The sequence below is a fragment of the Lonchura striata genome, chromosome 23, assembly GCF_050655825.1.
Source record: "Lonchura striata isolate lonStrDom1 chromosome 23, ASM5065582v1, whole genome shotgun sequence".
NCBI classification, from domain to species: domain Eukaryota; kingdom Metazoa; phylum Chordata; class Aves; order Passeriformes; family Estrildidae; genus Lonchura; species Lonchura striata.
Genome location: NC_140725.1, coordinates 7,695,455 through 7,979,887, shown reverse-complemented (window position 1 = coordinate 7,979,887; position 284,433 = coordinate 7,695,455). Strand labels below are relative to the sequence as shown.

Sequence of the window (284,433 nt, the reverse complement as noted above, 5' to 3'; positions counted from 1 at the left end):
TCCCTTCTGGGAAAAGCCTTTGGGATTCTGGAGCTCAGCATCCCAGAAATGAGGTGGGAAAAGAGCTCCAAGGACATCGAGTCCCAGCTGATCCAACCTTGTCCCCAGCCCGGAGCTCTGAGTGCCACATCCAGGAATTCCTTTGGCACCTCCAGGGATTGGGCACTCCAAACCCCCCTGGGCAGTTCCAAGGCCTGAGCCCCCTTTCCATGGGGAAATTCCTGCTGCTGCCCACCCTGAGCCTGCCCTGGCCCAGCCTGGGGCCGTTCCCTCTCCTCCTGTCCCTGTTCCTGGAGCAGAGCCCGACCCCCCGGCTGTCCCCTCCTGTCAGGAGCTGTGCAGAGCCACAAGGTCCCCCTGAGCCTCCTTTTCTCCAGGCAGGGATGTGCCAGGCTGTGAAATCCAAGGAACTGAGAATTCCCAAGCTCTGTGGGATCAGTGCTGCCCCAGCAGGACCTGCCCTCTGTTCCCCCAGTCCCTGGGACTCCAGCCCAGCCCTGGTGACCAGCACAAGATTCCTGAGGGACACAAACCCATCCCAACCCTCATTTTACCATTCCTGGAGCAACTCCAGAAAGAAATGCCCCAAACAACCCTGGTTTTCCCTCAGGAGCTCACACTCCTTTGGGAATTGATGTTTAAATGCTGAGGAATTTGTTCTGTTCACAAAACCAACCCAAAAATTGGAAGTGCCACTCCCAGGATCACCCAAAAATTCATTCTGGCTCACAATTAATTAAACCTGATTAATTAAACCACACTCAAATAAAAGGGTTTGGAGCTGTGTGCCAAAGACAGGACCAGCACTGGAATGACACAGGAATCAACCCTCCCTGCACCCCATTTCAGTTGCAGCTGCTTTGCTAATTAATCCTATTAATTATATAATTATTATTCCTATTAATTATATAGTTATTATTCCTAATAATTATGTAATTATTATTGCTATTAATCCAAATCCTTCAGCCCACACTGTTATAGGATCTGCTCACAGGGAGGATTTGATGCCACAAAGGAATGAGCTGAACCTCCCCTGGCCATGGGAGGGGCTGCCTGAGCCACAGGACCTGTTTAATTGGGATTGGGCTTTAATTGGATTGGATTTGAATGGTTCATGCTGCTCCCAAAAGGCTCTTAGTGCTCCATAAATCACATTTATTCATGGTTGGATCCTCTGGTTCCTTCTGAGGGTTTCCTGAAAAGCAGCTCTGAACCCATGTCCAGGATATCTGGAAGGATCTGGGATGGGGATCCAGCTTCAAATCAGCTTCAAATCAGCTTTTAATCATCTAAAAATCGGATTCAATCCACTTCAATCTAAAATCCACTTCAAATCAGCTTCAAATCCACTTCATATCCACTTCAAATCCACTCCAAATCAACCTAAAATCCAGTTCAAATCCACTTCAAATCCAGAGCTCTGCTCACTGCCATGAAGAGGGAAAGGCACCACTCCTCCAGACTGATTTTCAGTGGGAATTGCACATCAGGCCTTTCCCATTCCACAATCCTATTTCTGCCATTCAAGGAATTATCCCAGTGACTTTGCAGCTCCTCTGAAGTAAAGCAGACCAAAATTAGCCTCAAATCAGCCCAAAATCAGCCCCAAATCCACCTCAAATCTAGAGCTCTGTTCGCTCCCATGAAGAGGGAATGGCACCACTCCTCCAGACTGATTTTCAGTGGGAATTCTCTTCTCCATCAGACCTTTCCTGTTCCAGACTCCCATTTCTGCCACCCAGGAAATTACCCCGTTGACTTTGCAGCTCCTCTGAAGTGAAGCAGCCCAAAATCAGCCCCAAATCCACTTCAAATCCATGAAGGAGGAAAGGCACCGCTCCTCCATCAGGATTTTCAGTAGGAATTGCAAATCACGTCTTTCCCATTCCAGGCTCCCATTTCTGCCAGCCAGGGAATTATCCCAGCCCCTCTGAGGTGAAGGATCCCATGGGATGATTATTCCCGAGGTTTTAGGCTCCAAGTTTAATCCAGTTTCCCCTAAAGCTGCTGGAGCTTTGGCCCTGTGAGTGTGAGGGAGCCCAGGGCAGCCCCAGGGGTGGCAGCAATCCTGAAGAAATCCCCTTTTTCCATGAATTCTGAACATTTCCTGACACTTTCATCTTTTGGAGTGAATTTTTCACGCTTGGAGATTGTTTTGTATGGATGAGCTGAGCACAATCCCTGCAGGCAGCCAAGTTCAGGGACGGTGAAGGCACACAAAGGATCCTCAAAAAAGAAGGAATCATTGTGGTAGGAGTGAATCAACTTCAAATCCAGCTTTTCCAGATGGAGAGGAACTTACTCCAGCAGAGCTGGGAGCCAGAAATCGTGGAGCACATTCCGCTCTTGATTCCAAAGTGTTTCATTATCGACACTACAAGGAGACCCCGAACACATTTGGATCTGATCCAGCTGTGCTCCACACCTGGATCCCTCAGCTCCAAATCCCTCAGGTCTAATCCAGGCCTGAGCCAGCAGGAAAATGAATCCCACTGCTGCTTCCTGGGATGGGAAATGCACTGGGAGCCTCTGAGAAATCCAGTCATGGAAATGGGGTGAGGTGTTACCCTGATTCTTAAGATTTTCAAAACCTTCAGAGTTTATATTCTTGTAGAGAACTTTCTGACACAACTTTCTGTAAACAACCTGTTGTTTACCATTCCTCCATAGAAGCAGAAAAATGTAATATATTAGTAGTTTGTCCAATGTCTTTGGAGAGGTGGCACCTTCACCCTCCAATCCACTGTCACTTTTGGAAAAGTATAAATGCTAAAGTCAAAAAATAAACTCTCTCTTTTTCACCTTTGCAATAGCAACAGCTCGTATTGTGTCTTCATGTGTCCTATAGTAACAGTGAGGTTCAATGAATTCCCAGGATTTCACAAGCTCAGAACTGGAATTTTCACCCCAAGCTCAGCAAGAGAAAAACCCCGGGGTGGGCTCAGCAATCCAAGATGGCTCTGAGATGGAAATCCATGGGAATCCTTGTTTTCCTGGGAAAGTTCTTGGGAGCCTCTGGAGATGACAGAAGTCCTGCTGCTTGTCCAGAGCTGCAATGTTTCCTGAGTTTTTGTGGATCAGTCACTGCCCTGGATCTGCCCTGGAACTGGAATTGAATGAGGCTTTTCCTGATCTTTTTCCTAAATTCCAGTCAGAGACAAGATTATCACAGGTTTAGGGCTGCTCTGGGCCCTCCTCAGTCTGAGGCTGAGCTCTAAAACTCAATTTAACTCATCATAACCAGACCTGGAGGGGCTGGGGTGAGTCCAGGGCAGGGAACGGAGCTGGGAAGGGGCTGGAGAATCCTTGAGGGAGCTGGGAAGGGGCTGGAGAATCCCTGAGGGAGCTGGGAAGGGGCTGGAGAATCCCTGAGGGAGCTGGGAAGGGGCTGGAGAATCCCTGAGGAGCTGGGAAGGGGCTCAGCCTGGAGAAAAGGAGGCTCAGGGGGACCTTGTGGCTCTGCAGGGCCCCTTCTCCCCCCTGACAGGAGGGGACCCCTTGAAGTTGGTTCTTTTTTGGAAAAATATTTATCAAAAAATGCTGAATTTCCATTTGCTTTTTGTGTTTTTAACAACCCACAGCAGGATGGAAAGTGCTCATTTCTTTTAAACCAGGGTTTGGTCCTCTCAAAAGCACCCCACAAACACTTTTTAATAATTACATTATTAATTTAATTATTTTATAGGGATTAAAAGACTTATCCTTAATGAAAGGTTTCTATTCTGTGGAGCCAAGGAGATCCCTTGTTCTGTTTAGTCTTGTAATGCCCTAAAATTACTGAATTTGGGATTTGAATTTTTTAAAATTGTTTGGGCTTGTCCATGGAATAAAAGAAATTTTAGTTCTTCTATCAAGTCTGTAATTCTGTGATTCTATGATTCTGTAATTCTATAATTCTGGGATTGTGTAATTCCATGATTCTGTAATTCTGATTCTATAATTTTATAATTTCATTATTCTCAGATTCTATAATTCCATTATTCCGTGATTCTGTGATCCTATAATTCCATGATTCTCTAATTCTATAATTCCATAATTCTATGGTTCCATAAGTTTGATTCTATGTTTTTATGATTCTATGATTCTATATTTTTTTTCTCTGATTCCCTGGTTCTCTAATTCTCTGAGCAGGGCCATCATCCACCGAACCACGTTTTCAGCCAAAGATATCCAAGATTATCCCAAATTTCTCCGTTCTGGAAGTGCCTGGAAGGAACTGGAGGTGACCGGGGCCAAACCCACCCGTGGTGCCACCAGAGAGCCCCAGGCAGGGGGAGCCTGGGAGGGAAAAACCCTCAGGAATTGGGAATTCCTGGTTTGTGTCCCACAGATCCCATCCAGGGCCGAAATTCCAGCATCCCACTGATGTCCCGGTCATCAAAGGGACATTCGGGAGGAGGTGGCAGCGGGAGGGGGTGACAGTGACAGAGCCATGGCAACCAGGAGCGTCACCCTGGCAACGCTCCCGGCTCGTCCCAGAGACCGGAATGTGATTGTGGGGGAAACCAGGATCCCGGTCCCTTCCTGATCCCTATCCCCATCCCTATTCCCATCCCCATCCCCATCCCCATCCCCTTCCCCTTCCCCTTCCCAATCCCTATCCCCATTCCTATCCCCATCCCCATCCCCACCTTCATCCCCATCCCCATCCCTATTCCGATCCTGATCCCCATCCCCATCCCCATCCACATCCCCATCCCCACCTTCATCCCTATCCCCATCCCTATTCTGATCCTGATCCCCATCCCATTCCCCATCCCCATCCCCATCCTGATCCCTATCCCAATCCCAGCCCCTTCCCAATCCCAGCCCCTTCCTGGTCCTGATCCCAGCCCTTTCCCCATTCTGGCCCCTTCCCCATTCCATTCCCCATCCTGATCCCTATCCCAATCCCCATCCCCATCCTGATCCCTCTTCCCATCCCCATCCCCATCCTGATCCCTATCCCAATCCCAGCCCCTTCCCAATCCCAGCCCCTTCCTGGTCCTGATCCCAGCCCTTTCCCCATTCTGGCCCCTTCCACATCCCATTCCCCATCCTGATCCCTCTTCCCATCCCCATCCCCATCCTGATCCCTATCCCAATCCCGGCCCCTTCCCAATCCCAGCCCCTTCCTGGTGCTGATCCCAGCCCCTTCCCCATCTGGCCCCTTCCCCATCCCAATCCCGGCCCATTCCCAATCCCCTGATCCAGGCCCCTTCCCCATCCTGATCCCAGTCCTTTTCCCATCCTGGCTCCCCATGTAGGGCCGGGGGTGGCACCAGGCAGGTCCCTGCTCCCAAATAAAGGAATTTCCATGTCTGGCCCATTCGGGAGCCGCTCCCAGCTGAGACCCGGAATGGGAAAAGTGGGGCTGGGAAAGGATCTGAGGGAACGGCTCGAGGTGCAAAGGAAATGTGGGAATTTCAGTGGGATGGGAACCAGAGCAGGGCTGGGAGGTGTTCCTGGGATGCAGCAGAATCCCACCAATGTCAGAGGGGCCGGCCTGGAAATCCCTGAGAGACCCCAGAGTGGGCTGGGCTGGGAGGGAATTTATGGATCATCCCATCCAAGCTGGCCTTGGACACTTCCAGGGGGATTCAGGGCAGCCACAGCTGTTCTGGATAACCTGAGCCAGCATTTCTGGTTTAATTCTTCACATTTCATAACTCTTTTCCATTATTTGGGTGTATTTGCTACACTTTCCCCCACCCTTTTCCCCTTCTCTTGGGAATATCCTGGATTTCTCCTCCGTGGGCATGTTCCCTCCCAACTCTGCTGTTTGATGATCCCAAAAAGCCATTCTGCATTCCTGCAGGGAATGCCTGTGGGATTGGGGATGATGCAAAAAAGCCCGAGTTTGGGTCCCTGGATATTCCCTGTGCCAGGGGCTGTATCCAGCAGGACAGAAACTGAGCAGAATTTCAGTAGAGAAAAAACAAGAATTCAAAGAATTAAAGAATTAAAAGAATTAAAGAACTAAAACACTTAAAATGAAAGAAATTTTTAAATAAGAACCACAACTCTAAAAATTAATTTGAAAATTAGAATTAAAAATAGAATTGGAATTAAATAAAAATATAAAAATAAATAAAAATAAAAATAAAAATAAAAATAAAAATAAAAATAAAAATAAAAATAAACATAAAAATAAAAATAAAAATAAAAATAAAAATAAAAATAAAAATAAAAATAAAAAATAAAAAATAAAAAATAAAATAAAAATAAAAATAAAAATAAAAATAAAAATAAAAATAAAAATAAAAATAATTTGAATTTTAGTTTAAATAATTCCAAGCCTCTTCTCCATGGATTAAGGCACAAGCACCCACTGGAGATCCGGCCCCTCTTCCCCCAGACCTCTGCGGTTCCCAGCCCGGAATGTCCATCCCGAATCCACGAGGTGCAGCCACAAGAGGGAGATCCAGGCTCTGGAAAGCACCGGGGAGGCTCCCGAGGTTTGGCCGGAGCGGGAACCGGGGCTGAGCATCCTCCCCGTGCCGGGACCCCCGGGAGCAGCCCGAGGATCCCGCCCAGCTCCGGGGGTGCCGGGGTGGATTCGACATTCCCGGCGGGAGACAGAGTTCTGCAGCCTGGGAGTGGAACCCCAGCCCAGGGGCTCCTGCGGCTCCTTTTGTTTCGCTGAGATTTTGGTGTTGTCGAGGTTAATTGGGCACCAAATGGACTGAGGGCAAAAATTAATGGATGGAATTTGAATGGGAGGAAAAGGAAAAAGGGGAAAAAGGGGGAAAAGGGGAAAAAAAAGGGGGGAAAGGGGAAAAAGGGGAAAAAGGGGAAAAAAGAGGGGAAAAAGGGGAAAAAGGGGGGAAAAGGGGGAAAAGGGGGAAAAGGGGGAAAAGGGGGAAAAGGGGGGAAAAGGGGGAAAAGGGGGAAAAGGGGAAAAAGGGGAAAAAGGGGAAAAAGGGGAAAAAGGGGAAAAAGGGGAAAAAGGGGAAAAAGGGGAAAAAGGGAAGGGAAGGGAAGGGAAGGGAAGGGAAGGGAAGGGAAGGGAAGGGAAGGGAAGGGAAGGGAAGGGAAGGGAAGGGAAGGGAAGGGGGAAATCCATGGAAATATTCCTTTTTCCTGCCACAATGGAAATAGAAGCAGCCTGGGTCCAACTGACCCTCTCTCCATTACACGCAATAATTACTTAATTATCTCGGATAAAAATATCCAATTGTCCAGGGGCCTTAATGAGCCTTGGCAAGGCTGCAGGGCCCTGTGTTTGCAGGGAATTGTGAGGGGATTCCAGCCTGGAGCCACCCCTGGCCAGGCCAAATCCCCTCGTGGAGAGGCTCTGGTGCCACGGATCCCGGGAATGGCAGTGACACAATCGCTGGGAGTCAAGTGGTGACACCACGAGCTCATTAAATCAATGGGTAATTAACGACACAATTACCGATTGTGACTGGAAGAGATTGCTCAAGTTCCATCCCTCCTGACTCCAGCAAAATCCAGGTTTTCCACTTCCTTTGATTTTGTTCTTCCGAAAGCTGCTCTCCTGGGATTTCTACAGCGGGATTTATTTGGGATGAGTCCCTGCCCTAAAAATCCGCTCTCAAACACGCTTTTCCCTTTTTCCAGGGGAATATTCCTGCCTGGAGGGTGAAGCAGTGTGCGCAGCCCCTCACCAGCAGAGGGGGAAGGAGGCGGCCGCAGGAGCGATCCCAGCCTGGAAAGGACGAGTCCTTGGAATCTCACCCAAAACGTGTCAGGGAGCTTCCCTTGGAGCCGAGGGGCAGCGGGAGAGAGGGATCGGGGATGAGGAGCCCAGGGTGGGATGTGGGTGCTGCAGGGGTGTGGGACAGGCGGGACAGGGGACAGAGCGCCCTGACATCCCTGCATGGTCACAGATGGGAGAGCCTGAGATCCACCCCACAGAGCTCGGGAATTCTCAGTTCCATGGATTTCACAGCCTGGCACATCCCTGCCTGGAGAAAAGGAGGCTCAGGGGGACCTTGTGGCTCTCACAGCTCCTGACAGGAGGGGACAGCCGGGGGGTCGGGCTCTGCTCCAGGAACAGGGACAGGAGGAGAGGGAACGGCCTCAGGCTGGGCCAGGGCAGGCTCAGGGTGGCAGCAGCAGGAATTTCCCCATGGAAAGGGGCTCAGGCCTTGGAACTGCCCTGGGAGGGTTGGAGTGCCCATCCCTGGAGGTGTCCAAGGAATTCCTGGATGTGGCACTCGGAGCTCCGGGCTGGGGACAAGGTTGGATCAGCTGGGACTCGATGTCCTTGGAGCTCTTTTCCCACCTCATTTCTGGGATGCTGAGCTCCAGAATCCCAAAGGCTTTTCCCAGAAGGGAATATCCATCAATCCAGCCCCAGCAGCAGAGGTGTCCCTGCCCAGCCCCGTCTGGCAGGGAACATTTCCTGTTCCCCCCCAGCTCCAACCCCTCACCCCAACAACAGAAAAGGAGCCCTGGAAGTTCTTAAAATCCCATTCTTGGATATTGGGGGAAAATTTCTTCTTGGACAGAGTGGGCAGGGTTTGGCAGGGGCTGCCCAGGGGGGTTTGGAGTGCCCATCCCTGGAGGTGTCCAAGTTATTCCTGGAGGTGACACTCAGAGCTCTGGGCTGGGATTGGGCACAGCTGGGACTCAGTGACCTTGGAGCTCTTTTCCCACCTCAATGATTTGATGATTCCATGATTTTTTATTCTGTTAATGATGTTCCCTAAGAACTCTCCAGACTCTGGATCCTCTTCCAGCCCGTGGAGAAACCGGCACCAAGAAGAGGTTCAGCCTTTCCGGAGGCTGCGAAGGGGCTCAGGTGGGGCATGAGGCACATCCATCCCAAGGACAGGATTTTTCCTATCCCGAGGACATGACCTTTCCTGCTGTAACAACACCTTGCTTGGGTCAGATGTTTAATTTCCACTGGAGCTGGAGCTGAATGTTCCTCTCCTCAGATAAAGAACAATTCCCCAAAAGTTTCTGTGCAATTTTCAAACCCAGCTGCTTTAAAGGTCCAAACGCTGTGAGATTTCCTGGTTTGTTGCTGTTCTAGGGTTTTATTAATGTATAAAAAGAAGTGATTTCTGCGTCGATGGACTGGATTTCCTCAGTGGCAAAACTCCCCCTCCTTTCCTCAGTCACCTTTTGATGGAGAATCGCTCCTCGAGAAATAAACATTCCCTTTCAGCTTTCCTTGCTGATAATTGAATATCCGTCAGGTTTTCCGCCCCTCGAGCCCTCCTTGGAGCACCGGTCCCTGCCGGAGGTTCAAGGAAGGATTATTGTCACCTCAGGTGGGGGTTCAGCCACCACAATCGCAGCCAGAGGAGAATTGTTGGTTTATCTGCAGAGATTATCGGAGCCATCCAGATAACGCTCAGAGCAAGGGACAGATTCGCCCGGCTCCGCAATCAAGCTCTTCCCAGGCTCTGGAATACACACAAGGAGCTGGATAATGGATTTTTCCCCCTCCTCCCACCCCGGCTCTGTCCGTGGCAGCCTCGGGAATTGCAGCAGAGCTCTGCTCGTCCCCTGCTGGGTTTATTTTTGTTGGGGCTGCTGCAATTTTCCAAATTGGGCACCTGTTGGTCGGACGGCTCAGGAGGGGTGGGAAGCCGGAGCCAGGAGGGGCCTGGGCTGGCTGGGGGGATAATTTTCCTTCCCTTCATTTAAATTCACCCCCTTTGCCTTTCTGCTTTCAAAATATTCAGGAGGTGGAAGGGAAAATTGCTCCTGGGGCATTTGCTGCTGTTCAGGGATTCCTGCAGTAGGGGAAAAAGCTCTCTCAGCTCTGGGAGTGCCACACATCCCAAAAAGGTTAAAATTCAATGGATGCAGAGCCTGGAAAAGCACCGGGCACTGCTGTGGATTCACTGGCAGAGCAGAGCTCCAACGATCTTCTGTCAGCTCTGCCTTGCCGAGACAAAAAAAAAAAAAAAAAAAAAAAAATCTGTTAAATTTGGCATTTAATTAAATTGTGCCCAAACTGGAGCTTTGTGCTGTCACCTCCTGAGTAGAGAAGGAAATGTCACAGCCCTGCCCCTTCCCACAGGGTGGGGACAACAGCAGTGCAAAAATCAGAGCGTTTTGGAATAAAATCTTCCTGGAAATCCTGGCAGATCCAGGCTGGATCAGTGCTGGCTGTCCTGGAGGGTTCCTTACCTGGCTAGGTGTGGCATGGGCAGAGAAAGGAGGGATCTCAGTGAGCCTCAATAAATTCACCTGGGCTGAGGATTAAAAAGTTTTCACCTGTTCTGGGTCAGAAATTCTGCTCCTGGGTATCCATAAGTCCATGTAGCACCCACCATGTCCGTGGCTGGCATCACATAAATCAGGCAAAAAGAGCAAAACTTCACCTGAGTGAGGAGTTCAGGCTGCTGAGCCCCCCTTGGATGAGTCAGACACCTCAGCAATTCCAACAGGGAATTGCTGAGCCCAAGGAGAGCCCCAGCCATGGAGAATGAAATAAAATCCCTGAGGGCTCCCCAAACATCAATCCCAGCAGGATTTATCCATCACACCCAACCCAAACAGCCACAAATCTGCTGTGAACAGGACCCAGCTGTCCAGAGGGGAAAATCAAGTGGAGGAGAATGAGAAAAAAGGGTAAAATTCAGAATGAGAACAGAGAGAGGAGGACTATGTCACAAAAATGTACTGATGTTTTTAGGATGATGATTCCAACCCTTCCTGCTACTTCTGGGAGCGAATCCTCGCTCACAGGGGTTTGGTCACCTCTCAGAGGCGTCACTGTCACAGCCCCAGGGGTGTGGTCACCTATTAAAGGGCGTCACTGTCACACCTTGGGATGCCCAGCAGGGCCCAAATTGCTGCTGTTAATTGGGGGGATTTGATGATGCTCAGTGGAAGCTCAGGAAGGGTCATGAACAGCCTCCAGTGGTGCCTTTGTCCCAGGTGGAACACTTGGGGGGAAAGTGGGATAGAGGAACCTCAAACTGGGCAAAAACTGCCACTTCAACTTGGCAGAAAGGGATTTTTAAGGGAATTGGTGATTTCATGGAATCTCAGACTGGTTTGGATGGGAAGGGACCTTAAATCCCATCCCAGTACTACCCCAGGGACCCCTCCCACTGTCCCAGGAGCTCCAGCCCCAGTGTCCAGCCTGGCCTGGGGCACTGCCAGGGATCCAGGGCAGCCACAGCTGCTCTGGGAATTCCAGCCCAGCCCCTGCCCACCCTGCCAGGGAACAATTCCCAATTCCCAATCTCCCACCCAGCCCTGCCCTCGGGCAGTGGGAGCCATTCCCTGGCTCCTGTCCCTCCATCCTTGTCCCCAGTCCCTCTGCACCCATCCCACAGCCCTGTCCATCCTTTCCATGAGGCAGCAGCGGGATGGGAGGAAGGAAGCAGAGACATCCCAGGATCCAACCACATTCCCAAAACTGCAGCACAGGGAGAGCTAAACCCCAAATCCCAAACTGGCTTTTAGGTTTCTTCAATACCATCCAATATGTTTATTGTTTCCTCTGAATTCTGCCCTTCACTCCAAACAGTCCCAGGAGGACACTGAGGATCCATTGGCACATTCCCAGTGTCCCCCCTGCAGCCAAGGGGAGAAGCCCAGCTCTGTGGGGCTTCCCCCTGTGACAGACCATGCCATGCCATGGTGACTCTCACAATTAAAAGGCAAATATCCTGTACATATGTTAAGTTTTATAGGTTTATAGTTATGTTTTACCCCCCTTGTGCTGTTATCGGGGTGCCCTGGGTTTGGGACATTTGGGAGGGGGGCTCGTTACCATGGCAGCAGCTGACCCCCAGTCAGGATGTCAGAAGTGATCCCAGCCCTGGACAGCGAAGGAGGAGTCGATGGACAGAACTTTGGGAGGGGCCGAAGGGTTAAAAGGTGAAACCTGCACTGTGTGGTGAGCACATGGTGGGAAACCCTCTGCTCCTGTGCTGTGGTATTTTCTATATTCACTCTTCTGTTGTGCTTTTGATAAGTTTTAATAAACCTTTTAAATTCCTGGAAGTGAGCAAGAAGGCAGAGGCTCTGCTGCCCCTTTGGCTCAAGTGACCACAGAACAAGCCAGGAAAAGTCACAGAGGAAAGTCAAATTTGCTGTTCTGTGGGACCAGGAGCCTGTTCCAGCTCAGGGCAAACCCGGGGGTGCTCCTGGGCCGGTCTGAGGCAGCCCCAGCCCTGTTTGTGCACAGTCACAGCACTCAGCCCTCTCCAGCTGCCCCTGCTCCGGCGTGAGCGGCTGAGCATCGTTTTCCTCACAGCGCCAGCACAGGGATAAACCCAGCAGGATGTGAGTTCCCACACCTCCCACCCTGCCCTGCCCAGGCAGAATCCACAGCAGCACTGGGGTTATCAGGGAAGTGTTCACGGGAGCTCGGGGATGGATGGAGATATCCGGGAGTCAGCAGGGGAGAGCAGGAACATGCATATTCATGGCAGCCTCCTGGGAAGGCAATTTGTAGGAATTAAATCCGTTTGGGAGTGAGGAGAGCAGCTGGCTGACAGCACGGATCCTGCCAGGAAGGGCTGGGGAGGTCTTGGAGTCCACAGCTCTCTCTGAGCTCTGGGATTGGGATTGAAGGTTTTGAGATTGGGATTGGGATTGAAGGTTTTGGGATTGGGATTGGGATTGAAGGGCTGGGGAGATGTCAGAGTCCACAGCTCTCCCTGAGTTCTTGGATTAGGATTGGGATTGGGGTTGGGATTTGTACTGAAGGGCTGGGGAGGTTTCGGAGCCACAGCTCTCCCTGAGCTCTGGAATTGAGGTTGGGATTGGGACTGAAGGGCTGGGGATTGGGGTTGGGATTGGGATTGAAGGGCTGGGGAGGTTTTGGAGCCACAGCTCTCCCTGAGCTCTGGGATTGGGGTTGGGATCAGGATTGGGGTTGGGGTTGGGATCAGGATTAGGATTGAAGGGCTGGGGAGGTGTCAGAGTGCACAACTCTCCCTGATCCCCGGGTTTGGGGTTGGGATCAGGACTGGGACTCAGCAGCTGAGGAGGTGTTGGGACCCACAGTGGAACATGTCCCCTCTGTGCTGCTCAGGGAGTGGCCCCAGCTCTGCAGGGGTGTTTAATAATTATGCCGTATAACTAGATCATAATTATGGGAGTGTTGTAATTACGGGAGTGTTGCAATTTCAGTTTTTCCAGGCTGTCCCCACCGGGCCCCGTCCCCTCCATGGAACACTGCCACAGGATGGGTTTGTGCCCATCCAGAGCCTCTGGAAGCATTTGGCCCCTCCGGAGGGGCAGGTGCTGATACCGAGGGATAAAGAGTGATGGTGGGATGGTGCTGGGGTGGGAGCAGCATTCCGGCAGGCAGGGCTGGAATTCCAGCCCATCCTCCCGGCTCAAAGGAGCTTTTGTGCTCTGAGAAGAGGCTCCATGTGCTGCCCATGGAGGTGGAACATCTGCAGAGGCTCCTGCAGCTCCACGCTGCCAAAGCCCTGGATCTGAACCGTGTTTGGAGCTGTGCTATCATTATTTATCCATCTGCTGGAGGAGCAGAGCTGATCTTGTGGAAATGGCTTTAAAATGTGGTTTATTTCTGAGGAGGCCATAAATAAACCCCATTATGTGAGGTGCAGGAAACAGGCTGAGATAAACCTGGCACTGAGCTGGGTTTTCTGGGGAGATATGCAGAGATCAATTCCACTCCAATTTCCCTAAAAAACCCCAGAATTTGTGGCCTGGGGGTTGATTTGGCTCTAGGCCTGCAACGTTCCATATCCAAGAACTCCAGAGGCTCCTCAGCATGGAGCAGCTGGAATTGTGAGGCTGCAGATCTGCTCCTGGCAGCTGTGGGGTCACTGGGCTCAGGGGCGAGTGGGGTCCAGGAGAGGGTGACAACTCCCAGAGTGTCACTCCAGGGACACCAGGACATCCTGAATCCCGGGGCACTGGTAGCACTGGGATATTTCTTATGGATTTGCTGGTTGGTGGCTCCCACAAAGTGCAAAATGCCCGGAGATCTGGTGGGATGAGGGCTCAGAGCATGGATCCCTCTGTGCCGAGGCTTCCTGTGAGGGATTTCACTGCCTCCCTGGAGGTCTGGAGAACCTGGAATGGGAAAGATCTTTGAGGAATGATGGCTGGGAATTTCCAAGGAGAGGAGAGGCTTTGCTGAGCCGGGCCCAGTGCCCTGAGCACTGTACAGCCACAGGGGAGTGGTGGGAATGAGCTGAGAGCATGGAAAATTCCCCCGGGATTTTCTTGGAGGAAAGGCAGGAGCTGAGGACATGAAAAATTCCCCCAGGATTTTCCTGGAGGAAAGGCAGGAGCTGAGTGGGGCTTCCAGAGGCTGCAGGATGAGCAGGAGTTTCCTGCTCCCAGCTGAATTGACAGGGAGCAGGGAGGAATCTCTTCTTGGGTCAGACAGGGCTCAGATTTCCAACCCATCCCTATTCCCAAGCAAAGCATTGGATATGAGTATGGATCCTGATCCCAAATCACCTCTTCATTCCCACTCTTACACTGCCAGAGGTGCTCAGTACTGAAATTTTCACTAAATCCCTTTTACCAGATTATTTATATATATATATGTAGATAAAATACGTATTAAATGATTATATAGTTTCTAGAGTCTAGATTCTAGAGTCTAGATTATATAATATAATATAATATACATTATATATTATATATTTAAAATTATATATATTATATATAATATATAATATATCATAATATATGTAAAGTTATGATACATATATAAATACATTAATACATGTATTAAATACATGAAAGTATTATATATTATATAATATATAATTATGATATGATATCATATTAATTATGTTACATTATATTATATTATATTATATTATATTATATTATATTATATTATATTATATTATATTATATTATATTATATTATATTATATTATATTATATTATATTATCACATTATATTATCACATTATATCACATTATATCATATATATAAAATTATTAATGACATTCCCATAATCCGAAAATCCTGGTGTTGAGGAAAGGGGTGTAAATCTAGAGGAGGCAGAGCATGGGAACAGGTAACAATTCCCTATCTTCCTCTTCCCAGAGCTCCAATAATCCCAAAATCCTGGTGGCATTTAGCTCTGAAGAGCAGTTTGTAAATCCAGGAGGCAGAGCTTGGGAACAGGTAACAATTCCCCAAATTCCCGGTGGGAGCTGTGCTGGAATTGCTGCCCACAGCCTCGTCCAGGTGGGGGCTGTGCTATTTTTGGCCTGATTTTATTCCTTTGGGTCGGAACCAGCTCCCAGCTGTGGAAAACAGCCGCGATCCCGACGGCCCTGCGCTCCGCTGCTCCCACAAAATGGGATGGCGTGAAGGAGATCCAGGCGCGAGGAGCCGGGATTTGTTTTAATGGGTTTCTATAAATAGCGCAGCTGGCTGGAAACGCCGGTGATTATTCCCAAAAAAAGCCTCAGCTCCCCCTGCTGTGGGGGATGTCCGTGGATGGATCCTGCTGGCATTCCATGGGAATGTTGGTGGCTGTCACAATTTGGGTTACAAATTGTGTGAGGACACTTTGGAACACAGGAATTCAGGGATTTGGGGGGTTCCCTGAGGGTTTGGTGGTTCAGGGGCTTTGTGGTTCCCCAAGGATTCCCGGGCTTTTCCTTTCAGCTCCATGATTCCATCTTTCCTGGGATTTTCTGTTCAGCTCCATGATTCCATCTTTCCTGTGCTTTTCCTTTCAGCTCCATGATTCCATCTTTCCTGGGATTTTCCTTTCAGCTCCATGATTCCATCTTTCCTGTGCTTTTCCTTTCAGCTCCATGATTCCATCTTTCCTGTGCTTTTCCTTTCAGCTCCATGATTCCATCTTTCCTGTGCTTTTCCTTTCAGCTCCATGATTCCATCTTTCCTGTGCTTTTCTGTTCAGCTCCATGATTCCATCTTTCCTGGGATTTTCTGTTCAGCTCCATGATTCCATCTTTCCTGGGATTTTCTGTTCAGCTCCATGATTCCATCTTTCCTGTGCTTTTCCTTTCAGCTCCATGATTCCATCTTTCCTGTGCTTTTCTGTTCAGCTCCATGATTCCATCTTTCCTGGGATTTTCCTTTCAGCTCCATGATTCCATCTTTCCTGTGCTTTTCTGTTCAGCTCCATGATTCCATCTTTCCTGGGATTTTCTGTTCAGCTCCATGATTCCATCTTTCCTGGGATTTTCTGTTCAGCTCCATGATTCCATCTTTCCTGGGCTTTTCTTTCAGCTCCATGATTCCATCTTTAGGATGTTGCCAGAGGGTCATTCCCGTTTTTCCAGTCTGGTTCTCCCAGCAGGAAGGTGGGACGGGATTGGATTGGTTGCTGGATTTGGGATGAGCCCCTCGAGAAGGCAGGAATGCCACTCACCTGGAAATAAATCCCAGAAAACCCTGCCCTGACCTGGCGACTCCCACCAGGAACTCATTAGGAATTAATTAACTCTGATGAGGAAAATCTTCATTCCTCTCTAAAAGTCATGGAACAGGAGGTGCAATATTCTCAATGTTGCCTCTGGAATGTGTTTTCCTTCTCCTTGACATTTCTCTCCTCGCTCCTGGAGTATTAAATGACTGATTAAATTCCCTTTGAAATGATTAATAACATCCTGACCCCAATTCCATCCCAGGATTGGAATGATGGGATCAGTGCCGATGTTCTCTCTTCTTCCTTTCTTCTCCTTCAAAGCAAGAGGCCAAAAATAAAGAAAAAAGGGGGGAAAAAAGAAAAAAGAGAAAGAGAAAAGCAGGGTACTTTTGGATTTAAACTCCATGGAAGTTGTTGTGTTCAGGACTGAAATCTCCTTTCCTGCTCTCAACCGTGGAAATGCTCCTGACATCCCAGCTCCAGCGGATTTAGGCTGGAAGTTTTCACTCCCCAGGAATGTTAATGGCTCTGGGGAACAGCATTCCCTTGGGATCCATAAATCCTGGCCAGAATTAGGAAGTTCTGGGTCGATTTCAAGGTTTGTTTCCTTGCCCTGGAGCAGCCCAGGGAATGGGATGGGAATGATGGGAGAACTTTGGGAATGTTGTTGCTCCCTGTGCTCAGAGAAGGGGAATCATCTCCTTGTTCCCACCATGGGCTGAGACTCAGTGTCTCCTGCAAGGAGAAAAAAAGGCTGTAAAAAGGCTGCAGGATTCCTGGTTTTAATGGGATTTGTTTCTTTGTTTGTTTGTTTGTTTGTTTGTTTTGGAGTTTGGTTTTTTTGTAGGGGATTTTTTGGTTTTTTTCTTGGTTTGTTTTGGGGGTTTTTTTGGGTTGTTTCTGTTGAAGAAGGGATGGAGACACCCTGGAGATTGAAATGTTGGGCAGAGCCTTGAAGAAAAGAAAAATCCCTGCAATAAACAGGGAAAAAACCTCAAGGAGCTGGGAAATATCCTGAAAAATCATAATTCTGCTTCTTCCTTTTTCTTCTTTGCTTTTGAACTTCATCCCTGGTCTTTTGCCACTGAACTGTTCGAGGATGAGCCTGGAGCAGCCACGGGATCCTTGGAAATCCATCCCTGGGTGCCTTGGGAATTCACCCCCAGGAATTCACTTCCAGGAATTCACTTCCAGGAATTCACCCCCAGGAATTCCCCCTTTCTGCCCTCCAGGCTTCCAAGACCAGCTTTAAGAATTTGAAACTTTCTGTGCTAAAGAGCACAGACCCACAAAAAATACTGTATTTTGCCTTAAACCATCAAAAAAGCTTCCAAAATTACAAGTGTGTATTTTAATTAAAATTGCGTAATATCACTAATTAAAAAACTTAAAGTTTAACATTTTAAACTATAACAATATATATAAAACAAGATAAAAGTTTTAAAACAATAGCTAGTTATTCTTCTTCATCTTCTTCTTCTTTGTAGTTTTAATTTTATAATTAGACAAAAAAGTCTGCATTGTGGACTATGAGTAATTAGTTATTAAGTTAAAAATAAAAATAATTTAAGTATCATTTCTTAATTAAATAATTTAACCTTAAAAAAACTTTAAAAATAGTTAACCATTTTATAACTTACTAGTAAAATACTATAAAACTCACAACTTATAATAGAAATAAAAAATAAAAAACAGCTAAGCCTAAACACAAAATGTCATCTGAAATACCTTCGTTCCCAACCTTAACAAAAACAGAATAAAACAAAAAAAGAAAAAAAAACCCAAAAGTGACATGGATTCAGCTCCACAGGGGTAAGAGGGTGCCGTTGTTTCCAAGGAGGCTCCGCTGGATTCCCGGGAAGGCTGCAGGGATGAGAGGATGTGCCCAGGGCGCCCGGAGCTGCAGTGGAGGGAGATCAGTCCTGACCACGCTCTGACCTTTCTCCAGACTTCTCCAGAGCTATCCCGGAGTTCCTGTGGGTCTCCCACGGAGCCAGGGGGTTAAGTGAGAAATGTCCTTAGCAAAGGTTGGAGCTGATCAAGGAAAGGAATTGATACCAGGCTGGGACAACTGAACGCGGTTGGGAATGGCGGGTGATACGTGGAATACTGCAAGGGTGCAGGAGCCGCAAACACCAGCGGGTTCTAGGAATGAGAGGAGGTTCGGGCTGTGACCAGCGGGCCACGGAGCCCTGCCAGCCCGACGTGGGTGAAGAGTTCACCACGAGGAAGAGGAAGACGTCTTACTTCCTCTTCAGAGCCCACCGACCCAATTAATGGTGCCGAGGAGTCAAGAACGGGAACAAAGACCCCGAGACTTCAGAGGGCAAGAAGAGAGTGTCTAATAGAAAATCTCACATCCTTCAGAACAAGACTGAGCTAAGACCTGGTTGGTCTTAAAGAAAACGCCCCTCACACCACTGGGGAAGTAAGAATAACACATTCTGAAAAACAACTTCTGTAAACAACAGAAAGAGAGATAAGGTGCAGAAAGAGATAATAATTGTTTTAATTCTTTTCTCTAAGGTTCCCAGGCTCAGCCTGGGAGAAATTATCTCTGTTCTTTCTTCGACTGAACTGAGAATATCCACAAATTAAATGGACATTCAGCTAATTATAATATGAGGCGAGAGCTAATGTTTATGTAATAGGCGTTGTAGGGACCATCCTGGAACCACCTGAACATGTAAAACCTTTTTGGATGAAGAGAGAGCAGGAGTTGGTGACTTTTCTACACATGTCTTTGGGAGGTTACTCCCCATGTGCCCAGCTCTATAATAAATGTACCCACTTTTCAACCCTGATTTGTTGAAGAGTCGTCTGTCTGTGCTTCACCACCTTCCTGACCTTTGGAAGAAGCATCCTGAGCTCCCGTGGCTCTGGGGGCTGCTTTTCCTCCTGGAATCCTTTAACAACACTCTGCCCTTCCACAGGATTTGGTTTCCTTGGAAAACTGGGAGCAAACCCTTCAATGAAGCTCTGCCTTTCCACAGGGTTTGGTTTTTTCCTTGGAAAACTGAGCATAAATCTTTCAGCGAGGCTCTGTCTTTCCAAAGAATTTGGTTTTTTCCTTGGATAACTAAGCTCAAGCCCTTCAATGAGGCTCTGCTTTTCCACAGGATTTGGTTTTTTCCATGTAAAACTTGGAGCAAAGGTTTGTGAAAGTGGGGATGGATTTCCAGCCTCTCTGGTTATATGGAGGAACTTTTCCCTTCCCTCTTCCCTATCCCATGGATGTCCCTGCAAAGCCAAGGATGGATTAGTGGCAGCAATAATTCACCCCTGAAGCCTCAGGGGGAGCCCTGGGTTGATGTTTTAACTCCTCTTTCCAGCAGAAAGCCCTTTGGAGGTAACTCTCAGTGAATTCCTGGGAATTAGGGTGGCTCTGCCCTTCCAAGGGATCCATTCCCTATTGGAAAACATGGAGTTGCTTTTTTTTTTTTTTTTTTTTTTTTTTTTTTTTTGTTCCAATAAAAAACTTTCTTGGCTGATTTCAGTGACGTTTTCCAGAGAATCTGAAAAGTCCGAGGTTCTCATTAAAAAAAAAAAAAAAATCTGCAGAAAACAGGTTCTTCTTTTAGAATTCCTTCAATATAAACTTCTGTAGGATTGGGTAATAAAAAAGTTGAATATTCAGGTGTATATTTCCCAAATTTAAATATATAAATATGGAGAGCTACACATTTCCCCGGAATTTTTAACATTAAAAATGATGTTTTCTATCTGATCCCAGCCTGACAGTGACAATTCTGAGGGAATTTAATCTCGTGCCAGCTCCATCTCTGCACAGCCCCTTCCTGGCAGGTATTTCCATCCCCTGTTCCCAAAAACCTTTGGAAATTGATTTTTTTCTGATCAATCAGCAGCTTTGCCACTGTTACTGTGTGAAAGGCTCCAACAATTCCTGTCTGGATATTCCTGGGAGGATAAAAATCCTTGATTCCTCGTGCTGTCCCCACAGCTGATGGGCAGTGCCTCATTCCTTTGTGCTCGTCCTTGGATCCATCCCCCACTGTCTCCCTGCTTTCCCAGTAAATCCCTTCATGGAAAAATCCACCCTTTCAGCATGGAATAGCAAAGCACCAGGAATTCCTGGTGCTGGTTTAAACCCCCCACCCCGGAAAATCCAGACCTGGCAGCAGTGACAAATTGGTTCATTAGGGGACATTAATTCCATGTCATTTATTTTCGGGAGTGAGGGAAATTCAGGATTCCCTTTGCCCTGGGGCTGGTGGAGACCCTGCTCCCAGGGCAGGGAGAGGTCACCGGCCCCTGGAGGATGGAACTCAGCCTCAGGAAAAGAAGGAATGAGGAGAAAATTAATTAATGAACCCAGGAGCCTCTATAAGAGCAGCAATTCCAGCTCCCTCTGCCAGGGGAGCTCAGCATTCCATCCTTCCCAGCAGGAATTCCTGTCTGTGGGGCCATTCCTGGAGCATCCACCCCCACGGCATCATCCTAAACTCTCGGGTGGAAAACCAGCCTCAGATTCCTCCAGGGAAGCTGTTCCAGGTGATTGTTTTATTTGGCAGGGAATTGTGTTCTCCTGGATTCACCTGAGGTTCCTCCCAGGAATATTCCAGAGCCTTTTCCTCTCTGACATCCCAGGGAGCATCCTCAGACTCCTCCAGGGAAGGTGCCTGGGATGATTTTACTCTTTCTGTGGAACCTGCATCTGCCAAGATTTATGTGAGACTCCTCCCAGGCATCTCCTGGAGTCTTTTCCCATCTCCTGGAAGGAGCAGCCTGGGACTCCTCCAGGGGAGGGATTTGCTCACAATAAAAACAGCACGGGGCAAGGGAGGGCTCCAGGCTCTGCACTCCCGGGAATTGTTTTCCATTCAGGCTGGGATTTGGGATGGCACCCGGAGCACCAGGCTGGAAATCAGAGCTGGGATCTGTTCCTGAGCTCAGGCTGGCATTTCCTGCGTGCCAGCAGCACCTGGAATGCCCCTGGCCCTCGGGATGAAGGGAATATTTGGGATTTGTTCCCTGCCTCTGCTGGCTGTGCGCTTTTCCCAGCTCGCACAGCACATTTCCCACTCCATAAATTTGAGGAGTAAATAAATGATTCATGAAGGGAATCATATTTTTGTTCCCCTTAAATCCATTAGAAACACCACAATTCCATTTGAATCCTTGATGAGCAGGGTAGAGCTCAAAACACTTTTAGTGGCTCCTGGATTCCCAAATCAGTCTGGAGACACTGCTCAGACCCACTGGGAAAGGGCTGGAACCACAGGGAATGTTCCTGGGGCATCTCCCATCCCACAGGGCTGGCAGAAGGGATTTCAGTCTGATATTTTCACACTGGTTTTATAAATACAGGCCCAGAGACCCCAGATGAGTGGGGTTGGTCCCGAGCTGCCCAGCAAATCCCATTTTTTAGGGGCTGGGAAATGGAAGTTTTGTTTCCATGTTGGAAATTCCATTGTGGCAGCCCCAGTAGGGCAGGGTTTGGGATCTCCCAGGGTTCCTGGGATCACGAGATGCGCTGGCCCTTCCTCCTCCCATCAGCAGAAAGGGGATCCCTCCCTAAGGAAAGGGCACAAACTCTTTGGGATTTGGGAAGGTGCTCCCTGGAGCTTTCCTGTGCCTGGAAATCCCTCCCCAGTTCCCTGTGAGCATAGGGACGAGCTTGGGCTCCCTCTGCCATCTCCCAGGCTGGGAACTGGGACTGAAGCCCAGCCCAGCCAGGCCCAGCTCAGAGCTCGGAGCCCAGCCCAGCTGCCCTGCGGGATGGGCGGCACCTCCCAACCATTCCAGGCGCTGCTTTTCCACCGACACCTCATTTTTGGAAACGCTGATGTTTTGGAATAGGTGCCAGCTGCTTTTTCCAGCAGAGAAAAGGAACATGGGTCCCGTGCTGGGGACAGGGGACACCTGGAGAAGGTGCTGGGGACAGGGGACACCTGGAGAAGGTGCTGGCTTGGCCTCTCTGGGCCGGGCTTTGCGCTGTCCCAGCAGCTCAGGTGTCCCCAGAGCCACAGCAGTGGAGCAGGGACCTGTGCCAGGAGCCCACCCCATCCCTTAACCCTTAAATCATCCCCCTGGATTGCAGCCCCCTCCGCTCCATGTGGGATTGAGGCCCATGGGAAGATCCCGATGAAATAAAGCAGGAATGAGGAATGGAAGGAATGGCAAATGTAAACTCAGACTGCTTGGACCTCTTAATTGAAAATAAATCATTTATTTTATTTAACAGCGAACAAAGCTGGAGGCACTGGAGGCGTTGCCTCCTCCTGATCCAACCTGGAGCTCCTCCAGCACCAAGCTCAGGCTGGATTCTCCTTGTGGGGGGATTCTGTGATGTCAAGAAGTTTCTCCTTCTCCCAGGAAGGGCCTGGGATGCCCTTGGATGTGAGTTCTGTATTTGATGGAGGGGTTGATTCCAGCCCCAGGGAATGGGGCCAAACAGCCTGAAATAACCCCAGGATGTGGGAAAAATCTGCTGGATTTGGAATTATCCCTTTGGTGCCCCTGCAACCCCAACCCCAGAATCCAAGAGAGAGGGGGACACTGTCATCATCCAGAAGTCTCCAAGAAAAAAGACTCATCCAAAGGGATTTTCACCCATGAAAGAAGAAAAATTATTATTTTCCCATTTTATTCCCCTCCCAAAACATTATTTTAAAATTTGTTGTCCAAAACTAAATCCCATTCTTTCAAAGACTTAGACTTCAGGTTTTAGGCTGGACCAGGCCAGGTACAAGATAAAATTCCCACTCTGCCACAGCAACATTTTTAGGAAGTTTTTTTTCCTTCGGGAATTTTTACATCTGGACTGTTTGGGTTTGGATTTGGACTGAAAAGGGAGCTTAAAATGTCTGATTTACCAATGGAAGATAAAATATGGAACTCGGCCAGTTCCGAGAAATGATCCTGATCCCAGGCTGGGGGGAGCAGCTGTGAAGGTCAAACCCAGAGCAGGACAGGACAGGACAGAACTTCTCCTCTTCCCTTGGGTCCAGTTTTAGGTTTTGGAGCTTTTCAAGTAAAAAACCGTAAGGTTTTTAGGTAATTTGTACAATTAAACCCCAAAAGATCATCCCCCTCAAACCCACTTTGTGCTGGGCATTGAACAAAAGTGCTGCAGGATGAACTTTGGGCATGGCTGGGATGGGAAAGCCACCATGGCCAGGATGGAAAAGCCACCAGGGCTGGGATGGAAAAGTCACAAGGGTTGAGATGTCACCAGGGCTGGGATGGAAAAGCCACCAGGGCTGGGATGGAAAAGTCACAAGGGTTAAGATGTCACCATGGCTGGGATTGAAAAGTCATAAGGGCTGGAATGTCACCATGGCTGGAATGTCACCATGGCCGGGATGGAAAAGCCACAAGGATTCGGATGTCACCAGGGCTCAGCTGGAAAAGGCCACCAGGGCTGGGACATCAGCAGGGTCAAACCCATCCATAATTTCCCCCAAAAATCTCCAAGACCTTTATAAATTCCATTATCCTCCGTTATCCCTTTGGCTCAATTATCCCTCGGGTTTGATGTGAGGAGCAGGAGCTCAGCTGGCAGAACCATCCTGTCCTGCCGAATTCCAGCGCTGTCCTTGGGAAGGAGGCTCGGGATAATCGCTGCTGTCTGCCGGAGCACAGAGAAGAGGCCAAAGGGAGCACAGCTGCTGCTGAATTCCAATTCCTAATTCTCCATCATTAAAAGGAAAAAGGAGAATGAATCTTTGCAGGCTCCTCCATCCCAGGGGGCATCTCTGTGCCCTGTTCCCACTGGCATCAGCCTCAAATATTCCATGATCCACAGCTGTGTCCTTCAAAACTGGACACTGAGCTTGGAAACCCGATTTCCATAGAAGGGAAATAGAAGGAGATGAGAAAGGACTGAACAGGACCCTTGGGCTGTGGGATGCCCCAGTCCCAGGTGGACAGGCAGCCCTTGGTGGGGGATATATCATAAGTAGCTCATGGAAGCCTGGTTTTCCAGCCCCTGTCAAGCCTGGGACAGAGGGACAAGTGCCACCTCTGTTGGGGAACATCCCTAATTTTCCAGCTGTCGGAGACATTCAGGTTTGTCCCTCACAAAAGCATCTTCCAACTCCTCTTACAAGGCCCAAAAGCTTATCCTTGGAAGCTGCTGAACTTCACAGCTGATTCCAGAGGGATGTGCTGAGATCAGCATTCCAGCAGCTCCAGCAGTTCAGGTGAATCCACAGGAACACCAGAGACTGATTCCACAATGCAAAATCCTCATCCCACATCACAAAATCCAGATCCCAGGATCACTGTCTTGGTTTGAACAGACAGGTGTCTGCTGAGGAAGGCAGGAGCCTCCCTGGAAATGGAAAATGTAAAACTTTCCCTCCAAATCATTATAATTTTGAAATTGAGGGGCTCTCAAGTAAAGATATGGGAGCAGGAATAACAGTTCTTTACTAGGAAAATTAAAAATTCCAATGCAATGGTGCAACCAAAGCCGTGCCAGGGTCCGAGCAGCCCTGTCCCCTGTGGGTCAGGGAGTGGCTCAGCCCCATCCCAGGGGGGCTCAGCCCTCCTGCAGTGCCAGCTGTGCTTCTGCTGGAGCAGGATCTGCACAAGGGGGGAGTTTTCCTTGGAGCTCCAGGGCTGGGGGAGATGGGCCTGGGCTCCTCTGGGAATGCAGGGGGAAGGAAGCTGCTCCTCTGGGAATGCAGGGGAAGGAAGCTGCTCCTCTGGGAATACAGTGGGGAATAAAGCTGCTCCTCTGGGCTGAGCCACCCTGAGATGAGGCTGCTGCCACCACCCTGACCCACAGGCTGCCAGGGCCTGCTCTGACTCTGGCAGTGTTTTCTGCATTACTGCATTTTTTAATTTTATTTTTTATTTTCTTCCCTAATAAAGGATTGTTATTCCTATTCCCATATCTTTGCCTGAGATCCTCGTAATTTCAAAATTATAATAATTTCAAGGGACAGGGCTTACATTTCCAAGGGAAGCTCCTGCCTTCCTCTGCTGACACCTGTGTGTTCAAACCAGGACAGCCTGGCAGAGCTTTCCCTGCTCAGGAGCTGAGCTCTCTGCTGGCTGCACCCCCAGCCCTGCTCCTGACTCTGCTCCAGTCCAAGGGGGCCTCAGCTCTTCCCAGATTTTCCAGATCTTTCCTGATCCAAGAAAACTCTCACCTTGAGCCCTGTCACACCCGGCCCTCTCCTCCCCATCCCTGTAGGAATTACCCTGCAGAAAATCACCTCACTCTTTTTTTTGGCATCGCTTTTTGGCTTCCAGGATTGGCCCCTGGATTTTCTTTGTTCTTCTGTTGTTTTTTGTCACCCTCCACCTTCTCGGGGAGCTAAAAATAACCCATTTCTTCCTCATTAGCAGCCAGCTGCTCTGCCTGCATTGTTCTTGGAGGTCTCCCTGCGTTTCTCGGCTGCTTCCATAAACTTCTGTGTCGGAGTCGAGCACTGCTCGTTCTCAGCCCTAATTGGGAGGCAGCGAGAAGCCACAGCTCTGCCAAAAGGTTTTATTAAGGAATAAAAGCAGCCAGACAGGCATCCACAGAGCCAATAAAACACCCCCAGTGTCCCCAGGCCAGCAGCACACGGAGTCACACCTAAACCCGTGTTTGATCTGGGAAAGAAATCAACCTTGACTCACTGCAGGCCATGAAATTAATGGGGCACGAGGTGCCCCGTGTGGATTTGCCATCTCTGCAAGGCAGGAGCCAAGGAAAATCGTCAAAATTGGCACTTAAACCACCAGAGCAGTAGGACACAGCCCAGGACGGGACACAGCCCACGGAGCAGCCCTGGCACCTGCACAGCCTGATCAGCACAGCCACGAGTGCCAGGGCTGGGCACTGCTGGCTTGGGTATCCCCTCTGCCCCAGGGGTGGGACACTCAGTTTGATGTCCCCTCTGCCCCAGGGGTGTGACACTCAGTTTGATGTCCCCTCTCTCCAGGGCTGGACACACACAGTTTGATGTCCCCTCTGTCCCAGGGCTGGACACTCACAGTTTGATGTCCCCTCTCTCCAGGGCTGGACACACACAGTTTGATGTCCCCTCTGCCCCAGGGGTGGGACACACACAGTTTGATGTCCCCTCTGCCCCAGGGGTGGGACACTCACAGTCTGATGTCCCCTCTGTCCAGGGCTGGACACTCACAGTTTGATGTTCCCTCTGTCCAAGGCTGGACACTCACAGTTTGATGTCCCCTCTGTCTCAGGGTGTGACACTCACAGTCTGATGTCCCCTCTGTCCCAGGGCTGGACACTCACAGTCTGATGTCCCCCCTCTCCAGGGCTGGACACTCACAGTCTGATGTCCCCTCTGTCCAGGGCTGGGGTAACTGGGCCCTGCTGGCAGCAGGACAGCCCCGGGTCACAGCCACAGAGGTCCAGGAGTGCTGGGACACTGCTCTGAGGCACAGGGGGAGATTCTGGGGTGTTGAGGTCTCCATGATCCTGGGGGTCCCTCGCAGCTCGGGATCTTCTGTGATTCCCTGATTTTAAAAGGGTTTAAGCCCGTGTGACTCCTCCTGTGGAGCTGACCTGGGAGTTTCCACTGTGTGGTGGAAAATACCCCTGTGATGGATGAGTAATGCATGGTTCACTCTCACAATTAAAAGGCAAATATCCTGTATCTATGTTAAGTTTTATAGGTTTATAGTCATGTTTTACCCCCCTTGTGCTGTTATTGGGTGCCCTGGGTTTGGGACATTTGGGAGGGGGGCTCGTTACCATGGCAGCAGCTGACCCCCAGTCAGGATGTCAGAAGTGATCCCAGCCCTGGACAGCGAAGGAGGAGTCGATGGACAGAACTTTGGGAGGGGCCGAAGGGTTAAAAGGTGAAACCTGCACTGTGTGGTGAGCACATGGTGGGGAAACCCTCTGCTCCTGTGCTGTGGTATTTTCTATATTCACTCTTCTGTTGTGTTTTTGATAAGGTTTTAATAAACCTTTTAAATTTTTGAAAGTGAGTATCATTTTTCACACCCCCATCAGGACCTTCCTGTGACTTCCCAGATCTGGGCTAATCCCAGCTCAGCTCCCAGGGGCTGGGCACGAGCCCTGCCCTGTGCCAGGACAGGAGGCAGAAGCCGAACCTGGGCCCTCCTACAGTGGCTGAGTCTCACTCATTAAGGAGGCTGTTAATTATCTCCAGCCTTATCTACATCCTACATCTCAATTTTTGCTAATTCCTGCCTCTGCTGGATTCTCCAGATTTTTCCCCTGCTGGATGAAAGCAGCTTCCAGTCTCATCTCTGTTCCCTGCTGGCAATTACAGAGCACAAGGAGCTGCTGCTGCACCTCTCCCTCTGCAAACCCCACACTTTTCCTGAGAAATTTGTTCTTCCAGGGCTCTTTTCCTTTTCCCAGCTCCCAGACTCTTCTGGCAGCTCATCTCTGGCTCGACAAGCAGCTTTTCCATGCTCCAAGTGCCACAGTAGGACAGTGGCATCTCCAAATCCCAAGGCAGTGACAGTTCCCACCTCGGGGTGCTCCTTTTTCCTCCTCTGCTGTGCCCCAGCCACGGCCTCGCTGACTTGGAGCAGGGAACAGACAAAAAGAAATATCCAACTCGAAGGGTTTGACCAGGTTCTGGCTTTGTTGTCATTAAATGGAGATGAAAGCCAGCTGGGATGAGGAGGAGCCACGAGCGGCTCTGCCAGCCCTCTGCAGGAACCTCTCCTCATCCCTGCAGCGAAAACACCGGGAAATGGGGATTTGTCCTGTAGCGGCTCCTCCAGAGCAGGTTTAGGGGATGTGAATGATGCCAGCATGTCCCAGACTGAAAGGCAAGGTGTATCCATTTGCCATCTCTGTGGCAGTTGCCTTCTGTTAATTGGGCAGTTTTCCTTATCTCTTTCACAACCAATCCTCCCTCAGGGGAGACATCTGCTGATAATGGCTATTGAGTGTCACTGGTGACTGATAAGAGCTGTGACATCCCACTGGGAGATGCTCCACCCAGAGGGAGGAGCCAGGCATTCCTACCTGGATATAATCTGGGTTTTGGGACACCAGACCCAGCCTCTCCACTGGTTCCCAAGAGGAACCGCTGGGGTTCTCCTCTGGACCTTCAGAGGAAGACTGCACCCTTCTACAGGATCACAGCTCCGACAGAACCACACCTGCCACTCCAGGGACTGCAGCCACTCCGATTTGGACTGCCACCGACACGCTGGCCAAAGGGGTGTCAGGTTGTGTTCTGACTCTGTCTGTGGTTTTCCTTTTGTGTTTTTGCATGGATTTTGTTTCTTTTCTCTTTGCCTAATAAACTGTATTTCTGACTTGGAGTCTCTCACTGGTTTTGCTTTCAAACCAGAACACCACAGGAGTCAGGTTCAAGACAGGCCAAGGGAGGCAGCTCTTCCTTCCCCATGGAGCTCCTGGCTGTGGGAATTCCCATGGGGAAGTGGGGAGTGCATGGAAGGAAACTCCTTGAGGGGAAAGGACAGCACAGAAACCCCACAGAGCTGCAAACGCCAAGGGTTGGTTTGTCCTGCTCTGCCCCTGCCCTCACGGTCCCGTTGTCCTGTCTGGGACACGGGACAGGGGCATGCTGGAGAAGCCACCCACCCTCTCCTGCTCCACCTTCCTTCCCAGCCTGGATTCAGCTCCTTCCCTGATTCCTCTGGGGCTCCTCAGGCAAGGGGGGTCAGACTAAATGTCCCTTTGAGAGGTGTCAGACAAGCTGGGACTTCTCCAATCCATCCCTCGGGGAGATTTGCCATGTCTGGAAGCGCAGTCAGCTATGATGACAACATTTGATCCCAGCAGGGTGACAAATCTGTGTCCCCAAGGGTGTCAGGGTACACGCACATCCCACTTCCAGCCCCAGGGTTCTGTCACTGCCTGGGGTGGAATTTCAATCGTTCCAACACCGGCGGTTTCCAGGGAGCTAATGGGAGCTGCCAGCTGAGGGATGATCTGGGATATCGGTCTGGGCATCTCCGTGGGTAACAACGAGCAGTGGCAGCGCTGCCGGCTCGGCTGTGCCCCACTGTCACAAACCACTCCTCACAGCACTTCCCAACCTCATCCGAGCACTGACACCTCCCAAGGCTTTCATCTCCTCTTTTCCTCAGGATTTTGGAACTCTTGGCCTGCCTTATTCCCCTGGGGAAATGTGGCAGCTCAATCCAATCCATGCAGGGATGGATGGAGGCGTGCCACCCCCAGACGTGTCCTGCCTGCTGGGGACATCGCCAGGGCCCTCCGAGGGACCGCAGTGTGAAAAACATGTTCACTCTCCTGTGAAAATTTTAAATGTTTAGTAAAGGACAAGAAGAGACAAGGACCAGAGCAAAGGCTATTACAGCTGGGTGCATCTTGGCACTCAGTCCAGAGCCCCTATGCTATTTTGGAAACACCCTTTATTTACCATTTCTATTGCATCAGCCTGTTACAAAGTCATAAATAATTATGCATAGTAAACTTTTCCCCAAGCTAGTTTACATGCTCCAAGAGTTGTTTAGCCTGGCTCCTCCTCGGTTCCACCTTTTCAGAGCGTGCCCATTCCTGGGCTGTGCTTTTTGTCCTTTTTATCACCCCCAGTTTGGCCCGGGCCCACACTGCCTTCAGAGGTGAGTGCTGATGGGGGCAGATGTGCCCAGGTGTGCTCATCCTGTGTCCATCGGGTGTTATCCCAGCCCAGCAGGCATTTTAACACAAGCACACTGAGAGCAGCTATTGCACTGAGCTTAATTAACAACAGCAATGAAAACTATCTTTATAACAAAGCTATTTAATACCACACATATTAAATCCATTTTAATATTTGCTAAAAGTTGATATTATAATATGTATCTGTAACAGCAGTGGCCGCAGAGGTGGCCCTGTCCCCGGCCTGCAGCACTGGAGTGGGTGGGAAGGACCGGGGAAAGGAATCCCTCGGAAATCTGTGGGAATCCCGAGAATATCGGGACCAGGATGTGTCCTTCCTTCCCGCTGCCGAAAGAGGGACAGTCACGGAAATAAGCGAGCAGAAGTTGACGTTAATGAGCAGCTAATTCCTTCAGCATAATTACAATCTTTATGCCTCATTTGCATAATTTTGCATATCTGAAGATAATCAGCTGCCAGGAAGGGGAGGGCTGGAGGGGGGCTGAGGAAGGAACGGTTCCAGGGACAGTTTGGGGACAGCCACGAGGAAAAGGTCCCATCCCTGCTCCTTGATCCTAAACCCCCTGAACCTCTGTGATCCTAAATCCCTGTGCCTGTGTGATCCTAAACTCCTAAACCCTCTGGACCTGATCCCAAACCCTCTGTTCCTGTGTGATTCCAAATCCTCTGTACCTGTGTGATCCCAAACCCTCTGGACCTGATCCCAAACTCTCTGTTCCTGTGTGATCCCAAACCCTTTGGACCTGATCCCAAACCCCCTGTCACCTGTAGGGTCTCCAGGCAGCTCCCAGCACTGACTCAAGGATTGGCTGGGTTCCCTAAAAAAATGCAAATTCCATTTCAAAACTCAACTCCTTGAGGAAAATGCCAATGCCCGAGTTCTGCCAACCCAAATCCTGGATCTGCTCCTAAAGGAGTTTTAATTAATGAAATTAAGATGGGCAAAGTTTTGAACTCAGTCCTGGCTCAAGCTGAATTCACAGGGATTTCTCCAGAGGCAGGAGATTCTCGGCTCTGCTCCTTCCATCCTGGAGGGAAGTTTGAAGGGTGGAAGGAAGGATGAAGGGTGAAGTTTCTCCAGGAGGTTTTATGGATAGTGTCAGTCTGCCTTACACTAGACAAAGTGTTTATTCCTGAAGAAATCAGTAAAACTGGGATAAATTTCTGGCATTCCCAGCCCTTCCCAGTGAGTTTGCAGGGTTTGGATTTTCCTGAGTCTGCTCCACATTTCCCAGGAGCTGAGGAAGGACTGGGCTGGAATGTGTTGCTATTCCAGGCTCCACCAGTGCCATTTTTACAATTTTTATTTGACTTCTTCTATTTCCCCACCTCCTTTCAGGCCTCTTTTGCCAGCCAGCTGCCGGGATCTGCTCTTTCCCTGAATCCAGGCCTCCACTTGGGGTTTATGGGGTGTGGGGTGATCCATGGGGCGCTCTGTGGGTAACCCTGCGAAGCTCAGATCTCAGTTTCCTCAGAGCCCCTTTTCCATCTAATCCCTTATTTCCTAAATATGAAACCCCAAGGATTCCATAAATAACAGTTCCATAAATAACAGTTTTACAGGGGCTTTTTTCCTCCTTGGGGCTGGATTTCCAAGCCCTGCTGGCCCGAGGGGCTCCGTGGCCAGGGCTGAGCCTGGGGAGGGGTTTTGGGGTGGGGAGGGCACAGCTCCTCTGGTTTAGGTGTCAAACCCTGGTTTGTCCTTGGTTTGTCCTGGTTGTGCTTGATCCCACTCAGACCCCACAGAGAGCTCAGGAATGGATTTTATTTTTTTTTTTTTTATGTAACAAAGCTGAGTTTTGTCAAAGCCAGCAGAGCAGGAACAACTGCAGGGACAATTCCCACCCCTCCAGGTTTGACATTTTTCTATCCCTGCTCCTCACCTCCAGCACCTCAATTCCCTCCTCAGGGAAAGGGTCAGAATCTCTGGAGAGGATCCCAGCCCATCCCCAGCTCCTCATCCCTGATTCCCAAAAGGAGAGGAGAACCCAGGGCTCATCGAGTGGATCCTCTCCCTGCAGGGACTTAAAATCCACCTGGAGGTTCTCAGGGTCTGCTTTGCTGGGATGACCCCAAGAGTGTAAAGTCCTCATTTCCAGCCCGTGCAGCCAAAGGAGTCTGAATGTGTAGGATCAGCTTCTCAAGGTTGTTTATTTTTCCTTATCTATAACATTCTTTCTCTGACCTGCTGAGCTCTGTCCAGCAAGCTGGCCATGGCATTCTGTCCCCGGTGCCGGGTGGTGTTACCATTTTAAACCAAAAACTACGTGTACCATGTTTACAATAATGTGCCAAGATCTGTTATTTATGTTGGACAGTGTGTCTGTACCTTAAACCAGCAGAAAAATGTCGCCATCACAGCAAGACATGGAGGGCAAGGAGAAGGAGAAGAAGGCCAGGACACGCCCGAATCCCTCCATCTTGTACCCCCTCAACCCCATTCTAAAAACCCCAAAATTCTACTTTTTCACCCTGTGTTAGTCCAACTCCCACACTACTCAAGCCCTTGTGGCTTGTAATTCCTCATACAGTGCTGTCATTTTTTTCCATGGGCTAAAATCGAAGCCACAGACTTTTTTGACTTGGTGCCAAGGTCTCCGAGGCCCCTGTCAGGGTCTGGAGACAGCCAGGGCAGCCAGAGGGACGTGCTGGGCTCTGACAGGAGGTGGCACTTGGGGACATTCAGTGGTGGCCTTGGCAGTGCTGGGAATGGTTTGATCCATTATCTCAGAGGTTTTATCCAACATTAAATTCTCTGATTTTCTCATGGACTAAATCCCACCAGGAACTGCCAGGAGTCGGGTCCCTGCCACCCTTAGGGACCTCTGGGAAGGACACAGGATTTTTCAACCCTTGTCCAGGGACTGCTCACAGTGATCCCAGTGACTTCCCATCCCAGCTCCAGGCACATCCTGTGAATTTGGAGCTCCTGAGGCTGTGGGGGCAGGGAAGAGAAGGTGGAGATCCAGGGAAAGCTGCAGAGTCTTTCCAGGTGGGATTCCCCAAGATCTGCTGCTGGGGGGACAGCACAGTCCAGGCCCTGCTGGTGCTCCCAGCCTGGGGCAGGGGGATGTGGGCCCAGAAGCCCCCTTGATGGGCACTCCAAAAGTGCAGATCACACTTGAATCCCAAAATCCCAATTCCATGTTTCTTCCCCAGCTGACAGACTCTCCTGGAATTCCTGAGCACAGCCCTCACCCTGTCCCTAAGTTTTCTCAGAGCCCCTTTTCCATCCAATCCCACATTTCCTTTAAATATGAAATCCCAAGAATTCCATACGTTTACCGAGATCCCTGATCCCAAACCAGCCTGGAGTTTCCATTTTTCCCCAGCACCTCCCATCTCCAGCCGTGAAACATGACCAGCAGCAGAAACATGTCACGAGCAGCTAGTTAAAGCTGAATTTCCCTGAATTTCCCTGCATTCACCAAGGTGTGACCATGGAGCTGAACCGAGTCCAGCAGCCTGGCCAGGACCCAAATCCAGCCAGACTCAGGGACAAAGTTCTTTTTTTGTTGTTGTTTTATTCCATCCCCCTTCCCTGTTTTTGACCTGATAAAATCAGGGTTTTCCTCTTCCCCCCGGATCATTCCTGAATCCAAACCTTGGATAAAACCAGGGAATGTCCCTGCTCGAGGCCAGGATGGGTCCCTCTCCCTCATTTCCATGGGGCTGCTCTGTCATGTTCTATCCATCCCTGCACGATTTAAGAGCTCCTTAGACCTCAGTATTTCCCCTGGCATGGATTTTGGGTGGAGTAATCAAGTTATCCCTTAATCCTCCTGGGATGAGCTAAAAGCAGGGAGCACAGGGGGCAGCTCTGCTGCTCCTGACAGCCTTGGAAGCTTGGGGGCAGCCCACTGCCCCCTCGAGTGTTAACCACCTTTACAAAAAGCCAGCACCAAATCCAGGGACTTTCTGCCAGCTCCTGACCTTGGCAAAGCCAGTTCCTAACTCCCCACCCCATAATTTCCCTTTTGATATTTAATATTTAATACCCAGCCCCATTTTCCATGGGGCTCCTGCTCACCTCTCCCATCCCAAACTCACTTCCCTGTTGTGCTCTCACAAATAATTTTGCATTTCCCAGGCCTGGTCTTCATTTATTTTCTCCTCAACAAGTGACCTTGAGTTTATTTTTATTCCAATTCCACCTCGTTTGAATTAATCTGAATTATTTAGGGCATCAGCTTGCTCTGACTGCGGCATCTTCCCCGTTGCTGATTGCTCTGCCAGTCCTGGTCTTATCAGCAGTGATTTTCCTACAGATCATTGCTGAAAATGTTGGATAATTTGGCATGGAAGAGGCCTTGGCACAATCTCCAGGTGCCATCCCGCTGTTTGAGAGCTCAGCTCACCCCCCAAGCACATTTTGCAGGATTTTGGAACAGAATTCCCTGTAAATCCATCAGAATGCTGTGCAACAGGATACCCAGGGCTTAGCAGGAGTCAATTCCCCTTGTTACCAGACCTAATTCCAAGGAAAAGAAAGGAAGAGGAGGGAAGAGCAGAAATTATTGGTGGGGTTTAATCCCCACCTCGGCATCCTCCTGTGGGTCCTTCACCGGTGACTGCAGAGGGAGCAGAACTGAGGGGAGAGAGCAGCAAAATCTGGGTCATTGACACCTCTGCACTGGACTCTGGCACACCTCTGGAACTGTCTCGGGCTGAAGGATTTACCTGGGTGTGTGCTCTGTCCCATCTGTCAGAGCTGGGGCAGGGCTCGGCTGCTCTTTGGGCACTTTTCTTTCTCTCTCCCACAGCCAATCCTCCCTCCAGGAGATCTCTGCTGTCCATGGCCACTGAGTGTCCCTGCATGGCTGAGAAAATTCCAGCATCCATGGGGAGATGCTGCGCCCAGGGGAGGAGCCAAGCATTCCTACCTGGATCCAATCTGACCTGGGAACAGCACAGCAGCCTTTGCCCCCTGCATTCCCAGAGGAGCAGCTTCCTTCCCCTGCATTCCCAGAGGAGCAGCTTCCTTCCCCCTGCATTCCCAGAGGAGCAGCTTCCTTCCCCTGCATTCCCAGAGGAGCAGCTTCCTTCCCCCTGCATTCCCAGAGGAGCAGCTTCCTTCCCCCTGCATTCCCAGAGGAGCAGCTTTCTTCCCCCTGCATTCCCAGAGGAGCCCAGGCCCATCTCCCCCAGCCCTGGAGCTCCAAGGAAAACTCCCCCCTTGTGCAGATCCTGCTCCAGCAGAAGCACAGCTGGCACTGCAGGAGGGCTGAGCCCCCCTGGGATGGGGCTGAGCCACTCCCTGACCCACAGGGGACAGGGCTGCTCTGACCCTGCCACGGCTTTGGTTGTACCATTGCATTGGTATTTTTAATTTTCCTAGTAAAGAACTGTTATTCCTGCTCCCATATATTTGCCTGAGAGCCCCTAATTTCAAAATGATAATTTCGAGGGAGGGGGTTTGTATTTTCCATTTCCAGGGTGGCTCCTGCCTTCCTTATAGCAGACACCTCTTTTCAAACCAAGCCAGGAACTCATTCCATGTCCTGCAGCTCTCCCAGGAACCCAAGAGGATGAAAAATCTGCACGGCTGGGCCAGAGCTGCCAGAGCCAAAGTCTGGAGGGCTCCTGGGTGAAAATCAGCTTGAAAACTTTTGCCACTCAGAAGAGTTCCTGCAAGGAGCTGGGGATGGCTGAAATGACTGAATTCCAAGGGGAAAAAAAAATGAAAGGGAGACTTGAAGTGGGCTGGAAATGGCGCTGCAGCCCCAGCCAGAGGAGAACAAAGAGCCCTTTCAGGCCATTTGCAGAGTTGGCCTCTTTGTCTCCCTGTGTTTCCAGTGGGATGCCCTGGAGATTAAAGGCAAGGATGGCCTCCCTGGGAGGTGGGAACGGGATGTAATTGTCCCAGAAAGAAGAGCTGTAGCGGCAGGAGAAGCAGGGATGAGGGAACACCACCCACAAAAATGCTGGGGATGTTTTATGGGGCCTGCCTTGCAAAATGCCAGCGTGGGGGGAGACTGCTCGAAACCAGCGGTGTTTCTGAGGGAAAAAAGGGAATATCCATGGAGACAACGCCACTGGCAGGATCTGCCCTCTGCCAGGGAGTGTGGGATGAGCACATGGAAGGCTTCCGCCACAAACAATTCCTAAATCCAGCAGGAAGAGGTGCATTATTCCCAAAGCCTGGGGATGACCACGCCCACACTCCTGGGAGGTTTCCTGATGGATTCAAAGTGGAAATCCGCAGAAGTTGGAATTATTCCCCTTCCTGATACTTTCACTGCTGGGGGAGGGTTGGGGGGTCCCAGGTCCCAATTCCAGGCTCTTTATCCCTGCTCCCACTCCTGGGCAAGGATACAGGAGGAGGAGAGCTCTGAGAGCTCCTCACTGAAACTTTTTTCCTTCCAAAACCATTCCTGGATTTATTTCAAGTACAGGGGAATGCAAGGATAGGAGAAAATGTTTTTAGATGGGATATTGGGAAGGAATTGTTCCCTGGCAGGGTGGGGAGGGGCTGGGCTGGAATTCCCAGAGCAGCTGTGGCTGCCCCTGGATCCCTGGCTGTGCCCAAGGCCAGGCTGGAGCAGCCTGGGACAATGGGAGGTGTCCCTGCCCATGGGATGGGATTTACCCAAACCATTCCAGGATTCTGTTTATTCAGTGGAAATAATACTATTAAAGCCAAACCTACCTCTTTTGAAAGGGACAAATTTTCATTGTTCTCCAAATTGTTTTCCATCTCAAATTTAATGGAACCCTGACAGGAGGCAGCAAATGGGGTGCAAGGATTTGGCTCCTCTGGAGCTCAAATAGGATTTATTGGGAAGGGTTTTTTTGACAACTGGGCTGCAGGAGCATCGTGGAGCTGCCAGAAGCATCAAAATAGAGGCGAAATAAAAGGTGGGTGAACCGCGGGGGTTAAGAAAGGCCTGGAGAGGTAAAAGTGGGAAAAAAGCAGGGAAAAGCCTGGGCTGGAGTGACCTGGGAATAGTTCCAGCAGGACAGGCTGTGTATGGAGCCGGGATCTGTCCCCACTGATGCTCTAGGATCAGGGTTTTTACCTAAAGGGGCTCCAGGAGAGCTGGAGGGGGATTTGGGACAGGGGATGGGGGACAGGACACAGGGAATGGCTCCCACTGCCAGAGGGTGGGGATGGATGGGAGGCTGGGAAGCTCCCAGCTTCTCTGGCAACCTGTGCCACTGTTTCACAGCCTAATCATAAAAAATCCCTCCTTGCACCCAGTTCAAACCAAACCTCCTTTGGTTTCATACCATCCCCCTTCCCGTACCACAACAGGCCCTCCTTGATCCTGGAAGAGCAGGACAGAGCCCTGGATCCTGGGAATGAGGATGGTTTCCCCCAGTGTTCTCTGCAGCCCCAGATCCTCATTAGGCTCCATTTTCTTGGCTAATTGAGTTCCAGCTTAATGGACAGGATGCTCCCGGACTCCAAGTGCCACATCCCAATGCATTAAGGTTTTCTGATCAGGTAAATAACTGCTCCAAATGCTTTCCCATTCTCCTGCAGGAATGGCAGGAGGGCCAGGAGAGCATTCCAACCTCCTTTAATTCAATAAACAAACAGATAATGAGATTTTGTTGAAGCCATCCCACAGAATGGAGCAGAGATTCCACTCTGTGCCTAATCTTCAAAAAATACCTGGGAAAAAGGAGCTTTTTAGGAGCCCTGGGATGGTGGAGCAGGACCCCAGCAGGAACCCCTTTGGGATGATGGAGCAGGAACCCCTGGAATGATGGAACAGGATCGCCATGGATGATGGAGCAGGAATGCCTGGAATGATGGAACAGGATCCCCATGGTTGATGGAGCAGGAACCCCTGGAATGATTGGAGCAGGATCCCCATGGATGATGGAACAGGAACCCGTGGGATGATGGAACAGGATCCCCATGATTGATGGAACAGGAACCCTTGGAATGATGGAACAGGATCCCCATGGTTGGTGGAGCAGGAACCCCACTGGGATGATGGAGAAGGATCCCCATGGATAACGGAGCGGGAACCCCTGGGATGATGGAGCAGGACCCAGCTTTAAGGTCCCTTCCAACCCAAACCATTCCAGGATTCTCCGACTCTGAAGTTCCACCCCCAGCAGGTGTGGGATGTTTGAAGGCAGCAGTGGCACCTCCCTGCTCGAGCCCACGAGGTTTTCCCCAGCACTTTCTGGGATTGGTTTGGAACTCTTAGAAATTCCCAGCCCTGCAGCACCCCAGGCCAAGGAGTTCCATCAGAAAAGCACGGGGAACAGTCTCCTGTTGTTTGTTTGAACTTTGTTCTTGTGCTGGGAATGGCCCGGGAACAACAGCCCCTTGTTCAGCTCCCTGCCCCAGCCCCTTTCAGTGCCCACTCTGCAAAAAAAAAAGGGTCACAATGTCCCCTGACAACATCCCAACCTCCCCTTCCGGGAGCAAAACCCACCAAGGACAAGGAATTATTGCCAAGGAAAGGAAAGGAGGTGGAATCCCAGCATCCCAGCCCTGCAGCTCTCCCAGAGCCCCCACAGCTGCCAGGTTTCCATTTGCCCGGAGCTCCCAACTCCATCTCCAGCCGGGTTTGACCCTGAGGGGTGGAAGAGCAGAAAAAGGTCAAGTGCTGGGTGGTGGTGCCCAAGCCCATCCCTGGCTGCTCCTCCCACTCCGGGCAGCTCAAAGGTTCCTAAAGCTTAAACAAAGCTCAGGATTTCCTCTGCCAAGCGCCTGCCCCAAAAATTCCCCACCCCGCAGCATAAAAGAGTTAATTAAACATTCATGGCCCTGGGGAAACTGATTTGGGTTTCTGTTGCACACTGGGGCAAGAGGATTTGTCCAAAGAGGATTTTTCCAGCCCCAACAGTCACTTGGAAAAAAATTCTGTGTCCTGCCAGGAAATGTTCCCAATGAGAAGAGAACTGGAAATTTGTGGGATCACCGCCCCAAGTGCAGCTCTCCACAGGGATGAACCAGGCTGGAAAACTACAGAGGATTTTTGCTGTGATCCAGCACAAATTTGGGCTGAAAATACAGAAGCAAAATTGTTTCCATGGCTGTCCCTGCATGTGAGCCCAGCCTGCAGGAAAAACCAACCAGGCAGCAGGTCCGGGGTCACTCCGGGATATTGGGAGCACATCCCCATCCCCTTCCCACCATCCCCTTCATCATGTCCCCTTCCCCTTCCCAACCACTCCTTCCCCACATCCCCTTCCCATTCTGCTTTTCCCTTTTCCCTTCCCAACATCCCCTTCCCAACATCCCATTTCCCTTCTTCCCATCCCATTCCCCTCATTGCATTCCACACTTCCTCTTCCCCTTCCCCACATCCCTTTCCCCACATCCCCACCCACACTTCCAGGACCTGCCTGTGCCTCTTTCCTGTCAGGAAAGAGAGGCCAATGTGGATTTTGGGCAGGAAGAAGAGGATGGCTGGAAACAGACCCTAAAATCCATCATCAGTGGGCATCTGGAAGAGAATTTAGCCTGGCAGGAGAGCTGCTGGATTTATTCATCCCAAAGCTGCCACCAAACAAGGACTGATTCATTTTGCTGCCTCTTCCTGAGCAGAGATTCCCAAATTCCTCACTGTTTCCTCTGCCCCCATCCTGTGCCATGCAGAATCCATGGATTTGGGCACCCAAAGTTCCTCTCAGGGTAACCTGAAGCTCTCCCAGTGTTTTTTGGACTGGAGAAACCCTTGGAGATCCCAGAGATCTCAGTGAGGCCCCATTAAACAGAACAAACTCCCCTCTCCTGCTTTTCCTGGCAGGTCCTGCTGAGTCAAAGGTCAGCCAAAGGCTGGCAGGGGTTGTTTTGTTCCCTGAGGGAATGGCACAGTGGGAATTTGCCTTTGGGCAAGATTGCCATGTGTTTGTTTATGGGCAAGGACACCACAGGTGTCCCTGCAAACCCAAGGAGCTGAGCTGGGATTTTATCTGATCCTGGCAGAGGGCAATGTCTTGTGCTTAAACTGAGAATCCCAGGTGCTTTCACCAACTCTGTTCCTAAAACAACCTCAAAAACAGCCTTTGGATAAATATTTCCAAATATAAGGATTTTTTTCTTACATACCAAGATCTCTCTGGAAGCTGTGGCTGCCCTGGATCCCTGGCAGTGCCCAAGGCCAGGCTGGACACTGGGGCTGGAGCTCCTGGGACAGTGGGAGGGGTCCCTGCCATGGCAGGGGGGGAATGGGATGGGATTTAAGGTCTCTCCCAACCCAAACCATTCCATGTGGGCACAGGCCCAGGATCAAAGGTGTCCCAGCAAAGTGCAGCTCCAAGGAATGGAATATTTCAGCTCCAAGCCAGCCAGGTTTACAGCTGGAGCTGGTCAAGGAAAGAGCTGGGGGTTGCCTAAACAAATCCTAAAGAGCTGGGCTCTTGAAAGTCGAGCTCAGCAGCCTCAACCACACAAGAACTGCTCGTCCCAGCATCTCCAGTGAGCCTCGGTTTCCCCAGAGGTTTCTCCCCACCCCACCCCAAAACCACCCAGAGAAAAGCTCTGCCTGAGCTTTCAGTCCTGTGTGCATGCCCAGTATTCCCTGAGTCCCAACCGGCTCCTTCCTCACGACCCCACAGGCTCCCCCGGCCGTTCCCCGGGATTGCAGAGCCAGCACTGAGGAGCTGCTCTCCAGGCTCCATTACTGCTGCAAAACCTGTGACACAAAACCTGTGGCACAAAACGTGTGACACAAAACGTGTGGCACAAAACGTGTGACACAAAACCTGTGACACAAAATGTGTGGCACAGAACACGTGACAAAAAACGTGTGACACGGAACATGTAACCCTAACACAAAAATCGTGACACAGGACATGTGACACAAAAAATGTGACATAAAACGTGTGACACAAAACGTGTGACACAAAACATGTGACACAAAACCTGTGACACAAAACGTGTGACACAAAACGTGTGGCACAAAACTGGTGACACAAAACGTGTGGCACAAAACGTGTGACACAAAACGTGTGACACAAAACGTGTGGCACAAAATGTGTGACACAAAACATGTGACACAAAACGTGTGGCACAGAACATGCAACCCTAACACAAAACTCATGACACAGGACATGTGACACAAAAAATGTGACATGAAACGTGTGACACAAAATGTGTGACACAAAACATGTGACACAGAACACGTGACAAAAAACGTGTGACACGGAACATGTAACCCTAACACAAAACTCATGACACAGGACATGTGACACAAAAAATGTGACATGAAACCTGTGACACAAAATGTGTGACACAAAACATGTGACGCAAAGCATGTGACAAAGAATGTGTGACACGGAATCCGTGTGACGCAAAACATGTGATACAGAATGTGTGACACAGAACCTGTGACACAAAACATGTGACACAAAATGTGTGACACAGAATGTGTGACACAAAACCTGTGACACAAAACATGTGTGACACAGAACATATGACACAGAAAATGTGACACAGAACACGTGACAGAATGTGTGACACAGAACATGTGACACAGAAAATGTAACACAGAAAATGTGACACAAAGCGTGTGACATAAAATGTGTGACACAAAATCTGTGAGACAGAACATGTGACATAGAACCTGACACAGAACCTGTGACACAGAACTCGTGACACAAAACATGTGACACAGAACATGTGACACAAAAGGTGTGACACAAAACCTGTGACACAGAACATGTGACACAAAAAGTGTGAAACAAAACCTGTGACATAAAATGTGTGTGACACAAAATGTGTGACACAAAATGTGTGACACAAAACCTGTGACACAAAACTCGTGACACAAAACTCGTGACACAGAACATGTGAGACAAAATGCATGACAAAAAACCTGTGAGACAAAACTTGTGACACAAAACCTGTGACATAAAATGTGTGTGACACAAAATGTGTGACACAAAGCCTGTGACACAAAGCCTGTGACACAGAACTCGTGACACAGAACATGTGACACAAAACGCATGACAAAAAACCTGTGAGACAAAGCTTGTGACACAAAACCTGTGACACAGGACGTGTGACACAGAAATGCGACACGGTGCTTTTGACACAAAACGTGGCACAGGACGTGTGGCAGCCCCGCTCGTGCTGCTCTCTGACGTGCTGCAGACAATGAAGCTGCAGCCAGACCTGTCCAAACAGACCAGCAGAGCCCTGTGGCGGCACCTTTGATTTCCTTTGTGGCTGTTCCTCCTCCTTTATTTTGGTGCCCCTTAATCCCAGTCTCTTACAGGGCTCAAGGATTCAGAGAAGCACTAAAAGGAAGATCCAAAATGGCCAAAAAATGGGATTTAAAGGATGAGCTTCCCTTTGGGGTGAGCTTGAGCCAGTGGCAAGGAGCAGGGGGGACGGGTGAGAGACAGGCACGCAGCCCCTGACCAACCTCACACCTCTCATTCCTGCTCGTCTCCAGAGCTTTTTTCACTCTGCTGTTCAAAGTAATCCCAGGAAGATCCCAAACCTCCACAGAAATAGGATTTAAAGGATGAGCATCCCTTTGGGGGCAGCTCGAGCCAGCAGCAGGGGGTTGGATGGGCAGCAGGGAAGGGTGAGGGACAGGGACACAGCTCAGGAGGGCAGAGACACAAAGAGGAGACAGATCCGGGATGGGCTGGAGTGTTCCAGGATTAGGATGTAGATATTTGGGAATAAATTCCCCTGTGTGAGGATTAGGATGAAGATGTTTGGGAATAAATTCCCCCTGTGAGGATTAGGATGAAGATATTTGAGATAAATTCCCCTTGTGAGGAATTGCATGAAGATATTTGGGATTAAATTCCCCTTGAGAGGAATTACATGAAGATATTTGGGATAAATTCCCCCCTGAGAGAATTAGGATGAAGATATTTGGGAATAAATTCCCCTGTGTGAGGATTAGGATGAAGATGTTTGGGAATAAATTCCCCCTGTGAGGATTAGAATGAAGATATTTGGGAATAAATTCCCCTGTGTGAGGATTAGGATGAAGATATTTGGGAATAAATTCCCCCTGTGAGGATTAGGATGAAGATATTTAGGATAAATTCCCCTTGTGGGATTTAGGATGGAGATATTTGGGATAAATAACCTCCTGAGAGGATTAAGATGGAGATATTTGGGATTCATCATTTTGGGGCAGCCTGGAGCTCTTCAGAGGCTGAAATTCCAGAAATTCCAGCAGCTCCTTACCACAGCTTCTGGCAGATTTTGAGGCGAAACAGGCAGTTCCAAACACGTAGAAGATTCTGCTGCCAACAGGTGAATTTTCCCAGGATTGGGCAGGGAGCGATGCTCTGGCTCCACGTGGGAGATGAAGCGAGCTGGGAATGCCAGGCAGGTTGTTAGGCATTAATTAGCATTAATTACCCCTCCAGCAGCAATCAGCCCAAGGGCCACCCCTGCTTTTCTCTGTCTCTAATTCCATAATTGGAGGGGAGGGAAGAGGGAAGGGGAAAGAGCTGAAGTAGGAATGGCTCTGCTGATCTGCTGAGTGCTAATTGCTGGTTTGCTCGGGATTAATTCCCTCCTGGGAGGATTAGGATGAAGATGTTTGGGATAAATTCTCCCTGTGAGAATTAGGATGAAGAAGTTTGACATGAATTTCCTCCCATGAGGATTAGGATGAAGATGGTTGGGAATAAATTCCAGATGTGAGGATTAGGATTAAGATATTTGGGATAAATTCCCCTGTGAGGATTAGGATGAAGATATTTGGGAATAAATTTCCCCGTGTGATGATTAGGATGAAGATATTTTGGGTAAATTCCCTCCTGTGAGAATTAAGATGAAGATATTGGGATAAATTGCCCCCTGTGAGGATTAGAATGAAATTATTTGGGATAAATTCCCCCTGTGAGATGAGAAGGGGCTGGGCTGGAATTCCCAGAGCAGCTGTGGCTGCCCTGGATCCCTGGCAGTGCCCAAGGCCAGGCTGGACACTGGGAGCTCCTGGGACAGTGTGCGGGGTCCCTGCCATGGCAGGGTGGCACTGGGTGGGATTTCAGGTCCTTCCAACCCAAACCATTCCCTGTGGTCACAGGCCCCAGATCAGAGTTGAAAGGGAAGGAGAAGGAGCCAGGAGAGAGAAGGAAAAGCAGGAAAATCTCTTTGTGTGGAGGTTTGGATTCCCAGCCCCTCTGAGGCTTCGTCTCTGCCCAGTCCCTCCCTTCTCCTCCAGCTGTTCCTGGGGGCACAAAACCAGGAAAATGGGAAGCCAGGGAAGGGCAGCAGCCAGGATTTCCTCTGCAACTTGTTCCAGTTGGGACACACATCCTGAATTCCCTGAATCCCCTGAATCCATTAGAATATTTACCATCTATCCTTTCTCCCTTGGAATGCCCCTGCTGCGATCCCAGCAGCCCAAAAGAGAATTGGGAATTCAGGGTTTTCCCTGAGCCATCCCAGCAGCCCAAAGAGGAATGGGGAATTTGGAATTTTCCCTGAGCCATCCCAGAACCCTAAAGGGATTAGGGAATCAGGATTTTCCCTGAACTATCCCAGCAGCCTAAAAGGCTGGATTAGGATTAAGGTTTTCACTAAACCATCCCAGCAGCCCAGAGGGGAATGGGGAATTAGGATTCTCCCTGAGCCATCCCAGCAGGGCTGGGAATGTTGATGGAGAAGTTAAAGGAGGAAGGGAAAGGAGGATTTTGAGGTGAGGGGTGGGGCTGGGACAGAGCAGGACCCCGTGGAGCATTTCTCCATCCCCGCCCCTTCTCCCTGCCACATTCCCTGCCAGTGTCACCGAGGATGCTCCAGATGTGCCTGGAGACAAGTGAGAGCAGAGTGAGGTGGGAGAGTGCAAATATTCCCTGGATTTACCCCAAACAATGCCCCCGGGCTGGGGCATTCCCAGAGCAGGGATCTGTCCCAAACACCCCTTGGAAAGCAGCAGGGAAGGAGCTGGAGGAGTTGGGGTCCCACATCACCTTATCCTGGGAATCCCAAATTTCCTTCCCTCCCCACAGCTTCCAGAGCCCAAACCTGGCTGGGTGCTCCACCCAAAACCCATCCTGCATGATCTGAGAGCAATTCCCATCACCAGCATAACTGGAAAAGGATTATTTTCCCTTTCACAGTGATCCCATGGGACCCCTGGATCCTCTCAGATCCTCCTGGGGTTCATGATGCTCCTCTCACCTTGGTGGGGAAACTGAGGCACAAAGAATCAGGGTCATTAAGGCTGGAAAATCCCTCAAAAATTGCCAAATCCACAATTTTTTTTTGACTCCTTAACAGAGGGAATCAGCCACAGCCTCTCCAGCCTGTCCTTCCTAGAGAGAAATTCTGAGGGGGAAAATGGACAATCCATTTAGTGTTAAAATAAAATATAAAAATTATTAAGATAAATTTTAAAAATTGTTAAAATAAGCTGAATACCCCCTCCTCAAATTTACAACCACAGCAGAGCTGCTCCAGATGTTTTCTGAGCATGGATGACCTTTTCCATGGAGACAGAGATGTTTATTCAGCCCAAACGTGATGTGCCAGAGCCCAGGGGTCCTGGCAGGCCTTTTCCAATTTTCCCAGATTTATGGAGAGCCCAGGAAGAGCTCGGGGCTCTCAGCCCAGCCTCCCATCCTTTCCAGAGGGAATTCCTGGTTCTGGATCTGCAGCAGTGTCGGGAGCCCTGCCCGGGGTCTGGAGCAGCAGAGCTCGCTCAGCTGAAAGGTCAGGGGATGGAAATGGAAACATGGAAAAAGGAGAATTCCTGGGGGTGAACAATGCTTTACTCTGGGAAAATCCTTCCAACAGCCCCATCCAGGGCAGGGGCTGAGGGGGCGCTCACAGCCCAATCCTGCCGTGACCTCCTGATTGTCACCTGCCCTTGGACGTGGTGGCTCAGGAAGGGCTGGAGTGTGGGAAATGAATTTGTAGAATTGATTTTTGAATTTGGAAGACAAAATGAATTGTAGAAAATGAATTTTCTACAAATTCATTTCCCACACTGGGGAATTCCCAGCTCTCCATCATCCATCCATCCATCATCCATCCATCCATCATCCATCTATCCATCCCCCATCCATCCAACATCCATCCATCATCTATCATCCATCCATCATCATCCATCCATCATCCATCCATCCATCATCCATGCATCATCCATCCATCCATTGCGGTGGTGTGTTTTTCTTTCATTTGATATTTGTTTAATATCTGTTTCCCCCCCCCCCATCTCCAAGTGGTCAATCCTCCCTTTCCCTGCCCCTTTCCCTAGAACCTTCCCTGTCATTCATTCTAGCCCCCTCCTCAGCTTCCAGATGTTAGTTCTGCCCTAAACTCCTCCCCTGCTATTCCCTCATTGGTTGCTGTTCCTACACCCGTCCTCCTGAGTTCTGTATAAAACCTTTGCCCCCCCGCCCGCCGGGGTCTTGGGGCTCAGTGAATAAAACCATCCCGTTCACCCCCCAAGTCCCGTGCCGCCTTCGTCTGCCCCCGCGCGCCACGAACTGAACTGCAGAGCTTGCAGGGGAAAGCGGCCACCCGTTCTCTTCCCTCACCGCCCAGCCTGGCACGGCTTGGAGTGCCGCGGCGAGAGGAGCGCATACTGCACCACAACAATCCATCCATCCGTCCATCCATCATCCATCATCCATCCATCCATCCATCCATCCATCCATCCATCCATCCATCCATCATCCATCCATCATCCATCCATCCATCCATCAATCCATCCATCATCCATCCATCCATCCATCCATCCATCCATCCATCATCCATCCATCATCCATCCATCCATCCATCATCCATCCATCCATCCATCCATCCATCCATCCATCCATCATCCATCCATCATCCATCCATCCATCCATCAATCCATCCATCCATCCATCCATCCATCATCCATCCATCCATCATCCATCCATCCATCCATCCATCCATCCATCCATCCATCCATCCATTCCCCCATTCCCACCCTGCTGGGAACTGCGGAGCCATGGGGGCTGTAAGGGAGAGAGGGAAGGAGGGAGGGAGAAAAGGAAGGACAGATGGATGGAGAGGGCATCGCTTCCCTGAGATCCTGCAGGAGGCCGTGCCTGAGGTGCTCCAGGAGGAGGGAATGGCCTCCAGCCAAGCTGGAGCTGCCCTGGGTGGGGACAGTGCTCAGACTGTCAGGTCTGGGCTGTGACACTCAGAGGTGACCCTGCCCCACCTCAGACGTGACCTGGCTCTGCTTGGGTCCAGCCTGGCTCTCCTTGGGTCCAGCCTGGCTCTCCTTGGATCCAGCCTGGCTCTGCTTGGATCCAGCCTGGCTCTGCTTGGATCCAGCCTGGCTCTCCTTGGATCCAGCCTGGCTCTGCTTGGATCCAGCCTGGCTCTGCTTGGATCCAGCCTGGCTCTCCTTGGATCCAGCCTGGCTCTGCTTGGGTCCAGCCTGGCTCTCCTTGGATCCAGCCTGGCTCTCCTTGGGTCCAGCCTGGCTCTGCTTGGGTCCAGCCTGGCTCTCCTTGGGTCCAGCCTGGCTCTCCTTGGGTCCAGCCTGGCTCTGAGCAGGATTTGCTCCACCCTGGGGTCCCCAGATTTGCCCCAAGCACAGCCCCCGTTCACCGTTTCACAGTTCCAGTTTCAGGCTCTCGGAGCCACCAGGGCTCAGAGGCTTCCCCAAGGTCAGACCTGCCTGGGCCGGGTTCAGCTGAGCCACAGGTCGAGCTCTGGGTCACAAAAGACGAAAACGAAGCATTAAATCCCTGTGGTGTTGGACAAGGAAACCCATGTGGGGCTCATTTGATCCCGTTCCTCAAATCCTTCATAAACATTGGGAATTTTGACATGGAATGACAACTCCTGTGCCAGCAGGGCTGATTCCAGCTGAGCCACGAGCCAAGGGAAGGATCAATTCCAGGATGGACCATGGACAATCTGCATCCTACAGAAGTAGAAAATTCCTTTACGGATCCACAGGCTCCACTTCTGCAGATCGTAGGAATTTTGGGATGTTCTCTGTGGGGAAGGAATTGGACTCAATGATCCCCATGGAACCCTTCCCTCTCAGGATATTCCATGATTTTACAACTGGATTTTTCATCCCTTTCCCACTTCCTTTCCATGATCCCAGTGGTTTTGCTGACCCACATTTTGGTGTGCTCTGTGCAAGGAAGGAATTGATGATCCCTGTGGATCCTGTCCATCTCAGAATATTCCATGATTTTAGAACTGGAATTTTGAGCTATTTTCCACCTCCCATCTCCTCTGCCACACTCCCGTCCGTGATCCCAATGACTCTGCTGCTTGGCTGACCAAAATTTTAAGGTGTTCTGTGCAAGGAAGGAGTTGGAATTGATGATCCCTGTGGATCCCTCCCACCTCGGGATATTCCATGATTTTACAATTAGATTTTTAAGCCATTTCCCACCTCCCATCTCCTCTGCCATGCTCCCATGCACAACCCTGATAGATCCAATTAGGAGACAATCAGGCCAGCAGGGAAAAGCACACCTGGATTCTGTGGGAATAAAAAGCAGGAGAGCACTTCCAGGAAATTAAAAAATGGAGCCTTGTGAAGATCTCTCCTTGTTCTTTTTTTTTCCTTCCACTTTCTTTTTTTTTCCCTCTCTCTTTTGGCTTTTTGCCATGCAAAGAAAACAAAACTCTGGGGCAAGGGGTGATGAGGAAACTGAATTTGTGACGAAGAAACTGAATTTAGGTCAATGAGGGGGAAAAAATCCACCAGGCAAATGAAAAGGGAATGGATTTCCTTGGGATTTGAAGCGTTCCTTTAAACTCGTGGAAAATGAAATGAAGAAAAGCCCTGATGGGAAAAGTCGTGGTGAAGCTGAAGGAGAACAGCCGGGTTTTCCTGCTCACATTTAACTGAGAGGGGAGAAGGTTCTGGGCTGAACCCACGACTTCCACAGCTCCAGGGGGGCAGAACGGCCATTCCAGTTCACCCCAGTGCATCCCAGTGCAGCACAGTGCATCCCAGTGCATCCCAGTGCAGCACAGTGCATCCCAGTGCATCCCAGTACATCCCAGTACACCCTGGACATTGCAGTGCATCCCAGTGCATCCCAGTGCATCCCAGTACATCCCAGTACATCCCAGTGCATCCCAGTGCATCCCGGTGCATCCCAATACATCCCAATGCATCTAAATACATCCCAGAGCATCCCAGTACATCCCAGTGCATCCCAGTGCATCCCAGTGCATCCCAGTACACCCTGGACATTGTGGTGCATCCCAGTGCATCCCAGAGCATCTCAGTACATCCCAGTACATCCCAGTACATCCCAGTGCATCCCAGTGCATCCCAGTACACCCTGGACATTGCAGTGCATCCCAGTGCATCCCAGTGCATCCCAGTGCATCCCAGTACATCCCAGTACATCCCAGTGCATTCCAGTGCATCCCAGTACATCCCAGTACACCCTGGACATTGCAGTGCATCCCAGTGCATCCCAGAGCATCCCAGTGCATCCTGGTACATCCCAGTGCATCCCGGTGCATCCCAGTGCATCCCAATACATCCCAATGCATCTAAATACATCCCAGTGCATCCCAGTACATCCCAGTGCATCCAGGTACATCCCAGTGCATCCCAGTACACCCAGGACATCACAGTGAAACCCAGTTCATCCCAGTACATCCCAGTCCACCCCAGTGCATCCTGGTGCATCTCAGTGCATCCCAGTGCATCCCAGCCCATCCCAGAGCATCCAAGTACATCCCAATGCATCTAAATACATCCCAGTGCATCCAGGTACATCCCAGTACATCCCATTGCATCCCAGTACATCCCAGTGCCTGGTGGAAGCCAGAACAGCCCTTCCTTCGCATGCCCTGCTCTCTTCCAGGTAATTCCCAACCCTCGGGAAGCTGATTCCCACCTGGCCGATGTCCATCCCCCATTCCAGTGCTGCCCAGTCCAGGCAGGAACCCCTTTTTCCATGGATTTCAGGTGCCACCCTCCCCTGGCAGCCCTGACCTGGGGCTGGGAAGGGCTCCCTGGTCCCTGGAGTGCAGGAGTGGGGCACGAGCCCCTCAGTGCTGCTGGGCAGGAAGATTTTCCATGTGCTCCATCCAGCCAGGAGGATCCAGGAGAGGAGGAACTGGTTCTCCTGGACCTCCAGGATGTCCCCCAGAGCAGCAGGAATGTCCCAAAACACATCCCAGCTGGTTTCCAAAACATCTGGGGAGTGCTGGAACAACCTCAGAGCTCCAGGCGGGAAAGCAGAGGGAAGGTTATGGAATAAGAGCAAAGCAAATCCCAAAACGTGTCTGGAAAGAGGAAAAGCAGACACAGGGACTGCACAGCCAGAGCCAAGGCAGGGCAGGGAGGGGAGGAAGAGTCACAGAGAGAATCTTGGAGGATTTTCCATTCAAGGGCTCTGGGAGGGACACAATTCTTGCGTCTGCCTCATCTCCTGCCGTGATTAATTCAGGAATAGCAAATTCCCACTCTGGCTCATCAGCCACGCTCTTCCTTTCACGGCTGCTTTCCATCAGCTCATCCATATTGAAACACCGTGGATCCGGAGCTCCGGGAGAGCTCCCTCCTGGAAAAGCCACGTTCCAGCGGAGCCCAGCGCTGCCGCGGTGACAAAGGACAATCGTTTGGGGCAGAAATCCATGGCTGGCTTCACATCCAGACAGCCAAAATTCCCCACTTTCCTACGGCGTTTAGAGCAGCTTTCCAATAAAATGCTGGGGGATAACACTGGATATTTGAATCCCCAAACCACTGATGGACCAGTTCACGCTCCAGCAGGTATTGGACCATCACGTCCTGCTCAGACAGGCGTGGAAAGGGATTTGTGCAATTCCCAGGAGCTGAGGGAGGTCCTGGTGCCTGGCACACAGCGGCTCCTTCCTCTGGAGCCGCCAGACTCCGCGGATTCCCTAAAAAACCCCGGCAAACAAACAAAGGCAGCCGTGGGAGCGGGGCCCGAGCCCGGCGGTGCCGAATCCCGGGAATCCGGCCGGGATGTCAGCAGGTGGTGCTCTTCACTGGGAGCGTGCGGGATCCGGCCTGCGGAGCCTGCCGATGCCTCAGGTTTTGCTTTTCTATTTTTCACATTCTGTGCTGCTTTGGCGTGTGGGTCTGGGCTTCACATTATGGGATGGTGAGCTCTGTGCAAGAACAAGGGACAAAACAATTCCTGCTCCAGCTGGGTACCAAGGACAAATGATCCAAACCTCAGCCCAGGAGCACAAACAGCGTGGGCTGGAGAGAGAAAAACAAGCAGGATGGGACTGATGGGCTGGAGCTGGAATGGGACAATGAACTCCAAGGTGCCAATGGAGCAGAACTGATCCCAGGGAGAGCCCCGGGAGCGCTCGTGCATTTTGGGACCATTTTGGGTCATTTGGGTGCAGCCCTGGCTGGGCTCTGGTGCTGCCCAAGGTGGATCCATGGAGGAGATCCTTGAATAAATCCCTGCTTTATTCTGTAGCTCTGTCCAGCCTCTGCTCTAGGTCAGCCTTCCCAAGGCATCACTGCCAGATGGAATTTGGGACCACTCCTGCTCAGTGTCTGGCCAGGCTTGGCTGCTCCATCCCCGCTGCCACTTCCCAGCCTGGATTGGAATCCCAGAATTGCTGAGGTGGGAAAAACTTTCCAAGATCATCGAGTCCCAGCTGTGCCTGATCCCCACGTTGTCCCCAGCCCAGAATTCTGAGTGTCATGTCCAGGAATTCCTTGGACACCTCCAGGGATGGGCACTCCAAACCCCCCTGGGCAGCCCCTGCCAAACCCTGACCACTCTGTCCAGGAAGAAATTTTCCCCCAATATCCAAGAATGGGATTTTAAGAACTTCCAGGGCTCCTTTTCTGTTGTTGGGGTGAGGGGTTGGAGCTGGGGGGGAACAGGAAATGTTCCCTGCCAGACGGGGCTGGGCAGGGACACCTCTGCTGCTGGGGCTGGATTGATGGATATTCCCTTCTGGGAAAAGCCTTTGGGATTCTGGAGCTCAGCATCCCAGAAATGAGGTGGGAAAAGAGCTCCAAGGACATTGAGTCCCAGATGATCCAACCTTGTCCCCAGCCCGGAGCTCCGAGTGCCACATCCAGGAATTCCTTTGGCACCTCCAGGAATGGGCACTCCAACCCTCCCTGGGCAGTTCCAAGGCCTGACCCCCTTTCCATGGGGAAATTCCTGCTGCTGCCCACCCTGAGCCTGCCCTGGCCCTGAGGCTGCTCCTTTCAACCTGTTACTGGTTTTCTGGGAGAAGCCGACCCCAAATCCTACCCAGAGCTGGTGGGATGGATCCAGAGCTGTCCTAGAATCAGGAAAATGAGCAGGAAGTGGGTTCAAGTTCTTCCCTGTACTCCCAGCCATTCCCATCTGCTCCCCATCATCCCTCAGCTCCATCCCGGAGGCAGTGGCACTCTGCAGATCCCAAAAATGTGGGATCCTGCAGGGATTCAGCTCCAGGAGCTCCCAGCTGGGCATTGGGAGCTCCCAGGGGTTGGGAAAGACCAGAATTCCAAACCCAGCCTAACTGACCTGGAGCTCCTGGAGAGTAAACAGGGAGCCTGGAGTGGCCAAAGCTGCAACATTTCCATGGGAAGATCCAAAAATTCCACTCTCCAAACACCCTGGAGATGGGGAAAACCAACATTCCAAACTGATCTGGAGCTCCTGGAGAGCAAACAGCTGTGACATTTCCATGGAAATATCCCAAAATTTCTCTCTCCAAGCATGCAGGATTCAGTGCTGCTGCTCTGGTGTCCTCAGCTGGTTTTAAGTGACTCCACTGCAGCTCCAAACTGATTTTGGGTTTCTGAGACAAATCCTCAGCCAGGGCAGCTGGGGCCAAACCTGGGAGAAGCTGCCAGACTTCCCAACCCTCTGGTGTTCCTGGCACACTTTCCAGCCCTCCTGGCCAGCTGCCAGCTCTCCTTCCCTGGCGTTTCCAGCCATTTCTCAGGGACATTTCTGCTGTCGCAGGCTGGCAGAGGAGGATCCCACAGCACCCCCAACACTCCTGGGGCTGGGCTGGGGCCGTGAGGAGCAGGACAGGAGGGTTTGGGGGAAGAGCTGATATTGCCAATATTGACAGGATATTGCTGATATTGCCAATATTGATAATTCCTTAGGGAAGACTTTGGCACAGAGGGGATGAGGGGATGAGTCTGGCAGGGACAGGGACAGGGACAGGGACAGGGACAGGGGACAGGGACAGGGACAGGGACAGGGACAGGGACAGGGACAGGGATGAGGCTGGCAGGGACAGGGACAGGGACAGAGCTGGCAGGGACGGGCTCCTGGCCAGCTGAGGCTGGCAGGCTCCTGGCCCATCCCACCTCTGGAATATTCCCAGCTCCTGATGAATTTTTCACCAGGCCTGAAATATTCATGGCTGGAGTTGACCTTTTTTGTTTCTGATCCATCACCGTGGGATCCGGGATCCTTCCAGGGGACATTTCCCGAGCCTTGGGAAAGACACAAATGCCACCAATGCCACTCCCAGCACACACAGGGACAGCCCCAAAGGTTGGTGTCCCCCCAGCATCTGTGGGAGCTCATTCCAGGATTTGGGATGTGCTGCCCCTGATCTGGGTCAGCCCATGCAGTGCTCAGAGCTGTCCCTCTGCCCAAACCATTCTGGATTCTTTTCAATTCCAAGGATTTCAGCATTCCCAGGCTCTGGCAGGTGCTGGAGCAGGACATGCAGAGGGTGGGGAGGCCCTGGAAGAGATTCCCAGAGAATCTGTGGCTGCTGCTGGATTCCTGGCAGGCTGGACGGGGCTGGGAGCACCTGGCACAGTGGCAGGGAGGTGTCCCTGCCCATGCCAGGGGGACTGGATGGGATTTAAGGTCCATTCCCACCCAAAGCATTCCATGGTTCTGTGATCCTGAAGTGTGAAGGATCCAGGGAGGGAAGCAGAATCCCACATCCCGTAGGAGTGCAGAGAGGAGTCCCAGCAGGGGAAGAGGTGGTGCAGGCACCTCCAGTAAAGTCCCAGCATGATTTTTAAGGAATATTTGTCTCAAAATATCCCTGTCCAGGGAATTTCCTGTGTCCCAGGTCAGTGCTGGGAATTGTCACCTGAAACACCCAGGGAAGAGGGAATTTTAACACCAAGCACTGAGGACCTGCTGGGGCATCAGGAGAAATGGCTTCTTCATCCCAGAAAACCTCAGGGATGAAGATGAAGGTCTTGGATTCCTGGGAAGGTCCCCTGCTGAAGACAGCAGGTAGACAAAACCTGCCCCAAGCTTCACTGTTAGGCCAGGTTTAAGTGTCCAGACAGGAATGATGCTCAGATCTCCACTTCTGGTGTCCTCAGAATCTCTGCTTTCCTGACTGAAGAACATTCTCAGTGCACAGGGACTGGGAGCTGGGCAGGGTTTGGTGCCAAAATCAAAAGTTCAAAGCCAAAATCAGGGATGGGAGAGGACCAGAGGGTCCCCTGGGGCCTGGAAAATTTTGGAAGCACAGCCTGGTGATGCCCCAGCTCCAGGAGGGGAAGGGGCCTCTCATCCCACCTCGGGACTGAGGTTTCCACCCAGGACTGGTCCTGGAGGAGCCCAGCTCAGCCCAGCTCTGCCCTCCCAGAGCTGCTCCGGGCTCTCCCACATCTGCTGTCCCTGGCAGAGCCACCATTCCCACTCATTCCAAGCCATCCTACACATCCCGAGCTCCCACCCAGCCCAGACCTCAGCGAGGTCCCGACCTCAACGCGTGTCCCTCCTCACACGGGGCACCACTGTTTGCTGCTTCTCGGCTTCCTTTTGCTGCCTCTGTCGAGGTCGGCATGGAAGGCACTCCAGACAACGGTTCGTGCTCAGACTCAGGTGTTTATCATTCCTTACCTGTGTTACAGCCTCACAGCAGTGAGTTCCGCAGTTCTTCGCCAAGAAGGCATAAAAATGACCAAAAATCTCTTGTTACAAGGTCTTTTAGGCTAAACTGCCTAATTAAGAAATGACACCTAAATTATTTTCACTTTTAATCCAATAACCAACCACCTGTGTTCTGCAATGTGGGCTTTTTATCCAATGACACAAAACCACCCAAACCCATGGAGGAGAAGGAGAAGGAGAAGGAGAAGGAGAAGGAGAAGGAGAAGGAGAAGGAGAAGGAGAAGGAGAAGGAGAAGGAGAAGGAGAAGGAGAAGGAGAAGGAGAAGGAGAAGGAGAAGGAGAAGGAGAAGGAGAAGGAGAAGGAGAAGGAGAAGGAGAAGGAGAAGGAGAAGGAGAAGGAGAAGGAGAAGGAGAAGGAGAAGGAGAAGGAGAAGGAGAAGGAGAAGGAGGCCCAGCCTCTGACCCAAAACCTCCATCTTGGTTTATATATATCACTACATTCTAAAACCCCAAACTCCGAGTTTCCCACCCTGTGATATCACACATTTCTGTTCAAACTCCACGCCCACAATCCCAGTTCTGCCATTCCATTTTGGAAGCCTCTCCACGGCCTCAGGTCAGTGCAGAGTTCTCCTGGGGGTCAGTGCCTGGCAGCACAGAGTCTGAATTTCTCAGTGACCAGGGTTCCAACAAGGAGCAGCTGCAATTCCTAAAAAACCCCACAATGACCCGGCAGGAGCTGCCCTTGCAGCAGGACAGCCGGGCCATGGCTCCCGTGGCTCCCAGCCGGACAATCCTCAGCTGCTCTGCCGCAATTCCGGCACTCCCTGGGCTGACTTGGAGCTCATTCCCAAAATCCCAAAAGCTCCTTTCCACTTCCCCCCTCTGATCATTTCCCCCTTCTTCTCCCTTTTCCAGCCCATTCCTTCTCTTGCTGTTTTTGCCTTTCCCTTCCCCTCCATGCCCTTTTCTTCCTAAGGAAGGAGCTGAGGATGGAAATCCCTGGGTTCCCAAAGGGAAATCCCAGTTTTCCCAAAAGGAAATCCCAGTTTTCCCAGAAGGATATCCCTGGTTTCCCAAAAGGAAATTCCTGATTTCCCAAAGGGAAATCCCAGTTCTCCTAAAGGGAAATCCCAGTTTTCCCAAAGGGAAATCTCCATTTTCCCAAAAGGAAATCCCAGTTTTCCCAACAGGAAATCCCAGTTTTCCTAAAGGGAAATCTCCATTTTCCCAAAAGGAAATCCCAGTTTTCCCTTTGTTCCGGGGCTGTTTTACTGCCATCCCGTGCCCGGCTGTCGGAATTCCGGGGAAATGGGGTGATCCATCTCCCTGGCAGGGCCATCCATCCCCCCGGGACTCCCCCGGGCTCCATGGGCAGGACCGGGCTGGGAATGAATATTCCAACAGAAAACTGGAATTCTGGCCACGCCCAGCCTGAAGGGTGGAGCAGGGAGGATCGCCCGGCGCTCCTGGGGAATCGCTGCTGAGTCCTGGAGAGGTTTTGGCAAATCCGGCCCAGAGGGCGGCAAACGTGCACAAAAATAAAACACGGAATATCCGAACCATTCCTAAACCACCTCACACAAACCAGCAAAGCACAGTTCATCATCGTCATATTTATGTAGTCAAATAATAAAAATCATCATTTCACAGATATTTAATTGTTAATTATAATTATCGTATTAATTATTATTAATCATTATTATTGATTATAATACAGGAATTATTAAATTACTATAATAATTATTACAAATTATAATAACTAATATTAATATCCTTATCTACTTCAAAAACTCACCTTTCATTATTAATTACAATTTTATAGTAATTATTAATCATAATAATTAATTATTATTAATTATAATATAATAAGTATGAAATAACTAATATAGTAACCATTATTACAAATTATACTAAAACAAATATTAAATAAATATTATAATAATTATTGCTAATTATAACTATCAATATCCTTATCTACTTGAAAACCTCACCTTTCATTATTAATTACAATTATTATAGCAATTATTATTGTTAATATTAATTATTATTAATTATAATAAAATAATTATTGAATAACTATTATAACAATTATACTAATTAGACTAAAACAAATATTAAATAAATATTATTATTACAATAATTATTTCTAATTATAATAACTAACAATATCCTTATCTACTTCAAAACCTCAAATTTAATTACTAATTATAATTATTATATTAATAATTATTAGTAATTAATAATTATAATAACGAATATTATTTAACACAAATTATAATTATTTATAATAATAAATAATAATATCCTTATCTACTTCAAAACCTCACCTTTACAAATAGCAATAAAGAATACAAACAAGTAATTAAACTTTACCTGATACCCAACCAACTTCACCTCAAGTAATGAAAATGTACAACCAAATAAACACTCCACAACATTTTACAATAATGCAAACTCATGAAGGAAAAAACTGAAAGCAGATATCACAGCTCAGAGACCAAAGGTTCTAACAGCCCTCACTTCTTATCCATTGTTACTTATTATACACTTATTAATTATTACTTATTGCAATTAATATATTATATTGTTATATAATAAATAATATATAATCTATAATATATTATAATATGTAATATTATATAAAACTGTAAAATATATTATATATTATATATAACATAAAATAATATATGATATACGATATATGATATACTATATATGATATATGATATATGATATATGATATGTTATATGATATATAATCTATAATATATTATATATTATATATTATATATTATATATTATATATTATATATTATATATTATGTATTATTATATTTGCATTATTTTCCAGTTATTAATTCTTATTTAGAAATGTACTTATTAATTGTATAATTAATACAATTCCTTTCACAAAACGCCACTTGTGAGGATTTGTGAAGGAATTTTGAGTGAGTTGGAGATGGGATCTCTGAGCTGTTTTAGATTATGTGGTTTATTTTTTTCAACATTTATATCTTCTTTTTATCTTCAGAAATTCATAATACTTCCAGTTATAAGACATTTTAAGGATTTATTAACTAATTAAATACTGCCAACAAGGATATTTATGTTTTTATTTAATCTTTAAATATTTGATTTTATAAACTCATTGTGTAAGCTTTCTTAATTAATTATGTTATAATACACAAACTTCTAGTATTGTTCTCTAAAACTTTAAATTTTTCTTACTTAATTTAACATTTTTCTGGTTTAAATTATAAATTTAAATTATAAATTTAATTATAAATTATAAATTTATTCTTGCTTCTAGCACATAAGTTTAGAAGCCTTTTCTAAAGGGAATTTAAGGGAATATTTCCACCTCAAACGGATTTCAGAGCCAACTCAACACTTCCAGTACCTCAAGGATTTGAATTTTAGGGAATATTTTCACTCCTCAAGGGTTCTGGATCAAATTATCCAGATCTGGTTCTAGACCAAATTTTGTATTTAATTTTAAGTTTTAACTTAACCCAAAGTTCTGAGAATTCCTTTTATTTCAATCTCTAACACATGAGGAGTGGCCTTTCCATGGCACCGCCCCCCAAAAATCCCAATCCACGAGTTTGGGGAGCATTTGGGGAGCAGAATTTTGGGAGTTATGTGTTGGGATCTGTGCTTTGGGATCTGAATTTTGGGATCTGAATTTTGGGATCTGAATTTCGGGATCTTCACTTTGGGGGTCTGAATTTTGGGAGCTGCACTTTGGGATCTTCACTTTGGGATCTTCACTTTGGGATCTGAATTTTGGGATCTGTACTTTGGGATCTTCACTTTGGGGTCTAAATTTTGGGAGCTGAACTTTGGGATCTGCACTTTGGGATCTGAATTTTGGGAGCTGCACTTTGGGAGCTGCATTTTGGTGTTTGCACTTTGGGATCTGCATTTGGGGATCTGCGCTTTGAGCCTCAGGAATTGCATGAAGGTGATGGATACATTCCCTAAAATTCACATCCCTGAGGTATTGAGGAATTTGAGGAGGCTCTGGAACCCTTCAGAGGTGGAAAAGTTCCCTAAAATTCACATCCCTGAGGTATTGAGGAATTTGAGGAGGCTCTGGAACCCTTCAGAGGCAGCAAAATTCCCTTAAACTCTCACCCCTCGGGTATTGAAGGGTTCAGTTGACTCTAGAACCCTCGAGAGGTGGAAATAGTCCCTAAAATTCACATCCCTGAGGTGTTCGAAGGGTTGAGGTGGCTCTGGAACCCTCGAGAGGTTGAAATATTCCCTAGAATTCACACCTGAGGGGTTTGGGATGGGTCTGGAACCCTCCAGAGGCGCTTCCTCATCCCAAAACGCAGCTCAGGAATCCCTGAGAGGATCCAGCTCTTCCTTCAGCCAGAGAGGCTGGGATAAACCTGGCTTTGTTGGGCCAAGGGGAGGGATGAGCCCTGCCCAGAATCCTGCTGGAATTTAGATCATCCAGAAATTAAACAGGACAAAAAACGCCTCCCGATCCCCATTTAACAACACCTGAACCAGCCCAGAGACCCTGGAATCATCCCACAGCAGCCAGGGCGGGAAATCGGTGCTACACAAGAAGATAAATTCCAAGGAAACAACTTTTCCTGGATTTTTTTGCCTGCTCGGAAGATGTGCGTGTGAAAGGCAGCGCACAATCAGTCTGGATTAGCGAGACGAGTGATTAAACCCGGCCCAAGAACAAAGGCGGCTGATGAGGAGTGAGATTGGATTTAGGTCACACTCAAAGGCCGGGAATAAATCCCGCCCTCAGCCCAATTAGGGCGGGAAGTGACTGAGGAAGGGAAAGGGAAAAAACCATCTTGGGATGGGTTAGGGAGGATATCCAGGTGAGCTTTAACCATTCCCTGCCCAAAACTCCGCAAAGGCTTTTCCAGGGGTTGGAACGAGGGATGTGGGATGCGCAGAGTGGATCAAAAGGGATTTTTCCCATTAAAAACCGGAGCAGGTGAGGCTGTGATCATATCCCGCTGGAATATTCCAGACCCTCTCCTGGGGGCTGTTCAGAGGTGGAATTATTTCCTTAAAGTCTCACCCCTGAGGAATTGGGGGTGTTGAGGTGGAAATATTCCCTAAAATTCCCAACCTTGCAAGGACTGAGGTTTTAATTCCAACTCAGCCCAGCTCCCCTTTGAAAAGCTCATCCTAAATCCCAAGGAAGAGCTTTCCCTCTGAATTCCAGGCAGCCTGGCTGGGTCTGGGAAGAGTCAGGATCCCACTTTTCCCCAGAAAACAGAAGGATTGTCCCAGGGTTGGATTTTTCAGAGAGCCCCAAAGCGCTCCCCTCTCCAAAGGACATCAGGCAGGAAGGATGGGAGTCAGGAAATCCTGGAGCTGCTCTGAGCACCAGAGCTGGAGGGATTCTCCCTGGCCATGGATTTCCTTTTATGTTTCCCATAATTCCATCCCCAATGCCCTTTCGTGTTCCTTTCCATGTGCTCCAATCCCTCAAATTCCAGTGCCAAATGACCATGGAACATCCTGTGCCATCCCTGGGATGCTGCCTGGGAAAAGCATCCTGTTCCTGGCATATTTTGGGTTGGATGACATTTGGGAACTCTTGGGAGTGGAAAACCTCCAGTTATTCCCATAAATCTCCCAGGATTATCCAGGAAGACAAAGGGGGGGGAGGGGGGGGGGGAAAGGAAGGAAGGAAGGAAGGAAGGAAGGAAGGAAGGAAGGAAGGAAGGAAGGAAGGAAGGAAGGAAGGAAGGAAGGAAGGAAGGAAGGAAGGAAGGAAGGAAGGAAGGAAGGAAGGAAGGAAGGAAGGAAGGAAGGAAGGAAGGAAGGAAGGAAGGAAGGAAGGAAGGAAGGAAGGAAGGAAGGAAGGAAGGAATTTTATTTTAAGGTCCCTTCCAACCCAACCCATTCCCTGGTTCTGGGATAACATTCCCAGACAGATCTCCTTCCTGAGCTTTCTCTGAGGTCAGAGGGGGTTTTTTGCTGTTCTCTCCTTGGACATGAATTGGCAGCCCTCAAAATTGAATTTGAAACATCCTAAAAGTATGAGAAAACTCTGAAAATCCAACTTCTTCTGAGGAAATCCTGGGGATGAACTGCAGAAATATCAGGGTGAGGATGGGAAATCCTGAATCCCAAGGAGGGAAAACTGCAGGGATGATTTGGGGCTATCCTCTGGTAAAAATAGAGCAGGAAATCAACATCCTAAATAAAAGATGAGAGCAGGCAGGGAACAGCCAGGTGAGCTGGGGGAGGAGCTTATCCCAGGGGTCATCCTAGCACAATTCCTTTCCCACTGAGGGATATCTGAAACCCTCAGGACACACTGAGGGAAGGAAATCAGCCCCGGAGCTCCCACCAGGATGAATTCACACCGAGGCCACATGGAAAAGCAGCAGGAGGGGTTTGAGCTCCGGGGCAGTGACAAACCAGTGCTGACAGCCTGGCTGGCGCTGCCATCCCGCTCCCTGAGCACACATCCCACGGGATTTCCCTCTGCACAGGGCCTGCCACCGCCTTTGCAGGAGCTTTGGATCCAAGAGGGATCAGGGGCAGCTCCCGGTGCCTGGAGGAGGCTGCTCCGAGGGAAGATCATCCTCATCTTCCTCATGCCTGGAACACTCTGGATCTGCACTTTTTCTCAATCCTAAATTCAAGCCCAGTGAATTCCAGAGGTGAATTCCAGCTTTTAGAGCTAGAAGATTTGGGACAGGTGTGTGAATGTCTTGCAGGAGCTCCATGGAAATCTTCCCTTCTCATGAATCCTCCCTCTATGGAAATCCTCTCTTCATGGAAACTTTCCCTCTATGGAAATCTCTTCATGGAAATCTTCTCTTCACAGGAATCTTCCCTCTATGAAAATGTTCTCTACACGGAAATCTTCCCTTCATGGAAATCTTCCCTTCACAGAAATCTTCCCTTCACAGAATTCTTCTCTTCACAAGGATTTCCCTTCATGGAAATCTTCTCTCCATGGAAATCTTCAATTCATGGAAATCTTCCCTTCACAGAATTCCTCCCCATCAAGGAGCCGGAGCTGATAATTCAATGCTGAGCATCCCTGGGCAGCCCTTTCAGTGCTCACGGCTTCACTGTGGGATGAGCTGGTCACATTCCCCTGGTCCCTTCCCATCTCCCCAGAAATCCCACTGGGAAAATGCCTGGAGGGAGCTGGGCAGCTCTGGGGAATAATGGGAACAAAAGGGAGGCAGGAGCCAGGCACTGGAGCTGGGATGTGTGGGGATGGGTGAGCACAGGGAAAACCCCCAGGGGCTGCTGCAGCAACACCTGTAGGGAAAATGAGACAGACCTGGGAATTCGTTCAGGGAGAAATCCTTCCCTGGGAGGGCTGGAGCCCCTCTGGAGCCAGGCTGGAGAGCTGGGGGTGCTCCCTGGAGAGGAGAAGCTCCAGGGAGAGCTCAGAGCCCCTGCAGGGCCTGGAGGGGCTCCAGGAGAGCTGGAGAGGGACTGGGGACAAGGATGGAGGGACAGGACCCAGGGAATGGCTCCCACTGCCAGAGGGCAGGGCTGGATGGGAGATTGGGAATTGGGAATTGTTCCCTGGCAGGGTGGGCAGGGGCTGGGCTGGAATTCCCAGAGCAGCTGTGGCTGCCCCTGGATCCCTGGCAGTGCCCAAGGCCAGGCTGGACACTGGGGCTGGAGCTCCTGGGACAGAGGGAGGGGTCCCTGCCAGGGGATGGGATTTAAGGTCCTCTCCAACCCAAACCATTCCAAGACTTAATGCAATAAACCATGGTGAGTACAGAACACGTGTTTCACGATTTCCAAAAACAGTCAATTCCCATGTGTGGGAATCAGCAATCAGGTGGAAGGGGCAGTTCCTCCCTGCAGAATCCCACACGCTCCTGGCCACAGCTCCTGGCTGCTTACAATTCCCGATCCAGTGACTGATTTGCAAGCCGGGGATGCCGCTGGGAGCTGCCAGAGAGCCCGGCCCTGCCTGGGCTGCAGGGACACTCCCACATGGGAATTCCTGCCGGGATCAGCCCCGCTCCTGGCACAGAGCAGGGCCCTGACGTGTGCCTGAGCTGGGGACCCCGGGGTGGCACAGGGTGTGTCCCAGCAGGGCTGGCAGTGCTCCAGGTCATGGACTCAGGGATGGTTTGGGTGGGAAGGAATCTTCAATCCCACCCAGTGCCACCCCTGCCATGGCAGGGACACCTGGGCACTGCCAGGGATCCAGGGGCAGCCACAACTGCTCTGGGAATTCCAGCCCAGCCCCTCCCCACCCTCCCAGGGAAAACTTCCTTCCCAAAATCCCATCTAAACCTCTTCTCTCTTAGTTTGGATCCTTTCCCCCTCTCCTGTCACTCCATGGTCTCCTGAAGACCCTGCAGAGCAGCTGGAATTCCAGAGGTGACAGCCATGCTGACCCCACAGATCAGCCAATGGTACCACCAGCAGTGAGAACATTTTATTGGGAACCCCAAACCTTTGTTGGGAGCCCCACCTTTGTTGGGAACCCCAAACCTTCATTGGGAACTCCAAAATTTCATTGGAAACTCCAAAATTTCATTGGGAACTCCAAATTTTATTGGGAACTCCAAACCTTTATTGGGAACTCCAAAATTTCATTAGGACCTCCAAACCTTCATTGGGAACCCCAAACCTTCATTGGGAACTCCAAAATTTCATTGGGAACTCCAAAATTTCATTGGGAACTCCAAACCTTCATTGGGAATCCCAAACCTTAATTGGGAACTCCAAACCTTTATTGGGAACTCCGAACCTTCATTGGGAACTCCAAACCTTCATTGGGAACTCCAAACCTTCATTGGAAACTCCAAAATTTTATTGGGAACTCCAAACCTTCATTGGTTGGGAAGCCTTTGTTGGGAACTCCAAACCTTTGTTGGAGAACTCAAAACCTTTATTGGGAACTCCAAAATTTTATTGGAAGCTCCAAACCTTTGTCAGGAACTCCAAACCTTTATTGGGAATTCCAAACCTTCATTGGGAACTCCAAAATTTATTGAGAACTCCAAATATTGCCTCTCCAGCCCACATTCCCTGCTTTGAGGGATGGCTGCTCTTCCCTGGGTCCTGGAATGGAGCAGGATGAGCTCAGCCAGCCCTGCCAACCCCATCCTCCCTGGACCTGAGCAGGATGAACCCCCCAGATGTCACTTTTTGGGGGAATTTGCTCCTGGAAAATGTTCCTAAAAGCAAAATCCCCCTCCCAGGGGGTTCACAGCCAAGCCCACACCCTCTGAACCTCCCTCCAGATAAACTCCTGGAGCTGTGGGAAAAGGGAAAACCAAAACGGCTTCGCAGAGTTGTGTTGGGAAGCAGGAGGTTCCCATAAATCCTCAGCTCAACATCCCGGGATAAGTGGGGATCCCTCACTTTTCGGGGGGGGTTTCAGTCTGTCCAAGCCCACAGAAACACAGCCCACATTGCCTCTTAAATCCTTAATCCTGGAATTAGAGGAATAACTCCCGTTCCAGACAGATCCTGGCAAAAAATATGGGGGAAAGAGAGGGAAAAAGACAAATATCCCGCAGGAAAAGGTGATTTTTCCACCACACATGCAGGAGGGTCCATCCAGGGATCAGGCAGCATTGGAAACATCACCTTTGGACAGAATTCTTTATCTGCTGTCAAATTAAATCCGTGGCCCATTTAATCAGGGAGGGCAGAGCCAGGTCTGGTGTCTCCGGGGAGGTTCTGTGGGAAGCAGGGCTTGTCTCTGGGAGAAGCAGGGAAGATGGATTCCAGGCTGCAGGCATGCTGAAGGATTTGTCAGGAGGGTTCAAAAAAAGATTCCCCCACAGAAAAATATCAGGATTGTTCAAAGATGAACAGGGCCAGCTTTTAAATGTATTTGTTTTCTGAGCTGAGAGAAATAAATGTTGTTATTAATGGTTCTGCCCCAAAACAGGGCAAAAATCCTGATGTGCTTAAAGCAGGAGAGGAAATGTTGGGGTGAGGGAGACTATCCTGTCAGGTGGAATTTGGGAGGAGGTTTGGAATATTTGGGTGAATCCTTGAGGGAGAAGGATTTTTTCCTTGCTCCTTCCAGCAGCACCCGCTGGGAGGAAAAACAGGAGCAGCCCCCAGGTCCCACCTCTGGAAAATGTTCTGGATTCAGGGGGCCCTTCCACAGGGACAAATATCCCAATGTTACAACAGGCAAGGAATGCTGAGGAGCTACAGCAGTGTAGATAAATAAAATAAAATAAAAGCAGAGGGGGGAAAAAAATAGGGGCAAATAAAATAAACCAGCAGAAAAAAATATCTGACCAGAAGGAAAAGCATAGAGAAAAATTCTTTGAGCTCCTCTGGATGGATAAATCCTTCCACAGGGAGGAATATCCTGATGTAACACAAGCCAAGGAATGCTGAGGAGCTGTGGCAGAGTAGGAAACAAATAAAATCATCTAGGGGCAAAAAAAATAAATCTGCCCCAGCAGGAAAAGCACAGAGAAAAATTGCTTTGCTGCCTGCAAATCCAAGCAGCCTCTGGGAGAGAAGCAGCTGAATTTATCTTTATTCTGGAGATAAATACGAAGCTAAAATTCCTGTTGAACATGATCCAAAAAGGCAGATAATGCCCAGATTACGTCTCCAAAGTTTTATAGCCTTAAGCTGGAGGAGAAAGGGAAGGGGGAGCTCCTGGGGAGGGAGATTTGGGTTCCAGGGATGCAGATTTGGGTTCCAGGGAGGGAGATTTGGGTTCTGGGGAGGGAGATTTGGGTTCTGAGCAGGCCGATTTGGGTTCCAGGGAGGGAAATTTGGGTTCCAGGGAGGGAGATTTGGGTTCTGGGGAAGGAGATTTCGGTTCCAGGGAGGCAGATTTGGGTTCTGAGCAGGCTGATTTGGGTGCCAGGGAGGGAGATCTGGGTTCCAAGGAGGGAGATTTGGGTTCCAGGGATGAAGATTTGGGTTCTGGGAAGGGAGATTTGAGCCCAATGGAAGGAGATTTGGTTTCCAGGAAAGCAAATTTGGGTTCAAGGGAGGTTGATTTAGGCTTCAGGGAGGTAGATTTGGGTTCCAGGGAGGCAGATTTGGGTTCCAGGGCTGCCCAGAGCCTCACGGAGCCGAGTCCAGTCTCTGGAATGTTTAATGTGCAGATTGGCCGGGACTGTCTCAGTGAGGAGTTCAAGGAATCAGCATCTGGGAAAAGAAGTCTGGAGTAATTGAAACTGGCTGCAGAAGGTCAGGGGGTTGAGCATGGGCAAAAAGTGATGAGGGGGCGCTGGAAAGGAGCTGGGTTTGTGCAGTGCCAGAGGATTTCCTGCCAATACTCCCTGGTTTTATTCCCTGTGTGTATTCCCTATTTTTATTCCCTGCTTGTAATCCCTGCTTTTCACCATGCTGCTTTCCCCTAAACCACAGTGGATGTGTGGGGGATGCTCAGCCCACACCAATCCGAGAGGGAAGGTTTTCCTGTCCTCCCATGAGATCCTCCGGGCTGTGAGAGGGGAAGGATCCTGTCCCACACAGGCAGAGAGGTGATGGATGATCCACAGAGGGGAATTCTGATGGATTCTCCTGGAAGAAAATCCAAATCTCAGCTTCATCCCCTCTTTGTCCTGCCCAGAGGAACCTTGAAGGGAACACTTAACCTGCACTGAATTTGGGGGATTCCACACCTGTCAGAGCCCAGCACGTCCCTCTGGCTGTCCTGGCTGGCTCCAGACCCTGGCAGGGGCTCAGAGACCCTGGCATGAAGTCAGAAACATCTGTGGCTTCGATTTTAGCCCATGGAAAAAGCTGCCAAGTTCATGTGAGGAATTACAAGCCACAAAGGGTTTAAGCAGTATGATAGATTAACACAGGGTGAAAAAGTAGAATTTGGGGATTTTTAAAATGTGGTTCAGGGGGTACAAGATGGAGGGATTTGGGCGTGTCCTGGCCTTCTCCTTCTTCTTGTCCTCCATGTCTTGGTGTGATGGTGACACTTTTCTGTTGGTTTAAGGTAGAGACACAATGTCCAACATAAATGATAGATATGGGCATGTTATTGTAAATATCGTGCAGGTAATTTCTGATATAAAATGTAAATGCTGCCCAAGGCTGGACACAGAATGCCATGGCTTCCTTGCTGGATGGAGCTCAGCAGGTCGGAGAAAGAATATTACAGATAAGGAAAAATAAACAACCTTGAGAAGCTGATCCTACACATTCAGACTCCTTTGGCTGCACGGGCTGGAAATGAGGACTTTGACACTCAGACACACCCAGCCCCATTTTAACATCTTTTAAACACTGTTTGATGGTGTCAGCTTTGGTGTTTAAAAGAGCCTGGCATGACAGAAATCACTCATAAAAAACGTTTTTGAGGGGTTTTCTCCTGCTTTTTGTGGAGCTGGAGTGCGAGGTTGCCCAGCACGTGGCTTTCTGGTGACCTGCTGGTGACAGGGAGTCTCCGTGGCTGAGGAGGGGACAGAACCAGTTAGGAATGAGATTAAATCACCCAGAACTCTGCAGCACGGAGTGCTCCCAGCTCCAGGACCAGCAGTGCATCCAATCCCACATCTGGAACAGCTCTGCACCTTCTCCAAGGCAGAGCTCCAGTAGCTCTGGCACCAACATGACTATGGGACATCTTGGCCACAGAAGGGCAGATTTAATCCAGACTTCACATTAAAACAGCCTCGGCTCAGCCCATGCAGAAACCAAATCACAACCAATGATTGGGATCATGCTTCCAGCTTGGAGCAGCACCAGGTTCCCGGTGCTGGAACATTCAGAGATTGCAAACCCCTCAGCTCAGCACCCTCAGATCCTCCCTGGGCCAAACCTGGAGCTGTTTCACCTCCCAGAGCTCCCAGTTAATTCCCAGCAGCTCTGGGATCCTCCAGGTTCCGTTTTACAAACTGAACCTGTCACAGGTTGAAAGGTTTAGCTGTGTTTGTGTTCTGTCCCATCTGTCAGAGCTGGGGCAGGGCTCTGCTGCTCTTGGGGCACTTTTCTTTCTCTCTCCCACAGCCAATCCTCCCTCCAGGAGATCTCTGCTGTCCATGGCCACTGAGTGTCCCTGCATGGCTGAGAAAATTCCATCATCCATGGGGAGATGCTGCGCCCAGGGGAGGAGCCAAGCATTCCTACCTGGATCCAATCTGACCTGGGAACAGCACAGCAGCCTCTGCCCCCTGCATTCCCAGAGGAGCAGCTTCCTTCCCCCTGCATTCCAGAGGAGCAGCTTCCTTCCCCTGCATTCCCAGAGGAGCAGCTTCCTTCCCCCTGCATTCCAGAGGAGCAGCTTCCTTCCCCCTGCATTCCCAGAGGAGCAGCTTCCTTCCCCCTGCATTCCCAGAGGAGCAGCTTCCTTCCCCCTGCATTCCAGAGGAGCAGCTTCCTTCCCCTGCATTCCCAGAGGAACAGCTTCCTTCCCCCTGCATTCCCAGAGGAGCAGCTTCCTTCCCCTGCATTCCCAGAGGAGCAGCTTCCTTCCCCCTGCATTCCCAGAGGAGCAGCTTCCTTCCCCCTGCATTCCCAGAGGAGCAGCTTCCTTCCCCTGCATTCCCAGAGGAGCAGCTTCCTTCCCCTGCATTCCCAGGGGAGCAGCTTCCTTCCCCCTGCATTCCCAGAGGAGCAGCTTCCTTCCCCCTGCATTCCCAGAGGAGCAGCTTCCTTCCCCTGCATTCCCAGAGGAGCCCAGGCCCATCTCCCCCAGCCCTGGAGCTCCAAGGAAAACTCCCCCCTTGTGCAGATCCTGCTCCAGCAGAAGCACAGCTGGCACTGCAGGAGGGCTGAGCCCCCCTGGGATGGGGCTGAGCCACTCCCTGACCCACAGGGGACAGGGCTGCTCTGACCCTGGCACTGCTTTGGTTGTACTATTGCATTGGAATTTTTAATTTTCCTAGTAAGGAACTGTTATTGCACTTCCCATATCTTTGCCCGAGAAACCCTTAATTCCAAAATTACAATAATTCAGAGGGAGGGGGTTTGCATTTTCCATTTCCAGGGAGGTTCCTGCCTGCCTTAGCAGACACCTGGCTGTTCAAACCAAGACACACCTGTGTTCGTGTGACCATTTCTATCAATGACACAAAGACATGGAAAATGTTAGTAGGTTGATTCTGTAAATATATAGTGCCTTCTCTTTTGAATTTCACAACATTCAATTAATTTACATAATATCATTTGAATTTTTATATTATATAGATTTTATAAGATATTATAAGGATAAGAAATAAGACAAAAATGGATAGAAGGAATTTGCTTTTCCGTAAGTTTTTATTTCATGACATATTTATAACTTAATTAACTTACTAACTTTATTAAAGAATATTAAAATATGTATACACAAACCTTTCTCAAGGAATGAAACAACTGCTTGGTTTAAATTTAGGGTCACTACCTCTGAAAACCAAAGAGAAATCCTGGAATCGGGAACGAGCTCGGTTTGCCAAACTCTGCCAGCCAGAGCCCGGGCGATGGCACCCGAAGGCTTCGGCAGCGCCCAGGGGGTGAAAAGCTGTCACTGCTGGGTCAGAGATGGCAGAGTCCTATCAGAGTGGCAAAAGCCTCGTTTAGTTCACCCTCTCTTCTTTTAGATCTCAGTCGTTCCAGGTAGACCTGACTGGTCATTTTATCAATAAATTTCACATGATTGGCCAATTAACAAGGCCATTTGTAAACAACCTTATGAGAAAAAACAGCAAAAGAGATATTTAGAAAAACACCACCCGTGGGTTGTTTTAATATTTGGCTATCACTGATCATCTCCAGCTCCCTAAAGCTTCCCAGACTGATCCTGGGCAAACTTATCTGGCTTTCTCTCTCTCTGACCAGGCTGTCACATCCACAGACAGTTCCTGCCAGACCCATCCCAGCTTCCCAGTCATCCTGAGGACGGATCCCTGCAAATCCCGGGATGTGATTCCAGCAGCTCCCAGCATTGCTCCTGGAGGGCTCTGCTGGGAATTGGCGCTCCTGTAATTGGGAACAGCGCCTGGATCGCTGTCAGAGCGTCCTGGGGTGCTGGAGAATGGGATGAGGCATCCCCGTGGCTGCTGCACTTGGAACAAATTGGGATTTTAATGCTCAGATGTGGCTCCTTTGTGCCAGTGGCTGAGCACAAAGAAATCCAGGGAAACAGGGATTTTATGGGGTGGGTGGAGGTGCTGCTCCCCTTTGTAATACACAAATCTGCCTGGCAATGCTTCTGTTTCCATCAACTCTCATTTTTCCAAGTGTTTCCTCCTTGGTCTGAAGCATCCTGGGTTGAAAGCTGCAGGAAGAGTTCAGGAAAAGCAGCTCACCTTTGGTGGGATGAAAATTCCAAGGGGTCAGCCCTGACCCTCTGCAGTTCTGTCTTGGTTTGAACAGACAGGAAGGCAGGAACCTCCCCTGAAATGGAAAATGCAAACCCGCTCCCTCTGAATTATTGTAATTCTGAAATTAAGGGGCTCTCAAGCAAAGATATGGGAGTAGGAATAACAGTTCTTTACAAATACAATGGTGCAACCAAAGCCGTGCCAGGGTCAGAGCAGCCCTGTCCCCTGTGGGTCAGGGAGTGGCTCAGCCCCATCCCAGGGGGGCTCAGCCCTCCTGCAGTGCCAGCTGTGCTTCTGCTGGAGCAGGATCTGCACAAGGGGGGAGTTTTCCTTGGAGCTCCAGGGCTGGGGGAGATGGGCCTGGGCTCCTCTGGGAATGCAGGGGGAAGGAAGCTGCTCCTCTGGGAATGCAGGGGAAGAAAGCTGCTCCTCTGGGAATGCAGGGGGCAGAGGCTGCTGTGCTGTTCCCAGGTCAGATTGGATCCAGGTAGGAATGCTTGGCTCCTCCCCTGGGCGCAGCATCTCCCCATGGATGATGGAATTTTCTCAGCCATGCAGGGACACTCAGTGGCCATGGACAGCAGAGATCTCCTGGAGGGAGGATTGGCTGTGGGAGAGAGAAAGAAAAGTGCCCCAAGAGCAGCAGAGCCCTGCCCCAGCTCTGACAGGTGGGACAGAGCACACACCCAGGTAAATCCTTCAGCCTAAGACAATATGAAAAATGTTCCCCATCTGTGCTGCTCACAGTCTGGTTCATTTGTGCAGTCACTGACTGGAGGAGACTGGCTCGGACCCCTGGTGATTTGCAGAACTCCAGTGGGTTCCACTCGCTGTTTCTCAGGTCGATGACGCTTTGAAGAACTAAATTCACCTTCAGCAAAACTTTAGGCTGCTCATGGCTCTGCTCCAACTTGTGTTGGCTTGCAATGCTTTTATAAAACCGTTACACGGGCACGTAATGATCCGGTAACACTTGAGACACAGGGGTTAGAAATTAATTTAGGTGAGGCATTAATTGAATTGGGGTAGTGAATGGGAGCTCGCAGTGCTGTCCCTGCTGCCATCCCACTGCCCTGACTGGATGAATCCCTTCCTGCCGGCATCGCCAAGGCTGAGCTCCAGCTGGGAATGCCGGCATCAAAGGCAGAGCAGCGCCGGCTGCGCTGGAAAGGCAGAATGGCTGGGAAAACACCACCACCCCTTCCCGGAGCACCCCCGACCCCTCCAGCGGCAGCGCTGGCGCTTCAAACGCAGCCACCACCGCCCTCGGCTGGCTCCCGGTCCATGTGGAGCCCTTCCCGAGGCTTTCCCGGCCCCACAGAGCTCCCTGTGTGCTGGGAACACAACGGGATCAGCCTGGAGCCACGGCAGGAGCCGCTCTGGGACCCCTTGGAGCCCCCAGGGCTCAGCCCTGCTCCCGGTCCATGGACTGGGAGGTGCTGGCAGAGCCGGGTCCCTCATCCCCCGCAGGTTTTGCCCTGCAGCATTTCCCTGCTGCTGCTTTCCCGGCCCTCTCCCAAACACCCCAAACTCCTGGGACAGCCCCTTTCCTGAGCTTCCCTGGTCCATCTGTATTCCAGAGGGAGCTGCTGGGCCCCAGCCCCTGCCCCCTTCACCTGCCCAGAGCCCGAAGCTTCCTGGCCTGGGATCCTCATGGAATGGTTGGGGTTGGGAAGGACCCTTGGACAATTCCAGAGGCATCCACAGCTTCTCTGGGCACCCTGTGCCAGGGCCTCAGCACCTGCTGTGTCCCTGATCCTTTTTATAGCATCCCACATCATTAGCTCCATGGATAAGGGACGTGGTAGGGTTGGATTTGGGGTTCAGTCCCTGTTTTTCCCTGTTTTCCAGAGAAGTCAGGGATGAGGCATGGCTGGATCTCCTCACCATCCTCCCTCACAAGCTGCTGGCAGTCCCTGCCATGAGTTACATCCACATGGGGGGTTTTGGGAAGGGAAATTCCACCTGGGATGTGGCTCCAACATGTGTGGATCAGGAAGTGACTGAGGAATGGCAGGCAGCTCCTTTGGGATCACAGGAACAGACACCAAAGCAAATCCCTTTCCAAGGCTTGACATGAAAAGCAGCACTTTGGGGCCCTGCTGTTCAAAGCTGTTTTTTCCCCAGGATCCTGGCCTGGAATGAGAGGAATTCCATGTGGGTGGCAGGGATGTGGTAGGACTGGGAGCCAAATGTCTGGGAAGAGGCATCTCCCTCTGAGCATCCTTATTCCAAAGGGTTCCAGAGTCACTTGGTACTGGGGGATAAATCCAGGCAGAGCCAGGAGCTGTCTCTGCCATCCCAAAGGATAAATCCAGGCTTTACCCTACAGCCAGGAGCTGTCCCTGCCATCCCAGCGGGATAAATCCAGGATTTTCCAACAGCCAGGAGCCATCCCTGCCATCCCAGTGGGATAAATCCAGGATTTTCCAACAGCCAGGAGCCATCCCTGCCATCCCAGTGGGATAAATCCAGGAATTTCCAATAGCCAGGAGCCATCCCTGCCATCCCAAAGGATAAATCCAGGCTTTACCCTACAGCCAGGAGCTGTCCCTGACATCCCAGTGGGATAAATCCAGGCTTTACCCTGCAGAGGGTAGGGTTTGTGCTTTGTGCCATCCCAGCAGGATAAATCCAGGCTCCCCAGCAGAGCCAGGAGCTGCCATCCCAGTGGCATTCCCAGAGCCCATCCTGCAGGTCACTTTTGAAGAGAAATGAGGATCAGGCAGGGATCACTTGGTCCCTCTTGTTTTCCAAGCGTCTCCTGTTTTGGAAGCATTGGGAAAGATCCCGATTCCACAGCAGGGCCCGGAGCATCCCCTGCCAAAGGCAGGAAATCCCAGCCACGTGGAAAAGGCTCAAAAGCTTTTTGTTGGGTTGCTGGTGGCAGTTTTGTTCCCCCCCCCCCCAAAATAAAAAAGAAAATCAAGGAAGAGCCTCCTTTTATTTTCCAGAACTACCCCAGATGTTGTGGTCTGGGATTTTTATTTTTTTTTCATGTGGAAGTGCCTGGTTTGTGTCATGGTTGCTGGAATCTGCTCAGGTCACCCAGAGTGAGGCTCCAAAAATGTTCAAAGGGATCTGGAGAGCAGCAGGGGAAGGGAAGGGAAGGGAAGGGAAGGGAAGGGAAGGGAAGGGAAGGGAAGGGAAGGGAAGGGAAGGGAAGGGAAGGGAAGGGAAGGGAAGGGAAGGGAAGGGAAGGGAAGGGGAACCTTCTGCTATCCCAAGTTGCTCCTGTTTTATCACCTGGAGAGGAGAAGCTCCAGGAAGAGCTCAGAGCCCCTGCAGGGCCTGAAGGGGCTCCAGGAGAGCTGGAGAGGGACTGGGGACAAGGATGGAGGGACAGGACCCAGGGAATGGCTCCCACTGCCAGAGGGCAGGGCTGGGTGGGAGATTGGGAATTGGGAATTGTTCCCTGGCAGGGTGGGCAGGGGCTGGGCTGGAATTCCCAGAGCAGCTGTGGCTGCCCCTGGATCCCTGGCAGTGCCCAAGGCCAGGCTGGACACTGGGAGCTCCTGGGACAGCGGGAGGGGTCCCTGCCAGGGCAGGGGTGGCTCTGGAGGGGCTTTGAGGTCCCTTCCAAGCCAAACCATTCTGGAATTTCAGGACATTATAGGAGAAGTGGCAGCAGCATGAAGAAGGATTTAAGGATCTGAATAAGGGGTTTTTTTTTAGAGTAGAAGTTGACGGTGAGATGGGAAGATTGTGATCCAAAATCCTTTTTGGGTGCAGAACAAGGAACACACTCTGGATATCCCACAGCAAACAGGATTGGGACTTGGTGCTCCCTACCCAAAGCACCCTCTAAGTTCTCCTATGGAGAACATCAGGTTTGGGACATCCTTCCCCAGGGCGCCACTTCCGAGGTGACATCCACCCTTCTGCCAGGGACAGGAGGAGAGGGAACAGCCTCAGGCTGGGCCAGGGCAGGCTCAGGGTGGATTTTGGGAAAATTCCCTCCTGGAAAGGGCTGTCCAGACAGGACAGTGGTGGATCCCCATCCCTGGAGGGATTTTACAGCCCTGGGGAGGTGGCACTTGTGGACACAGGCAGTGCTGGTCTTGGCAGGGCTGGGTTAAAGATTGAACTCCCTGATCTTTTCCAAGCTCAAGGATTCTGTGATTCCAAGACACACAGGAAAGAAATCCTGAAAAACAGCTTGTTTTTTGAGCTTTTTCACAGGTTTTGTCTGCTCTTGCCTTGTTTTGGATTCCAAAGGTTGGGCCAGGCCCCGGGATCTCCCTGGGGGACAATAATGTGGATTCAGCCTGAAAGCTGAGCCCCACTGGGCACAGGGCCTGGGGCTCCCAGCAGGAATTAACTCCAGAGCGCCCCTGCCAAGAGGAAACCTCAGCTCCAGCTCAGGGAGAAGCAGAAGGAATCGTTCCCATCCCATCTGCATCCCCAGCTGATGTCAGGTGGGAAAATATTGGATTAGTGGGATTGGAGAGAAATCCCTGTCTGGGCCTCAGTTTCCCAAAGAAACAGTTCAGCCCAAAAGCCTAAAACGCATAAAAACTGATTTCAGCAGGATTTTAGGATTTGCCAAAAAAAATTCCCTCTGTGGCCCAAATTCCTTCTGTTCCCCTCTTCCAGCTGCTCCCTGGGGCCACTGCAGGTCCCTCGCAGCCCCTCCCGTGACCCAGGTGTGGCGATTTGTCACCGCCTCGGCTGATGCAGCCCTGTCATTATCCAATTACCCTGAAATCGCTTTGAGCCGCGGCCAAACCAAGGGAAGATGCAAATCAAGGTGTTAATTCCCGGCGTCTAAAAATAGCCAGCAGAGCCGGGAATGTTTGCAGGAGACACAGGTGAGGGAATAAAGGGGAGGAAAGCACATTTGAAACAGGTTCAGTAATTCAAATCCGAGCTGATTGCCTCTGGAATTCCTGCAGGATGCTCCAGACAGAGGCGGGGGAGGATCCCGATTCCTTCTCCTGCTGCCCCTCAATTCCCTGTCCTGGTTGGGGATCCTGCCCATTCCCAAAGCATTCCATGGGAATCCATGGGGGGCTTCAAAGAGATCAAATCCCCGATTTGTCGACCTTGAGCTGCAAAGCTGCAACATTCCTGGCAAAAATCCCTCCTGCCCTGTGTGAGGAACATCCCGGGGATTGTCTAATGCTGGGATGGGCACCTGGAGGGGACATTTCTGCACGGAGACCTCACCCGACATTCCCAAAATGAGCTCCTGCCCTGTTTAAAGGTTCTGGGAGGGGATGGGATCCACCTGGATCCAGAGGCTCCGACAGATGTCTCAAGCATTTCCAAACTTCTCCAGGGGTGTTGTTTAAAGGGAATGCTGAGGATTTTTGGGGTGGTGTCAGTGTCCAGCACATCCCTCTGGCTGCCCTGGCTGTCTCGGGACCCTGGCAGGGGGCTCATAGACCCTGGCATGAAGTAAAAACCAGCTGTGGCTTCAGTTATAGCCCATGGAAAAATCTGCCAACTTTGTATGAGGAATTACAAGCCAGAAGGGTTTGAGTGGTGTGATAGCTGGATTAACACAGGGTGGAAAGTACAATTTTGGGATTTTTATAATGGGGTTGAGGGGGTGTGGGTCTCAGATTCAGTCAAAGACAGAAACAGAGGGTTTCTAGCCAGGCAGAAGTCTGGGAAAGAGCTGGAGAGAATGTAAATAATTCTTTATCTCTCTTGTTGTTCACATTGTTTATAGCTAAGTTCCATCACTGTGCGTCAAGCACTCTGCACCAGTGCTGTGGGTTGTTTTCACTTCAGGTCCAATGGAGTTGGTCCTCACGGAGCTCTGTATAAAAGAGAGGGGTATTTGAATAAACCAGAGTTTTACTCTCACAACCTTCTGAGTCAGAGTCTTCTCATTCCCGTCCTGCCTCGACAGCAACAAGGGGGTACAAGGTGGAGGGATTTTGGTGTGCCCTGACCTTCTCCTTCATCTTGTCCTCCATGTCTTGCTGTGATGGTGACACTTCTGCTGGTTGAAGGCAGAGACACACTGTCCGACACAAATGACAGATATTGGCACGTTATTGCAAACATGGCACACGTAGTTTTGAGTATAAAATGTAAACACCGCCCTAGGGGGCACACAGAATGCCATGGCCGGCCTGCTAGCCAGATCTCAGCAGGTCAGAGAAAGAATGTTATATATAAGGGAAATAAACAACCTTGAGAGCGCGATCCGAAGCATTCCTGACTCCTTTGGCTGCAGGGCTGGGAAGCAAAGACTTTTTCTGATCTTGGGGTCATTTCAACCTTCAGAACCCCGAGACATCAAGAGGGTGGGATGCAAGGATCACCCAGCAGCTCCTCCTGCCAGGTGAGTTTGGATTAGACCTGGAGAGATCCCCAGGCTGTGAGAGGAGGGGGGTGTCCCCTACCACTGTCATGAGGCTTCCCCAAAAATTCAAGGAATCACAGAATCTTGGAATTCTTTGGTTTAGAAGGGAACTTAAATCCCATCCCATCCCATTCCACCCCTGCCATGGCAGGGACCCCTCCCACTGTCCCAGGAGCTCCAGCCCCAGTGTCCAGCCTGGCTTTGGGCACTGCCAGGGATCCAGGGGCAGCCACAGCTGCTCTGGGAATTCCAGCCCAGCTCCTGCCCTCCCTCCCAGCTGGAATTCCTTCCCAGTATCCATCCCTGCTCCCAGTTTAAAGCCTCCCTGTGACTCAGTGGACCAAATCCATGGAGAAATCCCATGGCAGCTCCAGGAACCCCCATCCATGGTGGGGGCAGCGCTGATGTTTCCCTCTGGAATTCATTGCCATGGAGGAAATGGGGTGGGAACTTTATCAGGAGCAGCTGTTCCCATTCCCCATTCCCAGCGACTCCGTGGGGATGGGAGAGGGCTACAAAAAACGAGGGAGGCAGGATCTGCTTGGAAGGTTTGGATTTGATCTAAGGGGGAATTCTGGGATGGATTTTGTCTTTATTAGAATTATAATTATCATTGTTTTGTTCCAGGCAGCAGCTCAGGCTCCCCATTATTTTTAATTGGCTTGGTTCCTCGTTAGATGGAACACAGATTCGTCAGTGGGCACAATTCCTCATGGAATGCAAATCCAGGCACCAAATGTCCGGGCTTCAGCAGTCCTGGATAAACACGGAGCGTTTCCATAGTGGGAAATACTCCCTTTGGGAATTCTCTGTCCTCGGGGATGTGGGACAAGGGGCGAGCTGTCCTGTCCCGCACAGGGATGGGTTCAGCCTCGGGAAAAACAATTGCAGGGCAGGAAATAGGCAGGAATAGGAGGGACACAGTTCCCAAAGGTGCATTCCCACTGCTAATTGTCCTGGAGCAGGTAAATACCAGGGAATTTTGGCTCAGCTGCTGGAATAGCAGGGCTCAGAAAATGCTGGAATTCCTGGAGCACGAATTCTGCTCTTTGCCTCCAATCCTGAACAATGGCCCGAAAATCCTGGGAGTGTCCCGTGCCCAGATATCCAGCGCTCCCCCCAGGCCTCCGGAGCAGCACAGGGAGCTGTATCCGGCCATTCCCGCTGGGATTTCAGCACTCTTTGTCCTGAAGGGCTTCCTGTCCTTGGAAAGCAGGGGAAAGGGGCCAGGAGCTAAAAAAGGTGGGAAGAAACACGTGGAGGAGGCTCAGGGAGGAGGATTTGTGGAGCCGCAGAGGGTGGGAGAAACAGGAAGAGGTGGGAATGAGGATGGGGAGGGGTTGTTCATGTCCAGGAATGCAGAGGGTTCTGAAATGGGATTTGGATTTTCCAGAGAGGCAGGAGGGGACGCAGAGTGTCCACGGAGTGAGGCAGGAGCAGAGCAGCAGTTCCGCACATGGGACAAATCCTCTTCATTTGGGGTATCCAGAAAAGCTCAGGGAGGATTTGGGACCCACTGAGGACCCTCCACAGCTCAGGGCTGGCACCTGAGGACCCTTCCCAGCTGTGTGTCCCCAAGGTGGTCACCTGGCCACTCAGGTGTGGCTGTTCCGTAAAATCCCTGTCAACCACCACAGGCTTGGTGCCTTTGGGCCGTTAATTTTCCAGGTGAAATCCCAATCCTGGTGTTATTTTTGTGTGCTTTGCTCACATCACAGAGATTTATAGAGGCTGATTCATAGGGTGCAAAAAAAATTCCCAATAAACCACATTTAGGGTTGTCTTGGTAAATCCTGGGGTCTGCAACGGCACCACATGAATGGAAAATTCCTGTAAGAGCCATTGGGGCAGAAAATAAATAAAAAATGGGGACTGGGATATAATCAGAGGCTGTTTCCAGCCTTCAGCCCAAATTCCAACACCTCAGGCAGGCAGTTGCTCATTTCTGCTCTGGCAAGCGCGGGAGCACGGCACAGTGGGGTCATTATTGGGGCTGGGACAGGCTGGAAGCCAGAGTTAGGGCCCTTCCCGCCGGGAATGCTGAGCCGCTGCTGCAGGCAGGGATTGCTGATGGAATTGCCCCGCTCTGGGAAATGGGGTGAGAAGGGAGGGATTTGGGGCTCTGCTGCTGTGGCCATCCAGGAGGGATTGCTGAGCTGCTCCCAGGAGGGTGGGATTTGTCCCTGCAGAGGCTGAGGGCTGGGATATCCTGCTGCTGAATTCCCTTGGGGCTGAAGCACTTGGAGAAGAGCTTCCTGAGGGACGCAGGGGCATAAAAACCCATTCCCCTAGCCCAAAGGGAAGGGTGTTCCCTGGATTTCAGGCCAGCAGGGCATCACTGGGGCTGGGGGAGTATTTCTGGGAGCCTCCCGGGCTTTGGCACTGGGGCTGGGGATGGCTCTGTGGGTGGTGTGGAGACACCCAAACCCTGCCTGCTGCTCCAGGGATGGATCCAGGGAGGTGGCCGGGCAGGAGCTGGATAAAGACATCCAGAGTTCCTTAGGGAGGCCAAGGGCAGCCCAAGAGCATTTCTGGGGTGAGATGCAAAGATCATCCAGCAGCTCCTCCTGCCAGGTGAGTTTGGAACAGACCCAGAGAGATCCCCAGGATGTGAGAGGAGGGGCGTATCCCCTCCCACTGCCATGAGGCTTCCCCAGAAATTCAAGGAATCACAGGATCCTGGAATGGTTTGAGCTGGAAGGAAACTTAAACCCAATTACCTCTGCCATGCCAGGAACACCTCCCACTGTCCCAGGCTGCTCCAAGCGCTTCCAAGGACACTTGGGCACTGCCAGGGATCCAGGGGCAGCCACAGCTGCTCTGGGAATTCCAGCCCAGCCCCTGCCCACCCTGCCAGGGAACAATTCCCAATTCCCAGTCTCCCACCCAGCCCTGCCCTCTGGCAGTGGGAGCCATTCCCTGGCTCCTGTCCCTCCATCCTTGTCCCCAGTCCCTCTCCAGCTCTCCTGGAGCCCCTCCAGGCCCTGCAGGGGCTCTGAGCTCTCCCTGGAGCTTCTCCTCTCCAGGGGAGCATTTCCAGGTTGTACTGGGACAGTCCAGGCTGCACTGGGATCTCCCATGGCTGCACTGGGATCATCCATGGCTGCACTGGGATCACCCATGGCTGCACTGGGATCTCCCATGGCTGCACTGGGATCGTCCATGGATGCACTGGGATCATCCATGGATGCACTGGGATCTCCCATGGCTGCACTGGGATCACCCATGGCTGCACTGGGATCTCCCATGGCTGCACTGGGATCTCCCATGGCTGCACTGGGATCTCCCATGGCTGCACTGGGATCGTCCATGACTGCACTGGGATCTCCCATGGCTGCACTGGGATCGTCCATGGCTGCACTGGGATCGTCCATGGCTGCACTGGGATCGTCCATGGATGCACTGGGATCTCCCATGGCTGCACTGGGATCGTCCATGGCTGCACTGGGATCTCCCATGGCTGCACTGGGATCATCCATGGCTGCACTGGGATCTCCCATGGCTGCACTGGGATCACCCATGGCTGCACTGGGATCTCCCATGGCTGCACTGGGATCATCCATGGCTGCACTGGGATCGTCCATGACTGCACTGGGATCTCCCATGGCTGCACTGGGATCTCCCATGGCTGCACTGGGATTGTCCATGGCTGCACTGGGATCTCCCATGGCTGCACTGGGATCTCCCATGGCTGCACTGGGATCGTCCATGGCTGCACTGGGATCTCCCATGGCTGCACTGGGATCGTCCATGGATGCACTGGGATCGTCCATGGATGCACTGGGATCTCCCATGGCTGCACTGGGATCATCCATGGATGCACTGGGATCTCCCATGGCTGCACTGGGATCGTCCATGGCTGCACTGGGATCGTCCATGGATGCACTGGGATCTCCCATGGCTGCACTGGGATCGTCCATGGCTGCACTGGGATCGTCCATGGCTGCACTGGGATCTCCCATGGCTGCACTGGGATCACCCATGGCTGCACTGGGATCTCCCATGGCTGCACTGGGATCGTCCATGGATGCACTGGGATCATCCATGGATGCACTGGGATCTCCCATGGCTGCACTGGGATCACCCATGGCTGCACTGGGATCTCCCATGGCTGCACTGGGATCTCCCATGGCTGCACTGGGATTGTCCATGGCTGCACTGGGATCTCCCATGGCTGCACTGGGATCTCCCATGGCTGCACTGGGATCGTCCATGGCTGCACTGGGATCGTCCATGGCTGCACTGGGATCGTCCATGGATGCACTGGGATCTCCCATGGCTGCACTGGGATCGTCCATGGCTGCACTGGGATCTCCCATGGCTGCACTGGGATCATCCATGGCTGCACTGGGATCTCCCATGGCTGCACTGGGATCACCCATGGCTGCACTGGGATCTCCCATGGCTGCACTGGGATCATCCATGGCTGCACTGGGATCGTCCATGACTGCACTGGGATCTCCCATGGCTGCACTGGGATTGTCCATGGCTGCACTGGGATCTCCCATGGCTGCACTGGGATTGTCCATGGCTGCACTGGGATCTCCCATGGCTGCACTGGGATCTCCCATGGCTGCACTGGGATCGTCCATGGCTGCACTGGGATCGTCCATGGCTGCACTGGGATCGTCCATGGATGCACTGGGATCTCCCATGGCTGCACTGGGATCTCCCATGGCTGCACTGGGATCGTCCATGGCTGCACTGGGATCGTCCATGGCTGCACTGGGATCGTCCATGGATGCACTGGGATCACCCATGGCTGCACTGGGATCTCCCATGGCTGCACTGGGATCGTCCATGGATGCACTGGGATCATCCATGGATGCACTGGGATCTCCCATGGCTGCACTGGGATCACCCATGGCTGCACTGGGATCTCCCATGGCTGCACTGGGATCTCCCATGGCTGCACTGGGATTGTCCATGGCTGCACTGGGATCTCCCATGGCTGCACTGGGATCTCCCATGGCTGCACTGGGATCGTCCATGGCTGCACTGGGATCGTCCATGGCTGCACTGGGATCGTCCATGGATGCACTGGGATCTCCCATGGCTGCACTGGGATCGTCCATGGCTGCACTGGGATCTCCCATGGCTGCACTGGGATCATCCATGGCTGCACTGGGATCTCCCATGGCTGCACTGGGATCACCCATGGCTGCACTGGGATCTCCCATGGCTGCACTGGGATCATCCATGGCTGCACTGGGATCGTCCATGACTGCACTGGGATCTCCCATGGCTGCACTGGGATTGTCCATGGCTGCACTGGGATCTCCCATGGCTGCACTGGGATTGTCCATGGCTGCACTGGGATCTCCCATGGCTGCACTGGGATCTCCCATGGCTGCACTGGGATCGTCCATGGCTGCACTGGGATCGTCCATGGATGCACTGGGATCGTCCATGGATGCACTGGGATCTCCCATGGCTGCACTGGGATCGTCCATGGCTGCACTGGGATCGTCCATGGCTGCACTGGGATCTCCCATGGCTGCACTGGGATCGTCCATGGATGCACTGGGATCTCCCATGGCTGCACTGGGATCTCCCATGGCTGCACTGGGATCGTCCATGGCTGCACTGGGATCTCCCATGGCTGCACTGGGATCTCCCATGGCTGCACTGGGATCGTCCATGGCTGCACTGGGATCGTCCATGGCTGCACTGGGATCTCCCATGGCTGCACTGGGATCGTCCATGACTGCACTGGGATCTCCCATGGCTGCACTGGGATCGTCCATGGATGCACTGGGATCCTCCATGGCTATGCTGGGATGGACCAGGCTCCTCAGTTGCCATGGAAACCATCCATTAAGCCCACCCCAGTGGGCCCAGGGCCAGGCAGAACCTTCTCCCTCCGCTCCCGGGGCACGACAGAGCCCGGAGCAGCCGGCACCAAGAACTCAGGCCAGGCCCTGGGCAGACAATGTTTAAATGACTTTATTTTTCATCTTTTCCTCATTTTATAAATGGGCACAGCACAGAAATAATTAAAAAAAATAGACAGTACCATTACAGTGCTAGATCCATTGGCAAAGATTATTTTTAGAGTCTTTTCTCTTTTTTTTTTTTGTCATTATTTTTAAAGTTTGGCCATTGAGTAAGAACAAAAACAATAACAAACATTTTCTTTTCCTTTCCTTTTTGAAACAGACACTATGAAGCCATTTCAGTACTAAACTCTAGGAGAGTTATGTACATACAAAAAAAAGTTCTGTTTAAGATATGTCTCCTATTAAAAATATTTACATGCATTTTTTTTCCCTCCCGGATTCATTGAAAACTCCAACATTTGTAGTGTTCCAGATCTTTGTTTTGTTCTCCTGTGGGGATTGGAAATCAGCTCCAAAAAAAAGTGAAGTTGGAATTACTTCAATCTTCTGGAAAGGGAGATTTTTTATTTTATTTTATTTTTGGGATGTTTATCAATGGAATTTTTTTTTGTCTTTTTTAAAATTATTTTATTTTTAATTTATACAAGAAGGTTTGATGTTTATTTACAGGAGGAGCAGTGGGTGACGGTTTATCCTGGAGATGCAGTGGTGAGAGAGGAGGGGAGGATTTTAAAAAGTTTTTCTATCAAACTGCAATGGATTCCTGTTTTTCGGGAGTCTGCTTTGATTGTCAGCTGGGCTGGCGTGATTTCGGCCAGGGGGCCCTGAACAGGGGGAATTCCTGCAGGAAAAATCCCTGGAGCCCTGGAGGTCTTGGGAGAAGCACTGGAATGTGGGGTGTGAAAAAAATCAGGTTTTTTTTTAACCCAAAAATCAAAATGATGGGAAAAATAAACATAGAAATAAAAAGTTTGGATCTGCAGACTGAGGCTCCCCTAAGAGAAGGGGCAGCTGTCGGCACCGGGACTGGGGAGGCTCCGGAGCTTGCGGGGGTTTGGATCCACCCCGGGATCCCATCCCGGACCTGCTCCAGCCCTACAGCGGCAAAGGTCTCCTGATCCCACCCCGGTGATCCCAAACCCCTGAGACCAGGACTGGGATCGGGACTGGGATCGAGGTCCGGACTGGGATCAGGACTGGGATCGGGCTTGGGATCAGGACTGGGATTGGGATCAGAACTGGGATTGGGATCAGGACTGGGATCGGGATTGGGATCAGGACTGGGATTGGGATCAGGACTGGGATCGGGATTGGGATCAGGACTGGGATTGGGATCAGGACTGGGATTGGGATCAGGACTGGGATTGGGATCAGGACTGGGATCGGGATTGGGATCAGGACTGGGATTGGGATCAGGACTGGGATTGGGATCAGGACTGGGATCGAGGTCGGGGTAGGGATCGGGATCAGGACTGGGACTGAGATCAGGACTGGGATCGGGACTGGGATCGAGGTCAGGATTGGGATCGGGATCGGGCTTGGGATCAGGACTGGGACTGAGATCAGGACTGGGATCGGGGAGATGTGAAGGGCAGGGAGGAGAGGGAGGAATAGCAGGAATTGGAGAGGTGGAATCCTGCATCCCTTGGAACAGGGAATGATGAGGAATCCCACATCCTTTGGGACAGGGGATCCTTCATCCCTTGGAAATGGGGCCAAGGCTGAATCCCACATTCCTTGGGACAGGGGCCAAGCGCTGCAGAGCCCAGCACAGGGTGCTGGAGGACAAAGCCTCCTCCTTTTCCTCTTTTTCCTCCTCCTTTTCCTCTTTTTCCTCCTCCTTTTCCTTTTTCCTCCTCCTTTTCCCCCCAGGAGCAGAACCCCCTGGCCCCGTGCCCATCTATACATCTCTACATATACATTAATTACATACACATATTATATACACACAGAGCCCCCAGCCCTGCTCCCACAGCCCCAGGGATCCCAGGGAGCTCATTCCCACCAAACCTCTCTGGATTGAAAGCTCTGAGTTACTTCAGAGCCTGGCAGAAAACCTTGGAGCGGAAAAGTTCATTACAAGGGTGGTTATGGGAGAAAAAGGGAATTTAAAAATCCATTCCAGTTCTCGCCTGGTGGGTTTGTTCCTGCAGAAGGAACTGAGCTGGGGATTCGCAGCAGGGAGAGCTCAGAATGCTGGAGATGAGGCAAAGGAACTCCCAGACAGGGATTGCCAGGGAAGCTGGGGAGGGAGAGGGGAAATTTGAGGTGAAGCAGCCCATCCTGGCAGTCCCCCAGCCCGAGGCATCCCCTTCCCATCCCCTTCCCTGCAGCTGCATCCCCCAGCACGGCTCCTTATGGAGAGGTCCAAAATCAGAGAGGTTTTTGGAGCTAAGGGACAGCTCCATCCCACCAGAGGCACCTGGAGTTTTCATTGAAAGATCCAAGATCAGAGAGGTTTTTGGAGCTAAGGGACAACTCCCAGCCATGCAAAACCCACTGAGAGCTGGGTCCTGCTGCTGCTGGGCCCCTTCCATGTCCTGCCCTTCCCAAACTCCCCATTCCAGCCCTGGTTTGGGCTCTCTGCTCTTCCCTTCCCTTTGGATGTGGCCCAGGAGCTCCTGGCTGTTCTCCTGCTGGATATTCTCCATCATTCTCCTGCGGCAACTCCAGCAGGGAGAGCCCCAAGGCTGGCACAGCTGGCAGAGCAGCCCAACCACCATGCAATTCCAGAAACTCCTAAAATTATCCAGCTGGAAGAGCCAAGGTTCTCCCTGCGGCTCCAGCGCATCACACACACACAGGAACTGGCAGAAAAGAAACGGAAAAACCGTGGAAAAATCCCTTGGGGAGCACAGCTGGAGAAGGACCAGCACATCTGGGCACTGCTCCAGCTGTTTCTGGCTGGGATCACCATGAGGGATGGGAATTTGGGCAGAGGGGACAATGCCAGACTCGGCTTTGGGAAGGGAAGATGCTGGAGATGCTTTCGCTCCCGCTGGAATTCATTTTCCCAAAATCCTGCTCTGGGGGATGGCTTCTCCCATGTGGAGACTCCTCGGCTGTCCCACACCCGTGTTCCCACCAGGAATCCCCGGAAAGCCCCGGAGCAGAGTGGCTGCAGGAGGGAGCAGCTGCCTCCCCCTGCACCAGGCACCGGCCCTCGGGGCTTTGTCCATCCCCGTGGCTCTGCTCACAGAGAAATGTTCATCCGGGATTTCCTGGGCAGATGGACTTCCCCAAAAACCCTGCCCATATTCAGCTCCATCCCAGCTCCTTGGAGGGAGGCACAGGGTCAGAACCAGACTTTCTTTCCCCTTCAAACATCGACTCCAGCAGCCCCGTGGAGCTGAGGTGACACAAGAGGCTGTGGCATCATTACACAACCACAAAAAGTTGGCTCCAAACACAAAAAATTCTCCTGGAGCTCACATCCCTCTCCAGGCGGAGAGCAAAAGCATGGGAGCAGGAGATAAACAATGAATTATTTCATCACTTCTGATTTGCAGTTCACCTTTTTTTATTGTGTTTATCTCGTATTTTAATTACTGCAAAAGTCCTGCCCAGGCTCCTCTCACCCTCCCACCTCCAGCTTGCCTCACTCCCAAAGCTGTGATGGATTTAAGTGCCGGGATTACAACCTAACACCAGCTGAGAGGGACGAGGTTAAGCTTGAGTGAGTAAAAAAATTGTATTATGGAACTTCAGACTATTAAATAGGAGGAAAAAATGGAATGAAGAAGATTAAAGAGGCAGCTCTGAAAAGCAGCATTAAAAAGATTAAGCTGGGAGGGTTTTTTTTAAAGCAAACTCCAAAGATTAAATCCAGGTTTTCCCCTAAGATGGGGATTTTGGGTGGCCTTGGTGACCTTGACTTGTGCCACTCCCCTTTGTGTGATCCCAACAGGGCCAAAATCCTCCAAATCATCAAATCCAGGAGTCCAAACTCCCTCAGGAGCAGCACGAAGCGGCTCTGGGTTGGCACCAGGCTCCTTCTGAGTGTGTTCCCTCCTTTGGAGCATCCTCATCCTTCATCCTCATCCTCCCTCCAGGATGGACACGGAAATGGTCACTCCCAGCACCACCACCCCAAACATCCAACAGGGCCTTCTCCAAGCTCCAATAACCTAAACCACGAGGATTTTGAGGCTGACAGCTCAAAAATGAGGATTTAAAGCTGATCCATGCGGCTCTGTTCCCTATCCCAAAGCAAAGCCAGCTCGTCATTTTGTGTTGCATCCCAGGGAAAAGCAGCCCAAAGCTCCCAGTTCCCAACTCCAAATCTCATGTGAGCATCCCAGTGCGCTGAGAAATTCCAGGGATTTCATTTCTTTCCAACTCTGTGTTACTGTGGGTGTACAGGAGTGGACATATGTATTTATATATATTCAAAATATTCTTCTGGCCTCAAATCCCTTCCACAATGGATCTCCTCTGTCGTGTAACCCCCACCAGGGCTGTAAAACCCTAAATCCACCAACCCCCTCAGGGGCCAAAGTGTCCCTGGCTCTGTGCAGGCTAATTCACAAAGCAATGACTTTTTCCCCCAAATTTTCCCATTTAAATTGTTCCAAGAGCAAATCAAAAGTCTCTGTGGGACCCCATCGAGATCACGACCATTGTGACAACAAAACCCCACAAACAGGGCTCCAGCTAATTAAGAGCCACCTCACTGAAACACCGTAATTGAAATATCTGCATTAATTAATCTGCACCCTGGGCAGCCTCGGAGGGGACACCTGGGTCAGGTTCTCTCCAGCCCTGTGGGTTATGCTGGGATTTAAACACCAGTGAAGGAAAACCATCAGTCCTGGGGATTCAAAAACAAAGGAAAACCATCAATCCTGGGTGTTTCTATTGATTTTGGGATCTTTCCAATGATCCAACCAGCCCTGGGGCTGAGCCGTAGCTCTGCCTCCCCTTCCTCACCTCCGGAGCCACACCCTGAGGGGACAGGGATGGACCCTGCTTGGATCTCCTTCCTTAGGCTGCATCCCACACCTTGCAGAGCTCTGCTATCCCCTCTGGAAGAGCCGGGGAGAGGATTCAGCTCCTCCATTCCCAGCTCCTCCAGGGAATGTCCCGCAGAGCCGAGCTTTAGTGGTCACAGTGAAAACCCAGCCCAAGCCAAGTCCCTTCCTGGCCAAACCCCGCAGCCAGATGTGGATCCAAGAGATTCCAGGGGATGGCCGGATGGCAGCAGCCCGGGATGTCCTGATGCAGCTCCACAAGCTCTCCAGAATGTTGATCCAAAGGGATCATCCCCAGAGTTGGTATTTATTTCCTTTTTTCCCCACTCCAGGAGCGAATCCCAGGTATTCCAGCCCCTTGTGCTTTCCCCAAGGTTCCAGGAGCGTTGGAGAGTCACGTTCTCTCTTCCAGCAGAAGGGGAATCTTGCAGAACAACCAACCCCATTCCAAAAGAAAACCAAAAAATAAAGACGAGACAGAGGGAAGGAAATCTCCTTCCTTTATGGATGGGAAAAAAAAGGGCAATAAATCCAAAGCAAACCCCCTGCGCCCCAGGGCTGGCAGGAGGTCTCTGAATCCCAGAGTCCTGGTGGTGGCGGTGGGAAAAGTCCAGTCAAGCTCCAGGCAGCTCCGTGGGCAGCCCATCCCGTGCTCTCCAGGGCATTCCCGGGCACAGCTGCCCTGGCATCGGCTCCTTGGCATCGGCTCCGTGTCCCGTCCCTCCCGCCAGCAGAAAGGCCAGCGGTGCTTGGTGTCACCTCGGGGTGCTCGGTGTGACCTTGGCAGTGCTCGGTGTCACCTCGGGGTGCTCGATGTGACCTTGGCAGTGCTCGGTGTGACCTCAAAGCTGTTCGGTGTCACCTTGGTGCTGCTCGGTGTCACTGTGGTGCTGCTCAATGTGACCTTGGGGTGCTGGTGTCACCTCGGGGTGCTCCGTGTGACCCTGGTGCTGCTCGCTGTCACCTCAGCAGTGCTCCGTGTGACCCCAGTGCTGCTCCGGGCACCCCGTGCCCCCCATGCCAAGGACGCGTTTCCTCCTTCAGCCGCTGCGGGTTTTGCATTTAAAAATTCACAGTCTGATCCCAAAAAAAGAGAGAGAGGAGGGAGGGGAGAGAGACTGGATGGAGGAGAGGAGGGGAGGTTTGGAGCAGGGAGGGAGGGAGGAAGCGTGAGGCACTCCGGGCTCTCTGTCTACGCGTAGAACTCCTCCTGCTTGTCGGGCTTCTGGTAGGTGACGTTGGCCTGCTTGGGCTCCTCCAGGGTGTAGCTGCCCTCGTCCTTCTTCTTCATGCGGTAGATGAGCAGCATCACCAGGAAGGCGGCGAAAAGGGCGCCCACCACGCCACCCACGATGACCGCTGCAACAACGCAGGGGACACGGCTGTCAGTGCCACCCACGGCTCTCAGTGCCACCCACAGCTGTCAGTGCCACCCACGGCTGTCAGTGCCACCCACGGCTCTCAGTGCCACCCACGGCTCTCAGTGCCACCCACGGCTGTCAGTGCCACCCACGGCTCTCAGTGCCACCCACGGCTCTCAGTGCCACCCACACCTGTCAGTGCCACCCACAGCTCTCAGTGCCACCCACAGCTCTCAGTGCCACCAACAGCTCTCAGTGCCACCCATGGCCATCAGTGCCACCCACGGCTGTCAGTGCCACCCACGGCTCTCAGTGCCACCCATGGCCATCAGTGCCACCCACACCTGTCAGTGCCACCCACGGCTCTCAGTGCCACCCACAGCTGTCAGTGCCACCCACGGCTGTCAGTGCCACCCACAGCTGTCAGTGCCACCCACAGCTCTCAGTGCCACCCACGGCCATCAGTGCCACCCACAGCTCTCAGTGCCACCCACAGCTGTCAGTGCCACCCACACCTGTCAGTGCCACCCACGGCTGTCAGTGCCATCCATGGCCATCAGTGCCACCCACAGCTCTCAGTGCCACCCACAGCTCCCAGTGCCACCCATGGCCATCAGTGCCACCCACAGCTCTCAGTGCCACCCATGGCTGTCAGTGCCACCCACAGCTCTCAGTGCCACCCACGGCTCTCAGTGCCACCCATGGCCATCAGTGCCACCCACGGCTGTCAGTGCCACCCATGGCTCTCAGTGCCACCCACGGCTCTCAGTGCCACCCATGGCCATCAGTGCCACCCACGGCTGTCAGTGCCACCACTCTGGTCCTCAATGTCACCCCATGGCCTTCAGTGTCACCATCAACCGTCAGTGCCACCCCCTGCCCTCAGTGCCACCACCATCCCCAGCCCGGCTTCCAGCAGAGAGTCTGGGGGGATCCTTTGGGATTCCAGCCTGGTTTTGGGCTCTGGAATTCCGGGAGCAGCCTCTCAGCAGGGGCTGGGCCACCGCAGCACATCTTTGTCACATCTCAGCACAAACTGTGGACAACGTTCCCGGCAAAGGCCTGGAGACCCCTGGGACCCCCGCAGAGCCATGGAGCAGTTTTGGGAGGTGGGTGTGGGTTATACCAGGCTCAGCACTACCACTCTTTGTGGAGATCATTCGGGATTCCAGCCTGGTTTTCGGCTTTGGAAGGTTGGGAGCAGCACTGGGTGCTGAGCTATGACCACAGAAAATCTTTGCACTAAAATCTCTTTTTTTTTCCCTGGAAATCCATCTCAGTAGAAGGAAATTGTGAAGAGCTGTCTTGGCAAAGGCATGGAGGCCCCGGGACAGCCCACGGAGCAATTTCAGGAGGTGGGTGTGGGTTATCCCAGGACTGTCCCCTCTCCCAGTTCAGCCCAGCTCCCTGTGCCCCCAAACCTCCAGCCCCACATCTCACCTATCAACACCTCTTTCCTCTCCAGGATGTTTTTCTGGGGCAGCTGAGCAGCCGAGTTGCCTGAGTCTATCGTGTTGTCCATCAGCCCTGTCTCCACGTTCCTGCCGGGCCCCGGCGCCGCCGGCGGCGTCACCACGGCCATCACCTCGTTCCCGAGGTCGGGACGAGTCGTCTCCTCCTCCTCCCGGATCTCGAAGTCCCCGCTGGGGCCGCTGCTGGCCGGGACCTCTGGCTCCTTGTCAGGGGCTGTTGTCACCTCCCCTGGCTCCATCTGGGAGAAAGGACAAGGTGGAGCAGGGGACAAGGACCAAAGGGTGTCCACAGCGAGGACATCGCTGGACTGAGGACAGGGTGGGGGACATGTGGACAACGTTGGGGTGTCCCTTCCCTGTGCCACTGAAGCTGTATCGCAGTGACAACACAACCTTACAACTTGGTCACCAAACGGCTGAGGCCACCGTGGCTGAGCTGGGCCATTCTCTGTCCCCATCCCAGGACCTGTTCCCTGCAGTTCTCCCAAAGAGATCCCATTCCAGACCCTCCACCCTTACAGGAGGGAGGGATTTCTCCAGTATCCCATCCCAGACCCTCCACCCTTACAGGAGGGAGGGATTTCTCCAGTATCCCATCCCAGACCCTTCACTGGGCACTGTCCCCAGGGCACAGGTTGGATGCCACCGCTGGAAGGTGACTCACTCCTAACAGGAGGTGACACAACATCCGTGCCACACCAGCACAGCAAAGGGAAGGATCGGATGCTGCTGGATGAGCTCCAGGGGTCCCTTCCCCCTTCCTTTCTCCCCTTCCTGCTGCACAGGGCAGGAGCAGGACGATGGGTCCTGCCACCCGGGCTGCAGGGCTGCCACCCGGGCTGCCGGACTGTCAGGCTGTCACCCGGGCTGCAGGACTCTCACCCGGGCTGCATGGCTGTCACCCGGGCTGCAGGGCTGCCACCCAGGCTGCATGGCTGTCACCCGGGCTGCAGGACTGTCAGGCTGTCACCCGGGCTGCAGGACTGTCAGGCTGTCACCCGGGCTGCATGGCTGTCACCCGGGCTGCAGGGCTGTCACCCGGGCTGCAGGGCTGTCACCCAGCCCAGCTCCCTGCTGTCCCTGCCCAATTCCCTCGGCAAGGAGGGGATCCCGGCCTCGAGGGCAAGTATTGCCTGGGAATATGATCCATCCCACCCCCTGCATCCCATCCCTGATCCATTCCCTGCCTCCTGCACATCCCCTCGGGACCAAATCCCCTGCACCTTCCCCCTTGTCCCTCGGTGTGTCCGTGCAGCTGGAGCATCCCCGAGCCCGGATCCCTCCCTGCCGGGACAAACGGCTCCTTCCCGCCCGCCTCGGTCACAAAGCAGGATTCGGGATGAGCCGGGGTTGGGGATGAGCCGGGAGCTGTCTGGGGCGGGGGTGGGAGCGGTGTCCATGTCCCGCTGCCCCGGGGCCAGCGCACGGCTCAGCGCTTCCCACGAGCGGCCGCGTTTGTGACAGGGATTAATTGAAGGTCAACGAGAGCCCCGAGCGCTCCGAGCGCGCATTTGCGGGCGGAAAAGAGAGAGTAGTTTAGACAAATCACTCCACCTTTCAGTCAAAGCGGCTGCAAAGGGCCCCTGAGGGGCTCTGAGTGCGAGAGGGAGCTGAAATTCCTGCTCAGGACACCCGATGGGCTGGAAATGCACCATCAAGCCTTAATTGAGGAGAGTTTGGGACTCCCGGGAGCTGGGACATGACACCAAACCCGGGGGAAGTCGCTGTGTCCCCGGGATGTGGCACCTCCTGCCTGGGGAAGCCGCTCTGAAGAAGGCAGTGCGGGGGTCACCGGGCTTGGTGGCACATCCTGGGTGCCCCCAGGAGCCTGAGCCCCTGCCTGGGCTGAACTCCCCCTTCGCCTCCTTCCAGCTCCCCAGACGTTCTGCTCTGAAGAGCCCAGCCTGCCTCGACCTCCCTCAGAGCAAGTGCCAAGGATGGATGGGCACCAAAGGCCTCCCTTGGCCACCACTTGGCTTCCCACGGAGCCCAGGAGCCCCGAGCAGCTGAGAAGGGCTCTGGCCTCCTACCTGGGGAGCCTCTGTGGGCGGCAGCGTGGTGGCCGTGGGTGGCAAGGCCGTGCTTTTCTCGGGGAGCTCTGCAGTCCTCGAGGTGCTGGGCTTTGGCAGGGCCCTGGGCTTGGCCGTGCTGGTGGGGACAAGGCGTGCCGTGGCCACCTCTGTTGGCGTGCTGGTTTCGGGGACGGGTGTGGTGGGGGTCTCCAGGGTCGTGGCCCGGGTGGTGGCTGCCTTGGTGGCCAAGGGGGGCAGGAACCTCCGGATGGTGGTGGGCTTGGCCGTGGCCACGGTGGTGCTGCTCGTGGTCGTGGTGGCCTCCGTGGTGGTGGTGGTGGTGGTGGTGGTGGCCACGGTAGTGGTGGTGGTGGCCGTGGTGGTTGGGGGCTCGCTGGCCGTGGTGCTGGTGGTGGTGGCTTTCCAGCTGGGCACCACCGGCGCTTCTGTGGTCCTGGGGATGAGGAAGGTGCTGGTGGCCTGCCCGGGGGTGGTGTCCTGAGGGGTGGGGGATGGCTCCAGGGGCGTTGCCACGGGCTGGGCAGCGGTGACGGGCAGCACGGCCGCCGTGGTGGGCAGCGTCACCAGTGTGTCCGTGGTCAGGCTCACGGCCGTGTCCAGCCCCGGCTCCGGCTCAAAATCTGAAACGGGGACAGGAGGGGAGAGTGAAGCTGCTGCTGCTGCATTTCCCTGGCATGACCCCCAAAATCCGAGAGCACAGCTGGTTCCAGGCTCAGCAGAGATCAAGGCTGTGCCCGTGTGGAAAAGCCAAAGTGGCCAAACCTCTCTCTGGGGTCTGTGGAGAGTCCAGTCCTGCCCAGTAGGGCCAGAGGTTGAACTGGGACATGGAGGCACTGGAGCCCAACTTCAGGGACAGCTCCCATTGCTTCTGTCTCAGAGGACAACTCCAGAGATGGATAAAGGGCAATTCCCTCCCTCACATGCCCTCTCCAGCCCTCCAACCCCACAGCCAGCCAAGAACCTTCCCAGGAACATCCCAACCCCACAGCCAGCCAGGGACCTTCCCAGGAACCTCCCAACCCCACAGCCAGCCAAGGACCTTCCCAGGAACATCCCAACCCCACAGCCAGCCAAGAACCTTCCCAGGAACATCCCAACCCCACAGCCAGCCAGGGACCTTCCCAGGAACATCCCAACCCCACAGCCAGCCAAGAACCTTCCCAGGAACATCCCAACCCCACAGCCAGCCAGGGACCTTCCCAGGAACATCCCAACCCCACAGCCAGCCAAGGACCTTCCCAGGAACCCTCCAAGCCCACAGCCAGCCAAGAACCTTCCCAGGAACCCCCCAAGCCCACAGCCAGCCAAGGACCTTCCCAGGAACCCTCCAAGCCCACAGCCAGCCAAGGACCTTCCCAGGATCATCCCAACCCCACAGCCAGCCAAGGACCTTCCCAGGAACATCCCAACCCCACAGCCAGCCAAAGACCTTCCCAGAAACCCCCCAACCCCACAGCCAGCCAGGAACCATTCCCAGGAGTCCCTCAGCCACTCACACCCCGAGCCAGAGCCGGAGTAGATGTCATCCAGCTCATCTTCTCCAAAGGGGTCGTCGTCCCCGGAGCCCTCCAGGTCCACGGGCCTCTCGTAGTTCTCATTGCGCCAGCGCTGAGCCTGTGACCGGAGGGACGCGTGAGCGGCTCCAGCCCCAGCCGGGTGACGCCCCAGCCACCCCTCGTGGGTTGAGGCACGGGAAAAGCCAGGCCAAGGCAGCAGCAGCACAAACGGCTCCCAGCTGAACCACCCAGAATCGCACTGTTCTCCCCGAAACAGCTCAGAGTGAGCTCACAACGACTCCAGCATTTCCCATGGATAAAAAGGCCTTTTTTTTTTAGGGGAAAACCCAACAATTCGTTATGGAAACTGTAAGAAAAATGCTTGGTTTGGTTCTCCAGCTGGCTGCTGTTCAGCTCGATGATTTCCCTGTGAGTCCTGGCTCCGGTGTGACAGCAACACCTCATCAGCTGCCACAGCTTGGGAAGCCTCGAGAGGAAACAACAGCAGACTTCAAATATTCCCCTGCCTCCCAGAGCTGCGAAAACACGGGGAGCCCTCGCTAGCAGCGCTCTTAAACATCTTGTTTTGCAGATCAAAGTGTCTCCTGTTGGCGTTGCAAGGGAACGCTTTGACACCTCATTACAAGGCAAACAAGGCGGCTTTGATCTGCGAGATCGCATCGGATGTTTCAAGATGTAACGAGCCAGGTTCCAGCTTCAGTTTCAAATCAAGGCCTTGAAGAGTCCCTGTCTCTCTCAGAGCATTTTACCTCCCGAAAACAGCTCGGGGTTTCTTTGTTTTCGCTACAGCTTAGAGCAGAAAGGAGTTTTGAACAGCCAGGTGGAGAAATTTGGGACCTGACTCGTGTCTTGCCGCCCCCCCGCCGCCCCTCCACATCCCTTCTCCCATCAGGAGAGAATCCAGCAGCTCGAGAAGGGCAGGGGGAGTTGCGTTTTAAGTGTCTGAGCTGTGTCTGGTCGGATCTGTTCCAGATCTCCCCAGCAGCCACCGGCTGTATCCTGCCTGTCTCCAACACCCCACGTGCTTCCCAAATCTCTGGGAATATTCAGCCTTTGCCCCCCAGCTCGGGGGGCATCCTGGATTCCCAACACCCCCTCACCAGCAGCTCACTGGAATTTGTGATCCAGCAGAATAAATACGCAGGGATTTGGGAATTGCACAGCCCAAAAATACGAGACAGGTCACCAGAACTGATGGGAAGGCAAGGAAAAATGCCAAGGATTGAGGGGTGCAGGAAGAAGCATGGGGAATCAGACTCATTTGCCTCTTGATGTTTTTATACCAGAAGTATCAAGGCTCCCCAAGAAATGAGGAGAGCCCATCGCTTCCCAGCCCACCCCCATTCCCGAGACTGGAATTCTCCCTGTGTGACCTGCAAAGCCTCTCCCTGATGGGAGCCACATGGCCTCACTCCCTTTGTTCCTCCTGAAATTGGAACCAGATGAGGCCATTCCAGAGTCCTGGCTCTGGGCTTGGAGCAGGAAATGGGAAAGGAAGTCCCAGCTTGGCTCAGCAGCCCCCATCTGTGCATCCATGCATCCACCTATCCATCCATCCATCCGTCATCCATCCATCCATCCATCCATCCATCCCTCCATCCATCCATCCATCATCCATCATCCATCCATCCATCCATCCATACATACATACATCATCCATCCATCCATCCATCCATCCATCCATCCATCCATCCATCATCCATCCATCCATCCATCCATCATCCATCCATCCATCCATCCATCCATCCATCATCCATCATCCATCATCCATCCATCATCCATCCATCCATCCATCCATACATACATACATACATCATCCATCCATCCATCCATCCATCCATCCATCCATCCATCCATCATCCATCATTCATCCATCCATCCATCCATCATCCATCATCCATCCATCCATCATCCATCATTCATCCATCCATCCATCCATCCATCATCCATCATCCATCCATCCCCCATCCATCCCCCGTCCATCCATCCATCCATCATCATCATCCATCCATCCATCATCATCATCCATCCATCCATCCATCCATCCATCCATCCATCATCCATCATCCATCCATCCATCCATCATCATCATCCATCCATCATCCATCCATCATCCATCCATCCATCCATCCATCCATCATCCATCCATCCATCCCTTTCCCATCCACCCACCTTACCCCAAACCCGAGCAAGTCCCAGCCAGGACCAGCACAAACCCCACACCAGCCCCACAGGCAGGACCAGACCTGGGGGACCCCACCTGCAGCACAGCCCCAGCCAAACTCCACAGAGGCTGAAAGATTTGGGAACAATCTCCAGGTGTTCCTGGTGCACAGGGGGTACTTGGGACATTGGGATATTGTTCCCGAAGAAGCCCCCTCACCACTCCATTCCCATGGTGCTGACGTAGCTCTCTCCTGGCTGCAGCCCCGACGGTTTGAGGTCAGGCTCGCGCCATAAATCTTGGGAGCAGTCAGGGTTTATTTGGATTTAGTAGTGCTTGGATCGTTAATGCTCTGTGTGCCCCCGGCCGTGCCTGGCTCCCCCTCCCCGGGAATGAGGGACTGCTCCTCTCCTGGGGCTGCTCCCTCCAGGAATGAGGGGCTGCTCCTGGGGCTGCTCCCCTCGGGAATAAGGAGCTGCTTCCCCCAGGGGTGAGAGCCTGCTTCCCCTGGGAATGAGGGGCTGTTCCCCCAGGAACAAGGGGCTGTTCCCCTGGCCTGACCGGGGTGGGGAGGAGGGAAGGCAGAGTTTGCCAGTCCAGGAAACCACAAATCACTCAGGACAGCAGCTCCCACCTCCCAACCTGGGGCTGCCTCCCCATCCATCCCAGCCCCCATTCCCAATCCATCACAGCCCCCATTCCCAATCCATCCCAGCCCCCATTCCCAATCCATCCCAGCCCCCATTCCCCATCCATTCCAGCCCCCATTCCCAATCCATCACAGCCCCCATTCCCAATTCAGCACAGCCCCTGTTCCCAATCCGTCTCAGCCCTAAGCCAAGCCACAGCTGCCTGGATTTGTCCCAAAACAGAAACTTCCTCCAGACTTTATCCCTGCCCCAGCAGGCTCCGTGTGGTCAGACCATGGCTGGAGGGACCCTCGGATGTCCAGATCCATCCTGCAGCCCCTGATCCCCTGGATGGTGGCAGGGAGGGAGGGGGCTGCTGCTCCAGAGAGAAAACCTTTCCCAGGGCACGGATCCCGTGCCAGCCGGGGGCTGGGGGTGCCACACCAGCCATGTCCCCATCTGCCATGGCTGGGATAAGGGACAGGCTTGCAGCATTCCAGGTGCTCCCAGCAGCCCTCGCCAGGTGCTCAATCCAAAACTGGGCCAGGCAGAGAGTTCCCTGGGGCAGGGAGGAAATTCCAGTAATCCCAGCACGCTGCTGGCCCTGCCTCTGTTCCCCCTGTCACCGCTGTCACCCCTTGCCCTGGTGGCACCAGGATGCTGTTTATTAGCCAGCTCCAGCCAAGGGCCAGCAGCTCCCATCCCCGCAATTCCAACCGCCCAGCTGACGGCTCTTGGCAAGGGTTCCTTCCCCAGCTCAGCGCTGCCTCATTAGGGAAATTAACCCCGGGATCACGGCAGAGCTGCTGGAGGCGGCGGGATGAGGCTGGGCTGGGGGCCTGCCTCACTTCTGGATAAGGAGTGGGAAGGTTTCCGTGTGCCCAGGGAGGAGCTGGCTGTGCCCAGGACTGTCCTGCCGCCAGGGAACTGCTCCTGGCACATCCCTGAGTCCCATGAGGGACGGGGGGACCGGCACAGCCCGGCCAGGACCCGGCTCTGGCATCGCCCAGACCCCCAAGAATGGCCCTGTTCCCACTCCCGCAGGGACCCAAAGGTCGCAGCTCTGCTGCTATAAAAACAAGCCCTGATGAAGAGCAGACTCCAGGGCAGGGCCAGAAAGTCACATTTCACTGAACGCTCCCTCATTGTGCTCTAAATGACCCCAAATACGCGCCAGACACAAAGGGCTTGGATCTCAGCAGTGACACGGGCTGTCACAGGCAGTGACATCGAGCTCGGATAAGAAGCACATCCCCCACCTCATCCCAGAGGATCCTTTTCCACCTGAAAAGGGGGATGGGCAGGTGATGATTCCCACCCGGACACTCCCTGCCCCCTTCCATGCCTCCAGCCTGGCTGGGCTGCCAGGGAACAGCAGCCAAGGGGCCCCGACAGCACAAATCCCACCCAAATCCCACACTGAGAGCCTTGGAAAGCCAGGGAGGGCTCGGAGCCCCTGGCCTGGCAGCATCCGAGCTGAGCAGGGGGTCAGGGAGGCTTCAGCCCCTCTCCATGTCACCACCCAGCATGGCCAGTGTCACCCCCTCCCTCTCCTCTCCCCTTGGCAGCCGGGGTGACACCATTTTACAGGTGAGAAAGGTAAATCTGGGGTAAAGGGTCTCACTCAGCCCCCCCAGGAGCAGATCTTCAGGAGATTTGGGGGCTTAAAAAATGCAGGGCACAGAAGGGACCCTCCAGTCACCTTCATGGTACAAAGACAGCCCTGCAGAACCCTCTGCAGCTCTGACACATCCCGGAGGACAGGGAGTGCCTGGTTTGGAGTTTCCTCAATCCCTTGTACATCCCTCCTTCCCCAGCCAGGGAGGGTCAGGACATTTTAATATTTAGGACATTTTCCACTCCATGGAAGGGCTTTTGCATAGGATTTGGGGGCTTAAAAGAAGTGGAAACCAAGACACAGAAGGGACCCTCCTGTCACCTTCACGTGTGGCACAAGGATGTTCCTACAGACCCCTTTTCATCTCTGAACACATCCCAGGGGACAGGGAGCACCTGGTTTGGAGCTTCCTAAATTCCCTGTACATCCCTCCTTCCACTGGCAGGCTGTTTTATTATTTAGGGCATTTCCACTCCACGGGATTTAAACTCTCTGAATCTGCCCCAAAACAGATCCCAAAGCACGCTGCCGTGGTAAAAGCTCTCAGTGCCGAGTGCTTGGCCCGGGGAGGAGGGAAACCTGGGAAATCAATCCATCTCCAAGCACCGGGAGAGGCCGGGGAACCTCCCTGGGATGCTCTCAGGCCCCGCTGCGCCGGTCGCCATCGCCACGGTCGCCAGGCAACGCCGCCTCCATGGCGACGCATCCCGCTGGAGCCGCGGGTGGTGTCCTCCAGCCCAAACCCGGGACGGAGGCTCCTTCCCGGGCTGGGGCACTCAGACAGGGGAGCAGAGGGAGAGGAAGCACCCCCAGCCCCTGGGGGAGCCCTCCACGTGGGGGGAATCCTGATTTAATTCCAGCATCCATCCATGGATTTTGAGGAAGGTGGGAGCAGCACCCGCAGCTCCAGGAGGGATCTGCTCCAGGTAGGAGGTGACAAGGACACCCCAGCCCGAGGGTGTCCCCAGCCCTCCTGCCTGCGGGAGAACCTCAGGAGTTCTTTCCTTGAGAGAATCAGAAAGGAAATCAGGATCTGGCTCTGGAATGTTCCTGAGTCTGGGACCCAGGTTTGGGTTGTGCCCGGAGCTTCAGCTGAGGGGACGAGTCCAAGTGGCCAAGTCCTTTCCTAGCCAGGTTCACTGGCAGCATCCACAAGCAGCTCCAGAGCGATGAATTCCAGGAAAACACAGAATTCCAAGGAGCTCAGTCCAAGTCCAGGCAGGCATCCTGAGGAGCCCACCTGTCCCACAGCCCCCAGGACCACAAATGGCTGGAGATGAGGAGGTTCCTGCTATGAGAAGACCTGGAAGGGAGAGCTGGGGATGGAGGGGATTTTACTCCATGATAGGAATCCCTGTGTCCATCCTGCAGCCTCTGGAATATCTGGGATATGGGTTGGAGCTGAGGCAGGGTAAGGGGAGCAGCAGCAGGGACACAGGGAAGCAGCCAGGTCCATATCCCAAAGGGGAAAGAGGGAAAGGAAGATGGAATCAGGGTGAAAGCACCTGGAGAACGGGACAGGGCTGTGCGGGTGACACAAGGATCCATTCCCATCCCACAGATTCCCATCCCTTGGTGCCATGTCCAGGTTCTCATCTCTGCATCCCAGTCCTGCCCATCCCACTTCCAAAATGAACAGCAAAACCAAACACCCAAAATCTCTACTCTTGTTTGGATTCCAGCCCCAGAAAAGCTCTCGGTATCCCAAATGCACAGAAGCTCTGGGAACCCCAAACCTGGAGAAGCTCTAGGAATCCCAAATATGGAGGAACTTCTGGGAATCCCAAATCCAGAGAAGTTCTGGGAACCCCAAACCTGGAGAAGCTCTGGGAATCCCAAATCCAGGGAAGATCTGGGAAACCCAAATCCCATTCCAGCATCTCCGAGTGCCACGGGGGCACAGGGACAGGACGAGGTGGAAGGAGAGTGGCCCTGCCAGGATGGAGCCAATGGATCAGCAGCACCCCAGGCTGCTCATCCCATGGCAGATCTGGGCATGTTGGAAAGTTTGGAATGACACAGCCAGGGCAGGAATCCATCAGGAGCAGAAAGATTCTTTCTCCAGGAAAACGCTTTTACACTGAGAATATATCATGGAGAAATGTTGATTCTTTGAATATTTTCTATGGGATATTTTCAATTAATCACCCCTCAGAAGTCCTTTCCTGGTCTTTTATACTGAAAACCTCAGTAACTCATCCCAGCAAGAGATTTAGGGATACTATAAACAGCTGGAATAATACAAGCTCCACAAAAATCTGGAATGAAAACATCGTTTCTAAAGTTTAAAAACTCCACGATTCTTTTCCCACTCCAAAACATTGCTGAATTTCCACTCCCTGATCCAAGGCTGGGAGCTAAAAATAAATCTGTTGGAAAGCTGCTCTGGGCAGGAACCTGGGAAAAGACCACCATGGGCCTGAGGACCACCATGGGATTGAGGACCACCAGAACTGCTCGGGATGGAGATCCCCAAGGCAGAGCCCAGGAGGATGGGCTGGAATTTGGGGTGCAGGATGTTGGAAAAGGGGTGTGGGTGCTCATCCCAGCAGAGATCCCACATCCCAAGATGTGACACGAGCTCAGCCAGCACCAGCCCCTTGTTTCGTGTCCCTTCATTGTTCCTCAGATTAATTAAACCCCCAATTAAGAGCTGCCCAAAGCCCAGCATGTTTGGATTTAATTGGCCACTCATTTTCTACAAGGAAAATAATCATTAACATTGATGGAGGACCTGCAATTATCCCGGATTTGTATGGATTCTCCACTGCCAATGAAAGAAGCCAGGCACATCCTAAAAATGGACATGGAGGCTCCCAAGTTTCATCATCCCTCTGGGAAAACCAGCTCTGTCCATTCCTGCCCCTGCTCCATTCATCCCTGCCCCATCCCTGACCCTGCTCCATCCATTCCCTGTTCCATCCATCCCTGCTCCATCCATTCCCTGCTCCATCCACTTCTGCCCCTGTTCCATCCATTCCTGCCCCTCCTCCATCCATTCCTGACCCATTCCATCCATTCCTCTCTTCTCCATCCATTCCTGCCTCAGCTCCATCCATCCATTCCCTGTTCCATCCATTCCTGCCCCCATTCCATCCATGCCTACCCCTGTTCCATCCATTCCAGCCTCATTCCACCCATTCCTGCCCCTGTTCCATCCATTCCTGCCCCCCTTCCATCCATTCCTGCCCCCCTTCCATCCATTCCCGCCCCCCTTCCATCCATTCCCTGTTCCATCCATTCCTGCCCCCATTCCATCCATCCCTGCTCCTGTTCCATCCATTCCTGCCCCTGTTCCATCCATTCCTGCCCCCATTCCATCCATCCATTCCCTGTTCCATCCATCCCTGCTCCTGTTCCATCCATCCCTGCTCCATCCATTCCCTGTTCCATCCATTCCTGCCCCTGTTCCATCCATTCCTGCCCCCATTCCATCCATCCCTGCCCCTGTTCCATCCATTCCCTGTTCCATCCATTCCTGCCCCCCTTCCATCCATCCCTGCTCCTGTTCCATCCATTCCTGCCCCCATTCCATCCATCCATTCCCTGTTCCATCCATCCCTGCCCCCATTCCATCCATTCCTGCCCCTGTTCCATCCAATTCCCTGTGCCATCCATCCCTGCCTCAGCTCCATCCATTCCTACCCCTCCTCATCCATTCCTGTCCCATTCCATCCATTCCTGCCTGTTCCATCCCTTCCTTCCTCCCCGGCTCTCCCAGCCCCAATCCCAGCTGGAATCCCCCCACCCCTCCTCATTAGGGAATTGTTTTAATTTGCTCTGCTCTGTAATCCTATTGCAGCTTAACGTGCACAACTGTCCCGGGCTTCTCTCACCTCCACCAAGGCTCATTCCAGAGCTCCCTCCGCTTCCCGGAGAGCTCCAAAATGGGAATTTCTTTAGGTCTCTCCTTTTATTTCCCTCCCAGAGTGCTTGGCACAGGGATGGGCATTGCCTGTTAAATCCCGACGGCTCCAGGGTGCTGCAGGTTGCATTTAGGGATTCCCACATTCCCTGTTTTCCTTCCAGCTCCTCCACGAGCCGATGGAATCTGCTCCTGTGCTCCCTGCCCAAGGAGAAGGAGTTTGGCCAAGAAAAACGGGCTTTGATGGGTTTTTTAATTGAATTGTTTGAAATTCAGAGCTCTGAGGGAGCGCATGTGCCCAGGGGGAAAATCAACGCGTGCCTCAGTTTACCTGCTTGCAAAAGATCTGCAAATAATCCAGGAATAGGGAGTGGCTCCTGTCCCATTCCAGGGGTGCTGGAGACATTTTTTAATAGGGACATCCACGTCCCATCCACGTTTCCCTGCTTTCCCTTTCCCCCAAATATTCCTGGGTTTGGATATGCACCTGCTTCCTTTTCAATTTTTTTTTTTCAATTTCCTTCTATTTTAAACGTTTATTTTTAATTTTCCATCCCAGGAAAAAGAAAAAAAAATCTAAATTTTCAGTTTTAGTCTCCAGAACCTCTTGGCTCTTCCCAGCAATGAGACAGTGAAAAAAAGTTCATTCTCAGCCCTCCTGAGCAGGAAGAAAACCTCAGAAATCTGCACCTGAAAGCCTCAAAACCAGAAACCAAAAAAAACCCCAAAATTCCAGAGCTTTTTAGCCACACCTGACAAGCTCTATGGGAAGGTTTGCACACTCAGAAAAATTTTAAAAATATATATTTTCCCATAAAAAGGAACCTGAGGCAGACAAGCTGTGGGGAAGGACTTGCTGGGGAACAGACTCCTCTCTCCTAATTAATCCCAAAATCATCCCTGAGAGGATTTCGGTGACCTGAATAAATTATTCCCATTTTCAGGACATTTCCATGAACCGCTCCCCTGCCCATCGCCCAGCACAGGAAGGCGAAAAACCACCATTTGGATGTTTTCCTCCATTCCCGAGGCGCGGCTGATCGCTGGGGTGGATCCCTGGAATTCCAGGCTCCCAAATCCAGCAGCACGAGCCCTGCTGGGAGCCGGGAGGGGTTCGGTGGCAGCTGCAGCTCCTGGGAGCGCCCAAATCTCCCGCAGATGGTTGGGCTGATCACAGAGCCGGGGGCACGCCGGGGCACCCGGCGCTCCCGGGGGACAGGAACCATTCCCTCTCCAGCCTCGCAGCGGGAAGGAGCTTTCTTCCCAGTTGCCACCGCTTTTTGCCCCTTTTTCACCACTTTAGCCCCTTCCCACCTCTTTTTGCCCATTTCCCATCACTTTTTGCCCCCTTTCCAACTTTTTTCCCATTTTGCACGACTTTTTGCCCCTTTTCCAACATTTTTGCCCCTTTCCACCAGTTTTTTCCAATTTTCTGCCACTTTTTGCCCATTTTCAGCCACTTTTTCCCATTTTCCACCACTTTCCCCCCATTTTTCGACACTTTTTGCCCATCTCCCAACACTTTTTGTCCCTTTCCAACTTTTTTCCCATTTTGCATGATTTTTTGCCCCTTTTCCACCATTTTTGCCCTTTTCCACCAGTTTTTTCCAATTTTCTGCCACTTTTTGCCCATTTTCAGCCACTTTTGCCCATTTTTCACCACTTTTCCCCATTTTTCGACACTTTTTGCCCATCTCCCATCACTTTTTGCCCCCTTTCCAACTTTTTTCCCATTTTGCACGACTTTTTGCCCCTTTTCCAACATTTTTGCCCCTTTCCACCAGTTTTTTCCAATTTTCTGCCACTTTTGCCCATTTTCAGCCACTTTTGCCCATTTTTCACCACTTTTCCCCATTTTTCGACACTTTTTGCCCATCTCCCAACACTTTTTGTCCCTTTCCAACTTTTTTCCCATTTTGCATGATTTTTTGCCCCTTTTCCAACATTTTTGCCCCTTTCCACCAGTTTTTTCCAATTTTCTGCCACTTTTTGCCCATTTTCAGCCACTTTTCCCATTTTTCCACCACTTTCCCCCCATTTTTTGACACTTTTTGCCATTTTCCACCTCTTTTTTCCCATTTTGCATGACTTTTTGCCCCTTTTCCACCATTTTTCCCCTTTCCACCACTTTTTGCCCATTTTCTGACACTTTTTTCCCCTTTCTAACTTTTTTCCCACTTTGTATGACTTTTGCCCATTTTCCACCACTTTTTGCCCATTTTCCACCCCTTTTAGCCACTTACACCTTTTTTGTCCATTTTCCACGATTTTTTCACCTTTCCACCACTTTCTGCTCCTTTTCCACCACTTTTTGCCCCTTTCCACCACTTTTTGCCCCTTTCCACCACTTTTTGCCCCTTTCCACCATGTTTTCCTTCATTTACATCATTTTTTGCCTCATATCTACCACTTTCCCCCTTTTCCACCACTTTTTGCCTCCTTTCCATGACTTTTTCCCATTTTCCACCACTTTTTGCTCACAGGATCCTGTTTTTTCCCTCCAACAGCTGAGGAAACATCAACACCCAGGAGTTCCATGGAAAAATCCTTTCTCCCAGCTCAGCTTTCCCTTCCAGCCCCAGCAGCAGGAAAAATGGGAAGGAAAACATTGGGAAGAAGCTTCTTTTTGCCCATTTCCAATGTTTGTCCCTTTCCCACCATTTTTTCCCATTTTCCAGCACTTTTTGCCCCTTTTCCACCATTTTTGCCCATTTTCTGTCACTTTTTGCCCCTTTACACGACTTTTTCACTTATTTCCACCACTTTTTCCCCCTTTTCCATTGCTTTTGCTTCTTTCCACCACTTTTCCAGTTATTGCCATCATTTTTTACCCATGTTCCACCACATTTATCCATTTTCCTCCATTTTTTGCCCATTTTCCACCATTTTTTCACCTTCCCACCACTTTTCCCCCCTTTTCCACCACTGTTTTGCCTCCTTTCCACCAGTTTTTCCCATTTTCCACCACTTTTTGCCAACAGGATCCCGTTTTTCCCCTCCAACAGCCAAGGAAACATCAACACCCAGGAGTTCCATGGAAAAATCCTTTCTCCCAGCTCAGTTTTCCCTTCCCACCCCAGTAGCAGGAAAAAGAGGAAGGAAACCATTGGGAAGGACCTTCTTTTTGCTCGTTTCCAATGTTTGTTCCTTTTCCACCATTTTTTCCCATTTCCTACCACTTTTTGCCCCTTTACCACCATTTTTGCCCCTTTCTACCACTTTTTCCCCTTTCCACCACTTTATGCCCCTTTTCCATCACTTTTTGCCCCTATCCACCACTTTTTTCCTTCATTTCCACCACTTTTTCCCATTTTCCACCACTTTTTGCCTCCCTTCCACCACTTCTTCCCATTTTCCACCACTTTTTGCCCACGGGATCCCGTTTTTTCCCTCCAACAGCAAAGGAAACATCAACACCCAGGAGTTCCATGGAAAAATCCTTTCTCCCAGCTCAGTTTTCCCTTCCCACCGCAGCAGCAGGGAAAGGGGAAGGAAATCCCGGGTCGGGGCTGCTTTGGTGCCTCGGACAGAGCTGCCCTTGTTCTTCCCAGAGCGGGGGAACCCAACCCCGCTCCCTCCCCGCTCGCGATTCCCGGTTGCTCCATGTCCCAGCAGCACAAAATTCCTTCAATCCGCATTTTCCAGCTGCAAAATCCACCCTCCAAAGGCGCTCAGGAGCCGGTTGGTGGTTCCCACTCCCCCCGGTGCTCAAATTAATGGGAAAAAATGGAATTTTCTCCTTCTGCTCAGTGCTCAAAGAGGCCTAAACTCAGATTTATCTGCCCTGAGCTGGAATTGTTCAGCTGGAAATGGAATCAAACTCCTTTAGTGGCCTCACCTCGCTTTCACACAAAAACTGGGGGTAAATGCAAATGGAAATGAAATTTAAAGGCAAACAAACCAAAGCCAAGAGAAAAACAAACAACAAAAAAAGAAAAAAACCCAAAACCCCCACAAAACCATCAAAAAAACCCCAAACAACAAAAAACCACCAGAAGACCTGCAAAAAAAGCCCTAAAGCCCTAAAAAAACCTGAAAGAAAACCACAAAAAAAAATCCAAAAAGCAAAATCAATAAAAAATAAAACAAAAATCACAAAAAACCCCAAAACAAAACCAACAAAAATCCACTAAAAAACCCTTTAAAAAATCCAGCCTCATTTTATCTTTATTTTCCTATCCCTTTCCTTTTTTTTCCCCCTGAATTTAATTCAGGAAAAGTGAGAATATCTTTCCCCTTTTCCACCACTTTCCTCTGCTATTCTACCACTTCTCCCTTCCTTTTCCACCAATTTTTGTCCCTTTCCTCCACTTTTTTCTCTTTTTCCACCACTTTTTTCCCTTTTCCACCACATTTTGCCTCTTTTTCACCCTTTTTTTTTCCTATTTTCCATCCTTTTTTGTCCCTTTTCTATGACTTTTACCCCCTTTTCCAGCACTATTCCCCCTTTCCACTTTTCCCCCTTTTCCACCCCTTTTTTCCTCCTTTCCACCATTTCCCCCTATTTTCCATCATTTTTGCCACTTTTCCATTACTTTTATCCCCTTTCCCACCACTTTTTTCCCTTTTCCACCCCTTTTTTCCTCCTTTCCACCATTTTTCCCTATTTTCCATAATTTTTGCCCATTTTCCATGACTTTTCCCCCTTTACCACTACTTTTTTCCCTTTTCCATCACTCTTCCCCCTTTTCCACCACTTTTTTCCTCCTTTCCACCATTTTTTCCTATTTTACATCATTTTTGCCCCTTTTCCATGACTTTCACCCTCTTTCCCAGCACTGTTTCCCCCTTTCCCCACCATTTTTAGCCACCAGGAGCCGTTTTTTTGTGTTATTTTCTCATTCCCGAGGGATCCCGCTCAGGTTTCCAGCTGAAAGGAAAAGTCTGGAATCAGCTGAGCCCTGACCTGAGCCTGGCCCAGCTCCGGTTTCCGATCCCGGCCCCGCTGGGCTCGGCTTACCCGGAAAATAAATCCCAGAAAAGAGGGAAGGACAATCCCAATCCATGATCCCACTCTTCCTGGATGGGGAATGGGGGATTTGGGGATTTTGGGAAGAGGTGGGAAGCGTTTCCAGGTTTTCTGCGGGATGGTGGCGGTGCCGGAAGGATTTGATCAAATATTTATGGAGCTCTTGGAGTTTGCTGCTGCCAGGGGTTTAAAATAACCAACCAAACAAAATATAACTCACCAAAAAAAACCAAACAAAAAACCCCAAACAAACAAACAAAAAAAAAAAGCAAAAAAACCCAAATAAAAACCCCAAACCTGTGGGAAATGAATTTGTAAAAAATCCTCAAAGCCGGACAGAAATCTCACAATAGTGTACCTCTATATGCAAACCTTGAGACAAGAAATGCTGACTTAAAAATGCCATGGAATAAGGAATTTTGGTAAAAAAAATAAAATGAAAATATTTTTTAAAAATTTAAAAAATAAAAATTTTTAAAACACCTCTCAATTACCCCATCTCTAAATGAAAATAAAACATCATCCAACACAAACTGAAACAAAACAAAAACCAACTCACCAAAATCCACCAAAGCCAAAATAAAACCATAAAAATACTCCCCCTCAAAACCAAAACAACAAAAAAACCTACAAAAGAAACCAAAAAGAAACCCCAAGTTAGTTCTCATTCCACCACTGCTCTGTTTGTGCAGTTTTCCCCAAAACCCCACAAAAAACCCTAAATAAAATCACACACAAAAAAACCACACACAACAACAGCAGAAAACCACAAAACCACCAAAAAAAAAAAAACCCACAACAAAATAAAACCCATCATAAAAAATCTCCACAAAAATAACCCAAAAAAGAAATATCCCACAATAAAACCCCTGAAGCTCTCACAGGGCAGTGGAGCTGGAGGAGCTGCTCCCACCCCTCCTTCCCAAGGATAATTCCATGGATGTTGGTCTGCTCAGCTTTTACAAATTCCATCCAATTTTTAAAAATTCCTTCCAAATCCATTTCCCAGCCATGGAGCCGCTGGGGTGGTGGCGTTTCCACAGCTGGCAGAGAGAAGGAAAGTGGGAAACGCCTCTAGGCATCAGCCCCTGATAGTAAAAGGGGTTTAAAATCATGGGGATTTAGGGTTAAAAGAAAAATTAAGCTTAGTAGGCCCTGAAAAAAAATAAATACCCTAGGTACATGTAGCCTTGTGCCTTGCTAGAACTGCACCTGTGTAGCTAGTACATGATAAATGATAAAATTGTTAGATGTGATGATTGTTTAGTTATTAAATATAATTGCTGTTTAATCGTAAGAATAATCATGAGAAACTGTGGTCAGGGACCTAAGAAAGATCACGACGAACTCATGTCAATGTATACAAGAGAACAATGTAAGTTTAAAAATGAATATGTAAGTTATATAACGATAGAATATAACATACGCTCAGCTCGAAAGCCGTGTCGGAGTCAGATTTGGGGCTGTACCCCGATTCCCAGAGCTCTCAATAAATCACTGCAGTATCATATCTGTGATTCCGTGTGCTCCTGGGCGCCAACAGCCCAAAGCTTTGGGGGATCCATGCCAGGATCCCTCCCCGCTCCCAGAGAACCCTTCCCTCCTCCCGCCATGGAATTCTGCCCCGGGCTGAGCAGAGAAAGGGCTGGATGGGCTGGGAAGGGATGGGATGGGATGGGATGGGATGGGATGGGATGGGATGGGATGGGATGGGATGGGATGGGATGGGATGGGCGGGATGGGATGGGATGGGATGGGATGGGATGGGATGGGATGGGATGGGATGGGATGGGATGGGATGGGATGGGATGGGATGGGATGGGCGGGATGGGATGGGATGGGATGGGATGGGATGGGATGGGATGGGATGGGATGGGATGGGATGGGATGGGATGGGATGGGAAGGGCCCTGGGGACAGTGGCCAGTGGCCGGACAGAGCCAGCAGAGCTCCCCGGTGGCCTGGGCCAGGAGTGGTGTGGCCAGCAGGAGCAGGGAGCTCCTTCTGCCCCGGTGCTGGGCACTGCTGGAGTGTTGTCCAAGACTGAGGACCAAGAAGTTTCCTATCACCTCTCACCTCTGGGCAGTGTTCCTCATCTCCTGTTAATGGCCCACCAATGTCTCCCACATGGCTCAGAGGTTACACTCTGGAGAGCCAGTTCTGGTTCACAGGTGATCAAGGACACACCTCGTGCCTCACAATAACATCAGCCCATGGTGAGATGCTCCGCCCAGGGGGAGGAGCCAGGCATTCCCACCTGGATAAATCCAGGTTTCTAGACAGAGAGGCAGCCTTCCCACAGGTTTCTGAGAAGACACAGAACCACATCTGCCACCCCAAGAGGACTGCAGCCACTCCAGTTTGTGCTGCTACCAGCACGCTGGCCGAGGGGTGTCAGGTTGTACTCTGACTTTGTCAATGGTCTTCCTTTTCTATTGTTACATGTATTTTTGGTTGTTTCCCTTTTCCCAATAAATTGTATTTCTGACTTGGAGTCTCTCACTGGTTTTGCTTTCAAATCAGAACATGTGTCCAGCTCTGGCCCCTCAGTTTGGAAAGGATGTTGAGGGTCCAGAGGGGACAACAAGGCTGGAGAGGGGCTGGGAACACAAACCCTGTGAGGAATGGCTGAGGGAGCTGGGGGTGCTCAGCCTGGAGAAAAGGAGACTCAGGGTGACCTCAGCGCTCTCTGCAGCTCCTGAAAGGTGCCTGTGCCCAGCTGGGCTGGGCTCTTTCTCCAGGAGCTGACAGAACCAGAGGACACAGCCTCAGCTGCCCCAGGGAAATCCAGGCTGGGTGTCAGGAGAAAGTTTTTCATGGCAAGAGTGACAAAGTTCTGGAATGGCTGCCCGGGGAGGTGGTGCAGTCACCATCCCTGGGTGTGTTTGAAACAAGCCTGGATGTGGCACTGGGTGCCAGGGCTGAGTTGAGGGGCTGGGCTGGGCTGGACTCGATGGTCTGGAAGGTCTCTGCCAACCCAGTGACTCTGTGGTTCTGTGATTCTGTGAGTTCTGTGATTCTGTGAATTCTGTGATTCCGTGAATTCCCAGAGCAGCTGTGCTGCCCCTGGATCCCTGGAATTGCCCAAGGCCAGGCTGGACAGGGTTGGGACAGTGGAAGGTGTCCCTGACATGGAATGGGATGAGCTTTAAGGACCTTCCAACCCAAAAAATCCTGGAATTCTGTGATTCTACAGAGTGACAGGAGGCAGAGCTGGAGCTAAGATGGTGTTTGAGGGGTTCCGGAGCCCCTCACATCCCTGGCTCCCTCCATCCCCTCATCCCAAGGGATTGCTGATGGAAGGGATCAAATTCCTCCCATGGAAGAACCTCCCCCACTGCTGCCAAGGGAGAGGGAAACTGAGGCAGAGCGGGGAATGCTCAGCAGTGACAAATTCCAGCATTTTCTCAACAAACAAAGGCAGCCTTGGCTCTGCTCCAGGCTGGATTGGTGGGATGGACACAGGGGGTGGCATCCAAGGCCTCGTCCCACCACATTTGTGCCATTCCTTTGTCACATCCCTGGGATTCCCCGCTGGGAATGGGCGGCAGAGGGATTTCTGCCCCTTTCACTTTTCCAGGAGCCTGGGGCAGCTCTGTGTCTCCAGGCTCTCAGGAGGGCCGATATTCCCAGTTTCCCAACGTTTCCCATGGGCAGGTTATCTCCAGGGCTGGAGGCAGCGCTGATGTCCCTTCCCCAGGGATGGATGAATCCTGGGAATGACTCAAGGCCACAGAACGGAGCCCCCAGGCTCCTGGGGCCAGCTCTGACCCAGGGCCAGCCCCCTGTGGGACTGGGAGCATCCCTGACATCCAGGGGGGAAATGAGTCCCAAAGCAGCTGGGCAGTGTTTTCCTGGAGCCTGGCATGATCTGGGAGCAGATCCAGCTGTCCTGGCCTCCACCTCTCCTGGAGGGGTGAGAAAAGCCCAAATTTGGGGTGTCTGGGGGTGTCAGGGTCGTGACTGAGCCAGCAGCTCTGCCAAGTACCACACACGAGGCTCCCAGGAAAACAAATGAAACAAAAAAAAAAAAAAGGCAGAAAAGAAAAACCACCAGAGAAAGGGGGAAAAAGCTTTCAGCTCACCAGTTGGTTTTCTTTCATTTGTGTTTTTCAGATCTAAAAATGATTAAAATAAACCCAGGGATCTGACTGAGCTGCTTCTATTTAGAACCTGAATAAGGACTGGTGAGCCCAAAAGCTGATCTGCTTTGGAGCTTTTTTTCCCCAACCGTATCAGTTGCTCTAATAAAAGATCCAGCCTCCCCCTGGCAGCCTCCTCAAATCCTCCGGCTGCCACAATTCCGCACGGAAAAAGCACCAGCAGCACGGATTTCTGCTCAGCAGAGGAGCAGCCGGGTCCCAGCTCCCCCAGCTGCTGCTTGGTTTAAAAAAGAAAATCAGCAAAAAGGGAGAATTTACCCCAAAAATCCGCCTCTTTCTCTTAGGCTGTTTGCAGGGCTGGTGGTGGTTTCCCCTAAAATATTCCCACAAATTGTGGGAGCTTACCCAGCAGCAGGAATGATGCTGGAAAAGGTGTGGGATGTGCTTTGTGGGCAAAGGGAAGAGCCCAGCCCGGGCTGGGGTGTCCAGGGAAGATGATCTGAGCTGAGCAACATTTTTGGGATGCTCAGACAGGAATTCATGGAATCACAGAATATCCTGAATTCCTGGGAGGAGCCCCCAGGGATCATCCAGTCCAGTCCTGGCTCTGCCCAGACACCCCAAGATCCACCCTGGGGATCCCTGGGAGCGGAGCTCCGGCAGCCTCGGGAATGTCCCCATTCCTTGGGGACCCTGCTGTCCCCTGGGAATGCCCATCAAAGCCTGGCATGGGCGGTCCCACCGTCCAGCCCTCCCTGAGCGCCCAGCCCCCAAATTCCAGGCTGAAAACCCCGACTGGGACAGGCTGGGAGGGACCTGGAGGCGCCCCAGTCCCACCCTGGGACACCCCGGGATGGTCCCCGCAGCTCCCAGGGAAGGACGCCCGGCTATCCCAGGCTCAGGGGATGCTCCAGCAAGCCAGGCTCTCAAAATCCAGCTTTTCCTCCTGCTGGTGGCACTTCCAGCCCTGGCAGCGGGGCTGGCAGCGCTCCCCAGCCAGCGCCCGCGGGGCTCGGCTCAAGCCGTGCCCAGTTCAGGAGGGCCAGGGCGAGGACTGGGGATGTGCCAGGGAGGGATTACCCAGAGCCCTGCCCCGCTCCAGACCGGGGCAGGGAGCAGCAAACACCGGGGACCCGCGTTTCATGGATTTTTAGGGTGCAGTACAACAGGATTTCCCTGGGGAGGCTGAAACGTTGGAATTCCCCATGGGATGAGCACAGGAAACCTCAGGGCTCTGCTTTTGGTGGATTTTTAGGGTGTAATACAATAGGATTTACCCCTGGGGAGGCTGAAATGCTGACATTCCATGTGGGAGAGGCACAGGAAACCTTGGGGCTCTGCTTTTGATGGATTTTTAGGGTGTAATATAATAGAATTTACCTGGGGAGGCTGAAACACTGAAATTCCCTGTGGGATGAGCACAGGAAACCGCAGGGCTTTCCCTTTGGTGGATTTTTAGGTGTAATAAACCCCAGGGAGGCCGAAATGCTGAAATTCCCGGTGGGATGGGTACAGGAGATCCAGTGGACGAGGTGGTCAAACCCTGCCTGAGCAATGGGACAGAAATTCCTGCTTTTCCCAGGAATTTCGGTGCCACCCCCTTGTCACCCAGGGGGAAACTGAGTCACGGGGCCAATCCCGGCAGGGTTGTGCCCCTGTTCAGCAGGAATCACCTCTGGAAGGAGCGGGGGTCTCCTCTGCTCTTCCCTACAAACACAGCACCCCAAAAACGTCCTCGCTGCACCCAGAGCTCGTGCTGACCCCAGCCCCATCCTGCCTCCCCTCCTGCTCACGTCCCAAAAAGCACAGTCCAGGGGCTGTGGATAAATCCCCTATTTTCAGCAGCTCGTATCACCGGCCTCTGGGACTCGTGGCATTCCTGGATTTTGGGGGGTGCATCAATGCCAGGAGGCACAGGGACACGGGGCAGGAGAAGACCCAGGGCACAGAGCTGCCCCTTTTTGGGGTAGAGGAAGCACCGTGCCCTGCACCCGCCTTACACTACCCAAAATAAAATGCTTTTTTTGTGCCCTACACTCACCTACAATTATCCCAAATAAAGGGTTTTACACACTGGGCTGCACTCAAAATGTGGATTTGGGCTCCCAGCCCAACCTGCGAGTGGGAATTCTGGAAAAAGGGCTGATGGTTCTGCTCTCCCTGGCTCCAAAACCCCACCAGGACCCGGCTGCAGGAACAGGGAACAGCCCCACTGCCCTCACATCCCACTAGGGGATGAGGTGCTCCCTGTCTGCGCAACATCTGTGGGCCAGTGTCCTGAAACCTTCCAGGAAAACCCGACAGGAAAATCCTCCAGAAAAATCCTACAGGAAAACCCTACAGGAAAATCCTCCAGGAAACCGCACAACATCTGTGGGGCAGTGTCCTGAAACCTTCCAGGAAAACACTAGAGGAAAATCCTCCAGGAAAGTGCTACAGAAAAATAACCTCCAGGAAAATCTGCCAGGAAAATCTGCCAGGAAAACTTTCAGAAAAATCCTCCAGGAAAATCCTACATTAAAACTTCCAGGAAAATCCTCCAGGAAAACCCTCCAGGAAATTCCTCTCCCTGGATGCCAGGAGTGAGGTGGGGCAGGGACCTCAAGGCTTTACCCAGAGAGAGCAGAAATGCCCCGATGCCCCTGAGGTGCACAGAACTCCCCCCACCCCAAACAACATCTGCAGTGCCACCCATCAGCAGCCCCGACAAACGGGAGTGTCCCGAGAGGGCAAAAGCCACCCGGTCCCCCAGGGTGCCACTGCTGCCACCCGCGACACCCAGCCTCTAATGGCCACCCCCCATGGCTCAGTGCCCCACCCCCAGGTGCCAGCAGCTCCCTCTGTCCCCGTCCCTCCTGTCCTTCTATCCCTTCTCTCCCTCTGTCTCCCTGTCCCTCTGTCCCCCCATCCTCCTGTGCCTCTGTTCCCCTGTCTCCCTGTCCCCCAATCCCCTGTCCCTCTGTCCCCCACCCCCTGTCCCCCATCCCCCCATCCCCCTGTCCCTCATCCCCTGTCCCTCTGTCCCTCTGTCCCTCTGTCCCTCTGTCCCCCATCCCCTGTCCCCCATCCCTGGTCCCCCATCCCCCCATCCCCTGTCCCTCTGTCCCTCTGTCCCTCTGTCCCCATCCCCTGTCCCCCATCCCCCCGTCCCCCTGTCCCTCTGTCCCTCTGTCCCCCTGTCCCCATCCCCTGTCCCCCTGTCCCCACCCCCTGTCCCCATCCCCTGTCCCCCCATCCCCTGTCCCCCATCCCCTGTCCCCCACCCCCTGTCCCCCATCCCCCCATCCCCCCGTCCCCCTGTCCCTCTGTCCCCCTGTCCCTCTGTCCCTCTGTCCCCATCCCCTGTCCCCCGTCCCCTCCCTTGACCCCCCTAAGCCGATTGCAGCTCCGGCCCTGCCCGCTCTGACCCTCCGGTGAGCGCCGGCCCAGGTGAGGCCGGAGCCGCCCCGCGGATTACCGGGAATTAATTACAGGGAATTAATTACAGCACTGCCCAGACGGGTGACAGCGGCCACAGGAGCCACCAGAGCCGAGGTGGCACCGGTGAGAGGCACCGTGGAAATGGATCCATGGCCAACCCGCCCTAACCACCTTCCCGGGGATCCCAGCCGAGGGCAGGGACAGGACCCCCGAGTTACAGATACATATTGTAATATCGGCTTTTTGCAAATACTAAAATGGATTTTATACATGGTGTTAAATAGCTTTGTTATAAAGATAGTTTTCATTGCTGTTGTTAATTAAGCTCAGTGCAATAGCTGCTCTCAGTGTGCTTGTGTTAAAATGCCTGCTGGGCTGGGATAACACCCGATGGACACAGGATGAGCACACCTGGGCAGATCTGCCCCCATCAGCACTCACCTCTGAAGGCAGTGTGGGCCCGGGCCAAACTGGAGGTGATAAAAAGGACAAAAAGCACAGCCCAGGAATGGGCACGCTCTGAAAAGGTGGAACCGAGGAGGAGCCAGGCTAAACAACTCTTGGAGCATGTAAACTAGCTTGGGGAAAAGTTTACTATGCATAAGGGTCTATGAATATGCAACAGGCTGATGTAATTAAGAGGTATTTAAGGGGTGTCCCCAAAGGTGACAGTGTGCTCTTGGCTGAGTGCCAAGGTGCACCCAGCCATAATAACCTTTGCTCTGTGGTCCTCGTCTCTACTGTCCTTTATTGAGCTTTTTACAGGAGAGTGAACGTGGTTTTCACACCCTGCACCCATGGGTTGGCTTCCCACTGCCAGAGGACAAGGATGGATGGGAGACTGGGAATTGGGAATTGTTCCCTGGCAGGGTGGGCAGGGGCTGGGCTGGAATTCCCAGAGCAGCTGTGGCTGCCCCTGGATCCCTGGCAGTGCCCAGGGCCAGGCTGGACACTGGGGCTGGGAGCAGCCTGGCACAGTGGGGGTGTCGGGGTTGGAATGGGATGATCCCTAAATTCCCTTCCCATTTAAGCCATTCTGAGATCCTTCATCTTAATCCCAACCCTGACAGGTGGCTCTGGCCTAAACCTCCCCAAAACACGGCTGGGAGATGCCCTTGGGAGATTTTCCCTCTCTTTCCATGGATGCACCTGGCTCCAAACTCAGCCCATGAAGCTGCCACCCACCCCAGCACCCCAAAACAAGGAGTGTCCCCAAGCCAGCCCCTCTGGGACATGGGGAGGCTCGGAGGGGGATCCTCCCTGGATCACAGGAACATTCCCACATGGATTCAGGGTTCCTGATCCGCTCTGGCCTCCAGGGCTGAGCAGGGGCTGCTCCTGCAGGGCCCAGACGGCTCCGGGATCGGAATCCTGCCCACGGGCGAGGAGGGTACCAGAGCCTCGGGCCGGCAGATGGGAGGGGGAAAGCCACGGGGAAGGAACGTCCCAAAGCAGGGGACAGAAACCTGGAGGTTTGGAGGGGATGGACCTCGGGCAGGGGCTCTGGCAGCTCTGAGGCGCTCCTGGGGGGCTAAATCCCCTCCTCCCGGAGGAATGGCACAGGAAAACTCAAGGAAAGATCCACAGAAAACACAGGAACAGCCCCAGGCCGCAGCCCTGGATGCATTTCCAGAGCTGCTTGGGCCAGGAGGCTGCTCCACACCCGGGAGCCACCAAACTCCCAGGAAAAGCTGCTCCACGCCTGGAGGAGCTGCACAAAATCCTCTGCACGGTCTGGTCTAGATTTAAACCCCACCGGCCCAGGGGTATCCCACCAACCTGCACCTTGGGATCATGGATTCATGGAATGGTTTGGGTTGGAGGGACCTGAAATCCCATCCGGTGCCACGGGAGATGGGCAGGGACACCTCCCACCGTCCCTGGTCCCGCAGGGGATCCAGGACAGCCCCAGCTGCTCTGGGAATCTGTCCCAGTGTCCCACTGCTCCGACTGCAATGTTGTCCCTCCTAGATCTCATCCCAGTCTCCTTCACTTGAACTGAAAGCCGCTTGTCCTTGTCCCCTCAGCCAGCCTGGCCAAAGGCTGTCCCCGAGGCTGAGGACACGGAGCTGCCGGAGAGCGGCTGGACCAGCCCTGGCCCTCCTGAGCCTTCCCTCCATGGGTTTAACAAATCCCGGCTTTGTCTCCTGGGGTCCCAGGCCAGGTTTAACCAATCCTGGGTTTATCTCCTTCATGGCTCCTGGCCAGGTTTAACAAATCCCGAGTTTGTCTCCTGGTGACCCAGGCCAGGTTTAACAAATCCCGGGTTTGTCTCACAGTGGCTCCCAGGTCAGGTTTAACAAATCCTGCGTTTGTCTCCCTGCTGGCTTCTAGGCCAGGTTTAACAAATCCCAGGTTTGTCTCCTGGGGTCCCAGGCCAGGTTTAACAAATCCCAGGTTTGTCTCCTGGGGTCCCAGGCCAGGTTTAACAAATCCTGGCTTTGTCTCCCTCATGGCTCCTAGACAGGTTTCATAAATCCCGGGTTTATCTCCCTCATAGCTCCTAGGCCAGGTTTAACAGATCCCGGGTTTGTTCCCTGGTGTCCCAGGCCAGGTTTAACAAATCCGGGCAGAGGTGCAGAACATCTCACCTGCCCACACTGCACACCTGATGGGTCCCGTTAATTAAGGCGTGAAAAAACCCGTGGGAAACAGATTTATAGAAAATTCATAAAACTTGGGTTTTGTTTTATTTTTCTCTTAATAATGTTTGTCTTATTCTATGGTTTTTCTAAATTAGTATTTATTAAGGTTTGGATAGAGATGCATAATATATGAGTTTTTTGTTAGGTTTTGAGAATCTTCTATAAATCTATTTTCACACATTTCCCCCTCTTTCTTGAATGGAAAAAACTTTTTTGATGGCTTTGTTTATTTATTGTTGTGTATAGTGAAGTATATAAGGTATTATTATTAACATTGTTACTATAAGCATTAATGTATTTAAATTTATTTTGTAAAGTTTTTTTTAGTTAAGGTGTAAAACTATTATTTAAATAAGTTGTTTAATTCTGATTTATTGTTTCTGTTAATTTGATTTGTTACATTTTTTACTTTTTGAAGTTGTGTGTGGATGGATTTTGAATGGTTAGATAAATTTATATAATATATTTTTTTATGTTTTTATAATTATTTCTATGCATTAGGAAAAGAAAATTGGTGGTGGTTTTGTTTAGCAAGGTTGTGTGTTTGATAGTATTCATATTTTTATGTTATAAATTGTAGTATCGATTTTTTTGTTTAGTTAATACTTTAATTGGTTTCACTGTTGTAATGCTACATTTAAGGTAGAAATAAACTCAATGTAATTTTTTGTAAGGTTTTAGGGAGTGAAATTGTTATTGGTTTTTTATAATGATGGGTAATTTTTTAAATCATTTTTTTATTTCGATGGTTTTTTTGGAAGACCATGGAGGGAGATGTGAAACGCGGGAGCCCAAAGTGATGGATGCCAAAACCGAGCCCTGGGCAACTCAGGAGGGTTTGGCACAGGAGGGTTTGGCACAGGAGGGTTTGGCACAGGAGGGTTTGGCACAGGGGGGCACAGGGGGGTTTGGCACAGGGGGTTTGGCACAGGAGGGCACAGGAGGGTTTGGCACAGGAGGGCACAGGGGGGTTTGGCACAGGGGGGTTTGGCACAGGAGGGTTTGGCACAGGGGTTTGGCACAGGAGGGCACAGGGGATTTGGCACAGGGGGTTTGGCACAGGAGGGTTTGGCACAGGGGGGTTTGGCACAGGAGGGCACAGGGGGTTTGGCACAGGAGGGTTTGGCACAGGAGGGTTTGGCACAGGAGGGCACAGGGGGGTTTGGCACAGGGGGGCACAGGGGGGTTTGGCACAGGGGGTTTGGCACAGGGGGGCACAGGGGGGTTTGCCACAGGGGGTTTGGCACAGGAGGTTTGGCACAGGAGGGCACAGGGGGGTTTGGCAGAGGAGAGCACAGGAGGGTTTGGCACAGGGGGGTTTGGCACAGGGGGTTTGGCACAGGAGGGTTTGGCACAGGAGGGTTTGGCACAGGAGGGTTTGGCACAGGGGTTTCAGCACAGGAGGGCACAGGGGATTTGGCACAGGGGGTTTGGCACAGGAGGGCACAGGAGGGTTTGGCACAGGGGGTTTGGCACAGGGGGGCACAGGGGGGTTTGGCACAGGGGGGCACAGGGGGGTTTGGCACAGGGGGTTTGGCACAGGAGGGTTTGGCACAGGAGGGTTTGGCACAGGAGGGTTTGGCACAGGAGGGTTTGGCACAGGGGGGCACAGGGGGGTTTGGCACAGGGGGTTTGGCACAGGAGGGCACAGGAGGGTTTGGCACAGGGGGTTTGGCACAGGAGGGTTTGGCACAGGAGGGTTTGGCACAGGGGTTTCAGCACAGGAGGGCACAGGGGATTTGGCACGGGTGGGTTCAGCACAGCGTGCCCAGCGCAGGGCTGCAGCAGATGGGCTGGGGCTCCGTGGGGACGCTCCCAGCCGGGGATTTGGGGCTTTTGTGTCCTGGGATGTGCCGGGAGCAGAGGGAGCAGGAGAAGGAGCTGCACGAGGCGCGGCTGCTGCAGGGCTGAGGGGATGGGGGATTGTTCTCCCCAAGGCAGATCCCGGTGGGACAGAAACATCCCTCGGCTGGAGCCCAGGGAATCCCTGCCAGCACCAGGGGCTGCACACCCGCACCCAGATGGGCACCCTGGGAACAGAGTTTGGCCTTCCAGAGCTCCCAGGGACTTCTCCAGCCTCCTCCTCCTCCCCCTTCCCGAGCAAACCAGGGCAGATCCAGCTCCCACCTTGGGCTGTGTTCCCAGCACAGGAAGGACCTGGAGCTGCTGGAGAGAGCCCAGAGGGATCCACGGAGCTGCTGCAGGGCTGGAGCCCCTCTGGAGCCAGGCTGGAGAGCTGGGGGTGCTCCCTGGAGAGGAGAAGCTCCAGGGAGAGCTCAGAGCCCCTGCAGGGCCTGGAGGGGCTCCAGGAGAGCTGGAGAGGGACTGGGGACAAGGATGGAGGGACAGGAGCCAGGGAATGGCTCCCAGTGCCAGAGGGCAGGGCTGGATGGGAGATTGGGAATTGGGAATTGTTCCCTGGCAGGGTGGGCAGGGGCTGGGCTGGAATTCCCAGAGCAGCTGTGGCTGCCCCTGGATCCCTGGCAGTGCCCAAGGCCAGGCTGGACACTGGGAGCACCTGGGACGGTGGGAGGGGTCCCTGCCAGGGCAGGGGTGGCACTGGGTGAGGCGTAAATCTCCCTTCCAACCCAAACCATTCCATCATTCCACAGCTCCATAAAACCACGGGATTTTTGTCTCCCCAACCCTCGGCCCTGGCGTCTCATTGCTGCTGCAGCTCCCGCCCAGAGCCGATCCCGGCTGCTCCTGCCCGCTCCGATAAGAGCCCGGTGAGCAGTGAAAAGAGGAGGAAAAGAACAATTCCCGTTTTTTACAGCCAGCCCCGGCCCTTCCAGCCCCGCTGGCTCAGCCGATCTCGGCGCTGAGATCCCAGCAGGACCCCAGATCCCGCAGATCTCGGTCTCTCCCAGGGCAAAACCCTTCCCAAAAGGGCTTTGGGATGTTCGAGGAGCCCCATCCCGGCTCCTTCGGCGCTGGGGAAGGGATCAGGGCGCTCCGGCTCACATTCCCGGGTGGATTTCCAGTGCGAGAGGCAGGACAATGGCGCATTGTGCGCCGGGGAGAGGAAAATGATCTCATGGTGTTTGTGGAAGGAAAGGTTTCGGCTGGAAACGCCTCCGGGCCGGGGGAAGCAGCCCCGGTGGAGCCGGCACCGGGAGCCGCTTTTCCTGGAGCGCTCCGTGGGGAGCAGCCGGGGCTCGGCCCGGGGCCGGGAGGACCTTTGGGGACACGGGGACACGGCGCGGGGACCACGAGCGGCCCCAAAACCTCCTCTGCTGCCGGGACTCGGGAGGCACAAATCCCCCTGCTCGGTGTCCCCGCGGGCACGAAGCCACCTCCCTCCACCGCGACACCAGCCCGGAGGGAGCTGTCCCACGGCCGGGTGCGCCGGGACTGCTTCTCCCCGAAAGCCTCAGGATCGCTCCCAAAGGAGCCCCCGAGGGAGCCGGGGGTGGCTTTGCAGAGCCGGGGCGCTGTCGCCGTGCCAGGGCGCTGTCGCCGTGCCAGGGGACGCTCCCTCGACATCGCAGGAGAGGCGGCTGCGGGAGCAAAAAGCCTCTTAACGACCACAGAAAGCCATCGTGGGGTATTTCCCGATTTATTTGGCTCCTTAAGAGCCACTTCATTTGCTGGGATCGGCTTAATTGCGGTCATGAAGGGGGCGAGGGAAAGGCTGAGCGCCCCAGGGATGGGCTGGGAAAGGAGAGGGGCCCCGGGGGAGATTTCCCAGAGGGAACATCCTCCAGCCCTACAAGACATTCTCCTTTCCCCAAATCCTTGCTTCCCGGCGGCTCCTCTCCCTCCCAGCCGCTGCCTCAGTTTCCCCAGCCTCTCCCCGTGCTGCACTCTGGGGGGACCCGGGACCGCCCCCACCGCGAGTTCCCGGAGCAAAAGGATTGGCACAATTTAGGGGAATTTCCAGCGTGGAAAGGGGGGCTGGAGCAGGCGGAGGGAGGGGCCGTGTCCCGTCCCTGCAGGGAGGGTGGGCAGCAGGCCCTCAGAGCTGGGGGTGCCCCCTGCTTTAACGGGTTTTGGGGCGCTTTGTGCAAACCCCACTAGTCCCATAAGTGGGAATATTCTTCCTGAACTGCTCCGGATGGACCAGCCTGGAAATCCCCACTGGCTCCCTCCAGAAGTTTCTCCCTCCTTGGGGTTTCCCCACAGGCATCGTCCCAACACCAAATTCACCTTGAAAGGCTTTGCACAGGAGGCTGGAAAAGGGTTTTCCTCTCATTCTGGGAGGTGCAGGGAGCAGCCAGCTCCAGGCAGGTCACACATCAACGGGATTGTGGAATCACTGATGTTGGAAAACCCCCGATGCTGGAAAATCCCCTCAGACCCTGGTGCTGAACCATTAACCCAGCTCGGGGCTGTCACCACTCACCCCTGCCCCGAGTGTCACATTCTTCAAATATTTCCAGGGATGGGGACTCCAAAGCCCCCTGGGCAGTTGTGCCAGGGCCTGACAAACTTTTCCACGAGGAAATTTTTTCTGCTGCCCACCCTGAGCCTGCCCTGGCCCAGCCTGAGGCCGTTCCCTCTCCTCCTGTCCCTGTTCCTGGAGCAGAGCCCGACCCCCCGGCTGTCCCCTCCTGGCAGGAGCTGTGCAGAGCCACAAGGTCCCCCTGAGCCTCCTTTTCTCCAGGCTGAGCCCCTTCCCAGCTCCCTCAGGGATTCTCCAGCCCCTTCCCAGCTCCCTCAGCCTCTCCCGGGGCTCCAGCCCCTTCCCAGCTCCCCACAAACACATTAAACCCCGGGAATGTGGGGGTGGATGTGTCCAGGCCGTGTTTAAGTGGCAGGCAAAGGACAGAGGTGTCACTGCCCTAAAGCCAACCCTCACCTGTCTGCCCCTAAAGCAGTGCCAGTCCCGTTACTGGAGACCCTCCAGGGTCTGTTCTGGTGCTGAGCCACAGCTAATGAACCCTAAAATGATTAATCAGGAATATATTTGATACTCTCAGAGGCAGATTTGTATCAACACCGGCTTCCCCTCCCCACAGACAGGACTCAAAACCGGGGAAAACCCCAAGCAGCCCTTTTCCCTGTGCTGCTGGTGTTTAATTACGATTATCCCACCCAGGGAGCTGCTTCTTTGCCCCAGCAGCAGGACCCGGTGTTTGCCAGCTCCTGTGTGTCCAACAGGAAGGAGTTCTTGCCCACCTTCCTCGCGGTTGCCATGGAAATGCAAAGCGAGGTTGATTAAGATGCTGCCAAATCCAGGATTTCCAGCTGGAGCCCAGCCCGGAGGGGATGGGAGCAGCCCAGGGCTGGGTCTGGGGGATGCCTCGGAGGGAGACCCAGCCCTGCATGGGATGGCCTGAGGAGCCTGGACAAGCGCAGCTGGGAAAGGGTTTTTTCCATGAGGAATTAACCCCGCCAAGCCCTGGGAAGCCGAGTGGGATGCACGGGATGGAGTCACCCACCCAGGCGAGGGGGAAAGGTGTCACGGGTGGGAACCGCCGGGAAGCGACGCCGCAGCTCCATCCCCGAGCACCGGCAGGGCCGGAGCGGGGCCGCGGCCGGGGGGACGCGGCCGAGCCCGCCCGGAGCGGCCAGAAATAGCCCCGATTTCCATATGTAGGACGGGGCCGTGCCAGACAGCCACGACCTACTTTCCGCCCGCCCGGCGGGGCCCTGCGCTCCCCCAGCCCCCGCGGGGCATCCGCGGCTGCTCCCCGGACCCCGCGGGGCGCCCGGAGCATCCCCGGGGGTCCGCCCGGAGCATCCCCGGGGGTTCGCCCGGAGCATCCCCGGGGGTCCGCCCGGAGCATCCCCGGGGGTTCACCCGGAGCATCCCCGGGGGTTCGCCCGGAGCATCCCCGGGGGTTCGCCCGGAGCATCCCCGGGGGTTCGCCCGGAGCCCTCCAGCTCCTCCACGAAGAGCCCCGCGCTCCACAGGCGCGCCCTCCACGCTTCGTTTTTCATTTTCTAAACCTTTTTTGCAACGCTGAGCGGAGAGCCGGGAGCTTTTCAGCAGCCTCTGGGATGCTCCTGCCTTTCAGAGCCGCACAAACCGATTGGTTTCCGTGTGAACACGGCTTTTTCCATTAAGGGAAAAAAAAAAAAAAGAGAGAATATCCAACCCTAATCCACGCTGCTGGGAGTCTTCCCTCTCAGGAGCAGCATCCACCTGCGGGGCTGCATTGGGGATGGCACCGGGAAGTCCCCGAGGAGAGAAATGCCAATATTTATTCCCCAACCTGTTGTTTCCCTCAGCCAATATGCAGGCAGGCAGGAAGGAGGCTCCTGCTCTTTCCACAGCAGCAGGGATTTTCAGCAGCCCCAGCCTGCTGTGCAAATGTCCCTTCCTGACACCTTTGCTGTCACTTGTCCCAGGCTGCTCAACACTCCCAGCTTCACTGGGGAATTAAAATTTATTGTTGGAGAGGGAAAACCAAACCCAGCCCTGGCAGCTCTGGGATCCAGTCTGGGAGCAGTGAGGAGCAAATAAATGATGGGAGGGTTCCCTGCACCTGAGGCCTCCTGTGCGTGCCAGGAGAGCACCACTGGAAGTGACAAAAAGGAGGGACAGAAATGTCCTGTCCTGCCACGGAGGGGAAGAGGGAGGAGAAACCTCGTTCTGCTGGGGGGTCAGGGCAGTGCCCAACACAGCAGCACCCCTGGGAGGGGGACAGGGCCCAGAATGCCAACGGTGGGAATGTCGGATGGACCAGGATCCTGCCCGGGGAATGGGCACCAGGATCCTGCCCGGGGAATGGGCACCAGGATCCTGGCACGGGAATGGGCACCAGGATCCCCACATGGGAATGGGCACCAGGATCCTGCCAGGGGAATGGGCACCAGGATCCCCACATGGGAATGGGCACCAGGATCCTGCTGTGGGAATGGGCACCAGGACCCTGCCAGGAGAATGGGCACCAGGACCCTGCCAGGAGAATGGGCACCAGGATCCCTCAGAGGGACAGGCACCAGCATTTCCATCCAGGAGTGTGTCCCAGGATCCCCAGATGGGAATGGCTCCCAACATCCCAGGCCAACACCCCCAGCCAGGCCTGGCTCCAGCTCACAGCTCCAACCCCACAGCCCTTCCCACCCACAACCCCGCAGAGCAGGGGGAATGAGAGCAGGGAGAGCTCCATGCCAAGGGAAGCTGAGCCCAGGGATTCCCTGGCAGCCACCAGCAGGAGAAGCTGCTCCTTCCACCCCGTCCTCAGCTGATTCCTCCAGACAGATGCCCCAGGCTCCGTGAAGAGCAGAGGAGATTGTCCCCCTGCCATGACCATCTCCCACCACACACCAGGTTTTCCTCAAATTCTCCCCTCCAAGAGCTTCAGGATGCACCTTGTGCTTGGGAAAACACCTCCAGCTCTGAAGCCTGCAGGAAAATCTTAAAGATGGGACCATGGAAGCTGTCAGAGCCCAGAGCTCTGATTTCACACAGGGAAGATTTTCCCGTGGGTTCCATGGCACGGGTGATCCCTTGGGAAGGAGTGTGGCTCCCAAAGCCATGTTCCCAATTCCTGAGCCCTCATTTTCAAGTCCACCTTCATTCCCTCCAGCTGAGTTCTTCTCTTCCTTGGCAAACACCTCAGCAGGACCAGAAAATCTGTCCCCCCAGGTCCCTGTGGCCGTCACCCCCCAGCACCCTCTGGCTGCTTCTTCAGCCCTGCTCTTCCTCCCTGGATTTCCCCTCCAAGAATTTTCTTTCCTTTTCTCCACACCAGCTCTGAGCACTGCCAGACCAGCCCCAGTTCCTAAAACCTTGGGGCAGGCAGAGCCCAAATCCTGCCCAGCCCTGGGCCCTGCGCCTCCTCCTCATTCCAGAGCTCGTTCTGCTCCTCGTTCAGGTTCTAACCTTTGCCAAAGAGAAAAAAAAAAAAAAAAAAAACCAATGAAAAATCACCAAAGCCCTGCTTTTTATGCAGGGAAGTGTAAAGCCTGAGCAGGTGTGGGTGACCCTCATGCCCTGCTGCCCGCTGGAGAAACAGCGGATTTTTCCTCTGGAAGATCCTGGGTCAGACAAAGCAGCAGGAAAATGCCCCTGAGCCTCGGGGTTTGGCTGTTTTCCTTCACCTCCCACCCCATCCTCACCCTGGCTGAGGGGAAGGACCAGTCCCCGCAGGACAAACCACCGAGGCACGGGGAAGTTCGGGTTTGGTGTTTCCCTAATTAGGAGCGAGCAGAGGCGGGCAGGAAGCAGCGACCCCGCCGCAAAACCTCAGAGGAAGAAGGAACCCAATTAACTTCCCACTGCCCTTTCAGCTCAGGTCAGAGCCGAGCTTGGGGTGTGTTTGGAGAGGCACGAGGCCGGGTTTGGGGGGTTAAGGGCTTGTTCCATTCCCAGCTGGGCTTGGGGAGCCCAGCCCCGGAGCTGTGACCCCGGCTGAGGACAGGAAAACGCCGGGACAGCACGCGAGCCCTGGATGTGGAGTTTGGCTTCTTTTTTTTTTCCCTCTCCTCTAATTGCTGCTGCTATTTTAACAGAGGCAGGCATTTCCTTGACGATTCACAAGGCCTATAAATGTTTGATGCTCCTTTCCCTCCACGCTCAGGAAACGACTTCTGCTGGGGTTTGGGGGAAGAAACGCCTGGATTGGAGCACCGGGATGGGACCGCGGCTGCAAGGGGAGGATCCAGCCCCGGATCCACAGGAAAGGCTCCATCACACCCCTCTGCTCCTGTCCTCTCCTCCCCCCAGTTCCTAGAAGGAAATCCCACTGCCCAGCCCCCGTGCAATATGGCTTTGTGCTGCAGGAACCTAAATATAGAGCCTAAACCCTCCGGGGGCTTTGCTGCGCTCCGAGGTATTTATAGCTGCAGGCAAACTCCGGCTGGAGCGCTGGGAGCAGCTGGAATTGCGCCGGGGAGGGACCCGGCCCTGCCCTGCCTGCAGCCGGGATTTTGGGGCTCTGGGGGCCGATCCCGCTGGTCCCTGACCGCGGCAGGAACGTGTGGGAGCCTCACTGCGCCGGGGCTGGGGGCAGTTCGGGGTTTTAAGGCCGAACCCAGGGCAAAGAGGACGAGGCTGAGAGGCTCAGGGCCAGCCCAGCTGCTGCTCTGCAGCTCCCCGCAAAAATCCAGGCACCCGTTGTTCCAAGAGCATCTCCTGGGAACGGGGAATTCACCCCTTGGAGCACCCGAAGCGGCGCAGGAGGGGTGAAATGGTTCCTTCTTGCCAGCCCGGCTCCTCTCCCATCCCTGCTCCTCACACCCGGATCTCACCCAGCCAAAAACTCGGGCACAGGGAGGCCCAGGGGCAGCAGCACCAAACCAGGGCTGGGTGCAGGGATGGGAACGGGCTGGGAGCCGGCTCTGCTTCCCCATCCCACTCCCCTTCCTGCCCTGGAGTCCCTGGCAGCCTCAGCAGCTGCCTGGCTTGGCCTCGGGAAGGTTTTCATCCAGGAGTTCGGCACTGGGATCACAGAGTCAGCCTTGGCTGGAGCTGGCGAGAGCACTCGGGAATGTCAGAGTGGGATCAGAAGGAAAATCAGCAGGAGAATCCCCTCAGTCGGGTTCCCGGGACTCCCCTGCCTCTGGGATGATCCCAGGCAGACCCTCAGCCTCACCCCAGGCCAGTGGGACCAGCAGCCAAAAAGCTCCTTGGAAAAAGAAATCCCCAAACCCTCAGAGAAACGAAGGATTTTTACCAGACCTTGGTCAGAACCTGCACAGAGGAGCCCACGGGAATGCTCCTCCCAGTCCCTGCCCAGCAGGGAATTATTATGCATAATAATAATAATCTCTGCCCAGCAGGAATTATTCCCTGCACAATTCCCAGGTGCTCCAGGGCTGGAGGAGCTCCCTGAGCAGGCAGCCCCAGAAAGTCCCAGCTCAGCCCCAGACTCCTGTGCTGGCTGGCAGAGAGGAGCTGGAGCTGCTGCTCCCTGCATTCCACCCAGGAATTCCCATTTCCTCTTGGATCCGGGGCTGCTGGCCCTATGGACACAGGAACCTCCCTGAGGGACAGTGTCCATCCCTGCCCACCCAGCCACGCTGCACTCGGTGGCTTCCCTCTCTCCTTCCTCCTCCTCCTCCTGGCTGCTGCTGAAGAGCTCTTGCCACGGCAAATGAAGGGATTCAGGGAGCTCCAGATCCAGGGTCTGCTCCCATCCCGGCATCCCAGCCACAGATCCCACCAGCACCTCCCCGCCCCACCCCGGCCATCACTCCTGGTGGCTTTAGGGACATCTGTAGGACACTTGGGGACACCCCGCCAGGGTCTGGCCATGCAGAGGGCCCAGCCCTCCGAGGTGGAGGAGGATTAATTAATCCCAATTATTATAAATAATTATCAATAACTAATCCCAATTAAAGGCAGGAGGGCAAAGGGGGAGAAGCAGCTGGGCCACCCCAATTGTAGCACTGGGAACACCCCAAAATCCAGGGGCCCTGCCCAGCCCTGGGCCCCCAGCCCTGCAGGAAATGTCCCAGGGCCTCGGGGCACTCCTGGGCTCCAAGGTCACAGGGGGATCCCGGGACCACGGCCAGAGGGAGATCCCAGGATCCAGACCCCAGGATCCATCCAGATGCCAGGATCCAGGGGAGCCCAGCCCAGCTCCCACCCGCAGCAGGTCATGGGGAGAAACGGCTCCTCCAGGGCAAACAGAGCCAAGGAACTCGGTGGGTCTGGGATTTCAGTGGGTCTGGGATTTCAGAAGATCTGGGATTTTGGCGGGTCTGAGATTTTGGTGGATCTGGGATTTTGGTGGATCTGGGATTTCAGAGGATCTGGGATTTCGGTGGGTCTGGGATTTTGGTGGGTCTGGGATTTCAGAGGATCTGGGATTTCGGTGGGTCTGGGATTTTGGTGGGTCTGGGATTTCAGAGGATCTGGGATTTCGGTGGGTCTGGGATTTTGGAGGATCTGGGATTTCGGTGGGTCTGGGATTTCAGAGGATCTGGGATTTCGGTGGGTCTGGGATTTCAGAGGATCTGGGATTTCGGCGGGTCTGGGATTTTGGTGGATCTGGGATTTTGGTGGGTCTGGGATTTTGGCGGGTCTGGGATTTTGGCGGGTCTGGGATTTTGGCGGGTCTGGGATTTTAGTGGATCTGGGATTTTGGAGCCCGGGTGTCCCATGGGATTGGATTCCCATATCCCAGAGGAGCCTGGGGGGGTGAAGAGGCCCCTTGGCCACTAATCCCACCCAGGATCCCATTTCATCCCAGTTCCCTGCCCTGGAGTCACTGACAGACCCCCAGTATCCCCATCAGCACTCTCCCTAATTAACACCAGGGTAATTAACACCTGTCAGCACAGAGGGCACTGACCTGCTGCCACTGGGGGCTAATTAGAGCTTAATTAGTGCTCATCAGAGCCCCCACACACAGCCCAGGCTGGGGGCACCGAGCTGGGCAAGAAATTGGAGTTATGAAATCCTGGATTATTTCTGGAGGAGGAGGATGAGGAGGAGGTGACAAAGGCAGCGGTGGCACCAAAGCCTAAAATCACCCCAAAATCACCCCAAAATCACCGAGGCCTCACCACAAAAGGGAGCCTCACCCTCGGAGCTGCCTCCAGGGGGTCCCAGCTGCCTAAAATCCCCCATTTCTTCCCCAGATCCCTGCAGCTCCGGGATTTCCCACTGGGCTGGATCCAGGGCTTTGGAGCAGTCCAGGCCACCCCAGGTGCTCCAGCTCCAAACCCTGACCCAGCTCCAGGAGATCCCAGGAGATCCCCAATTCCCACCTGGCACTGGAGCCCGAGGGAGAGGGCAAAGGAAAGTCTGGATGATGCCATTCCCCAAAACCCCCGAAATGCAGGAAAAAATTACATTATCCCAGCTTTTTCTGCTTGATTTTCATTGGGTGCATGGAGAAGTTCTGCAGGGACACAATGGCCATTCCCAGCACCTGGAAAAGTTGTGAGGAGCCCAAATTTGCCTTTAAGAAAGCTGGGAATGGTGGATTAACACCAAGTTTGGGGAAGCAAAGCTCCCTGTGTGCTCCCAGACCTGCTGCCTCTGCAGGGAAAGCTGCTTGGACAGGGGCACAAACACAGCAAATTTCTGTTCCCTTCCAGCTTCACTTGCAGAAATGAGGAATAAATGAGAATTTTGTCTCTTTTAAATGCCCACTTTGGCCCCAAACTCCCACTCCCTTGCCCCAAAACACAGCCCTGCGTTGGATTTTTGACCTTTGCTGCCTGAGTCTCCCTCCCAACCCCCCCAAGCCCTCAGCCAGGCTCCCCCTTCCCTCAGCAGCTCCCGAACCAGCTCCATTCCCCTCCTCCTCCTCCTCCTCCAGAAAACATCATTTTTTGGCAAACAATCTGTTTTGCCAACAAGTTGTGCTCCGTGCTGCCTGGGAGATGAGGCTTTTCCCAGTTTTCCCAGCTTTTCTCAGCTTTTCCCAGTTTTCCCTGGCTCCAGCCTCCTCCTCCCCACTCCGGGTCTCCCTCTGGGGCTGTAGCCAGGGGGGATTTGCACCCCGGCTCCCCCACATTGAGGTTTCCCTGCTTTTCTTCCTAAAATTATCCCCATTTCTCCACCAGCCGGGGCAGAAGCAGCAGCCCTGAGGTTGCTGCTGTTATTTTTATCTCGAAAGAAAGAGTTTGAGCTGTGTCCAAGCTGTGCTGAGGGAGGAGGGAGAGGCTTTTGTGCGGCCACAGAGATGAAAACACACCCGGCCTCGTGGGCAGGGAGAGGGAACATCCCAGCCTGTCCCAGTGCATCCCAGCCTGTCCCAGTCCATCCCAGTCCATCCCAGCCCAAACCCGGCCCATCCCAGCCAGTCCCAGCCAGTCCCAACCCATCCCAGCCAGTCCCAACCCATCCCAGTCTGTCCCAACCCATCCCAGTCTGTCCCAGCCCATCCCAGTCCGTCCCAGTCCATCCTAGTCCATCCCAGCCCGTCCCAGTGCATCCCAGCCCGTCCCAGTGCATCCCAGCCCGTCCCAGTGCATCCCAGTCTGTTCCAGCCCGTCCCAGTGCATCCCAGCCCGTCCCAGTCCGTCCCAGTCCATCCCAGCCCGTCCCGGAGGGAGCTGGGAGCTGCTCTGGGGTGCTGAGGTGCAAAAGGATGTTTGGGCCCCCCAAATCCATGCTGTCCCCCATGCAGAGCCACACTCGGGCTCAATGCTGGCTCAACCAGCTCAGAATTAACCTTTTTTGAGTCAATTTTAATAAAAATCCTTGAAAGAACCAGCTCTAAAAACGCTTTCAGCATCCCACAGCCACATCCCATTCCTTCCTGACCACAGAAGGCCCTGAAACAGTTTGGGGGGCAGGTGCTGCCCCCCAGGAGCCTCCTCTGCCTGGATCCAGCCACTTCCTTCCCTCCCACCTGGAATTCCCGTCCTGGAGCTGCTCACGGAGAGCTCTGCACGAGGAGCTCGAGGAGCTCGCCTTAAATGTCAAATTAATTAACGGGGAGAGAGGGAGGAGGCTGCAGGAAGCTCCCGGCTCCCTGCTCCAGCTCTGCTCCCCCAGCACGGCCGGGAAAAAGCGCTGGGCCTCCCCGGGAACGGCACAAAACACGGGTGGGAAACTGGGATGGGAACAAAACACGGGTGGGAAACTGGGAACGACACAAAACACGGGTGGGAAACTGGGAACGGCACAAAACAGGGGTGGGAAACTGGGAATGACACAAAACACGGGTGGGAAACTGGGATGGGAACAAAACACGGGTGGGAAACTGAGATGGGAACAAAACACGGGTGGGAAACTGGGAACGGCACAAAACACAGGTGGGAAATGGATGGAAACAAAACAGGGATTAGAAACTGGGAATGACACAAAACACAGGTGGGAAACTGGGATGGAAACAAAACAGGGGTGGGAAACTGGGAACGGCACAAACCCTGAGTGGGAAAGCTGGGAATGGTACAAAACAAGGGAGAGAAGCTGGGAATGGCACAAACACGGGTGGAAAACTGGAACTGGCATAAAACACGGCTGGAAAACTGGGAATAGCACAAATCATGAGTGGAGAAGCTGGGAATGGCACAAAACAAGGGGGAGAAGCTGGGAATGGCACAAAACAAGGGGGAGAAGCTGGGAATGGCACAAAACAAGGGGGAGAAGCTGGGAATGGCACAGAACAAGGGGGAGAAGCTGGGAATGGCACAGAACAAGGGGGAGAAGCTGGGAACGGCGCAGGGCACGGGAAAGGCTCCGCTCCTCCCTCCACAGCCCGCGGTGCCTCCGGAGCCAGGCAGGGCCCAGCCGGCCGAGGTGACACCGAGCAGGGCCAGAAATGCTTCTGCAGCAGCTCCCGAGCCAAGGGAGCCTGGGGCTGGCTGCGAGGACGAGGAGGGAAGGGAGGATGCAGGGAGCAATCCCGCCCTGCCAGGAGAGCCCCAGCCACGTTTGCAGGGGGTTTGTCCCTCCGGATCCCCGCTCCCCATCTCCTGAGCGCCGGGCAGGAGGCGAGGGAGGGGCCGGGACACCGGGACAGAACCCACCGGGCTGGGTTGCAGCCTCCGAGGGCTCGGGAAGGGAGCAGCTCCCGGTTCCCAGGGCCCGGCGGGTTTGGTACCCGACTCACGCTCCCGGACCGGCATTCCCCAGCCCCCGCTGCCGTCTCCCGGGGCTGCCGCACATCTCCCGGGGGAACGGAGCCCTGGGGACACCGGGCACTTCACGGCCGGGGTAGGAGGTGGCAGTGGTCAGGGGACCCTGCACCCCTTGGGGACCCATTCCTTTATTTATTGATGTTTTTTTTTTCCTCAGTTTCTCCATGAAAGAAGAAGGAGCTGGGGTTGAGCAGGGCTGGACTGGGAGAGCTGGGCTGTCCCTACAAACGGAGCTGGGCTGGAGCCCGTGTGACTCCAGCTCACCCCTGGGGGCCGCGCTGAGCCCTGCAAACCCAATACACCAAACCCAGAGCACCCCCAAACCCCACAGCACCCCAAAGCCCAGCAGAGACCCTGCCCCAGGGCCTGGGGCCAGGCTGGAAACCAGGGAGAGCCCAAAGCACTGGAAATCATCACGGGAATGAGGGAGTCCTGTGAACCCCCAGCCCTGGCGGGACCCGGAGCTGTGGGGAGGCTGAACCCCCCAGATCCCTGTGGGGAAGGGGGTGCTTCACCCCAAACCCCCTCTGGGTGCTGTGCCCCTCATTATCCCTCGGGACTGAGCCAAGGGAGGATCCGGGGTGTGCCAGGGAGCAAGGGGATCCCTTCCACGGTGAAACAAGCCAGGAGTAAATCCAGAGCATGCCCCGGTCTGCTGCACGGGGAGCCAGGACCTGGCCGGCCCCAGAGCCACCCCAGCAACGCTCCAGGCACCTGGGAAAGGTTCGGGCCAATCACCGCTCTCGGTAATTAACGTAATGAGCTGATCCCTAAGCTGGGCTCCGACAGCAGCCGGGGCCACAGCAAAGCAGCCTGACCCCACCGTGGGGACCCCAGAGCTCAGGGTGGCACCCAGGGCTGGCTGCACCCACCCCCGGCACGGAGGGGAGCCCCCCCTGGGAATCCGGGGTGTCCACAGGGCTGAGCCTGGGTCTCCCTCCTCTCTGCGGGGTCCATATCCAGCTCCAAAGGGGACCAGGGATGAGCTCGTGAGCCTCGGGAAATCACAGCCAAACCCAAACCTGTCCGCGGCACGGTTGGGAAAACCCCTCTGCCAGAGACCGGGCTCGCCAGGAGAAGCAGCCCCTGTCCCCCAGCTCCGCCACGCTGGCACATAAAGGGTTACAGGGACTGGTCCCAAGGGGATCCATCCCAGCTTCCCAAAGGCCGGGTGAGAGGGGTCACGGACTGCAGGAGATCAAAGGGAGGCATCGAGTCCCGGGAGTGTCACAGCCACGCCAGGGCCCTGTCCCCATCCCCGTCCTGCCCCGGCTCAGCCCCGGGAGCTGCCGGTGCCTGCGGGGCTGCTGCTGCTCATCCCGGCTCCTCAGAGCTCCCGAATCGCTCCCGGGAAAGGTTCCCTGGCAGGGCCCAGGAGCCGGCACTGGGGGAACGGGAATCCCCAAATCCATCCCCATCCCATCGTCAGGGATGTGCCAGAGCTGTGCCAAGGCACCGCTTCCCTCCCGGTGGCCCAGGGGAGGAGCTGAGTCTGTCCAAGGAGAACGAAACATTGAGGGGAAGCGAGGGGCAGAGGAGAGGCCTGGACCCATCCAGGTGGAGGCAGCAGCTCCTCCAGCCCTTGGGTGCATCCCACATCCCATCACCTCCAGCCCGGCACTGAACAACCCCACAGCCTCTCCTGAGCGGCCACATCTCCCAGGGAACGCCAGCAGCGACCAGCAGCTCCAGTGACCAGCAGCTCCAGTGACCAGCAGCTCCAGTGACCAGCAACATCCAGTAACCAGCAACTCCAGTAACCAGCAACTCCAGTAACCAGCAGCTCCAGTAACCAGCAGCTCCAGTAACCAGCAACATCCAGTGACCAGCAGCTCCAGTGACCAGCAACTCCAGTGACCAGCAGCTCCAGTGACCAGCAACATCCAGCAACCAGTAGCTCCAATTCCCCAAAAGCAAAGGGGAAAAGCTCATGTGGGGGGATGAGCACCCCCAGAGCCGCCCCACACTGCCAGGGGTGCCGGGGACAGCGGCAGAGCCACGCTGACCGCTCAGCACTGCGGCCACCGGGCACGGAGGGAGCTCCCAGCGGGGCAGAGCCGTCCCTGGATCCATGGCAGAGGGAATATCGGGCTGGGCAAAGTGCCCTTGGATCCAGCGGCCGTGCAAATTCGCCAGAGGCGCTGGAGGAGTGTCTCACGTCCCCTCAGAGACGCTGAAGTTGTCTCTGCTCCAGAGGGGCCGAGCCGCTGCCGGAGGGCCGGGAGAACGCTCCTGGTGCAGAAATGGGGGAGCCAGCCCGGTGCACCCCCAGACCGGAGCCCCGGGAGGAGGGGAAGAGCTCCGGGTGATTCAATGCAGCAGCCAGGCCCTGGGGCTTCTCCTCTTCAAGAGAGGAGGAGGATGAGCAGCCTTCCTCCCCACCAGCCTCTCCCGTTGCTCGCGGGCTGGGAGGGAAAAGCATCCTCGGGCTCCTTCCCGGAGAGCATCCCCCAGAGAGCAGCGCCCCGATCCCCCAAACTCCAACGTCCGGCTCGGGGCAGCGAGCAGGCGGGGCAGGGAGGCTCCCTGGAGCCCAGGATCCCTTGGATCCACAGATCCCGGGGGGAGCAGCAGCTTTGCAAGTGCCACGAGCCCCCCCGGCCCCTTCTCCTCCGGCCACATGGACGGGGAGGCGCGGGCGCTGCCTCTGCCGCCCCCCGCCCCATCGGGGCTGGGGGTGCAGGAGGGGAGGGGAGGGCTGGGGGGACAAGTTCCTGGTGCCCCCGAGCAGCAGCAGGGGGGTTCCTCCCTCTCCGCCCCTCAGGGTGGATTTCAAGGCGTGTTTCCCTACGACCTTCAAGCGGCAGCTGCCCGCAGCCCCCTCCCCACGGCCGCCACCCTGACGGCACCGCCCGGGGGTCGTAGGGGAGGGGACGGCCCCGGGGCAGCGCCGCTGGGCTCGGGGGGCTCTGCGGGCACCGAGGGGCTGCCGCGGGGCAGGTGCGGGGAGCGGAGCCCCTCGGGAGCTGGGGGACCCCACGGAGGGGCGCGGGTCCCGGAGACCCCGCAAGCCGGTCCCGGTCCCGGGGGTGCCGCCCCCGCCCGCTGCCGCTGCCAGAGCCCGCACGGGGCCGGTTCCCCCCGGTACAGCTGCCGGCCGCCCGCCCGCTGCCGATCCACGCACGGTACCGAGGCCGGTTCCGGACCGGTGCCGCTGCCCGGGGCCGGCCCGGGCACGGTTCCGGCACAGCCGCGTCCCCCGCGGTACCGATCCACGCGCGATGCCGGGGCCGGTCCCACCCCGCTGCCCACGGCAGCTCATCCGCGGGGCCGGAGCCGCCCGCCGCCGGTCCCCGCCGCCGGTCCCCGCCGCCGGTCCCCGCCGCCGGTCCCCGCCGCCGGTCCCCGCCGCCCCCTCCCGCTGCCGGGGCCGGTCCCTCCCCTCGCCCCCGCTCGGTGCCGGTGTCCCCCGGCCCCGCCGGTGCCCCGCACTCACCAGCGCGGCGCGGGCGCCGAGCAGCAGCAGCAGCAGCAGCGGGAGGCTCCGCAGCCCCCGGGGCGCCGGCGGCGGCACCTCCCCGGGCATCTTCCTGCCGCAAGGACGCTGCCGGCGGCGGCGGGAGGCGGCGGCGGGGGCGGGGAAGGGCCTTTGTTGCCGCCGCCCGCGGGAGGCGGGCGGTGGGTGCGGGCGCTGGGTGCGGGGCCGCCGCCGCCCCGCCCCGGCCCGGCCCAGCCCGGCCCCGCACGGCCCGGGGACAGCGGGAGGGGACGGGGGAGGAGCCCGCGGGGCACCCAGGGGCGCTGGGGGAGATCGAGGGGTCCTGCAGTGGTTGGGGGGAGTTTGGGGGAGACTTGGGGCAGAAGGGGGGACCTGGGGGAGGTGGGAGAGACCTGGACATATGGGGGGGGGCGTCTGGGGCAGACTGGGGGACCCTGGGGTAGGTGGGGGGACCTTGGGGGACAGATGGAAAGGGGGGTCTGGGAAAATGGAGAGGACCCTGGGGTGGATGGGGAGGAGCGTGGGGGACACGTGGGGACATGTGGGGGAGCCGGGGAGAGATGGGGGGTGACGTGGGGTGGATGAGGGAGACCGCGGGGACATTTGGGAGGGGTCTGGGGCAGACTGGGGAACCTTGGGGTTGGTGAGGGGAGAACTGGGGGGCGTAAGGGGGGGTGGGGTAGATGAGGTGGGCCGTGGGTTAAATGGGGGGAGCCGGATGGGAACGCACAGGGGGGGACCTGAGACAGACTCGGGGGCGATCAGGGACAGATGGGGAGGGACTGGGGCAGGTGGAAGGGGCTGGGGTAGGGGGGGTGCACTGGAATGGGTCAAGGAGTGAACTGGGGCACGCTGGGGTCAGCCTGGGGTGTGGGGGGGGGATCTGGGGCAGACTGGGGAGATCCAGGGGGAGATCGGAGGGTCTGGGGGCAGCTGGGAGCACTCAGGATTAGCTGGGGGAGCCCGAGGTGGTGTTTGGGACACCTGGGGGGTACCCAGGGATGGATGGGAGGGGGAAACCTTCGGGAATCACTCGACAGCTGAACCGGCCTCAGTTTCCCTGCTCAAAAACCCGGGACGGCAGTGGGATCAGAGGGCGGGGCCGTGCCGGTGACCTCCGCACACCGGCCCGGTGTCCCTGGAGCGGCTCCGCTCTCATTCGGGGCTCTGGTCACCCGTGGGGCGGCGTGGCTGCGGCCGAGCTGCGGTGGGATGGGAATGAGCCATTTCCACACGCGTGGAACTCCTCCTTTCCTGTCAAGGGCCTGAAAATACACTCGGACTCTCCTAAACCCCCTCATTTACCTTCAAAATACAGCCCGCGAGGGGCTCGGGGGGCAAGGGGGCTACTGGGACAAAGGAGGGAAAAACAGCCAAATTCAGCCTAAAATGGAGCCGAACCTCGGGCTGGGGAGCAGGGACTCAGCTCCCCAAAAATCCCCCCTGAGGATCCTCCCACTGCCCCGGGATTGGGAGCTCAGGGAACACCCAGAGGGGAGTGGGAAACATCAGGGGGGCTCTGGGGGCCCCCACCTGAGTGACTCTATTGGGTTTTAATTGTCCTGTAATTAGCAGAATCCAAATTAATTTTTTTTACGTGCATTTATAGAAGGAGAAGTGGGAACGGGTGGGGGGGCAAAACCCAGGGAAAGGTGGGGAGGGGCCCCAGGGCGGGGGGTGCAAAGGGGTCCCGGGGGCATCCCAGGGACACGGGTGGGGTCCCGGGGGGGTCCCGGGACAGTGGGGTGGCCCCAGAGCAGGGGGTCCCAGAGAGGGGGCCCATGGGGGGTCCGGGGACAGGGTGGCTTTGGGGTGGGGACGGTGCCTGGGCTGGGCTGGGGGAGTCCCAGGGACACTGGGGGGGCTCAGGGACAGTGGGGGAGGTCCCAGGGACACCCGGGCCGGGGGTGTCCCAGAGCAGTGGGGTCTGGGGACACAGGGGGGTCCCCTGATCGTGGAGCAGGGGGGCACCGGTGCTGGGGAGACCCCAGGGACGGGGTCCCGGTGTCGGGGGTGTCCCCAAGCAGGGGGTCCCAGTGTCGCCTGTCCCCGGGCAGAGCTGCTGTCCCCCCGCAGGGCTCTGTCCCCACTCAGGGCTGTGTCCCCACTCAGGGCTCTGTCCCACGCAGGGCTCTGTCCCACGCAGGACGCTGTCCCACGCAGGGCTCTGTCCCCACGCAGGGCTGTGTCCCCACTCAGGGCTGTGTCCCACGCAGGGCTGTGTCCCCACTCAGGGCTCTGTCCCACTCAGGGCTGTGTCCCACGCAGGGCTGTGTCCCCACTCGGGGTTCTGTCCCACTCAGGGCTGTGTCCCCACTCAGGGCTGTGTCCCCACTCGGGGTTCTGTCCCACTCAGGGCTGTGTCCCCACGCAGGGCGCTGTCCCCAGGGTCGGGCCGGGCGCGTCGCTGGGGCTGCAGCGCCCCGCCGCGGCCGCCGCCGGCCGTGCAGGGGCCGGGCCCGGCCCGCAGGGTCCCCGCGGTCCCGGCGCGGTGGCAGCGCAGGGTCCCCGCGGTCCCCGCGCGGTGGCAGCGCAGGGTCCCCGCGGTCCCGGCGCGGGTGGCAGCGCAGGGTCCCCGCGGTCCCCGCGCGGTGGCAGCGCAGGGTCCCCGCGGTCCCCGCGCGGTGGCAGCGCAGGGTCCCCGCGGTCCCCGCGCGGGTGGCAGCGCAGGGTCCCCGCGGTCCCCGCGCGGGTGGCAGCGCAGGGTCCCCGCGGTCCCCGCGCGGTGGCAGCGCAGGGTCCCCGCGGTCCCCGCGCGGGTGGCAGCGCAGGGTCCCCGCGGTCCCCGCGCGGTGGCAGCGCAGGCCGCTCCCTGCAGGGTGCGGGTCTGGGCTCCTCGGGCCCCACACGAGGAGCTGGGGGCGGGCGCTGCCGCCGGGGCTTTGTCCCCCTGTCCATCCGCGGTGGGGTGGGACAAGGGGTGGCACGGGGGATCCCGGCTGAGGCGGCAGCTCCCTTCACATCCCTTCTGCAGCCATCGCCAGCCGTGCTCAGGAGGGACCGGCCAGCACGGAGCCCCCGTGTCCTTCCCGGGCCGTGTCCCCTCTGCCACCCGGCGGGGCCGGGGGCGCCGATCCCGTTCCCGAGCACCCCGGGGTGGGAAGGGTGCCCAGGGCTGACCCCGGACCCGCAGGAGTCTGGGGGGGCAAACACAGAGTCTGGGCACGCTCCCCTTCCTCTCCGGCCTGAATGGAACGCTCGGCGCCGAGTTAAACATTAAAAATTTGATTTCTCTCCCTTGTTTTCACCATGTTTGTCCCCAAACCTGCAGCTGACTGAGCTCCACAGACACCACCAGATAAATGAGGCGGTGAAGAGCTCAGAGCCACCCAAAGAGCTCTGAAACCCCAAAGTTCCACTGCCCATGGCCCTGGTGGCTCAGGGCAGTGCTGGGCCACAGGGTGGCCTCAAACGCTGGGGAGAAATGGAGTCAAAACCCAAATCTGCTGAATTTAACACCAGTCAGGGAAATTCTGCTGAGATTCACCAGTCAGGGAAAAGGTCAGTCCCAGGATGGGGTCCCAGATCAGTCCAAGTGTGGGAACAGATCTATCCCAGTCCAGGGTCCCACATCAATCCCAGAGTGGGATCCCAGATCAATCCCAGAGTGGAGTCCCAGGGGTGCTGGCCCTGCCGAGGGGTGGGAATGGGGTGTGGGAACAGTCTGAGCTTCAAACCCCATGCTTTCCACGTGCTAAGCCAAAATAATGTCCTGTAAAATGGGCATGTTCTTGCCCTCCATCACTTGGCCACACGTGACCCTGCCTCCACAAGTTCCCAAATTCATCAACATTCCCCAAATGTCCCTCTGGAAAAGGGATTTTAAATGCAGCAAAGTGCAACAAAGGGATAGGGAAGGTCCCAGATGCTGTAAATGGGGGAAACTGGTGGGAAGGAGAGGCTGATTTTGGGGTTCTGTTCACACAGGAAAAGAAATGGAGAGCTGGAGCTTCCCTAAGTAGGGAATTAGGGGAATAAGGGAGAGCAGGACACCATGGGGCAGCAGGGAGTGGGTGGGGGTAGAACCATCAGCTCTGTGCTGCAGCCTGCAGAAGCACCAGGCAATGAATTCCCAATTCCCAATCTCCCACCCAGCCCTGCCCTCGGGCAGTGGGAGCCATTCCCTGGGTCCTGTCCCTCCATCCTTGTCCCCAGTCCCTCTCCAGCTCTCCTGGAGCCCCTCCAGGCCCTGCAGGGGCTCTGAGCTCTCCCTGGAGCTTCTCCTCTCCAGGGAGCATCCCCAGCTCTCCAGCCTGGCTCCAGAGGGGCTCCAGCCCTGCAGCAGCTCCGTGGATTCTTCTGGACTTCTTCCAGCAGCTCCAAATCCTTGATTTCGGGGGCTCCAGGGCTGGGGCAGCTCTGCAGGTGGGGTCTCAGGAGAATCTCTCATCCCTGTGCCCTGGGGAGCCTGCTCAGGATGGGCTCCCCATCCTCCACTTTAAAATCATCTCTGGGTGTTTCTCCTCCCCCAAAAAACAGCTCAGCTCCCTCCTTCAGCACGTCAGACTCTCAAAGACAGAAATAGTCTTTAAAAATGCCCCTTCCCTGCCCTCCATCCCAGCCCTCCAGCTCAGCCCCAGCCCTCCCTGTGTCCTGCTCCCACACTGAAGCTCCAAACTCAAATTCAACATTCCATGAAAACCACAGCCCGGCTGTGTCCTGCCCCTGGATTGCAGCTCCAATTCCATGAACAGCACTGCTCCAGCCCTTCCCTGTGTCCTGCTCCCACAGACACTCCAAATTCTAATTCAACATTCGATGAGCAGCACAGCTTAAAGCCTTTTCTCTGTCTTGCTCCTGCCCTTGGAATGAAGCTCCAAGCTCCAATGAAACATTCCATGAACAGCACAGCTCCAGCCCTTCCCTGTGTCCTGCTCCTGCCCTCACACTGAATTCCAAACTCCAACTAAACATCCCAAAAGAAGCAGAGCCCCAGCTCTTCCCGGTGTCCTGCTCCCACATGGAAGCTCCAAATTCCAATTGAACTTTTAAGGATCCTCCAAGCCTTCCTGTGCCCCGGTCCTGCAGCGAAGCTCCGAACTCCCACACAACACCCCCTGAAAAGCAGAGCCCCATGTCCTGCCCCTGCACTGAGGCTCCAATTCCATGAAAATCAGAGCCCCAGCCCTTCCCTGTGTCCTGCTCCTGCCCCTGCAGCCAAACTCCAAATCCTAACTAAATATTCCAAAAGAAGCAGAGCCCAGCTCTTCCCCGTGTCCTGCTCCGCTCCCAGATTGAAGCCCAAACTCTCCAACAAAACATTCCATAAAAAGCAGAGCCCCAGCCTGCTCCTGCCCTTGAAGTTCCAAATTCCAACTCAACATTCCATAAAAAGCAGAGCCCAGCTCTTCCCCGTGTCCTGCTCCTGCCCCTGCAGTGAAACTCCAAATTCCAACTGAACTCTCCAGGAAAAGCAGAGCTCCAGCTCTTCCCCTGGATTGAGGCTCCAAACTCCAACAAATGAAACCCGGGGCCAGATTCCAAAGTTCTGTATTTTTCAAAATAAAGATCACACGTTGTTTAGAGACAATCTACACAAGAGTTACAAAAAATAGTCGCCCAGGCAGAAGCATACACAGGTTTGTTAATTATACACATATGGTTACAAGTGTGCTTGCAAAAAAGTTCATTGGAAATATACACAAGGCTCTGTAAATGTACACCGTGTAGTGTTACAATTCTATATTCAAACGAGGAAAATTGACAGTATGTTACATTCACTTACAAGTAGACAAAATGCAAAATACAGTTCATCTTCTGTACAAAAAAGGGGGAGGTGATTCACACTTTACAAGGTGAAAAGGGGCTCTGATTGTAAGGAAAACTAGGAGGGGGCTGTACTTTTGCACTTTTTGTTTCTTACTGTCACAAAAGAAGCAAAACATTACTTTGTAAGATTCAAAAAAACACTATTTGGAACTGAATCAGGTCTGTAGAACATTTAGAAAGGATCTCTACCGTCCAACTAGGTGACAAATAAAACCAAGCAGTTTATTTTTCTTCCTTTTTTGTTTTTAAACATTAACTAGGCTGTATAAAGAGAACATTTCCTTCAAAAGAAAAAATTTACTTCTGGTTGAAATTACAATTTACAATATACAACACTATATGCTACGACCATAAAAGGTGTGAATATACACTGAAATGCACAGGTTTTGCTAAATTCTTTTTTTTTTCCTGTTTTCTTACCAAAAAACGGGTTTTATGTCGATTCAAACTTCTCCACATTTACATTACAGAGGTTTACAAATGTACAATTGTACAGTCAGAAGTATGTTCCACTACTAGGGTACATTATAGATACAGATCAGACATCAAAACAAGAAAATACTACAAATTTTTATATATGTAAAGTCTACACCAAGTATACACTATATATTTATAGAAGCAAGACCAAAGCCGAGTTGGATTTTTTGTTTTTCCTCATGCTAAATAATCAAATTGTGTCTCTCCAGGTGAACAGAGGAGTGGGCATAAAAAAATCCCAAAAATCCTCCACTTTTAGATTATCTCTGGGTGTTTTCTCAAAACGCCAGCTAAGCTCCCTCCTTCAGCATGTCAGTCACAAATAAAATAAAAATAAAGCCATTAAAAAGTCCCAAAAACTGAATTTTGGTGTCTTTGTTTAAAACCAAACGTTAGCAAGTTGAATTTTTCTCTTTTTAGTATTTCTACCAGTGGTGTCATCATTGAAGTAAAATTCCAACTTCTCGCTGATTTTTGGGCTAAAAGGAGGAAAAAAAACCCCAAAAAAAGGTATTTGCAAAAAAGGATGAATTAAAAACGGGTTTTTTTTTCCTGTTTTGTCTGTTTGTTGTCTTCGAACCAACCACCCTGAAAGTCTCCACATTTGGAATATAGATACAACAGTGAACAAAAATGTGGCCTTCCATGTACATCTGAGACCTATGTACAAGAATTCTATACACCAGTAAAACAGCAGGGCAATTAGTTAATTAAAAAAAATAATTAGTACATGTTATGCATAATAAAATTAAAGAAATTTACAAAGGCTTCTCTTTTTTTTTTTTTTTGGTGTGTTTTTTTTTTTTTTTTCTGCTTTGCTTTGTTTGTTTTCCGTGGGTTTCGTTGGTTTGTGTGTTGTTTCAGCGACCGTGGCGGGTGGTGGGTGGCTCTGGGGTGGCCCTGGGGTGGCTCTGGGGTGCTGGGGTGGCCCTGGGGTGGCTCTGGGGTGGCCCTGGGGTGTTGGGGTGGCCCTGGGGTGGCTCTGGGGTGCTGGGGTGGCCCTGCTCAGATGATGCCGTTGGGGGGGCCGCAGATGGGCCCCAGGTCCACGCCGTTCTTCATGTAGTACTTCTCCAGCTTGGCCAGGATGTGCTTGCCATAGGTGTACTTGCGCAGCGTGGCGATGTGGGGCCGGATCTGAGGGGAAATCACCAAAAGTGGCGTTTAGGAAGCCCAGTGTGCCTACGCCCGTCCCCCGGGGCAAACAGACTCCCCCAGACTCAGATGCCTCAGGTTTAGATTTGGTGGTTTTCCCATTCTGCTTTGGTGTGTGGGTCTGTGTCCCCAGGGTCCTCATAGAACAGGAAAGCTGGACAGGACAGAACGCACATCCAACCAACATGATCAATGCTACCTTCTCCGTTTATTCCAGAGAAGATGGCAGATTTTATACACCTCCATACAGTTCACAAAGGCATCTGACTGGCACGCCAACATTGTTTACCTCTGCCTTAAGGTGGTCAGGCTTTTCACACTGCAGCTCTACCCTAATTCACACTCAGCTCATTACTTTGTAGTTCCTTAACATCATTTCTAACTGTGCCACAACTGAATTCTCACTGCATCAAAGGCTCCCAGGCCCCACCAATCTGATTATCAGGGGCCTGGTCTGAGGGGCAGCTCAATTCTCACTCCAGACATAAACCATGCCCTCTCTCTCTCAGAAATTCTGCTACAGGTCTGGGCTTCACATTATGGGATGGTGAGCTCTGCACAGAGCAGGGAGACAAAACAATTCCTGCTCCAGCTGGGCACCAAGGACAAATGATCCAAACCTCAGCCCAGGAGCACAAACAGCGTGGGCTGGAGAGAGAAAAACAAGCAGGATGGGACTGATGGGCTGGAGCTGGAATGGGACAATGAACTCCAAGGTGCCAATGGAGCAGAACTGATCCCAGGGAGAGCCCCGGGAGCACTTGTGCATTTTGGGACCATTTTGGGTCATTTGGGTGCAGCCCTGGCTGGGCTCTGGTGCTGCCCAAGGTGGATCCATGGAGGAGATCCTTTAATAAATCCCTGCTTTATTCTGTAGCTCAGTCTGGTCTCTGTTCTAGGTCAGCCTTCACAAGGCATCAGCATCACACAATTCCTGGGAATCCAGGCCGTGCTCCCCAGGTCCCAGGGGGATTCTGCACAAGGCAAGCACTGGGGCTTTGAACTGAATGGATTCCCACTGCCTGGGAAGGGTCAGATGGGATACTGGGATGGAATTCTTGGCTGGGAGGGCGAGGAGGGGCTGGGCTGGAATTCCCAGAGCAGCTGTGGCTGCCCCTGGATCCCTGGCAGTGCCCAAGGCCAGGCTGGAGCAGCCTGGGGCAGTGGGAGGGGTCCCTGCCATGGCAGGGGTGGCACTGGATGGGATTTAAGGGTTCTCCAACCCAAACCCTTCCAGGATTCCATGATTTCACCATTTTCTCCTCTCCAAGTGGGAACAGCCTGTGGATTCCAGCATTCCCTGCTCCAAGGGTGGCCACATCCCACCACTGCCCACTGCCAGGAACTCCTCCCCAACTGCTCCTGGCTCAGCAGCTCAGCCTCCAGTCCCTCACATTCCTGCTCCACTCCAGGGACCCACATTCCCAAACCACAAATCCAACCTGGCTCCCCACTCCCAGCAGGAATGACTCCTGTGCCCAGCAGGAGCAGAGAAGCTCCAATTCCAACCATTCCTTCTCTGCCCAGCTTCATCCCTTTCACTTTCTCCCTTTACAGACACAGCTGTTAAAATCACTTTTCAGTTTTACTTTTTAAAATAAAAACTGAATAAAATCCCATTTTTTACCCCTTCCCAACCTGCTGTTTTCCACGATCACAAGCCATTCCCACAGCCCCTGGCTCCATTTTTCCAGGCTTTCCTGCAGCCTGAGATCACATTCACTCAGGCCCACTTAGCTGTCAACCCTGAGCTATTTTTGACAGCCCCACTGATAATCTAATTTGCATTTTATTCCAAAGGCTTTGCTTCATGGGAAAAAGAAAGTAAGAAATGTCAGGAACAATAATTTGTTTCAGTTTTTTTTCTCAATACACAGCTCTGTTATGGATTAACAAATCCAGGGCCCTTCTGCCACAGATAAATTGAGTGTATCCCTTGCCAGATATCTTTATTTAATTATCTTTAGCATTTCTTGTAGACTAAAACAGATTTGGGGTTAAAAGAATGACTCGGAGTGGTTCCGAAACCTAAGAATTAACATCCCTGAGGATTCTTCCAGCTGTTTGTGTTGATTCAGTGCATGTGGAGGTCAAAGCAACTCCCTCACACAAATTCCCATTTCTTACAAAAAAATCAATTCTGGTTTAGTCAAGGATGCTTAAATATAATAATAAAAATGCTTCCTTAGCATTTGAATACCTGACATTGTTGAAAATAAATAAATCTCAGCTATTCCGTGCCTGGGTCAGTCAGGATTTCATTCCTCTGGCTGTACCTGGGCTTTTTCATCAGGTAACCCCAACAAATGTCACTGAAGGAAATTAAAATCCCCTCAGCCCCACCCCTCTTTAAAGCCTGTTACTCCCCATCCATTGCCATTCTAGAGCCTTGCAGATGTGACCTTTAAAAGCAGGAAAATGAAGATATTCCCAGTCTGCAGAGCTCCCTGCCCTTGGAGCAGCAGCACAGGGCGCCGGGGATGGCAGCAAGGCAGGTTTCATTCCAAACGTCTTCATTTGGGATAAATCTGAACTCCTGGGACGGCTGTGCATTCAAACACTGCAGGGTAATGCTAAACCATGGAAGTTCAGGACATCAGCAGGATTTTTCTCCATGGAAAGGGTGTTCTGGCACTGGAACTGGCCAGGGAGTTTGGAGTGCCCATCCCTGGAGGAGTCCAAGGAATTCCCGGAGGTGGCACTCGGAGCTCTGGTGGGGACAAGGAGGGGATGGGGCACAGGCTGCACTCAGGGGCCTTGGAGGCCTTTTCCAGCCTCAGGGATCCCAGGATTCTGGGAAGTGCCACATGGAACTCATTTAAAAATGAGAAACAGAGGACTTGATTAATGGCTCTGTGCTCGGAGGTGGCACCAGCACGGTGGCACCTGGCAAGGCCAGCGGCCTTGGGAGGGACATGGAGGGACAGGCGGGGCTGGCAGCCACAGGCACAGGGACACGGGGACACAGCCTGAGTGACAGCCTGAGTGACACAGCCTGAGTGACACAGCAACAGGCAGAGGGACACAGCCTGAGTGACACAGCAACAGGCAGAGGGACACAGCCTGAGTGACAGCCTGAGTGACACAGCAACAGGCAGAGGGACACAGGGACACAGCCTGAGTGACACAGCCTGAGTGACACAGCAACAGGCAGAGGGACACGGGGACACGGGGACACGGCCTGAGTGACACAGCAACAGGCAGAGGGACATGGGGACACAGCCTGAGTGACACAGCGACAGGCAGAGGGACACGGGGACACGGGGACACGGCCTGAGTGACACAGCAACAGGCAGAGGGACACAGCCCCAGGGATACACAGGGACACAGCCACAGCAGACAGGCAGAGGGACAGAGCTAGCAGGGACTGGCCACAGGGACACAGCCTGGGTGACACAGCGACAGGCAGAGGGACATGGGAACACAGTCACAGGGATACACAGGGATACACAGGGACACGGGCAGGGGGACACGGGGACAGACCACAGGGATGGAGCAAGAGGGACAGAGCCCACGGGACACAGCCCACAGGGACACAGAGGGATACAAGCAGCAGGGACACAGCCCACAGGGACAGACAGGGACAGCTTGCAGGGACACAGGCAGGGGACACAGGCAGGGGGACAAACTGGGACACAAGCAGAGGGACACAGGCCACAGGGACACAGAGGGACAGAGGTGGGGACACAGGCAGGGACACGGCCCCAGGGACACAGAGGGACAGAGATGGGGACACAGAGGGACAGAGGTGGGGACACAGGCAGGGACACGGCCCCAGGGACACAGAGGGACAGAGGTGGGGACACAGAGGGACAGAGGTGGGGACACAGGCAGGGACACAGCCCCAAGGACACAGAAGATGGGGACACAGCCCCAGGCCTGGGTGGCTCCCCAGCCCTGGAGCTGCAGGCCCAGCCGGCGCTGGCAGGAGCGCGGCGCCTGCTCCGTGCAGAACTGGGTCACTGGGACACGGGCACTGCTGCCAGCTGCAGCTCAGCCCCAGGGGCAGCTCCGTACTCCTCCAGAAAGCTGGAGAGGGATTTGTGACACGGGAATGGAGTGACAGGACTCGGGGAATGGCTGCACTCGGACAGAGGGCAGGGACAGGTGGGATCCTGGGATGGAACTGTTCACTGGGCCCCCAAGAGCTGCTGCACCTGGAGCTGCTGGAGAGAGCCCAGGAGGTCCCAGAGGGAGAGCTGGGGGTGCTCCCTGGAGAGGAGAAGCTCCAGGGAGAGCTCAGAGCCCCTGCAGGGCCTGGAGGGGCTCCAGGAGAGCTGGAGAGGGACTGGGGACAAGGATGGAGGGATAGGACCCAGGGAATGGCTCCCACTGCCAGAGGGCAGGGCTGGGTGGGAGATTGGGAATTGGGAATTGTTCCCTGGCAGGGTGGGCAGGGGCTGGGCTGGAATTCCCAGAGCAGCTGTGGCTGCCCCTGGATCCCTGGCAGTGCCCAAGGCCAGGCTGGACACTGGGAGCTCCTGGGCCAGTGAGTGTCCCTGGGGTGGAGGTGGATGAGCGCTGAGGCCCCTTCCACCCAAACCCTTCCGTAATTTCCACCTTGCAGCTGCTCAAACACTCCCGCCCCTCTGCCACCCTCCCCAGGCGCGGCGTGGCAGTGCCGGGCTGTGCCCCCACCTTGTGCATGACGATCTTCCTCTGGGCCGGCTCGGCCACGTCGATCATCTTCTGCACCACGTAGTTGGCGTACTGATCCTTCATCATGGTGTATAAGGCACTGTGGGGGCCGTCGTTCATGGTGCACACCTCGTCGATCAGCATGGCCCGCTCCGTGCGCGACGCGTGCGTCACACACTTCTCCACCACATTGCTGCAAGGCAGGAGCCAACAGGGATGGAACGGGAACGGGGAATGCGAACGGGAACGGGGAGTGGGGACGGGAACGGGGATGGGGAATGGGAATGGGGAATGGGAATGGGGAATGGGAACGGGGAATGGGAACGGGAATGGGAACGGGGAATGGGAACGGGGAATGGGAACGGGAACGGGGAACGGGAACGGGGAGTGGGGACGGGAATGGGGATGGGGAATGGGAATGGGGAATGGGAATGGGGAATGGGAACGGGGAATGGGAACGGGAACAGGGAACGGGAACGGGGAACGGGAACGGGGAATGGGAACGGGGAATGGGAACGGGAATGGGAACGGGGAACGGGAAATGGGAACGGGGAATGGGAACAGGGAACGGGAACGGGGAACGGGAACGGGGAATGGGAACGGGAACGGGGAACGGGGAATGGGAACGGGAATGGGAACGGGAACGGGGAATGGGAACGGGAATGGGAACGGGGAATGGGAACGGGAACGGGGAATGGGAACGGGAACGGGGAATGGGAAATGGGAATGGGAAATGGGAACGGGGGACGGGGAATGGAAATGGGAACGGGGACAGGGAACGGGGATGGGGATGGGAACAGGGACGGGGAATGGAAATGGGAACGGGGAATGGGAACGGGGATGGGGATGGGAACAGGGACGGGGAATGGAAACGGGGAATGGGAATGGGGAATGGGAATGGGGATGGGGAATGGGGATTGGGGAATGGGAATGGGGATGGGGAATGGGAATGGGGAATGGGAACAGGGATGGGAACGGGAACGGGGAACGGGAACGGGGAACGGGAACGGGGAATGGGAACGGGGAATGGGAACGGGGATGGGAACAGGGACGGGGAACGGGAACGGGGAACGGGAACGGGGAACGGGGACGGGGAATGGGGACGGGGAATGGGGACGGGGAATGGGGACGGGGAATGGGGACGGGGAATGGGGATGGGGAATGGGAACGGGGATGAGAATGGGGAATGGAGATTGGGGAATGGGAATGGGGATGGGGAATGGGGAATGGGAACAGGGACGGGGAATGGAAACGGGGATGGGAAATGGGAACGGGGAATGGGAACCAGGAATGTGAAAAGGGATGGGGATGGGAACAAGGACGAGGAATGGAAATGGGAACAGGGAATGGGAACGGGGATGGGGATGGGAACGAGGAATGGGAACAGGGAATGGGAATGGGGATGGGGACAGGGAATGGGGAATGGGGAATGGGGATGGGGAATGGGGATGGGGAATGGGGATGGGGAATGGGGATGGGAACGGGGAATGGGAAATGGGGAATGGGAACGGGGATGGGGACAGGGACGGGGAATGGAAACGGGGAATGGGAAATGGGAACGGGGAATGGGGAATGAGGATGGGGAATGGGAATGGGAAAGGGGAATGGGAACAGGGATGGGAATGGGGAATGGGAATGGGGACTGGGAATGGGAACTAGGATTGGGAACGAGAATGGGAAATGGGAACAGGGAACAGGAACTGGGAATGGAGTAGGGAACTGAGAACAGGAAATGGGAACGGGGAGTGGGAACTGGGAATGGAGCAGGGAACTGGGAATGGAAACTGGGAACGGGAACTGGGAATGGAGCAGGGAACAGGAACTGGGAATGGGAATGGAGCAGGGAACTGGGAATGGGAACTGGAAATGGAGCAGGAACTGGGAATGGAGCTGGGAACTGGGAATAGAGCCGGGAACCAGAAATGGAGCTGGGAACTGGGAATGGAGCCGGGAACCAGAGATGGAGCTGGGAACTGGGAATGGAGCTGGGAACTGGGCAGGGAATGTCTCCTTGGAGCTTTTCATCCAACCCTAAGAAGATCTCATGTGCTGCTACAAGGGCAGGGGATTTTTGCTGGCAGAGCTCAGCAATGTCAAACAGGATTTGACATGGGAATTTGGGATCTGGAGCAGCTCATATTTCACCCCAATTTGTGCCTTGGGATCTGAGTGGGAATTTGGGAACTGGACCAGTTCAGGCCAGTGTCCAGTGATGCTCTATGAGGTCAGTGTCCACTCTCACAACAGAGAAGCTAAGTTGTTGTTTTGATTTTCTCCATGCTGGGACATGGTGGGAATGGACATTCAAGGTTAGAACACAGAAATGCTCGCTCAGGAATGAAAAATCTCAGCCAAGCAGAGGATTTCCAAAATTCCTGAATACACTAATGAGCAGCCTGAGCTCTCTGGAGAGCCAGAAGTAGGGTACACGAAAGGGGACCACGAGCCATGCTGGGCTCACCCCACACCCCTGCCTGACTCACAGCATCACCCAGCGGGTTTGCTCAGCTCGGGGGACCCTCCACTAATTAATGCTCCAGCTGGAAAGAAGTTTGGGAAAAGAGAACCAGGCAAAGCAGGGAGGGAGAACCTGAAATAACAACGTGAAGACCACGCTCTCCTAATTCTCATTAATGTTCCACTTCCCTTGTGTCCATGGGTACTCTCATCAGAGGAAGGGGGAATTCTGAGCCTTTGCAGAGCTCAGCCTTCATGTTCCAAGGGCTGGAAGCACATCCAGCAGGGATTCACACTGTGGGAAGCAGTGCTTTGTGCTGACATCCACAAATACCTGGATCCTGCTTCACCCACGTGTGGCTCTGCAGCATCTGGGAATGCTGCAGCTCCCCTTGGAGGGTTCCTTGGGTGTGACTCAAAAGGGACACAGCAAAAAGCTGTGGGAAATTCCCACAGTCATTCCCACAGCAAAGGGAATGACTCTGTGAGTGGAAATTCCCCTGGGAAAAGAGTGGGGTGGATTGCTGCTGCACTGATATCCCAAATCTCCCCGTGGCTGGACATCCAGGGCATCCCAGGGCAGTGAATGTTCTTCCTACCATGGGGTAGGGACAACTTAAATCCCATGAAAATAAACCAGATAAACCAAAACACAAAAATTTCCTGGTTAAATTCAGGACCTGGGGTTAGAGCTACCCTTCCACATCTCCAGCCTCCTCCATGGCAGACTGGCTGACACACCTCAGTCTGTAACTGTTATAAGTAACATTATTTTATAAAGCAAAACTCATTTTCACTTCCCCTACACCCACCCCTAAGTCGTCTACAGCTCTTCCATGTGTCCATGCTCCAGAGGGAGAATTTAAGGAAGGAATTACTACCTGGCAAATTTATGTTGACTCAACACAAGCACGTTGCCTCTGATTTCTGCTACAATCTTGCTCTTATCCTCGGGCCGGCCGTGCTCCAGGACGTGCTGGATAACGTAATTCCCATACTGATCCTGGGTGGGAGACAGCAGCAGAGGTCACAAAAGGTGGGTAAGTGGACTAGAAGTATTCCCACCAAACTGATTCCCAAAGTGCATTCAGAGTTAGAAGTTCAACTAAAGTTTAATTATAGTATTTACTGTAAACGTCAGCTCAACACTATTTCTGCAAAGATGTGCATTCTAGGGTGGTAAAATGATGCATTTTTGTAGAAACTGTATTATTTCCAGAACTCAAAATTATGTCCTTACACAGGAAATGTCCATATTCTGCTTATTCCCAGTTTTTTTTTTCCTCTCTCCAGGTTCAAACCTACCAAATCCCATGTCCTGGGGTGTTTCCATGGCTCTGGCTACGGGACACTGTTCTGAATTTGGGAATTTTCAGACCACAGAATATTTATTTTCCAGTTCAGAATACTACAGGCACGGTGTGATGTCCATGTCCAACCTCTTCCCACTTCCCAGGGCTGAGCAAACAGGACTTGGGAACTGGACCAGCTCATATTTCACCAGTTTGTGCTCTGGGATCTGAGTGGGAATTTGGGAACTGGATTAGGACTGGTTTGCCATTTTTTAGCTCATATTTCACCAGTTTGTGCTCTGGGATCTGAGTGGGAATTTGGGAACTGGATCAGGACTGGTTTGCCATTTTTTAGCTCATATTTCACCAGTTTGTGCCCTGGGATCTGCGTGGGAATTCTGGAACTGGATCAGGACTGGTTTGCTGCTTTATCCACAGGCCCCAAGAGCAGAACCCATGTGAAACCCTGGCACACCAGGTTCTCCCAGGGACTGCAGGGAGGAGGAAAGTCAGCCAGGAAGGCGGGTGAGCACAGAACCAACTTTTTGTAAGAATTCCAATGACCTGGCACCTCCTTTTCCTTGGAGTGATCAGCTCCTGGCACCCCTCCTGCTCTTCCCTGCATGGGAGAGAAGCACCAGGACACGGAGCCTCCTCACGAGAGGTGACAACACCCCTGGCACCTCCTGGACTTGTGCCCGTGGCCAAAGCAGGTGGTGCTGACAGAATTCCTGCCTGCTGTGCTCATTCCCATCCCTTTTCCAGTGGGGATGCTCCCTGCAGGAGCTGTCCCAGCACTCTGCAGTGACCTGGGGACACTGCAGGCCCTGGCACACTGACCTGCACCAGCTGCTCCGTGTGCTGGTGGAGCTCCTCCAGGATGGGCAGGGTCTGCTCGGGCAGACAGTGCTCCAGGATCCTCTGGATCACCCGGCAGCCGTAGGGGTGCGTGGACAAAGCAAACACCTGGGGACAAAGGACAGGCAGCAAGATGCCATTAGTCCCTGGGAATCCCAGAAACCTGCCCGGGAACGCCAGCTCCAGGCAGCACCAGCTGCAACTGGAAACATCCACTGGGATCCCAGGCACATCCCAGCCCTGCCTGGAGAAGTCTCAGCTTCCCCACCCATGAAAAACAAATGGTAAAACCTCTTGATTCATAAAAAAACCCCAAAAAAACCTGGAACAACCAAGCATTGATGGAAGCTTGGTTATTATTTCCAAATAATTCCAGCACATTGTTTGCCAGAATGAATTTTGAGCTATTTAAGAAATGCTATGAGCCAGAACAGTTAAAACTGCCCAGCAAAGGATTTTCCTCAACTGTTTGGATTTGTTTAAAAGCCTTAAGAGTGCTTAGGAGAAGTGACAACAAAGAATCTTTCTCATTTCTAATGGATTAGCAGATCTGTGGGTGAGAACATGACACATTTTGTTATTGCTGCTCCGTTTTCTGTCTGAAGCACAAAGTCCTGTTTGGTTGCTTTGATTTAACAACAGCAGCAAATCCAAGCACTGAAGTTTAAATCAACAGTCACACATATTTAATAACTGGTGAGTAAACCCTGCAGAGAAACAGGGCTTGGAGTACAATTAACTGCAGAGAAATCATCTGGAGGTGTTAAGTTTAATCTGCTGTGTGAAGGTTCAGATAAAACTGGGACAACTGGTCAAGGAAATGTCAGTGCCATCAGCTGAGCTCCCAGAGAAGTTTCTGCCTTCCAAACTCCCAGTGCAAATTTCAAACCTCAACTCTAGTCAGAATCAAGTTTCCAGGCAGAATCCTGCTTGTTTTGACCCAACCAACCAAATCTCCACTTTGCCCAGACTCCCAGCTCCTGGTTCCTGCTGTAATAGCCCCTGGCTGTCCTCACATGCCTGGGGCAAGTCCTCAAAACTTCCAAGTGCCCCTGCAAAGCCAAGGAAACTGAGGTTGGAACGTCCAAAAAGCAGCACTTTTGTACTGGGACCTGAGGCAGGTAGAGTAAAGCCAGCCACAAACTGATACCCAGGACACCAATTCAGGAGAAGACACCAATAAAAAAGCAAAAATCTAAGAGAGTCAAGGACGATTGCCCATTTCTAGATGACTCTCCTGCTTCTCCCCTGCTCTGAGCCCCCTGGGAATCAGCATTCAGCATTCCTCTAAGCCACCTGCACAGACAGGGATCAGAATTAAAGTTTGCTCTCCTGTGCATCCCCCGTTTTCCTCTTTGCTCCCTTCAAAGAGAAACAAATCTGAAATGCACAAAGTTCACCAATTCTTTGGGTTATGAGGATCACCCGTCACTAAAAGGGGATCAGCTCTGGGCTCGGAACTTGCTGGGATTTTACATAAGTGAGGTGATAATTAAGGAATTAATTAAGTTTAGACATAACTAAGGTACCTCAGCAGCAGAAAACTCTGCTCATCACCTTCACTGGGAAGATGGATTAGGGAGAGCCTTGTTTTCCCCTCATCACTCAAAAGTATTCAATATTCCAGGGCAACAGACTCATGCAAGGAGGTTTTACTCTGACAGCTCTGCCCAGAAATGATGGGCACACAGATGTGACCAAGGAGTTTCTGGACTCTCACATGGCTGCATCAACCTTGTAAGTTTGCTAAAACTGAGAATTCCCAAGAGTTGAAGTCCCAGCCACCCTGAGGCTGCTCCGAGCAGGCAGCAGGAGCTGGGCAGGGCCTCACCTGTCCCTTGAAGGCATCGATGATGAACTGCAGGGACTGAGGCTGCACACACTCGATGCACTTCTGCACCACGTGGTTCCCGTTCTGGTCCTTGACGCACTTGAGCACGTGCCCGTCCAGCTCCCGAACCATCTCGTTCTACAGAGGACAGAGCACAAACAGAAAGCACCACCAGCATCCCCAGCTCCGGGAGCACAGCTGGGGATGGGCAGCAATGGCACAGGGGTCGGGGTGCTCCCATGGCCAGGAGAGGAGGCCTGGCTGGACACAGAAACCAGCAGGGAAAATCCTCTCTCGCATCCCGTTCGCAGCCTGGCCTGCTGGGAGGGGCCCTGGAACAGGAGCTTGGAGCTCCATTCCAACCCAAACCATCCTGGGATTCTAGGAAGATGAAGCCCTCCTTCTTGATGAGCATCCTCTTCCAAGAATCCAAATTAAAGATCTCCTAACTAAGCCACAGCTTTCCTGTGCATCCCTCATTTTCCTCCCTGCTCCCCCTCAAGAGAAGCAAATCTAAAATGCACAAAGTTCACCAACTCTTTGGGTTAGCAGGGTCACCTATCACTGAAACAGGGTCAGCTCTGAGCTCAGAACTTGCTGGGATTTTACACAGATAATTAAGGAATTAATGAAGTTTAGACATGATTGATGTACCCCAGGTGCAGGGTGGAAGCATCACTCACAAACAGAAATGACACTTGAGGGCATTTTAATGCTTTGACAAGATCGGGGTGAATTCAGTTTTATACTGAATCAAACCCAGGAATTTTCGGAGCACTGAGTACTCAAAAATGCCACTCTGGAGAAGACAATAAATCCTTGGAGCAGCAGTGCTGGAGCCTGGGCAAGGCCCTGCTGACACACTTGGCTCAGGCTCAGCCTAAAGGGAAGGACCACTCCTAAAGCCTCTTTCACATTTTTAATTTCATAACCTACATTGAGATTTGTGTTACAACCATTCCCAACCCTTCCCAAGCCAGCCTGCCCAGCATATTTTTCATCTCAATTCATTGTTGCAAATACCCTTGAGGAATTGCTTCATTAATGAGCTCTGAGTGGGGCTCTCAGCCACATCTCTCTGAAGCCAGAACGAGGAGCTCCTCATCCATCTCCCTGCAGGAGCACAGGATGCTGACCCACATAGCAGTAACTCAGTGAATATTAAAGGCAAAACTCTTCCTTCAAGGGATTTAAAAATCTCTTTTAATTCACCCTCATTTTCAGTTTTCCCTACACACATGATCTGCTTCCGGGGAATTAACAGAGAAGCAGCCCCATGGCCAGGGAAGGGGAACAAGGAAGTGACAATAACAACCAAGGATGGTGGCACAGACTCGTCACGCACAAGGAACACCACAAGGAACCAAACCAAGGGAACACCAGGCACAAGAGGGACGGGAAGGGACAGCTCAGGAACATCAAACATCAAGAAGAAAGTTAAAATTGAAACTTACAATTACCTGCTGGTCTGGGGGGATGAACTCCAGGGCCTTCTGGATCACCCTGCAGCCGTACATCTGCAGGGCCAGCGACAGCACGTGCCCACGGATGCGCTCTGCCAGCGCCAGCTTCTGCTCCAGGCTGCCAAACTGGGACAGGAGAAACAGTCACTGCAAGGACAAACCCCGTCCTGGCCACGGGCACTGCCCTCCCACCCGCTGAGAAGGATGACAGATCAGCCCCATGGGAACAGGGTGAACTGGCACAGCCAGATGTGTCCTGTGCCTGCCTGCACAGCCCAAAGGGGCTGGAGCCACCAGGGTGAGCAACCAACCCTGGCCAGTCACAGCCCCGGGGCTGCCAGAGCTCCAGAAGTGCTGGGACAACGTCTCAGGCACGCACAGGGGGGGAATGCTGGGGTGTGTGGGCAGGGCCAGGAGCTGGATTTGAGCCTTGGGGGTCCCTTCCAGCTCAGGAGGTTCTGTGATTCTGATTCTCAATTACTGGGCAGAAGCACCAGGAACTCCTGGTGAAGGACCAGAGAGAGGGATGGAGGGACACAACACATTCCCAGCAGCTGCTGTTACTGGAGGAGTTTCTCCCTTGCTCCCAAGTCCGGGAGCACTGACAAGCTTTGCTGGATCTGCACCTCACAGGATTCCAGAGTGGCCTGGGCTGGAAGGGACCTTAAGGCTCAGTTCATTCCAACCCCCACCCACTTCCCACTGGAAATTTACCTCTCCTGCAAACGCTGCTGTTTATCGAGACACATTTTGCTTCTCAAAGTGTTACTTTTGGGATGAATCCAAGTCCCACCCCTCAGTCACCCCAGCAGGAAAGATCCAACAGCTTGCGGGGAGGAGATGGTGTCAGTGCTGAAGGTTAGGCAGGGGTTTAGCCTCAAGGCAGGGTTTTCCAGGCTCATCCTCAGCACAGCACAAACCCCAGGATGAGCTGCAGGGAGGGCAGACTCACCTCAAAGAACTTCTGAATGACGTAGTTCCCAAACACATCCACCATGAGCTGATAGGCTGCCTGCAGGATCTCGTTGAACACCAGCTGACGCTCTGCTGGGGTGGCACGCTCCAGTTTCAGCTGAATAAATCTGAAAAACAGGCCTTGGAGTGATGCCACGGGCACATCTGCTCATTCAACCCCTTCCCAAAGCCTCACCCCTGCGTTCCAGAAATGACCATGATAAATCCTATTATGGCATGAAGATTAAGCACTTTCATTAACCTAAGCTTCCTATCACAAGTTAAATATTCAAATTTTAGACATTTTAGTCATCCACAACTTGCAAAGCTCTTCAAACACACTTTATCCAGCCATCTGAAAGCTCAGGGTGGTCACGGCCATGAGGTCCATGGCCACATGTTGGAATCCTCATTCCAAGCAAAGCAGATCTCAATGGAGTAACAGAGGATGGCCTCGTGTCCAGCTGGGTTTTAAACAGAATTAAGCTGTGCCAGTGGGATGAGTGAGCAGGGAAGCAGGGAAGCTCCTTTTCACAGAATTCACAGAACCACTTGTGGGTATTCTCAGAGAGAAATGGAAAGTTTCTAACCAGGCAGAAGCCTGAGAAATTGTTGAGAAGAAGGTAAATAATTCTTTATCTCTCTTGTTGTTCACGTTGTTTATAGTTAGGTTTTGCTACTGTATATCATTCACTGCACACCAATGTGTGAGATGTTTTCACTTCAGGACCAATGGAATTGGTCTGCACGAAGCTCTGTATAGAAGAGATGTATTTTGAAATAAATCAGAGTTCTCCTCTCTCTCCTTCTGACTCAAAGTCTCCTCATTCCCGTCCAGCCTCAACAGTGTCAACCACTGGGTTGGCAGAGACCTTCCAGACCATCGAGTCCAGCCCAGCCCAGCCCCTCAACTCAGCCCTGGCACCCAGTGCCACATCCAGGCTTGTTTCAAACACACCCAGGGATGGTGACTGCACCACCTCCCCAGGCAGCCATTCCAGAACTTTGTCACTCTTGCCATGAAAAACTTTCTCCTGACACCCAGCCTGGATTTCCCTGGGGCAGCTGAGGCTGTGTCCTCTGGTTCTGTCAGCTCCTGGAGAAAGAGCCCAGCCCAGCTGGGCACAGGCACCTTTCAGGAGCTGCAGAGAGCGCTGAAGTCACCCTGAGTCTCCTTTTCTCCAGGCTAAATTTGAATTCCTGCATGTGTCCACAACCCTGGACAACACTCTGAGGCATGCCAAGGGTGGGACTGTTGGGGTGTCTGGGCAGGGCCAGGAACTGGACTGGACAATTCTTGGGGATTCTGAGTGTGACACTGGCTTAGCTTTTCCTGCTTATTCCCTGGTCCGCCTCAGCTTTGGGAAGAGAGACAAAACACAACCACAGAACGCAACAGCAAAACTCAAACATGACATGCAGACACGAAACGCAACTACAAAATGGAACCAAGAAAACACAACTGCAAAACACAACTGTGAAACAGAACCACAAAACACAACTTTGAAAACAAGCCACAAAACGCAACCGTGAAACTCAACCGCGAAACAGAACCGCAAAACAGAACCAACAAAACACAACCGCACAGCACAACTGTGGAACAGAACCACAAAGCAGAATCACAAAACATAACTGCTAAACTCAACCTCGAAACAGAACTGCAAAATGGAACCAACAAAAGTCAACCGCAAAACCCAACCGTGAAACAGAACCGAGAAATGGAACCAACAAAACACAACTGGAAAACACAACTGGGAAACAGAACTACAAAACACAACCACAAAACTCAACCACGGAATGGAACCAACAAAACCCAACCGGAAAACCCAACTGGAAAACCCAACTGGAAAACCCAACTGGAAAGCACAAGCGATGCTCCCCAAGGAGCAGCCGTGGCCAGGCTGCCCAGCCCACCTGGATCCGTGCTGATCTTGGGAGAACTCCATGATGTGGCCCGCGATCTCGCGCAGCTGCAGGTTGGGGTAGCGGTTGTTGCGGAAGTCCTCGAGCAGGCGGCTGCGGCCCGAGGGCATCACGTCGGACATGCCGTAGCGCAGGCGGGACGACGGGAACAGCGTGCTGCTGGGGCTGAACAGGCTGGAGGCGCTGCTGGCACTGCGGTACTTGGCCTCCGCCCCCGGCGCCGCCGAGATGTAGCGGCCGCTGCCGTTCGTCAGCCCCCCTGCGAGGGATGGACACGGACGGGATGAGGGAATGGACACGGACGGGATGAGGGAATGGACACGGATGGGATGAGGGAATGGACATGGACGGGATGAGGGAACGGGACATGGACGGGATGAGGGAACGGGACATGGATGGGGATGAGGGAACGGACACAGACGGGATAAGGGAACAGGACACAGATGGGATGAGGGAATGGACACAGATGGGATGAGGGAATGGACACGGACGGGATGAGGGAATGGACACGGATGGGATGAGGGAATGGACACGGACGGGATGAGGGAATGGACACGGATGGGATGAGGGAATGGACACGGACGGGATGAGGGAACGGGACATGGATGGGGATGAGGGAACGGGACATGGATGGGGATGAGGGAACGGACACGGACGGGATGAGGGAACAGGACATGGATGGGGATGAGGGAATGGACACGGACAGGATGAGGGAACGGGACATGGACGGGATGAGGGAACGGGACATGGACGGGATAAGGGAATGGACACGGACGGGATGAGGGAATGGACACGGATGGGATAAGGGAACAGGACACGGACGGGATGAGGGAATGGGACATGGATGGAGATGAGGGAATGGACACGGATGGGGATGAGGGAATGGGACATGGATGGGATAAGGGAACAGGACACGGACGGGATGAGGGAATGGGACATGGATGGGGATGAGGGAATGGGACATGGATGGGGATGAGGGAATGGGACATGGATGGGATAAGGGAACAGGACACGGACGGGATGAGGGAATGGGACATGGATGGGATGAGGGAACAGACACGGACGGGATGAGGGAACGGACACGGACGGGATGAGGGAATGGGACATGGATGGGGATGAGGGAATGGGACACGAACGGGATGAGGGAACGGACACGGATGGGATGAGGGAACGGGACATGGATGGGGATGAGGGAATGGGACACGAACGGGATGAGGGAATGGACACGGATGGGATGAGGGAATGGGACATGGATGGGATGAGGGAATGGACACGGATGGGATAAGGGAACAGGACACGGACGGGATGAGGGAATGGGACATGGATGGGATGAGGGAATGGGACACGAAGGGGATGAGGGAATGGGACATGGATGGGATGAGGGAATGGACACGGATGGGATAAGGGAACGGGACATGGATGGAATAAGGGAATGGGGTATGAAAAGGGATAAGGGAATGGAACATGGATGAGCCTCATGGGGACAAGGGAACAAAGCATGGATGGGCCTCATTGGGACACAGGGATGTTACACCAGATCCCCGAGTTCTTTTCCAACATGGGGAGGTCTGACATTCAGCTAAGCAGGATTTTGAGGTGGGATTTCTAAGAAGAATTTCTAGGCAGGATTTACTAACTGGAAGGGTGTTCTGGCCCTGGAACTGGCCAAGGACCTTTGGATTCCCTATCCCTGGAGATGTCAAAGGAATTCCTGGGCACGGCACTCAGCTGGGCCGAGTTGATCACTCACAGGTGGGACCCAATGACCCCAAAGGGCTTCTCCCACCTCAATGATCCCATTTTGTGATTCCTGACTAAGCTGAGTGAGCTGCTTGTTGAATTTTTTGCAGGACAATGGACATGTGCAACATATGCACAATCCAGCCTTCATGGAGACTGAGTAGAAGGTCACAATGCACTTGAAGGACAAAAGGAGAAGAACACACTCAACTCCAGATAGTTTAGGGTGTAAAGGCAGACAAGAAAACTGCAGCAAGATGCATGAAGAAGAAAAAAAGCCTAAATTAACCAAAAGTTTAAAATGTGTGCACAGAAGAAGTTAGCCAATCGTGTATTAGCTTGAGGTGTGTGAACAATAGAACACAGTATAAATATAGTTTAGTTTCTGCAATAAATTGGCTTCACTTGATCATATTGATTGTGGTGTGATGTCCTGTTTCTGATCCTCTGCAGCTGCCCACCAAGGAATTAGATGGGGATGTGTCCAAGCATCTGTGGCACTGCTGGATTAGGGCAGGAACAGCTACAGCCTCCAGCAAGGACTCTGATGATCCCTTCTAAATCAGGTTATTCTGTGATTCTGACTCTATTCAATGACATCAAATCTGTGACTGTGGCTTTCTGACAGAGTGGAACAACTTCTGATCCTCCTTCTGTGCCCGGAATGTCTGAACCAGACCAGGGGCAATCCCAACACTCCCAAATTTTATCTTTTTTGCTATTTCCACACTGCCTTTGCCTCCATCTTATGCGTTTTCCCACCCCTCCTGCTGCCCCGGCAAGGACTGAGTTAAAAGAAGTGTGCTGAGGGGTAGGGGATCAATATAAAAGTATAGAAAATGTGGATATAAACCCACAAATCACTATTAAACACAGGTAATACCAATGAATTAAAACCAGGAAAGATTTTAAAGCCTTGTGCTTTCACAAATGGTCAAGATTTCTGCAGCCACATTAACAGAGATGCTGTGTGACCCAAAACCAGGAATATGGGGACAGGTGATGCTTCATCCCACAAAGAGAAGCTTTAGCAGAACAAACTTAAACTTTCCAGTGCTGCTTCTCTGCCTGCAATTTTTCAGGATGTGGCTCAGCACAGTGGCAGAGGATTTGATTTCTGCCTTTCCTGCAGGGCTTGGGATCCCTCTGCTGGTGCAGGAGGAGCCTGCATGGATTTTCCTGGGTGAAACCAAGTCCTTCCAGGGAGCACGTCCTGATCACACAGGGACCTGCAGGGCTGAGGTGGGGCAGGGGGAATCCCAGGGAAATGAGCTGCAGGATCTGTGCCACGGACGGGAGAGCTCCAGGGAAACCTTGGCAGGGCTGGCAAGCAGCTGCTGGCAGCTGGGCTGGAATGGAAGTATTCCATAAAAACAGAGCTGAGGGGGCTGCACTCCTTGGCCATCGACAGCTGGAGGAAGCACCCATGCAGGAAACTGGATGAGAATTCTGTATCTAATAACAGCCTAATTAATTATTATTAATTATGATCTCTGTGGCTCACTTCCAGCTCAGGATATTTTGTGATTCTGTATCTCTGAGCTGGGCACATTTCTCTGGAGCTGGTGCCAGAACTCTCCTCTCCCAAGGAAGGGGAAGACCCTTTTTCCTCCCAAGGAAAAGGAGAGCTGAGATCTCCTTGTGCTGCCCTGCAATGGAGTGTCCAGCACCTCCTTCACCCCAGCTCCCACACTGAGCAACTCCCAAAAGCCACCAGGTGATATTCCTGATATTCCTGTCTCCTGGAAGGAGCAGGATTGCCACAGGATGAGTAAAGCACTTCCCAGGAGAGGAAACCAAGGAGGGACAAGCTGAGCAATGGGGCACTGATGCTTCCCACACATCTGAAATTCTCATCACTCCCAGTTTTCGTTTCAACACCTGGAGCAAAGTTAAGAGTTGGGACTGAAGGAGAAAATAGTTCCGGGTGGGAAAGGGGAGAGTTTGGCACTGAGCCTGTTAGCTCTTGGTTAAAAGCAGTAAGTACAGAAAATCTGTCAGAGGTTTTCTGACAAAGTCCTAGTCACGTGGGGACTCAGAGTGACTCCAATTTTGCCCCTGTCTGTCTCTCCTGATGGGAATGCTGACTGAGGCTTCCCCAGGATGCTCAACAGCATCCTGGGAACACAGAGATCCGTGGGGAACAAGCTTCCTAAATCCCAATTCTGAACCCCACCAAAGGCCTGAAATCTAAGGGTGCCTCCAGCCCCTCTGTGCCAGGACTTGGTCAGATCCCAGACTTGTGGGATTTAACCAAAATCTATAAAGAAACTGCTCCTTCTTCCCCTGGAGCCAGGCTGGGAGAGCTGGGGGTGCTCCCTGGAGAGGAGAAGCTCCAGGGAGAGCTCAGAGCCCCTGCAGGGCCTGGAGGGGCTCCAGGAGAGCTGGAGAGGGACTGGGGACAAGGATGGAGGGACAGGACACAGGGAATGGCTCCCACTGCCAGAGGGCAGGGCTGGGTGGGAGATTGGGAATTGGGAATTGTTCCCTGGCAGGGTGGGCAGGGGCTGGGCTGGAATTCCCAGAGCAGCTGTGGCTGCCCCTGGATCCCTGGAATCCTGGATCCCTGCTTGTGGGACTACAGGGAAATCAGGGAATGGTTTGGGGTGGAAGAGACCTTAAAGATCATCCAGTGCCACCCTGCCATGGCAGGGACACTCCCACTGTCCCAGGAGCTCCCAGTGTCCAGCCTGGCCCTGGGCACTGCCAGGGATCCAGGGGCAGCCACAGCTGCTCTGGGAATTCCAGCCCAGCCCCTGCCCACCCTGCCAGGGAACAATTCCCAATTCCCAATCTCCCATCCAGCCCTGCCCTCTGGCACTGGGAGCCATTCCCTGGGTCCTGTCCCTCCATCCTTGTCCCCAGTCCCTCTCCAGCTCTCCTGGAGCCCCTCCAGGGGCTCTGAGCTCTCCCTGGAGCTTCTCCTTTTCCCCATCAGAACGGATTTTGTAACAAAGGAAACCAGACCTCCCCTTCCCACTGCCCTCCACTACCGATGAAAGAGAAACCTGAAAAAACAGAATGAATTTTCATGGATTTCAAAGTCAAATCCCCCTAAATCAGAGCTATCCCAGGTGACACCTGACCTACAGCATCACTGAGCCACTGAGGGGACAAGGCTACAAGGACCAGAATATTTTGGGAAGATGGGAAGCCCCACACTGAGCCTCTGGAGCACAAGCAATTTCTGCGGGTGCTAACTCTAACTTCTTTCCTGAGTTTGTTCCCAGACAGATCCATCTTCCTCTGATCCAGAGTAATTTTTAAGATTCTTTGATTCCAAAGAATTTTTAGGATTTTTGGATTTGCTGCAGGGACAACCAGCTTTTTCCTAGGTTTGAAATCTGCTTCCTCCTCAGGACTAATTTATTGTGGCCATTTAACTGTCAGCCAAGGCCTCCACAGCTGCATAAACAAAGTCAAAATCCTTCCAGTTCTATTCAAGCTCTGAACAAGGCACGATGGTAAATCTAAAGCTGATCTTCAAAAATCAGATTTATGACTATTCCAGCTAACCTGGAGCCAGCATTGGATTTATCACACATGCATGGAATAAACATAATAAATACAGTGTCTACTGAGGGGGGAAAACTGCTCTGAGAAGCAGAAGTTTTGTTAAACCCAGCAGATTCATGACACAACCAAAATCAAGAGAATTTTTTGAGGAAATATTAAATTACCTGCTGCAGGTGCAACAAATAAACTCTTTGGTTTGTTTATGAGGGAATGAACACTGCAGGAGGTTCAGATGGGCACTGCTTTATTGTTTAATATTTGCCTTATTTATTTTTAAGATTTATTTTATTGTGAGCCATGCAGAAGCTCTTTGAGAAGATTCAGCTGCACAAAGTCATGGATCTTCCCAAAATATTCCTCCTGTGCTTCTGATAAGGCCACACTGATGGGAAATTTTCCAATGTAAACTCATCAAATCCTCAGCTCAAAGCTGAGCACTGCTCCAGGGAATATTGGTTAAAGGAGGAATTGTATTCCAAGCTCATTATTACCAATTTAATGGGTATTTTAAAACATCCGCTTTAAAACCATTTAAATTGAATATAAACTCTTCTGTATTTTATTCCACACAACACTTCTATGTTACGAAGACCAGTGCAAGAAAATCCTGTTTTATAAATACTTGGAAATATTAGCCCTAATTTTTGAGCTGAGGAAATGTCTTAAGCTGGAGGTGTGTGCTCTGTCCCATCTGTCAGAGCTGGGGCAGGGCTCTGCTGCTCTTTGGGCACTTTTCTTTCTCTCTCCCACAGCCAATCCTCCCTCCAGGAGATCTCTGCTGTCCATGGCCACTGAGTGTCCCTGCATGGCTGAGAAAATTCCATCATCCATGGGGAGATGCTGCGCCCAGGGGAGGAGCCAAGCATTCCTACCTGGATCCAATCTGACCTGGGAACAGCACAGCAGCCTCTGCCCCCTGTATTCCCAGAGGAGCAGCTTCCTTCCCCTGCATTCCCAGGGGAGCAGCTTTCTTCCCCCTGCATTCCCAGAGGAGCAGCTTCCTTCCCCCTGCATTCCCAGAGGAGCAGCTTCCTTCCCCTGCATTCCCAGAGGAGCAGCTTCCTTCCCCCTGTATTCCCAGAGGAGCAGCTTCCTTCCCCCTGCATTCCCAGAGGAGCAGCTTCCTTCCCCCTGCATTCCCAGGGGAGCAGCTTCCTTCCCCCTGCATTCCCAGAGGAGCCCAGGCCCATCTCCCCCAGCCCTGGAGCTCCAAGGAAAACTCCCCCCTTGTGCAGATCCTGCTCCAGCAGAAGCACAGCTGGCACTGCAGGAGGGCTGAGCCCCCCTGGGATGGGGCTGAGCCACTCCCTGACCCACAGGGGACAGGGCTGCTCTGACCCTGACACTGCTTTGGTTGTACCATTGCATTGGTATTTTTAATTTCCCTAGTAAAGAACTGTTATTCCTGCTCCCATATCTTTGCCTGAGAGCCCCTTAATTTCAAAATTATAATAATTCAGAGGGAGGGGATTTGCATTTTCCATTTCCAGGGAGGTTCCTGCCTGCCTTAGCAGAAACCCATCTGTTCAAACCAAGCCAGGAAAAAGGAGGAAAGATGGAAACCTGTTCCCAGCTGAACCCCGCAGGACACACACACCAGGAGGGCTGCACTTGAACTCCAGATTATTTTCCACCTAAATGATTGTGAGCCCCTCCCACAACTCGGGGAATCAGGGATGCCCCAGGAGAGCAGAGCGGGGCTCTTACCCAGGTTGAGGCTGGAGGAGGATCCGTGTGAGGACAGGGAAGGAGGAGGAGTCTGCGAGTGGCCGGGGCCCTGGCTGGGCAGGGGCATGCCCACGGGCCCGGGGGAGGAGGAGAAGCCCAGGCCGTTGTAGAAGCTGTGCCCGATGGGGGTCAGGCTGCTCGAGGTCCTCTTGTACAGGTCAGTGCTGCCCGTCAGCGAGTCCCGGCGCGAGCCGCTGCCCGTGGTGGAGTTGGCCACTGGAAAAATGGGAAAAATGGGAGATGCCACCAGCCCCAGTGCCGGAGAGCCACCGCCCCGCTGCACTGGGCTGCTGCTTGGGAAAGTGATCAAATACTGTCATTAAAACCAGTCAGTCATTAAAACCACGTTGTTAATGATCAAATGGCTAAAAAAAATTATCTAGGATCTTGTCTTTGCCTTCAGTACTTTGGAGGTTTTATTGCGACAGAGCACACGGAGAAACAGCTCCAAAAATCCCTGAGTAGAAAGGTCAAAGGATAAAAATCTCCCTAAAGGAAGGGACCAGGCTTTGGGGACACTCTGAGACCTTTGGAGACACAGTGAACATTTGGAGACACGCTGAGACCTTTGGAGACACAGTGAGACCTTTGGGGACACCCTGAGACCTTTGGGGACACAGCGAGACCTTTGGGGACACGGCGAGACCTTTGGAGACATGCTGAGACCTTTGGGGACACAGCGAGACCTTTGGGGACACGGCGAGACCTTTGGAGACACAGTGAACATTTGGGACACACTGAGACCTTTGGGGACACGCCGAGACCTTTGGAGACACAGTGAACATTTGGGACACACTGAGACCTTTGGGGACACAGCGAGACCTTTGGGGACACACTGAGACCTTTGGGGACACACTGAGACCTTTGGGGACACCCTGAGACCTTTGGGGACACGCTGAGACCTTTGGGGACACGCTGAGACCTTCGGAGACACAGTGAGACCTTTGGGGACACACTGAGACCTTTGGGGACACGCCGAGACCTTTGGGGACACGCTGAGACCTTTGGAGACATGCTGAGACCTTTGGGGACATGCTGAGAACACACTGAAACCTTTGGGGACACGCCGAGCACTCTGGGGACACACTGAGATCTTTTGGGACACACTGAGACCTTCGGGGACATACTGAGACCGTTGGAGACATGGTGAGCACTTGGGGACACACTGAGACTTTTGGGGACATGCTGAGACCTTTGGGGACACACTGAGACCTCTGGGGACACCCCAAGCACTTGGGGCACGCCGAGCCCTTTGCTCTGGCCCTTCAGGAGAAGGCTTGAGCTCCCCAGAGCTCCTTCCCCCCACATTCCCGGGATGAGGGAGACTGAACTCCCCCTCCTGTTTGTTCCTGGCCAGCAGAGCTGAAGCACAGCCCCAGGAGTTTTCCCTGTTTGCTCCTGGGCACACCTCCCTGAAATCCCTGCGCTCACCTGTCAGCAGATGAGAAATCAGCTCCTGTTTGCCCCCAGCCTTATGGAGCTGGAAATCAGAATTCAATTTCACTCCTAACCCCCATGGTTTTTAAGAGCTGTCTCAATAGGCAAATACAAACTCTTTAAATGCACTGTCAACTTGTGGGGTAAAAAATCAATTTTGCATTAAAATCTTGTTTAATAAACAGTGAAATTGTTAACTGCAATGAACTGATCATCTTTGGTGAGTGCACACAGGCTCCAGAAGCAGCAGGATCAGAGTTTTATTCATTGATTGAAGGAAAACAACTTTGTGCATCTTGGCACTGAGCAAACCACTCATGGAATTCAATTAGTTAAATAAACTGAGGAAGAGAAGCAAATGCTTTGTTTACCTGGAACCAAGATGGTTCCAATTCTCAAGGCTGGGTTGAAGAGAAATATTTAGAATAACCTTTTTCTTGCAAACTGTTCCTCTCTGAGGTAACAGCACCTCCCTGAGCCTGTCCTGATGGAGCCAGGTTGGAACCTGCCCCACACACCGATGAGAGCAGCAATGTTCAGGACATAATTACAGCCCTGAGACTGAGCAGTAATTAAAACAAGTGTTCCACTTCAAAAAATCACAAACCTAAGGGAAAAAAAAGCCCTAAAAACCCACAGACACCTCTGGATGGGCTTGATTCTGAAAGGAGCCTTGGTCTCCAGCTGCCCAGCAACATCAAAGCATGGATGGGAGGTGTCTACAACCAGAGTGATTCTTTTGGTGTGTGATGGGAACAATTCCCAGAATAAAGCACAGAAACCACCTCAGATCAGCTTTTTTAAAGTCATGAGGAGTTCCTCAGCCTTTACTCACCTGCCTGAGAGGGGCTGGCACACTCTGGAACCAATTCCTGTCAGCCCAGTACTCCACATGAAGGGAAGAACTCTTCCAAGTTAATTACTCTGCTACTGCTAATTATCACCTACTAAAAGCATTTTTGCCAAGAACTGCTTCAGATTTTGAAGCCTGAAGTAGTCCCTAAAGGAAAATTCACAGTTAGGCCAGGATGGATGAGGAGGGCTCAGCTCAGAGCACAAACTCCTGGAATCTGGAGTTCTCCTTGTGCTCCTTTTCCCAGGTGTGGGAATCCTTAAAATCAGAGGGTTTTGGGAAAGCTGCAAAAGGCAAGCCTCAGAAACAGCAGAACTGTGATCAGTGCTAAGCAGGAGCCATAAGATTTGTCAGCAGAAAAATTATACAAGAAGTAGAAAGTAAAGACATAGAACAATGGTCCGTGTATTAATGGTTGGCTAGAATAACTCCCTAGGTTACATAAAAGTGTATCTGGTGAGATATTAGGAAGTTCTAAGCTTAATAACGGAGCTCTGTGCATTGTATCTCAAGGCTTCCAAGCAGGTATTGTATTTGAAAGAAGCAAGCATTGTTTTAACCAAAAGTATGTGTGCTTCTAGTGGTTGGACACAACTACTGTCAATATGTTTTTGCTTTGTGTGATTGGTCAAAATTTACCTTTAGTAAGATCTGTCCTGCCACTGTGTCAGGGTCAACCCCTGAATATTGCCTCATATTTTTCCTCAACATTACCAAGCACTCTGCTCCGCTGAGGTTTCTTCCCTCTTTTGCTGCTCATCGAAAGCCTTATGGGCATTTTGGCTAACTGGAGCTGCCTCTTTGATACCTCTTCTAATCAATGTTCTGTATTCCTCCATGTCTTGCCTGCCCCCAGGGCTGCTGCGGTCCCTGGGGTGCACTGTGGGCACTTTCAGATCCCCAGGAGCTCCTTGCACGTGCTCCCTTTCCCATATCCATATCCCAACTTTTCAAGTGAGCTGTACAATTGAGCTGTGTGTCTGCTGGGGCACGTGAGCTGCTGGCATCTTCCCATGTCAGAACCACAACACGAGACTGATGCTGGAAAACGAACAGCTCCAGAGGCGTCCCTCAGCAGCCCCGTCCTGATGGGGATCTGTACCCAACCCCTGGCTGGCAGCACTGAAAGCTGCACCCCTCACCTGCCCTGCACCCCTCACCTGCCCTGCTCTGCACCCTCACCTGCCCTGCTCTGCACTCTTCACCTGCCCTGCACCCCTCACCTGCCCTGCACCCCTCACCTGCCCCGCTCTGCACCCTCACCTGCCCTGCTCTGCACCCTCACCTGCCCCGCTCTGCACCCTCACCTGCCCTGCTCTGCACTCTTCACCTGCCCTGCACCCCTCACCTGCCCTGCACCCCTCACCTGCCCTGCTCTGCACCCTCACCTGCCCCGCTCTGCATCCTCACCTACCCTGCTCTGCCCCCCTCACCTGCCCTGCTCTGCACCCTCACCTGCCCTGCTCTGCACCCTCACCTGCCCTTCACCCCTCACCTGCCCCACTCTGCACCCTCACCTGCCCTGCACCCTCACCTGCCCTGCACCCTCACCTGCCCCGCTCTGCACCCTCACCTGCCCTGCACCCCTCACCTGCCCCGCTCTGCACCCGTCACCTGCCCTGCCCCTCACCTGCGGTGCCGAAGCCGCCCAGCGCCGAGCCCAGCGTGGCTCCCAGGGAGCTGCTGCTGCCGAAGCCCAGCGAGGTGTTGGCGGGCTGGGCAGAGCCCTGCGAGAAGAGCGAGCTGCTCTGCGAGTTGCTGCTCAGGGAGCTGTTGCCGTAGAAGGAGCTGGAGGCCAGGTTGCTGGTGGGCTGCTGCTGGGGCTGGGGCTGCGGCTGCTGCGTGCCCAGGGGTCGGAAGGGGCCGTTGGTGGTCCCTGCCAGCCCTCCTGCCGCTCCGTTGGCCGACGCCGCGGCCGCTGCCACGGCTGGGGAACACAAAAATGGGCAAAAGTTGGAGAAGCCACTGAAAAAAAGTCCATTTTCATCACCCTTCTGGGAGTTAAAACTTAGCGGGTTGCTTTGAATTGTTACAGGTTTTTTCTTTCAGGACCAAACGCTGCATAAATCTGTTTGTTGTAAGTGAGCTGCCCACAGCCCCAGACAAGCCCAGCTGTTCTTGCTGCTCTTGTGCTGTTGGAGCTGCACGGATCAAAACCAGAAATGGTTCTTTCTCCAAAGATCCAAGAGTCCAATCAGTGCAGCCCTGCACTCACAAGGGCCAGATAAGAACCTGAGTTTTGAAATAATTGGAAATAATCCTTCAGCACATGAAACATGAACTTGCAGTGCCAAGAACATCGAACCCGAGGACTTCTGGCTTTCAGCCAGTTCCAAAGTTAAGAAAAAAAGCAAAATAAACAAGAGCTACAAGAAAACAATTAAAAGTCCCGTTTCATAATCTGAGCCCAGTGCTGGCAGGCACTGCTCACACCAACAGATTCAAAAATCCTTTTAAAAGCCCTGAACTCCCAAGGAACCCAAATAAATGCTGAATCAACTCATGGGAAAGGCCATTTTTGGCATGGTGGTATGATAAAGCACAAATCAGGGAATGATTTGGGTTGGAAAGGACCTCAAAACTCATCCAGTGCCACCCCAGGGACCCCTCCCACCGTCCCAGGAGCTCCCAGCCTGGCCTTGGGCACTGCCAGGGATCCAGGGGCAGCCACAGCTGCTCTGGGAATTCCAGCCCAGCCCCTGCCCACCCTGCCAGGGAACAATTCCCAATTCCCAATCTCCCATCCAGCCCTGCCCTCTGGCAGTGGGAGCCATTCCCTGTGTCCTGTCCCTCCATCCTTGTCCCCAGTCCCTCTCCAGCTCTCCTGGAGCCCCTCCAGGCCCTGCAGGGGCTCTGAGCTCTCCCTGGAGCCACTGGGAATTCTGATGGCTCCAGCAGGTAGAAAAGCTGGTGCCAGGGGGCAAATTTAAATACCTGCCATGAAACTCTACAAAATCATTCCAGTTCCTGCTCCTCCCCATCTCCGTGGCTGTTCCGGAGGCTCAGCCCAAGTTGAGCACAGAGGATGTTTCTCAACAACCATCCCTGGATGGATCTCAGTGAGGGCAAGTTTGTCATCACTGCCAGCGGAGCACGGAGGGGTGGGGACACTGGGGACACAGCAGGCACTTGGAGGGACCTGAAGGCACCTGTCTGAAGCACTGTGGGAGCCAGGACTCACCTGCCTGAGCAGGGAAGGGACAGGACTCACCTGCCTGACCCAGGGAGGGGACAGGACTCACCTGCCTGAGCAGGAGGGGACAGGACTCACCTGCCTGAGCAGGGAAGGACGGGACTCACCTGCCTGGGCTGCAGAGGAGCTGATGATGACAGGGGCAGGGGCCACCAGGCGCACGGGAGCCCCCAGGCCGTTCCTGGCCCCGGCGTTGACCACGAGGGCTCCTGTTTGGTCATAATAGGCAGCAGGAGCCAGCACTGGGTAACCTGCAGAGGCAAGCACAGGTGACAGGGCAGGTGACAAACACATCAGTCATGTCCAGGTGAGTGCAGCGCAAGAGGTTTTTAAAGGAAAAGCTGAATGGGAAAAAAAAGAAGCAAGAACAGCCCTGCTTTCCCCAAAAATGTCCACGATTTTACACTAAGAATTGCAGGTAGAAAAGACCTTTTGCCCCGCGAATCCTTTCTATTACACTGTCACCAGTGCAAATTCAGCTAAAAAGAGGTTTAAAATACAAAAGCTCCATTTCTGTTCCATGTACAACATGTGCTGGGATTGCTCAGAGCTGGGGCTGCCAGGGTGCACCCACAGGGAACTTCCACTTCTGTATTTTGGAAGGTTGGAACCATAAAATATTCTTTAATACATGTAAATAAACTCTTATAAATGCTGGTGATACACACAGCAGCAGACTGAGAGAATACAGTGATTTAGGCACCTTATTAGGGAATTCTACATTAAATGAAAACAATAAAATTAAATGCAGTGACTCTCTAAGGTGAGGGGTCACTAAGAGAATGTTCCCTGGGAATATTTGCTTTGCAAATACAGGTACAAACATATATCTATAATTGTATATATGTGTGTATTTGCTTTGCAAATACAATCCAAATAACAGAGATTAAAGGAAATCTGCAGACTGCTGGAAATCTGCACAGTTCACTCTGTAACTTAATACTGCAACGTTCTTCTTAAACAACAGAAAAACCCAATTAACAAGGATGTGACTGTGCCAGCAAGGAGACCTGAAACCGAAATAATCCATTTTTCCTTCCAGTTGACCAGCAGGATATATCTGCACATTATTCTAATGAGCTCAGGTTTGTGCTTTGCCATCACAATAATGTCCTGAATAACTGCATTTCAGCTGCATTTTACCCCAAAGCCCTCAGGGATCAGAGTCAGAATTCCCACACAGCAGCTCCTCCAATGAAGAGCTAGAAATGAGAACTAAACCCTGCTCCTTTTAATCCCTTTTCTTTCCCTGTTTTTAAGCTTCTTGGAAGAGCAATCATGGAAGGAAGCCCTTGTAAAGTCAAGCACCTGGCAGGGATGAAGAGCTGAGATGAATGAAGGGGACCAAGAAACCTCTGAGGTTTAAAATACAGACCCCTTAAGCTTGAACGATCCACAGAAAAATCTGGAGGTGATTTTCCACAGGAGCCATGGATTCTTGGAGCACAGTGCAGGCACAGGGAGATAACACTGCTGTCACCCGTGCCACAAGGTCACCTGAGACCCCTCAGTGCCGCCCGCTGGGGACACAGCCAACCCCGCAATGAACCCCCAGAGGAACACAAGCAGGCACTGCTGTGCCAGGCAGAGGCAGCCCTGGGAGATGCCACTCGCCAGGCTCTCCCTGGCCCGGGAATGCTGGTACCTGGCATTCCTGCTGCCAGCCCCTGGCCGAAGGCCAGCGCGGAGTTGACGGCGGCGGCGGCCACCAGAGGATCGGTCTGCTGGCCCTGCTGGTTCTGGTTGGGAGTCAGGGGACGCTGGCTGGCCCCTCCACGGAGCACCTGGAGAGGACAGAACAGCCACAGGGTTACTCTGGATCCAGGAGAGAGCCACTGTCACCAGGCAGGAGCAGCACCAGGGGGGAAACCTCTCCTTTGCTCTTAATTCACTTTTCTTCACATTCAAAAAGGACCTGGAGGGGCTGGAGTGAGTCCAGGGAGGGAAAGGGAGCTGGGGAGGGGCTGGAGCCCCAGGAGAGGCTGAGGGGGCTGGGAAGGGGCTCAGCCTGGAGAAAAGGAGGCTCAGGGGGACCTTGTGGCTCTGCACAGCTCCTGACAGGAGGGGACAGCCGGGGGGTCGGGCTCTGCTCCAGGAACAGGGACAGGAGGAGAGGGAACGGCCTCAGGCTGGGCCAGGGCAGGCTCAGGGGGAACACCAGGGAAACTTCCTTCACTGAGGGGTGGTCAGGCTTTGGAACTGGCTGCCCAAGCAGTGGTGGAGCCCCCACCCCTGAAGTGTGCAAACACACACAGAGGGGTGCCTGGAACAGGGGTCAGTGCTGGGTTAATGCTCGGGCTTGATCAGAGAGCTTCTCCAACCTTTCTAGTTCCCTGACCCCACCTCCAACTCTCATCCTCTGCCACAAGTGTGTACAAGCCACCTGCCCACCCCAGCTAACGTCTGGTGCCTGTCACCACAGCCCCACTAAAAGCCCTCTGAGCAGAAACCTTCCAAGCCCAGCTCAGGAGCTGGGGTCGGGTGACAGGAGGTGACCTGGGTGTCTCCAAGCCACCAGCCCCTATAGAGGGCAGAGACCTGGAGACACAAGACTTAAATCGAAGGAAATCATGACCTCAGAGCCCCCAGTGGGGTTTGTAGGGACGAGCTGCTGTGGTGGGGGTCCCTCAGAAGGGATGGTGGCCGAGTGGCCACCCTGCAGTTACCTGGGACAGGCTTGGTTTGGCAGAGCCTCGCTCAGAGCTGGGGCAGGAATCTGCAGCTCAGCTTATTGAACGAGCCAGCCCTGTGTCCTCAGCACATCCTGCTGCAAAGGTGACATCGTGGGTGTCACCTGCTCGAGTTATTAACAGCAAAAACCGACTCTGTGCACGGAGAGGCTGGGGAGGAGCCCGAGGTTCAGTGACTGGGATGTGCCCCCGAGCCTGCAGGAACCTACTGCAATGGTGGGGACACAAGACACGATGGACTGTGGGCCTGGCTAACATAAAGCCTTGGCAAAAGGAAACAGAACTTTGAAAATTAGACCTAAACTGCAAGAAAAAAGAAAATCCCACTGAATTCTGCAAGCAAGAGATGCTGTTATATGCATAAGTTTGTGTATGTGACTTTAACCTAATTACTGCAGCACACATTACTAGTCTCCCTAAATTAGTATGTAAGTGTTTGTATCCCACAATAAAATCGGATTCTGATCACTGAATCCTGATCACTGTTGCCAGACCCAACAGGAACCCTCCAGCCCAGGCAATCTCTGGGAGCCAAGAATTCCAGGGGGTGCAGACTGCAGCACTGGAATGCTGGTGGGTTTTATTAACACACTATTAAGATGTCACAAGGGTGACAAATCAAGCGTCCACACTCTGCTCCAGGTTCCCAAAGCCTCTGCCTCAGCACTTTTAATGCAAACAATCCCTGCTGCATCCCCTCAGAGCGAGGTTTGCATTCCAAACTCTGCTCCCGAGCCCACTCACGCCTGCTCCATGGCCATAAAAGTAATGAAACATCCCATAAAAGCCACTGGCACTGAGATATTTTATTTTAATAGCCTGGGCCTTTGCAGAAGCTTTCTCAGCTCGTGCTTGCTGAATCTGTAGAGGCCTTAGAACACCTCCTGATATGGGGGTTTGGTTTTCAAAGGATTTTCAGCTTCTGAGCTGAAAGATTCAGCTGCCAGTTGCTCTTTATTCTGCCACCTCCATCACCAAGGACTAGACAGGAGAGCTGCTGAGGGACTGAAGCCCAGCTCTGGCTCCTGGTGATTGCCCCTCACACACCAGCAGCAGCAGAGGTTTGCTGCTGCACAGCTCAGGCCATTCCCAGCCTGGCCCACTGGTGTTTTAAAGCACTGACACTCAGTAATTCAGCACCCCTGTCCACGTGCCACTCTCCACGTGCATGACAGATAAAACAAATTACAAATGTACAGATGGTCCTGTCCCTTTGTCTTTAGGAGAGGCCAAAGGGCTTTCTCCTCATTTAAAACTACTCAGAGCTGAGGTCAGGATCAGTCATGGAAAAATCAGGGGTTTGAATGGGTCAGGGGAGGCTTGGCTTGGGTTTTACACAGAATCAGCTGGGCTGGAAAGACTTTGAGATCACCGAGTCCCACCTAGGAGCTGACACTACCCTGTCACCAGACCATGGCACCGAGTGACAAAGTGACATCCAGGCTCTCCTAAAACCCCTCCAGGTACGGGGACTCCGCTCCAGTGGGCAACCCTGTACATTGTCCCATCACCCTTCTGGGAAGAAATTCTCCTTGATGCTGCTCCCCCAGAGAGAATGGGCATGAGCATGGGCATGGGAATGGAATGGGCATGAGCATGGGCATGGGAATGGAATGGGCACAGGAATGGGCATGGGAATGGAAAGGGCATGGGAGTGAGTACGGGCATAGGAGCAGGCATGGGAATGATATGGGAATGGGCACGAGCATGGGAATGGGCATGGGAATGGAATGGGCATAGGAATGGGAATGGGCATGGGAATGGAATGGTAATGGGCATGAGAGCAGGCATAGGAATGGGCATAGGAATGGGCACAGGCATGGGGGCAGGGGAATGGGACTGGGAATCAGTGCATGGGAATCAGGGCATGGGTACTGGAATGGGAATCAGAATGGGAATGGGCACATGGGAATGGGAAGGGGCATGGGAATGAGAATAGGGCATGGGAATGGGCACATGGGAATGGGTATGGGAATAGGGCATAGAAATAGGTGTAGGAATGGGCACGGATGGCCCTGAGGCTGCAGAGTTTGGACAGCGCTGCCAGGGATGGCAGCTGGGAAAGCTGGGGTCTGTGCAGGGCCAGGGGATCCCCACGGTCCCTGGGGGTCACTCCAGCTGAGGACACTGCCCAGGGGCAGGAGGCCAGGCCTTACCTGCTGCTGGCCCTGCTGTGTCTGCTGCGTGCTCTGCTGGCTGGCCGAGTTGGTGGCGGCGGCGGCGGCGGCCGCCTGCTGCTGGAAGAGGCTGGCAGGATAAACTCCCCAGGGAGTGACTCCATAGTACTGGTGAGGGACCACAGCTGGACCTGGAACACAGCAGGGGCACCGTGAGCTCCTGGGGGGGCAAGGGGCACACAGCACCCCGAAAACACCTGCCCATCGTGGCTCCTTTAACGTGTGAAACTCTCTGCAGACACAGAGGGATCTGGCATTTGGGTCGCACAATTTATAAAGTTTCAAGTCAGACCTGGAATTTCATCCCTGCACGAGGTCAAACTCTGCCAGCAGTGATTCCATGTTTTTATTGGTGTGCCCTGGTTTTACAGAGAAGGAAGAAAAGTCTCCAAGCCCAGCAGAGGAACCTTGTTTCAAGCACAGAGATCACTACTCATCCCAGCTGACATTCACAGCTCACTGCATCCACCTTCAGCTCCCCAACAAATCACCAAATCCTCTTCACAGCTGGTGTGCATCAACCCTCAAGTACTAAAATGCTTTTTCCAGCCCTGCTTTGCATTTGCAAATCTCCCCCCCAAAAAAAAAAAAAAAAAAAAAAAAAAAAAAATCATCATCATCATCATCATCTTGGAGAGCAGCAGCAAAGGCCTCACTTTTGAAGATTCCTTGTGTTTATCGTGCCTCAGGACACCACAGAAATTTGGAGATAGCAGAATGGCAGCCTCTCTCCTTAAATAATCCCAGTTAGAATAGGGCTGAGGAGGCTCTCAGTGCGGTAGGGAGGAGCTCTTCCCAGCCAATAACATAGATGGGAATCCAATAGTATTTTTTAATACAACTGTTTGGAATCTGTAGGAAAAGTCAGCAGAAAAGTAGAAGTGTTCCCTGTGATTCCCAAACACATCCCCCATTCCAAGGCTCCCTCCCCAGAGCAGGAATAGCTCAGGCAGAGCCAGAGTCAGGTGTGACACTGGAATAAACAAATCTTTAGAGAACCTTGGTCATGTCTGGAGTAAAACCAGGATTTTTTCTTTTCAAAGAGAGACACCGAGCACTTGGGCTCTGCCCAAGTCTGTGATTCCACAGAAAATGAAGGATGACACAAAAAGGGAGGTGCAAACAGTGTTCAGTGTTAGCCTGGCTGTGACAACAGGGGGAAATCCTGGAAGTCCCTTTTCCTTTTGGTTTTTTGATCCTTTCTTCTTGAGTTTTTAATACAGCAACAGGCTCAGCCGAACTCCTGCAGAATATCAAGGAGCTGGATGAGCTCCTGCTCCCACATCCACACTTCAGAACATTCATTCCATGTTTTGTGCCAAATATTAAGTTCATATTTCAAACATGTAAGAGTTACTCTCATTATATTACTCTGGTTTTAACTACTGTGCTTTCCCCAAATTTAGGATTGAGGTGCCCAGCTCTGTGCACAGCAGGGAGGTGCTGGCTAATTCCAGGCAGATGCTGAACGCCTGAATTTGTATCTCACCCCAAAGCCCATCCTTGCTGAATTTACAGAATCAGAGAGCATGATCTGCTTCTCCTACTCAGATCTGGAGCAGCAACCACTCATTTCTTACCTTCCAACCTGGATATTCATGAGCAGTGCAGCTAAAATGGAAAAAAAAAAAAACCCACAGCAAATGGATCAGCGCCACGAAGGTGGTGCCTGTGGTGCCTCAGCAGGCACAGACAGGTAAGCAGGAGTGATTTTAACCTCTTTATAATCACTGAATGCACATCAGACCCCAGCTCCCAGGGTTCTCCTGCACCCAACAGGGCAAGAGCTACAACTGCTCCCTTTTAATGCAAGTCATTAACCTGCATCTGCCCTCAGGCTGCTGGAAGTTGCTGCAATCCCTTCATCTGGGCAAAATCTGGGCATCCCTCTGGGACATTTTAGTCTCAGCTCTAATTATCAACCAAGCACAGCCCAGATGGGCTTTTCTCCTAGGCAGAGGTTGCTGCCAAAGCCATGGGTGTATAAAAGCAGAGGAGACTTTGAAGTTTGCAGCAGCTGGGTTTGAAAGGGCTGCGAGTCTGGCTCAGCTGCTCCGAGCACAGGAGAGAGGCTCATTATTGAACAGAGTTCTCAGTGAGGGCAAGCGTGGCATCACTGCCAGACCCCGCAGCACCCAGAGCTGCTCCCCCCTCCAGGACATGCTGCACCTGCTCCTGCACTCATCAGAGCTGCCATTCCTGGGAAAAGAAAAACGCCAGCACCTCTGGAAGCGAGTACTGCCCATGCTGTCCCACACTCGGGCCCTGCACACCAGGGCTGCCCCTGGCAGGAACATCAGCAAACCCAGCTGGGAGCGTGCCCGGGGCATCAGGGACCCTGAGATCACAGAGGGGTTTGTGCTTCCCCCAGCCTGCCCAGCCCAGCCTCCCTGCAGGACAGCCAGGCCTGAGCAGCGACAGCACCCCCAGAGCTCCGAGAGGCTGCAGGCAGCACCCCGCAGGGCCCCACTTCCCACTGACCTCTGGGGTGATCCACCCGAATTCCCACTGACCGGCGGGGTGATCCACCCGAATTCCCACTGACCTGCGGGGTGATCCACCCGAATTCCCACTGACCTGCGGGGTGATCCACCCGAATTCCCACTGACCTGCGGGGTGATCCACCCGAATTCCCACTGACCTGCGGGGTGATCCACCCGAATTCCCACTGACCTGCGGGGTGATCCACCCGAATTCCCACTGACCTGCGGGGTGATCCACCCGAATTCCCACTGACCTGCGGGGTGATCCACCCGAATTCCCACTGACCTGTGGGGTGATCCCTGTGGAATTCCCACTGACCTCTGGGGTGATCCACCCGAATTCCCACTGACCTGTGGGGTGATCCACCCGAATTCCCACTGACCGGCGGGGTGATCCCTGTGGAATTCCCACTGACCTGTGGGGTGATCCACCCGAATTCCCACTGACCTGTGGGGTGATCCACCCGAATTCCCACTGACCTGAGGGGTGATCCACCCGAATTCCCACTGACCTGCGGGGTGATCCACCCGAATTCCCACTGACCTGCGGGGTGATCCACCCGAATTCCCACTGACCTGCGGGGTGATCCACCCGAATTCCCACTGACCTGCGGGGTGATCCCTGTGGAATTCCCACTGACCTGTGGGGTGATCCCTGTGGAATTCCCACTGACCTGCGGGGTGATCCCTGTGGAATTCCCACTGACCTGCGGGGTGATCCCTGTGGAATTCCCACTGACCGGCGGGGTGATCCACCCGAATTCCCACTGACCTGTGGGGTGATCCACCCGAATTCCCACTGACCTCTGGGGTGATCCACCCAAATTCCCACTGACCTCTGGGGTGATCCCTGTGGAATTCCCAATGACCTGTGGGGTGATCCACCCAAATTCCCACTGACCTGTGGGGTGATCCCTGTGGAATTCCCACTGACCTGTGGGGTGATCCACCCGAATTCCCACTGATCCATGGGGTGATCCCTTTGAATTCCCACTGCTCTGTGGGGTGATCCCTGTGAATTCCCACTGACCTGTGTGGTGATCCCTCCAAATTCCTGTGGGAATCCTGATCAAATTCCTGATCACCTGTGGGGTGACCCCTGTGGAATTCCCAGTGACATGTGGGATAATCCCTCCAAATTCCCACTGATCCATGGGGTGATCCCTTTGAATTCCCACTGCTCTGTGGGGTGATCCCTGTGAATTCCCAGTGCCCCGTGGGTGATCCCTGTGAATTCCCAGTGCCCCGTGGGGTGATCCCTGTGAATTCCCACTGCTCTGTGGGGTGATCCCTGTGAATTCCCAGTGCCCCGTGGGGTGATCCCTGTGAATTCCCACTGCTCTGTGGGGTGATCCCTGTGAATTCCCAGTGCCCCATGGGGTGATCCCTGTGAATTCCCAGTGCCCCGTGGGTGATCCCTGTGAATTCCCAGTGCCCCGTGGGGTGATCCCTGTGAATTCCCAGTGCCCCGTGGGGTGATCCCTGTGAATTCCCAGTGCCCCGTGGGTGATCCCTGTGAATTCCCAGTGCCCCGTGGGTGATCCCTGTGAATTCCCACTGCTCTGTGGGGTGATCCCTGTGAATTCCCAGTGCCCCGTGGGTGATCCCTGTGAATTCCCAGCATGGCACCCAGGGGTGCTCTCTCTCGGGGTGGCAGGGAGCAGCTGGGCCCAGAGGTGCTGCCCAGCCCCAGTCCTGGCAGGGTGTGCACACACCCACACCCGCCCCAGCTCAGCACCAAGGGCCTGACCATCTCACCAGGCTGAAAAATCCCTGAACCTGCTGTGGGAGCCTCTGTTCTGCTGAATCTGGGTTATCCCAGCATTCATCCACCTCTCCACAAAGAACAGGACTTTCCTGCTTTGAACACCTCACCTCAGAGGGAATCATCTCCTACCACCCAAGGCTGAAAATCCCAGAACCTGCTGTGGGAGCCTCTGCTTTTCCTGTGACCAGGTTATCCCAGCATTTATCCACCTCTCCACAAAGAACAGGAACACTTTGCTGCCTGGAATGCTCCACCCCAGAGGGAATCATTTCCCAGCTGGCCTAAAAAAAGGCAAGTTTTCAGTTTTTTTGAGTGACATCTTTCTCAAATGATGGAAGGCAATTCAAAGGCAGCAGTATCTTCCCCACAGTTTAAAATCTAAATGAGAGGGTTTTTTTATGAGGAAGTTCTTCCTTCTGCATTCAAATTTGTTCTTTAAAATGCTGCTATTGTTGGGAAGAGAAGAGCATTATCCTAGAGCTGCCAGTCTCACAATCATGACAAACCTGCCATAATGGCAGAACTTTAATTGACAGATTATCTCTGCCATAAAACACACACCGAAGTTTCCTCTCTGCTCTGAGAGGAACTATGAGCAATAAACTCTCAACAACTCCAAACTCATTTCTTTCATCTCAGAAGCTCCTCCAAGTCCTCCCAATTTGACACTCCCAGGCACATCAAGGAGGCTTTTTGCCTTTGTATAAACATTTAAATTGTCTCACGTCCCCCCAGTGCTGCTCTCAGTCAGGACAGAATAAAAGGGTTCTCAAACCTGCTCAGGCCTAGACAGGAAAGATGCTTTTCTGAAATAAACATCAAAATGGAGTTTATCTTGTCATTTATAGGGTCCAAAGCCTGATGAGAGGGTTAAATAACTCCTATTTTTCAGTGGTGTCACACTATAATTACACTCAGCATATTACACATTGTTTTGTTTCTTTTAAGAGTCATAAATCTAAAATTACTCAAGTAGAGGCCCTGATGCCAAGTTTTGGCATTCTTTAGGTGTTCTTGGGGTGTTATTTCCAGTTCAAATGTCTAAAACCCAAGTTAAGCACAGCCTAGATGGGGTTTTCTCCTGGTCAGAGGCTGCAAAAGCTCAAGCAGCTCAGCTTCAGCAGAGCAGAGAAAAATAAAAAAAAAATTGTGGCTAACACTTGTATTTCCTGGAAACGTGGCCCAGTTCCATGTGGTCTTTCTATGAAATCAAGCTGCTGCTCCTCTGCACTCTGCTGTTACCCAGAAAGGAGCTCTGGAGGCCCTGAGGTGATGCAGAAAGGCCAAGCAGGAGCCTCTTTGTACAGGAATCATTCACAAATCTCCTCCTCTGCCTGGGGCTGCCAATGCTCCGGAGCTCCTCCCTGCCAGCCCTACCTGAACTTCCCTCTGGTACTGGCCAGCAGCAGCTCAGCTCACTCAATCCCTGCTCCATTCAGCAGCCCAGGAGGGTTTATCAAGCCCTGGAGCAGCAGGAATGTCCTTGTGCCCCTGCCCTTGGCTCTGTCCCACGGAATCACGGCGTCACCCGTCTGCCAGTGCCGTGGTGCTGCCTCCACCCCATCTCCCCACGGCATTGCCTAATCCCAGCACAAAACTCCCAGCAGCCCAGGCCAAAGCCCAGATTCTAACCAGGTTCTTCACACACATCTGCATGATCCACTAGAAACTCCACCCAAGTGGGCAGCACTCGCTGAATTCCCCACGATGACCACAAAGCTTAAAAGCTCAGCAGGGGTTTTGTAAGGGCTGGACCAAAGTTGTGTCCCAGACCACAGAGTGTCACAGCCACACACAGCCCAGGTCTGTGGGCTTGATCTGGGACAAGCCACCCAAAAAGAGAGGACTGACGTGAGGTTACAAGCTGTAAGTGGAGCATGGCAGCAGTGAGAGCCCCCACAAATATCCCCACTCCAAACAGAGCAGTGTTCATTTGCAGCACACAACATTCCCTCTACCTTGCTCAAGGAAAGGCAGGCACGGTTAGAAAAATCCTTCTCTAAAAGCACATTCTCCTATAAAAATCCCCTCCTAAAAGCATGTTCCTCCTTTAAAAATCCTCTCCTAAAGCCATGTTGCTCCTTTAAAAATCCTCTCCTAAAGCACGTTCCTGCTTTGTCCCCAGCACTTGGGCAAGAGCGTTATGGCACCCCCAACGTTCACAGTCCCTCACAGTGCCTGCTAAGCTGTGGCACAGAGCTGGCACCTCCAAAATCACCAGTTCTGGCTGTGACAGCTGGGAGGAATGAATGGCTGGAGTAAGATCCTGCAGAAAGAGCAGAGGCTCCATTTTTGCTACCATCTGGAGAAGAGCATGTTCTCAATGTCAGCCCCAGCAGCTATGGATGCGTTCACCTCCCGGGAAGTGGGAATTCCCAACAGAATTTTAGGGAAGAGCTATTTGCAGGATGCACCACAAACTGAACAGAAAGGAGACACAACTTTCCCGGCAGGAAACACATCCTGCATCTTTCCATCTCTTCAGACGTTTGTTTTCAGAGGTTTTCCTTGCTACTGTCAGTCACCAAAACACCCCAAAAACGGAGCAATATTTGTTCTGTGAGCAGTTCCCTTCCTATTTGCTCTGGGAGCCTTAAACAAAAATGATCCCGTTTCATCTCCAGTTTTAACGACAAATTCTGGTTTTACTCACAGCCACACCAATACACCAGCTCTCCCCGCACAGAGAGCTGATGTTTGCCTTGCTGATGTTTGGAGCAGGGAGTGGCTGGCAGGGCAGGGGGAGCTGGCATTTCTCACCTAACGTGGCAGCTGCCGCCAGCCCGGCCGCGTAGGGATCCGTCCCCGGAGGCGCCGCGCTGATGATGTAGGGGTTAGGAACGAAGGCAGCAGGAGCTAAACCTGCTGAAAACATTCCTGTCAGTGAAAACAAACTCAACACAACTGCAGCCCCACCACAGCCCCCCTGCTGCTGCCTGGGCAGCACCAAACTCCAGCTGGTTTCGTGGTTTTAGGCTTTTTACGGGTGGTTTTCTATAGGGAGTGTCAACATTGTCAGTGTTTATGGGCAGAGGAGAGATCTGGCATTAAAAAACCCCAACTCCAAGGATTCAATGCTCCTTAAGAGGTAAAATCCTTTATATCCAACAGCTCAGGGCAGACAGACCTGTTCAGGAGACTGGAGCTTGTTACTACTCTGTATTTCCTACAGTGAGTAAATCAGGACTCAAACCACCCCATGCTGAGTTCCGAGCCCACCAGAGGATCCCAGCATCCCAACTGGTCAGTCTGGAAAGGGCTCAGGAGTGGGAAAACATTCTGTCCCTCTGCAAGGGGACAGTTTAATCACTAGAGAAAGCCCAGGTGGGCAGGAGAGGGGTGTGCAGGGGAGGTGAAGGTGAAGGGGAGGAAGTTAAAAAGCTGAATAATTTCAATCCCTGACCTCCACTGAGCACACAAGGGCAGAGCACAGAGCTGGGAGAGCCCCAAGACATTTATATTAGGGTTTTGGGCAAGAAGAACTACCACAAATTGCTTATTGTGCTGAAAACATTAGTACGTTGTTTCCCTGGTTTTCTACACATGATTAAGTGCTTTATTCCCAGTAAATAAATATATTTGATTAATAAATTCTATTGATATCAATCATGTGTTTGCATAAATTATATTTTTAACTCATAAGACCCCTGGCAGCATATTCGTATTAATGTGATAATTAATTTGTGCATTAAATTGTGATATTAAATTGTGCATTTCCCTTCACTTCACTCTGATGTCACCCCGACTTATGCTTCACTCAGAGACTTCCAAAGCCTCTCCTGACTGAGCAGCACCCTCAGGAGAGTGAGAATGTCAGTCCTGCCACACAGAGAGCTCCTTTAAAGGGCTTCTCAAGTGTGCAATAGACACCCACAAGCAAATCTGTAACAATGCACTTCTGCCCGTGCACTGATTATCAGCTGTGAAATACACTTTAAACCCTCCCAGTCCTTTTCCCCTGGTGTTTTCCCAATGGATGAGGAGGAGGGCAGTGGAATAGGAAGGAGAGGCAGACTCACCTATGTGTGGCTGGTGGGCAGCAGCCAGGGCGTACTGCTGCTGCTGGGCTGCTGTCAGCTGCTGCACTGCCAGTGCGTTGGGCCTCTGGAACAGCTGTGGGGAGAGCACAGACAGCCTGAAACCGGGCACAGACAGCCTGAAACCGGGCACAGACAGCCTGAAACCGGGCACTGACACCCCAAAACCGGGCACTGACAGCCCTGAAACCGGGCACAGACACCCCTGAAACCGGGCACTGACACCCCAAAACTGGGCACTGACACCCCTGAAACCGGGCACTGACACCCCTGAAACCGGGCACAGACAGCCCTGAAACCGGGCACAGACAGCCTGAAACCGGGCACTGACAGCCTGAAACCGGGCAGGGAGCACAGTGTCCTTAAATCAGGCACAGAACACAAACCATGTCCTTAAACTGGGCACAAACACACCCACAGCCCTCAAATTGGGCACAAACACACCAACACTGCTGAACTGGGCACAAACACACCAACACTGCTGAACTGGGCACAAACACACCAACACTGCTGAACTGGGCACAAACACACCAACACTGCTGAACTGGGCACAAACACACCAACACTGCTGCACTGGGCACAAACACACTGCTGCACTGGGACACAAAAAGCAGCAAGTCCTTCCTTTTCCAGCAATCCCTTCACACCACATTTCCTTTAACCCTACAGATTCTCCACACCTCAAAAGGACCTGAACTCCTTTGGAATCCATTGCCTGTGTTAACCCACCTGAAAACCCCCCACATTTCTGCAGCACAGCCAGCCCCAGCCCAGCTTTTCCCTCTGCTCTTCCCTCAATCCCAAGGGATTTATCCCAGCTCTGGTTCACACCCAGCTGCAGCCTGGGGGTTCCCAGAAGCACTCCAGGTGTTAGGAGTGCCACCAGTGACACCAGTGTGCCCTCCCAGTTTGGCTGAAGTGGGAAATGGGGTGGCAATGGGATGCAGAGCCAATTCTGGAACACCCAAGATGCCTTCAGAGCCAGCAGAGGGGACACAGCCCCAGGATCACAAACCCCAGACCAAACACCTCCTTTACCTGCAGCCCCCCTGCTCACTTCTCAAGGTTATTGAGAATTTATTCCTCACTGAAGAAAAACAACAGGATTCCCCTGAAGTGTTTTTGCTGAGGGTTTGGGGTTTTTTTCTTTCTTCACGGCCTTACTAATGTTTATTTCCCAGCTTCTTTTGCATCTCCCTAAAGGAAATCCCTGAGTTCACCCATCTTCAGTTCTAATTAAAACATTTAAGGACACACCAGCTGAGTATCAACTCTGAAATTATCCAGCACGTCCATCCCCCCTCACTTCCGAGGTGGGACTGACTTCACAAAGCACTGTGAGAAATGTTTTCTCCCTCCACTCCCTCAGAACAGACTTGGATGCCCAAATGCCTGTGATTTTCACACCTATTATCCTGCCCTCCATTCAGACAAGTCAACTGCTGGCAGACACTGCAATAATTCTGCCCAAATTTTTGGCAGAAACCCACAAGCATCAAGAAGAAGCCCAGAACCATTAAGAAAATTCTATTATTTCTTTTATTCAGAGGCAAAAATTGGCATTGCTTCTCCTGAGAGCAGGGTGAGCAAAGCTGTGTGAGAAAATCCACCTTTATTTCTGTCTTCTTAAAAGTTCAGGTGGAGAAAACACATCTGAGGGATCAACATTGGGTTTATGAGGGCAGCCAGAATTAACCTGCTGTGTGCCAAATGCTCACCCTCACAACAGCTTTGTTTGCTCATCCCTCAGGACATGGCACCCCTACAAATATCCAGGGGCTATCAGAATGTTCCTTGTGGAGGAAAATATCTGATCTCCAGTTCCTTTATTGCCTCCTGGACCATAAAACACCTGGAGCAGTCTGGATACACAACACTTGTGCTCTTCTGGCCCTTTTTGTTGTTTTAAAGTGCCATTCATGGTCACACAAAGCCAAGTGACAGCTCTGCTCAGGTGCCACCTCTGTCCTGGTGCCACCCATCACCAGGAGCTTGGACAAAGCTCCACTGACATCTTGGAACTCCAACCCTGTGAGGAACGGCTGAGGGAGCTGGGGGTGCCCAGCCTGGAGAAAAGGAGACTCAGGGGTGACCTCAGCGCTCTCTGCAGCTCCTGAAAGGTGCCTGTGCCCAGCTGGGCTGGGCTCTTTCTCCAGGAGCTGACAGAACCAGAGGACACAGCCTCAGCTGCCCCAGGGAAATCCAGGCTGGGTGTCAGGAGAAAGTTTTTCATGGCAAGAGTGACAAAGTTCTGGAATGGCTGCCCGGGGAGGTGGTGCAGTCACCATCCCTGGGTGTGTTTGAAACAAGCCTGGATGTGGCACTGGGTGCCAGGGCTGAGTTGAGGGGCTGGGCTGGGCTGGACTCGATGGTCTGGAAGGTCTCTGCCAACCCAGTGGTTCTGTGAATTCTGTGAACATCTCTGAGGGCAAAACACCACAGAGATCGTGGACAACAAGAGCAGCAGAACATGGAATGAGGGACAGTGGCTCTGTGGGAGTGACCAGCAACATCTCACTGTTCAGCAAATATGGGAAAAAAAAATCAAACTATAAATTCCCTAAAACTGCTTCCTCCTGAAATGTGGATTCTATTGCAACATCCTCAGGGCTGGGGTCTGCTTTCGGATTAGTTCAGCAATTTGAGCTTTTCAGCTTTCTTCAGTTGCAAAATTTCACCAACCCCTTGAGTTCTCACAAGCTTTTCCAGCCTGTTGATGTAGATTCCATCACAGCAAAGCAGAGAGGAAATGCTGGGTTGTTATTTCCTTCTCTTGAGGGCACAAAAAGCATTTATCTCCCTAAAATCACTTGTGCTCGCTTTACACATGTGAAGACTTCCACACCTCTCAAATGCCAGCTCAATGAACCACCTGGGAATCAGAAAAACTGAGAGAAAGGAATCCACACCCAATCAGAGCCTCAGTACTTCACCATCAATATTTCACCTGCTGCTCTTGGCTCTCTTTGTTGTCTGCCTGCTCTGGGGGCTCATCTAGTCCCTGCAAAATTTGACTTCCAGACATAAAAGGTCTGCAAGAAAGCTGGAGAAGGACTTTTTACAGCACAGGACAAGGGTGAATAGCCTTAAACTAAGAGAGGAGGGATTTAGATGGGATCTTGGGATGGAATTGTTCCCTGGCAGGGTGGGCAGGGGCTGGGCTGGAATTCCCAGAGCAGCTGTGGCTGCCCCTGGATCCCTGGCAGTGCCCAAGGCCAGGCTGGACACTGGGAGCACCTGGGACAGTGGGAGGTGTCCCTGCCATGGCAGGGGCTGGAACTGGATGAGTTTTAAAGTCTTTTCCCACCCAAACCATTCCAGGATTCTGTGATCTCTCCCTCTCCCCACTTTAATTCACAGCCTTGCTCAGCTCCCTCAGAAAAAACTCAGCCCCGCTGCAGATTTCATCCTGTAGCCTGTCCAAGGAAGCAGAGCCAAGAAAAACCATCCCAACTGCAGCCTTTCCTCAGGCAGAGAAGCCAGGGGAGCTCTGGGAATCATCAACTCCACGGATTTAGGGAGAGCTGTCAAAGCCTCGCTGTGCTGTCTGCATCTGCTGACAGCACAGCCCCACATTCCAAACCCAGAGATCAGTGCTAAAAGGTGGGATTGAGGAGTAGGAAAAGGCCAGGGAACCTCTGCAACAGGAATATTAACCTGAATTTACAAAGGTATCAGAAAAGGGCACCTGGGGCATTTCAGGCTGCTGGGAAATGCATTTGGAGTGAAAAGCTACAAAACCCTGAGACGGTTCTGGAGGAGTTCAGGGAGATCAGCCAACATTTCAGTGAGGCTGTTCCATGTGCAGACAAATGAAGGATGATTTCCACCACGTGGAGCAGCTCACTGAGGGAACTGCAAGGAAGCAGAACCCCAGTTATGGGAATTCTGGAAGTTAGATTTCCCTCAGCCAATTTCTTCTGCAATACCAACATCTGACATCCCTAATCAGATCAGACACGGGTAGAACCTTCCCCTTCCTCACACTGCCTTCAGCTGTGCTCCCTGGAATCCCTTCCAAGGATGGGATGCTTCCCCACAACCCCAAAAGGCACTTTTAGGAATGAGATCCCTTGTTCGGGACAGATTTCCTGATGCCAACAGAATGGTAAAAGTCAGATTCCTTTCATCCAGGCCGAGAGTGGCAGTGGGCAGCAAGGACCCCTGGCTTTGGGAATCAGGAGTTAAGGGAATGGGCACAAGACCCTGAGGAATGATTCCTGATCTTTACTGCAGCACTTCAGGCTGACTAAAGGCCCCAGTTTGCTTTCACTGTAGGTGGAAGCTGCCACAAGGGTGAAAACTGAAAATAACAGATCTTGTCTGACAGCCCAGAAGGGCCTGGGGGGACCAAGGGACAGCAGCTGTGTCCCCACTGCTCCCCCAAAATCAGGGAGAGGTGAGAGGGGATTTGGGCTTCACAACACAGAAATGGAGCTGGGAAGGGGCTGGAGCCCCAGGAGAGGCTGAGGGAGCTGGGAAGGGGCTGGAGAATCCCTGAGGGAGCTGGGAAGGGGCTCAGCCTGGAGAAAAGGAGGCTCAGGGGGACCTTGTGGCTCTGCACAGCTCCTGACAGGAGGGGACAGCCGGGGGGTCGGGCTCTGCTCCAGGAACAGGGACAGGAGGAGAGGGAATGGCCTCAGGCTGGGCCAGGGCAGGCTCAGGATGGCAGCAGCAGGAATTTCCCCATGGAAAGGGTGCTCAGGCCTTGGAACTGCCCAGGGAAGTTTGGAGTGGCCGTCCCTGGAAGTGTCCAAGGAATTCCTGGAGGTGGCACCGAGTGCTCTGGGCTGGGGACAAGGTGGGGACTGGGCACAGCTTGGATTTGATGCTCTGAGAGGGCTTTTCCAGCCTCAGTGATTCCATGATTCACAGACAGCTGGTGACACAGAGGTGACATCAGCTCCGCACGGACAGTGCCCATTCACTTGGTATGAAATAAAAAATGCAAACCCAGGCAGAAACCCTCTGAAACAGAGACCCTTCCCTGCTCTGCCTTCCTTTGGGAGGGTTTATTTCCACTAGTGAGGTGCCAGATGTGCCAAATTTGAAATTTTAATTTTTAAAGGCTTAAAGAAACAAATAAAAACTCCTCAAACTTGTAAATGAGCCTTCACTTAAATGGAAAACCCTGACAAAATGCAAATTCCAGGCTTCCCACTCCTGCCATTCCAGCTCCATCTCTAATGCTTTTCCAGAAGCAGCTCACTGTGGAGCCCTAATGTTTTGAAAAACACACAACTTTCCTGGTTTAGAAGGAATTCTGGCATCCCAGTCCTTACACCAGAGCAAGACAAAGACTTGGAACTATCTGGTTGCTTTCCTTTTTGAACTCTACAATTTAGTTTTATCATTAAATTTTCCATCATTAACCTCCCAAAGATGCTGTAGAACAGAGCAGCCAATTGAGCTCCAACACAGATATTTACATTGCTTTTAAGGCTGTGAGATAACTCAGCACAAACTTGGCAATGCTTTCCCTCACTCCAGAGTGCCAGAGGCTCTTCTGCTAAAAAAATCAGATATTTTAGGGAAGCCAGGGAGAGTTATATATCCCTGCAATCAGCTACAACAAAGGATTCCCTTCTACTTTGAGGGATATCAGGCTTGCAAAGGGAAAGCAATAAAGTTTAGAATCATTACCCAAACGAGCAGAACAGGAGCAGAGCAGGAGTCGATTGCTGGAGCCAGGCCCAGCATTCAGGAGGAGCCAAGGGAGTCTGGGCTTGTGTGGGAGAAAGGTCAAACAAACCTAAGCCAGGCTCAGATAAAGGTTTGGAGCCGTGGACTCTGCCCTTAGGGTTTAAACCAGGCTCAAACTGAAGGTTTGAACTTGTAATTGCCTCAGGCTGCTCTGGCTGAGCAAAGCTGAGTGTGGGGCTCAGCAGGGCTCACACCTGGGTTCACACTTGGGTTCACACCTGGAATCAAGAGGGTTCACACCTGGGCTCACACCTGGGCCCAGCAGGGCTCACACCTGGGCTCAAACCTGGAATCAAGCAGGGCTCACACCTGGGCTCACACCTGGGCTCACACCTGGGCTCACACCTGGGCTCACACCTGGACCAGGAGGGCCCAATTTGGGGCTCAACAAAACCCAATGTGGGGCTCAGCAAAGCCCAGTGCAGGGCTCACCCCTTTGCTGAGCATGTGCTGGCTCTCAGTCACTTCCTGGGCTCCAGGGTGGGTGTTTGGGGATCTTTTTAGCACTTTTCACTACTTTAAAGCTGTTTTTCAATGCCAGCTCCTCAAGACAGCCAGGATCACCAGACAGGGCAGTGCTGTGGGAACTGCTGTGGGAATTCTGATTATTCCAGCTGCCATGGCACACAGATCTGCTCTAGTTCCCTGGGAGGACACACACAGCACGAAGACAATGACAACACCTCCAGTCTTCCCTTTTCCCAGGACAGGATCCTGAGCTCATCCCACCCCACACCGACTGCATTGGAGCCACAGGGCTGGACGAGGGACCAGGGTCAGGGATCGGGGAACAGGGATTGGGATCAGGACCAGCTCTGTACCTGCTGCTGGGAATTGTAGTCAAAGAGCCCCACGGTGGCCGCAGCCGAGTCCACGGGGACCTGAGTGCCGGAGTAATCGAACTGCAGCGGCTCCATGCCCACGTGCTCCATGGGGTCCAGGGGCACGCTCTGGGATTCCATGTTGGAGAAGTCCTCCACGGGCTTGGCCCCGTTGGTGCTGGCCAGCTGGGCCAGCCCCTCGGAGCCGTTCTGGCTGGGGCCCAGCAGATCCACCTCGCTCGCCGAGTTCTGGCAGTTCCCGGGCGTGCGGCTGCGTGGGGAGGGAAAAGGGGTCAGGAAAATGCTCCAGCCCAGCATTCCACCCTCCACACAGTGCTGGAGTACAGGAGGGACAAATAAAGGCATGGTCTGAAATCGTTCACCAAATTAATTCTACGGAGAACTGATGTATTGAAAAAAAGAAAAACGGAAAGCAGGAATGCTCCATCACACCTCTAGACCCAGCAGAACTGCCCAGAGGTGGTGGAGTACAGGAGGGAAAAATAAAGGCATGGTCTCACACAGTTCTCCGTATTAACTCTATGGAGAAATTGATGTGTCTAAAAATAATAAAAACTAAAAGCAGGACTGCTCCGTCACACCCCCAGACCCAGCAGAACTCCTTGGAGGGGGGAAAAATAGGGAAGGTCTGAAATAGTTAATTCTACTGAGAAATTTCTTTTTAAAAATAAAATAGAAATACTCCATTATTTTAAAAATTAAAATTTTAAAATAATGAAATTTAAAAATACCAGGAATACTCCATCCCAACATCATACCCTTAAACCCACCAGAACTTCTTGGAGGTGTTACAGTAAAGGTGGGGAAAAATAAAACAAGATGGTCTGAAATAGTTCACCGAGTGACTTCCACTGAGAAATTGATGTATTTAAAAAAATAAACAAAAACTAAAACCAGGAATGGCCCAGCCCAGCATCACAGCAGCAGTTCACCCCCAGACTCACAAAAACTCCCTGTAAGTTGTAGAAGTGCTGTAGAAGTAATAAAAATAATAGAGAAAAAAAGAAAAAATAAAGAGATGGTCTGAAATAGTTCCCTAAGTTAATTCTACACAGAAGTTGGTGTATTTAAAAATATAAAAGCAGGAATGCTCCAGCCCAGCATGAGACCCACCAGGACTGCCTGCAGGTGGTGTAATCAGAAAAAACATGGTCTGAAATAGTTCCCTGAGTTAATTCTACATAGAAATTGATGGATTTTAAAAACTAACAAAAAATAACCCAGAACCCTCAGTCCCTGACCTCAAACACCTGTTACAGAAAAAATGTAAAAAAAATCAGTTTCTGTTTTCTCCTCAACTGAGAGTCAGACAGAACAAGCTACAATCTCCCCAAATACTTATATTTAATGGCGTATTTGGTGATTTTTAATTGTGTGGAGCTCTGGCACCAAATCTCACTTAACACCACTGTAAGATAGCTGCCACGGGCTCCTGATCACCCAAAACAAGGACTGGACTTCATGGGAATGCTTCATGTCCATGGAAGAGCCAGGAATGTGCATTTCCCAGCACTTTGTTTGGCTTTTACATTTTATTTCACCATTTGTTTGGCTTCTCCAGTTTTCCTACAGGCCACCAGCAGCCACAAGAGATCCAGAAATGAGGAAGGAACACAAATGCACCAATGACATCAAGGGCCACAGTTTCAGGAGGCTTTCACCCCTGCAGAGCTGCAAGGAACAAATCCAAACCCCCAGCTGTGGTGGGGACAGGACACGAGCAGAGGCAACACTTCCCAGGGGGGTTTCCATGGGAATCCCACACAGAGGGATTAAAACCAGCAGTGAAAATCACCCGGATCACACCCAGCCCTGAGCTCTCAGGTGTTCCCACCCTCTCCCCCTGCTTCCCTGAGGACATTTAGAACATCCTGAGGACACTACAGCAAGGAAAAACCTTCCCAAAAGCATCAAGTGCATGCCCAGGTTTGGAATTGGGCTGACTGCACAGGGATGCCCAGAGCCAGGGGCTGCTCTGCTCCTCACCCACCAGTGAGGGACTGGGAGGACACAGGGAGGGTGACACAGCTGGGACAGCTGAGCCCAACTGACCCAAAGGGTTTGAGGAAAGAGATTTTTATCGTTTATTTACCAAATCATCTGGGTCAGATAGAGGAAGGTGGGGAGGCCCTGGCACACATTCCCAGAGCAGCTGTGGCTGCCCCTGGATCCCTGGCAGTGCCCAAGGCCAGGCTGGACAGGGCTTGGAGCACCTGGGACAGTGGGAGGTGTCCCTGGATGGGATTTAAGATCCTTTCCAACCCAAGCCACTCTGGGACTCTGTGATATCCCAGCCCACACAGCACACAGAGCTGAGGGAAGAGGGAAGGGGAGGGTGTTTGGAGTGCTGGTGATTGGTCTTCACCAGTCCCTGTCACAGGCTGGGAGAACCCCATGGGGTCCCTGGTGCCTCTCCCTGCTCCAGCAGGGCCATCCCAGAGCTCAGGGCACAGCAGGGTGTCCCTGTGGCTCTGGAATGTCCCCGGGAGGAGACTCCAGCCCCTCTCTGGGCTCTGCTCAGGGCTGGCACTGCCCAGGGCAGCTCCTGGGCTCAGCCCCTGCCCGGGGCTCTGGGGCAGAGCTGGGCCTGGAGCAGAGCTGGGGCTGCTCTGCCCTCCTGCACACAGGGACGGACAGGGGGACACGGGGACAGACTGGGACGAACTGGGACGGACTGGGATGGACAGGGACGGACAGGGACGGACAGGGACGGACAGGGACGGACAGGGATGGACAGGGACAGACAGGGATGGACAGGGATGGACAGGGATGGACAGGGATAGACGGGGACATCCTCAGGGATGGACAGGGATGGACAGGGACGGACAGGGACATCCTCAGGGAGGGACAGGGACAGACAGGGACGGACAGGGACAGACAGGGACACCCTCAGGGATGGACAGGAACAGAGAGGGAAATCCTCAGGGATGGACAGGGACAGACAGGGACACCCTCAGGGATGGACAGGAACAGAGAGGGACATCCTCAGGGATGGACAGGGACACACAGGGACATCCTCAGGGATGGACAGGGACAGACAGGGACATCCTCAAGGATGGACAGGGACAGACAGGGACACACAGGGACATCCTCAGGGATGGACAGGGACATCCTCACGAATGGACAGGGACAGCCAGGGACACCCTCAGGGACAAACAGGGACAGCCAGGGCTGAGGGCCCCTCTCGAGGCTGAGCAGCCCCAGCTCCCTCAGCCTTTCCTGGGCAGGGAGATGCTCAGTGACCCCCAGTGGAGCCCAGCTTTCCTGGGAATGGGGTACCTGACACCTTCCCTGGGATGTGCTGCCAGAATTCCTGCCTTAGCTTCACTTCCAGGCCCAGTTTCTCCTTTCCCCATTCAAATGTTCCCACCTCAGCCCAAGAGTTTTCACTTTTCCCCTTCCAATTCTCCCCACCATGGCCCTGCAGGGGATGGAGTGAGAGCCTGGAGAGGCTGAGCTTAGCCCCCAACACTGATTATTATTCACTGATTAATCACTCAGCACCGATGCACATACCTGAAGTCTTTGACATCGGCGTCGATCCCGTTCTGAACAGGCAAACCGTTGGATTTATCCATCACATCCCCCTCCTCCTTCAGATCTCCCAATTTATCTCCATCAAACGTGCCCTTGCTTTTCTTATCCCCTTTGTCATTCTCATCACTCTCTGCATCCCTTGGCCCCTGGGCAAAAGAGACATTGTTTTAATAAGCTGAGTTTTCAGATCAATTTTCCTGCTACCCCAAGACAGTAACAAATCAAAGACACGTGTCACCATAAAAGAACTCACTTGCAAACATTAATTCTACCAAAAAAAAAAAAAAAGCTAAAAATACAAAATATTCAATAATAATGAAAGAAATCAGGGAACTAGCTCTCATTCTTCCAAGAGGTGTTTCATGTCTTCACGTTTCTTCATTTAGTAACTCAAGGTTTGCTTTTATAGGCTCTAAAAATCCCATCCCAAAATAATTTTAAGGAATTCTCTTTCTAGATGGGACTTAAGCACTTCAAAGTCAACACCAACAAATGCTGCAGGGGCATAAAGTGAATTAGTGCCTCTCTGAAGCGCCTGGCTCAGTGTCAGAGACAGCTCTTGACTGGACAAGTGTCTGAAAATCACCTCAGTTTTGGAGGCATCAACAGTGAATTCCAAGGCACAGCTCATTTAAAAACACTCAAATAAATCTCTGCCTCAGTCATTGGCCCCTGTAATCCTGAAGCACATTTCTTTGGGAGAAAAGGGAAAAAAAAAAAGAGGGGAAAAAAGGATTTCTGTTCTGTTGAGCATTCCATGAGTGGCGTTACATCTGCAGAGAGTCTGCATTTTATTGCACTTGGGAGGAGAATAAAGGGTGATGATGCCTGGGGCAGTGTTTTGTACAACAAAAGGGAGAGGAAAAACAACATAATTTATGATAAAAACCAGCAAGGGGCATATAAACATATTTATCAGAGGCAGCTTTGGTGCTGTCACAGGGACAGACATCCAAAGCCTGCCTTCCGCTTGACTGGAGGGAGAAGTGCTCTGCACACATTTCTGCCTCTATCCACTGAACCCTTTTCCCTCTCTCTCTGATTGGAGGGAGGGATTTTTCCCTTGTATTTAGAGAAAAAAAAATTGTTCTGAAAGCAAAAATCTTTTGGGGTTGCTTTTGAAAGAAAGTAAAATTGTGTTTCCTTAATATTCCTTGGAAACACCACCTGTAAGTCCAGCTGTGGAGCAATATTCCCCCAAACAAGGGGGTTCCGCAGTGACAGCTGTGTCACCACGGTCACTCTGACTGTGCTGAGGAGCAAACCCCTCCTGACTCCCTGAGGATAATTTGCCTCTTTGCCCTGAGTGCACACATCCCAAAAATCCTCCCTGCTCTCCCAGGTCCTTGGGCACCCTCTAATGAGGGCCAGCAACCCCAGCAGGGCTGAGGGAAGCTGCAGGGGACAGCAGCCAAAGGAGGCTTTTCCCCCATTTCTGGAGCCTTTTTCCCACTCCAGGGTTTGATCCCACATCCATAAACTGGAGGCTGGGCCCCCTCCCCACCCCACAAAGGGGTGCTGCCATTCCCCATTCCCCATGGGAAACGAGCTGCCCCAGCAATGGCAGCTGTGAAACACATCCAGCCACTAACAGGAGCTCCAGGGAAGGCTGCCTGACACCAATCTATTTGCTGGGGGGGTTTTATCCCAAAAAATTGCATAAGGAAAACCTCCAGGATAAGGATGAACATTATGCCATGACAGTTATCACCAGGTACAGAGTTTGGAGCTGGAATCCCATTTGTGGGATCAGCACCAAGGCCCAGTGCAGGTTTGTGGGACCTGTCCCAAGGATTAGCTTGGATGGGGTGTTTCTGCTGGGGGGTTTTTCCAAGCATGCAGGGAATGCCAGCACCTTCCCACCTCCCATCCCACATCCCCAAGCCAAGGACTAAACCTGCCCTGTTTGAGAGAAGAGCTAAACTGAGAGCAAGAAAGAAGCCTCTGCCCCAGAAATGATTCACAACCAAACAAACCAAGCAGCAAAGGGAGAGAAGAGCAGAAAGGTGGCAATCAGGCACTTACAAATGCTCCTTTCCTTAGGCAGGAGTCTCCAGGAGATGAGCTCAGCACATACTCCACCATGCTCACTCCCAGCCCTCCACTCTCTGACCGTGGTGACAGCACTGAGTTGACTTCACTGTTCACATGGAAGCCCTGCCCAGGCCTTCTCTGAACCATAATTGGCTGGGAAACAGAGTGATCTGGAACAGAAACATGGGAAACTCTCACAAGCAGATCCAACTATTCAAAGGAGGCAAATTAAATCATTCAATATGTACTCCCCAGGGGCTTATTTGCACTCAGAAATGCCAACTTTGTGATTCTGCTGATGTCCATTAGTTAAGCCAGGATGGATTTCTTCATTTTTTAAATACTACAACATGTAAACCTGCAAGTGAAAGCTAGGTTTAAAATCTAAACTTATAAAATGCCAGAAATTTAAGACTAATTAAGGGTTGCAATTAAAAAAACCTAAGGTTCAGTATTTAGTTTTAGTAAAATTCTTGCATTAGCACAGTGAAAACAAGTTTTGACTTGTCATTTAAAACACGATCCTGCTGCTCCACCAGCCCTGTGTCCTTTGTTCCACCAATTGCTGTGTTCATGTCAAGATCAGAGATTTTTTGGCTGCTCTTTCCTCAAGAAAGGGTTTCTGAGGAGTTCATTTCTCCTTCTTCATCCCCCTGTCCTCCAGCCCCAGCCCTTTGCCATCGCTGAGGCTTTGAGGCCCCACCACGACAGACTTGGGGTCTCCAAATCCTTTGGGCTCTGCCAAAAATCCCTGCCTGGGGACGGGAGAGTGACCCCAAAAGGGCAAAAGGGGACAAGGGGACAAAGGGGGAAAAGGGGGAAAAGGGGGACAAAGGGGGAAAAGGGGGAAAAGGGGGAAAAGGGGGAAAAGGGGGAAAAGGGGGAAAAGGGGGAAAAGGGGGAAAAGGGGGAAAAGGGGGAAAAGGGGGAAAAGGGGGAAAAGGGGGAAAAGGGGGAAAAGGGGGAAAAGGGGGAAAAGGGGGAAAAGGGGGAAAAGGGGGAAAAGGGGGAAAAGGGGGAAAAGGGGGAAAAGGGGGAAAAGGGGGAAAAGGGGGAAAAGGGGGAAAAGGGGGAAAAGGGGGAAAGGGGGAAAAGGGGGAAAAGGGGGAAAAGGGGGAAAAGGGGGAAAAGGGGGAAAAGGGGAAAAAGGGGAAAAAGGGGAAAAAGGGGAAAAAGGGGAAAAAGGGGAAAAAGGGGAAAAAGGGGAAAAAGGGGAAAAAGGGGAAAAAGGGGAAAAGGGGAAAAGGGGAAAAGGAAAAGGAAGGATTCTCTGCTCCTGACAACAGGCAGGGAGTCAAAAATAGCAGGCAGCAGGTCTGGGAGTTGCCAAGGGCTGGTGGGACAGGGAAGGGACACCAATACCCAAGGATATTGATTGACACTGGAGATTCCTCATTAAGCAGGTGAAAGGAATTCCATCCTCTCACTGCTCCTGACTAAACTTCCTTCCTTTCCCCATCAATGTGGCCACAAAGGGACTTGGGCTGGAGATATTTTTTTGGGATAAAGCTTCCAAAAAGGGAGAACAGCCAGTTTTAACCTGGCACTGCTGCCAACTCTGTGTCCCCCAGGAGGGGAAGGAAGGGCAGGACTGCAGCTTTGAGCTGGGCTGGTTTTGAAGGGTCCAAATCCAGAACTTTGGGGTAGAGTAAAACCCCAAATCCACATGGGAGGCCTGCAGTGCATCCTGTGGGCACGGATGGAGAAGGGATGGAGCTGAGGAAGACCCAGGCCTCACCTGGATGGACTGGGGGGATTGTGGGGGGAAAAAGCTTCCCAAAAAAAAAGAGAAAATCTTGTTTTAACCCAGCACTGCTGCCCAGCTCTGTGTCCCAGGAGTGGAAGGGAGGGCAGGACTACAGCTTGTAGCTTTTAGAAGTTCTGAAAAGCCTTTAAAGGTTTTAAATCCACAACTCTGAGGCAGAGGAGTGAAATCCCAAATCCAGCAGTGCAGCCTGAGCACAGATGGAGCCAGGGAAGATCCAGGGGAGGATCCAGGCTCCACCTTCCCATAGGGGCTGCATGGACTGGGGGGGTTTTGGGGAGCAGAGCCCTCGGGGGCTGCTCCCCTACTTTAGGGGAGCCAAAGGGAAATTTCCAGACCCTCAGGGCTCTGTGAGCTGTGGGGTGAATGGGAATCAGCACAGGGAGGGATGAGAGGGGCCTGGGCTCCTGCAGATGTGGGATGAGACTGCCCAGGGAGAAAATCCCAGCCTCAGCTCAGGTCCCAAAGCCTGGCCCAGCCCTAATCCCGCTCAGCTCCAGGCTGGACTAAGGCAGGTACCAGGTGCTGCCGAGGGTGGGACAGGCAGCAGCTGCCCAAAATCCCCCCAGTGCCCACACTGATCCAGCCAGGCACCTTTTGAGAAGCTCTGTCCCCTTTTCATGGACATTTTTTAATGTAAATAATAAAACAAGGATTTATCACTAATTTAAAAATGGGTATTTTCATCAGGGAAAACCCCACCCAACCGTGAGGTAAATGCCATTTCCTGGGAGCTCTAAATGCCATTTCCTGGGGAATCTAAATGCCATTTCCTGGAAGCTCTAAATGTCATTTTCTGGGAGCTGTAAATGTCATTTCCTGGGGGCTCTAAATGCCACTTCCTGGGAGCTGCACCAGACACCCAGCTGTGTTTCAGGAGCAGATTCATGACACAGAAACCATGGACAGAACAATCAAAGGTCAGCATTTCAAACCCAGCACTTGCAGGTTTGGTTTTTTTCTTTTTTTCCTAAAACCAACCTGAATATTCTTCCCCAAAGTTCAAAATCAGGGAGAGCCTCTAAGCCAAGAATAAAATCTTTGGCAGATAAAATTCAATACTAATTCAAAACCTCGGTTTTTTAATTTTTAAACTGAATGTTGCTCTCCCATCAAGTCCAAAATCAGGGACAGACTCTGATGCAAGAACAAAATCGTTGGCAGATTTAACTCAACACTAATTCAAAACATCTTTTTTTTTTTTTTAAACTGAATAGTGGGTTTTGGCTGGTTGGTTTAGTATTTAAAAAATGAAGGGATTTTTTTTTTTTTAAGTTCATCTTGTTCTCCAAGATATTTGTTTAAACTTTGCAGCTGATTCATCCCAAGGTAGAAAACACATCAGAAATTGAAATTTTCAGCATAATTTAAGAACTTTAAGCAGATAAACATGAATTTACACATATTCACATTACACAATGTTCTGACATCCCTGGATATCTTAATTTTATCACAAAGCAAAGTGAGGTTTTCTGTTTGTTTTTTATTATATAAACCAGATGGGTTTTTAAATCTTTTCAAAGCTGTATCATCCAGCCTGGGCATGGACTTTGAGTAAATAAATTGCACATTTCTGTATCCAGCCCCAACTAAATTAAGGAAATAATTGAGCTACCTGATGTTCCCCAAGCACTGTCTCTCCACTGATCTCCCAGAAATATCCCTTTTGGTCCATCTTTGCTGGAATCATCAGATTCCCAAAACTTTTTACCCGGCAACAGCTGCTGCAATTAAAACAAAACAAACAAACAAAAAAAAAAAGAACAAAACAAAGCAAAGCAGGATTAAAATAAGTATAAAATGCCAACATAAACCCCATAAGCATCTCCCTTCTATCAGGTATCAATCATTAAACACACTGATATAATCAAATATTAAATCTTCCAGGTGGAAGCTAAGGGAACAATTCCATCTCCCCATCCCTGATTTTCCTCCCATCTCCAGGAACTCCCCACACGTCAGACACTCTCACAGACACTCCCCAGCCTCTCTGCACTCACAAGGGAAAATAAATGAGGGGGAAAATATCATGCATTTTCCCGAGTTCACCTGGGAACAAATTCCTGCCTCCCAATGGGATCTGCTGCTGGAGGGACAGAACAGGGACAGGGAAGCTCAGGAGTTCCCATTTCTCCTTCTGCTGAGGACTCTGCTGCTCCAGGGGTTTGGGAACACTAATGGGAGGGAGGGCAGCACCTGCCACGAGTGGGAAAAGCTCCTGGGAATGGGACAGAGCCATCCTGAGCTGGGACAGAACCAAAAAAGATCCCTGGAATGGGACAGAGCCATCCTGAGCTGGGACAGCCCAGGAAAAGATCCCTGGAATGGGACAGAGCCATCCTGAGCTGGGACAGCCCAGGAAAAGATCCCTGGAATGGGACAGAGCCATCCTGAGCTGGGACAGAACAGGAAAAGATCCCTGGAATGGGACAGAGCCATCCTGAGCTGGGACAGAACAGGAAAAGATCCATGGAATGGGACAGAGCCATCCTGAGCTGGGACAGAACAGGAAAAGATCCATGGAATGGGACAGAGCCAACCTGAGCTGGGACAGAACAGGAAAAAATCCCTGGAATGGGACAGAGCCATCCTGAGCTGGGACAGAACAGGAAAAGATCCCTGGAATGGGACAGAGCCATCCTGAGCTGGCACAGCCCAGGAAAAGATCCATGGAATGGGACAGAGACAACCTGAGCTGGGACAGCCCAGGAAAAGATCCCTGGAATGGGACAGAGCCATCCTGAGCTGGGACAGAACAGGAAAAGATCCCTGGAATGGGACAGAGCCATCCTGAGCTGGGACAGCCCAGGAAAAGATCCCTGGAATGAGACAGAGCCATCCTGAGCTTGGGCACTGCCCAGGGGTCCCAGCTCTGGAGGTGGCAGAGAGAAGAGCTGCTCTGGGAATTCCAGCCCAGCCCCTGCCCACCCTGCCAGGGAACAATTCCCAATTCCCAATCTCCCACCCAGCCCTGCCCTCTGGCACTGGGAGCCATTCCCTGGGTCTTGTCCCTCCCTGCCTTGTTAAAATCCCTCTCCTGTATCCTTCTTCCCATTCTTTAGGGGGTTTTGGGAACAGCTTCTCCACATGGGAATCCAGACCCTGAGGTGGCATGGGGACAATATCCCAGTAAATCCTCTGGATGGGATGGATGGAAGGAATTCCCAGCAGCACATTCACTGCAAATTAACCATGAAATGAGCCTTGCCTGAAGCTGGGATAAAACTCAAACTGAAGATGAAAAGAACCTGAATCTGCCTGAAATTCCCATGGAACAAACAAGAACCATCAGTTCTGGGGATCTCTCATCTGGATCAGGAATGTTGACAAATCCTGACTGTTATCTGTTTCAATACCCTGACTGATATCAAATTAAATATCCTGATAACCACTTCAATATCTCGATATCAAATTCAATGCCCTGATTGATATCAAATTCAATATCCTGACTGATATCAACTCCTGCTGATAACTCCAGCAGCAGACGGCAAATCTAAGGCTGAACTCAAGGAGTAAATCAGCTGCTGGCTGCAGAGGAAGCAGCAAGAACTGATTTCACAGCTCTTAGGTGCTGGTTTAAAGCACAATCACGAAGTTGTGCTCTCCATTTCCTCTCCAACTCAACAAAGAGCTGTTTGTTTATAAAACCAATCACTCTGCAGTGATTCCAGACAGGATTTCTCCTCACACCCTCACCATGGTCCAGGCCGCTTGAGGATAAAAGCAGGGAGCTTGCCCATGCTCCCCTTTCTGCCATCCCAAAATAACCCCAAATGGAAGGGCAGGAGGCTCCCATGAGCACCAATCATTCCCAAACACGGATGAACCTGTTCCTCCATCTGCACCGGGAAGGAGGGAAAAGCCAAGCCACTGCTCTCCAGTATTTATAAACATCAACATGTATCAAGTGTCTTGCAATTTTATTTTAATCTTCAGTAGTTCCCGTATTTCTTCAAATACAGCTTTTTTTTTTTTTCTCCTGCTGCTGCCACAGTGCAGAAATAACAACTCTCCTCATGGCATTGCAAGGAATTTTGAACAGAAAGCAGCACAAACTGATTAAACTGAATTTTAGCTGCAGTTAAACACTTTGCATTTCTCCTGACAACACCTGCTTGGAGCAGCCTGGGACAGTGGGAGGTGGAACTGGATGGGCTTTGAGATCCTTTCCCACCCAAAGCACTCAGGGATTCTCCACACCTGCAGCAGCTGCTGGAGCGGGACCTGCAGCTAATCCAGCCCTTCCTCTTCACCCTGCTCTCCTCTACCCCTTTCCTAAGGAAAATAAAACCTTTACCAGCACACTCCTGCAGAATTGCACCCCAACACCTTGTGAATTTTGCAGTGAATCACACCCAAGGGTCACAAAACATTTGAATTTTCACTGTCTCCTGCACACCCCTGCTCCTGCAGAGAACCCCAGCTCTGCTCCCTCCAGTTTAAAATCTCCCCACCGAAGCACCAAGTTTCCAACTGGAAACAGCAGAAACAAACAGAAGAGAGTTTACCTCACACGGAGATTCCAGAGCTATTTACAGATATAAGGGAATCCCCAAAGCCAATATTAACAGATGCTAATGAGGGGAAGGGGCTTTGTTCTGTCAAGTGCTCCTCCAACCAACGCAGCATTAGCAAGCACCAATCATCTGCAATTATGCAACAGGCTGCTAAGACAATGAGTTTTTCCTCAGGGAAAGTTGTCAGTTGCAATGGAAGAAAAAAAAGGGTATTTTAAGTGACTCTGAAGCAGTTCTGCAGGTTGGAAATTTGAAAAGAATAAGCAGCGGTTTAGAACTAGAGCCATTTATTCATTCCCTGTTTTTTATTAGAATTGACCCTATCCACTATGAAAATAATCCTGCTAAGCCCTCTTACAAAGGACTTACCAGTTAGGCCAATATTCAATTTGGCAGAGCAGGGAGGAGGGGAGGACTTACCCATCATCAACAAAAGCAATTCTTCAGCAGCCAGGGCACAGAGATCCCACTGAGATGGGATTATGAATTAGACAAATTAAGAAAACTGATCCCCCTCAGACAAGGCAAATATTAACATAAAAGCAGCCATCTGTGCAGTGCAGAACTGGGTTTGTCTGCAGCAACAGGCAGGGAAGGCAGAGCAGGTATTCACAGCAGGTATTCACAGCAGGTATTCACCTGGGTGTTTACAGGTCCTGCTTTGTGCCACACAGCTGGGGCAGGGAGGGGAGCACCCGGCAGCAGTGCCAGCCCTGCACATCCCTGCACTGTACTGGGACAGCCCTGCACAGCCCCGGGAGAGCACTGCACTGCCCTGGCACTGCCCCAGGCCAGCCCTGGCACATCCTTGCTCTGCCCCGGGACAGCCCTGGCACTGCCCTGGCACTGCCGTGCAAGGAACAGGCATTGCCTGCCCGCTCTGGGACTCGCATTGCTCACAGCTCTGGAGACAGAACAGGAAAGGGAGCACAGGGTTGGGAATGTTTGACCATTCCTTGTGCTCCCATCTGCTCCCAGCCCTGCCCTGAGCTTCCCTGAAGTGCCAGGGGAGCTGCTGTGGCACCATCTCCATCCTGGCCCCCCTGCTCCCATCTCCATCCCCCTGCTCCCATCCCATCCCCCTGCTCCCATCTCCATCCTGGCCCCACTGCTCCCATCTCCATCCCCCTGCTCCCATCTCCATCCCCCTGCTCCCATCTCCATCCCCCTGCTCCCATCTCCATCCTGGCCCCCCTGCTCCCATCTTCACCGCTGCCAGCAGTGGGGAAACTGAAAAACTCAACCCAAACATTATTCCCAACTGCCAGTACTCCCCAGCTGCCAGTGAACCATAAATTTATGGGAACACAGCACATCAGTAACATGGAAAGCAGAGGCACAGGGGTTTAGTTTGGGGTGGTTTTTCCCTTCATTTTTGTTTGGTTTGTGGTTGTTTTCTTTAATGCAGGTTACAGAAGTGTCACAACCACTGGAACTGTGTCCCTCTGCAGGGGCTTCTCCAGGACCTACCCAGCTGCACCAATGGGGCATCAACCATAGGCACAGGCACAGAATCATGGAATATCCTGAGCTGGAATATCCACAGGGATCACTGACCCAGCTCCTGGACCCCCCAGCAACCCCACCCTGGGCATCCCTGGGGCTCTGGCAGCCTCGGGGCCGTGCCCATTCCCTGGGCAGCCTGGGCAGTGCCAGCACCTCTGGGGGAAGAACCTTTCCCTGAGCTCCAGCCTGCCCTGCCCTGGCCCAGCTCCAGCCGTGCCCTGGTGCTGTCCCTGGCCCAGGGCAGGGATGGGAGCTGCCTCTCCAGATTCTGATATCCCAGAGCTCCCCTACAACGATCCCCAGGGGCTGCAGGAACCTCACTGCCCACACTCAGTGACCCCAGCACTGCCACCTGCAAGGGCAGCAGCCCAGCAATAATTAAACACTTTCAGTTAAATGTATAAAATACTCCTCATCAACATTTCTCTTCCAGGGCAGGCTCCAATTCCCTGCTACCCCCAGTACTCCAGTTTGAAGTTAAGCACCTCCAGTTGCCTCATGGCTCTGTGTCCCCATCCTCCTCCCACCCTCAGGATTAAGTTTCATCAGCACCTCAGCCAGCTGCTCTTGACTCCAGACCCAGACTTTGCACAACCTACTCCAAATCCAAGGTCCCAAATGCCTGTAAGGGGTTGGGGACAAACCCAAGTGCAGCTCACAGCCCCTCTGTGCTGCCCACTATCCCCAGAGATGCTGCACCGAAATTCCCTGCTGCAAAGCCACAGATCCAAGGGATTTCAGCAAGGAAAAGAACATGCAGCTCCCCACCCTGAGGCTGGGGGAGAAAGGGAACTTGCAGGGCTTGTGTTCAGCCAAAGAGAAGGGTCAGGGCTGTGGGACCAAGGCCTTAAGGGCCATATGTGCTGAGCTGAGCCACAGCATCAAAATCCCACATGGAACTGCTAGACAAAGCTCCAAAATGAGTTCTTCATCCCAGGGAACAGCCTGGTCAAGGTGCTGGAACAAAGGGACAACATCCCCTGCCCCCAGAGATGCTTTCAGCTTTCACAGGTTAGAGTGGAGAAAAGGGGGCTCTGGGACTCTTTTCAATCCCTGCTTGAGAAAATATTGCATTTCCACTTGCTGGAAATTCAGGAATATGAGGCTGGGAGTCTGAGGATGGAAATAGCCCCAAGAGAGAAGAAAATTGTGGGGGTTTTTAAAGTATTCTTAATGCTCCCAGATAAGGTATCTGTTGATCTCCAAGTATTATCTGCATTTTGAGAGTAGGACAGATAAGAGTTTGACAGTGCCCTTTGAAAAACTGCTCCAATGTCTTCACAAACTCCTTCAAGTACTGAAATTATGACGGTGCTTAACAAGGAGCAAGAAAACTCGAAAATAAAAGAAATCTAACACTGAATGCTGAAAAGCTCTTCCTCATCTTTCTCCTCCAGGTTTTTCACTATGGATTTATTTTACTATCTTTCATTTCAGACTCTCTGACTTCCTCTCCAAGCTTCCTTCTCATTCCATGATCAGAAAGGGTGGAAACCACCAGTGCTTTGCTAAGGCATCTAAACTGCACAAAATCCAGGTGATTTTTCACATGGTCCTGAAAGCCAAACCAGATCCTCTGTGATCTCCTGAAACTAGCCTTGGAGAGATACAGAGAAAATTCAGTGGGGAAAGAATGGAAACTGTGAGACTGAGGGAGAAAAACCCCAAGAGAAACAAGAAATAGTGGTTTAGCTGAAGAAGAAGGGTGAGATGTCACCTTTCCCAAAAAACTTGCTCATTCAAGCATGTGGAAAAGCCCAGTGACAAAAGGATGCCATTGCCAAAACTTTCTGCATCACAGTTACAAGAAGGGGGGAAAAAAATGAGTCATAACTGGAAGGCAAAGCTCTAAACACAAACCCAAACTCGCTCCTCTCAGAAATGCCTTAACAAACCAAAAGCTGGGAGAACTCAGCAGTTTTAGGAATTCCTTCAGGCGTTCCAGCTCCGTGACCTTGTGTCCTGACAAGCAAAGCTGAGCGCTGTGCTCACTGTGAACCTGCTCACAGCCAGCCTGGGCTCCCTCTCTCTCTGAGAATGAACTCCTGCCCAAATGAGGTGTCACAAACTCATCTCCTCAGAACACTCCCACCCCCAGCATTCCACAGGCAAGCTGCACATGGAGCACAGCAGCTGCTGTGCAGCAGCTTCAGGCAGGTTTTTAATGTCATGTTTGCTCCTTTGAAAATAATTTTCACCTCCTCGTAGTCAACAGTCTTAGGGTAAATTAATCCAACATGGAGAAAAGGATTTTCCTCTCAAGTCAAATCAAAATCCAACCCTGGATGATGGTTTTCCACAGAAGGAAGTGGGGAGAAAGAAAGGGTGAGAAGGAAAGCAGGGACAGAAGAAGCAACAGGGGAAGGAAGGAGGTCTTTGACCTGAGAGAGGGCACCTTACTACGAATCCCACCATGCCACAGTCCTGGTTTGCTCTTTTCTCCAAAGCAGCAGCTTTTGGGTTCCAGGGGTTCTTGTTTTTTATACCTGGCTCATGCACTGGGTAGCAGACAGGATGGACTAAACATGGAGGAAATAAACTGGTCTCAACTTGAGAGGAGCATCAGACTCGCATCAAGCTGAGCTGCCACACATGAACATCCTCCTACCAGGCACAATTTTCTCCTCTGTCCTTCCACAAGGGACTCACTAAAGGCAAAATGAACCAGGCAAGGCAAAGAAGTCTTTCCATCCAACTTCCAGGAACAAGCTATTCTTTCAGGTCACTCCAAAACCAGACAAATTCTCTTTTTTCTAAGAAAACCAGTGGGCATTTCCCCCTAAATCCGCCACCTCCTTGCTGCTGTGAGAGATTAAATTAATTAACTCTGGCTGGGGTTCTGTGAAGTTCCAGCTGCAGGCCCATTATCTGTGCCCTGCTCTTATCCCTCCTGCAGCCCTGGCTCACCCTGCCCAGTTACTCCAAACCTTAAACACAGCCCTGACCTTTCTGCAAGAACCAAAAAAAAGGTGGGCAGGACTGGAAACAGAGCAGCAGACAATGTCCCACAGCACAACGAGCTCTGAGCTCAGTGAATCCCAAAATAAACCTGCTCCAAGCACTGAGACACCTGTCCCCAGCCGGATTTCGAGCTGCTGTTGTCCAGCCACTCTCTGCTGCTGGATGAACCAACAGGTGGAAATTTAGCTGGTCCTCCCTCTGAGATGGATTCCAGCCCAGCAGGTTTGGGGCCCAGCAGGCTTGGGGTTGGATCAATCTCTCACACACACAGACCCAGAGCCATCTCACAGGCAGAACAGAGAGTCCTCAGCATCACAATCGTCCCAGCAGCCTCAAAAAGTTGCTATTTCATTTCTTCCCCTTCCCAAAATATGGATTTTTTTCTCCAGGCCTCTCACTTACCTCTCCCATAGCCCGTCCCTCCAGAGCCAGCGCTTGGAAATCGTGATTCAGCTCATCCATGGAACGCACCTATTCACAGATGGGGGAGAAAAGGCCATGAGGAAATGCTTTTCTTTGCTGTTATTTTTATTATAATCACAGTTTATAACCATTTTTCCGCTCCAGACTGAGAGCTACATTCCACATGAGAGCCTGTAACAAGGTTATGGAGCTCCCAAGGATGACTTACCTTTAACATTCCCAGCAGTTACAACATTTATATACTTCCATTATTTTACACACACATGTATTATTACATACAGATTTATTTCTGTGTGTTAGATTTATACATGCACAGGAAAAGAACAACCAGCAGTTACTTTTAAGATAGGCAAAGCCTAACACAACTGTCTCTGCTCATATTTCACAATGGTTTCAGGTGAAGGAGTCAAGGCATGAGGAGTCAGCATCATTTTAGGTGGCAATCAAGGAAAATCTGTATAAAGCTGGCAAATTTACATCCAGGTTACACTGACACAAAGCAGAAAAAAACCAACCCATTGATTTGATGAAAATTGAGTCATTTAGAGCAAAAAATAAAGCATAAACTTGAAACTATTGGATAAATTGACAGAAGCACAGAATGGGTCCACAAGAATGATCCAAGTCAGCTCCTGCCCCTACCCAAACCCCCAGCAATCCCACACTGGGAATCCTGAGCTGGAATATCCACAGGGATCACTGACCCAGCTCCTGGACCCCCCCACCAACCCCACCCCGGGCATCCCTGGGGCTCTGGCAGCCTCGGGGCCGTGCCCATTCCCTGGGCAGCCTGGGCAGTGCCAGCACCTCTGGGGGAAGAACCTTTCCCTGAGCTCCAGCCTGCCCTGCCCTGGCCCAGCTCCAGCTGTCCCTGGCCCAGGGCAGGCATCAGTACCTGACATGGACTGGGTTTGTTAAAAATGCAGGAAAACCCTTCTGCTGCTTCTCATTCCCAAATCTCAGCTGCTGAGCACACACGAGGAAGAAAATTCAAGAAGAAACCCCAACTGTGGACTCGAGGCCAAACCCAGCAGCTGAGCCACGTGCTGGGACTGGGAGCAGGTGACTGCCCTCCCCTGCCCCCTCCAGGGTCCCAGCAGCCCCAAACACCCCGCACAAGCAGCACACACTCCCCTCCTACTCAGTGTTTACACACTCCCTGCACCCAGCAGGGCCGAGGCACTGCTCTGCTCAGCAGGGAGGAGTTTATAAAGCACTCCCAAATGAGTAATGCCCACACTGATCCAGGCTCCTCGCAGCTTGCTGCAGCTTTACACACAGGGTTTAGTCCTGCCTCTGCACAGAGCCCTCCCAGGCCGAGGAGGGAGCTCAGCAGTATCTGGTGGGTGAGTTACAGGACAAAAAAATCCCCAAAATTGTTTAGATGTTCATGGCCCACCAGTGACCAGCACTGTAACATTACACCATCATCAGCAACCTTAACTACGACTTCTGATACTGCAGTGCCACTTCCAGCAGGACCAAGACCTTGGGTTATGTTTTATTTCTATTATATGACAATATTCTGTAGATCTCATCTAAGACAATATTCTATAGATCTCACCTAAGACAATATTCTATACACCTCATCTAAGAATCAGATGGAAGAAAGGACCACATTAACCTCCAGAAATCTCCTCCAGTCTAAATTCTTCTATTCTATTGCCAGCATACTTTGCAAAAGATTAGTGGTATATTATTGAATTATTTAATAGATATTTACATAATTTGCAAATCCCCAGGGGTCACTCACTCAGAATCCCAGTTTAAAAATCAGTTATCTCTTGTTACTGTATCTCAGCTCAGTTATTTTCAGTTCTGCCTCAGCCTTGCCACCTTTTGCAGTGACATTTGTCACATGGGCCACCAACACCGAGTGAAACTCTTCCCAAAACTGCAGCCCCAAGGACTCTCCTCCCCTGCCAGCTCCATCCCTGCTCTGCAGCTGACACAGCTCAGCTGCCTGGTGCCACACAAACATCACTGGGACCAAATTCTTCCATGGAGTACTTCAAGCTGAACTCATGGAAGGTGCTGCAACCTCCAGATGTGCCAAACCACAAAAGCTGGCAGAGAGCAAATTATTATTTCCATCAGGCATCTGAGAGAAGTTGCACAGAGAGATTCAGAAGGTGATGTGAACTCACAGCTGCTGATGTCCCAGCAAACCACAGAGGCCACTAAAAGGCTGCTCCGAGTGTGTCCAGCAGCTTCCCCAAAAGAAATCAACTCCCAGGGCTGGGTGCTGAGCTGTGGGAACCTCAAAACAAAGCTGCTACAAAGATCCAATCACTACACACCCAGAAAATCCAAAAGGATGTAAAGTGATATTTTTATTTGATTTGGTCAACATGCAATCATGGAATGGGTTGGGTAGGAAGGGACATTCAAGCTCCTCCAGTGCCACCCCTGCCATGGCAGGGACACCCTCCACTGCCCCAGGCTGCTCCAAGCCCCATCCAACCTGGCCCTGGACACTCCCAGGGACAGCCACAGCTGCTCTGGGAATTCTATCCCAGTTCCTCCCCACGCTGCCAGGGAATAATTTCTCCCACATATCCAATTTAAACCTATTCTCTGGCAGTTTGAAGGCATCTCCTCCTGTCACCCCAGGCTCTCGCCAATAGTCCCCTCTCCATCCTTCCCTGCAGGCATTGGAAGGCCACAATGAGATCACCCCAAAGCCTTCTCCTTTCCATGCTGAACAATCCAAATCTCTCAGCAGAGGTGCTCCAGCCCTGCAGATGACTTGGTGTCTCCTGGACACGCTCCAGCAGGACAATGCCAGAGGAGAAACAGGCTGCCTCCATCCCTCTCCCCACGATCCCTTACTCCAGCCACGACAAAAAGCAGAAAATAAAATTTGCCTTCTCTATCAGCTGTTAAGATGTTAGGAAATGAAGAAATTATTCATTCACAGATATTTCACATCCCTTATCATCTCTCTTTCAAGAATCCTAACAAATATGGATAAATGCATTTTCTAAATCAGGTCTTTGTGCCTGATTTTGGCCACTCTGAGCTCAAAGTGTCCATAAATTCTCCAGCTCTTTCTCTCCCTCACACAGTTTCTTTACCTTCATTGATCACTGGATCTATTAATTTGATTTTCAAAGACTGTGCCCAAAGGATCTTTTCCCATTTCTCAGCGCCTTTAATGTTAAACAGCAACACATTTTCACCTCATTGCACACAAATATCCCAGGGCTCCTTCATTTTTCCTTCCCCGAAGAACAAAGTGTCTGGAACAGCAGAACACAAAGCCGAGGCCAGGACTTCCCAACCTCTGCATTCCAGAAGTCAGGGATTCCTCTGGAATGGCCATTAAACAATAGAGCTGCTCCTCCGCCTCATCAGGATCTGTTCCTGTCAGTGATCCCTGAGCTGTGAGGAGCACAGAGCAGAGCAAGGATGGTGTAAACACAAGAAACAAGGAGGTCCGCAGAGACAGAACTTCTCCCCAGATGAGCACTGGTGCCAATGAGATTTGATGACCAGAAAACGTGGCTCACCACCGAAGCAGAGATTTGAAAGAAATCCAGAAGACAACGCCAGGATCAATCAGCTGCACGAGGGAGCGATGCCCTGACATCTGGATCTGATGTGACATCCTGGGAGGGAGAGGTGAGCTCCACAAACTTCACCAATCAGGAATCACACAAGGAGAGGGCAGCTGGAGTCTCAATCCCTTGGGAAGTGATCCAAGCAAACCTGACTCCTGCTGTTCTCAGCCAGCAGCACCCAAGGCTGCCCCCTGCTCCAGGCAGGCGTGCCTCTGAAAGGATGCAGAGTGCACATCCTCACAGGAGCCAGCTGCTGCCCTTCCCAGGATGAGACAGCTCCTCCCTTCTGCTCACACACACTCGGAACCCCACTCCACAAAATGAAGGCTCTAGACACGAGCACCACGTTCTGGAACGAGTTCCAAAGCAGGTCTATTGCACAAGAACATCCCCCCCTCACCATGGAACATGTGGATGCACTCAGGAGTGATGTAAATCTCATCCAAGAAGAACGATTTCCACACTCTAATACAGGAATGTGTGTCACTGTAACACACTCCAGCTCCAGCCACGCCACTGACTCAGAAATCATTCCCTGCCTGCCCGGTGGGAGCACACATCCCAAAGTGGGATTCACCACCAGCCATGCCTTGGACCAAAACCACGGGATCACTGCACTCCCCGAGGCTGGGGGAATTCAGCCCCTGCTCTGCACCACTTCTCACCTCTCTGCTGAAAAACACGGGGCAAAGCCAGACACAGCTGGATCCCCACTGCACACCCACCAGACACAGCTGGATTCCTCACTGCACACACAGACACAGCTGGATTCCCACTGCACTCCCACCAGACACAGCTGGATTCCTCACTGCACACCCAGACACAGCTGGATTGCCATTGCACCCCAAACAGACACAGCTGGATTCCTCACTGCACACACAGACACAGCTGGATTCCCACTGCACTCCCACCAGACACAGCTGGATTCCTCACTGCACCCCAGACACAGCTGGATTCCCACTGCACTCCCACCAGACACAGCTGGATTCCCACTGCACCCCAGACACAGCTGGATTGCCACTGCACTCCCACCAGACACAGCTGGATTCCCACTGCACCCCAGACACAGCTGGATTCCCACTGCACTCCCACCAGACACAGCTGGATTCCCACTGCACCCCAGACACAGCTGGATTCCCACTGCACACCCAGACACAGCTGGATTCCCACTGCACCCCAGACACAGCTGGATTCCTCACTGCACACCCAGACACAGCTGGATTCCCACTGCACTCCCACCAGACACAGCTGGATTCCTCACTGCACACCCAGACACAGCTGGCCTCCTCATTCACATCCCTGAGGCACAGCTGGATTCCTCACTGCAAATTCCCCTCTGTCAGACCTCCAAACCTCATTCATTCTCCCAGATCACTGAGGGTGGAAAAGATCTCTGAGACCATCGAGTCCAAGTTGTGCCCGATCCCCACCTTTAACCCAGCCCAGAGCACTCAATGCCCTGAGCCCTTCCTTGGACACCTCCAGGATGAGCACTCCAACCCTCCCTGGGCAGTTCCAAGGCCTGAGCCCCTTTCCATGGGGAAATTCCTGCTGCTGCCACCCTGAGCCTGCCCTGGACCAGCCCGAGGCCGTTCCCTCTCCTCCTGTCCCTGTTCCTGGAGCAGAGCCCGACCCCCCGGCTGTCCCCTCCTGGCAGGAGCTGTGCAGAGCCACAAGGTCCCCCTGAGCCTCCTCTTCTCCAGGCTGAGCCCCTTCCCAGCTCCCTCAGGGATTCTCCAGCCCCTTCCCAGCTCCCTCAGGGATTCTCCAGCCCCTTCCCAGCTCCCTCAGCCTCTCCTGGGGCTCAGCCCCTTCCCTGGACACTCTCCAGCCCCTCAGTGTCTCTCCTGTCACAAGGTGCCCCAGCAGTGGCAGCACAGGGACAGTCACTGCCCTGCTCCTGCTGATTACACTGTTGCTGACACAGCCCAGGTGGCAGTGGCCTCTGGCACACCTGGGTCCATGTTCAGACTGTCACCAGCATCCCCAGGGCCTTTCCCAGTTTTCCAGGCTCTGCCCCAGCCTGGAGCTGCTGGGGGATGTGGTGACCCACGGGCAGGATTCTGTATTTCACCCTATTGATCCTCCCAACCCCCTTGGCCTCCCATCAGTGCTCCAGGGGCTTTTCACAGTTCCAACAGCAGACACCCAATCCTATTCCAGAAGGACAAAAAGCCTGGAATGCTTTCAGCTCTCCTCTACTGCAGACTGCAACAACACAAACCGATTTCTCCTGTGGTCAATGGCCACTTCCCACCTCACACACTGCAGAGGAGCCTCTCAGCAGCTCTGAACCAAACACATTCACGGAGATTTTCCAGCCCCTGGAGCACCTCGTTCATGTCAGGCAGCCACCCCGCACAGGACAACTGCACTTTCTTTGCTTTTAATAAGATTAGACAGCCTCAGCACCACAAAACTCAGTGACAACAACTCAGAATCAAACGTCTTCCTTGTGCCGAAGCTGCCCAGACACCAGCCCTTGTCCATGTCTGGAACACTTCTGACTGGATGGAGCTGTACCAGACAGGCACACAGCACAATGCCAGCAGCTGAGGATGTTCTGTGTGCTGGGACCTGCTGCTCACCCACCACCCCACAAAACCTGGCAAACACTTTTCCCTGTCTCCAAGTTCCTTAAACACACCCTGTCACGGATTTCAGTTTTCCAAGTTATCTCGTGCAGAAGAGCAAAGGCTCAGATGCTCATCACAGACATCACCAAAGATGCACAGGTCTGGATCACCCTGGAGAGTGAGAGTGGGGCAACGACCCACAGACAGGGACTGGGACTGAGCCCCTCCTGCTCCAGCTCTGACACTGCAACCCAAACCAGGCCCTGGTGTCCCCTGGGGAAAAACTGCAACACAGCAAAAGGGTCATAAAGATGCTCCCAGGGCTGGAGCCCCACTGGAGCCAGGCTGGAGAGCTGGGGGTGCTCCCTGGAGAGGAGAAGCTCCAGGGAGAGCTCAGAGCCCCTGCAGGGCCTGGAGGGGCTCCAGGAGAGCTGCAGAGGGACTGGGGACAAGGATGGAGGGACAGGACCCAGGGAATGGCTCCCACTGCCAGAGGGCAGGGCTGGGTGGGAGATTGGGAATTGGGAATTTTTCCCTGGCAGGGTGGGCAGGGGCTGGGCTGGAATTCCCAGAGCAGCTGTGGCTGCCCCTGGATCCCTGGCAGTGCCCAAGGCCAGGCTGGACACTGGGGCTGGAGCTCCTGGGGCAGTGGGAGGGGTCCCTGCCATGGCAGGGGTGGGATGGGATGAGCTTCAAGGTCCCTTCTGAACCAATCCACCTGAGATTCCATGAAAGCACAGAACCCCAGGATTCCCCAAACCTGCAGCAGCCCCACAGCCCAGCTGCTGCCAGGAGCCAGGGCACTGCTGGTGCTGCAAACTGCAGCTCATTGGATCCCAGCAAAGCCAGGCCCCGGGGAATGGCACTTGTCAGAAGGGATTCTGCACGCAGGTCATTAACAGCAGCCAGGGCCCCAAACTGTCCTTTTGATTACTAAACACGGAGCTGAAGCCCCAACAAATTAGCATGGAAACAACAGGGAATTTACCTTGCAGATTTCCAGGACTGTATTTTTTATTCTAGAATAATCCAAAGGGGTTTTTCACGCCCTGAGAGCGACCAGCTAAGCATGTGAATTGTAATTTTAGGTAAATATTAATGTCAACAATCTGTGTTAATACTGCACCTTATATTAAGCAAATATGGTTGCTAAAATGACCTTTACATATAAATTCCAAGTGCAGGGCTGTATCACATTTCAGGTATCCCAGGGGATTGTACAGCAGTTTTTTATATATTAAGGAATCCTCATTTATGTAGAATTTACATTCACCTGGGCAGACAGGCAGCCAAACTATCCAAGGCTAAATTTCACTCTCAACCCCAAAGGATTCTTTTTCTTTCTGCTTATCCAAGAGATGTTTCACAGGAAGCAAAAGGCAAGTGGAATTAAACAAAGAAATAAAACAATCTGGCATACAGAAGGGAAAAAAATTGAAAACTAACTACAAATTCCTTTGGACAAAAAGAATCTAAAAAATATTTCCTAAGAAATATTTGAGCTAAGAAATATTCTAGTGATGATCTAAACTGCCTCTAAAAGCGCACTATAAAGCCCGATTTATGATTTTTTTTTTTTATGTTGAACATTAAATTGATCAAATACCTGTATTTATTGGAGGTAGCAGTGACTGAAGAGGGTTTAAATTATCTGTTTCTACTTAGCCAATTCTCTTAGAGGGGAACCAAAGCAAACCTCTGCCAGCAGCCCCAGCTCTCCAGGTTCCCACTCCCGCTCCCTGCTCCTCACCTGGCCCCATTCCCTTTTCCCAGCCCTTCCTCAGCTCAGGATCCATCTTCCCTCCCTCACATTGGAGCATCTCCTCTCCCCAGTTCCCCCCCTGGCCAGGAGGGAGCTGCTCCCAGCGAGGCAGGATGGGCCCTGCACAGCCAGCAGCTCCTGAAGCTGGGACATGCAAATGGCTCCGTTCAGCATCCCTTTGATCTGCAGTAAATTACAGGGCCCAGTGCTGCCCTCAGCCCTGCACAGCAACCGCAGGGAAGCCCACAGAAACTTCCACAAGGAATTCTGGCCTCAGCTCCTCTCTGCCATCCTGGCAAACAAAGGCATGGGAAGGGAAGGGTGCTGGGACCGCAAATCCTGGGAAGGGCTCTCCTGCTGCTGGCTGAGCTCTTGGAGGGCCTGCAGGAGCTTCCCAGGATTTCAGCCCTGCACAGGCCTGGAGCTCCCACCCTGCTGGGGGATCCTCCACTGCTCCAGAGAAACGTGGGAAATGGTACCATTATTGTAGTTCTCTGGAGAGACAAATGTCCTGATTGCTCAGCTCCAAGATCCCAGAATTCCAGACTGGTTTGGGGTGGAAAGGACCTTAAAGCTCATCTCGTTGCAGCTCCTGCCACGGGCGGGGACCCTTCCACTGTCCCAGGCTGCTCCAGTCTCCTTCCACCCTGGCCTGCAAGATCCAACAGCATTTGTTTTCTTTGTGAGAAAACAACAGGAGATTCCAAGTTCCCCCTATTTGTACGTGCCAGGTGCTTACCTAGAGCACCTCCAGAGTGTGATTATTCCTTGGATATTTATTTTTAACTCCTGTGCACTCTGCAAGTGGGAATGTAATAATTCCATCCATTTGGCCTCTGTATTTTAAGACTAGCTCAATTTGCAATTAAAAAACCTAACAAAAACCTCCAAACAAACACTTCTTCAATAAAACATCTCTCAAAAGAGTCAACATTACTACAGGAACACCAGAACTGAGACAGGAAGAACAAAAATCATTAAAACCAAGAAACATCCTTAGAATGGAAAGGAGAAAATCAAAAAACTACAGCTGAATACTTTGATTTATATACTCACAATCGCTAAAACTCTTTACATGAACTTAAAGCTTACAAATTTCAGATGGAAACAAATCCTCCTTCAGCTGGGAGAGGCTACTTGAGTTTGAACAGCTCATACAGGAGGTTATTTCAAAAAATCCCAGATCTGAGTGCATTCAACCTATGTACAGCAGCCAGGAGAGGGGAAATGCATCCCCCAGCTGACAGCAAGGAAAGCATCACACACTCCACAACCAGAGCCAGGTTAAAATACATCAACTGATTACTGCCCTATTTTTAGCCTTCTCCTATAACAATAGTGGGTAAAGAAAGAATGTGAAGTCACAAGTATTAGACAGGATTAGGTGGTTTAACTACTATTTTTGTAGTAAAGGATTCATGGTTAGAATTGCTACTACCATTAGCACTGGAAGCAAAAAGCCATTGAAATTGCAGATTGGCTAATGCCTTCCCTGGCATGGGGCCAGGCTGATTAATGATTCAGGGGACAGAAATAACTGCAGCAAAGGCAGCCTTGCAGAGGGGCTCTCCTTCCTCAGTTAATTATGTTTTTCCTCCCATTTTATCCACCCAGGGAAGCGCTTCATTAATGTGGAATTTAGGTTACCCTGCCATGTCTCAGGCACATACTGGGGGGCAGGATTCAAAAATACTGGATTAGGGAAGAAACAACCTTGGTTTTGTCCTGCTGGAGCTGGCAATACCTTGGGAAAACCATCTTCTGCACCCCAGGTGTGTGCCTGGATCCGTGGGTTTGCACAAGAGCTTGGGGCCATGCCAAGATCTGACCTTTGGGATGCTCTTCCTTTTACTCCCAGCCTTATTCTGACCCTTCCCAGGATTAAAATCAGAGGGAAAAAGATGGGAGAAGGGATGCAGCAGTGTTTAACTGCAGTGCCAAGGCACCTCTGTCAGAACAGACGAGAGTGCCTTCATGCCACCCTGACAGGGACTCACTGAGGGTTTAGCAACAGTCGAGTCTCACCTCAGAATGAACGTCTGAACAGGGCAACAATCAAAGCCAGATGTTCCCAGTAAAAACAACTGCCCTGGAACAGAAGTTATCCCTAACAAAGGCAGGAGTAACAGGAGAGCCGAGAGCAGCTCCTTGCTGGGAGGGAGCAGCATCACATGGCAGCAGCACAAAGGAGCGTTTGTTCAGCCTGACATCAGCACTCGGGGAAAACAGCCTGGAAATCGTCCCTGATACACCTAAGAGAGAGTTCTCTGAGCCAGGCAAGCCAGAGACAATGCTCTGCAACAGCTCTTCATCGAGGAGACTGCTGCTCAGCAGCTGGAATTTGTGGCAGTTCATCAGGAACAGGCGACTGGGGATGGATTGGGTGGCTGGGGAGGGACTGTGGGGCTCAGATCCACTGTAAAGCTTCACCCATTTACAAAAATGTTCCCAGGATCACAACCTGCTCTGCAGAAGCACAAGGAGGTCATGGCAACTCAGCAAACCACAAATGAGCTGCTAAGGGGAGAGCAAAGTTGGGGAGAGGGGAGGAGAAAACAAGCAGGACAAGTTCTGCAATAAACTTATTTTCAAAGCACACTTGTACAAGACAGCCACTGAAATACCTGAAGTCTTCTGGAAGCACTGAAATTTGTAAATTCAGTAATGTGAATGTTTCAGCTCCTCCTAAATGAGCACTGTGACAAGGAAGCAGAGCAGAACAGCAACAACCACAGAGAAATCTCAACACCAGGTCACTTGGGCAATCCCAACTGGACAATCTTATCTGCAGCTGCCCATCAGGAACAGTAAACTCCATGGATTCAGAGGAAACAGAGTTCAGAGTATCTTTCTGAATGTTTCAGAGTGTTTTTTCTCCCCTGTATATCACAAGAGTTTTCCAACCTGAAATATCCAACTAAGCCAATCTACTCATGCTCCTTCTGCCTCAGGAGAAATTTTTAGGGAGCCACACAAAGGAGAAAACCAAATGTCCCAGTTCTACTCCCAAGCTACCCCTCCACTATGGAGAAATCTGTGCAACAGATCAGCCAAACCAGACATTTCGTTTCAGCAAGGAATTATGTTTCAAATTGCCTGGGTATCAAATTAGCACAGCCCTTTCAGTGTCAGGGAAAGGAAAGCCCTGAGCAGTTCACTGGGACACAAGGAAGTTCCCATGAAAACTCAACAGGTTTAATGAAACAGAGGTCAGAAACCACCTTCAAGAGCTGAGCCACAGGTGCTGTCACATAGTTTGTGTGACAAGGGACTCACACCATGCCTTCAACCCCAGCTCAGACAACACATCCAATTATCTGGAGCACATATCCACAGGCACATCAAAAATCATGGAATGGTGTGGGTTGGAAGAGACCCCAAATCCCAGCTCATCCCAGCCCTGCCATGGGCAGGGACACCTTCCACTGTCCCAGGTTGCTCCACCCTGGCCTTGGACATTTCCAGGGATGGGGCAAAATGTCTGTCCTAAGGAGTTAAGCACTACTTAGACAGGATTTCCCTCTGGAAGAACAAACACCAGGGCTGCCTTTGCTTCCAGGACCTTTTCAGAGGCTCTTGCCCTAACTTTCAGGCAAGCTCTGGCCACAGTGCCTGTCAGCAGCACCCAGCATTGTCAAACGTGCTCAGATCCAGCTGCTCCCAGGGCAGGAAGCAGCCTGGCTGGAGGAGCTGTGCCCCACGAGGGCAGCTGCCAGAATTACCTCCTGCCTCTGCTGAATCCAGCTCCCTGTGAAGAGCTCACATGGTCACACTGCCAAAAGGCATAACTGAGCAGAAACCCCAGTCCCAGCCCTGTTGTACTGACTATTCTTCACCAACTCCAAGTGAAAAATTCCCCACATTCAACAAGACCATCCCCGCAGAGTTCTATTGTCTCCAATTATTAATTAAACATGCTCTGAGAGAAAGCAAATGCCTAAAATCATTTGCTTCTACCAAGCAACTCCCACACTACCCGAGTGCAATTCCGACAGTCTAAGTATATCCAATGACTGCAATTCCAGAGGGGCACCACCACAGAACTCTGCCTTCACTCCAGTTCAAGCACACACATGAGCCACAGGAGACCCCAGCCAAGAAAGCCCAGCCAATTTTCCTGAAAACCTGCTCAGTGTTGATAACTTGTCCCAGCTGAATATCCCGAGTGTCTTTTCACTGCCCCCAGGAGCAGCAGAGGCTGTTTGGGTTTGTGAGGAGGTCTGTGCAACCTTTCATAACCAAGGCAGACCCAACCCTGGCCATTCCTCACCTGGAGCCATCCTGTGCCCTCCCTAGGTGATGTCCTGATGCCTGCCCGTGGTTTTTGCAGGATAAACAGCACACAAAACACCCTCCTGCAGCCAGGGTAATGCTCTGCCCAACAGCAACCAGGCATCAGACAGCCTAAACCTGCTCACTCGAATATCAAAATTACTGGGGACCTTGACACTCAACCTCATCCTGCTGCTTCCTGTGGATAAAAAGAGAAAAATTTCCAGTTTAGCGTCTTCCATGGAAGTTTGTTGATTAAGGATTTGGAGCTGCAAACAGCTGGGATTTTGCTCAGGAGATCCGAGAGACCAAGTCAGGAAATCAAAAGTCTGATTCCAGCAGCACTTCAATGCCTGCAGGGACAACGAAGACCTTTAATCAGCACAAGTTTTTTGTGCGGATGGCGAAGCTTTGACACCTAAATTTCTGAAATGACAGGGGCATCTTTAATTGCTTCATTTTATATAAAAACCTGTCCCCAAACACACCTTCCAGAGAAGCAGGGGAAAATGCAACAGGAGAAGAAAGTTTCTAAACAAAACACAGGCATAGCATCTTCCTGCTGCTCACAAGGAGAGGACACCACCAGGAAGGAGCTTCTCCTCCCTTCCCTGGAAGGAACTTTCCCTTAAGCCACCCCTGCTAAAGCCACTCTCAGCTCAATTCCCAGTGCTGCCAGGAGGAAAAGTGACCAGGAGGAATAGCACAATGAAACCCATGGAAAATCAGGATACCGAGCTCAGTTGTGACTCACAGCACTCCTGGCTGTTTAATACCACCATGAAATGTCATCATTTGGTAAAAGCCACTGCAGTGTTATCACCAACAGACACACGTCTGTCTACACACGCAACAAAAAGCATCTGGGATTCAACAATTAAAATCTTTCTACCTTTTAATTACGACCTCCCAAGCTCTAGGCAGACATTAACCTATATTAGCCTAGAATTATTTTTTTTCTGACTTCCCATTATCATTTAGCTACTGAGTTTCCTAACCAGTCTTCAAGGCTGGGCCCTCACTGAACCATCTCTGAAAGTCTAAAATGAAAAGTACAGTAGTAAAAGTGCATCCATAAGAAACAGAGTCAGGAGACATCCCTAATGATTCCCTACCTCCCTGCACGTCCCAGCACTTCCTTCCACTTCTGTTCTTGCAGCCAAATTCAATTCTATCCCAGCTAAACTCAAACTGAATTAAATCATTTTGTATGCATAAGATTAGTCCTTGCTCCAAGGAATTTATAATTTAAGCAGCAGATGTGGAGGTGGCCAAGAAGTCAAGAAGAATGGCAGTGTTAGGATTACACACATCCTGCATTCTGCTTCCCAGGAGTAAAATCCTGAGGCAAGCAGAGAACCATGGAAAAAGAAGGATGGAGCACCAAACTCTGCTAAAAGTGCCCATCCATCACTGGAGCACCCAGCATCAAACAAGACTGAGGAGAACAGGGCAAGTGCCCCACCTCAGAGCCGACCTGGAAGAAATTAAGACACAAAGATTGGTTTGGAGATGAGCATTGAATGCAAAAGCACTGGAACTATGGCAGTACCCATTTATCAGAGTGTAACAGCCAACAGGAAGCAGAACAGATTAAAAACCCCAACGTTAATTCTGGCCTGGTGGATATTTCCTGAGCCTCAGCTCACACTACTCACAGGGGAAACTGAGAGAGCATCACACAGAATCATCTGTGAGCTCCGTCCTGCAGGTGTGATCTGTCCACACAACCTTCTCACCACTGTCCTGCTGCCAGACAACACAGGACCTGGGTTTGAAAAGTTCATTTAAACTAGCATAAGTTAATGAGCTTTCCTTTCATTAACAGGTTTATTTATTAGGATAATTTAATTCCAGAGGTTACTGAAGGAAATCAAGCTGAGCAACACTTCTGCTGACAACAGGACAAGCCTCTGGAACAGGCAGGATTTTTTTGTGTGAGTGAAAGTTAAGTCTTTCCATTATTAAATAAATAAAAGTTCAAATACCAGCAGAGCTTTTAATGACTGTGAGCTTGGAGTGCCCTGTCCCCAGCCCCCTTATCTCCAGTGAGTTTTGTTGTCTTTCAGGGACTTGCAGTAAAAGGAGGATGAAAGTGCAAGCTGAAGGAAAAGAGGATTGAGAATTTATGACATCATTTTAATTCATGAAGTCATCTTGCCACAAAATGCCCAAACAATAGCAAGTCCTGCCCAGGCATCTCCACCCCAAGACTCCGTGGCTGTTTTGATTTGAAAAACCTACAAGTTTGCAGGAAGAAATTCTTGCTTATGGTTTCTTTCAGAACTTAAAACATTAAGATCTCTGTCACTGATGTCTCTTGAAGCAAGTTTTACAGTTAGTGACTGAATACTTGGATAATAAACAGAAAAAATACATCTGATTAATGTAGTTATTTCTTCTGAATTGATACCTAAATACTACACTTCTCCATAATGGAATAACAATAGTATTTTTCTAGCTCTTTAGCTCATATTGCAGTATTTTATGTGATTTTTCTTCCAGAACAAATTAACAGGGCACTTGGGTTTATTTCATTATTGATACACACACTGCCTTCGGTGAGGCTGCAAAATTCCCTGCAATGTTTGCTTTTAAATCTGGTTGGCAACACATCCCCTGGGGAGGCACAGCAGAGGAGCCAGGGCTTGGCCGCTTTGATTCCAGAAACTGGAGGCAGGAGATGTTCACAAAGGTTGCAAAAGCTTTGTGTCTGCTGCCCTGGCAATATTCGTGGGGATCATTCTGCTTTAAAATGTGCTTACACTTGGGTTCTGCTGCCTCGGAGAGGAAGCACTCGTGTGTCTTTGATGAGTGAGCTACAGGTCACAGACAGAGTGGAGTGAGTCAGCCACTCATTTAACTGCAGCACGAGTGACAATGCAACTGCTGAAAAGACTTCTAGTAAACACCACTAGCACACAGCCTGGCCCACCACCCCTCTAGAGACTGAGTGCCTCTTAAGAAGTTCCTAAAACACTGGTTGGTGACACTCTTAAGGCTGCTCTTCTCAGTTCAGTTACACACATCATCACCACCTTCCCCAGTACATGATAACCATAAAAACACAACCCCAAAGCAAAGAAATCCAGTCAAACATACCACCAGCAACTTCCACTCCTGTGTTTTCCAATATTGGGAATGGTAAAAGCCCAACCTACATGCATTGGCAGTTTTGTAATACCATTACATAAGAATTATTTAACTACGGCAACAGATCTGAAAAGCAGCAGCAGCAGTCACGGCTATGCTGGTTCACACATCAGAAAAAAAAAATCAATAAAGGGAGTGACGAATTTTGTAAACATGCAATTGACTGTCACAGGGAGTAGATTGGGATTTGAGGTTTCAATATGCTCAAGAGCAGAAACCTTTCAGCTCAGAGCTACTAGGGCACCGCCAGCCTGAAAAGAGAAAACAAACAGCACCACTGCTGCCACTCCACCAGAACCAGCTCCAGCTTTAGAAGAGCACGATGAAAACATCTCTGAGAAGGCTGCAGGGCCGAGTTGGGAAAGCTGGGAGTGGCTTTCTACCTGATGCTCCGCATGGATGTTGTCCCCAGTAGGCCAGCGGTGTTTGCTGTTGTTGTAGCCACCGCCGCCGCTGCCTCCTCCCCCGAGCTGCTCCCCGTGCTGCCTCTGGAAGAAATAATCCACCATGGCGTCGTCCTGGGAGCGCCCCGCCACTCCTATGGATCCGGGCACGGGGCTGGAGTGTGTCCCTGCTGCAAGGGCCTGGTTTGCAGCTGGCTGTGGCTGAGCCTGCGAGCCTGTGCCAGATGTCAGTACCACAGGCATGGTGGGGTTGGCTGTGTCTTGGGCGTGCTGCTTCAGGTGGGGGCTGAACGAGTCCTGCCACAGAACTGCTTTTCTCTTCAAAACGCACGCTACGCTCATTCCACCAACACCTGCAGGGGGGACATGGGGAAAGAGAGGGGAAAGACACATGAAATCCTCCCAGCTGCAGCTTGGAGCGTTAAATAACACACCCATCTTGTGACTGGCAGGGGAACATCGCTGTGGCAAAAGTGACTTCTCCAACACTCACTCACTCCATGAACCCAGCAGCTAAAACAGCACTGAAAACGCACAGAAATCCCACTGAAAACGCACAGAAATCCCACAGAAATCCCACTGAAAACCCACTGAAAACCCACTGAAAACCCACTTTCTGTGCTGCACGGGCTTAGCAGGATGCACAGGATGCCCATGAAGCACCAGCACAATGGTAATTCCTGCCAGGGACAACAGACTGACTGGAAAACTGCTGGGAAAAAGCCCCCAAAAAACCCATGGAAGGCAGTGACACCAGAACCTGCTGTGTCCATTTACACCAGGCAAAAGAGACCTGGTCTGCCATCCATACAAACACTCAAGGTCCCCTGTATCCCACTGTATCCCTTCAGTCATGTAAAGTAGCAAAGCAACAGTTTGGTCTGGTTTTGTTTTGGTTTTTGTCTTTCAGTGCAAATTTCAAATCCTGATTTCTGCTCGAACAGTTCATGGAGCCCAAACACAGCATGTGCCCTCCCTGCTAACTCGGGAGCTGTGCTCAGGAGGCAGTAAAAGCCATGGACATGCTTTATGGATTCCCTGAAGAAAGCACAGCAAACCTGGGAGCTGGGATCTCAGCAGAACTTTCCAGAGCAGGCACAGCCAGCACTGCTGGTCCCACTGTCAATGGCACTGGGGGAAATCTGGACAACTCCAACACATTTTCAGTACGCAGAGCACTGACCACCCCAAGAAAATACCCCAATAAATGAAATACTCCATATGTTTTGCATGCATCCAAATTATCTGCAAGCAAGAAGAAAACATGCACATTAAGCTGACAGCAACTCACTAACTTCCTATTCCCCTAATATTTTGATGACATTCCAGCAGCACAAAACCACAGAAGTTTGTTTGTTATTTTAAGGAAGGACTATCAGAGCAATAAAGATGCTACAGGTGTGAACAGCAAAGTGTTTTCCCCCATTATGTAACACTCACACAACAAGCCAAAAGCATTTTTTAAAGGCATGGGATAGTCTGAATTAATCTTTATTAAAAAGATCAACAGCTTATGACTTGAGGTACCTAAATGCAGCCCCAGAGAGAGTTCTGAGGATGAAATTGGGGTGGTGGAGCCCTGGGGAGCTCCTGGCAGGACAGCCCCAGGATGTTTCACTGCTGTACCTTGGTGGCTGCAGAGCTTGGCCCTGCTCCTGCCAGCGCCTCCGAGGGCCTGAAAGGCGCCTCTGTTCCCTCCCTCCTCCTCGTAGTAGCTCTGAACAACACTCTACTACAAACAACTTCCAAGAACAATTTCCTAACGGTGGGGAGACCAAAACAAAAAATCTGAGTGCTATCTTTGATCAAACTTTGTCAGGTTTGCCCCAGGAGTCGAGCATGGGGTTAATGCTGAGATGAAAATGACTCTGAAAACTGCAGAGATCAGGTTGTTTTAATTGCACCTCCAACATAATTTGGTGCTGCACACACACAGCCCCTAGGGCCACTCTGCAGGGCTTTTTATACACTCACAACTTAAATACCAGGGAAATGCAACAGGACTCACTCCTCCAGCTTTCAAAGAGTCTGGAAATCACCACCTTCCCCACATACTTGAAAAAACACTGAAAACACGATATGACTAAGTCTTGACTGATTTTAAGACTACAATTCAGTTTAATGGCATTTTCCCCTTAATTTCCCTTTAGCAAACAATATCAAAATCCTTCAGTAATACCACATGAAGCACACAAGCACCTTCATGCAAAAAGAAAAAAAAATTAATTAATTAATGGTAAGAAATTAATTTATTATCAAACTGAGGTGTGCAGCAATGAAATCTGAGCATTCCCTTGAAAGGAAGTTACAAGTTATCTCAGGGCAGATTGTAAAAAAAAAAAAAAAAAAATAAAGGAAGATACTATGAATCCCCACCAAAAAATGTCCAGTATCTATAGATTGTGACAAGCCCACTTCCAGTGAGAAACAAGGTACAAAGTCGCACTGCCACAGTCTTTGCTCCTTCAAAAGGCTGCAGACACTAATTTCTGAGTTAATAAAGGTGTTCTCTTAAAAATCAGGAGGGTCCAGAAAATCTCAGTCAGTGGATTAAGGGGAGGCTGCTCCCAGGCGCTTCCTCTTTGGGCTGCTCCAAAACGAGCGGAAAACTTGGCAAAGGCGACATTTTGAAAGGGAGCAAAGGGGAAGGGAGCATTGTGGGTAGTTCAAGTTTAGTTCCAAGCCGTTTTTACGGGAATGCCGCGATCGAGGCAGCAGCGGGACAGCTGAATCCTGTCATTCAAAGCTCCCGAGCGCCGGGAATACGGGCAGTCACCTACACAGGCACTCGCAAAGCCGCAGCTGCTCAGGGCCTCCAGAGCCTCTTGCATTCCCAAACTCTTCCTAAACACAGAGGATCAACTTTTCCCAGGTGAAACGCCGCGTTTGCAAACAAAGGCTGAAATGAAAACACGGCGTGGAAATGAGCTGCTCCGTGTCGTCACTGCAGGCAGAAATACTGCAGATTATCCGACGTTCCACAAACAAAAAACTTCGGAGGAATCTCCCTGCGAGTTTGAAGTACACCGGTGACAACACTGAGTAAAGGAGCTTGAATCCACACAGAGCCCGGCTGCACAGCCAGATCCTCCCAGCTCTGGTTCCCTATCACCCTCAAAATCACAGATTATTACAAAATTAACACGGTGTAAAACGCCCGTTTCAAAAAAGTTCAACCCCAAAGCAGAGGAGTTTGGTTTGGGTGGTTTTTTTTTGGAAAGTTCCACTGGAAATGAAAGCAGAGCCATTGTTCGAGAGCTGTGTGGCCTAGCAGAACTTTTAACGTTATCCCTGTGTTTTCCTGAAAACCTGGGGAGCCGCAGCACTGAATTCCTGACCCATCGGATTCCCAAAACCAGCATTAAAACACAAAAGGACCCCCTTTCCCCCACCTCCATCCCTCTTAATAAAGGAAATTCCTTACTCATGATCTGCCTAATAAAACCTCTGCTCCGAACAAAGTTATTAAACATTGACCAAAGCAAACAACAACAACCATAACAACAACAACAACAACAAAAAATCAGAACATTTCTCAGGCTGGGCCGAGAGGCTCTTAAAATTCCAACTTTGCAGCTCACAGGGGCCGAGGCTGTCGTTACGTGAGCACGAGATAAAAACAAGGGGGGGAAAAAAACCCCACACAAACACAAAACCCCCAGGGTCAGCCAGCACATCTGAAAGGATTGTCTGCTTTCACCGTCCCTCCCCTGCCAGCCCCGACCCCCTCCGCTTCCAGGGACCCCCAGAGCCGCCGAACCCCCCCAGAACCGGGGGGAAGGAACCCAACCTCCCCCCGGAGCCCTGGGGCCAACAAAGCGGGGCCTCGGCCGGAGCGACAGAGCCCCCCAGGAGTGAAGCCCCGGGCCAAGGCGGAGCCCCCGGGGCCGAAACCCGAACAGGAGAAGGGGGAGACCCTCCCCAGGAGCAGGGGGAGCCCCCAGGCCGAGGGGCAGCCCGGGCGGGCCGGGCCCGGCGGAAGGCGGCCGAGGGCTGCGACGGGCCCGCGCCCCCCAACAATAACCCCCGTCCCCGTTACCGGAGCGCCCGCGGGGCCGCGCTCGGGCCCGGGGGTCCCCCCGCGCCCCCTCCCCGCTAACAATGGGCCCAGGCCGCGGCCCCGGCACGGAGCCGGGCGGGAGCGCCGGCGCAGCGCCCCCGCCGCCGCTCGCCTTCGGGGCGGCCTGGGGCCTCTCCTCCCGAGCCCCCCGCCAATATGCGCCCACGGGCGGGTCCGCGGGGGTCCGCGGCGCGGCGGGGCCGGCCCCGGGCCGGTACTCACGGGCGGAGCGCTCGGATGCAGACGGATGCCGGGCCCCCCCCGGCCGCTCGCCGCTGCCTCTCCCCGGCCGCTCACTCCGACAACATGGCGGCGCGGCGGGGCCGCGGCCGCGCTGCACCACGGGAAGGCGAGGCCGCTCCAGCGCCGCCGGGACGGGGCGGGAGGGAGCGGGACGGGACGGGACGGGACGGGACGGGACGGGACGGGATGGACCGGGACGGACCGGACCGGGATGGGACGGGATGGGATGGACCGGGACGGACCGGACCGGGATGGGACGGGATGGGATGGACCGGGACGGGACGGGACGGGATGGGATGGACCGGGACGGACCGGACCGTGATGGACCGGACCGGGACGGGATGGACCGGGACGGACCGGACCGCGATGGACCGGACCGGGATGGGGCGGGATGGGATGGGACGGACCGGACCGGACCGCACCGCACCGCACCGCGATGGACCGGACCGGGACGGGATGGGATGGACCGGGACGGACCGGACCGGGATGGACCGGGACGGACCGCGATGGACCGGACCCGACCGGGACATGCCCGGGCTGTGTCCCGACCCTACCACACCGCCCAGGCTGGGGTCAGCCCGCAGCGCCCTCCCAGCGCGGCCCCTGGCCCGGCCGGGGGTGCGGGCACAGCCCCGTCTTCAGCCCCGCGCTGCCGCTGGCACCGCCGCCAGCGCTCGCCGGGCTGGCGGGGATGTGGCTGAGCCCCCCCAGCCTGGGCACCCGGATTTTCCCCTAGTCCGGGCATCCTGGACACTCTGCACCCGCTGCCTGGACATCCCCCAGCCCCCCAGCCCCAGCTCCCCTAGCCTGGGCACCCCGAGTCCCCCCAGCCTCGGCACTCCCAGCTTGTGCACACGGAGCCTTTCCAAGCCGGGACACCCCGAGCCCCCCAGGCTGGGCAACCCGCACACCCCAAGCCTCCCAGCCCGTGCACCCCGAGCCCCGCAAGCCTGGGCACCCCGAGTGGTCCCATCCGAACCCCCCAGCCTGGGCATCCTCAGCCCCCAGCCCCTGCTGCCGGAGTCCCCCCGGCCCCGGCACTCCCAGGTGTGCACACTGAGCCCCTCCAGACCGGGACACCCGGAGTCCCCCCAGCCCCGGCACTCCCAGGTGTGCACACTGAGCCCCTCCAGACCGGGACACCCCGAGTCCCCCCAGCCCCGGCACTCCCAGGTGTGCACACTGAGCCCCTCCAGACCGGGACACCCCGAGTCCCCCCAGCCCCGGCACTCCCAGGTGTGCACACTGAGCCCCTCCAGACCGGGACACCCCGAGTCCCCCCAGCCCGGTCCCCCCGAGCCCCCAACAGCGGTGAACCCCCTCGTGTCCCAGAACGGCACCGGGGGCACCGAGCGCCGCTGCGCAGCGGCGCCTCCTCACCCTCCACCAACAGCCACACACAATTTTGGGGTGCTTCTCCCTCCGTGCCTCCCGCTGCCCGCAGAGCCGGGGCTGCGGGGGAACTACAGCCCCCGGCGTGCGGCGCTGGGCGCGGAGCCCGGGCAGGGCAGGGCGGGCGGCGCTGGACGCTGGGAGCGGTAGTTCTGCCCCGCTCCTCCATGTTCCAGGGGCAGCCCGTGGGCAGCGCCTTTGTGCCCCTCCTTTGTGCCCCTCCTTTGTGCCCCTCCTGCCCTCCTGCCCCGCCGGGCTGCGCTCCCGGCGCCTTCGGGGCAGGCTGAGCGCTCGGTGCGCTCGTGGAATATTTTCTCTCCGCCTTGGCGGGGCACGCAGGAGCCAGGAGGGAAGTGCCGGCGCTGGGGAGAGCTCGGGACGTGCCCTCACTTGCACGGAGAGAGAACCGGCAGCTGTTCCCAAGGGCTCGGGCCGGCCGTGGGGCACCGAGCCCGCGGCACGGGCGGGTGCCGCAGCCGCAGCTCTTGTGGGTTATGAGGGTACAAGAAGTCGCTTCAAGCCCGGGTTCTCGGTCATTAAAACACGTGCAAAGCTGGATCCAGCCGCGCTTCGCATCCATTTTCTGCTCGATGGGCTGCCGGGGTGATTGATGGGTGTTTCCACCACTTCACCGCCTCTCCCAGCGTGTACTCCCTTGTGGGGCAGGAGGACCTCACCCCGAGCCCAAAAACCTGGGCAAACACGGCTTGAGGGGTTTGGTGCTGGGTGCCCCAAGCCGGGCGACAGGGGATGGTCAAGATAAACAGCGAGCAAAGGTTTTCCCTGCTGAGGGTGCGTTTGGAGCTGAGCCTTGTACAGACACCCAGAGGTGGCTTTGGCCAGCAGCAGCCTGGCTTGTGTGACCTGGCCAAGCCCTGCTGGGATAAACTCGGCTCTGCTGGGCTCGGCTCTGCTGTGACACTGGGCACGGACCCGCGTGTGGCTGAGAAGCACACACAGCTCTTCTGGGTCATTCCTGTGGCTCCAGTGTCTTGAATTCCCTGGAGAGGGGAAGGGGCTGGAGGAGGAGTCCTGTAAGGAGCAGCCGAGGAAGCTGGGAAGGGGCTCAGCCTGGAGCAAAGGAGGCTCAGGGGGACCTTGTGGCTCTGCACAGCTCCTGACAGGAGGGGACAGCCGGGGGGTCGGGCTCTGCTCCCAGGGAACAGCATGAGAGGAAATAGAACACAGGTTGTGCCAAGGGAGGTTTGAGTTGGATATCAGGAAAAATTTGGATATCGGGCATTGGTGCAGGTGGTGAAACCACGACCCCTGAAAGTGTTCAAAAAATGTGTGAATGTGGCATTTGAGGATGTGGTTTGTGGTGAACATGGCAGTACTGGGTTAATGGTTGGACTGGATGATCTTAGAGGTGTTTTCCAACCCAAATATTTCCATCATTCTGTGGGGGCCCATGCAGTGTCCCCAAAATGCCAAAGGTGTGGGCAAGGCCAGCCTATCACGGGGGTGGAAGTGTGAACGGTGGAACTGCGTCATCTGGGCACTGGACCAGCTCAATCTGTCTGCACACCCTTCTCCTCTGCTTCCACCCATCTCCTGGGCACCCTGGGCTGATACGAGGCACCAGCGATGGCTCCTGGCTGGCAAAGATTTGGGCTGCAAAGCCTGAGAGGTCAGGAGTTCTTTCCCACACCACGTCCTCGCTGGGGACAGAGCGTCCTACCCTTCTTCTGGCCACTTTTGGGGTGCTGCCACCCTCAGCTCCCCAGCTGGCTGTCCCTGAGCTGTCCTGCTGGCGGTGGCCCTGAGGTCCCCAGCGGTGCTGCCCCTCTGCTGTGAGGCAGAGATCAGAGCTCTGCCAGGTGGGCTCAGCACACACCCAGGCTGCTTGCTGACACTGGAAACGTGCTTTCTGTTAATTATAGCTGGGATAATTACAGTTATGCTGGTGTAAGGAGAGGGGGAGGGAAGGAGTCCTGCTGGGGATGAAATGTGAGTGGTTCAAACCCGCATTTGCCAGTGAATTTTGATGGATTTAGGGAGAAGTCCTGCAGCTGTGAGGCTGAGGGGGAGGTTAGGTCTCATCTCCAGCATTTCCATCCCTCCCACAGCCTCTCCTGCCTCCCACCACTGCCATCCTCTCTTCTCCCTCAGACCTTGCCCAAGCTCCCAGCTTGCTGCCATCCATGGAAAAGTCTCCCACTGGGAGAACATGCTGCTCCAAAAGCTTCAGAGCCAGAGTGAGAGGAACAGGCAGCGAAATAACTTCCACCTCCACAGGAAAAACCTTCTGGAGGTGGAAATGTCCTTCTGATCCTCCTTGCACCATTGGCCACCAAAAGCTGCCCCAGCTGCCTGGCCCTGGCTGACCCCATAGCTGTCCTGACAGAAGTTATCCTGGCATGCATCTTCATCTGCAGAGGGGAAAAGGGACCTCCAGGGGGTGGGAGGTGTCCTCCCACCTCTGAATGACTCCCTAGAAGGGCCTTTCTCCCTCTGTGCCCCACAGAAAGGGCTTCAATCCACTGAGCATCAAAATTTCACATCCCCACCAAACGGCCAAATCCAGACCCTCCTTCCCTGCTCTGCCCAGACACTGTGCCCGGTGGCACGATGCCCAACACCACAGAATCTTCTCTTTGAAGGAGTCTGAGAGCAAACAAACCCAGCTCTGCTGCTGTGATTCACCCTCCCGGGAGCAGAGCTTCCCACAGCTCCACTAGGGAGACACCTGCACAGGACAGGGGGTTCACCTGGAGAAGAAAACAGCGTGGGGGGCTCCTAAAAGTGGCTTCAGTGCTGCCCCAGGGAGGCCTGGCTGGGCCCAGCCTTGGGACATCCAACACTTCTATTTCAATGACAATTTGATGCCTGCAATTAAAAGCTGAATTGAAGGAAAGAGGATCCCCCTCTGTGTAGGGCACCAACATTTCCTTGGCCACCAGAAAAAAAAAAAAACTTAAAAATCCACTGACTGACTCAATTTTTCCCAAGCCAAGCCAAAAACTGCTGAGGTCTTTATGCAGAATATTTTCAGAGTGTGCTGGCTTGACCGAAAAATCCCTGCAGAGCCAAGTGCATCATTGATTTGCATCACTGGGGCAGCATTTCGTCAAAGCCCGGCCTTGAGACACAAAACAACGACCGGCCCTGAGCCAGGCAGCTCCAATGCTGCTCCTGAGCACATCCACTGCTCCACCAGCTGCTCCAGACACCTGAAATCAGGGACCTTCCCAGTGCCACCTTGATGGAAAGGCTTCCTGAGCCGGACCTTCATCAGCAGCGGCCGGGGAAGGTCGCTGGGCTCTGCAGCAGCTCTGAGCCATCAGATAAACCCCTGCCTTCCACCGACACCTTTCGCCCACGGGTTTCTTTCCAGCTCGTGTTGAGACACCCAGAGCAGATGGGTTGGTTTTTTTTTTTCAGGAGTCCCAGCCAAGTGCCTCAAAGCGGCTGCTGAAATGTTGTGGTTATGGGAAGCTGCAGGGAATTCTGGCTGCGCACCCACCTGGCAACAGCAGGGTCTGAGAGTTTGGTGTTGCTGCAGAGCTGCTTTTTCTTTGTGAAAATACAGCCCCCCAAAATTAAAGTTTTTAAGCAGCTCCCACCCACCAGCTGGGCTTAGGGCTGTGCTGAGCTGTGCGTGGAGTCCCCAGTCCCTGGTGGAAGGACAAAGCTGCTCTGGGGGATGGCCTGAGGCTGCTCAGATCCCACTGTTTCCTCTCCGTGTCCAGGGAAGCTGCTGGCAAAGCCGTGCCCCGTCCCATGGTGAGGAACGAGCTGTGCCACTGCCTCGGCTTCCCAGGGGAACGGGTGCCAGCACAGGATGGGCATGGAGCCACTGGGAGAGTCCAGAGGAGGACACCAGGATGGACAGAGAGATGGAGCAGCTCTGCTGGGAGGAAAGGCTGGGAGAGCTGGGGTTGTTCCACCTGGAAAACAAGTGTGGCAGTGCCCAAACTGTCACCTTCCAGTGCCTGAAGGAGCTACAAGAAAAGCGGAGAGAGATTATTAATGAGGGCTTGGAGGGACAGGACCCAGGGAATGGCTCCCACTGCCAGAGGGCAGGGCTGGGTGGGAGATTGGGAATTGGGAATTGTTCCCTGGCAGGGTGGGCAGGGTCTGGGCTGGAATTCCCAGAGCAGCTGTGGCTGCCCTGGATCCCTGGCAGTGCCCAGGGCCAGGCTGGACACTGGGAGCTCCTGGGACAGTGGGAGGGGTCCCTGCCATGGCAGGGGTGGGATTTAGGTGATCTTTAAGGTCCCTCCCAGCCCAAACCATTCTGTGGTTCTGTGATCCCAGTGATGTCCTCTGCTGTCCCTCCTCTAGTTTGCCACAGCTCATGGAGCCACTGCAGAGGACAGCCAGAGGCTGGCAGTGAGAAATGCCCTGGAGAAGTGGAGATAAGCCCAGGATAGATTTATGGCTCCATAATAGTTTAAATCCAGGATAAGAGACACAAGGAGCTTCTCCCCCTGTAGGGTCAAGAAGGTGTTTTCCCTACAGCCCAGGCAGCAGGGAATGTTTTGGTCAGTAAAATACTTGGGATACAAATGTTTTTTTGTTTTGGCAGGCACAGGGGTCAAGTGTTATTGGGAGGAATCCCCGAGTGCACTCTGTACCCCTGTGCCACACTGACAATGAGGATGGAGTTCAGAAACCTGCAGGAGCAGCAGCCACACAAACACCCAGCAGAGCTCTAAACCAGGAAAAAGGAAACTCGTGTTTGGTTTAAAAACCAGCTGGGTTTTCCCCCCAGTCCTCACTGCTGAGACGTGTCACAGCCCTGCTCCCATTCCCACCTCTCCAGCAGCCCTTTGAAGCAGCTGCCAAACCCTGCAGGGATCGTGGGGAGAGAAAACAGCAGCGGGGAGAGGCTGAAGGGTTCAAAGGTGAGCGGCCAGAGCTGCTCGCTGCAGCCAGGAGAGGGCTGAGCTGCAGGCACAGACCTGGGAGCTGGTGGCGTCTGAACGTCATTCCCAAAGCAGCTCCAGGCAGGGAGTTCACGCTGGCACCTTCGCCCTGGGGAGAGGTGGCAGCGGTGTCCCTGTCCCTGCTGAGTGACACTGCTGCCCGTGGCTGAGATCCAGCTGGGAGGGAGCTGCAGGAGCCCTGGCCAGCGCTTCCAGGGCCTGGAGCAGCCTTGGCCCTGCTCAGGACATCTCACCTGCAGCACCTGGCCCTGCACAGCCAGGCCTGGCCCTGTGTGTGGCCTCGCTAGGTCGCCCTGATGCCTTAAGGAGCTGGAATAGAGTCTGGATGGAGTTAATTGGAATAAAGAGGAGATTTATTGACGTGCCTTCAAAGGCCACACCCTGGCAGTACCAGAGACACGGTGGTGGCTCTGCCCAAATGCCTCCAAGATGGAAGGAAAAGAGAGCTCAGTCACGAGATTTCACATTTTTATGAGTTTTGGTCCATTAGCATGTGGGAGTTAATTGTCCAATTATAGCCCCAGCCCATGAAGTTTGATTCTTCTTGATTTTCTCTCTTCAGTCCACGTTGTTTCTCCTTTGGGCATGAGGTTTGGATCATTTGTCCTTGGTGCCCAGCTGGAGCAGGAATTGTTTTGTCTCCCTGTTCTTGCACAGAGCTCACCATCCCATAATGTGAAGCCCAGACCCACACACCAAAGCAGCACAGAATGTGAAAAATAGAAAAGCAAAGCCTGAGGCATCAACCCCAAAATCGCAGCTGGATCCTTCCACCCACACACCTGCGCTGTGGGCACCAGGAGGGGTGGCTGGGACATGGGGCTGCCCCATGGGTGATGCTGCCTGGGGTCATTTCCCACCCACTGGTGCCACCTTGTCCCTCAATGGTGCCGTGGTTGGAGTGACAGCAGCTCCTCAGAGGGGCTGGTGAGACTCCCCTCTTTGGGGATCATCCCCCAGCCCGTTCCTTGTGGCAGATTCTGTCATTAACGCTCTGAAGCAGGAGGCTGATTAAGGTTTCCAGCTCGTTTGTTATCATTAAGGACAGGGAGGCTGGGTTTTCTCAACGGGCAATTACGTGACTCAGCCCTTCGGAAGCCTCCTGCCCTCCTGTCCGCATGACTTCTCACAGCCCCACGGCCTGATTGCATTTCTGGGGAGTGATTTCCCTCTGCCAGCTCCCTGCTTCTCATTTGCATTGCATCAGCCCTTCCTCGGGCTGGGAAACGGGAGAGGGATGCTCTGACTGCTTCCTGCTGCTCTGACAGGACCATAGAATCCTGGAATGGGTCGGGTTGGAAAGGTCCACAAAGCCCACCCAGTCCCATGGCAGGGACCCCTCCCACTGTCCCAGGAGCTCCCAGCCCCAGTGTCCAGCCTGGCCCTGGCACTGCCAGGGATCCAGGGGCAGCCACAGCTGCTCTGGGCACCTGGGAGAGCCCAAACCTCTCCACAAGCCTTGCCAGGCTACAAACCCCCTTGCATTTTCCAGTGGGGAATAGCACTGGGGGGACCTGGAACCATCCAGGAAATCATTATTTCCTTTCCTTTATCCCTCTGGTGCAATGGTTTTTGGTCCTGGTTCTCATCCTTGATTCAGGAATCTGAATCCCAGAGTGGTTTGGGTGGGAGGGATCTTCAATCCCAGCTCAGGGACCCCTCCCACTGTCCCAGGAGCTCCCAGTGTCCAGCCTGGTCTTGGGCACTGCCAGGGATCCAGGGGCAGCCACAGCTGCTCTGGGCACCTGTCCCAGGGCCTGCCCTCCCAGGGAAGAATTTCCTCCTAATATCTAATCTCAATCTCTTTCAGTTTAAAACCATTCCTCTTTGTTCTTCCACTCTCTCTTTGCAGAAAGTCACTCTTCCTCTTTTTTATCAACATCTCCAGAACCAAGCTGGGCTGGAGCACAACACTGAGGCCAGGGGATCCTCCCCCTTCAGCCAGAGCTATTTGTTGGGATTTCTGTGTATATTGGACAGTATTTACCATTACTGGAGCAGAGTCACAGAGCAGCAAAGCTCACACAGGAGCCAGGGGGGAGCAGGGACTCACGAGGGTGCTGGGCACTGCCCAGGCTCCCCAGGGAATGGGCACAGCCCTGAATCTGCCAGAGATCCAGGAGTGTTTGGACAGCGCTGCAGGGATGCCCAGGGTGGGGTTGTTGGTGTGTCTGGGCAGGACCTGGGGTCCCTTCAGCTCAGGATATTCTGAGACTCTAATTTTGCAATATTGGTCTGGCAGCTGGGATTTCCAAGCCTTCAACCCCACTCCTTGCTTCCAGCTCCCCAGACCTTATTTGCTGGTGTTTAATTTCTTCAAATTGCTCTGTCCTTGTCACACTGGGGAGGGTGACAAGAAGCTGATGCTGCTGGGGTGCCACAGATAGCACAGCTATCTGCTCCTTGCACCTTCCAGACATTTCCTGTTGTGTTCCTCGCTAAGAGAAAATCAACAGCCTCAAAACTGACACTTTTCTAAGGCCACCACCCTGCCAGTTGCACACTCCTGGGCCCAAATTTTGGAAATAGCAGCCTCACATTTGCCTGTGCAACCCTAACTCAGCTCCCCCAGGCTGTGCAGTCCATAATTACAGGTTCACAAGTGAGGGGTTTTTGCATGACACCCCTGGCCCAGTCAGGGTTGGCTCTGTCCCAGGGCAGAGAGGGACAAGGGGACCCCGTGTCCACTCCTGGCCAAGCTGGAAGGAGCTTGAAGGGCAGAAATTCCATGTTTGAAATGTTTTTGCTGTTCCCCTGTCCGAGCAATTCTGCAGAGACCCAGGAGGGTTTGCTGAGCCGTGCAGGGTGGGGGGGGTGAAGGCTGAGCCTCTCTGCTCCCAAACCCAATCCCCAGCACCACCAGGGTCCCCCCAGACCCCCTCCCCAGCACCTCCCGTGCTGCCCAGGGTTCCGTGGCGCCGCGTCCCCCTCCCCTGGCCCAGCGGAGCTCCTGCCATCCCTGTGCCACGCACCCCGGGGTTTGGGTGCCTCGGGGCAGCTGGAGGCCGATTCATCGCACCTTTCCTTGCCCCCGGCTCTGCCTGGGGCTGCTGCTCCTCCCGCCTGCGGCAGCCCAGCCCGGGCACAGCCCGGACACCTCCTGCCACTCCTGGCCCGTCCCCGCGGAGCTCCCGAACCTCCCAGCCCGAAGGAGCTGCCTGGGGAGCCGCTGGAGCTCGATGCTTTTGCCGGAAAAATCTCCCGGTGGAAAGGAGAGAGAGAGAACTGCAACTCCCTGGGGCCGGGGATGATTTAGCCCGACGGCGTTCTGCCCTGCCCGACATCCCGCAGCTCCCTCATCCTCCCTGCGCCTCCAGGAGCGGCATCCTGGGGCTCCCAGCACCTCCCAGTCCTCCCAGTTCCTCCAGAAGCAGCATCCTGGGGCTCCCAGCACCTCCCAGTCCTCCCAGTTCCTCCAGAAGCAGCATCCTGGGGCTCCCAGAGCCTCCCAGTCCTCCCAGTTCCTCCAGGAGCGGCATCCTGGGGCTCCCAGCACCTCCCAGCTCCTGCTGGGAGCTCCCTGCTCGGATGGGAGCTCAGCTACGCCTGCCTCGGGAGCCAAATCACCTCGGTGCATTTTGGAGGCAGCAATTCCGCGCTCAGCAGGGCTGACCCGCCCTCTGGAGCTGCCCTGCCCCTCCTGTGAGGCCGGAGCGGGAGGAGGGCAGGGAGCACCCCCAGGAGGGGACCCCAGGTGACGCTTTGGGCTGGTGGTGGCACCGTCTGGGAGTTCCTCCTGCAGATCACTTTTACAGTTTATAACTTGTACGGTCAGCAGGAGCCAAGCTTTGCTCGCACAGAGGGACGAGGGATCGCAGGGACCTCAGAGCCCGGCTGGGAGGGTTTGTTCAGCCACTCCCAGGTGGAATTTGCCTGATTTTCCCGGTTCTTGCAGCCATCCCGGCTGTGACCGCAGGGATTTACTCCAGACCACACGCAGGTCTCGCACTCGCGGTGGCGAAGGGATGTGAACCCCCATCCCTGCACCTGCAATCCCCGGCCGCAGAGCCCAGGGGTGAGCGGGGTGTGCAGGGCGACTTTGGGAGCCCTGGGGAGCCCAGGGCGCCGCTGGACTCCCAGGGGCAGAACAGCCCGGGCACCCCGCGGCAGAGGGCAGGGAAGGCTGCAGGAGCACCTGGAGCTCCTGCTGCCATCCGTGCCAGCTGCTCCCAGCGCGGCCCCTGCCCTGCCCGCCGTGCACTGGCACCCAAGCCCTGCCGAACTCCACCCTCACTGCTCCAGCTGCCTCCAGCCCGTGCTCAGCCCTTCCTGAGGCCCTGCGGCTAAACCCGCCTGATTTGGAGCTGGATCCAGGGCAGGACCAGAGCAGGACCTTGTGGGGTTCAGCAGGGGCATCCTGGGCACTGATGGGGCCAGTGGGGCCACAGATTTCTTATAATTTCATATTTATATTTATATATTTAAATTTATGTTTATATTTATTAGTGCATTCAGGGATTATATTTATACTTATATTTATATGTTCATATAAATATGTGTTCCAGAATGTTCGTATAAAGTATAATATGTTAATTTTATATATATAATATAAATACATAATATAAATATATAATATATAATATATAATATATAATATATAGTATATAGTATATAGTATATAGTATATAGTATATAGTATATAGTATATAGTATATAGTATATAATATATAATACATTATATATAACATATAGTACATTATATATAATATATAATACATTATATATAATATATAATACATTGTATGTTATATATTATATATAATACATTATATATTATATATTATATATTATATATTATATATTATATATTATATATTATATATTATATATTATATATTATATATTATATATTATATATTATATATTATATATTATATATTATATATAATATATTATATATTATATATTATATATATATGGACATATATATTATGAACATATATATGATATATGTTCATAAAATACGTTCATATATGTATATAATATATGTGATCTAGATGAACAAAGACAGAGATGTATGGAGTGAAATCTTGTGCCCGTGCTGTGGCTGCAGCGCTGTGGCTGGCAGAGGAGCCCCGGATCTGCCACCAAGGCAGGTGTCACTTCCCCGCAGCGCCCGTCTGGGCACAGCCGTCCATGTGTCACCTTCCCCCGGGACCAGAGGCGATGGGAGCCCTGCAAAGAGCGTTTCCCTGGGGATGAAGGGCGAGCCCCGAGCGCGTCCCCCGCGGGGTTTGGGTTACGGGAGCGCCTCGCTGCTCCGTCCCAGAGCCGCGCACCTAGGGGCGCCCAGCTGGCCCCGCACCCCCGAGCCCCTGAAAAGCGCCTCTGTGCCTTTGCTGGAGGCTCTGAAAGCGCCTTTTTCACTCCTTAACATCTGTGACTCGCCGGGCTTGGGAGGAAAATTAATCCTTTGTCGCTCCTCCGGCGTTCCTTTGCCGGGCTTGGGAGGGAGGAAAATCAGCTCGTTTTTCTTCCTGCCCTTCCTGGCTACGGCCGCGCTGGGGGCTCTGCTCGGACTCGGAAATGGGGACGGGGCTGGGGAGGGGACAGGGGATGGGGAGGGAGAGGGGATGGGGAGGGGAGAGGGGATGGGGAGGGGACAGGGGATGGGGAGGGGAGAGGGGCTGGGGAGGGGAGAGGGGATGGGGAGGGAGAGGGGATGGGGAGGGGAGAGGATTTGGGGACGGGAGAGGGTTTGGGGAGGGGAGAGGATTTGGGGAGGGGAGAGGGGCTGGGGAGGGGAGAGGGGATGGGGAGGGGAGAGGGGCTGGGGAGGGGAGAGGGGATGGGGAGGGGACAGGGGATGGGGAGGGGACAGGGGCTGGGGAGGGGAGAGGGGATGGGGAGGGGAGAGGGGATGGGGAGGGGACAGGGGCTGGGGAGGGGAGAGGGGCTGGGGAGGGGACAGGGTTTGGGATGGGGACAGGGGCTGGGGAGGGGACGGGGCTGTGGGATTGGGCCAGGAGTTTGGGGAGGGGACGGGCTAGGAAGGGGACAGGAGTTTGGGAAGGAGACAGGGGCCATGGGGAGGAGACAGGGGCTGTGTGGGGGGACAGGAGTTTGGGGAGGGGACAGAAGATGTGGGAAGCACACAGGGCTTTGGGGAGGGGACAGGGGCTGTGGGAAGGGGACAGGGGCAGTATGAGGGGACAGGGGCTGTGCAGATGAACTGGCTGGGGCCAGGGTGGGAGGGGTTCAGAGCGAACTCCCCCGACTCCCCCGAGTCTGTGAGTGTCAATGCAATCCCCACACGCACTGGATTTTAAATCTGGGGTGCCCCGATGGTTTTTTGGGGTGCTGCACTCAGCTCCAGGCTAGGGTAGGAACGCGGTGGGGACATCACACGGCACAGGTGACATTGGGGACAGCTTTTGCCCCGTCCCAGGAATTCCTCCTGCTGCTCTCAAAAGACAATTCTGGCTCTAAAACTTAACCCGTGGTTATAAACTCAGAGTTGTGTCCCAAAATTAAAGGTTTTAATGGAAAACCACTTTAAGGAGTCCATGCCAGCCTCCACTTTGATGCTCTACTGCCCTTCCCAGGAGGGCAAAGCTGCAGCTCCAACTCCTCTGGAGGATTTCCCGGCTGTGGAGCCTGGCTGGGATGGGATGGGATGGGATGGGATGGGATGGGATGGGATGGGATGGGATGGGATGGGATGTTGTTGGGGAAGAGGCAGATCTGTGGTGAGGGCAGGGGAAGGGTTCGCTCCAGGATGGATGCTCTGGCTGGGGGTCTGTGGGATGGTGTACCGCTGTGGCCATGGAATGAGCCCACCTGAAGAGCTGTCCCCAGCCCTGGAGCCTCTAAAATCAAGGATGTGGAGCTGCTGGAGAGAGCCCAGAGGGATCCACGGAGCTGCTGCAGGGCTGGAGCCCCTCTGGAGCCAGGCTGGAGAGCTGGGGGTGCTCCCTGGAGAGGAGAAGCTCCAGGGAGAGCTCAGAGCCCCTGCAGGGCCTGGAGGGGCTCCAGGAGAGCTGGAGAGGGACTGGGGACAAGGATGGAGGGACAGGACCCAGGGAATGGCTCCCAGTGCCAGAGGGCAGGGCTGGGTGGGAGATTGGGAATTGGGAATTGTTCCCTGGCAGGGTGGGCAGGGGCTGGGCTGGAATTCCCAGAGCAGCTGTGGCTGCCCCTGGATCCCTGGCAGTGTCCCAGGCCAGGCTGGACACTGGGGCTGGAGCTCCTGGGACACTGGGAGGGGTCCCAGGGGTCGCTCTGGATGGGATTTAAGGTCTCTTCCCAATCCAAACCATTCCATGATATACGATGGGGAAATCTGAGGCATTGAGAGCCCTGAGGAGGAGGTGGGAAGGGAAAAGGAGCAAAAAAATTTAAAAAAATTTTAAAACCACCCTCACCTTAATCACCTGAACTCCTGGGGAAGGGCAGTGCCCCAAAGCAGAACAGCACCAGCTGAAACTTTCCTTTGACTTTTATCATTACAGAATAGAAAAGAAATCCTCGATTCACGTTACAAAGACGGGCTCATAGAAAACCAAGCCAACAGAACAGAAACACCCAAGGTCCCGGAGTGCCCAGCTCCTGTGGAGCCCAGCGGGGGAGGCTCTTCCCAAGAAATGCCAGCGAGCTCTGCCTGCTGCTTCCTGCTGGTTTGGGAAGGGTTGGGAGCAGAGGAGCGTCTGCCTGTCCTTCCCATCCCATCCCAGAGCAGGTCAGTGGAGCATCCTTGGTCCTGGAAAGGAAAATAAACCCCAAAGATGCTGCTGGCCCCAGGGCTTGGGGATGGGGATATGTTCTGGAGGATGAGGGGGATCACTGCCTGAAAAAAAACCACGATTTTCCATGGAAAAAAGAGAGGCAAAGGGTGGAAAAATTATTGCCTGTAGAGTTCGCAGCTTGGCTGGAGGTGGCGGGGGGCTGTGGGGGGCTCAGCCCATCCCAGCTCCGGGCCCTGGCAGCTCCCTCTTGGGAAGGGACAAAAAACCATTCCAGGGTGTAAAAAATTGCCCTGGCACTGGAGGAGAAACAGCTGGGAGGTGAAATCCACCCAAACTCCCCAGCTCCCATGGGTGCAGGGCGGGCTTCGGAGCAGATCAGGGATCCTGGAGGAGCCGCATCCCATGGAAAGGAGAGTGAGGAGCTCGTGGGACACTCCAGGAAAATTCTTTTTTTCCTTCCAGTTCCTTCCAAGGCTTTTCCTTCCCAGCTGATTTCCTTCTGCAAAGCAATCCCTGCCCACGCCATCTCACACCCCCCAAAAATCCTTCTCCCGGTGCCGCGGGAGCTGACGGATGAGTTTGGCACCGAGCCCCCCGCGGATGAAGGGAGCAGGGTGGGACCCCCAGCCCTGCTGAGGTTTGGGAGGGTCCAGGGGGTCCCAGCGATGCTGAAGGCACGGTGTCAGCCTCGGGGGGGGGCCCGGCTCAGCCAGAGTCTACTCAGGCACTTTAAATTAAATAAAAACCCAAAGAAATGATTGGAAAAAAAAATCCAAAGCAACCCAAAACATTCATCAGATCCACTCGGGCGGCTGGGAAGGGGCTGTGCCGCAGTGTCGCTGTTCCCAGCTCGGAGCAAGGCCCCCAAAATGTGGGAAGGAGGGGAATGCAGGGCGATTTCGGGGTCCTGTCCCCCCATGTCCCCAAATCTGGGGGTCGGGGCGATGCTGATGGACAGATCCGACTCCTCAGAGTGTCCGGGGCGAGCCCCCTCAATGCTGCATCCATGGGGGGCTGGAGAATTCCTGCTGGGGCCAAATCCCCGTTTTTGGAGCCAGTCTGAGCCCAGATCCGCAGTTTCAGGGCATTGTCCCGAGCCCGCCTGTCCCAGGGCGGGGTCTGTCCCTGTCCCTGTCCCTGTCCCTGTCCCTGTCCCTGTCCCTGTCCCTGTCCCTGTCCCTGTCCCTGTCCCACACCCGGCTCCCGTCCCATCGCCGCTCCAAGGCAAAGCCGGGCTGGCAGCAGCTCAAGTGTCCTGTGGGCGCTGCCAGCCCGCCGCTGTCCCCGTGTCCCGGTGCCCGGGGTGGCCCCGCGGCTCCGTGGGGCGCTGGGCGGTCCCGTGCTGGCTTTGGGCTGTCCCGGGCTGGGGAGGGGACGGGCGCTCGCCGTGGTGGCACCGTCGCACCCGTGGTGGCATCTGGGGCTGGTGGCTCCGCGGGGTCCTGGCGCCGCCGGCTCCCGGTTATCCCGAGCTGGAAAAGAGGGACAGGAGGGGCTGGGACAGACCCACGGCGTGTCCCCAGTGGGGACAAAGGGACAAAGAGGGACAGGAGGGGCTGGGACAGACCCACGGCGTGTCCCCAGTGGGGACAAAGGGACAGGAGGGGCTGGGACAGACCCACGGCGTGTCCCCAGTGGGGACAAAGAGCCGTGGCCAGAGGGGGACAGGGCCCTCTCATGGGGTCCCTGCTCTCCTTCCAGCTCCAGAAATGTCACCGAGTGGGGGGGCAGGGCTGGCGTCCCCTCACTTGGGGACACGGCGTTCTTGGGGTTCATTCCTCTCTCTTCTTCTTGTGTCTGTTCTAATTTTATTTTTGTTTTTGGTTCTTATTTCTATTTTTGTTGTCATTATGATCAGCATTGTTATCGTTGTTACTATTAATAATTTTATTGTTATTATTAATAATAATAATATTGCAATTGCTACTGCTATTATTGCCAGTATTATTATTCTTCTTGTTATCTTTTGCTTAATTTCAGTTAATAAACTGTTGTTACCCTGCAGGTTTTCCCTATTATTGTTCTTATTTTTCTTATTATTATTATTAATGATAGTAATAATAACAAGTTCTCCCTGTTACTGTTGTAGCTATTTCTATTTTCATTGATAAGAATACAGCTCCTCCTACAACTATTATTACTACTACTATTAACATTATTCCTGTTATTATATATTTTTTAATTTCAGTTATTACCCCACAGGTTTTCCCTATTATTGTTGTTATTTTTCTTCTTAATAATAATAATAATAATAATAATAATAATACAGTTCCTACTACTACTGTTGTTATTGTTATTATATCTTTCTTCATTTCAATTATTAAACAGTTGTTACCCCATACATTCTCCCTATTATTGTAGTTTTTATTTTTATTTATAACAATAATACACTTGCTACTACAACTTCTATCACTATTACTACTACTAGTATTATTCTTGTTATTATATTTTACTTCATTTTCATTATTAAACCGTTGTTTTATCACAGGTTTTCCTTATTATTGTTGTTGCTATTGTTATCAACACCACCACCACCAATATTATTATTATTATTAATAATAATAATGATGATGCTATTACTATTTCTATTACTGTTGTAATTATTCCCAGACCTCCCCACGCCGCTGTTAATTCAATCACAGCTAATTAGAAACTGCAGAATGAGCTGTAATTGCTGTGGCTGCAGCCCGGCTGGCCCTGGGGACATGAGAGACCTTGGGGACACGAGTGACCCTGGGGACACGAGTGACCCTGGGGGACATGAGTGACCCTGGGAACACGAGTGATCTTGGGGACATGAGTGACCTTGGGGACATGAGTGACCCTGGGGACATGAGAGACCTTGGGGACATGAGTGACCCTGGGGACATGAGTGACCTTGAGGACACGAGTGACCCCGAGGACACGGCTGGCCCTGGGGACACGAGTGACCTTGGGGACATGAGTGACCCTGAGGACATGAGTGACCTTGAGGACACGAGTGACCCTGAGGACACGGCTGGCCCTGGGGACACGAGTGACCCCGAGGACACGGCTGGCCCTGGGGACATGAGTGACCCTGAGGACATGAGTGACCTTGAGGACACGAGTGACCCTGAGGACACGGCTGGCCCTGGGGACACGAGTGACCCCGAGGACACGGCTGGCCCTGGGGACACGAGTGACCTTGGGGACATGAGTGACCTTGAGGACACGAGTGACCCCGAGGACACGGCTGGCCCTGGGGACACGAGTGGCCCGCCCCACAGAGCCTTGTTTGTCCCCTCGCTGCTAAGAGGAGCAGTGGGACCCCGGTGTCCCCTCCCTGTCCCTGTCCCCTCCAGGAGCCACCACGTGTCCCCACTTTGGGGACAGGAGCGCCCCTGAGTCCCTGAGCTGCCACTGCTGCCAGGGGGATGGAGGGGACATGGAAATGACACCTGCATGAATTAATCATTAACATTAACCAGCTGCTGGGGACAGGGGGAGCTGGCAGAGCGGTGACAGTGTCCTGGTGTCACCCAAAGGCCCGGGTGGGTCACCGGGACTGGCAGAGGGCACAGGGCGGGTACAATCTCCCGGGATTTGGGACAGGGACCCGCCCAGGAGCCCAGGTGTCCCCAGCACAGCCCCATCCTGCTCTGCCGGCAGCTTTGTGTCCCCTGTGTATCTAAAACTGCTGTTCCGGCACGTAAAATCCATTTTTGGGCTGATTTCCCCAAATCCTGCAGCTTTCCACAGCCACGGGGGCGTGCTGGGCCTGCGGCACCCCCGGCACCCCCTGTGCCCCCGGGGTGACATGGGTGTGCTCTCCTGTCCCTCTGCCCGTGGTGGCCGTGCCCGGTCCCACCCGGGCAGGGCTGAAGGGACACAGGGGACATGTCCCACCCATGGCACATCACTCCCGGGTCCCCCGAGGGGCCGGGACGACACCCCAGAACCCCCAGGACGTGGGTGCTGGCACCGGGAGCTGCCACTGCCACCATCCATGTCCCCATCCGTGTCCCACCCACACCCAGGGGCTGGGGGCTCTCAGGGAAGGACCAGCCCCGTGCAGGGTGCACAGCACCCATGGGTGCTCCCCTCCACCCCATCAGTGTCCCCAGGGAGGGCCCGGCAGTGTCACAGATGGATTTGTCCCCTCCCAGCCCCTCTTTCCCTCCCTAATGGTATCGCCTGCCCTGGAATTTGCATACAAAACCTAAAATATAATTAAATTTTGGCAGCGGGCAGAGCCTGCTCGAGGTTAATCCCTTTCGATTAGCGAGCCTTATCTCGCTGGAATGTTCATCGAGCCCGGCCTAATGGGAAGGGAGGGCGAGGAGGAGCCGGCCGCGCTTATCTGAGAGCCGAGAGCCGCGGCTGGCCGGGCACGGCCGGGGAAACTGAGCAACACAGCCCGGAAAACACAGTCCGGAAAATACAGCCCGGAAAACACAGCCTGGAAAACACAGCCTGGAAAACACAGCCCGGAAAATACAGCCCGGAAAACACAGCCCGGAAAACACAGTCCGGAAAATACAGCCCGGAAAACACAGCCCGGAAAATACAGCCTGGAAAACACAGCCCGAAAAATACAGCCCAGAAAAACACAGCCCAGAAAATACAGCCCGGAAAAACACAGCCTGGAAAAACACGGCCTGGAAAATACAGCCCAGAAAATACAGCCCGGAAAAACACAGCCCGGAAAAACAGCCCGGAACAGCCCAGCAAACACAAACACAGCCCGCGGGGGGATCCTCCCTGCCCGGGGAGAGGATGCACAGCCCCAAATCTGTGCTGAGACAGCGCCCTGCACCCCTGAGCACCCCGAGACTCACGTGTAGAGCGGCTGGAGCTGCAGGTGCGACGTCTTCTGGGGCGCCTGGTACCCGTAGGAGTCAAAGCCGCCGATGAAGTCAACTGGGGAGAGCCGGGAGAGCGTGGGGTGAGCCGGGAAGGGCAGCAGGGAGATTCCCGGCACCCCGTGGCATGGGGACATCCCGAGCTGCGGCTGCATCCCAGCAAAACGCGACACCCCAGGGAAATGCGACCTCTCAGTGGGCAATTGGGAACTCCTCAGAGCCCCTCCAGAGCATGAAGGGGCTCCAGGAGAGCTGGAGAGGGGCTGGAGACAAGGATGGAGGGACAGGACCCAGGGAATGGCTCCCACTGCCAGAGGGCAGGGCTGGGTGGGAGATTGGGAATTGGGAATTGCTCCCTGGCAGAGTGGGCAGGGGCTGGGCTGGAATTCCCAGAGCAGCTGTGGCTGCCCCTGGATCCCTGGCAGTGCCCAAGGCCAGGCTGGACACTGGGAGCTCCTGGGACAGTGGGAGGGGTCCCTGCCATGGCTGGGGTGGGATGGGATTTAAGGTCCTTTCCCACCCAAACCATCCCGTGATTCGGTGATCCTGAATCACCACAGCATCCCGAGGAATCCTGGTGCTGCATCCCCAAGGGAATAAATCAGAACCACAAACTGGGTCAGATCAGAAGGGACCGCTGCTGGTCACCCAGCCCAACCCCCGCTCAGTCCGGGCCCCCCGGGGCACCGGGAATTCTGTCCCGGCTGCTTTGGATCCCCCAGGGAAGGAGGCTCCCCAGGCTCTCTGGGCAGCCTGGAACGCAGCCTCTGGGGAGACACAGCCCCACCCCGGCCAGGGCCTCGCCCAGCCGACAGCAGCCGGGACGGCGGCAGCATCCCGGGAAACACGGCAGCATCCCGGGAAACACCTCAGCATCCCGGGAAACACGGCAGCATCCCGGGAAACCACGGCAGCATCCCGGGAAACACTTCAGCGTCCCGGGAAACACCGCAGCGTCCCGGGAAACTACGGCAGCATCCCGAGAAACACGGCAGCATCCCGGGAAACACCGCAGCGTCCCGGGAAACAGCGGTGAGATCGGAGGGAAGGGTCCGGAGCTGCTTCCCTGACCCGGCGGTTCCGTTCTGTTCTCCTCTCGCAGCCCCCCGGGCAGAGGGCGGGGTTCCCTCCCTGCCCCCCGAGTGGGCATTCCGGGAGAATTCCGGGAGAATTCCGGGAGAATTCCGGGAGAATTCCGGGAGAATTCCGGGGACTCAGCGCTCCGTTGGGGCTGTCACCTCGGGGCTTGCAGGCACCACCGATCAGCTTTCACCGCTCGGAGGCTCATCCCGCCCCCAGCCCCTCACCCGAGCGGTGCCGGGGCAGCTCTGGGGCGCCCTGGGGTGCCCTGGGTGGCTGTGGGTACCCAACTTCTCCCGGATCACCCCGTGTTTCCCCAGACCTGACCCCTCTCCCTGGCACAGGGATGGACTCCAGGTGCAGCCAGGCTGGGAAATCCAAGCTTGGCAGGATCCCCAGCACCACCCAGCTCCCCAAATCCCACACTGGGGTGGGTTATCCACGGGTGCCCAAGAGCTGAGGGCTCCAGGGGAGAGCCCCCCTCTCCCGGAATATTTCCCTTCCTGACTCAATATTCCGCCAGCTCTCGATTTTGACGCCATCCATCCATTTCCAAATCGAATAAGATATTCCATTAAAAAGATGCATTTGCATCCCGGGCTCAGGCAGCATTAATATTAAAATTGTGTTGGATGGAGGAGTTTGTAGGAGTGCAAACACGCTCCAGAGCCGCCAGCGCCGGATAAATCCTTTTGGAAAGGAGCTGCTCCCGCAGGCAGAGGCCAATTCCCCACGGAGAGGCTTTATGTCCATGGGAAAGGACGGAAAACAGGGGGCTGGGCTGGGCTGGGACCACCCGTGGGTCCGTGGCAGGGGTGGGGTGGGGATCCCGGGGCTGATCCCGGGGCTGATCCTGGGGCTGATCCCAGTGCTGATCCCGGTGCTGATCCCAATGATGATCCCAGTGCTGATCCCAGAGCTGATCCCGGGGCTGATCCCGGGGCTGATCCCGGAGCTGATCCCAGTTCTGATCCCAGTGCTGATCCCGGGGCTGATCCCAGTGCTGATCCCGATGCTGATCCCAGTTCTGATCCCGATGCTGATCCCAGTTCTGATCCCGGGGCTGATCCCAGTGCTGATCCCGGGGCTGATCCCAGTTCTGATCCCAGTGCTGATCCCAGTGCTGATCCCGGTGCTGATCCCAGTGCTGATCCCAGTGCTGATCCCGGTGCTGATCCCAGTTCTGATCCCAGTGCTGATCCCAGTGCTGATCCCGGAGCTGATCCCGGGGCTGATCCCAGGGCTGATCCCAGTGCTGATCCCAGGGCTGATCCCTGGGCTGATCCCGGTGCTGATCCCGGTGCTGATCCCGATGCTGATCCCAGGGAAGGAGCGAATGTGGGGGGCTGTGGCCCAGCCCTGCTGGGATCTGCCTTGCTGGGAATTATTTCATGGCAGATGAGCTCCTAATGCCCTTGGACAGCCACAGCCTCCAGCACCTGGCTCACCGGGCTGGGGTGGGAGCAGGAAGAGCAGTAAGATTGGATAGAAGTTAGCCTTCACTTTGCCCAGAGTGCTGTTTTCCCCGTTTTGGGGTGAAGACCTGGCAGTGGGGAGGTTGTGGAGACACAGCCCGGGGGACACGGTGTCCCCAAGTTGCTGTGGCTGTCATGGGGGGAGGGAGGTGACAGCTGCCCCATCACACCCCAGCAGCTCTGCCTCACCAGGGATGGGAAAATGGGGCAAAAACCCAACTCAAGGGATTTCCTCAGCTGCCTGGGACCCGGGCACTGCTTCCCAGACCCTGCTGGGAGCTGCCATCCTGCCCAGGGTGGCACCAGCCGGGACCCTGTGCCCCTGTCCCCCCCAGGCCAGGCACTTACAGCTGTCCTCCTCCTCCAGGAACACTTTGCTGACGTAGCAGGCGTAGACGAAGCCGAAGAGCTGGGGAAAAACAGAGAGAGGTTAATGGGTCATGGGCAGCACAACGGGCACCGTGCCAGTGGGGCATGGCTGGGCGACTGGCAGTGAACTGGGGGCACTGGGAGTGAACTGGGGGGCACTGGGCATGACCTGGGGCAACTGGAAGTGAATTGAGGGCACTGGGAGTGAACTGGGGGGCACCAGGGGTGACCTGGGGGCACTGTGAGTGAACTGGGGGGCACTAGGAGTGAACTGGGGGGCACTGGGTGTGACCTGAGGGGACTGGGGGTGAACTGAGGAGACTTGCAGTGACCTGGGGGGCACTAGGGGTGAACTGGGGGGCACTGGGAGTGACCTGGGGGGCACTGGGAGCATCCAGAGCCCATCCCAGCGCTGTTTGGGGTGCAGCAGGGTTGGATGGATTCAGCTGCACAAGGCGGGGGCCCCTGAAGGGGCCGGAGCTGGCACCCCCAGAGGGTGCTGAGCCCCACACAGTGCTGGGAGCCCCTCTGGGGACTCTGATTCCCCTCAAAGCTCTATTTTAGGGAGCTCTGTCCCCGGTGTGTCCCATTGCCACCCCGCCACAGGGGGTGACAGTCACCAGGGCAGGGGGGCCCTCCCTCCCAGCACATTCCCAGGGAGCGACTCCTCCATCCCTGCAGCGCCCAGCCCTCAAGCTGACAGGTTCTGGGGTGGTTCATAGCCCGGGCTGCTGGCAGGGCTCTGCCTGCTCCTCTCCGGCTGGCAGAAACGCGTGACGGGGCAGCGCGGCGCCTCTGCTCAGCCCGGCGCCGAGCCCCGCCGTCCCCCTCCGGGCTGGGATGGGGTGAGGAGGGCGCCCTTACCGCCAGGAAGATCTGCGTGGCGCTGCTCACCACCTCGATGTACTGGTAGTCCAGCAGGCAGCCGCTGACCGTGATGACGTGGTGGTCCTCGGGCGCCAGCTTGGAGTTGAGCACCGGCGTCACCAGGCAGCCCGGGCCGTTCTCCATCCACCACGAGCGGTGCAGGGAGGTGTTGAAGGTCATGATGAAGTCTCGGTCCTGCAGCAGGGGTGGGGGGGGAATGGTGGATCCGGGGCTCTTTGCAGGAGGGTTGCACAGAAAATGGGTTTTCCCAAGGCAAGGACGCTCCCCGAGATCAGAGCAGGGCATCTCCCTGACCCCCGGCCCCGGGGTTTGGGGCTTCCTCCGCTGCCGGCACCGTGGCCATCCGCTCAGGCAGCACCCAGGTGGCACCCAGGCGACAGGATGGGTGCCACAGAGCGGGCACCAGAGTGGCAGGGAAGGTGTTTGTGATGGTGCCGCCTGCCACCCCAGGGACGGGAGCGTGGCAGCACCCCATCAGCGTGTTCAGGGGTGCAGGGCAGCCCCTGCCGCTTCCCCTGGGCTTTTGGGGTGCCATGTCCTCATCCCACTCCCAGGGAGTCTTGCAGGGTCCCCCTGGAGCACGTCCCCTCCTTGCCAGCCCCTCACAAGCTTTGGGGCTCTGCCTGGGTCCTCTCCAGCAGCTGTGGGGTGACCTTGGGCAGGCAGCAGCCCCCTGCAAAGGAGAATCCTCAGCCCCTGGCTGCCCCTTTCCACCCCACGAGAGCCCCCCGGGCACCTCCGGTGAGCCCCCACCCCATGAGGGTCCCCCTCGTATCCCCGGGGACCCCCCACCCCCCAGAGAGCCCCCCCAGCCCCTCCCTGCCCAGCCTGGCTGTGCTGGGGCTGAGCATCCCCCGCAGGAAATCACCGATCTGGAATGAAAAGATTTCCTCTGCTGGGGGCGGCAAAAGCCCCGAAAGGGAGCGGGTGGGTTCGGGTTTGTGAAGCCGAAAGGGAGCGGGTGGGTTCGGGTTCGTGGGGCCGAAAGGGAGCGGGTGGGTTCGGGTTCGTGGGGCCGAAAGGGAGAGGGTGGGTTCGGGTTCGTGGAGCCGGAGGATGCGCAGGGCGGCGGGCGAGGGGAGCCGGGGCGGGCAGCGGGGATTTCCAGCAAAGCCCGAGGAATCCTCCCCTCTCCCCGGCCTGCCGCGCACCCAGAGCTCCGGGACAGCCTGCAGTGGCCCGGAGCTGCTCGGGGAGATGCTCCCGGCCGGGGAACAGCCCCGGAGCCTTCGGGCAGCCCGGAGAGCGGCGCTGGCTGTCCCCAGCCCTCCGCGATGTCGCAGCAGCCGCAGAGCCGGGGAGGGACGCCCAGGGACCCCCGCCCTGGGTCAAAGGTTCCCTCAGAGCAGCCCCATCCCCGCGGGAAGTTTTTCGTGTAAAAACGCAATTGAGCAGCGCGGGGTGTGGTGAAGGGACGGCCCCGGTCACATCCTCACCCCACGGCCGCAGGGTGACGTCCCAGAGCCGAGAATGCCGTCCAGCCATGGCTGGGAACCCCAGAAATCCGGGGGAAATTAGGAATATACAGCAGGGAAGTGCCCTCCCCCCACCCACTGCCCTCTCCATCCCTGCCCCAAACTTCCCTGCCACTGCTCATCCCATTCCCGGTGGGAATTCCGCCTCTCCTTTATCCCCTCAGTGGAAATAAAGGGAATTCAGTTTGGGCTCGGACACGGCCGCTCTCTGCCGCTCGGAACCGTCCGTTTGTCCATCCCATCCCCTGGGAATTCCCTGCTCCGGGGAGGCGCCCCCGCATCCGCCTTGCTGCGGGGCTGGGGCTCCCCGGGCTCGGGGGCACTTTTGGGGGAGCAGGAGGAGAGGAGGAGGAGGAGGAGGAGGAGGAGGAGGAGGAGGAGGAGCGCAGGAAGAACGGCAGGACGGAGGGCAGAAGGATGCAGGGAGGAAGAGGAGGAAGGCGGGGGCGTTACCTGTGACAAGCGCCCGACCTCCAGGTAGAAGCAGATGATGAAGGCGTTCCAGCCGACCCACAGCACCAACCACACGGCGTACTGCGGGAGGAGACGGCTCAGGGCACGGGCACCCCCCGGCCCCGCTGTACCCCCCCCCCAGCCCCGCTGCATCCCCCCCAACCCCGCTGCATCCCCCCCAGCCCCGCTGCATCCCCCCCAGCCCCGCTGCATCCCCCAGCCCCGCTGCATCCCCTCCGGCCCCGCTGCATCCTCCCCAGCCCCGCTGCATCCTCCCCGGCCCCGCTGCATCCCCCCCAGCCCCGCTGCATCCTCTCCAGCCCCGCTGCATCCCCCAGCCCCGCTGCATCCCCCCCGGCCCCGCTGCATCCTCCCCGGCCCCGCTGCATCCCCCGGCCCCGCTGCATCCCCCCCAGCCCTGCTGCATCCCCCAGCCCCGCTGCATCCCCCAGCCCCGCTGCATCCCCCCCAGCCCCGCTGCATCCCCCAGCCCCGCTGCATCCCCCCCAGCCCCGCTGCATCCCCCAGCCCCGCTGCATCCCCCAGCCCCGCTGCATCCCCCAGCCCCGCTGCATCCCCCCCAGCCCCGCTGCATCCCCCGGCCCCGCTGCATCCCCTCCAACCCCGCTGCATCCCCTGGCCCCGCTGCATCCCCTCCAACCCCGCTGCATCCCCCGGCCCCGCTGCATCCCCTCCAACCCCGCTGCATCCCCTCCGGCCCCGCCCCGCCCGCTGCATCCACAGCGGTCCGGGTTTGGGTGGTGGAATCCCAAAACCACAGCACGGTTTGGGGTGGAAGGGACCTTAAAGTTCATCAGTTAGGGGAGAACCCATGGGGGCGCCAGGCATCATCCCGGGCTGAGTTAGCGAGTCCTAATTCCAGGGGAGAACTCATGAGGCGGGGAAAGTGGGGAAAGTTTTTCCCGAGGATGGGCATCCACCAGCTGTGCCTCAGTTTCCCCATCCATAAAACTCCAATACGCATGGAATTTCCTTTGCGAGGGCTCTAATTCCCACATGACACGGCAGGGACACCTCCCAAATCCCACTGTGCCCCTCCCCGCCCTGTCCAGCCTGGCCTTGGACACCTGCAGGGATGGAGCTGGGGCTGACCCTGCTGCACCCCCAGGCTGGTACCTACCATCATGAGGTATCTGGATCTGTACTGGATGGTGCCAAAAATACCCAAAATCACGGCCATGATGTGTAAGAAGTTCGCCAGGATGGGCGCCCACTGGTATCCCAGGAAATCAAAGATCTGCCTCTCCAGCGCCGCGACCTGCAAGAGAGCAGGGGAGGGGCAGGGATCAGGGACAGGGATCAGGGATAGGATCAGGGATCAGGGACAGGGATCAGGGATCAGGGATAGGGATCAGGGATAGGGATCAGGGATCAGGGACAGGGATCAGGGATAGGGATCAGGGATAGGGATCAGGGATCAGGGACAGGGATCAGGGACAGGGATCAGGGATAGGGATCGGGGATAGGGATCAGGGATCAGGGATCAGGGATAGGGATCAGGGATCAGGGATAGGGATAGGGATCAGGGACAGGGATAGGGATCAGGGACAGGGATCGGGGGGGCAGGGATAGGGATCAGGGACAGGGATCAGGGATCAGGGATCAGGGATAGGGATCAGGGACAGGGATCAGGGATCAGGGATCAGGGATAGGGATCAGGGATCAGGGATCAGGGATCAGGGACAGGGATCAGGGATAGGGATCAGGGATCAGGGACAGGGATCAGGGACAGGGATCAGGGATAGGATCAGGGATCAGGGACAGGGATCAGGGATCAGGGATAGGGATCAGGGACAGGGATCAGGGACAGGGATCAGGGATAGGGATCAGGGATAGGATCAGGGATCAGGGATAGGGATCAGGGACAGGGATCAGGGACAGGGATCAGGGATCAGGGATAGGGATCAGGGACAGGGATCAGGGACAGGGATCAGGGATCAGGGACAGGGATCAGGGACAGGGATCAGGGATAGGGATCAGGGAAAGGGATCAGGGACAGGGATCAGGGATCAGGGATAGGGATCAGGGACAGGGATCAGGGACAGGGATCAGGGACAGGGATCAGGGATCAGGGATCAGGGATCAGGGACAGGGATCAGGGATCAGGGATCAGGGATAGGGATCAGGGATCAGGGACAGGGATCAGGGATAGGGATCAGGGATCAGGGATCAGGGATCAGGGATCAGGGATAGGGATCAGGGACAGGGATCAGGGATAGGGATCAGGGATCAGGGATCAGGGATCAGGGACAGGGATCAGGGATCAGGGATCAGGGCCTGGCACCCGGGGGGCTGAAGGCAAGGAGCAGTAGGAATCACTGGGAATTCCATGGATAACAGGTTGGGGGGGCTGCAATGTCCGTGTGCTGCACTGGCCAGCGGGACAGGGGTTACTGGGGAGATCTGGAGCTAAAAGGGGAACCCAAGGAGATGTGCCCCCACAGCACCTGCTGTGCCTCACTTTCCCATCACTCAGAGCTTGGGCACTCCGAAAACCCATCCCGGAGGATGATTTGTGATGGGAAAAGCCTCCAGGTCCCGTATTTATTTTCCAGCCCATCCTCCATGGCTCCATCGGGCTCCGATCGCCGTTTCCAGCTGTAACCCACAAACGGGGCCGTGCTGCAGGCAGGTAAATCCCCCTGGCAGGGCTGGCAGCTGGGGGGATCCATCCCTGATCCCAGCACTTACTTCTGGCTCCATCGCTCCTAATTACAGGATTAGCTCCAAGGAAGGGCTGAGCAAAGGCAAGCTGGGAGCTCTGGAACGTTCAGCGATGGATTTAATTCGAAAAATGGGGATTTTGGGTGAGGCCATGGTTTTTTAGAGCGGTTCTAAGAAAGTTTTAGGGAACTTGAGGGTGCTGGCACACCACACGGTGCAGGGACAGGTTGGCAGCATCCTGGAAAACCCCAATTTTTTTCCATTTGTCTTACTCAGCCCTGTCCTGTCACTCTTTGTGGTGGCCCCGATTCACCCTGACAGCTTCAGGGCCCTCCATCCTCCCCACAGCACCATTCCCCAATTTTCTGCCTGAAAAAAAGGGAGTTTATTCTGAAAACCACAGGAAAAAAAACGGGTATGCATCCCCCCTCCATTCCCCAGCAGCTCCCAAAGGGATCTGGAATTAGGGGAGAACCCATGGGGTCCCAGGCATCATCCCAGCCTGAGTTAATTAGTCCTAATTACAGGGGAGAATTAATGAGGTGGGGAAAGTCCTTGCCTGGGTTGTTCATGAGGATGTGCATACCAGCCGTGCCTCAGTTTCCCCATCCATAAAACTCCATATACTCATTGAATTTCCTTTTTGAGGACTCTAATTCCCACGGATTTCAGCCCAGCTCCACCCCGGGGCTGTGATATCCCATCCCCTACCCCTGGGATAGGATCTGCTGGATCGGTGCCAGCGGGAGCCTGATTTTAATTAAAAGCGATGCAAACCCGTGGAGCAGCAGCCCCTGCATCTGTGGGGTTGGGACAAAACTGCACTGACACTGAATTCACTTCCCGGCTAGTCCAACTCTCCGAGGAAACAGCCTCTGGAAATCCTCACAGCCGGGCTGTAAATCTCCTGAACTGAGGGATGTGAGTAATAAACGGCACAGGGAGCGCAGTGCTCGGGGTTTTCTGGCCACCCATCCGTCGGGGGCTGTCGGCAGAGCTGCTGAACGGCAGCTCCGGGTACCAGGGATGCCCCAAGCTGAGGGATGGGGCTGGAGGAGCCTCTGAGGGCATCCCATGGGGCTGGAGCAAAGGGATCACACCCGGGCGGCTCCTTAATTCCAGCCGGGACGGCCTGAAAGAGGAGGACGGGGGAAGACCCGGCTGGAAGCAAACCCTTCTCCATCCCCAAGAGGCAGAATTCGGGATAAACACCCCAGTTTCCCCATGGATCAGCTAATTAGGGGCTGCTAATTGCACCACAAAGCTCTGCTGGAGCTGCCCCAGTTGTTCCCTGGGTGTGTTATTCCAGCTTTTTCCCTCCGTGGGAAGAGCAGATCTCGGATTTTCCATCCTCGTGGGATGCAGCTGCAGGTTAAGAGACAGAGACTCACAAAGGCAGCGTGGCTGCAGCTCCCCGGCTCTCACCTCCTGCTGAGGACATCCCAAGGACATCCCAAGGACATCCCAAGGCCAGCCCCACGTGTTTCATGAGTGGGGAAACTGAGGCACAACCTCCAGCGGGAGAATCCAGGTTTGGTGCCCCTGCCCAGGGAATTGCGGGGCTGAGCGAGCACCCTCAGCTCAGAGCTGCTGCTCGGGCTGCTCCAGCCCCCGCAGCATCCTCCCCGACCCCGCGGGGTAAAATCTCCCTGGGAGGGACCTTCAGGACCCCCGGCCCTCGGTGACACAGCCCCGGCTCCGGGGCTCAGCAGCATCCCAAGGAACTGCCCAGCAGCCTCCAACACAGCCGGAATTGTTCCGTGGGGCTCAGGGCACCCTCCCTGTTGGAACTCCAAATGTCCCTCAGACATTTTTGGAGGTTCCAGGCCCTGGTCAGAAGCATTTGAGCCCCTGGCAGGCAGCTGGACACAGCTGTGATTTTGGGTTTGAGCCATGGGATGAGTTACCAACTTTGAAGGTGGAACAAACAGTCACAAAAGTTTAGATATTATAGGAGAGGTAGTCACAAAGTAGAGGGGAAAATTTTTAGTGCTGTACAGGGGGGTTTTAGCACCTGCACGGGGGGGTTTTACTTTGTACATGGGAATCAGAGGTTTTAAGATGGATTTGGGATTTGGGCCTGCCCTGTCCTCCCTCTTTCTCCTTCCTCACCTCCATGTTCTTGGTGATGTTGGCACTCACAGATTGGTTTGGAGTATAAAAGCACCATTTAATATAGGTAATAGGCATTGGGGAAAACTGTAACCATGGAACATGTAATGTACCATATAAAAGATAGAAAATCATCATTTAATATAGGGAATATGTATTGGGGAAAACTGTAACCATGTAACACGTAATGTACATATAAAAGATAGAAAAGCACCATTTAATATAGGTAATAGGCATTGGGGGAAAACTGTGAACATGTAACACGTAATGTACCATATAAAAGATAGAAAAGCACCATTTAATATAGGTAATAGGCATTGGGGGAAAACTGTGAACATGTAACACGTAATGTACCATATAAAAGATAGAAAAGCACCATTTAATATAGGTAATAGGCATGGGGGAAAACTGTAACCATGTCACACGTAATGTACATATAAAAGACAGCAGCAGCCCTGGGTGGGAGAGAAGAAGCAGTTGGGGTCAGAGAGGATGTCAGGGTGTGTGTGTGCCTCTGCCTGAGCTGTGAGCAAACCACAGCAGCCCCAGGAGAAAATCTTTTAGATAACTTGCAATAAACTGCCTTGAGACCGAACAACAGAGACTGCTGAGCCTTTCTTTGGAAGCTCGGGTTGGAGGAGAGACTTTCCAGCACACAGAGCCCCTGAACCAGGCCGGGGCTCCAGCACCTCCCTGCCCCTGGAATGGGAATTCCGGCTGCCCACAGCACCGCCAGCCCCGCTCACACCCCTCTCCCCACCCCCATCCCACTGCTAATTAAGATAAACCCGCAGCGGATCGATGCAACGAGTTTTAGGGCTCCCTCTTAATTAAACACTCACGAGTTCATCGACCGGCCCCAAAACTTCGCTCGGCAGCAAATCACAGCAATTAGCTGGGGTGGGCAGCGGGTCCCGCTCATCCCAGCGCGCCAGGGCTTTGTCTGCACCGGGAAATGGGAGCGGGAGGGACCAAACTGCATCGGGGGCGAGCGGAGGGCACTGCCAGGAGGGGACACCCGTGGGGAGGACACTGCCACTGCCAGGAGGGGACACCCGTGGGGAGGACACTGCCACTGCCAGGAGGGGACACCCGTGGGGACACAAGCTCAGCCGGGGCTCAGGGAGATGGCACCAGGGAGGCAGAGCTGGAGGAAAATGGGATTTTTCCAGCGTGCTGGCACCATATTGAAGAGGGAAGGAGTTCCTCTGCCCCTGAATCAGCTGTGGGTTTTGGCGCCCTCACTTTCTTCAGACCCATCCCATCATTCCAAGTTTTCCCATCCATAATCCCCACAAGGAGGGTGGGAGAGCTGGGTCCTGCTCTGGCTGTGCCAGGAGCATTGCAGGGTCACCAGGGAGCCCCTTCCCACCACAGCTGAGAAACCGAGCGTGGAAACCCAACTGCAAGGTGGGGAGTGCTGGGTGAACCCCCCAGACCGAGCACCCTTGCAAAGCAGGAGCCTCCCTGCCCAGCAGCTCCTCCTGGAACCAGAGAATCCCAGAATGGTTTGGGTTGGAAAGGACCTTAAATGACCTTAAATCCCATCCCATTCCCATGGCAGGGACCCCTCCCTCTGTCCCAGGAGCTCCCAGTGTCCAGCCTGGCCTTGGCACTGCCAGGGATCCAGGGGCAGCCACAGCTGCTCTGGGCACCTGGGAGAGCCCAAACCTCTCCACAAGCCCTGCCAGGCTACAAACCCCCCTGCATTTTCCAGTGGGGAACAGCATTGGGGAGACCTGGAATCATCCAGGAAATCATTATTTCCTTTCCTTTATCCCTCTGGTGCAATGATTTTTGGTCCTTTTTCTCATCCTTGATGAATCCCAGAGTGGTTTGGGTGGGAGGGGATCTCATCCCAGCCCAGGGACCCCTCCCACTGTCCCAGGAGCTCCAGCCCCAGTGTCCAGCCTGGCCTTGGGCACTGCCAGGGATCCAGGGCAGCCACAGCTGCTCTGGGAATTCCAGCCCAGCCCCTGCCCACCCTGCCAGGGAACAATTCCCCATTCCCAATCTCCCACCCAGCCCTGCCCTCTGGCAGTGGGAGCCATTCCCTGGGTCCTGTCCCTCCATCCTTGTCCCCAATCCCTCTCCAGCTCTCCTGGAGCCCCTCCAGGCCCTGCAGGGGCTCTGAGCTCTCCTGGAGCAGTTGGGACCGTGGAGCTGGCACTGGGCAGGACCCTGGAGCGGGCACTGGGCAGGACCCTGGAGCGGGCAGGACGCTGCTCCTGGCTCCCTGCTGCTCTCCAGCCCCGCAGCAGCACCTGCACCCCGGGCTGAGCCCTGAGCTCCCCTCGGGCAGGGCTGCTGACCCCCATGGCTCATTATCCTATGGCTCATTATCCTGCAGCGGGTGATTTCCTCCCGCACACCCGAGCCCGAGGCTCGCCGGGGATTTAACTTTTCATTTCGCCGCGTTCTGAGGGGATTTGGCCGTTTTGATTCCTCGTGTGCCGCGGCCGAAGGCGCTGCCAGAGCCTCGCTCGCCCCGTCCCTGAGCCGCCGCCTTCTCTGCGAGTTTTGGCCCCAAAAACCGTCGGGGTTCGGAGAGAGCCCCCCGGGGCAGCGTTCGCAGGGACAGCGGGATGCCCGACCCAGCAGGAATGTTCCCCACAGCCGCGGAGCATCCCCGGGGCTCCGGCCCGGCCCCGGCCGCTCCCGGTCCCACCCCAAAGGTGCTGCAGGGCCCCACATCCGCACCCCGGCCCCCCGCAGCCTCACCCCTCCCCCAGCCCCTCTTTTTGAGGCAGTTTAGGGCATTTTGGCTCTGCCTGCGCCCTCCCTTGCCCACGAGGAGCCGCAGGAGCCGGGAGGAGCGGCTCCAGCCCGCAGCGCCCCGGGAAGGGGAACCGGCCGCGATGTAACGGGGAGAGCACGGCTGGTTAGCGGGGAGGTGCAAACACCGTGAACCCAGGGACTTCATTTAACGGCTTGGAAACGAGTTCCTGACCTACTTCCAACTGCAAAAACTTCCGTAAAATCAGATGGAAAGGAATGAAAGGCGCCAATCGCTCTCCAGCATCGGGTGGGGATGAGCAGGATGCGGCCCCCACTGGAAAGAGGCCCCGATGCAGGAGCAAACCCGCGGCAGGAGCAGAAATTGGGGTGAAAGAGGCACAAATCGGGTCCTTCCCCAGCCCGGACAACCCCTGTGGGTGCCGCAGGTTGTGGAGCCCCTGTGGACCCCCCCAGACCGGAGCTCCCAAGCCTGGCTGGAGCATCGCTGCTCCCTGGGATGTGGCACTGGGGACACTTGGGGTGCTCAGGGCCCCCAGCACCCACCCCGCACCCCACGGCTTCCCCTCCTCTCTCCCACTGCCCCCCCTCCCCTTTCCCAGTTATTTATTTCATCTCCCGCATCCGGCGGCGTTGCCATGGGAACGCAGCCCCGGCTGGATGCGCCTGGAGGCCAGATCCCGATGGAATCTGCCCCACGGGATGCACCCCGGGGTGCCACCCCTTGGGTGCCCTCCAAGCCCTGCTCCCACATCCGTGCTCCTGGCTCCATCCATCCCTGAGGGTGCCATCAGGGGAGGCTGGGAGATGCACCCTTGGGGTGGTTAACGGTCACTATTATTATTATTATTATTATTATTACTATTACTATTACTATTACTATTACTATTACTATTACTATTACTATTACTATTACTATTATTACTATTACTATTACTATTACTATTACTATTACTATTACTATTATTATTAATTCCCCGAAATTATCAAACCCATCCCATCCTATTCTGGCTCCATCACAGGAGAGGGAAACTGAGGCACGGCATAAAGAGACATCTCCCACTCCTCTCCAAAAGCTTCACGGTGCTTGAGAGGCTGGGAACGCTGAAATCCAGGGAATTTGGTGTTCCCACGTGGAGAGGGGATGCTCCATGACCACCTCCCGATGATTCTCACCCAGGAGGAAGCTCCTCCTCATTTCCACGCCTAAAACAAAGCCCTGAGCCCCATCAGCTCCCAACCTGTGGGGTCTGGGTGCATTCGGCTCCAATATCCCCAAAAGAACCCCGGGAATTCTGACAGTGTTTTCTTTTTCCCCCGGAAACAACATAAATTCCCGATTTCCCCAGGAGCAGGCTGGTCTAAGTGATTTACCACTGATAAAATATCTCCTTAACTCTGACACACTATGGCATTTATATTTATTTTATATTTTATATGTTATATTTTATATGTTATATTTTGTATGTTATATTTTGTATGTTATATTTTATATGTTATATTTTATATTTTATATTTTATATGTTATATTTTATATGTTATGTTTTATATTTTATATTTTATATTTTATATGTTATGTTTCATATTTTATATTTAATGTTTCATATTTTATATTTTATATTTTATATTTCATATTTCATGTTTCATATTTTATATTTTATATTTTATATGTTATATTTTATATTTCATATTTCATATTTTATATTTTATATGTTATATTTTATTTTATATTTATTTTATATTATTTTATATTTATTTTACTGAGCTCTAACACAGCGCCCCAGCTCCTGTTGGCAGCATCGCACAAACGCCGCCGCGAGTTCCCTTTCCCTCCTGCCTCCCAGCCAGGAAACTTCTCCTGGCCGAGGGATCTGGGCGATGGAAGCAGCTCGGTTTCCTGCCCGCCCGCCCAGCGGGCTGGGTATTCCCGCGGGGAATCGCTCCGTCCCTCGGGAACTGCTGCCGCTCCCGCAGGAGGGAGCGGGGCCGGTCCCGCTCATCCCGGGCTGGTGCTCAGCACCCCCCGCCCAGGGGTCCTGGTGGGGGGACTCGGGGTGGTGGCACTGAGGGTGCCAGGGGTGCCCCCGGAGAGGGGAATGCAGTGGGGAACAGCCCGCAGGGGAAACTGAGGCACAGGGCTGTGACCACAGCAGGACTCAGCGTTCCAGTGAGGCTGAGGTCACTGGTAGAGAGCCTGCCCTGCCGTGCCTCAGTTTCCCTGGAAAACGGCCTGACTCTGGCTCAGCACCACACCAGGAGCATCCACTCTCCTGGCCAGGGGGAGCAGCTCCATCGGAGCAGGTCCTCAGGGAAACTGAGGCACGGCAGAGCGCAAGGAAGCTCCAGCCCTGGAGAAAGGCCGTGCCTTGGGAACACCAAGCTGGGAGCTGCTCCAAACCCGTGGGAGCAGGGCTGGGACCTCTGGGGTGGCCAGAGAGCCTGCTGTCCTCTCAGCCATCCCACCCCATCCCATCTCACTGTATCCCATTGTATCCCATACCATCTGTCCATTCCCAATCCCATTCGTGCCAATCCCATCCCGTTCCAGCCATTCTATGCGTCCCACATATCCCATCCTATCCCACCCCTTCATATCATCCCATCTCACTGTATCCAACTGCATCCCATTTTATCCCACTGTATCCCATTGTATCCCATTCCATTTGTCCATTCCCAATCCCATTCATGACATTCCCATCCCATTCCAGCCATTCTATGCATCCCACAAATCCCATTGTATGCCATTGTATCCCATCCATTCCCATCCCATTCCAGCCATTCTATGCATCCCACAAATCCCATTGTATGCCATTGTATCCCAGCCATTCCCATCCCATCCCATCCCATCCCATCCCATCCCATCCCATCCCATCCCATCCCATCCCATCCCATCCCATCCCATCCCATCCCATCCCATCCCAAATAAATCCCTGTCCCACTCCAGCGTGGATCCCTGAGCCCCAGCTCAGCCTTGCAGGAATTTGTTGTCCCCAGGGACATCAGCTCCCAAACCCAAGCCCCATAAAGAAAATCAGGATTAATCCAGGACCTCAATCAGGCATCCCCTTGGAGACTCCCAGCAGAAGCCACTGAGAGCTGAAGCGTTAATTAAAATGGAGGCAAAATCCCTAAAAAACCCCACAAGCAAATGGGGAAAAACTAAGGGCCGAAACCTGGGGATATTGGATTTTAATCTGCGGGTTCAGAGACAAAATGTAGGGAAATGTGGGTTTAGACCTGGCAGATCTTGGGCCTGGGTCTGAGCAAACTAGGGCTTAAATCTGGGAGGTTTTGGGCTTAAATTTGGGGAATCATTGGCTGAGATCTGGGGGAGCTGGAGCTGAATTTTGGGATCTAAGATTTAGGACAGCTTGTGCTTTAATCTCAGTTTAGGGTTTGGATTTGGGGATCTTGGTCTTAGATCTGGTGGATTTGGGGGATTTTGTGCTTTAATCTGGGACATCTTGGGTTTAAATTTGGGGAATTTTGTCCTTGAATTTTGGGGATCTTGGCCTTAAATTTGGGGGATTTGGGGCTTAAATATGTGGGATTTGGGGCTCAAATTAAGTAATCTTGGGTTTAAATTTGGGGAAATTTGTCCTTATATTTGGGGGCTTTATGGGAGATTTGGGGCTTAAATATGGGAGATCTTGAGCTCAAATTTAGGAATTTACTTTGGAGGATTTTGTCCTTAAATTTGGGAGATTTGGGGCTTAAATATGGCGGATCTTGGGCTCAGATTTGGGAATCTAGGGTTTAATTCAGGGGCACTGCGCAGCCAGAGTGAATAAGATGGGAAACCAGGAGAGATGTGGGGAGCCTGACTCCCTCAATCACAAATTCCGGGAACGAGACACAGACAAAGGCTGGGGCTGGACGTGGGAGGGGAAGGGGCAGGGAAAAGCAAAGGAATGGGACAATTGCTCCAAAAATTTGCTAAGACCCAGCAGGAAGGGGCAGGATGGATGCCGGAGGAGATGCCCCAGTAGATTAAGCCGCAGGCAATTTCCATGCTAATTCTCCCCGTTCTGTTCTTTATCCTGACATCTGGGAGAAACCAGAGGTATTTTTCCTCAAATCTCAACCGATGCCTCAAAGACACCGTTAATAAAATCCGATAGAAGAGAGGGGGAAAAATGAATCTATAATATATATATATATCCACATACAAAAAGAAAAAAAATCCAATTTACTGACTTATTTAGCGCCACTTTCCGTAATCAATTCTCCCAGGGAAGAGCCCTGATTAAAGCCAAGCGCATCGCTATGGAAACCGGCATTCCCTCCTCCCACGGCCCGCGGGCTGCGAAGGAGAAGCTCGGCCGAGGAAATCTGCCTGGAAACAACCCCGTTAATGAGCCGGGCAGCAAAAATAAAATAATCCCTGCGAGCGCTGGCGCCGCCAAAGGAGCAGCCGGCGGCAGCCGGTGGGGAGGCGAAGCGGCTCCCAAAATATTGATTTTTCTGGGATTGTTTTGGAGGAGGAGGGGACGCTCCCACATCCTGGAGGGATGAGCGGACATCTGGAGGTGGTTCCCGTGTGCGCCCACCCAGCCCGGCGGGTGTGGGTGTTTCTTCCAGCGTTTATCCAATTTTTTAGTTTTAAATCCCGGATCAAACCGCGCAGGTCTGAGGGATGCGCCTGGCCGGCGAGGTGGGAGCTGCCGGCGTCAATGGGATTTATGGGATGAGCCCGGTGGGTTTCCCTCTCCTCGGGGGAATTCCACAACCCACGGGCACCCGCGACTCTGGGTGAGGGGCACCACCCCCACTGCCCATCCTATCCTGGGCTTAAATCTTGGGGGGGTTGGGGCTGGAATTTGGGGATCGTGGTGTTGGATCTGGGGGATTTTTGTGCTTAAATTTGGGAGAGTTCAGGCTTAATTTGGGGCTTAAATATGGGAAAACTTTGGTTTAAATTTGGTGGATTGGTATTTTAAATATGGGGTATTTGGGGCTTAAATATGGGAGAGTTTGGGATAAAATATGGGGGATTTGTATTTTAAAAATGGGGGATCTTGGGCTTAAATATGGGAGCAACCCCCCCATGGGTGAGTATTTATTGGAGAACTGGAGATTTATTCCTATTTATCCATTGAATAACGAGACCTGGAGGGTTTGGGGGTCTCCTCCTGGCTGGGTGAGCGCCCTGTAAGGAGAAGGAGCTGGGATAGAAATTCCCACGGGCTGTAAGGAAATGAGCAGGGGGTGGGAGTGGTGAATGGCTGGGATGTTCCCTGAGCCCTCCAGGAGCTTTTTGGGGTGCGAAAGTCTGCCCAGGACAGCTCAGTATCCATTGAGGAATTCAATAACAATCCCATCGACATCCTTCCTACTGCTCCAGTAGTGGGAGTGGAGCCCCAGTGCCCTGGCAGGGTCCCACAGGACCAGAGCATCCCAGCGTTCCCAGCACGTCTCCCCCGCAGCCCAGGGCTTTCCGAAATCCGGGAGCTGGAGAGGCACCCAAAGGGAAGCAGCGTCCAAATAAACCCAGAATGTTTGCAGAGACTCCTTCAGCCAAGTGGTGCTGATCCCCACGATCCCTCTGCTGTTGATCCCAATGATCCCTGTGCTGTGGATCCCATGATCCCTGTGCTGTGGGTCCCATGATCCCTCTGCTGTTGATCCCAATGATCCCTGTGCTGTGGATCCCAGGATCCCTCTGCTGTGGATCCCAGGATCCCTCTGCTGTGGGTCCCATGATCCCTCTGCTGTTGATCCCAATGATCCCTGTGCTGTGGATCCCAGGATCCCTCTGCTGTTGATCCCAATGATCCCTCTGCTGTGGGTCCCATGATCCCTCTGCTGTTGATCCCAATGATCCCTGTGCTGTGGATCCCAGGATCCCTCTGCTGTTGATCCCAACGATCCCTGTGCTGTGGATCCCAGGATCCCTCTGCTGTAGCTCCCAAGATTTCTTCACTGTAGATCCCAACAATCCCTGTGCTGTGGATCCCAGGATCCCTGGGGGTTGGATCCCAGAACCTCTTCACTGTTGATCCCACTGATCCCTGGGGGGTGGATCCCAGCATCCCTGTGCTGCCAATCCCAAGATCCGTGGGGATTGGATCTCAGGATCCCTGGGCTGTGGATGGATCCCTGGGCTGTGGATCCCAGGATCTCTCTCTGCTGCAGATCCCAGGATCCCTGGGGGTGGATCCCAGGATCCCTGGGATGTGAATGGATCCTGGGATCCCTGTGCTGCCGATGCCAGGATCCCTGTGCTGTGGATGGATCCCAGCATCCCTGGGCTGTGGATGGATCCCGGGATCCCTGTGCTGTGGATGGATCCTGGGATCCCTGTGCTGTGGATGGATCCCAGCATCCCTGGGCTGTGGATGGATTCCAGGATCCCTGTGCTGTGGATGGATCCTGGGATCCCTGGGCTGTGGATGGATCCCAGGATCCCTGTGCTGTGGATGGATCCCGGGATCCCTGTGCTGTGGATGGATCCCAGCATCCCTGGGCTGTGGATGGATCCTGGGATCCCTGTGCTGCCGATCCCGGGATCCCTGTGCTGTGGATGGATCCCGGGTCCTGTTCCCGTTGATGGATCCCGGGTCCCGTTCCCGTTGATGGATCCCGGTTTCCCGTTCCCGTTTATCCGGGCAGGACGTGCCGGGCACGCCGTGGGCGCCTCATTAAGCGCAGCCATGGGCAGCTCGGGAGCTCATTAGGGACTCCTCAAACAGCCGTAAAAATTGCTTCCGTTAATTGCTTCGCCCTCCTTCCATCCGCAGCCCTGCGGGAGGAGTTTTGGGATGGGTTTTTCCAGCCCCTTTCTTGGGTGGGGGTCGTGGCTGAGCAGCTCCGGGGGCTGGATCCATCCAGGGCCCTCGGCTCCGCTGCATCCCTTAAGGACAAGATGTGACACCGGGATGTCGCGACAGGCGACATCCCTACACCCAGCAGGGATGTGACACTGGGAAAAGCGGGATTTTCCTGCTGTACCCACGCGGCACAGCTTTGCCAGCTGGGTGACGGGGGCTGTCCCACCCCATCCCCCTCACGGGGACACCCACGGCAGGAATGAGGTTTTCCCTACGAAAATATTTAGGGAAACCCAGCCCAGCAGCACCAAGGCCCGGGCCCCGCTAACGAGGGTGCGTTAATTGCGGTGCCGTTAATTGCGAGCCCTCGCCCCATGTATAATTCAAGGCCCTTTGTTAGGGCCGGGTTTGCTTTGTCTGGGAAGTGCCACCTCCCCACGGGACCGACCCTGAGCCACGCAGATCCTCCTGGGGGAGGGAAGGATCAAAAATAATTAGGGCCTGGGGCTGCTGGGAGGGGGATGGGGTCATTAGCAGGGCTGGAGTCATTAGTGGGGTCAGCATCTCCTCATGGGGCAGGGGATGGGGCAGGGGGACATGGGGACAGCCCGGAGAACCATTTCCTGTGAAAGGAGCAGCCGGGGGACCCCAAAAGGTGGTGGGAGCATCAGTCCAGGCTGTGGGTGCTGCTGGGCTGGGACTTTCCCCCACATTTTGAGGTGGGAATTCTCATTCTTGCTGTGAGTGCACCCAAAAGTTTGGGGTTGGGGCCTGTGGGTGCCAAAGCTGGGGGCAGCACCCATGTCCTGGGTGGATGATGGAGGATCTGCACCCATGGGGCATAAATCAGTGTGGCATTCACAAACCAGCCCCAAATGGGTGAGGGCGTCCCTAAATACAGCTCCTGACACCCACCAGAACCCCAGGTAGACACCCCAAAGTCACCCCAAATTCCCCAGACACCCGCAGCTCCCGGTGGTGCTGGACCAGGATCAGCCCCAGGATCAGCTCCAGGCTGGGCTCAGGGCTGCAGCCTGAAATCCAGGTGGGATGCAGCCCTGGGAGAGCTGGAAAGGGGACAGGGACATCCTCAGCCCCAGAGGGACTCTCCACAGGCCACCACCCCACAGCTGCTGAGCTTTAGGGGAGGAAAAGATCTAAAAAACAGAAATAAAGCTTTTAATAACCCACCCCCGTGGGTGTTTTTGGTCACTAGCAGCACCAGGCTGTGCTGCTAAATGCAATCCCTGGGGGAGCCAGCAAATCCAAGACACGAGGCAAATTCCCAGGAGGGAACAAAACAGGGAATAAAGCACAACCCTGAAATTCCCATGGCTCCAGACTGTGCCCGTGTCCCTCCCAGGGGGAGGGGGGGCATCCCAGGAGCAGTGTGGCCACAGGCAGTGGCAGGGCTGGCACAGCCAGGGTGGGCACAGGGACCCCCGGCCCCCGGGGACTCCCACGCCCGGTCCCAACCCCCAGCACCGTCCCCTGGATGTCCCCACCCAAGCCTGGCAGTGGCACCCACGGTCCCATCACCCACCCAGTGGCCATGGGGAGCCACCCCCCAGTGCCACCCCCCAGTGCCACCTCCAGCCCCGGGCACCCTCAGCCCCCCCAGCTGCTCTGTGACCACCCCAGCGGTCCCCACACGGCCACGGGGGCTCGGTGCCAGCCCTGTGCCACCCACGGCCGTGCCAGGGCTGAGTGTGGCCCCACGGCAGAGCCGTGCCCGTGACGGGCTGGGAGAGGCAGCACGGAGGGGACAGCAGGGGACAGGGGCTGAGGGGGTCCCGCAGGTGGGTGTCCCCAGGGTGGTGAGAGGGACGGGGCTGGTTCCTGAGCCAAACCAGGGCCGGGGAAAGCAGAGAAAACACAGATCTGAGCCTGCCAAGGTTTGTGCAAAGCTGCCAACCCCGGGCCCGGCTGCTGCACCCACGGGTGGGACCTGGGTCCTTTCCCAGGGGTGGGGGACACAAATCAGGGTGGGGGGACCCAGCTGGACCCCACAGCCACGGCTGTCACCACCCCTGAGATCCATGGGGTGGAGAGGAGAGGGGGAGAGCCCAGGAGGATGGGACAAGGACTCTCAGTGTGACATTTGCAGGCAGAGCCTGAGCACCACCATTGAGCCGAGCTGTGCCTGCACGGCATTAGAGCCCGGGCAGGGCTTCCCTGGGGCTCCCGTGAGCTCCAGCACTCCAAGAACCCTCCAGCCCCATCTGAGCATCCCCTGTGCTCACCCGGAGCACCCTTCACTCATCCCAAGCACCCTCTGCTCCCACCCCGAGCACCCTCCATGCTCACCCCAGCACCCTTCACTCTGACCCCAAACTCCCTCCGTTCCCACCCCAACCACCTCAAGCACTCTTCACTCCCCGAGAGCTCTCCATTCCCACCCCAAGAACTCTCCACTCTGCCCCAAGCACCCTCCATTCCCACCCCAGCCACCCCAGGCGCCCTGAGCCTCCCTGATTCCCACCTGAGCCTCCCTGATTCCCACCTGAGCATCCATAATTCCCACCTGAGCCTCCCTGATTCCCACCTGAGCATCTGATTCCCACCTGAGCCTCCCTGATTCCCACCTGAGCCTCCCTGATTCCCACCTGAGCATCTCCCTGTGACCCAGCACCCTCCACTCCCACATCCCACCCCGGGCACCCTCAGCTCCCACCCTGAGCTTCCTCCCCTCCGCTGGGACATTTCCCACCGGGGGTTTGTGTTTGTACCCGGGAGCCCCCGTGGGGGTGGCACGAGTGTCCCCAGGGGCAGTGGCACCGTTCCAGTGCCATTCCACGGCTCCCTGCAGCCCCAGCTCCCAAACCGGGGCAGTCACTGAGGCCACCCCCGGTGTCCCTTTGCTTTCCAAACCCCGTCCAGCACAGGTTCCACATCTTCCTGCCCCACACCATGCCAGGGAGGCACCTCTGCCTGCTCCAGCTCCCCTTGGCTGCCCGGTGCCACCTGCCCGGGGCTCCAGGGCCTCGCTGCCGATCCCAGAGTGCCCCAGGGTGCTAATTAGCCCTAATCAAGGTAATTAGCCTGAGAGCCCAGCAGCAGGGCAGCCCATGGCTGTGTCCCCTGTGTGTGACAGCACAGCTGTGACCCCGGCCAGGCAGGGAGGGTGATGCGGGTGACAGGACACAGCAGCAGCGGTGGCCTTGCAGTGTCACTGTCACCGCCAGCCCCCGGGTACCCCAGGACCTCCCCCAGCACCCCCAGGGCACAGGAGCCCTCTGCCAGGACAGAGCCTCTGCCACAGGAGGCGGCACCAGGGGCTGAGAAATCCCCTCTGGGGGGTTCCCAGCCCATCCCTCTGTGCTCACAGCCCGGCACCCCAAACCCCCCAGCCCTCCTGCACCCCTCCCTGCCAGCTCCTGCTCCCCAAAGCTGCCGGGACTGCTGAGCCCCCTCGCTGCAGCCCCCAGGAGCTGATCCCTGGGGGTGAGCAGGGAGCCAGCACCCCACGGCAGGTCCCAGTGCACCCCAACTTCCACACCCAGTACATCATGGGGACAGAGGGGGACACGTCCTGTCCCGCTGCTCCAAAGCACCACTTGGACCATCGTTTCTTCCTCCCCAAAATCTCCTTCTACCACAGATGAGACCCAAAGGAGGGGGAAATTTCCCCCAAGCACATGGGAGCTGTTATTAATCTTATTAAAAACCTCTCGGGGTGGAATGTCCTGGGCTGCTCTCTGCCCGCTTTGCCTTCCCACTTTGCCGGCCCGTTAATCTGTATTTTTGGAAATTTAAATAAATAGCTGCTTTCAAAAGGGGGGAAGGAAAAAAATCAGTGCCAAGGGGGCCATTCTGAGCTGCTCCAAGCATCCCCCAGGATTTGGGTAGAATGTTCTCTCCCTTCTCAACCCCCTGTGTTCATCAATCCAGCCACACTGGCTGCGGTGCTGGGGACAGGGACATCCCGGGGCATTCCCGGGGTGGGAGGGATGGGGACACGGCCTGGAGCAGCGGGATGGGCTGGGAAGGTTCCCACTGCTCAGCCAGGCCGGCGGGGATGGACACAGCCCCGCACCCAGAGCAGGCTGCTCAGACAGGCAGCGCTGAGGGACTGCTGGGGCTGCATCCCAAAGGACAGACACCCCCAGGCGATGGCCGCGGCACCCCGGCCCAGCAGGAGTCCCGGGCGGTGGACTGGGATACACAGGGAATGGCACGGGGCTGGCAGGATGTCCTGGCACCCACCCCCAGCACCCTCCAGAGCGCCCAACCCACCCCTGTGCCAGCCTGTGAGGGGCAGGGCTGGGAGCTCTGGGTCTGCATCCCGGAGGGGGATGTGGGTTCCCTTTGGGAACTGAATTCCTCCACAGTGAGTTTTGGACTGGTGGAGCCCCAAAACCTCTTCCAGGGCTTCCCTGGGGTTTCTCTCTGGAGGAACTGAGCAGAGAAGAGCCAAGAGCATTGCTGCAGAAGGGAAAAGTGGTGGGAGCTGATGCCTCAGGTTTTACTTTTCTGTTTTTCACATTCTGTGCTGCTTTGGTGTGTGGGTCTGAGCTTCACATTATGGGATGGTGAGCTCTCTTCACAGAGTACAGAGACAGAACAATTCCTGCTCCAGCTGGGCACCACGGACAAATGATCCAAAGCTCAGCCCAGGAGCACAAACACCATGGGCTGGAGAGAGAAAAACAAGCAGGGTGGGACTGATAGGCTGGAGCTGGAATGGGACAATGAACTCCAAGGTGCCAATGGAGCAGAACTGATCCCAGGGAGAGCCCCAGTCACCATCCCTGGGTGTGTTTGAAACAAGCCTGGATGTGGCACTGGGTGCCAGGGCTGAGTTGAGGGGCTGGGGCTGGGCTGGACTCGATGGTCCAGAAGGTCTCTTCCAACCCAGTGACTCTGTGATTCTGTGAATCTTGAAGGGATGATGGCTTTAAACTAAAAGAGGAGGGATTCTGATGGGATATTGGGAATTGGGAATTGTTCCCTGGCAGGGTGGGGAGGGGCTGGGCTGGAATTCCCGGAGCAGCTGTGGCTGCCCCTGGATCCCTGGCAGTGCCCAAGGCCAGGCTGGACACTGGGAGCTCCTGGGACAGTGGGAGGGGTCCCTGCCATGGCAGGGGTGGCACTGGGTGGGATTTAAGATCCTTTTCCATCCAAACCATTTCACGGTTCTGTGATGTTCCCTCAGAGCAGCCACAGACCCTGAGCCCCTCCAGAGGCTGTTTTGCCACATCTCCCATCCTCAGCCCCCTCCTGATGTTTGGCAGTGGATTTTGGGATGGAACACGCCCCTGCCTTTTCCAGGAGGAATCTCCCGTGCCAGGCTCTGCTCACCACCAGCCCCTCATCCCACACCTTCTCTCCAGTGCTGATATTATTCTTCTCTCTTTCTGCCTAGTCCTGAAATGAACACCATTGATTTTTCATAGAGCTAATTTTTTTCCTAACAGAAGCCACCGGGGATTAAATCAAATTCCTTATCAGCATCCAGACCATTGCTGGGGCAGCTCAGCCCCTTCCAGCAGCCAAGCTGGGAGCTCAAGAAGAAACAAGAGCCAGGTTTGGCTGGGCAAGACACATTTCCCAGCTCTCTGAGCCCCCCTGCTTTAGGTTTTTCTGCTCACATCAACCTTTCCTTCCCGGGCTCTGACGGCTCCGCTGTCGGGCCAGGCTGGTTTCAGCCTCATCCTCTTCATTTTCTCTACAACCCAGCCCTTTGAGACATTTATTTTCCAGTCCCTTCGCTCCCAGCTCTGTTAAGAACCGCCATGAATGATTTAGGGAGTTCTTCAGGCGGTCTCGTTAATCCTCTGGGGTGCACATTAGCTGGTCCTGCAAATTTAGACGTACGGCACTTTAATCGTGGTTTTAATTGCGAGCTGTGAGGCTCTGCCTTCCCAAACACACGTCAATAAACCTTTCCAGCCTGCCTGCAATGTGGCTGTGCCAGAGGATGCTCACCCACACCGAGGTCTGGGCTGGCTGCTCCTCTCCACGGCCACCCACAGCCTCGGTCCCTGCGGGGCTCTCGGAGCGCTCACCGGGGAGGAGACGGGCTGGGCTGGGGTTTTCAGGCTTTTCAAGCACATTTCCCACTTCCCAGGTGCTCCAGCCCCAGTGTCCAGCCTGGCCCTGGCACTGCCAGGGATCCAGGGGCAGCCACAGCTGCTCTGGGCACCTGGGAGAGCCCAAACCTCTCCACAAGCCTTGCCAGGTACAAACCCCCCTGCATTTTCCAGTGGGGAACAGCACTGGGGGGACCTGGAACCATCCAGGAAATCATTATTTCCTTTCCTTTATCCCTTTTGTGCAAAGGTTTTTGGTCCTGATTTTCATCCTTGATTCAGGAATCTGAATCCCAGAGTGGTTTGGGTGGGAGGGGATCTTCAATCCCAGCTCATCCCAGCCCAGGGACCCCTCCCACTGTCCCAGGTGCTCCCAGTGTCCAGCCTGGCCTTGGGCACTGCCAGGGATCCAGGGGCAGCCACAGCTGCTCTGGGAATTCCAGCCCAGCCCCTGCCCACCCTCCCAGGGAACAATTCCTTCCCAATATCCCATCAGAATCCCTCCTCTTTTAGTTTAAAGCCATCCTCCCTTGAAGATTCACAGAACCACAGAATCCCTGGGTTGGCAGAGACCTTCCAGACCATCGAGTCCAGCCCAGCCCAGCCCCTCAACTCAACCCTGGCACCCAGTGCCACATCCAGGCTTGTTTCAAACACACCCAGGGATGGTGACTGCACCACCTCCCCGGGCAGCCATTCCAGAACTTTGTCACTCTTGCCATGAAAAACCTTTTCCTAATATCCAACCAAGGTGGGGAGGTGGAAGAAATTCGCAGTCCCGACAGCCCTTAATGCAGGAAAAATGAGGCAAAGCGAGTGGGTTTGGGGAGAAAATGGTTTTTTTTTCAGCCCCGAAGGTGATTAGCCACAGCCAGAAACGAACTCTGGGTGTGTTGGCCTTTCCCTGCTGCCTTTGGGCAGTGCTTGCCCCAGGATTGGGCCATGTTTGGAAGGCTCTGGATCCTCTGGATCCCTGGAGGATCCTCATCCCTCCATGCCGGCCCCTGTGACCCCACAGAGCCGCAGGTATCGGCTCCTGCAGCACCCCCACCCCGCGGAGAGGGATGTGGGGGGCTCGGGGGGTGAGGGACTCCCCTCGCCATCCCCGCGCTCCCGCCAGCCCCCCATTTCCATGGCAACCATGCAAATGGGAAAGCTTTCCATAATCATTAGGGAGCGGAGCGGAGCAGTACAAACAGTGGCGGCAGCAGATTACAAACCCATTATGAACAGTCGCACCTTCTGAGCGCTGGTAATTACACCTAATTGTGCATTTAATTGCGTAATTGAAAACCTCCATCCCGAGTTCAGCCCGGGCTCCTTTCCGCCTTCCCGGGCGGGGGGATGCGGCCGGGGGCGGCCCCGGTGCCCGGGCCGGGCCCGCGCCGAGCGCCCGGAGCCGTGCGAGGACAAAAGACGCCGGCAGGCGTGGGAGCAGGGTGGTTCCCTCCGGTGGTGCCAAACCCAGGGAAACCAGAGCAGGAGGAGAGGGTGGGAGGGCCACGGAGCCCCCAGGGTGCAGAGGGGTCCCGCTGTCGCACAGGGATGAAGGATCACCCCCTCTCCCCGCACCCATCCCTCGTTAAACCGAGCTCCCGATCCTTCTCCAGCCTCGGAGCCGGGGTCACACCCGCGGTGCCCTGCGCAGACCCCGCCTCGGGGGGAAGCTGGGACGGAGCCGCGGCCCCGCGGGGACCGGGCATGCCGGCGCCGCTCTGGCGTGGCACTGCACGGCATGGCACGGCATGGCACGGCACGGCACGGCATGGCACGGCATGGCACGGCATGGCACGGCATGGCACGGCATGCCACCGCGTGTCACCTCACCGCAGCCCGCCAGCCTGGCAGGCTCCGGCAGGCGGGAGGTGCCAACCCAGCTCTGCTTTTGCAGCCAATTAAAGGAGAAGGAGAGAAACAAAGAAGGAAAGGAGAGCCCGGCTGGAAGCGGCTGCCGGCTCTGCCAGGCGGAGGTGGGGCACGCAGCGCCCCTGTCCCCATCCAGCTGCGGGGCTGGCGGCCGCTCGGAGCGGGCAATGGCATCGCCACTGCGCGATGGAGAAGGAGCTGAGGATCCTGCAGCGGCGCCTGAGCGCGGCCGGCGGGCACAGAGCGGGCTGGCCAAGGGACACGCGACAGCAGCGGCGCAGACCCGGCCCGACAGCTGCCAGCAGTGCATGTCCCGATATCCCGATATCCTGATGTCCTGGTGTCCTGATATCCCGATGTCCCCATGCCCCAATATCTCCATGTCCCCATATCCTGATATCTTGATGTCCCCAATATCACGATGTCCAATATCTCGATATCCCAATGTCCTGGTGTCCCAATATCCCGATGTTCTGACATCTAAATATCCCAATATCCTGATGTCCCAATATCCCGATGTCCAATATCTCAATATCCCAATTTCCCAATATCCCAATATTCTGATATCCCAATATCCTGATGTCCCAATATCCCTATATCCCGATACCCTGATGTCCTGATATCCCAATGTCCCAATGTCCCCATATCCTGATATCCCAATATCCCGATATCCCCATATCCCAACGTCCCAATATCTCCACATCCTGATATCCCAATATGCTGATACTCCGATGTCCCAATATCCCGATGTCCTGATATCCCCATATCCCAATATCCCCATACTCTGATATCCCAATACCCCAATAACCCGATGTCCCCATATCCCCATATCCTGATACCCCAATGTCCCGATACCCCGATGTCCCAATGTCCCGATATCCCCATACCCCGATACCCCGATACCCCGATATCCCGATGTCCCCATACCCTGATATCCCGATATCCCGATGTCCCGATATCCCCATACCCCGATGTCCCGATACCCTGATGTCCCCATACCCCGATATCCCCATACCCCGATATCCCCATATCCCGATATCCCGATGTCCCGATATCCCGATGTCCCGATATCCCGATATCCCAATACCCCGATGTCCCCATACCCCGATATCCCGATACCCCGATACCCCGATATCCCAATGTCCCTATACCCCGATGTCCCGATGTCCCGATATCCCCATACCCCGATGTCCCGATACCCTGATGTCCCCATACCCCGATATCCCCATATCCCGATGTCCTGATATCCCGATATCCTGATAACCCGATATCCCAATATCCCGATGTCCCCATACCCCGATATCCCGATACCCCGATATCCCGATATCCCCATACCCCGATGTCCCGATACCCCGATATCCCCATATCCCGATGTCCCGCTGTCCCGATATCTCCATATCCCGATGTCCCGCTGTCCCGATGTCCCGATATCCCCATATCCCGATATCCCGGTGTCCCCATACCCCGATATCCCGATATCCCGATGTCCCGCTGTCCCGATATCCCCATATCCCGATGTCCCGCTGTCCCGATGTCCCGATATCCCCATATCCCGATGTCCCAGTGTCCCCATACCCCGATATCCCGATATCCCGATGTCCCGCTGTCCCGATGTCCCGATATCCCGCTGTCCCGATATCCCGATATCCCGATGTCCCGGTGTCCCCATACCCCGATATCCCGATGTCCCGCTGTCCCGATATCCCCATATCCCGATATCCCGATGCCCCGCTGTCCCCATACCCCGATATCCCGATGTCCCGATATCCCGATACCCCGATATCCCGATATCCCGATGTCCCGGTGTCCCCATACCCCGATATCCCGATATCCCGATGTCCCGCTGTCCCCATACCCCGATATCCCGCTGTCCCGATGTCCCGATATCCCGATGTCCCGCTGTCCCCATACCCCGATATCCCGCTGTCCCGATGTCCCGATATCCCGATGTCCCGCTGTCCCCATACCCCGATATCCCGATGTCCCGATATCCCCATATCCCGATATCCCGGTGTCCCCATACCCCGATATCCCGATGTCCCGGTGTCCCCATACCCCGATATCCCGCTGTCCCGCTGTCCCCGCCGGGCCCGCGGGGGGCAGCGCGCTGTCCAGCCCGCCCGGCCCCGGGGCACAGGAGCTGCGGCCGCGGCTCCAGCCCCACGCCCGGGCGGGCAGGGCCGCCCGCTCCTGCCCCATCCCGCCGCCTCAAGCTCCCGCTTCCCCAAGGGAGGCTCCGGCCCAGCCACGGGGCACGGGGACGGCTCGGTGTCTCCCAGCTGCTGGGAAAACCGGCAAAACCCCGCAGTTTTGGTTTTACCCCACCTCGTCATCACGAACATCTGCTGGTGGCCCCTCGCGGGGCGGGGCTCGGCCGGTGGGGGTTTGGCAAGTGGATTTTTTCAGGGAAAAACCATAAAAGGAGGCAAAATCTGGCACCGGCTGCTTGTCCCCAGGACTGGGGTCAGCCAGCACTCGCAGCACGGCCTCGGCAGGGGTGAAGGAGCTCAGGGGGTGTCTGAATGCTCCAAACACAACACCAATGCTGCAGTGTCATGGCCCAAAACCCAGTTTCTAAACTGGTTTGGATGTGGGTTGGAGCGGGCAGGGCTCTGCAGGGCCCCTCTGGATCAGGTTCCTTGTGCCCAGTGGGTGCCAGCTGCACCTGGGGGCATCCAGAGCATCCCTGGGACCAGGGGGGCAAGGGAGCAGGTCATGGATGTTGGGAAACCAGCTGGGGTGTGACAGGTGCCCACGAGGGGACACTGGCACACTGGGAGCCGTGGAAAGGTGCCCAGAAGGTGACAGTGGCACACTGGGAGCCATGGGAAGGTGCCCACGAGGTGACAGTGGCACACAGAAATCCATGGGAAGGTGCCCAGAAGGTGACAGTGGCACACTGGGAGCCATGGGAAGGTGCCCACGAGGTGACAGTGGCACACAGAAATCCATGGGAAGGTGCCTGGGCTGGGCAGGGAAGACCAGCCAGAAATGGTGGCATCACCTCAGGATGTCACCATGCTGCTGTTTAAGGGACACCAGGGCCCAGGCTGGCCAGGGGGGCTCAGCTGAGCCGTGCCCTCCCTGGGCAGCCCCGCTGGTGGCAGAGCTGCTCCTGCAGCCACGGGGCAGCCCCACACACACCAGTGCAACCCCAGCCCCGTGACTGGGCACACTGGGAGCACAGCTGTCCCCAGCCCCAGAACAGAGGGCCCAGGACAGGTGGGGGGACAGGAGCCCACTGGTGCCATCCCCATGTCGGGGTGAAGCAGAGGAGGGGAGCAGGGATGGGGTCGGGGATCGTCCCCGCTCCCTGAGGCTCCATCCCAAACCTCAGCTCTGCCTGCTCCAGGTGCTGTGTCACCTCAGGGTGGCCTTGGTCACCCCAGAGGACACCTGGGTGGCACTGCCACCTCCAGTGTTCTGGGGCTGGCTCAGCACAAGGCCATGGGTGGGCACCCAGACCCCTCACCCAGGATGAGGAGCTGAGGGTTGGAGGCATCTCCTCATGGAGGGGTGGAAGTTGCTGCCTCCAAAACCAGGAAGGAGCTCTGGAGAGCATCCCAAAGGATGAGCTGGTTCAGGGTGAGCCTGGACCGGGAAGGGAAAGGTCCCTGGAAAGGGATTGGAGCCTTTGGGGATGCCAACAGCACCAGGACACACGGGGGAAAGGTGGAGGGAAAGCCTGACCCCAATTAGCAGCAAAGTTCCTCCGGGTGTGAGCAGGAGCTCTCTCCCAGCCCAGAAGCTCGCACCTATTCAGCCTTCCCCCAAAATTAACAGATTAACATCTCTCAGATCTGGGATATCTCGGGGAATAATCACCAACAAACCTGCCTGGGAGCTGCGTGGTGAAAAGGAATGTGACCAAAAGCCAGGAGACTCCTGCACACCTGGAAAAGCCCCGCTGGATTTATCCTGGCTCGGGTGAGTGAAACACCAAGCGAGACTTCACAGCCCAAAGCGAGGGGACAGCTGGGGACACGGAGGCCATCCCCGCTGGGAATGGGGAGACTCCAGCCTGGGAATGATCCCACTGTGCTGCTCAGGGCTGAGCACTGGCTTTAAAGCTTCCCCATCCCCCCAACAACAGCTCCTGCACCCCCCATCCGAGAGTGGGGACCCCTCCCCACCCACTGCCTTCTGGAGGATGAAGAATGAACAGGAGCTGGGAAGAAAGTGCCTGTCAGCAGGACGCCACCATCATCTCCAGAGGGCTCTGGAGCCCGTTTCCATCGCTGCGTCCATCCATCCATCACCTCCCGTCCCCGGGGACAGCACGAGCTGACCCCACACATTTCAGCAGTCCCTCCCTGCTCTCCTCGCCCTGACGGGCCCGGCACGGCCGCGGGGGCAAGTTGGAGGCTGCCGATTCTCCATTAACGCACCACCCTGCCGGGATAATTAATCGCAACCTCGCCGGCGCTGGTTTGAGCAGAAACCCCCGGATCCCCCCCGCGCTCCCTTCGCCGGCTCCTCGGGCAGAGCCTGATGAAGATTGATTCGCGGGCGGCGGCAAGCGCGGCACCGAATTGTCACGAAACCCTACAGCTGAAGCCCTACAATCCCGTGAAAAGCAACGCTCTCCTTTCCCCTTGCCACCCGGTGTCCCCGCCGCGGGTCCCGCTCAGGAGCAGGAGAGTTTCCAAAGTGCTGCCAGCGGCTCCAAGTTTCCCTCTCGCCCCGACTCAGGGGACCGGCACCCCGAGACGCATCCGTGGAGTCACCAGGATGGGAAACCGCGGGCGGGAGCGAACTCGGAGGGGAGAGATTGCAGTTGGGAACAAAGCTCACACCTGCTGGAGACGCAACCTCGGGCACTGACGGCGCAGGGAAGGGGTCCCCATCCACCTCCCCGGCCAGCGCTGGCTCGAGGCAGGAGATGAGGGTGGCACTGCCTATCTTTTAGATCAGCATTTTTTCTTTTCTGTGGGTTGTCTTTAGGTGATGGTGAGGCATCCCCAAGCTGGTCCCAACACAAGGTCACCGCCGAGGCGGCGTGGGGAGCGGTGACAGGCAGCATCTCGCACAAAGCACCCCCGGCATGCCGATGAGCCTTACCAGCTGCAGGCAGCAGAATCCCACCAGCGTGCATCGCCCGTTGCATCTCCCCATGGCTCCCCAGCCGGATGCTCGGGGCTCCCTCACCGTGGCCTCGCTCCGCCGCCGCGCTCCAGCTCCTCACCAGCCGCCCCTCGGCCACCCGGGGAGCGTCACGGGGGGCTCCAGCACCATGTCCCGCTCTCCAGCCTCGGGCCAGCCCCGCCGGCTCAGCACAGCGGCGGGCTGGGCTCGGCGTGGGGCATCGCCCCCTTCTCCCTCCGCCGCCCGCCCCGCTACAGCCCGCTGGGGCGGCGCGGGGGCCGCGGGGCCGCGCAGCCCTGGCCGCCCATGCCCGGCCCGGCCCGGCGCGGAGCCGCCCGCTCCGCTATTGTCTCCCGCACAGCCGCGCTCCGCGCCCCGGGCGGGCGGGGCCGGGCGGCGCGGCCGGAACAAGGCGGGCCGCGGCGGGCGGCGGGGCGCGGCGGGCGGCGCGGCCGGGCGGGGCGGGGGCCGGGCGGACACAGCGCGCCGCGCCGAGCCCTTGGCGGCCTCCGGGGGCGCGGGCAGCGCGGCCCCTGCGCCGCGCCGCGGCTGCCGCCCGGCCTTATCCTTGATCAGCAGCGTTTGTCTTTGAAATCGCCGGTTTTTATGATGATTCTTTTTTCGCTTCCGGAGCCAGGTGCGGCTGGGTGAGACCCTGGGGAAGGGCTGCGAGATGCGCCCCCCGTTTTCCCCCCGCGTCTCCCGCATCCCCCGGCCCTGCGGCCCTTGGGCGGCGCCTGGACCCGCAGCACAGGGACCCCGCCACCTCCCCTGGGGTGGCCATGCCAGCACAGCAGCTGGGCTTCAGGGGAGGACAGATGGCCGGGCCCGGAGGGAGCGCCCCACATCCCCCCGCAGAGCCCCGCAGCGCAGAGCCCCGCTCGGCACACGCGGCTGGGGCCAGGGGCGAGTGCCGGCCGCGGGCAGGGAGCCTGGGCAGGGAGGTGGGTGCAGGCAGGGCGGACACGGCCCCTCACCGCCACCCACCCGCTCGCCTTTGTTCTGTTTTCACAGCACACCTTCAGGGACATCGCAGAGTGCGAGGAATCGCCGGGATGCTTTAGAAACCTCTGGCTGAAATGCCGCCTGGCAGAAGCATTTAGAAACAGTTTGCTGCTTTTAATTTCCATGATTTCTTAATCCTCAGTGCTGATGTTCAGAAGGAAACATCTCCTAAACCCACCTCACGCTGCCTTAGGTGTCAGAGCATCCACACGGCATCTGAGGGATGAAGCTGCGTTTGTGTGTGTGGTCCAAACCCATCCGAGCTTGCCAGGGCTCATCCCTGTGTGCTGCTGGGACCAGCCTGCAGCACCTCCCACACCTGGAGCTTCTCCTTCCTCCTCCACGATGGGGATTTCTCTCCCCCCCGGGGCTGTTTTGTGCTCCCGGGAGCATTTGGGGAGTTCATGCGTGTTTGAAGGACGGGGCTTTGCAGAAAACGCCTGGCTTTTGTGCATTCAGACACACACAGTGCAAAGATGCAGCGGGTTCCTCAGGGGATGCTCTGAACCGGGCTCCTGGGAGCAGGAGCAGACTCAGATGTGGTTTATTCCACCCTGGCCTGGCTGAGTGACCTCCAGCAGCCCTGAGCATTCCCAAACCTTGCTCTGCACGCTGCCAAGGATCCCAGCTGTGGGCTGGGCCATCCCTCCCACCTCTCATGGCTCCAGCATCCCCAGGCTTTCACACGGGACAGGTCCCATCACCTTCATCCCGTTCAGTCCCAGGCCCATGAGGGTTATCCTGGCACAGCCACAACTCCAGCATTCAGCTTTTGGGCTCCTCTGGGATTAAACACAGCAGAAACTCAGAGCAGAGGGGTTGGCATCACCACAGGTCAGAAATGATAAGGACCAAAGCACCCCACAGCATTTCCTTGGCCATGGCCAGGCAAATCTGCCCAGCTCAAGCCTCCTGCCCCCAAAAACAGCAGGCAAAGGCAAAATACTCTGATGGAAAATCATAAATTCCCATCCAATGGCGTCGAGATCCCACCTGGCTCCTGACCAGGTGGAGTTTTGCAAAGAATCAATTTTAGATTAAAAAAAGGTCAATAAACCCTGTCATGCAGCTTCCCTGGAAGGAGAGGAGACAACTTCATCCAGGAGAGGCTGGGGAATGAGCCCAGGGCTTTGTTCTGCTCAGAACCTGCCACTCCACACGCCCCACCCTGGGGTTTATGTGGAACAAAAAGCCTCAAATGGCCAAAATTACAGAGAAAATACCTGGTGGAAATCCAAAAAGGGTCATGTCATCAATTGGGAGGATGGGAAATGGGGGGAAGCCATCAGGCTCCACGCTTTGGTCCCCAGCTGTGCTCTCACCAAGCCCTGTTGTGCCTCAGTTTCCCCAACACCCCTGGTGGAGTCAGAGCCTCATCCCAATTCTCCCGTGGGACAGAGAAGGGAACGACTCCCATCAAGGCTGAGACTTCATTTCTCTGCCACCCCAGATGCCTGGTGGGGTGGCAGGGATGTCCCCTGTCCCCCATGGCCACCTGGCCCTGGCAGGGGCTGGATCTGACCCAGCTGAGCTCTCCATGCCCAGGGCAGCAGCAGCCAGATGGGATCTCTTCCCCAGGTACACAAAATCCTCTTTCCACTAAACCCGAGTGTTTGAAGTCAAAAACCATCTGTATCTTTATGCCAGAGAGAGCTCCGCTTGCCAGGGGTATAAACAGAACACAGAGAAATCAGGTTTTTTCACTAAACTGATATTTTTATACCAAAGTCAGGTTTTTGTCTATTTGGGCAGGGCTGGAACAGCCTGGGGACAGGGACAAGGGACATCCCAGTCCCAGGGCCAGGGATGGGGGAAAGGATAGCCCAGCTTGGGTCAGGAGTGCTCCAGCCCTGGGGGCAGTGACTCTCCAGCCCTGGATTCCGGGGATGCCCCAGGTTTGGGATCAAGGGTGTCCCAGTCCAGGGGTCACATTGCTCCAGCCCTGACTCCTGGGATGTTCCAGAGCCAGGTCAGGTCAGGAATGCTCCATCCTCGGGGTCATAAATGCCCCAGGCCTGGGGTCAAGGATGCTCCAGACCTGGCCCCAGGGATGTCCCAGACCCGGGATCAGGAATTCTCCATCCCTGGGGTCATGGAGGCCGTGGCTGTGGGACCAAGGGCGCCCCATCCCATGGTCAGTGAGTGACACTCCAGCCATGGATACCAGGGGTGTCCCAGCTTGGCACTGAGGATGTCCCAGTCCTGGGGTCAAAAATGCTCCAGCCCTGAGTTCAGGGATGTCCCAGAGTCAGGATCAGGAATCCCGGGGGTCATGGATGCCCTGGGGTAAGGGGTGCTCCATCCCTGGGGTGGAGAGGCCCTGGCTGTGGGGTCAAGGATGCTCCGGCCCTGGGGTCAGGGACATCCTGGCCCCGGGGCCAAGGATATTCCATCCCGGGGCTCAAGGCTGCTCCAGCCCTGACTCCAGGGATTTCCCAGGCTCAGGACCAGGCCCAGCCCAGCCCCAGGCTGGAGAGGGCTTGGAGCACCCAGGGATAGTGAGCAGGGGTGAAATGGGATGAGCTTTACATCCCTACAACCAAACCACTCCGGGATTCTGTGACTTCCCCAGCCACCTCCAGGAAAAAACCCACATTTATTTAAGCAAACTTTCCCCAATTTGAAGATAATTAGCCCCCAGCTGCCAGTCACCATCAGCTCTGTGGATCCCAGGTAATGGACCAGGCTCAGGCGGCAGCTGGAGAATTGATGGATGAGTTAAAATGAGTTCCCACCATTCCTTCTCTGTTATCTTATCTCTGTGCTGGGGAGAAGGGCAGCACATCACAGGATCCATCATCATCATGATGCCTTTGTAGCTCGCAAAATTCATAATTAACAAAAAATTTCTATTCACTTGCTCATGTAATTTAATTAGCTTTCCATTAAACGCAGACTAAACAGCATCTATTCCCCACCAGAGCAAATAATTGTTTTCCATTCTTTCAGAAATCATCCTTGGAACTCTGAATTCATTAGGGAGCAGCAGTGGGAAAAGGTGGGGAAAGGAAGGGAAAAGCTGCAGGAAGGAGAGGCAGGGGCTGAGAGGGGGCGGGGCAGGGCCGGAGCTGCCTTTGGCTGAGCCGGGATGTGCCGGGATGTGCCGGGATGTGCCGGGATGTGCCGGGATGTGCCGGGATGTGCCCACTGACCCCGAGGGGGGTGCTGGATCCATCCCGCTGCACCCCCGGAGCTCTGGGTGCTGCCTCCACCTCGCCCCGGAGGAGCCTTTGGGCTGCCAAAGGGTCAAGAACGGGATGGGGACGGGGACAGGGATGGGGACGCTCCCCAGGGCAGCCTCGGGGTCACTTCCAGCCCCCCAGTCCCCACTGGGATTGGGGATCAGCCCCCCCTGCCAGCCCAGCCCCGTGGAACCGGGGCTGTTTATCCGGATCCCAGGAATGATTTAATTTCCAGTGGAAATCTCTCAAGCAAATACCTCCCTCGGAGGAATAAACCTGTTTAAGGAAACAATTTTCTCTGCGCTCAGATGAGGCTCGAATGCTTTGCTGCAGCCATGGCCCGGGGCTGGCTCGGATCCACTGCGGGATGGGAGCCAGGAGAGACCCGGGCTGCCCCGGGTGCAGCTGGGACCAGTGGGAACAGGGGGGCTGGCCCCAAATCCCCCTGGATGCTGTTGAGAACCAGTGAAAATGGGGAAAACTGGCCCCAAATCCCCCTGGGTGCAGCGGGGAACCAGCAGGAATGAGGGGAACTGGCCCCAAATCCCTCTGGATTCTCTGCTGCCCAGCACAGTGCACTGTCCTGTGCCCAAGGGGTGGTGGTGGCAGTGGCCATGCTGGCCCTGGCACCTCTGGGGTGGTCAGTGCCAGCACTCCAAGGTGGATTCCAGCTCTCCATGATGAGTTCCAGCTCTCCAAGATGGGTTCCAGCTCTCCATGGTGGGTTCCAGCTCTCCAAGATGGGTTCCAGCTCTCCATGGTGGGTTCCAGCTCTCCAAGGTGGGCTCCAGCTCTCCATGATGAGTTCCAGCTCTCCAAGGTGGGCTCCAGCTCTCCATGGTGGGTTCCAGCTCTCCAAGGTGGGCTCCAGCTCTCCATGATGAGTTCCAGCTCTCCAAGGTGGGCTCCAGCTCTCCATGATGAGTTCCAGCTCTCCAAGGTGGGCTCCAGCTCTCCATGATGAGTTCCAGCTCTCCATGGTGGGTTCCAGCTCTCCAAGGTGGGCTCCAGCTCTCCATGGTGGGTTCCAGCTTCTCCCAGACCAACTTCCCTCTCTCCCAGGGGCTGGGACATGGACACATGTCCCAAGGGGTGGGCATTGTCCCTAACTGCAATGAGATGCCCCACCCATGCGTCCATCCTCAGTGCCCACAAGGAACAAAGGGTTATTTGATCCCAAAATTCCTTGGCACTGGGGAAGGGCACAGCGCTGGGATGGGCACAGGGGGCTGGGTTGGGAGCTGGGCATGGGCAGGGAGTGCCCACAGAGCTGCCCAGCCCTGGCTCCGTCTATGCAGGGCCTGCTCTGGCTCTGTCCATCCTGGTCTGGCTCTGTCCATCCAGGCCGGGCTCTGTCCATCCAGGTCTGGCTCTGTCCATCCTGGCTGGGCTCTGTCCATCCAGGCCAGGCTCTGTCCATCCTGGTCAGGCTCTGTCCATCCAGGCCGGGCTCTGTCCATCCTGGCTGGGCTCTGTCCATCCTGGCTGGGCTCTGTCCATCCAGGCCAGGCTCTGTCCATCCTGGTCGGGCTCTGTCCATCCAGGCCGGGCTCTGTCCATCCAGGCCAGGCTCTGTCCATCCTGGTCGGGCTCTGTCCATCCAGGCCGGGCTCTGTCCATCCTGGTCAGGCTCTGTCCATCCAGGCCAGGCTCTGTCCATCCAGTTCTGGCTCTGTCCATCCTGGTCAGGCTCTGTCCATCCTGGCCTGTCTCTCCATCCCTCTGCTCTCTGGGCCCAGGGATTTACCCTTAATCCGGATCATTTCCCAATCTGGGTCATGGCTCCGTGTCCATCCTGCCCAGGCCATGGGGGTGTGTCTGGGCACAGGGGGTGACACCCAGGGTGACATCCAGAGTGACACCCAGGTACCCCAGGGTGGGTGTGGATCCATCCAGCCCCCGCTGCCCCACCCTGGGAGCCCCAGGACTGCCCAGAACTCAGGGCAGGGGAGGAACGATGCCCCTCCCTCACTTCCCTGCTGGTTCCTGGGGTGGGAATTAGGACCAAAACCCTCTTTTGGTTCCTTTAAAGAAGCAGGACTCGGTAGGGCTCAGGATTGCTGCCACAGATCAGCCCCAAAGATCTCTCTCCCCTCTGGCACTTGAGT

At 53.7% G+C, this 284,433-nt stretch overlaps 4 protein-coding genes, 1 long non-coding RNA gene and 1 other non-coding gene across 16 annotated transcripts; 1 reads left to right on the top strand and 5 right to left on the bottom strand.

Moving 5' to 3' along the window:
• The first annotated feature begins 82,005 nt into the window (after positions 1–82,005).
• LOC146765574 (uncharacterized) lies at positions 82,006–83,796 on the top strand. Its single transcript, XR_014949950.1, has 2 exons — positions 82,006–83,094; positions 83,365–83,796. It is a non-coding gene; the product is annotated as an uncharacterized LOC146765574 (long non-coding RNA).
• A 1,623-nt stretch (positions 83,797–85,419) lies between these two features.
• On the bottom strand, positions 85,420–134,729 carry SDC3 (syndecan 3). Its single transcript, XM_021528376.3, has 5 exons — positions 134,558–134,729; positions 93,250–93,367; positions 91,751–92,373; positions 89,689–89,959; positions 85,420–88,246 (listed from the first exon to the last, which is right to left on the bottom strand). Exons 1-5 carry the CDS (start codon positions 134,645–134,647, stop codon positions 88,080–88,082), a joined length of 1,269 nt encoding a protein of 422 aa, XP_021384051.3. The 5' UTR covers positions 134,648–134,729; the 3' UTR covers positions 85,420–88,079.
• Positions 134,730–140,034: 5,305 nt separating this feature from the next.
• On the bottom strand, positions 140,035–226,444 carry PUM1 (pumilio RNA binding family member 1). Of its 11 annotated transcripts, none has more exons than XM_085559882.1 (23): positions 226,300–226,444; positions 221,997–222,370; positions 206,267–206,335; positions 198,496–198,604; positions 195,107–195,285; positions 193,061–193,227; positions 189,524–189,794; positions 182,982–183,075; positions 181,723–181,827; positions 174,691–174,842; positions 171,490–171,628; positions 169,952–170,095; positions 168,282–168,578; positions 164,341–164,577; positions 157,369–157,636; positions 155,453–155,582; positions 154,492–154,626; positions 153,038–153,175; positions 151,189–151,314; positions 149,938–150,059; positions 146,600–146,792; positions 141,777–141,943; positions 140,035–141,716 (listed from the first exon to the last, which is right to left on the bottom strand). In XM_085559882.1, the coding sequence occupies exons 2-22, from the start codon at positions 222,357–222,359 to the stop codon at positions 141,812–141,814; spliced, it is 3,570 nt and encodes a 1,189-aa protein (XP_085416008.1). In that variant the 5' UTR covers positions 222,360–222,370; positions 226,300–226,444; the 3' UTR covers positions 140,035–141,716; positions 141,777–141,811. The 11 variants fall into 11 exon arrangements, with proteins under 11 accessions (XP_085416008.1, XP_085416009.1, XP_085416010.1 ...); XM_085559883.1 differs by having other exon boundaries at positions 140,035–141,780; positions 141,811–141,943; XM_085559884.1 differs by having other exon boundaries at positions 140,035–141,739; positions 141,811–141,943.
• Positions 175,327–181,716, bottom strand: LOC146765573 (uncharacterized). Its single transcript, XM_085559890.1, has 2 exons — positions 178,129–181,716; positions 175,327–178,095 (listed from the first exon to the last, which is right to left on the bottom strand). The coding sequence occupies exons 1-2, from the start codon at positions 178,346–178,348 to the stop codon at positions 177,056–177,058; spliced, it is 1,260 nt and encodes a 419-aa protein (XP_085416016.1). The 5' UTR covers positions 178,349–181,716; the 3' UTR covers positions 175,327–177,055.
• Positions 176,751–176,835, bottom strand: LOC116184444 (small nucleolar RNA SNORD103/SNORD85). Its single transcript, XR_004149213.1, has one exon. It is a non-coding gene; the product is annotated as a small nucleolar RNA SNORD103/SNORD85 (small nucleolar RNA).
• A 13,580-nt stretch (positions 226,445–240,024) lies between the features above and the next one.
• On the bottom strand, positions 240,025–278,511 carry NKAIN1 (sodium/potassium transporting ATPase interacting 1). The gene is made up of 7 exons (XM_021528395.3): positions 278,115–278,511; positions 251,994–252,131; positions 250,853–250,933; positions 248,901–249,098; positions 248,016–248,076; positions 245,089–245,170; positions 240,025–241,761 (listed from the first exon to the last, which is right to left on the bottom strand). Exons 1-7 carry the CDS (start codon positions 278,166–278,168, stop codon positions 241,752–241,754), a joined length of 624 nt encoding a protein of 207 aa, XP_021384070.1. The 5' UTR covers positions 278,169–278,511; the 3' UTR covers positions 240,025–241,751.
• Between the last annotated feature and the right edge of the window lie 5,922 nt (positions 278,512–284,433).

Excerpts from the sequence above, each read along its gene's own strand:
- SDC3 (XM_021528376.3), bottom strand. The coding sequence starts at position 134,647 with ATGCCCGGGGAGGTGCCGCCGCCGGCGCCCCGGGGGCTGCGGAGCCTC. Across the intron at positions 92,374-93,249 it reads CTCCGGCTCTGGCTCGGGGT|ATTTTGAGCCGGAGCCGGGG; the intron begins GTGAGTGGCTGA and ends TCCCCGTTTCAG. Across the intron at positions 88,247-89,688 it reads GAGGAAAGAGGTGTTGATAG|CGGTCATCGTGGGTGGCGTG; the intron begins GTGAGATGTGGG and ends GCGTTGTTGCAG.
- LOC146765573 (XM_085559890.1), bottom strand. The coding sequence starts at position 178,348 with ATGGATCAGTGGGAATTTGGAGGGATTATCCCACATGTCACTGGGAAT. Across the intron at positions 178,096-178,128 it reads TCGGGTGGATCACCCCACAG|GTCAGTGGGAATTTGGGTGG; the intron begins GTCAGTGGGAAT and ends ATCACCCCACAG.
- PUM1 (XM_085559882.1), bottom strand. The coding sequence starts at position 222,359 with ATGAGCGTAGCGTGCGTTTTGAAGAGAAAAGCAGTTCTGTGGCAGGAC. Across the intron at positions 183,076-189,523 it reads ACTACAATTCCCAGCAGCAG|CTGTTCCAGAGGCCCAACGC; the intron begins GTACAGAGCTGG and ends CTCTCCCCACAG. Across the intron at positions 170,096-171,489 it reads GCTGGCAGCAGGAATGCCAG|GTTACCCAGTGCTGGCTCCT; the intron begins GTACCAGCATTC and ends TTGCCTCTGCAG.
- NKAIN1 (XM_021528395.3), bottom strand. The coding sequence starts at position 278,168 with ATGGGGAGATGCAACGGGCGATGCACGCTGGTGGGATTCTGCTGCCTG. Across the intron at positions 250,934-251,993 it reads GATCCAGATACCTCATGATG|TACGCCGTGTGGTTGGTGCT; the intron begins GTAGGTACCAGC and ends CTCCTCCCGCAG. Across the intron at positions 245,171-248,015 it reads CCTGGAGGAGGAGGACAGCT|TTGACTTCATCGGCGGCTTT; the intron begins GTAAGTGCCTGG and ends GGCTCTCCCCAG.